General features: G+C 40.7%; 3 protein-coding genes, 1 long non-coding RNA gene and 2 other non-coding genes across 7 annotated transcripts; 4 read left to right on the forward strand and 2 right to left on the reverse strand.

Annotated features, from left to right (window-relative positions):
- The first annotated feature begins 16,402 nt into the window (after nt 1–16,402).
- On the forward strand, nt 16,403–44,776 carry GPNMB (glycoprotein nmb). Its single transcript, XM_059932855.1, has 11 exons — nt 16,403–16,563; nt 24,210–24,362; nt 26,284–26,427; nt 28,764–28,913; nt 31,635–31,793; nt 32,124–32,435; nt 36,614–36,721; nt 37,748–37,850; nt 39,821–40,035; nt 43,200–43,293; nt 43,741–44,776. The coding sequence occupies exons 1-11, from the start codon at nt 16,494–16,496 to the stop codon at nt 43,889–43,891; spliced, it is 1,659 nt and encodes a 552-aa protein (XP_059788838.1). The 5' UTR covers nt 16,403–16,493; the 3' UTR covers nt 43,892–44,776.
- A 7,905-nt stretch (nt 44,777–52,681) lies between these two features.
- On the reverse strand, nt 52,682–52,754 carry TRNAE-CUC (transfer RNA glutamic acid (anticodon CUC)). Its single transcript has one exon. It is a non-coding gene; the product is annotated as a tRNA-Glu (tRNA).
- A 15,654-nt stretch (nt 52,755–68,408) lies between these two features.
- Nucleotides 68,409–90,238, forward strand: MALSU1 (mitochondrial assembly of ribosomal large subunit 1). The gene is made up of 4 exons (XM_059933997.1): nt 68,409–68,717; nt 70,287–70,465; nt 88,589–88,670; nt 90,032–90,238. The coding sequence occupies exons 1-4, from the start codon at nt 68,462–68,464 to the stop codon at nt 90,217–90,219; spliced, it is 705 nt and encodes a 234-aa protein (XP_059789980.1). The 5' UTR covers nt 68,409–68,461; the 3' UTR covers nt 90,220–90,238.
- Nucleotides 90,239–90,483: 245 nt separating this feature from the next.
- LOC132372038 (uncharacterized) lies at nt 90,484–101,354 on the forward strand. Its single transcript, XR_009505073.1, has 3 exons — nt 90,484–91,934; nt 92,990–93,049; nt 94,952–101,354. It is a non-coding gene; the product is annotated as an uncharacterized LOC132372038 (long non-coding RNA).
- Nucleotides 92,963–238,486, reverse strand: IGF2BP3 (insulin like growth factor 2 mRNA binding protein 3). Of its 2 annotated transcripts, XM_059933995.1 has the most exons (15): nt 238,028–238,486; nt 236,595–236,655; nt 198,805–198,853; nt 128,885–128,936; nt 128,725–128,788; nt 120,464–120,745; nt 116,006–116,140; nt 114,586–114,708; nt 112,335–112,470; nt 110,684–110,809; nt 102,160–102,276; nt 99,055–99,129; nt 96,357–96,488; nt 95,543–95,656; nt 92,963–95,252 (listed from the first exon to the last, which is right to left on the reverse strand). In XM_059933995.1, the coding sequence occupies exons 1-15, from the start codon at nt 238,200–238,202 to the stop codon at nt 95,154–95,156; spliced, it is 1,740 nt and encodes a 579-aa protein (XP_059789978.1). In that variant the 5' UTR covers nt 238,203–238,486; the 3' UTR covers nt 92,963–95,153. The 2 variants fall into 2 exon arrangements, with proteins under 2 accessions (XP_059789978.1, XP_059789979.1); XM_059933996.1 differs by lacking the exon at nt 110,684–110,809.
- On the forward strand, nt 176,959–177,066 carry LOC132372297 (U6 spliceosomal RNA). The gene has a single exon (XR_009505165.1). It is a non-coding gene; the product is annotated as a U6 spliceosomal RNA (small nuclear RNA).
- Nucleotides 238,487–238,702: the final 216 nt, after the last annotated feature.

Raw genomic sequence — 238,702 nt, forward strand, 5'->3', positions numbered from 1 at the left:
CTCCTGAATTCATGGGTACTATTGCTTAGGGTGAGATTAAAGTATCACTAGTAGATCCAAAGATAAATATTAAGTAAAAACTACAATAAAAAGTACACAGATATGACAAAAATCAAGAAGGTGGTACAAGGGTGACTGAGGTTGAGAAGACCCTGCTCTCTCTCTCATGCTGCCTGAAACATTGTGGTGCTTCATCAGAGTTCAATAATGTGATACCTGACCCTCATCCATCCTTTTGCCTGCAATATTTCAAATAGTCTGCCACAGGCAAGGTGAGTTAACTTAGTGGCTGGCTTTCTGTGCTCCCTGTTTCCTGCGTAGCTGGTGCAGCAAAGCAGAACCCACCTGCTGAACTAATTGTGCTGAATTTGGGCATCAGAGAAGATGCCGGTCATTTATCTGTTCAGTGGCTAGTGAGTTCCTTTGGATTTGTTTTACTTTTGAGAAAGACGAAGAGGGAGGTAATGATCTCCTCTCCAGGAGCCCTGGGCAGCTGACTCAGGGTCACAGGACTTGCTGGCCTGGAGGCATTTCAACACCAGGCTCGGGCCCTTGCAGAGCAAATCCCATGACTCCAAGGGACTGCCCCCACTCACTGTTGTGCCAGAATGCCCCTGTGAATGATACTGCTCAAGTGAGTAGGTCCTGGAAAAATCTTCTTATGTTATATGAATTTTATGGGAAGAAGGTGCTTGATCTTGTAGGATTTAATTTATTTTAACAATTGTCATTTATTTATTCAGGTATAACCTTATTCTAGAAAGCACAGGAGATGACTTACAAAAATACTCACAATAAGAGAGAACTTTAAACAAGTAGATGAGGAAACTGGGGCAAAAAGAAAGTGAGAGCAGGAAAGGTAAAATGGAGCCAAGAATGAGGACTGTCACCAACACGCATGCAGTATGGGCTCTGCGCTTTCTAGCGGTGGTGGCCCGGGGGCCTCTAGGCTCCCTCACAGCTGAAGGCAACAATGAGTGATGAGCCCATAGTGACCCTGACTTTTTTCTTAAAATGAGAACACAAACAAACAGCTGCTCAGGACAAGGCTAACCATTCCATGTGCTGAGATCAGAGGAGTTTCTAGTGTACATGTGTTGCCTTCAATAGCATCCTCAATAATGTCCCTAGGATGCACCATGGTGGCTTCACAGGGCTGTTTAATACCAGGTCCTTAAGCAGAGGTGGACAACTGATTTTTGACAAATATCTGAAGGCAATTCAGCAGAGAAAGGGTAGTCTTTCAACAAACGGTGCTGGAACAATTGGATATTCACATGCAAAACATGAACTTTGATCCATACCTCACATCATACATAAAAATTAATTCAAATGGACCATATTTTCATTTTAATATTTAATTTAATAGCTGTATTGAGGCATAATAAATCGTATATTGCTCATATTTAACGTATACAGTTAAATAACTTTGACACACATACATATCCAGGAAGAATGGAATTGCTGCTGAGGGAAGGCAGACCACATCATCAGTCAAGGTTCAGTTGCAGAGAACAGAATCCAGTCTAGCAGAAAATTCCACTCTAGTTGAAGCAGAAAAAGACATTTCAGAGTATAAAATGATGTAGGGGATCATTACAAGGGCAAACAATAGAGGCTCTACCCTGAGCTTCTAGGAACAACTCTCAGTCTCATGACCAAGCCAGAGTCAGCAAGCGGCCTCTGCTAAGCTAGGAAGCCACCCTGACTTCTGCAGGCCTCAGAGCTCTACCACTTCTGCTGCGCTCCTCAATAGTAAACAGATGAATGTGCCCTGCCTCTCCTCATAAAATCAGTTCCAAATTCAGGTCTTGCAACTGATTGTCGAAACCTAACTGACATCTGGAACTCTAGCTTTAAGAAAGTCTGGGCAATGTAGTTTTTAGCTTTCCAGCCTCTGCAGTATTGGAAGGCACTTTATTTTATTTATTTATTTTGGCTGCATTGGGTCTTCGTTGCTGTACGCGGGCTTCTCACTGCAGTGGCCTCTCTTGTTGCGGAGCACGGGCTCAGTAGTTGTGGCACGTGAGCTCTAGAGCGCAGGCTCAGTAGTTGTGGCGCGCGGGCTTTGTTGCTCCGCGGCATGTGGGATCTTCCCGGAGCAGGGATCGAACCCATGTCCCCTGCATTGGCAAGGGGGTTCTTAACCACTGTGCCACCAGGGAAGCCCTGGAAGGTACTTTAGAAGGAGCTTGGGATAGATGTTGAGCAAGCAAATCCACAATACCCATCACGCTGTGGAAGGAGTTGGTTTGGGGGACAAAATCAGGAGTTCAGTTTTGAACATGGTAACTTTAAGGTATCTTTTAGATATAATAGTAGAGGTGTATAGTAGGCAGGGTAATAAAATGCTGCAGCATAATATAGTGGTACAAGCACAGATTCTGGGTCTTGGGTTGGGTCTGGGTCTTGAACCCAGTCTGCTAGTGTTCATATCATACCTATATCATTTATTAGCTGTGTGACATTGGAAAAGTTACTTAACATCTCTGTGCCTCAAAGTTTATCACCTATAAAATGGGAATAGTAATAGCATTTGCCTGAGTAAGGTTGCTATGAAGACTTAAATGAGTTAAGTTTTGTAAAGTGTTTAAAACAGTACCTGTCACAAAAGAAGTGTGTTTGTTCTAGTAATAATTACTATTGTCTTAATTAATAATTATTATTTAATTAATAATGCAGGTGGTCCTCCATATCATGGGTTCTGGGAAATAATGAATTTGTGCTATTTTAAGCCACTAAATGTGTTTTGTTACATAGCAACAGATAACCAATACAGTGGCCTAAGTATGAAATGATGTTCAGGAATTATTAAGTTAGAGCTGTTACAATTTGGAGTTACAAAACATGTTCTTTTTACCCTGGGGTGCTGCCTGCCTGCCTCTCCCAGAGAGCCTCAACCCCTGTGTTGGGCCCAGTGATGCTGCCTGGACAGTATGTGCTGACCAAGGCGGCCCAGCCCGATGCCACCCGCTCCTGTTCCATCCAGCCCCAGGCCCTGGTGGCTTCCACCCCTGCCTCTGCCCTCTGACTGGGCTTTGCATGTTCCACTGACCCAGGGAGGTGGTGGGTGGAGGCGCCAGCCTTCAGCTGCCTTCTGGGGTAGAGCACTAACCTGACCACGGCGGGTCTGCGGTGCTCACCCCATTGAAAGCAATTCCAACTTAAAAAAAAAAAAAAGGTGATTTTTTTTAGTGATACGTACGGAAATATGCAGGAAGTGTCTGGGATTTATTTTAAAATAATGGTAAATAGATAAAAATATATGAAGAAAACACGGTAAAATGTTAGTAATTACTAGATCCAGGTGATGGATATACATGGAATCATTGTGCTATTCTGCTTTTAGATATGTCTGAAATTTTTCATGTTAAAATGTAAATATATATACATATAGATGGGTGTGTAGAGAGAGAGAATTCTGTCTTAAAGCCCCTTTCTCCTCCTCCTCCTCCTTTATGTTGATGTTTCCTAATTGTCCCTTTCATTTGTCTCACGAGGGTATCCCCTTTGGGTGGACTGTATTTCTGAAAGGTGTCCCTATTAAAGCATACTTTTATAATCTTCTCCTCTTGAAAGTTGGATTAAGCCTGCAGACTCCAGCTCTGTGTGTCCTGAAGTCCAGTGTGAGCCACCCCAGGGGGACTGCCACCTCCTCTCAGCAGGTCTGGTTGAGCCCCTGGGGGCTGAAATGTCCTTGAACAATGGCCCTTATTTGCTGCCTTTCAGGGGGCCTGGCGTGCTCTCCTGGTGCCAACCCCAGCTGCCTTTTTCACCATTCTGAGCTCTCCTCCGCCACCTCGGCCGAGCCTTAATTCTTTCTCAGAAACCCGATTCCTTCGGCAGAAGCCGTGTGTTCCGCTCAGGCCCCATCTGACAGCTGTGGCCCCTGGCCTGGCCCTACAGACATTCAGTGTTCCCTTTCACAGGCCGTGGCGTGTTCCTGCCAGAAAAGTCCACTTCCTTTACGAGTCTCTTTTTCATGGTGTCGCTCTTTGTGGCCTTGAGTGTCATGCCAATTCCTTGCACACTTGATGAAAGGATTTGGGGGCAGAAAACTTGAATCAATGGGGTCTTTTTATTTTTGAACATCAGTAAACAGCACAAATCAGTTCAATGAGTTCAGACTCAGTTATTTCCATGCTTGGTGCAGTCTCTACCCAGCATTAAATCCCACTGAAAATGCCTCTTATTATCTCCAGCTAATGAAGAATGTTGCTCTTTTTTCGTGGTTTGAACACACTCCAAAGCACTGGCCTGAAAGATCGGTTTAACACTGGACAGCACTGAATACAAAAATCTTTAACTTTCCCTTTTCTACAGCTCACTGACATTATTCTAATCGTTTTCTTTCCTCTCCATTTATTCTGCTCACTGACAGTATTTTTATCTGTTTGGTAGTGTAAAATGCAACCATTTGTTTTTGAGACTAATGAAGACATGCCAGGATCCTCTCCATTGATTCAGTTACGAATAATATAATTAGAGATTAAGAGGTCCAGTTAACCTGTTAATTTGTCATAGTTGTACCTCCATCCAGACGGCCCCTTCTCACCTGTGTCATTCTCAATATCCAAACCCAGGAAGAACACTTCACAGTATATTGAGGCACCAGCAAAGAATATGACCCTCAATATTTTTTACTTAAAAATAATTGGTGGTATATGAATTTATTGAGAAATAAAACCACAGAACAAATATTCCTGAAAGAAGATTTTAAGGCAAAAAAATCTATATATTGTCCCCTGTAATACTGAATGCCCCCATATTTTTAAAAGGTTAAATCTTTTATAGTTAAACCACTAATACCACGAGCGTAAGTTAAGTGGTACCAGTGATATAGCTTCATCAGGTACTGATAACACCTAGTGAAAACCTCAGCCCAGCAAGAGGGTTCAGTGGCAGATTCCAGAACCAGACTGCAGGGGTTCAAATCTCAGTTCTAGTACTTACTAACTGTGTGACCTTGGACAAATTACTTCATCTCTCAGTGCCTTAGTCCCCTCTTCTGAAAAATCAGAACAATTAGAGTACCTATTGTCTCCCCTCCTCACCTTGGTGGGTTGTTGTGAGGATGTAAAACACTTAAATTATTGTCCAACATATGGAAAACAATCATTGTCATTGCCATTGTTGTTATCTTGGGTGGATGACCATTAACTCTCTCTGCTCTAGCTTCACAGCCCTGCCAGAATGTTCTTCCTGCAGCACTGCTACCATCTTTTCTCACACTAGCCCACACTTGACAAAACCTCTGGCATTTTTTCACTCATCAAGTGATCTGCCACTCCCCCTTGGGGGAAGTTTCATTTCTGTGGCACGATAAATCACCAGGCTTTCACTCAGAAGGCAGAAATGATCAGGAAACCCCAGGTCACAACATGAAACAGATCTGGTTTTTCAAGATCCTCATTCACTTAAAAAACTTTTAAAAAATGTTAACCTAGATGGAAAGTTGAGTTAATTTTATTCCTCTGTTTGAAGCACATTCTCATTAGTCTCCACATAAGTCTGTTCCCTTGTTTTATATTTTACTTATTCTCTTATTCACTTTCCTCACTCCCATCTTCCCCCACTCCAGCATTCTATGTTTAAGGTGACTCTCTGTTTCGGGCTTTGTGAAAAGGCAGTGTGGCAGTGGTGAATGCATGTGTCTTTAAGTTACACATGTGTTATGTGTGATATTCCCCCTACAGTCTTAAGGTCCACGCTTCTGTGAGGACTTCTAGGCTTCTCTTCTCCCTGCCTAGTACCCCAGAGCACCAATCCTTACATCTGACTCTCCTGGTCCCCAGGTGACAGACACCCAAGTTGCTCCCAAACGTCCTCTACAACGAACCAGGGAAAAGAGGGGTTCTCGGAAGATGATCTTGGGAAATCTTGCTACTACGTGGATGAAAATAAAATTGGATCCCCACCTCCCACTACATACGAAGTGAACTCTAGATCGATTACAGACCAATATCCGAAAGCTGAAACAATGGGATTAAAAGAAGTAGGTGTGTGTGACTATCTAAGTGACCTGGGGGAGTAGAGAACTTCTTAAACTAAACCTTAAAAGCATGAAAGTCCTTGAACATTTCTTCCATTCACCTTGGTTTTCCAGTCCTTCCTCACCTCTTGGTCAGCCCTTCTCAATTGCCAAGAGGTTATCTTTTGTTTAAAAACAAAAGTGGAACAACAGAACTTTCAATTCTCCCTTCCTGTAAATCAAAGAGATAGTCTTTTTTCTAGGCTTTTCCTTCGTCCAGCACAGGGATCAGTAATCTATGACCCATGAGCCAAGTCTAGCCTACCTCACAGTTTGGTATAGTGTGCTAAAAAATGTTTTTACATTTTCAAATGGTTGAGGAAAAAACAGAAGAAGAATATTTTGTGACACTTGAACAACCTGTGAAATGTCAGTGTCCATAAATGAAGTTCTGTTGGAACCCAGCCAAAATCACTTATTTCCATCTTGTCTACACTTGCTTTCTCACCGCAGCTGCAGGGTTGAGTAGTTGTGACAGAGACTGTACGACTCACAAAGCCTGAAGTAGTGACTCTCTGGCCCTTGACTGGAAAAGGTCTTCCAACTGGATTGCATGCCCCTTGAGGATGGGAGTCATATCCAATAGGTTTTTTTTTTAATATAAATTTATGTATTTATTTATTTTTGGTTGCATTGGGTCTTCGTTGCTGTGCGCAGGCTTTCTCTAATTGTGGCGAGCGGGGGCTACTCTTCGTTGTGGTGCGCGGGCTTCTCATTGCGGTGGCTTCTCTTGTGGCAGAGCACGGGCTCTAGGCGTGCAGGCTTCAGTGGTTGTGGCTCACGGACTCAGTAGTTGTGGCGCGTGGGCTTTAGAGCACAGGCTCAGTAGTTGTGGTGCACGGGCTTAGTTGCTCCGCAGCATGTGGGATCTTCCCGGACCAGGGTTCGAACTGGTGTCCCCTGCATTGGCAGGCAGATTCTTAACCACTGCGCCACCAGGGAAACCCCTCCAATAGGTCTTTTATTTCCCTGATGTCTTAGCACAGGGCCTTGCAGGTAACCAGTGCTACTTATAACACATAGGACTACTTTTGGCTTCAAGTAACAGAATACCCTACCGATAGGGTTTTTAATTCTAACGTAACAAGGAATCCAGAGATAGGGCTGGCACTGATTCAACAGCTCAGGGTCTCTTCCCCTGTCCCCTCAGGGTTGCAAGAGAATAGAGATAGCTCCTCAGAGAGTTTCTTCAAGTGACCATGTTCAAAGGCAGAAAACTGGCAGCAACATGGGCAAAGAAATGACCTGGTATACCCTTCTCTTACAAGAGAAAAAAATATTCCCTGAGACACCCCCATCCCAACAGACTTCCCCCCTTGGTATTAGCCAGAAGTGGATCATGTGCTCACTTAGGCCAGGGGCTGGATCCCCCTTCCTTGAGAGCTAGAGATCTCCACCCAAAACTCAAACGGTATCAGAGAATGAGGAATAGGGGATGGCTTTGGAGTAGGCAAAGAATAGCGTCTGCCTAAGGATTAACTAATGATGCAGCTGATTTTTGAACTTGGAAAGGCAACCCAAAATTTTGAACTATTTTTTTCTGAGTGGAACCAAGCAGTAGCTTGATTCCAACCTTCCCTATGATTGATAACTCATTTTAAAAGAGAATAAATTTTTCAAATAGTTTCAGATGGTTTTCAAACTGCAGACGCACCAAAATTGACTGAGTAGCTTTTACAAGTTCTGCATGTTCTTTTCTAATGAAATTTAACGGTCCACAGTCAGGCCCCTCAGCTGCACAGAGTCACATGGTGGGAGGCCGTAAATTGAATAGCATCCCACAGGCGGCCCTCTTATAGTCAAAACTCTTATATGCATAATGGCTGGTCCATCAGGATCACGGCAGTGATCTTTCACAATGGTTAAACAAGCAATCAAACAGAACGATAGTAATGGCTTCCAACCAAAGCATGCCGCTGCGTGTAGGAAAGAAAGACCAGGATGTGAACACACAGGTTCCAGAGAGATGTGAAGCCAATGCCCAGCATGTGATCCGGGCCCCTGTGATTCAGAGCCGCCGGCTCTGGCAGCCTGCCACAACAGGTGGCCCCTTTGATTCTCCTGACTCACGTGTTTCACATTCTGTTTATGAACCTCTGCACATTCAGTTCAGCAGATGAGCAAATGCAGACACAATCAAACAAGGACAAGTAATAACAAGAAAAATAATATAACTTTTAAACCTAGAAATCTCAAAATGCCAGCTCTGTAAAGAGAGTGTTATGATGTGGTGGGTTTTATATACTTTTAGAAGATTTGGCTGGTCTTCTTGCTCAATATCAGTGTTTCCCAAAATTTTTCAGGCTATGACATTGTGGGATCTGTTCCCACATGCTTGTCCTATTCTGACAGTCCCACCTGCCTCTAAGACCCAGGCGTGAACATAATCCACACCATCCTGCCCCACAAAAACTTGGGGGAAACAGGTGCAGGGGTAGAAATTACAAATTTATATGTAGCGAATAAAACACTTTGTTTCACAAAGGCAACTTCCTTGACCACTTCAGTGCATAGCCTTAACTTTGTAGATCAATGTTTCCTAATGCCAGAAGAAGGTAAGGAAGTGGTCAAAAGAACAACAACAAAACATATTTAAAAATTTAAACTTTAAAGCATTGACTCCTGCCATGAACCATAGTCTACCCAAACTTCTCCCAGAAATTCAAATATGGCTATGGAGTTGCTCTCTCTGCTTCAGTCAAACATTACACTTTTTATGACCTGTTGTCAATATTATTGGCACCCCCAATACACACACACACACACACATACTCAAAAATTGTAATAGAATTTGCATTCTGTGGCTTGCATTCTGTCAGCTTCCAACTGTATCCCCTTCTCCTGGGTCCCTGGGAGAAGCAGGGGGTGAGGCCTGTGATGCTGGGCCCTAAACCTGACTCTACTCACAGGTCTCGGCTCTGGAACAGAGCGTGCAGCTGGGCACAATTTTCACTGAACTGGAGTTCTTTTGCATTTCCGTATTTAGTTCAAGGTACTGAGAAAACCCCTGTTTCATTTTCAGTCATTTCATGTAAAGGATTAGTGAATAGATACCATTTAGCTCTAAAACTACATAAGCTTTAGAATTCACATGATTCATAAAAGAAAGATAAATAAATGTGCAAGAAAGTTTTTGTCCAAACCCACCAAATTAAGAAAATGCTGAAGATAAAGAGAGCAAGATGGAATGTAGCCTCTTTATAAAAACTGACCTGCTCTAACAAGGGAGATTGTGTTATTATGTGTGTGAGCTGAGGTTTGTTTCATTACAATTATGTATGTCTTCAGTGAAATCACATTCTAAACATTTTCAGAATTTTCCCATATATACTTAAATCAGAAGCTTGCTGCTTTTTATGTGAAGGAAACTTCAATTTGTTTTATAAATTTCATGTGAGAATTGCAATAGCCCTCTGTTATTGGCATAAGGCCTCCAAACCTCAATCAGTAAGAATGGTCCAGAGCCTACTCTATGCCTTGCCCTGTGTTAAGTGTTTGTATATACTTACTTTTAATTAATAGTCTCTTCAATTTAGTGACTAGAAAAGTGTTCAAAAGTTATTAGAAGATGTGATGCAATAAAAAGGAAGTAGTACTCAAAATGCAGAATCTGAATGTAAGCATGAGGAAGCATGAGACAACCCTAAAATGAGGGGCATTCTGTAAAACACTGGCCAATACTCTTCAAAAATATTAATGTCTTGAAAGATAAAATAGGCTGAGGGAATGTTCCAGATTAAAGAAGACTAAAGAGGGCTTCCTTGGTGGTGCAGTGGTTAAGAATCCGCCTGCCATGGGCTTCCCTGGTGGCGCAGTGGTTGAGAATCTGCCTGCCAATGCTGGGGACACGGGTTCGAGCCCTGGTCTGGGAAGATCCCACATGCCACGGAGCAGCTGGGCCCGTGAGCCACAACTACTGAGCCTGCGCGTCTGGAGCCTGTGCTCCGCAACAAGAAAGGCCGCGATAGTGAGAGGCCCGCGCACCGCGATGAAGAGTGGCCCCCGCTTGCCGCAACTGGAGAAAGCCCTCGCACAGAAACGAAGACCCAACACAGCCAAAAATAAATATAAAAATAAACAAATTAATTTAAAAATAAATAAATAAATAACATTATTTAAAAAAAAAAAAAAAAAAGAATCCGCCTGCCAATGCAGGGGACACGGGTTCAAGCCCTGGTCCGGGAAGATCCCACATGCTGTGGAGCAACTAAGCCTATGTGCCACAACTACTGAGCCTGTGCTCTAGAGCCCACGAGCCACAACTACTGAGCCCGCGTGCCTAGAGCCCGTGCTCCGCAACAAGAGAAGCCACCGCAATGAGAAGCCAGCGCACCGCAACAAAGACCCAAGACAGCCAATAAATAAATAAATGTTCCTTTGGAAAAAAAAAAAAAAGAAAAGAATGCTGGAGACAGACAGTTGGGTGTAGGGAGTGGGCATTAAATCAATTATGTGTAATGGGAACTCGACCTCTGTGTTTCCTCTTCTTTATCTCCACTCCTGGGAAATAGGTCAGAGAAAACAATACCAGATGTCCATTTAAACATCGTCCCTATTACACTCACTTTCCGTAGAAATCAGGCTTGACCCTCTGCCCTGGCTGTAGGGTGAGCATGTCACCCTCATAGCTCCCCTCCAGCTGTGGCCCCCAACCCCTGACTTGGTTGCCTGGAGCAGCACAAACTCCAGGCCACTGCTCAACCCGTGGGGAAGCTCTTCCTGTCCCTCTGGAGCTGCTCTGTGTGACACACCAGCCACTGGCACATGTGGCCAGTGAGCACTTGCAATGTGCTGGTCTAAACTGACACATGCTGTAAGTCTAAAATACACACTGGACTTCAAAGACTTTGCATGAAAAAAATATAAAATATCTCATTAATAATTTTATACATTGATTACATGCTGAAATGATGTTTTAGAGATATCGAGTTAAATGGAACATAGTCTTAAAAGAATTTCAACTGTTTCTCTTTTCTTTTGTAAAATGTGGCTGCCAGGAAATTTAAAGTTACACACATGGTTCACATTATATTTGTACTGGACAGTGCTACCCAGCTGGGACTGAGCAGCCCCTTTCTTCGTGCCCTCAGTGTGCACCCTGACATATTTCTACCGTAGCACCTGCACATGCCTCTTCACCTGGCTGTTAACTCCAACGGGACTGCCAGCACCATAATGCTTGGTGCCCTTTTATCCTCGGTTTCTAGCATCATGCCTGGCACACCTAACAAAGGGTGTCATGGAGTTAATCATTACTGTTCATTTTTTTTTTTTTTTTTGTAATCAGGGTGAAATTCACACAACATAATATGAACCATTTTTTATAGTAAATATTTTATACTTTTATTTATTTATTTATTTATTTAACATCTTTATTGGAGTAGAATTGCTTTACAATGGTGTGTTAGTTACTGCTTTATAACAAAGTGAATCAGTTATACATATACATATGTTCCCATATCTCTTCCCTCTTGCATCTCCCTCCCTCCCACCCTCCCTATCCCACCCCTCTAGGTGGTCACAAAGCACAGAGCTGATCTCCCTGTGCTATGCGGCTGCTTCCCACTAGCTAGCTATTTTACATTTGGTAGTGTATATATGTCCATGACACTCATATGAACCATTTTAAAGTGAACAATTCAGTGGCATCTAGTCCATTCACAATGTTTTCCAACCACCACCTCTATTTAGTTCCCAAACTTTTTCACCATGCCAAAATAAAACCCATATTCATTAAGCAGTTTCTCCCCATTCTCACCTCCCTATAGCCCCTGGCAATCACCAATCTGTTTTCTTTCTATGGATTTGCCTATTCTGGATATTTCATATAATAGAATCATACAACACGTGACCTTTTTTGTCTGGTTTCTTTCACTTAGCATATTGTTTTCCAGGTTCATCCACATTGTAGCATGCATCTGTGCTTCATTCCTTTTTTTTTTTTTTAAATGTTCCTTCTTCTATTCACATTATTCCCTCCTACCTGAATGCACTCTCCCCGTGCCTCCTCTGTGCTTGTCCAGCTTAACTCATCACTCAAGAACTAAGTCATACTTTCTCCATAAAGATTTCTCTACACCTTCCATCTTCTCTGAACTCCTTTAGCTCTATCTACATTACTTAATTTAAACGCCACACACCAGTGATGTGTAGGATTGGTTTTTAAATAATCCAGCAGATAATGGTGTGGGGAGGGGGATGAATAAGACAAGATTGGCCATATATTGATGACCATTGGAGCAAGTGATGCGTACATGGAAGTTGATTATGTCATTCTCTCTATATTGTGTATGTTTGAAAGTTTCCAAAATAAGAATTTCAAAAGGTGTTTCATACTATTACCTGTTCTATGAGTCTCATCCTCCCCATGAGATCCTATGCTCCTCTGAGGTCAGAGATTGTCATTCATGCCTTGGTTGATGATGGCCAGTATAGAAAGGCAGACCTCCACTGGTGAATTAAATTCTATCTGAGGTGTTAAAAAATTTCATTGAGAAAAAGCTGAATTTAGACATGAGAATAAAGATCCAAGAGGCTATTCCAGCTTCAGTTTCCTGACCTTTCTTCTACAGTTAAAATCCCTTTTGATTTTTGCTCTAACTTCTTTCTTGGGCTTACAGTTGATCTCCCATGAATGAGTGCAATGCACTGGCTCCTGTGTTCTGAGACATGTCTGGATAATCCATAATTATCAAAAATCTGGAAGCCAGGTTTCCATTCAGATTTCTATTTTTGCCCCTCCCTTCTTTCTCTCTGCTTAGATCCCATTCTAGTTCTCTCTTTCCTCCCACTGATCTACGGGCACCAGAAGTAGAAAAGAAAGGCATCATTGCTTCCACCTCCACTCATTAAACTTTCATGTCTTATTCTCCTTCTACACTAATAATTCAGAGAAAGTACTTTAATAACAAAACTAGGACTTAGTATGATAACCCACACTTTTCTACACCTACTGCTCTTTCTAATTTCAAACGGGCAACTCCTTAAGAAGAGTCTTGTCAAAAAACGTTTGCGGCCAGCACCCCAAGAAGAAAACTCCTTTACCCGAGTCTAGTGTCCGATTCCTTCAGGTAGAAAATCAGGCTAAAAATATAACAGCAATTGCCACTTTGTGATAGCAGAGGTGACCAGAAAACGATGCACTGACCTTTTCTCCTCTTTCCCTGAAAAGCAAGGGAAAATATTTTCATGGAAGAGTAACTTCAAAGTTTAGCAAACCTAGAAACCAGGGGGTTTAATTACTTATTTGTGTGGGGAGCACCCAGACAGAAGAGGCCGAGGAACTGGACACAAAACAGAAGTCTCTGCGTCATTTGTTAATGCTTAAATCTGAAAACTGTGACTCTGATTATAACACGTTAGAAAGCCCACATTAGGACAAAGCAGTCACATGCGCTTTCTTTCTCTCTGAACTGATTCCTTTATCTTCAGTTTATTCTTGCCTTCTGCCCTGCCAAATATCAAAAGCTTTGTTTCAACAAGTCATGTAACCTCTGAGAGTTACTTCCCACCACTGCTCTTATCACACACTCTTCTTACAAACAGAATTTTTTTGCTAAATCACCTGCTGTATAACTGTGACAGGCAGAATAATGGCGCCCCCAAAGATGTCCACATCCTAATCCCAGGAACCTGTGAAGCTGTTCTGTGGCAAGAGGGAATTAAAGGCTGCATATGGTATTAACGTTGCTGATCAACGGACTTTAAGACAAGGAAGTTAACCTGGATTATCCAGGTGAGCCCAATGTAATCACAAGGTCTTATAAGTGAGAGAGGGAGGAAGGAGAGTCAGTGTCAGAGTGATTGGGTGTGAGAAAGACGTGCCTGGCCATGGCTGGCTTTGAAGATGGAAGCGGGCCCCGAGCCAGGAAATGCAGGGAGACTTCTAGAAGCTAGAAAAGGCAAAGAAACAGATGCTTCACTGGAGCTTCCCTGCTGCCGCTTTGATTTTAGCCCGCTGAGACCCATACCAGAAAGCAAGGTATTAGATTTGTGTAGTTTCAAGCCTCCAAGTTTCTGCAAATGCTGCTAACAGTGGCGATGGGAAACTTATCCAACAGGTATTTACAAGAGTTGGAGAGAAAAGGGCCTTCATTTTTATTCTCTTGCTTAAAAACATCAGTTTGAACTAAAAAATTCCTAAAACTAAAGGGAACTCCCCCACTGCCTGCCGTGACACCTGGATGTGGCCGCCACCTGCCCCTCCACGAGCCCCCCTTTAGGTGGCTTCTACCCTTCTCCCAGCTCAGGGGCTACTCCTCAGGTTGGGACTGTGGCCGCACGAGGGGTGCCAGAAGCCAGGCCGCTGAGAGGCCATTTAGGATGTTCTCAAAAGTTGACTATTTGCTCAACAGCATTTCCACCAGGATAATCATGTGGCTAATACCAGGTAATTGAGATGGTTCCCTTCTTTGAAGGAACTATTTCAAACCTTTTTCACAGTATAATTTTATTTTACAAGGAAAAAAAAACAAGCTTGAAGATATTTCTTATCCAAAATAGCCCAGTATCTTGAATCCTACAAAGTACTTTATATGTTGTCAGCTGTTGATTATCAAGGCACTGATTAGCCGATTTGTAGTGCTTTGAAATTAAGAATTTCTGGTGCCTTGGCCTCCATCCAGCTGCCTACCTTTTGCCTGTTGCCTTAGTTCATTGCTATCGTCTGTTGATGGGACAGGGAAGGAGAGAAGACAAAAGAGAAGACTTGATCATTGTGTCTGTCACCCTAAATAAGATCTCGTTACAGAAGAGTCTGACACTTCCAGTTTTCTTAGAGACAGAAAGAGCTAATCTGGCCAAAAATAGAAGCCAGAACTAATCGTAAGCAACAAAGGGAAATCATACTTTTCAAAAATCAATAGTAAGTTTCCCCTACACTGAAGAGCTTTTTTTAATTATAAAAGTTTTTCGTGTTTGTTGTAAAAAGAAAACAGAACTATATAGATTATTCACATTACATAAAACCAACAACTACTTCCATTATTCACTTACTCATCTGTATTTGAAAATGGTTTTGTTTCAGTTGTGCATATGTTCCCTTCCCTGTTTTTTGCTTCATATTTGCTTCAAAGGCTGTAAAAGCAGCTCTGAAGAGCTGTGTGTGGCCTTAGGGTAGGGAGTTTCACAGACTATTTATTTCTATTCCTCATTAGCACAAGTGAAACATAAATCACTACCACAAATTTTCCCCTCATCCCTGACCAGGCGTTCTACATGTACTGAAAACGGTTATGTGGATGTGACTTAGAGAGCGATCACATGCAGGAAAATCATGTTGCCACATTTTCTGCACATTCTGTAACCAGAAACGATTTGATAAAATGTATGTTCTAGGCAAGCTTGTTTTTACATTTAACGCTTGCTTTCTGTAACATGAAATAAATATGCTATATGTTGAATGCAGTTGGTCCTGAGTGATACAGCATAAATAATTGCTTTGTAGAGCAGTTATCAAAAATGATGCAGGTGGTTCCAAAAGTTATATGGAATTGCACAGATATCCTAAATGCACTTTTGAGTAAATTTCTCAACTACCGGAGGTGGTGCAGCTGCTTCAGTCCCCTTTCGGCACAGCGTATGTTTTTATCCATGTATGTCATCCACCATTTCAAGTGATGGAAGAGATCGCTCCCCGTCTTAGTTTCCTCTTGGGGTAAGGGGATGTACAAGCACTACCTAGCACTGGGAAGAGCTGGTCGTCTAAATTATCGCAAAAGAAGCATAATTGTGACATTTCAACATGAGCTGGGTGAGTGAATCAGCAAAGGAGTCACAGCAAGTTAATAATCAGTGAGGTTGGAGAAAAATGGTACAGATGAACCGGTTTGCAGGGCAGAAATTGAGACACAGATGTAGAGAACAAACGTATGGACACCAAGGGGGGAAAGCAGCGGCAGGTGGGGTATGGTGGTGTGATGAATTGGGAGATTGGGATTGACATGCATACACTGATGTGTATAAAATGGATGACTAATAAGAATCTGCTGTATAAAAAATAAAATAAAATAAAATTCAAAAGTTCAAAAAAAAAGAACAGAATGAATGAACAGGATCTAATTCAAAATATAAGATAATAAAACATATTTCAAAAATTAAAAAAAAATCAGTGAGGTTGGAGATTGAAATTTTATTTGGGGAAGGCTATCAAAATAGGGCCCATAGGAAAGTAAGTCCCTTTAACTAGAAATATGGAATAACAACACTGAAATGGTGTGCATCTGAAAAGTGAATAAATAGATACTAAGAGCAAGTGAGTCAGAAGCACATGAGCGGTTGAACTCCAGAGACCAGATCAAGCAGTGCTGCTTAATACCATCACATGATCTGCCCCGAGGCCCATATTTAATTAAAATAAGGAGTGGAGCACAGCAAAAACCAGAAGAACACTGTTGCTCTTAGCGGATGGAGCCAGAGGAGTTACAAGTTAAACCTTGATTGCCTGGATCTGTGAGAATTCAGCATGGAATGTCTCTACTGTTGCCTGGGATTTCTGCTTCTGGCTGCAAGACTGCCACTTGATGCTGCCAAACGTGAGTAACTGTCAATTTCTGTATTTTTAACCCATTCTCTGGCTATTGTCTGAAGTGATGGGTTTGTCTGAAGTAACTTTGCCTGAGCCCAAAGTTGGACTTTAGGAAGCATTCACGCTCACTTGTTTCTTCTTCCGAACACCACTGGGGATGCTGAAAGTACAGCAGAATGTGTTCAGTCCCCGTTCTTTGCTCCAGGCTCTTGAAGTGAAAGACGTGCAGCCCCTCTGCTGTGGAGGTTTTTTCTGTCAAAATTGCCACCCACTCTCTTAGAGACATTGGGAGAGTGGGGGGGGGGGTGGTGAAGGGCACAGTCTCTGGCTTGAGAACACAGCAACGCTACCCACTAAATTTTGTTTTGTTGCCATCCAACAGGATAGAGCCTCAGATGAAATGGGGCCCAAAATCTAATAATCTCAACCCAGAAGCTATTGCCAATCCTGCTGAGGGAATTCCCTGGTGATCCAGTGGTTTGGACTCCGTGCTTTCACTGCCGAGGGCCCAGGTTTGATCCCTGGTCAGGGAACTAAGATCCCACAAGCCGCTTGACAAAAAAAAAAAAAAAAATCCTGCTGATAGGTTTTCACAGACCTGCAAGAGTTTGCTGCCACTGTAGTGAGGATACTGAGAAAAGAGCTAAAGCCCTGGGTCTCTTTTCTAGTTAGAGTAGAGGCTGGGGGCTTTTTAACAATGCTGATGTCCAGATCAATGAGATCAGAATCTTTGGAGGTGGGGTTGGAGCATCCTTGTTTAAAAATCTCCTCTTGTGATTGGGACGGAAGCCAGAGCTGCGAGCCACTGAGCTCACCGGCGGCCCACTTGTCCAGCCCAGGGGATGGGCGGCCATGGCAGCCCCTAGCCTCCAGTGGAGTGGGCGAAGGAAGCGAATTAGACATCTCCCAGAAGGTCCACTCCACCTCACTCCAATAGAGTGACAACGTTCCCTGGAGGAAAAGTCCTGATTTTGCCAGACGACTCCACTGGGGGAGGTAGGCGCTGAGAAGGGACCCCCAGTGTGTGCGCCCTGTGCTGGCCGCTTCACTTCAACCAGTCGGGTAGTCCTCACAGCCCCCTTGGCGGAGCAGATGGTCCTCCCACCCTTCAACGGGTGAGGAAACGAGGAGCCCAGGTCGGGCTTTTCACCTGCGGGGCCCAGATCTAAGAGAGGAGGATCCTGGACACACGTGCGCGCGCTCCTCTCACTCCTCCCAGCGGGAGAGAAAAGCCCTACAACGAAGCGGTCCTTGCAGAGGGCGATCCCCGGCGGCTGCTGGGTGGAGGAGAAAGAGAGGGGGCCGCTGCAGGCTCGGGGGTGGGGGGCGCTGAGGAGCGGGCGCTGGGCGCGCCCGGAGCCCGCGAGGCTGGGGTCCGGGATGGGGACCTGGGCTGGGGGGAGGGGAGGAGAGTGTCGGGAGGCCAGTTCTGCCGCCAGCGCTGAGGCCGGTGACGGCGCAGGAAGAGGACCCGCGACTTCGACCCGGGAGCCCAGACGCAGGGGCTGTGCCGGCGGGGGGCCGGGCCGGAGAGCGGCGGCCCGGGGTCTGACACTCGCCTGGGCCGCAAGGGGCCTCGCAACAGCCCGGGGAGGCCGGGCAGGCCGGCGCTGTTCCCCTGTCCCGGACAAGGGGGAAGGGCCGCACGGCGGATACGAGGACGAGGAAGGCTTTTGTGGCAGCCGCTGTCCTTCCTGCCAGCCGTGGGGCTGGACCACGAGTGACTCAGCACCCCCGAGCTTTCGCTTCTTTGTTTGCAAAACTGGGTTATAGGGTTCTTGTGACATCAGCTAACAAGTGCCTGGAGTAGGAGTCGTTCGTGGCAGCAACTGTCTTGTCTGCATGTCCCCCACTGCAGGACAGACTCCCACAGAGGTCCGGGGGATGGAGGGACAGAGAGCGGACAGGTCAGTGGGAAGCCCCTGCACCTAATTGTAGCCTGCTGTCCACCAGCAGCCCCTTGCTCTGCTCAGCAAGGCAGATGAGCCTGAGGCCGGCTGGCAGTTTGAGAGGAGGCCCAACCTATTAGCCACGTAACAAAACCTGCTGTGCCTGGCTTCACCTTGCCTTAAGACGAAATATCCTGGCCACAAAAAATAATGATGGGTAGAATTTAGCAGTATATCAGACAGCAAGGGATTCCTTGCCATTTTCCAGTCATAGCCGTGGTAAAAAGAGGAAGGAGAGGCTATTGACAGAGTAGCTCACAAGCGGCCAAGCCGCCATGTCTCTGCTAGTAGACAGAGCAGGGCGTCCGAAGGGTAGAGGGAACAGCCACAGGGGTGCTGGGTGCGACCCCATTTACCTTCACATCTATTCCCCTCCCCACTTCCTTTTTTAAAGTCTTACTGTTGGGGCTTTTTGATTGTTTATTCTATTTTTTAATTCAACTTTTTATTTATTTTATTTTATTTTATTTTTTAAAGGGACCGCTATTTATTTATTTATTTTTGTTGTGTTGGGTCTTCGTTTCTGTGCGAGGGCTTTCTCTAGTTGCGGCGAGCGGGGGCCACTCTTCATCGCGGTGCGCGGGCCTCTCACTATCGTGGCCTCTCTCTTGTTGCGGAGCACAGGCTCCAGACGCGCAGGCTCAGTAGTTGTGGCTCACGGGCCCAGTTGCTCCGCGGCATGTGGGATCTTCCCAGACCAGGGCTCGAACCCGTGTCCCCTGCATTGGCAGGCAGATTCTCAACCACTGCACCACCAGGGAAGCCCTCAACTTTTTATTTTGAGGTTATTGTAGATTCACATGCACTTTTAAGAAATAATACAAAGAGATCCCCCGCTATGTACCCTTTACAGGGTTTCTCCCAATGGTAACATCTTGCAAAGTTGTAGTACAATGTGGCAACCAGGACATTGACATTGACACGGTCACAATGCAGAACAGTCACATCACCACAAAGATCCAAACCCACTTCCCTTTCCCACTGCGCCCAACCCCCAGCCCCTGGCAACCACTAATCCATTCTCCAGTTTTATAATTTTGTAACTTCAAGAATGTTAGAGAAATGGAATCATACAGTATGTAATTTAGGGGAGCTGGCTCTTTTTTACTCAACATAATCTTTTGAGGTTGTTGTGTATATCAATAGCTAGTTCTTGATCACTGACTGGTATACCTTACTACATGGATGTACCACAGTTTATCCATTTGCCCACTGAAAGATTTCTGGGTTGTTGCAGCTTGGGCTATTATGAATAAAGCTGCTCTGAACATTAATGTACACGTTTTTATGTGAACATAAGTTTCCATTTTTCTGGTACAAATGCCCATGAGTACAACTGCTTGGTTGCATAGTAATTGCATGTTTAGTTTTACAAGAAACTGCCAAACTGTTTTCCAGAATGGCGGTACCATTTCCACCAGCAGTGTATGAGTGATTCAGTTTCTCTACATCTTCACCTACATCTGATGTCATTTTTTTTTAATAAATTTATTTATTCTATTTTTGGCTGCATTGGGTCTTCGTTGATGTGCGTGGACTTTCTCTAGTTGGGGCGAGCAGGGGCTACTCTTTGTTGTGGTGCTCAGGCTTCTCATTGTGGTGGCTTCTCTTGCTGAAGAGCACAGGCTCTAGGCATGCGGGCTTCAGCAGTTGTGGCACACGGGCTCAGTAGTTGTGGCGCACGGGCTTAGTTGCTCCGCAGCATGTGGGATCTTCCTGGACCAGGGCTTGAGCCCATGGCCCCTGCATTGGCAGGCGGATTCCTAGCCACTGAGCCACCAGGGAAGCCCCTGATGTCAGTATTTTTAATTATGTCTTTCTTATAGGTATGCAGTGATATCTCATTGCGGTTTTAATGTGCATTTACTCACTGGCTAATGATACTGAACATCTTTTCCTGTGTTACTTTGCCTTCTGTACATCCTCATCTGTGAAATGTCTGGTCAGGTCTTTTACCTGGATTATTTGATTTTTTTAACATTGAGTTTTGAAAATCCTTTATATGTTCTAGATATTATTCCTTTTTTGGAAATGTGGCTTGCAAATATTTTTCTCCCTGCAATGTGCCTTTTTATCCTCTTCACATGGTATTTCACAGAGCAAAATTTTTTAATTTTAATGAGGTCCAATTTATCAATTTCTCCTGTTATAGATTATGGCTTTGGTGTTAAGTCTAAGAATTCTTGCCTACCTAGAGCCTGAAGATTTCTCCTATGCTTTTTACTTTTTTACAGTGCCATGTGTTGAAAGGCTATCTTTTCTCCATTGGATTATATTTGCAAAAATCAGTAGGACATATCTGTGAGTCTATTTCTGGGTTCTATCGTCTGTTCTATGGGCCTATGTGTCTATTCTTTGTCACTCGCCTTTTAAGTTTGTATTTTTCCTTGATTTTTGACATTTATTTATTTTTTTAAATTTATTTATTTTTATTTATTTATTTATTTTTTGGCTGTGCTGGGTCTTCGTTGCTGCGCACAGGCTTTCTCTAGTTGCGGTGAGTGGGGACTACTCTTCATTGTGGTGCCCGGGCTTCTCATTGTGGTGGCTTCTCTTGTTGCAGAGCATGGGCTCTGGAGCATGGGGGCTTCAGTAGATGCGGCGCATGGGCTCTAGAGCACAGGCTCAGTAGTTGTGGCGCACGGGCTTAGTTGCTCCGCGGCATGTGGGATCTTCCCGGACCAGGGCTCGAACCCGTGTCCCCTGCATTGGCAGGCGGATTCTTAACCACTGCGCCACCAGGGAAGCCCAGACTTTTGACATTTAAAATCAGAGGAGAAATCTGTTTTTGGATTATGTTTCTGGAAACACTGACATTCACTCAGGATCTGAGGAAGAGGAAGACTTTGGAAGAGTAGAAAAAACTGATCCTGGGACTCAAAGATGCAAATCTTCATTTCTACTTGATTACAGGTGACTCTGAGTGAATCATATCACTTCTCTAGGCCTGAATTTCTTCATCTGTAAATGAAAGGATTTGAACGAACTATTTTTAGTTCTTTCTATATAGCACATTCTACCATTCCATGACTCAACATTCAACTGAATTTCCAGTAATAATAAACATTTATTGATAAACATAGATTTCCTGCCCTCACTTTGTTCCTTTTTGGGAACATATACTATCTCACAGTATCACAGGACATTTGTTTTTTTGCCTGATGTGAAGGCCCAGAGGAGAAACATGGCCTGAAATCCCACAGCCTGTTTCGTAGTGGGTTCTGTAACTTCCAGCTCAATGTTCTTTCCCACTCCATCTGCCTCCATTATAAGAAGGGAATTACGTGCTTCCCCTTCCTCCTACCAGCAAAGAGGAATAGAAGGCAGAGGCTAGTGGCATCCATTCAGTATGGCTTCTCTGAGTACCTTCTAAATACCGCCCCTCATAGGAGGCCTCTTTCAGGATGTAAGAGAAAAGGCAGTGTTTCTGTCTCTGAGTCCATAGCCAGACCAAGACACAAGACCATATGACTAGATGAGACAACAGTTTATAGCAGTGTATGATTAGGGGCTGGCGAGGGTTATAGACAGTGGAGCTTTTGCCTGTGAGTAACAGATACTCAAATAGGTTGAGTAAGACATTTATTGTCTCAATCCACCCAAAGGTAGACAAGGCTGGAGGAAGAGCTCAACAACATTGTCAAGGACTCTTTCTTTTCATCCATCTATTCTGACTTCCTTGGTGTGCTGGCCTGCTTCCTCAGATTTTTGCCCTCATGGTTAAATATGGCTGTCACAGTCCAGGCATCACATCATTATACTACTGTCTCCAAAATCAATTCTCAGGAGGAAAAAATGGAGGTTTTTTTCCACTTTTTTTTAATGATGGAGGAAAATGTTTCCCAGAAGCCTCCAGCAGACTTGCTCTCAGCTCCCGTCGGCCAGGATCTAATCATCAGTTCCTGCCCAAACTGTAAGGAAAGATAGGAAAGTGATCCTCTGGAATTTTGAATCATTATGGTAAAAACTCTGCAACAAGAGAAAGAGGACAGGTGCAGGCAGGAACTGTTTGCTACAGTCCTCAAAGAAAAGACAGACAATGTGACCACCAGACTTGTCAGGAGAGGCAAAAAGACAGACATCAAGATTGGAAAGAATTTTAAAAGAATTGGAATACTATAAACTTTGGAGCAACCACTCAAAACAAAGAGATATAGCTAATAAGCCAATAATGCAGATAAAATGGAATCCAAAAATAATCCCAATAAGTATAAGAAAAGAAGAAAAAAGGAATAAAGAACAGAATGGATAAATAGAAAACATATAGTAGACAAATCCCACAATATTGATAATTACATTAAATGTAAATTACCTAAACACTCCAAATAAAGGGTAAAAATTATTAGACTAGATTTTTTTTAAAAACCAACAATATGCTGTCTACAAGAAACCCACTTCAAATATAAAAATATTTATAGGTTAAAAGTAGAAGGATGGGGACTTCCCTGGTGGTGCAGTGGTTAAGAACCCTCCTGCAATGCAGGGTACACGGGTTTGATCCCTGGTCTGGGAAGATTCCACATGCCACAGAGCAACTAAGCCCGTGCACCACAACTGCTGAGCCTGCGCTCTAGAGCTCATGAGCCACAACTACTGAGCCCGTGTGCCACAACTACTGAAGCCCACGCGCCTAGAGCCCATGCTTCGCAGCAAGAGAAGCCACCACAATGAGAAGCCTGCGCACGACAATGAAGAGTAGCCCCCTCTCGCCACAACTAGAGAAAGCCTACGTGCAGCAATGAAGACCCAAGACAGCGAAAAATAAATATAAATAATTAATTTAAAAAAAAATTTTAATATGCAAAAAAAAAAAGTAAAAGGATGGAAAAAGATGTACCATTTAAACACTAAGCACTAATATCAAAGTATTCTTCAGAACAAGGAATATTACCAGAGAAAAAGAAAGTCAATTCCTAATGTTAAAAGGGTCAATTCATCAAGAAGACTTAACAATTTAAAATAGAGCTTCAAGATACATAAAGCAAATAATGCCAACTGAAAGACAAAGTTGGCAAATTGGCACATCCATAATTATAGTTGAAGATTTCAACATTCCTCTTTCAGTAACGAAATAACAAGCACACAGAAAATCAACAGGAACAGAGAAGTTGCCAAAGACAATACCAACCAGCCTGACATAAGTGACATTAAAAAAACACAATACCCCACAACTATAGACTACACAACTGTATATGGAACGTTCACCAAGACAGACCATGTGCTGGGCCATAAAAACATTTGTTCAGCAGTGGGCTCTCCAGTACTGGTACACGTCTCCTGGAACCTTGGAGGCATTCCTCAGCCTGGCACTCCTTGAACCAAGTAAACCGTTCAGAATGGAAAAAGATGAAAGACTGCTCTGAAGATCATTGGCATCAGTGTCTTTCCTAATGATAGTGTATCAAATCCAAATATTCAGAAGACATGTTTTGAGAAACCAAATGATGTCTAAGAAATACTGACATTCAAAAATGTTCCTTGATTCACTTAAAGTACATAAAGAGATAGGGTCTGAGTACTTGTATTCAAGGTATTTCTGGTACACATTTATTAAAAAAGCACTTTCTATCTGCTTCACATATTGGAAATATTATGTATGTGCTTTCCAATCTTATGAAGTGAAAAGCTGCTTTAACCATTGTTAGATAATACTAAATGAGAGATGAGGTAGACAAAATAATTTTTTTTTCAAATATTGTTATAGGTGTTCATGATGTGCTGAGCAATGAAAGACCTTCTGGTTATATGCAGGAGCACAAGCAATTAAATGGCTGGTCATCAGATGAAAATGACTGGAATGAAAAACTCTATCCAGTGTGGAAGAGGGGAGACTCGAGGTGGAAAAACTCTTGGAAAGGTAAATCAAAAGACTCAACCAAAACAACTGTAATTTCTTTTTTTTTTTAATTTCAAGTGTACAACATAGTGATTCAATTTTTTTAACTGAAGTATAGTTGATTTACAATGTTGTGTTAATTTCTGCTTACAGCAAAGTGATTCTGATATATATATATGTATATGTTCATATATATATATGAAGACACACATTCTTTTTTTTTAATATTCTTTTCCATTATGGTTTATCTCAGGATATTGAATATAGTTCTATAGTTCCCTGTGCTATACAGTAGGACCTTGTTGTTTATCCATTCTATATGTAACAGTTTGTATCTGCCGACCCCAAACTCCCAGTCCATCCCTCCCCCACCTCTCCTCCCCCTTGGCAATAACAAGCCTGTTCTCTATGTCTGTGAGTCTGTTTCTGTTTCATAGATAGGTTCGTGTCATATTTTAAATTCCACATATAAGTGCTATCATATGGTATTTGTCTTTCTCTTTCTGACTTACTTCACTTAGTATGATAATCTCTAGGTCCATCCATGTTGCTGCAAATGGCATTATTTCATTCTTTTTTATGGCTGAATAGTAGTCTGTTGTATATGTGTACCACATCTCTTCTTTATCCATGCATATGTTGATGGACATTTAGGTTGTTCCATGTGTTGGCTACTGTGAACAGTGCTGCTGTGAACATAAGGGTTCATGTATCTTTTTGAATTATAATTGTCTGGTTATATTCCCAGGAGTGGGATTGCTGGGTCATGTGGTAATTCTATTTTTAGTTTTTTGAGGAACTTCCATACTGTTTTCCATAGTAACTGTACCAATTTACATTCCCACTAACAGTATTAGAGGGTTCCCTTTTCTCCACACCCTCTCCAACATTTATTATTTGTAGATTTTTTGATGATGGCCATTCTGACTGGTGTGAGTTGATACCCCATTGTAGTTTTGATTTCCATTTCTCTAATAATTAGCAATATTGAGCATCTTTTCATGTTCCTATTGGCCATCTGTATGTCTTTTTGGAGAAATGTCTATTTAGGTCTTCTGCCCATTTTCCAATTGGGTTGTTTGATTTTTGTTGTTGAGTTGCATGAGCTGTTTGTATATTTTGGAAATTAATCCCTTGTCAGTCACATTGTTTGCAAATATTTTCTCCCATTCCGCAGGTTGTCTTCTAATTTATGGTTTCCTTTGCTGTGCAGAAGCTTGTAAGTTTGATTAGGTCCCATCTGCCAAACAGCTGTAATTTCTTATTTCAGTTAGCCTTGTAGATTGTAGACTCTGAGATCACAGGGATCATGGTGCTTCCATGAATGACAGTACTCTAGTTACCAAGTGGGAGGCACCTGGATTTGGCAATCTGTCCTTTATCTCAACAATATCACTTTCTAAATTCCTCTCCCCCACCACACACACAGTAAAATCGCCTTAGAAATTTACAATTGGTGCCTCTTGGAAGATTTTGAAGAGCAAACAGGTTTGGCCTCAAACTTAAGTAACTGATGTGGGAATGGTCATCTTCAGAAGTTCTGAGACTCCAGGGCACTTTGGTCATCTCAAAAGTGTGGTTTGTCAGAAAGTTAATATCTTTCTGTTCATATCAAAAACCAATGAATCCTTCAGTCATTGGTTTTGAAATTAAAAATTGCAAACCTTTAATACCTGTCTCCTCAATCCAATTAAATAAATTTTTAATTATTTTAAGTAAATGTTCTTTCTGTGGTTAGAGAATTCTTCAATTGGTCTGACTTTTTAAGTTTGTCTTCTGGAATGTTGTACTCTGACAGCAAAAGTTAAGAATCCTGCAAATAGTTTGTAAAGAGGCATAAGGATCCTCTGGTTCTTATTTGTAGATTTAACTTTACTTTTATTTGTTTATCAGTGAAAGGGAAAACAGGTGTTTGATTGAGCTCCACTTTTCTATGCCCTAGGAGGCCGTGTGCAGGCACTTCTGACCAGTGATGCACCAGCACTGGTGGGCTCAACTATAACATTTGCAGTGAACCTGGTATTCTCCAGATGCCAACAGGAAGATGCCAGTGGCAACATAGTCTATGAGAAGAACTGCAGAAATGGTAAGGAATGTTAGTCACATTACAGGAACACGCTAGTTCTCCTAACTACTGGAGACCCTCCTCATAAACCTTAATGCTCACAGGTACTTCTGTAAATGCAAGATGCTGCAGTTGTCCCTTGTCACCGCCTCCTCAAGTTGGATAACAGGGGATGTGAATATGTCCCTCCATCAACATCAGCCAAACCCATTTCGGCCAACTGGTGTCTCTCTGCTACTTGGAACTCTCCTCAAATCTACATTGTCAGGCTTGGCCTTTTTTTTTTTTGGCTGCCCTTTGCTACATGTGGGATCTTAGTTCCCCGACCAGGCATTGAACCCATGCCCTCCTCCCCTGCATTGGGAGCTCGGAGTCTTAACCACTGGACCACCAGGGAAGTCCCTAGGCTTGGCCTTTTCTTAGTGTCCAGTTGATTGGAAAGAGAATACCTTGTTGGTTCTCAGATTTTGGTTTTATTACTTGGAATTCTTCTGGCTACTCAAAGAATAGTCAATTTGACAGATCTTTGTTAATCAGATAGGTTTCTGCTCACAAGAATTCCTTAAGCTGTGTGCCTAGCACAAATGCTAAGATGTGTCTATCTTGGTTTTGCTTTGCTCTTAGTTAAAGCAGATAAGCTCTTTGCCCATGTTAAAGAGCACAAATGACTACAAATACATCAAGGGGGATTATCTTGTTTGAACTGTACAGCCTTAACAACTCAAGTAATTACTGAGATTCCTCAGTCAGTAACAAGGCTAATAAGTGCAGTTATGATCTGATTTTATTACTTAGAACTTCTATGAAACAGTCGATGTGTTTATTTCTTATTAATTCATCATCTGCCTATGAAGAAAACAATAAATTCTGTGTAGAAAGAGTTTGATAATTAAAAAGTGCTGTTTATAATCGTCTGTAATTTTTCTTTCTTTCTAAAAAAGTTAATTCTTATGAATGTTTCAAATGACAATCTAGCCCTCTGAGCACTTTTATATGAAAGAGTCCTTGTGACTTATGAAAAGTTATATAAAGTATATATCACCACTAGAAGAAACTAGAATTTTTGAAGAAATGACTAATTCCAGGTGTAAGACAGGGAAAGTACCATGTGAACCAGGGACATCTTGTGCCAGAAAACAAGGGAGTAATGGGGACATGTCACAGGGACACAGAAGGCAGCTTGAGGGGCTCCTACTGGCCATGTTTGGGACAATTTAAGAATAAAAAAAATAATGGCTGTAGTAGATTGATAAATATAAAGTCTCTTCATAAATGTCAGTGACATAAAAAAAACGAGGGTGAGGGGATTGTTCTAGATGAAAAGATATTGATCATGACTTGTTTAGAATGGAAAACTGATGTTTTCCAAAACATACAGAAAAGTAGAAAGCAGGTACTTCGAGAGTCAACAAATTTAACATTTTTTTCCTGTTTCCGTCTATCTATCTATCTACCTATCTAGGTATCTATCATCTATCTATCTATATTTCTAGGTATATTTCTTTTTTTTTTTCTGAATCATTTGAAGAAACAAAATAGCCAAATGTATGATGTGACCCTTGACTAGATTGTGGTAGGCGTGGCGATGACGTGGTTAGGTAGGAGAATGTCCTTATTCTTCGGAGATGTGTGCTGAAGTCTCTAGGAGAGGAGAGTCATAATGTCAAATGAGTCAGGGAAAAAAAGCTACAGACAGAGAGAGTGTATCAAAGTAAAAAGATACAGCATCCCTCAGTTTGGTTTGAATATTCTTGTGATTTGGAGACCCCATATGAAGATAAACATATTAAGTGATAGCTCTAAATTTCCTGAAAAATTGCTTTATATAAAACTCATTGAGGCCTTCCGTGGTGGCACAGTGGTTAAGAATCCGCCTGTGAAGGCAGGGGACACAGGTTCGTGCCCTGGTCCGGGAAGATCCCACATGCTGCAGAGCAACTAAGGCCGTCCGCCACAACTACGGAGCCCGCACGCCACAGGTACTGAAGCCCATGCACCTAGCGCCCATGCTCCGCAACAAAAGAAGCCACAGCAATGAGAAGCCCGCGCACCACAATGAGAGTAGCCTCCACTCACCTCAACTAGAGAAAGCCTGTGTGCAGCAATGAAGACCCAAGGCAGCCAAAAATAAATAAATAAAATAAATTTATTAAAAAAAAAAAAACTCATTGAAACATAACATGTAGGCAGAAAAATGCACAGGTTGTAAAGGTACCATTAGATGAATTCTGAATATTAGGGTTTTAGTTGCCCAACCATATTTAAACGAGTTATGAAAAAATATGAAAATGTGTTGAATTCAATGAAGAGCATTGAGCGTTCTGAGTCAATCATGGCGTGTTCCTTTCTCTCTTTAGATACTGGTCCATCTCCTGACCCGTATGTTTACAACTGGACGGCATGGACAGAGGACAGTGACTGGGGAAATGGCACCAGACACGGCCATCACGGGAAGCCTTTCCCGCACCCCCCGAAATGGAATTTCGTCTATGTGTTCCACACACTGGGTTGGACTTTGACAAACCCCCTTAGCTTCTTCTTTACCTTTCCTTCAAATTTTAAATTTTTTCTCTTTCCGTATTCTATAACTGAGAATTACAACACTGGGAGTTTAGCAACAGTTACTCTTTTAACTTTCCTTAGCTGGAGTGGAGGGTGAGGGATAAAAGTTAAATCTGGGTTAGCCTTGCCATATCTCCAGGATATCAAATAATTAAAAGAAGAAAAAGACAGGTTCAGCTTTCTTTTTTTAAAACAAAGCTACTCAGGGACTTCCCTGGTAGTCCAGTGGCTAAGCCTCCGCGCTAACAATGCAGGGGGCCCGGGTTCGATCCCTGGTCAGGGAACTACGATCCCACATGCCGCAACTAAGAGTTCGCATGCTGCAACTAAAAATCCCGTGTGCCGCAACAAAGATCCTGCACACAGCAACAAAGATTCCGAGTGCTGCAACTAAGACCCAGCACAGCCAGATAAAAAAATAAATATTTTAAAACGAAGCTACTCAATTTTTTTCCGTCTAAAACAGTAATATGAAAAATAATATTTATTTATTTGAACCGCACACAGATGGGCATTTGTTGATTTATTCTTTAATTTTTTTAATGTTTTTAAAAGAATTTTAAGAATTTAACTTATGCTCTTTGTAGGAAATTTGGAACATGCAGAAACACACAAATGAAAAATCAGTCATCATAATTCATACCAGAGATTATCATTGTTAACATGATGGTGTTTTCTCTACTAGTATTTCTTTCTTTCTTTTTTCTTAGTATTTTTTGATTAAGATCATAAAATATATACATTTTGATCAGTATCATGAGCATTGGCTAAAATTCTTGCACGGCTTGTGGGATCTTAGTTCCCTGACCAGGTATCAAACCCAGGCCCCAGCAGTGAAAGCACCGAGTCCTAACCACTGGACCGCATGGGAGTTCTCTAAACTTTTTTATATACGTTATTTTAATGACCGCATAATATTCTATTGAGTAAAAGTAAAATAATCTAACTACTCTTCTTCTTTGACATAGCCTACCCTCTTTTTATTTTTTTTTAACCACAAATGGTATCCACTTTGCTTTACTATTAGTGAAGTGATTTTTTTTTTTTTAAGGAGGACTAAATTTAGGTTATTATTAGCAAAGCTGCTAAATTCTTAGTTAAAAATCTTACCAGGTGCCACCTGTCTCTGAGTATTTCAAATCTGCTACCAATCATGCAGACTCCAAATTTCTAAATGTTTGGTCTGTCTTCATGAATTACAAACAGCTTCTCTTTCTTCAATTAACTTATTTATAAATCAAAATAACATATTAATAATACATGGTCCAGTTGAACAGAGTACAAAATATATAACAAATGCTATGCTTGTCTATTTAAATCAGCTGATTTAAAGCCGACTTTTTTCATTCCCTTCATGGCCCTGTCAGTGAATTCCCCAAGTGTCATGATTTCTTTGACCTGACAGTTTGCATGGAGTCACTTAGGCTCACTAACACTCCAGATTCTGTTTCGCCTAGTTAACGTCCATTAACTTAACTAGTTAAGATGTCTTTATTTAACATCAGTTTCCAGCCCAGAAACCGCTGTTTTCCTAACAAGACGGTTTTGAATTTCCATCTTCTGCTGAGGTCTCAGAGTTAACTAATATTTTTCCTCAGCTAAGCGCTGCCTCTGTGCTCGGTGCCAGAACTAACATTTCCTCACGTATCACTAATTCCAAGAGACACCTCTTCCCCCTATAACCGCTAACAGAACTGCCTCTGCATTTCAAGGTAAAGGGGGATCGCAAGCCTTTCCTGACACTTTGTTATTTTTTGGGCTGCAACTCGCGCCGTGTGAGACCTTACTTCCCCGACCAGGGATTGAACCCGTGGCCCCTACAGTGGAAGCACAGAGTCTTAACCACTGGACCGCCAGGGAAGGCCTCCCTTTCCTGACACCTCTGACCATGTGATGAACATGGTCTTTAAACATCCCCATCTCACAAGCATCCATCTTACAATACTTGTTTCAATGACACACCTGTGCCAGGTGCCTCAAAAGGATTAGAAAAATCCTTGAGCCCTGAAGGAGAGGAATTACTTTCACTAGCTAGCCAGTGGCAGTTAGATTTAGGTTAGAGTGGGAGAAAGAAAAAGAAGGACTCAAGGGCCCTAGAAATGTTAATGGAACTACTCCGTTCCTTTTTATACCCACCATACCCTGTTTCTTTTTCATCACTTACTGCATTTTTATATACAAATACTACTAGAAGGTAGAGGATTCTAGTTCCCTAAAAGAAAAATAAAAGTTGCTTAACAATATAGCTGAACTACTAATACTGTTACAAAAATAAGGTAGATTTTTGGATGTATTTTTAACTCCCTTGGACACCTACATTAAATGTATTTTCTGTGGGAAACATGTGTATTTCAAGTGCCAGATCACTTCCTTCTAAAAATTATTTATTTGTAAACTAAGGACTAATGGCATTATCCCACTAAACAGCTCTTTTCATTTTAATCAACTATATACAATTACATTTATGTTTGTGAGATTGTTTTATAAGGTTTTATATAAAAATGAGCACCGCCTTCTTTTCTGAAGGAGCCAGGACTGCATCCCCATCCTGTTTTTCCTTTCCCAGAACTATCTCTAAATGGCACTTGTTATGCTTTAAGAAACATCAACTTTCTATAATGATCATATAATGTGGCCAATAACTAAACATTTCCATCCTCTCAAAGGTCAGTATTTCCGGAAACTGGGACAGTGTTCAGTGAGAGTTTCTATAAACACAGCCAATGTGACTCTTGGCCCTCAAATCATGGAAGTAACTGTCTATAGAAGACAGCGACGGGCATACGTTCCCATAGCAAAAGTGAAAGATGTGTATGTGGTAACAGGTGAGTGGAATGAATTCTAAATTAACATGAGGCACTTAGTTCTGGTGATGTTAGTGGGTTAGAAAGAATTAGAGCCAAGTATTCTGGGTTAGGTTAAATGTCATCTGGACTCCTTCTCAACCTTATATATTTAATAACATATTCCATCTATGTTTTCCAGAATCACCTGGGAAAACTCTAGGAAACTTGTATAAGAAAAGGGAAAATGATGCTGAATTATCCCTAATTTTAATTTCTAAACTAAAAACAAAGTCATCCACTTAAAGTCAAGCAATGGTGACTTTCTTTCTTCCTTTCTTTTTTTTTTTTTTTTTTGGATGTATCTTTTAGATCAGATTCCTGTATTTGTGACTATGTCCCAGAAGAACAATCGAAATTCATCTGATGAAACCTTCCTCAAGGACCTCCCCATTACGTTTGATGTCCTGATTCATGATCCCAGCCACTTCCTCAATGAGTCTGCCATTTTCTACAAGTGGAACTTTGGGGATAATACTGGTCTGTTTGTTTCCAACAATCACACTTTGAACCACACCTATGTTCTCAATGGAACCTTCAGCCTCAACCTCACTGTGCAAGCTACAGTGCCTGGACCTTGTCCTTCACCTTCACCCAGACCTCCAAAAACCACCCCTTCTTTGGGTAAGTGTTTTCCAGGTCATTTTTGTTGTCAGGGTTCCTTAACAGCTAGAAAAAAAATTCATGTGGGTTGTATAATCAGATCCTTAATTAAAGAGATTGTGTAAAGACTCTGCAATAATTTCATTTTCTACCTGTTAATTTCCTTTAGCTACTTGATCACTATTTTTAGTTGTTAGAGTATGGAAGAAAGGAGAATGTGTTTAAAGTCACTTGGTGACTCGTATACAGCTCCTTGACCTTCCTAATTCTCACTGGCCCTTATTACGTGTACAGATGCTTTCCCCCTTCTAGCCTGTCACATTTCTGTTTGCCTCCCTTTTTTTTTTTAGTTAAGAGACATTGACCCCTTGTAAACATTCAGGCCATCCCACTGTCCTTCCTCCCCCTCCCACATTTCCTTCCCATTTCCATTCTCCTCCCCACCATGCCCACATCCACCCCACGTCCCATGAAAACTCAGCCACTCTTAAATGTAGCTTACAGATAGGCTCGAAAAAGAATGCACCTTGAGAATATTTCTTGGCTGGCAGGCTGGAAAGATTCCAGACACTAAAATTATTCTAGATATAAGGCATGATTACTTAAATCCCACCTTCTAATAATAGTATATGAGGTCATTCAAGAAGTTCTTAAGAGTTTACTTTGTGAAGCATTAGCTTCCATCTGATTCTACACCCTACCCCACACCATTACCATCCTTCCCCCCCTCAGCCATGAGTACATTTTACCATCCCGGCATCCCGGGGATGGTAATAGACTGACATCCTCTCACTGGACACTAGAGGGCACCATCACCAAGTCCGGACAGAACACTCGATGATGATGTCCAGACTTGTTGCAATTGGTTTTTTTACCCAAACCTGTTAGATATAGATAATAAACTGTTATTAGTAAGCGTGTTATTAATAAAAAATATCTTACTAAGTCAAGCATATCTAAAGCAAGACACTATAAGTTATTACCGATTTTGCTTAATTCTTTCTTGGAATGTTTTAAATTATAAAATTAATGCATGTCCCTTAATAAAAATTCAAATACAGAAATTTCAAATAAAAGTGAAAGTTCCTCTTCATGCTCTCCTCCCGAGAGTTAAAACCTGTTAAGGGTTGGTAGTGTTTCTTTCCAGATCTTTTTCTGTATATTTACAAACATATTCTATAAATACATATAGGATTTGTGGTTTTGATCTTTAGGTAGATGGGTTCATGAAATATGTATTCCACAGTTTACCTTTTTTCATTTAACAAACATCATAGACATCTTCCCATTATCAGTACATGTAAGTCTAACTCACTTTATTCAGTGGCTTATTTATTTAACCATTCTCTTACTGGTAGATGATTCAGTTAATCCTAATTCCAGTTGTAAATATAACTGCATTGAACAACTCGAAACATATAGCTTTGTTCTGGTATTTCTGTAGGAGAGTCAATTTATTTATCTACAAGAATTGGTCTTCCTTACAAATAAGCAGACCAGGTGTAAAATTCAAAATAAATTACAAGTGCTTGTTACATCTGTCTAGAAATTCCTGAATGGTAAAAGTCTTAATGTTAGGTTATTTAATGTTAGTCTATCTTGAATTGCATTTTTATAAAGCTAGCTTATTTTTCTTAGAACATATTTGTATCATAACATGCAAAAAAATATATTTTAAGTCAGTGAAAGAGTATTTTAAATTTGTTATTATTTTCTATAGGTCAGACCATAAGATATAAGGTAGCAATTTGTTAAATTTGTTGAATTTGTTAAATTTCATAGTGAAAGGAAGCTGCCTGGCTTTATCTAAAGGTGTTAGATCAACCATAATCAACCCCAAAATGCCTTAAAGCAGCTGTGAGACTTAGGGAATGGAGGGATGGGACCCAAGGTGATGATAGGAGTCAGCCCATGACTTGAGAAAGGGGTTGGGGTACTTGTCCTCTGGAAGAGAGAACATTTTCAGCTATGCAGAGCATATTAACAGGCTTGGATTATTGAGCACTGGATTATTATTTGACCAAAAATTATATTGTCTCTGCTATAGTAAGTGGCTTCAAAATAAGTACAGCTATTAAATAGAAACCAAATGCAACCACAGGAGTAAGACAGAAGCAGAGCTGAAGTGGTGATTCAGGAAGATAATTACATTATAGGGCAGACAGGTATGCACTAGTTTTAAGCCACAGAATTCTCCTCCCTTAGCTAACCGTGCCATTGATCATTTCTGTGTACAAATCTAAAAAGAAAAACCTTTGTAAGACTGATGCACAAATCTAAAAAGAAAAACCTTTGTAAGACTGATGCACAAATCTAAAAAGAAAAACCTTTGTAAGACTGATGCTAATCAGTGTAATATTATATATAATATGTATATATCATATATATATATATATCATATCATGTAGAACTTTTCAACTTTCCCAAAGAATCAAAGGATCTCACACCATTCTCTGAGTAACATGGACATAAATAGTGAATTAAGTAGGACGCTTACCTTCTTCCCCATCTGTCTATTAAGGTGTTAGTTATTCTCCATTAGCCCTTTAATCATACCTTGACTTTATATGTATAGATATAGATTTGACATTGTACATACATCTGCAAAACTCCACATGCATTATGATAAGCATTCTACCAAAGGTAAAATCATGGACATTTATTAGTCATTTTTTATGAGAAGTTTTATTTTAAAAGATGGCAGGGTCATGATTCCATGCTCTAACTTGACAGCTAAATTTCACCTGTCAAGACCTTCAAAAGGAGTTTTCTAGGGAAGAGCCAGCCATCTTTAATACCCTTCACAAACATACTTTTGCTTCGGAGCCCATCAGTTAAATCTCAGAATAGGATGAATGATTACCCTGTAACTTCCACAGGACCACCGTGAAACTCAGGGGACACAGCCAACCCTGCCATAGCCAAGCCTGCTGATAAACCACTGCATCTGAATCTGGCATGGCATCAGAACCTTTCTGGGTTTTACCCAAACAACATTTCCCAAAGTGTGTGCCGTGGGGCACTAGTTTCCAGAGATGCTCTGAGAACTGCTCTGCGAAGGTCCCTCTGAGCAAAGGAGCATGACAGGCACATTCATTCACCCACTAGAGGCTCCGAGGAGCCCTGGAGAAGTCTCCCAATTGGCTTCATACTTACATATCCCTATGTTAGAGATGCAGCTCTTATGAAGCTTTGATTCCCCCCAAACTGGGTCCATTTTCATGCCTTTGGAAATTTGAGACAGTAAGGTTGTATTCTCAGTATTATATTTTCTTTCCAGTCTTTTTATCTTGTTAATGGAACACCAACACCTTAATTAGAGCTTTTTAAATTGTAACTAATAGAGCATTAAATTCTTTGCTCTAATCACACTCGATGGGTTATTTTTCAACAGCATCTTGTATTCACTCCTTTCCTTCCCCACACCTCAGCTCATCATAGTGACTGTATGACTTCTAGACTGTAAACTTAGGATCTATGAGACATTCAAACAGGGAAGGAATTGCCTTTTTCCATGTTGTTTCCTTCTTATCATTTAAAATTATCCACCTTAACATTTAAAATTACATATCTTATTACATATATATGTTATAGCACATCTAAATCTACATAGATGTAGAGAAGTACATATTGGGATAAGGAAACGGATATTTATTAAGTACTTCCTATGTGGCAGATATGAGAAGCAAGTTTTATATACCTTATTTCATTTAAGTTTTATAGTTCAACTCTAGTAGGTCAGTAAGTATTGTCCCTATTTTACAGATGAGCAAATTGAGGAAGGAGAGGTTAAATGACATGCCCGTGGCCTCAAACAACTCAAAACAAGGGACCTAGAATTTGAGCCCAGAATACCTTCCTCCAAAATTACAATATAATATTATCTGTTGTGGCCTGCTTTATTTCATCATGATTGTTGTATTACACATTTTAATATGGCTTCCACCTTTCATTTGCTATTTGTGCTTGAACAAGATAGGGGATTGTGTTTACTTACATAATTTAACAATTTTATAATGCCGTATAGCTCTCACATCTGTATGAATTGTTATACATTTAGTTCAAATTTCTGCAGCAATTTAATAGTATAGAATTCTTGATGTTTTTCTAAAGAGCAAGTAGACAAATGTTTAGATCTTTGGTAATATCATGTACATCTTTTACATTCTCAGCAACTACCCTAAAATCTTGTTATTCAGACTCTCCAGTACCTGCTGGTGACAATGCCCTGGAGCCGAGGGAGATTCCTGATAAAAACTGCTATATTAACAGATACGGCTACTTTAAAGCCACCATCACAATTGTAGGTAAGACCATGGAGGAAAGATGTTAGAATCCACCTTGGGTCCCCCACTCCCTTACCTGACTCTGGAGGGGTGAGGATGGGGAGCAAGGGCACCCACTCTCTGTCCAAGGTGGTACCACGTGTGCACAAGCAAAGACTCCACTAGTTTCTAGATTTCCACCTGCCTTCCCAGCCTTCCTTAGACATCCTGGTGGAAGTGAGCCCTCTGTGAGGCCCACAGAGCAATGAGCCTGCCAGGGGGGCCTGGACCTCCGACCCTGTGCAGTTCAGAAACCTGAATGAATGTGGCCTGAAGGAAGGCCAGTTGCAAATTCTCACAGCTCCCACTTTCTTCCCCTGGGTGATTTCACAAAGTCACACCTCCTGTGTGTAAGAAAGAGGGTGGAACAGGGCCACCACACCGGGCTGTGCACTTGGGGTGCTGCTCACAAGTGCCCAACAGAGGAGACGGCTGGGGCTAAAACCCACCTGGTGGTCCAGGGGCTATGACTCCGCCTTCTGATGCAGGGGGTGTGGGTTCGATCCCTGGTCAGGGAGCTAGGATCCCACACGTCTCGCGGCCAAAAAGCCAAAAACATAAAACGAGCAATATTGTAACAAATTCAATGAAGACTTTAAAAATGGTCCACATTAAAAACAAACAAACAAAAAAATCTAAATAAATAAACCCCAAGCTGTGCCTACTGGGGCTGAGCCACTTGGGCAGGAGAGACAGCGGCCGAGGCCTGAGCCTGGGCCTGCCCCCCTTCAAGGTCATCTTTCCCGGAAACACCTCCTCGAGTGGGTGCCGCCTCCTGACATACACACAGGCTCCAGGACTAAAGATCGAGGTTGGGCTAAAGAGCTGTTCAGTTTGACTTTGAAAATGCTGCCTGGACATGTACCCAAAGCTCTGGGGTAGATTCCCGGGTCTGGGGTGGTGAGAAGCTGAGTCCGTCTTGCTTGGCCTTCTGATTTATTACGAAGTGGTTTGGTTTGGTTTGCGTTGTATTTTGATGTGTTTTTCTGCGGGGCATTGTTCCATTAGAGGGAATTCTAGAGGTTAACATCATCCAGGTGACAGCTGTCCTGATGCCCGTGCCACAGCCTGACAACCCCCTGGTGGATTTCATCGTGACCTGCCAAGGGAGGTGAGTACATTATCTCCAAGAAGGGGGCCAAATGAGGACCCCAGGCTGAACAAAGGCCTTCATACCCCTCTCCCCTTTAAAGTTGATTTGGATTCTAGTTCCTCAGCAAGCCAGGATGAGGACGGACCCTCCCAGGTGCTCTCAAGCGTGCACTTGCTTTGCTAGAGTTGAGCAATGCTCATCACCTTTAACTGTTGAAGAAGAATTACTGATTGAACACTTACTGTGTCCTTCACATTTTACTTCTGTTTTCATGTCAAATCCTCACACAATTGTATGAGTCTGCTCATTTACACCAGTGATAATAGTACCTCCCTAGGTGGCGGGTACCTGGCAGAGCAAGCTTCCCGGGTTGAGGTCTGGCTCAGAGCCTCTTAAACTCCCTGAGGCTCCTCCGGAGTCAGGGGAGGCAATGTGGAAGCGCTGTGTCCTTGTGCTAAATAGTACCAATGCCTGATCATCCTGTCTCGCTTTAAAACTTACAAAGCTCTTTCTAATGCATTATATAATTTGACTTCCTAATGTTTGGTTATAACTATAGATAATAGACTGAATATAAACTAATTAATATATAAATACTATATCAATTAAGCCATTAAATATGTGAATGACTTACTAATTTACATATAAGTCAATCAAGTAATTAAAATGTATGTGTATGTGATATATAAATTAATCAAGAGAATGGGCTGGTATAAAAATGAGGCCTTATTTGATCAAAAAGGATAGCTCCAGGGAATTCCCTGGTGGTCCAATGGTTAGGACTCTGCTCTTCCATTGCAGGGGGCACGGGTTCAATCCCTGGTCAGGGAACTAACATCCCGCAAGCCGCGGGGTGCACCCAAAAAAAAAAGGGGAGGATAACTCCAAAGCTCTTTGGATTGGAGAGAGAATGGGATGAGGATGACAGAAAGAGAGAAAACCCTGACTGAGGACGTGAAGCTGCTTCAAGAGGCCAGGGGCCAGGTGAGAAGAGAGCATGAACTCATCTAATTTCCCACGCCCTCATCAGGCCCAGCTTCAGAGCCTGGTCTCTCCATCCAGCAAGTCTACTCAGAAGTGAGACAGTGGCTAAGACAGTAACGCATGGTAGCCGAGTGGTTACAGGGACAGCTGCCAAACCTCTTTTATTCAAGTCCCAGCTCCACCTCTAACTGCTTTTTTAACCTGGGGCCAGAGATCTCCCCTCCCAGAGCTGGTTTGTCACCTGCTGCATTAGGATAATATTACTTTCCTCATCAGGTCGTTGAGAGGAATACACAAGACTATATCACTTATCAGAAACTCAGTGCCCTGCACACAGTAGCTGCTGCATAAACAGCTCTGGTTGCTGCTGCTGCTGTTGTCATATCTCTGCAGGAGGCCACGCAGGGCCGACTGGCATTTAATACTACCTTTGCCTAACACCTAAGCCATCTGCATCTTTGGGCATCTAGGGAGCCAAAAAGGAGAGGGAAGTTCCCAGCAGCCCCTTGCCTTGGGGGACATAATTTCTTCCTCCTCCAGCAAGAGGGGCTCATCTTCCTGAGGATACAAAAGAAACAGTGTCTCACACCCAGGCTTGTTTAAGAGTAAATTAAGATCTCACATGCCGCGGAGCAACTAAGCCCGTGAGCCACAACGACTGAGCCCACGTGCCACAACTACTGAAGCCCGCGTGCCTAGAGCCCATGCCCCACAACAAGAGAAGCCACTGCAATGGGAAGCCTGCTCACCACAACGAAGAGTAGCTCCCGCTCGCCACAACGAGAGAAAGCCCGCACGCAGCAATGAAGACCGAACGCAGCCAAAAATAAACAAATAATTTAAAAAAAATTTTTTTAAAGAGTAAATTATATGTGACAATTTCATGTCATATGGTTTGAGTAAGAATAAGTAGGATTCCATTTTATAGAAATGTAGTGATTTTTCTTTCTACACTGATGTCACATTCCTCTCTCTGTCTCTCTCGGTGTCATTTGTGCCCTCAGCATCCCCACAGAGGTCTGTACCGTCGTCTCCGACCCCACCTGCCAGGTCACCCAGAACACAATCTGCGACCCTGTGGACATGGACCTGGGTGACATGTGCTTGCTGACAGTGAGAAGAGCCTTTGGTGGGTCTGGGACATACTGTATGAACCTCACTCTGGGTGATGATGCAAGCCTGGCCCTTACAAGCACCCTCGTCTCTATTCCTGGAAGAGGTAAGTTTTGTTTTATGGTTGTATGAACATTTCATATTGCAGATAAAGTGTGTGTCCAATACCAAAGCTACTCAAGGCTTCACTCTCAATATTTAGTTTTATTTCCATGTAAAATTCATTGAACTGTTGTTAACGTGGATTTGAGAAATGGCATTAAAAGCCAACAGCAAATCTACTTAGGGAAGGGATGAGAGAGAGAAACCCAATGAAATAATGGCCAGAGAAAAGCCTTTTGATGAAAAAAAATCAGCTGTGATCATGGACCAGTAATAATGGGATGTGGTCACTGCACGCTCAGATAGATTTGTAATTCAAGAGGGAAGTGCAAAGCCCAATATCAAAAAATAACAATGTTCTCCAATTAAGCTACAACAAAGGGGAGGCTGGTATCATGCTGTCATTGGAATCCACCTGGGCAAAGATGTGAAACCATGAAGAGAAATGAGAAACCAGGTGGTCTCCTGGTTCCCTTCTGACTTGCCATGTGCCCTCTCTTTCCCTTCCCAAATTCTACCAAGCATTACACTGAGGCAGAAACAAACCAATTTACCTAGTCCTTAAATGTTCACCAGAAAAACTACTCCTTGTCCCCTTAATGCTCGGAGAGGTAAAATGTTAGCAAAGTGGTTGAAGGAATTTCATTGTGAAATTCCCATTTACTGGTGGCTGCTAATTTTCCCCAACCCATAAGGACTCTACCTGGCGATCCTAACTGAATTTCACTTGTAACTGACTGTGTTGTAAGATACTGCTTTACCTCTTAGAGGAAGTGCTACATGGTGGGACAGAAGGCACAGATTAAATTGTGCACACATTACAGCACGTGTTTTGCTCCTTAATTTGAGTATTGTCGGGTACAACCTAACAACTAACTCACAAATAACTTTGGGTCGTGGAGTCTATCTTATAAGGTGAAATGTACTTAAACATATATTTACTCATTAACTATATAAAAGGCAGCTTTAACCTCATTGAAAGAAAAGCGTAAGTAATCATGCATATGATTATTTGCATGAGGGTTTATTGTTGGTGAGATCCAAGGTGGACATTAAAAAAAAAAAAGAAAAGAATGCAAAGGTACGCTGCTTCCTCCCAGGGAGGGTGCATGGGGTCTGGGGTGCAGAAGTGGGGAGCCGGGCAGAAAGAGGCAGCTGGAGCCTCTGTATTCGAGTGAGTGTGGATCTTCTACACCATCACCTCCAGGAGCTACTGGGGTTGTTTTTCTTGTGCTGCTGCAGTTACTTTTAGAATTGCCTTAAAGTCCCAACCTATTCTGTGAAGCTTTCTCAGTTCTGGCAAACCATGGTTCTCTTACCTGGATTAGACGCTTGGATATTTGCTTCCCTTTAATCCTTCTTGTAGTGAGTGATAACTTTAGGTGTGACCTGAGCCATTTTTAAAATCCAAAAAAGGAAGCTCAGAAAGAGAGCTTTTAATCCAATGGGAATTGTAACTTGATGACTTGGGTTTCAAAGTCAGAATCTCAAAAGTCCATCATTGTTCAAAGGCAAACCCATTGACTTTTAGCTGAAATGACTTTTAATTATTGATTCAAGGAACATTCATGAAGCACCTGCAATGCTTTCACTGGGCGTCCACTCCATGTCCATCACAGCTCCAGGCACCAGGTAGCCAGTTCTAGATAGAGTGGGAACAAGGTGAGGAAGGTCCCAGCTTTTGTGAGCAGAATGAGACAATAAACAAATACGATGGTATTGTGAAGACAGTGATGGCATGGAGAGTGACAAGCATGGAAGAGAGGGCACAGAGGTTGGCTCTCTAGACTGGGAGGTTGGGAAAGTCCTGCCAATGCAGTGGCACCCGCTTGGTGAAGTGCCTTCTTTGAATGAGGAGAAGGGCCTCCTCCTCCTCCTCTGAGACCTGCATTTCAAGAATGAGCAGCCCATCTAGATCCTTATGCACCACAGGTAGGGTTTGGGTTTTATTCTGTACGTAAGAGGAACCACTGGAGGGGTTGAAGCATAATCTGATCAATGCTATTAGATGATCGTTCAGACTGCTGAGTGAAGCAAGGGTTATTGGAAAGTAGCAGTGGAAGCGAGTAGACAATGAAGGTGATTCCCTTAATCACCTCAGGAAAGAGGGCTGGAGGCTGGGACTGTGATGGCGGCAGAGAAGATGGAGAGAAAACAGACGAACTCCAGTTATACTCTGGTGGTAGAGACAAGACTAGTTGATTTGCTGGGTTCTGGGAGTACAGAGAAGACATACTCCCTGCTTTATGGCTCTTACAGTCTAGCAGGAGAGAAATTTGTGTAAAGAAGTAATTGCGGGCTTCCCTGGTGACGCAGTGGTTAAGAATCCGCCTGCCAATGCAGGGGACACGGGTTCGAGCCCTGGTCTGGGAAGATCCCACATGCCGCGGAGCAACTAAGCCCGTGCACCACAACTACTGAGCCCGAGAGCCACAACTACTGAAGCCCGTGCACTTAGAGCCCATGCTCCGCAGCAAGAGAAGCCACCGCAATGAGCCCTCGCACCGCAATGAAGAGTAGCCCCTGCTCACCGCAACTAGAGAAAGCCCACGTGCAGCAATGAAGACCCAATGCAGCCAAAAATAAATAAATAAAATAAATAAATTTTTTAAGAAAAGTAATTGCAACACAGTGTGATGGAGGCAGAGGAAGAGAGATAAGGAGAGAAGTGACAAAGGAAGGCATGACCTGGTGCCCGCATGCATGTCTGGAAGGTGTCCCAAAGGGGCAGACGCTGGAGATGAGTTGGGAGAAGGATGTTCCCGGCAGAGGGTGTGGAGATTTGAAAGAGCACGGAGAGGATGGATTTTTAGCACAGCTGGAAAGAAGGCAGTGGAAGATGAGGCCAGAGGAGTGTGCAGGGGGATCATGAAGACCTTCACCACATGTGCGCAGCTGGGTCAGCTCAGACCCCATCAGGTATCTCCGGGACGTGACATCTGTCTCCTGAGCCCTTAACACGGTGTTCCAGACACGCTAACTCATTCTCTAAATGGAAGATAAGCTGCCCCCAAGGACTATGTATTATGTAATGGGAAAGATTACTGAAAGCGCAGAGAGAGCCATATATCTTCTGTTAGCTCTCTTCCTCATTGATTTAATTGCATTACAAGCAGCATGTCCTCGAGGTGGAAGTTGTCACTAATACGGTCTTGCTTTTGTTTTAAGACCCAGCCTCCCTTTTAAGAATGGCAAATGGTACCCTGGTCTTCGTTGGCTGCATGGCCATATTTGTCACTGTGATCGCCCTTTTGGTGTACAAGTAAGTTGCTGGTTCTAACACTTTAAATCACTAGAGTATATTGTCAAAAATAAATAGCATATTTCTGCACAAGTGGGCTGTTTTCCCTTTTTCGCTTTTAAGCATTTTGTGTGTGGGAGGAAAATCTTCCACTGAATGACGAATACCAAACTAGCCTATTAATTTTGCTGTGTTTTTTTTTTTAATCCCTAAAAATGCTACCAAATGTCAGTCACTTTACCAAATTGTGTCAGCTTAATGTTTAACATATAATCTCAAGTTATAGTAAGCAGACACATTTCTTGCATGAAGAAGAGAAAATAAATATATTTTCATAAGACATCAGTGCCTTAAAAGCCATAAATTAAATAGAATTAACCATTCTGCACTTGGTATGTAAAAGACTGTAGAAAGCAACCTTTTCCAGCTGGAGATCTTTTTTTAATCTGTCCGACACATTGCTTTCAGAAAACACAAGGAATACAAACCAATAGAAAACAGCACTGGGATCGTGGTCAGAGGCAAAGGCCTGAATGTTTTCCTCAATTGTGCAAAGACGTTCTTCCCCGGATACCAGGAAAAAGATCCACTGCTCAAGAACCAACTGGGAATTCTTTAAGTCTTCTGCCTTACTTCTGACCAATAGCTCACTCTTCAGCGCCATTTATGTCAGCTATGCTAGAGTGGATGACGATTAACTTTTTAAAAAGGTGATTGTAAAATATATATTGTGGTTTAGGGAGGTCCAATTTTTATTATAGGTTAAATGACATTTTAGAGAGGTGGAGGGGAATTAAACTACACACAGCCTCACCCATGTTATATTAACTGATAAAACCAGTTAGCAGCACTTTCTTTCGTGACGGTTTATGTTTCACTTATAATGTCTTAGGTGATTAGTAGGATAAATACACTGTATCCAGAGTAGCAGAGGAAGGTACTTTCGTTAGAGTCTGACCTAGGTTAACTGGAAGGAGAGGCTGGATGTGTTCTAGCTTTCCATATGACCATATGCATAAAACCAGTGTATTCCTGTTCTGAAGGTCATGTTCCAAGCTACCTGAATCCTATGTCAATGAACATGCATGACCTCCCAACAGAACACTAACAGGTAAGCCTTTAGTAGGCTGTGCATGCTTGTTATACTAAAAGAAAAAATACTAATCTAATAAATGATTGTGAATATGTTTGTGACCACCTGCCGAGCCCAAATGTGTAAAGGAACGGTACTCATTCATTCATTTTTCCCATGGACATTTATGTAGCACTTTCTGTATACCAGGCATGTTGCTAAGTACATGGCCCTGTACTCAGAGTGTTGACATTCTTGTGGATATATCTGAATTTCTGTACACTCTGGCACCATAGTTGAAAATTAGAGTTGAAATTATATATTACGATTTTCCAAAGAAGGAGGCCCCTGGTTTTCCTACTGGTTTCTCTATTCAAATGATACAGAAACTTAATCACCAAGGATTTTACTTTCATTTGTAACTGAAGCTACTATATGTCAGTCATGACATTCTTCTTCTCCTTCCTGGAAAATAAAGTATGAAAATAAAAAAAATAAAATAAAGCTCTTGGAATTATTTTTCTAATTTGTTGTTTGCCATTCAATTTCATTTAGAGTTTGTTTTTTTTTTAGAAATTCACGTTCTTTTATTTATTTATTTATTTATTTATTTATGACTGTGTTGGGTCTTCGTTTCTGTGCGAGGGCTTTCTCTCGTTGCGGCAAGTGGGGACCACTCTTCATCGCGGTGCGCGGGCCTCTCACCATCGCGGCCTCTCTTGTTGCGGAGCACAGGCTCCAGACGCGCAGGCTCAGTAATTGCGGCTCACGGGCCCAGTTGCTCCGCAGCATGTAGGATCTTCCCAGACCAGGGCTCGAACCCGTGTCCCCTGCATTGGCAGGCAGATTCTAAACTACTGCGCCACCAGGGAAGCCCCATTTAGAGTTTTAACACATAAAAAGTTGTTTAACTCTGCCCCATGGAGCACTGATAGTTTCATAAGTATTTTGTATTTTTAACTATATGTATACAGTATGTGAAATTGCAGTAAATTATATATATATATATATACACACACACACACACACACATATATATGTATATATATATATATATATATATACACACACACACATACATATATATGTATATATATATATATATATATATATAATCAGGCCAGTCTAAAAGAAGAGATTTTCTACAGGCAGTTCTGGACTCTTTGAACAGTCAGGATTATATTAAAAATAAAGGTTAGAGGATGGTTCTAGGTCACAGATTGGCAATCTTTTTCTGTAAAGCGTCAGGTAGTTAGTATTTTAGGCTCTATGGGCCATACGGTGTCTGTTGCAACTACTCAACTCCAAAATTGTAGCACAAAAGCCATCATATACATAAATGAAAGCACATGGCTGTGTTCCAGCACAAGCATATTGACAAAAGCAGGTGGTGGGCCACATCTGGCCCACAGGCCATAGCTTGTGGACCCATATTCTAGACTAAAAGAGACTAGAGAGACACAGCAACCAAGAGCAACTGAGGAATCTAGATTGCATCCTATTATTAAAGAACAGCTATGAAAGATATTCTTGAGACAACTGAGGGAAATCTGAATACACACTGGATACCAAATGATATAACAGAATTAGTGTTAATTTTCTTAAGGAGTTAGTCTAGTTCATTCACTTCATAGATGGCCAAGGCCAAAAATAAGCTCTTTATTCTGGAATCATCCCAAAGAGTACAAAATTTGCAGAACAAGAAACGTGGAATTTATCTGCATTTATGAGTTGGCTGAAGGTCAGTGGTTCTCAACCACAGGTTAGGTTACTTTGCCCCTCGGGGGGCCCTGGCAATATTAGGAGACTTTTTTTTTTTTAATTTTATTTATTTATTTATTTACTTATGGCTGTGTTGGGTCTTCGTCTCTGTGCGAGGGCTTTCTCTAGTTGCGGCAAGTGGGGGCCACTCTTCATCACGGTGCGCAGGCCTCTCATTATCGCGGCCTCTCTTGTTGCGGAGCACAGGCTCCAGACCCGCAGGCTCAGCAATTGTGGCTCACGGGCCTAGTTGCTCCGCAGCATGTAGGATCTTCCCAGACCAGGGCTCGAACCCGTGTCCCCTGCATTGACAGGCAGACTCTCAACCACTGCGCCACCAGGGAAGCCCCTAGGAGACATTTTTGATTGTCAGAACTAGGATGGGGTGCTACTGGCATCTAGTGCGTAGAGGCCAGGAATGCTGCTAAACATCCTACAATACACAGGACGGCCCCCACAGCAAAGCACCCCATCTTACCTGACCCCAAAGGTCAGCAGCCCTATTGTGGAGTAACTGAAGAATCTCTGGACATGGATGTAAAGAGAGAAGACTTAGATTTGAATCCAGCCCTGCCACTTAAAGCTGAGAAACCCTGGGCAAGTTATTTGAACTTTCTTGAGCCTCAGTCTCCTCATCTGTAAAATGGATATGCAGTCCCTCCATAACTTACTTCATAGGGCTACTGCAAGCCCCTCTGAAAGAATGAATGCATGTGAAATCACTTTGTATAGGGCATAATTGTATATATATACTACATGTGAGAAGCAATGTGAAGGGGCTTGCCATTTTTATGATGATTAGGAGGCCAGGACATTCATACCAAAAGCAGAAAAATAATATCAAGTTGCAGCAGAATCTTTTGTAGGTTTGTTAAACACAGGCTTCTGAGCCCAACCCCCCCAAAATTATGGGTCGAGGCCCCATAATTTCTGTGTCTCACCAGTTCCCATGTGATGTTGATACGGCTGCTCCCAGACCTAACTTTGAGAAATACTGGTCTCGAGATCTACTCTTGCCTTCTCATATCAACAGGGGGTAGCAGAGAGCAGCAAATATCCAGTCAGTCACCAGGGAAGTGAGTTGAAATCCTCATGAAACCTCCCTCGGTTTCAATCTAACAAATGGCAGGAGAGAGGGCTGAAATTGTGAATTATTTAGATTTATATTCTCCTTGTGACCTTGGCAACAAGTCATTTAACTTCTGCTGAATTGTTATCTGTAAAATGGGGGAAGTAACCTAAAAGATAGTGGGATGACTTGATTAATGTTTGCTGAGAATTAGAACTTCCAAACAAAATTGAAATGTGCAGGTAGTAAATTATTCTGGGAATTTCTTATTCCTTGGACCCTTTATAAACATCTGCATTTTAAACACTTCTGACTCATTTGTAAACATTGGTTGCCTTCGATGCATTTTCAGTTGTTTAACAGTTTAGAGGCAATACTTTGTACGCATTCATTATATCCGGAATGTGTAATAACTCCAAGCCTAAGAGACAGGCTAAGGGCAGATGAGAAGATAGTTATCCAGGGGGTGAAGGTGACCACCTTTTGATGGGGCCCCTGGTGGGTGGGAAATCCTTTAAGGTTTTTGCAGAGTGGCCCCAAAGCTGCTGGAATAGGTGCTCTAAAAATTCAGAGGCCAGTTCCCAGGAATCACCTCTTACAGGCTGATTTTGATCCTTCGACCATCATTTACTAAGCACCAGTATGTCCCAGGCTCTGGTTTGGAGGCGACACAGCCATGAACAAGAGACAAAGACTCTGCTTTCTTGGAGTTTGGGTCCCAGAGGTTTACTGCAGTGAGAGTCCTAACCTCTGGCCTGGAGTCCCCCATCCTGGCCACCCCATTGGCCTCAGTCTAATCTGCAGAGGTGATTTCTCTATTATTTACAATAGAATTGTCATTCCTTTTGCCATCGAAATTCTGGAATAAAATTTGCTTTGGAGATCTTCATAGGCTTTTTGGAATTTAGGTGCCTTATTTAACCAATTTTAATTCTCTGTGTAATTTTCCCACCCATATCATCATGTCACCTCCCCAGTGAAAATTTCTCTCAAATTTCCAATGCAGTTGTCACTGTTAATTGCATTGCGCAGGTTTTAATAATACAAATTAAAGATCAAGATTTGAGCTTACTGAATCCTTAGTTTTAAGGTGTTTGTTAGAATAAATTCCTTTAGGGTGAAAAAAAAAGATGAATTACTTATGAGAAGTGGCAGGAGGATTTTGCGGCTATGGGTGGAATTTTAAATTTTGCTTTTTGGAATTGAGTGGAGGGAGGGAGGTAGGCCTTAAATCAAGACCCCCGAACTCCAGCCTGGCACTGTTGCTCACGAGCTACGCAGCCTAAAGTCAGGCACTTTCTTTCTCTGCACCAAAACCTCCTTCTCTGTACAACGAGGAAAGGAGGAGGAGAGGAAAACTAACCTGGACGAATGCTAACGTCTCCTTGGGTTCTTGTGCTCCACTGTGCAAAGTGGGAGAGGGATATTAGCCGGTTGCCTTGCAGGGATGTCAGGAGGATGTGTTCTAAAGCAGTAGGGGTTGGCACACTACTGTTTATGGGCCAGATCTGCCTCTCTGCCCATTTTTCCATGGCTCGCAAGCTAAATTTGGTTTTTATATCTTTTAATGTTTGGGGAAAAAAAGAGAATATGATTTTGTGCCACATAAAAGTTGTATGAAGTTTGAAGTTCGTCCTCTGTAAATGAAGTTTTATTGGAGCATAGCCACGCTCATCCATTTACGTATTGTCGGCAATGCTTTTGCACTCCAAGAACAGCGAGGAGTAGTCGGGACAGGGATTGTACCGTCTACACAGCCTAAAATATGTACTATTTAGTCCTTGATTGAAAAAGTTTGCTCATCTGTGTTTTGACACTTTGTTGAACTCCATTCCGAACTGAATGGAGAAAACAAGAATTCTTCAGAGAATTTCAATGAAATTGAAATGCAATTTTCTTAATTGAGCACGTTGAGCTCTTACCCGCAATCTCATGTCACATTATTCTGTAATGACAACAAACGCTGTATTATCGGACATAGTGAGTTAAGTGTACATTGCCTACAAACTGCTATGGGGAAATGTCAAAAAAGACCTTTCTGAAGAAAAAAAAAATCTAGTAATCCTCGCAGGAGAAATTACAGATAGAATCACAACATGAAGAACCAAGTGATGAAGGATTTCATAAATCCCCAAAAGCACCAACCATAAAGAAAATGATTGATATATCAAATTACATCACAATTTTAGAGTTCTGTATGAAAAAGATGCCACAGACTTCTTGTCTAATGACCCACAGAATTCGCATACTCTGCTAGTGAAAGTGCAAGATGGGAAACAATTCAACTGTTTGGGAAACAATTTGGCAGTTTCTTATAAAAACAAATATACATATATCACATGGCCCTTCTACTCTTAGGTATTTACCCAAGAGAAATTGACATGTTCACACGATGACTTCTATGTAAATGTTCATGATAATGTTATTCGTAATAGCCACAAACAAGAAACAGCCTTAATTTCCATCAACTGGTGAATGGATAAATAATTGTGGTGTGTTCATGTAATGAAATACTACTTGATAATAAAAAGGAATAAACTGCCGATAGATGGAAGAACATGGATGAATTTCAAAAGCATTTTGCTAAATGAAATAAGCCAGATATACTGAATGAGTATGTTTATATGATATTCTGAAAAAAAGCAAAACTAGTGACTGAGAGCAGATCTGTGCTTGCCTGACACTAGAGGTAGGGGGAGGAGAGGGACTGGGGGCACAAGGGAATTTGGGGGGCAAGGGAAACATTTTATGGCATGACTGTAGTGGTTAGAGAACTGTATCCATTTGTCAGATATCAAATTGTAGGCTTAAAATGGTTAGGTTTATTTTGTAGAAATATACCTCAATAAAGTTGATTGAAAATGGAAAGGTACAGACTGGAAGGAGATATTTGCAATACATGTAACTGATAAAAGATTAGGTTATGTAAAGAATTGTTAGGGAAATGCAAATCATCACACAACTAGACATTGTTTTATACCTACCAGATTGTCAATGAAAAAAATCTGACAAAATCAAGTGTTGGTGAAAGTGAGAACACCGGAACACTTATACTTTGCTGTTGGGAGTCTAAACTGGAACAGTTCTTTTGGGGGACAATCTGGCATCATCTGGTGAAGTTGAAGATGTACACACCTATGATCCAGCAGTCTCACTCCTTGGTGTAGAATGCCCCAGAGAAACCCTTGCACACGCGTTCAGGCGACACGGACAAGAACATTCAGAGCAACATGAACGTCCCTCCACAGTAGAATGGCTAAATCAGTTGTGACATACAATGGAATACTAATTATCAGTGAAAATGAATGAACCAACAGCTATAAACACCCAGAGGAAAGACTTGCCAATGTAATATTGACAGAAAAAAAGAAAATTGCAAAAGAATACATGCAATATGATACCATTTACATAAAGTTTTCAAAAGCATGGAAAACTAAACAATATGGAAATGTATTAAAAAATGTAATAAGCCTATGGGAAAGAAGGCAAAAGAATTGTTATATGAAGCTCAGCACAGTGGTTGCCTCTGGGGAGGAGGAACGGGGGTCGCGGAGAGCAGCAGTCAGGCGGCTTCCATAGTGCCAGCCATGTTTTATTGCTTAAATTGACTGATAGGTTTGTTTTATTATTATTCTTTACGTTCTATCTACATGCTATATGTATTCTTTAGTAGTTTTCAAATATTACTTTAAATTTTTTTTATTTGATATTGGAGTATAGTCAATTTACAATGTTGTGTTAGTTTCAGGTGTACAGCAAAGTGACTCAGTTATACATATACATGTATCTATTCTTTTTCAGATTATTTTCCCGTATAAGTTATTACAGAATACTGAGTAGAGTACCCTGTGCTATACAGTAGGTCCTTGTTGATTATCTATTTTATATATAGTAGTGTGTATAATTTAATCCCAAATTCCTAATTTATCTCTCCCCCCAACTTTACCTTTTGGCAACCATAAGTTTGCTTTCTAGGTCTGTGAGTCTGTTTCTGTTTTGTAAATAAGTTCATTTGTATCATTTTTTTAGATTCCACGTATAAATGATATCATATGATATGTCTTTCTCTGTCTGACTTACTTCACTTAGTGTGATAATCCCTAGGTCCATCCATGTTGGCACAAATGGCATTATTTCATTCTTTTCTATGAAATATTACTTATTTTTTAAGTGGAGTAAAATAACTTCTAAAAAGAATTTTAAAATAAAGACAACTCAGTAGAAAAAATTGGCAAAGACTTGTGAACAGACAATCTACCGGAAATCCAAAAGCCAATACACAGATGAAAAGATGTTCAACCACACTAGTAACTGGGGAAATGCAAAAGAAGAGAACAAAGATATGTCAAACATAAGCCATTGGTACAGTATGATAATATTTAGGTAAAACTGTAAAACATTTAAAACAATACTGTAAATTGTTTATGCTTACATATGAACTTAAAGAATAGAAACATGCATGGGAATAGTACACATCAAATTCAGGGTAGTGGTTATCTCTAGTGATGGATGGAAAAGCATGGGATTAGTGATAGTTGTGGAGGGGCTTTAGCTGAATCTGTAACATTTTATCTCTAAAGGAAAAAAAAGCTGAAATAAATAGAGCAAAATGAAGATTTGCTCAATCTGGTAGTTCATTTGTTTTCCTCTCCACTATACTATGTGTTTGAAAAATTTTATAACTTTTCAAAAGAACAAGTTCTTGGGGATTCCCTGGTGGTCCAGTGGTTAAGACTCTGCACCTTCACTTCCAAGGGCTCAGGTTCAATCCCTGGTCGGGAAACTACGATTCTACAAGCTGCGCAGCACGGCCAAAAATAAAATAAAAGAATGAGTTTTAATAACCTTTTCATTCCTCATGTGTGGTCTGAACAACAATAGAAATGAAATGTAAGCTCTTTCATTCGAAACTGTCTTGAGCTTTGAAACCCAAAGCCCTGGCCTCTTTGCCTTTTCCTGCAAAGTCCACCCTCCAAATTTTTTAAAACAATTTTTATTGGATATATTTGATTTACAATGTTGTGTTAGTTTCAGGTGTACAGCAAAGTGAATCAGTTACACATATGTCCATTCTTTTTTAGATTCTTTTCGCATACAGGCCATTACAGAATATTGAATAGAGTTCCCTGTGCTATACAGTAAGTCCTTGTTTTTATCTATTTTATGTATAGTAGTGTGTATATGTTAATCCCTATCTCCCAGTTTATCCCTCCCTCCCCTTCCCCCCAGTAACCATAAGTTTGTTTTCTGTTTGTGACTCTGTTTCTGTTTTGCAGATAAGTTCATTTGTACCATTTTCTTAGATTCCGCATATAAGCGATATCATATAATATTTGTCTTTCTCTATCTGACTTACTTCACTTAGTATGATAATCTCTAGGTCCATCCATGTTGCTGCAGATGACATTATTCCATTCTTTTTTATGGTTGAGTAATATTCCATTGTGTATATGTACCACATTTTCTTTATTTAATTTATTTGTACCTCGCATCTGGCGGGATCTTAGTTCCCCAACCAGGGATTGAACCTGGGCCCTCTGCAGTGAGAGCACAGAGTCTTAACCACTGGACCACCAGGGAATTCCCAAATCGTTGTTTTTTTGGTTTTGGGGTTTTTTTGCCCATGTGGCTTGGATTGTGGGAGTTCCCCAACCAGGGATTGAACCAGGGCCATGGCAGTGAAAGTGCTGAGCCCTAACCACTGGACCACCAGGAACTCCTGTACCACATCTTCTTTATCCACTCCTCTGTCAATGGGCATTTAGGTTGCTTCCATGTCTTGGCTATTGTAAATAGTGCTGCAGTGAACACTGGGGTGCATGCATCTTTTCAAATTATGGTTTTCTCCGGATACATGCTTAGGAATGGGATTGCTGGATCACATGGTAGTTCTATACTTCGTTTTCTAAGGAACCTCTGTACTGTTCTCCACAGTGGCTGTACCAGTTTACATTCCCACCAACAGTGTAGGAGGGTTCCCTTTTCTTCACACCCTCTTCAGCATTTATTGTTTGTAGAGTCTTTTTTTAAATAAATTTATTTATTTATTTATTTTTGGCTGTATTTGGTCTTTGTTGCTGCACGCGGGCTTTCTCTAGTTGCAGTGAGCGGGGGCTACTCTTCATTGCGGTGCGTGGGCTTCTCATTGCGGTGGCGTCTCTTGTTGCGGAGCACGGGCTCTAGGTGCGCAGGCTTCAGTAGTTGTGGCTCGCCGGCTCTAGAGCGCAGGCTCAGTAGTTGTGGTGCACAGGCTTAGTTGCTCCGAGGCATGTAGGATCTTCCCAGACCAGGGCTCGAACCCGTGTCCCCTGCATTGGCAGACGGATTCTTAACCACTGCGCCACCAGGGAAGCCCCGTTTGTAGAGTTTTTGATGTTGGCCATTCTGACAAGTGTGAAGTGATACCTCACTGTAGTTTTGATTTTCATTCCTCTAATAATTAGTGATGTTGAGCATCTTTTCATGTGCTTTTGGCCATCTGTATGTCTTCTTTGGAGAAATGTCTAGATCTTCCACCCATTTTTTGATTGGGTTGTTTGTTTTTTTGATATTGAGCTGTATGAACTGTTTGTATATTTTGGAGCACCTTCCAATTTAAAGATGTTGTTTCTGATTAGATTCATAGTGACTGTTGGTGGCTAAACCCCCCCAGATTTACTTCCCCTCACCTATAAAATGAGGAGACTTGACCTCTGTCAGCCCAGAAGCCCCTGACAAGAGGTGGCCATAGAAGCTCCACAGACACTGGCTCCTCACAAGGCCATGGCAGAAAGCTTTGCTTGGAGAACAGAAGGCTGCTTCAGTACAGGACGTGGGTTTCCAAGCTTCCCGCTGCTGCCTTCCCTCATTTTATACTCGATACCACTATTTCAGCTACTCACCAATTGGGCCTGAGCCCCAGGAATACCACTGGCTGGCCTAGAGCCAGTGACGTTTTGATTCCTAAGCAACGCCGTGAGGTTATTGAAGAGAGCAATGGAAATGGGCTTGGCCAAACAGTTTATCCCCTGAGGATGCCCTTAAAAATGTCCTTAAATGATGAACCCTCTTATGAGGCCCTTTAAAAAAAAGCACTTTTGAGACTTTTTTAAAAACAAAATCTCTCTCTTTTCCTCTCCATCATACTTCCCTCAGGCTATTGTCACTCCAGACCTGGATTACTATTAATGGCCTCCAAATTTCCCCAACTCTCTCTCTCTCTCTCTCTCCCCATATTTGTACTGCTCTTTGCTTCCAAAGCCATCTTTTAAAAGATAAGCTTGGAATTCTCAAGCTGGTATTAAGGAGTCTTCAGTGACCACCCCATCACCTACAGGGAAAACCAGACTCTGATGTGGCTTCCAAGATTGCCTATGGTGGCAAGTTGGGAGGCCCGTCATTTGTAAATAATAAAGTGCCTTTGTTCAGATGAGGATTCAAGTTTAACCCTAAAATCACTGACTTGCACTGAGATATGCACAGAGCAGAGCGGTAGGTGGTGTTACAACTCATGCTTGGGGCCTGTGTTTGGGATGGTGACCCCCATATGATGGTCCCTCACTGTGTTTGTCAAGATTGAAAAAGGGGTACAGGTGTGCTGCAGTCTGGCACCAACCTTCCTTTCCACCCTGACGCTCTACTACTTCCTGCCAGAATCCTCCCTGCTGGCCATTTGGTTTATTCACTCCACCTAGAATCAAACCAGCCAGCCCTGGGCTCGCACTGTCCTCTCCACCCTTCTCCTCTCCACCCTTCTCCTCTCCCACCCAGCGTAAAGTGCTTTCTCCTCTGTTTTCAACATGTTCTCAACAAAATGTTCCTTGAGTACACTGTTTATGCTGGGCTCTCTGCTGAACTTCTTTTTTTTTAACCTTTATTTATTTATTTATTTATGGCTGTGTTGGGTCTTCATTTCTGTGCTAGGGCTTTCTCTAGCTGTGGCAAGTGGGGGCCTCTCTTCATCGCGGTGCACGGGCCTCTCATTATCGCGGCCTCTCTTGTTGCGGAGCACAGGCTCCAGACGCGCAGGCTCAGTAATTGTGGCTCACGGGCCTAGTTGCTCTGCGGCATGTGGGCTCGAACCTGTGTCCCCTGCACTGGCAGGCAGATTCTCAACCACTGCGCCACCAGGGAAGCCCCTGAACTTCTTTAACACAATTGGAATGGTTTGTTTGGAGTTGAGGCGGGTGCCAGTTACCGTGGCTGAGTAACAAACAGCCCCATCTTAGTGGTGTCAGATAAGTGCTTTATTGTGTTGATAGATCCTGTGGCGTAGGGATTTGGACAGAGCACTACAAGGTTGGCCTTCTTCTCACCCATGATGTCTGGAGCCTTGGTGGGAAGACTCGAGGGCTGGGGGCTGGAGTCATCCGGAGGCTTACCCACTCACAGGTCTGGGGCCCCAACTGGGATGACTGGAAGGCTGAGTTCAGCTGGAGCTACGGACAGGAGCACATACATGTGGCCTCTGCACGTATCCTCATGATGTGGCATTTGTGTTCTGTGAGGGAATGTCCCAAGTGGGATCGTTCAAGAGAGCCAGGCAGAAGCGGCATTGCCTTTTCTAACCTAGCTTCATGTGTCACATAGTGTCACTTCAGCCATGTTTTATTGGTTGGAACACTCACAAGCCCATCCAGACTTAAGAGGAGGGGACATAAATCCAACCTCTCAATGGGAAAAGTGTCAAAGAATTTGGAGTCATATCTTAAAACAGCTACAAGGCATCATGCTGTTGTAGTATATACTATTAGTTAAATCCTTTCTTGTTATTTTCCTATCTCACACATTTGTATCTTTTTCTTCCACTACATGATAAGTCCCCAAAACTGGGTCTTAGACTCTGAACCGTTCCTGGAGTGCTTCATCAATCCCTTCCTGACACAGAAAGCCCTTCGAGACAGTTTAACGGAAATCAATAATCATTAGGTGGCTGCTCTGAGGCAACTTGCTGGCTGCCTACTATTTAAATCCCACAAACTCCAGGGCTTTAGCTAAGATTTTTTTTTTTTTCAGCACAGAATGAGAGGCAGAAGGTCAGCCACTGTGTCAATGGCATGGCTGGAGACTTATGGCTACACATAGACTGATTATCCTACTTAAAACTCCTACCACCCACACCCACGGGAGCTTCACCATGAGCCATCTTCTCATCATGTAGGTAGCAGACCTCAGAGAAACAGGCTCAAGAACCCCACATTTCGGGCTTCCCTGGTGGCGCAGTGGTTAAGAATCCACTTGCCAATGCAGGGGACACGGGTTTGAGCCCTGGTCCGAGAAGATCCCACATGCCGCAGAGCAACTAAGCCCGTGTGCCACAACTACTGGGCCTGCAAGCCACAACTACTGAGCCTGCATGCTGCAACTACTGAAGCCCCCATGCCTAGAGCCCGTGCTCTGCAACAAGAGAAGCCACTGCAATGAAAAGCCCGCACACCACAATGAAGAGTAGCCCCTGCTCTCCACAGCTAGAGAAAACCCACACGCAGCAATGAAGACCCAACGCAGCCAAAAATAAAATAAATAAAAATAAATAAATTTATTAAAAAGAAAATAGAGGGCTTCCCTGGTGGCGCAGTGGTTGAGAACCTGCCTGCCGATGCAGGGGACACGGGTTCGAGCCCTGGTCTGGGAAGATCCCACATGCCACGGAGCAACTAGGCCCGTGAGCCACAGCTACTGAGCCTGCGCGTCTGGAGCCTGTGCTCCGCAACAAGAGAGGCCACGACAGTGAGAGGCCCGCGCACCGCGATGAAGAGTGGCCCCTCTTGCCACAACTGGAGAAAGCCCTCGCACAGAAACGAAGACCCAACACAGCCAAGAATGAATAAATAAATAAATAATAATTAAAAAAAAAAAAAAAAAGTGCTTTGTCCGAGGTGGACCTTTTAAAAAAAAAAAAAAAAAAAAGAAAATAGAACCCCACATTTCAACTCTGTCACTCCCAGAAGAACCACTCTTGGTTTGGTTTGGTTTAAGTTTTTGGTTTTTTTTAATTTAACTTTTATTTTATATTGAAGTATAGTTGATTTACAATGTTGTGTTAGTTTCAGGTGTACAGCAAAGTGATTCAGTTATACATGTATCTATTCTTTTTCAAATTCTTTTCTCATATAGGTTATTACAGAATATTGAGTAGAGTACCCTGTGCTATACAGTAGGTCCTTGTTGGTTATCTATTTTATATATAGTAGTGTGTATATGTTAATCCCAAACTCCTAATTTATCCCTCTCCCCCCCCTTCCACTTTGGTAACCATAAGTTCATTTTCTAAGTCTGTGAGTCTGTTTCTGTTTTGTAAATAAGTTCATTTGTATCGTTTTTTTAGATTCCACATATAAGTGATATCATATGTTATTTGTCTTTCTCTGGCTTACTTCACTTAGTATGATAATTTCTAGGTCCATCCATGTTGCTGCAAATGGTATTATTTCATTCTTTTTAATGGCTGAATAATATTCCATTGTATATATGTACCACATCTTCTTTATCCATTCCTCGTCAATGAACATTTATGTTGCTTCCATGTCTTGGCTATTGTAAATAGTGCTGCTATGAACACTGGGGTGCATGTGTCTTTTTCTTTTTTTCTTCTTTTTTGGCTTCACCAGGTGACATTCAGGATCTTAGTTCCCCAAACAGGGATCAAACCTGTGCCCCCTGCAGTGGAAGTGTGGAGTCCTAACCACTGGACCGCCAGGGAATTCCCTCTTTTTCTTTCTTTTTTAAGTCTTATTTTATATTGGACTATAGTTGGTTTACAATGTTGTGTTACTTTCAGGTGAACAGCAAAGTGATTCAGTTAAATTCAGCTAGGTTGTTTCCATATTCTGGCTATTGTAAATAACACTGCAATGAACACTGGGGTGCATGTATCCTTTTGAACCGTGGTTTTCTCTTGATATATGCCCAGCAGTGGGATTGCTGAATCATATGGTAGTCCCATTTTTAGTTGTATGAGGAACCTCCATACTGTTCTCCATAATGATTGTACTAATTTACATTCCTACCAACAGTGCATGAGGGTTCCCTTTTCTCCACACGCTCTCCAGCATTTATTGTTTGTAGACTTTTTGATGTTGGCCATTGTGACAGGTGTGAGGTGATACCTCATTGTAGTTTTGATTTGCATTTCTCTAATAATTAGGGATGTTGAGCATCTTTTCATGTGCTTTTTGGCCATCTGTATGTTTTCTTTGGAGAAATGTCTGTTTAGATCTTATTCCCATTTTTTGATTGGGTTGTTTGCTTTTTTGATATTGAGCTGTATGAGCTGTTTGCATATTTGGAGATTAATCCTTGTTGGTCGCATTGTTTGCAAGTATTTTCTCACATTCTGTAGGTTGTCTTTTCGTTTTGTTGATGGTTTCCTTTGCTTTGCAGAAGCTTTTAAGTTTATTAAGTCTAATTTGTTTATTTTTGTTTTTATTTTCATTACTGTAGGAGGTGGATCGAAAAAGAGCTTCGATTTTTGTCAAAGACTGTTCTGCCTCTGCTTTCTCCAGAGGAACCACTTTTGATGTGGTCATCTGGCAGAGGAGAGCAGACCCAGTGTGAAAACAAAAGCAAAGCAGAGTTCAAGTCTCATTTTGTCTTCCATCAAGGGAAGAGCCTTTGTGTGGCTTTTCAGCGTGAAAAGCGTGGGTGTTTCAGGCAGCTGAAAGCACCGTGTTGTTGAGTGTTTTTCCCGTGGTCATTGCGTGTGCAGCCTAGAGCCTGGACATTTCAGGGAGAAAAAAGTGGAGGCAGGGGGTGCTCTGTGAAAGAGAACACAGGCTTAGAATGCTTCTCAACTGGGATCCTTTCAGTTTAGGATTGTTGCCTTAAATTTATTGTCTTACGGTCAATCCAGGCCACTCTGATTTGCCCAACATGAGGACGTCTTGTCACAGCTGTAGCTACTCTAACATTTTTGCAATGTATCCCCGAGAGAAGTGTTTCGGTCTTAATTTGATCATAACCATGTTATTTCAGAGCCCTAAAGAGAGCAAATGGGAGCAAAAAGAAGGAAGCAAAGATCCCCACTGTGGCTTAAGTCAGGAAGCCCCTCACAGGGGAAGCCGTCTTCCTAGGAATCATATTTTGTAGAAAACGAAGAGCAAAGTAAACACTCCGATTTTTTTTTTTTTAAGGGAAAGTTATTTATTTATTTATTTATTTTGGCTGTGTTGGGTCTTCGTTTCTGTGCGAGGGCTTTCTCTAGTTGTGGCGAGTGGGGGCCACTCTTCATCGCGTTGCGCGGGTCTCTCGCTGTCGCGGCCTCTCTTGTTGCAGAGCACAGGCTCCAGAGGCGCAGGCTCAGTCGTTGTGGCTCACGGGCCTAGTTGCTCCGCGGCATGTGGGATCCTCCCAGACCAGGGCTCGAACCCGTGTCCCCTGCATTGGCAGGCAGATTCTCAACCACTGCGCCACCGGGGAAGCCCCCCTCCGATTTTTTTTTAAACAAAACTCCTACATCCTGACATGAGGTAGATTAAGATTCTTTTATTTTATTTTATTTTTTTATTTTATTTTTTTTTTTAATTTTTGTTTATTTATTTATTTATTTATTTATGGCTGTGTTGGGTCTTCGTTTCTGTGCGAGGGCTTTCTCTAGTTGCGGCAAGTGGGGGCCACTCTTCATCGCGGTGCGCGGGCCTCTCACTATCGTGGCCTCTCTTGTTGCGGAGCACAAGCTCCAGACGCGCAGGCTCAGCAATTGTGGCTCACGGGCCTAGTCGCTCCGCGGCATGTGGGATTTTCCCACACCAGGGCTCGAACCCATGTCCCCTGCATTGGCAGGCAGATTCTCAACCACTGCGCCACCAGGGAAGCCCTTTTTTTTTATTTTTTATTTTCAACATTTTAATTTTTTTATACATCTTTATTGGAGTATAATTGCTTCACAATGCTGTGTTAGCTTCTGTTGTACAGCAAAGTGAATCACATATATGCATATATGCATACGTATATCCCCATATCCCCTCCTTCCCTATACCACCCCTCTAGGTGGTCACAAAGCACCAAGCTGCTCTCCCTGTGCTATGCAGCTGCTTCCCACTAGCTATCTATTTTACATCTGGTAGTGTATATATGTCCATGCCACTCTCTCACTTTGTCCCAGCTTACCCTTCCCCCACCCACGTCCTCAAGTCTGTTCTCAACGTCTGCATCTTTATTCCTGCCCTACGACTAGGTTCATCAGTACCATTTTTCTAGATTCCATATATATGTGTTAGCATATGGTATTTGTTTTTCTCTTTCTGACTTACTTCACTCTGTATGACAGACTCTAGGTCCATCCACCTCACTACAAATAACGCAGTTTCGTTCCCTTTTATAGCTGAGTAATATTCCATTGTATATATGTGCCACATCTTCTTTATTGATTCATCTGTTGATGGACATTTAGGTTGTTTCCATGTCCTGGCTATTGTAAATAGTGCTGAGATGAACATTGTGGTACATGTATCTTTTTGAATTATGGTTTTCTCAGGGTGTAAGATTCTTCTTGATTATTTAAGAATCATCCTGTTTGCCTGGTACCTCCTTAAGTTTAAAGAAAAAGAGTTAAAAAGTATACCCTTACTATTAGACATTGGGTTTTAGTTCTGGACTTTGGATGATTCTCTAAGTGTAGAAAATGGTCTAATTTCCTCAATGTCAAGTTCATCCGCTGCATTCCTGTTTTACTATGCATGTAAACTTGATATATATTTTTTTTAACTTTCAGACACCATATACACTTGATTTTCCAAAAGAAAAAGGTTTTTTTCTAAGCGTTGGTAAAGTATTGGAAAGAAGAATAATGAATTAATCTAGAGCCATAAAAACATCTGTACTCCTTAAGTTCTTGTTTTTCGCAAGTAATCAGGGCAACTTTATCCTTGGAAATGGGGATTAACATTTGGCAATTTGAAAGTTTTTCTTTCTGGAAGAAAATCACAATTTATAGAGTTAGAACAATAACAACAACTCAGTGCACTACGGCTCTTCAAATGATTCCAAGACCTTTGACTGGTCCTACAACAAGGGGACTTTTACAGGAGCCGGAACTGTCTGAGGGTGCAGGGCCCAGGTTCCTTCTTCAGAAGGCCTCTCCTCAGCACAGCGCGGCTGAAATCGAGGTAGGACAAATCGAGAGGGGTTACCTGCTATTCCCCATGTAATGGGGAATCTTTAGTGTCAGCCGAAAGTGACTCTTTGGGGGACTAAAAAAGATAAAATCTCAATTGTCAATTCTGTTCCCAGCAATAAGATGGACCAGATGCTCAAAGAAATTCCTCCCACTACAACTCAACTGAAAATATTGAATAAGATATAAAAACATGTTTTTAATGTATGATCGAGCTGGCAGGAAACTAAGGAGATGCTTTCATGACCAGAACCTATCTCAAAAAATGCAGATCTAGAGAAAACAGTAGAAATCAAGCAGTGAAACCAGAGTTCTTTCCGGGGGTACGCCCACACCCCTAGGGAGCTAGAGCTTGGGTTTAAAGACTTGCTCTTTGGGTTAAAGATAAACAAATGAAGACCGGGGCAGGATGGGAGGACACTCTCCTCCCCCACATTCGTGCATAAAGCCAGAATTCTGGAATGATATCCTTGATGGGTGAAATAGAGAAAAATCTACCCCATTGAGGTAGAGAGTGGGGATGTTTGGTCAAGCTGGCTCGCAACTCTGGTGGTGGGCGTGGAGGTGAGGAATGAAATGAACAGTCCCCCCAGAGAGTTCCTAACCACAAGCCTGTACTCATGTGGTTTTAGAATTGGTATTCACACCGAAAACAACTCGTAGTTAAACATTTCAATTAAAGTGGCCCCGGGGCTTCCCTGGTGGCGCAGTGGTTGAGAATCTGCCTGCCAATGCAGGGGACACGGGTTCGAGCCCTGGTCCGGGAAGATCCCACATGCTGTGGAGCAACTAAGTCTGTGCACCACAACTACTGAGCCTGTGCTCTAGAGCCCGCGAGGCAAAACGACTGAGCCCATGTGCCACAACTACTGAAGCCCGCACACGTAGAGCCCGTGCTCCGCAACAAGAGAAGCCACCGCCATGAGAAGCCCGAGCATGGCAACAAAGAGTATCCCTCCCTCACCGCAACTAGAGAAAGCCTGCGCGCAGCAACGAAGACCCAATGCAGCCAAAAATAAATAAATAAAAATTTAAAAACCAAACCAAACCAAAAGAAAACAGTAACTCGCTAAACACATGTGCAAACAATCCTTCATGAATGAGTCAGCAGAAATGATAAAAGAGTCGGGCTGGCAACCACTGAAGATATTGGAATGATCAGATACAAAACATAAATTTATTATGTGTCATACACTTAATGCTATAGAACAGGAAATTGAAAGCGTGTTAAGGGAATAAGAAACAATCAACATTGGCTAAACGGACTTCTTCGCAAAAGCTTCTAGAAATGAGAATCATAATACTTATAGTCAGAAACAGTGAGCAGAGTTTGTTACTGTTGTTTTGTTTGTTTACTTTTTTGTTTGTTTACTTTTGTAAGTAGCAAGTTTCAAGTGCATACAAAAGGAGAGAGAAACCACTCTAAAGACTTAATCTAGCTTCAACGATTTTTCAACCTTGGGTTTTTGTTTGTTTGTTTGCTTTCAAGATGGGAAGCTTTCCCTGACCTCACCCACCCAGTCTGGGTTAGGTAATTCTACTAAGTGCTCCCATCGCAGCCTGTATTTATACCCATCATAGCACTTATCCCACCAGATGGTAATTGCCTGGCTTTTGTTGTTATTGCTGTTGTTTATTTGTCTCCCCAACTAGAAAGGAAACCTCTTGAGGCCAAGGATCCTGTCTGCAGCACCTAGAACAGTGCCTGGAATATAGTAGGTACTGAAAAGTATGTTTAGAATAAATAAATGAATATAATAAAGCCTTGCAAATGCTAGAAATGTTATTGGTCCCTAAAAGACTATGCATTTGATGTTGTCACCTTGATCCTGACAGCAGCAGCTGCATCAGTAGCAAGTAACGACCAAGAGAGCCAGAAGGAAATGCAGGATCCCCAAAAACCACTCACACGATGACTGGACTCCCAGGGAGCTGAGAAAGCCCCTCTGCATTTTAAGAAGCCTGAATGGATCAGCCTGGAGTGCTCCTAAACTCAAGGTTACACTTCTCAGAATTTTTTGTGGCATGAATTTATGAAGCCACCAAGGAGACAGGAGGATTGATCTGCTGCAACAGTGGGAATGAATGTGTATTGTCACTTGCTGTCCTCAGGTGTGGCCCAAAGGTGCGCTATTGTAAAGGTGAGGTCTCAGGTTCAAACCTGACCACTCTGTGAGGTGTCCCCTCAGCTCCTCCAGGCACCCGTCTGCCGTGGTGACTTGGAGCCAGACTGAAAGCAACCCAAGTTGGGGATCCAATCAGAGGAAGGGAGCTACTGCTGAGGAGGCTGAGCTTGTTTGCTCTGAACCACCCCTTGGGAGGTTAGCCGTCAGGGGTTACACTTATCTGCTCTTCCGATTTACTCAAGTCTTGGAATAAACAAAAGGGAGGAAACTCATAAAACTGGGATCAAAAAAAGGAAAAGCCGAGCCGATTCTTTACTGGGTCGTCAACGCATCTGATCAGAAGAAATCAGAGGCTCATCAAAAATCAGGTTTGGGCTGAAAGAAAACAACCCAGGGTCTTGTCAGCGGGGTGGAGTGGCGGGGCTCTGATTTGGTTTTGGGGGTCAGGAGGGCCACAGAGCCTCTGGTCATTATTTAATACCACGGAGGAGGTTCACGGGGCTGGGGGTGTCATTGGTCACTCATTCAAGAGGGTTGTGTAGTCTGGGAGAAGCACGTACTGGTGTTAATACTGCTTCAGGTTCCTTTAGGAACTTCACCGTCTGATTACCAGAAGGGCTGAGAAGCAGACTTGTGGCGTTGCTCAGTAGACATGCAAAGCTGAGATAAATGCGGAGCGTTGTCTCTGAAAGCCCTTTATCTGAAGTGCTGCTCCTAGAGAAGGTGAGATACCAAAACCGCTCTCAGTGTGGAATGACCCACATGCCTCCCATTCTTCAGGCATGAGTGGGATGTTCCTTTCTCATTGAAATGATTCCAAAACAGCAGTTTCTCATGATCTCTGATTCTGGAGACCAGGCTTGTCAGCACCAAGTCCTTAAAGTTAATTAACAAAAGCAGTTTTTACAGGTCTTCCTTCCAACCTGGTAAAGACTCAGGGGAGGGATTTCCCTGGCAGTCCAGTGGGTAAGACTCCGCGTTCCCAGTGCAGGGGGCCTGGGATAGATCCCTGGTCAGGGAACTAGATTCTGCAGGCCGCAACTAAGAGTTTGCATGCTGCAACTAAAGATCCTGCAGGCTGCAATTAAGACCCTGAGCAGCCAAATAAATAAATATTTAAAAAAAGAAGACTCTGGGGAAAAGACCCATTAGAGAGGTTCTCAGAAATGCAAAATACCCCCGCTTGAAAACAGAGCCATCTGCTGTTGAGCGTGGACTTTGTTTTCAGTCCTTGGTTGATTTTTTTTTTTTAATTTATTAATTAATTTATTTTTGGCTGCATTGGGTCTTTGTTGCTGTGCCCGGGCTTTTCTCTGGTCGCGGTGAGCGGGCTTCTCATTGCGGTGGCTTCTCTTGTTGCGGAGCACGGGCTCTAGGCACCTGGGCTTCAGGAGTTGTGGCTTGTGGGCTCTGGAGCGCAGGCTCAGGAGTTGTGGCTCGCGGGCTCTAGAGCACAGGCTCAGTAGTTGTGGCTCACGGGCTTAGTTGCTCCGTGGCATGTGGGATCTTCCTGGACCAGGGCTCGAACCTGTGTCCCCTGCATTGGCAGGCAGATTCTTCACCACTGTGCCACCAGGGAAGTCCATACAAGGACTTTTAAGTCAGTGGATCTTAATAACATCCTTGGTGTGTTAGTTGAGGAGCCTCCTGTTTGTTCTGTTAGCAGCAAAGCCAAGAGGTTCCCGAACTTGTTTCCTGGAGCTTCATGGGAAGGTAGGAAGGTGGGAAGCTGCAATCAGAGAAATGTCCTCTTCAGCTAGCCCCAGGGACTGCGGAGAGGGCAGGGGTGCTGCTTTGGGAGATGACACCAGAGGTACCTCAGGGACGTGCTTCAAAGAGAACAGAGAGGAAGAACAGAGTAGGCTGAACTAGAGAAAGGCTGAGCAAGCTTTCCTGGTGTTCCCACACTTGACTCTGGGGCTCGTAACACTGCAACTGGCACATCATTGTTTAATAAATGAATGATTAAATGCATATAGTTTGGGGACTAGGAAGTTTATCAAGTCCAACCTTTGCTTACCCCATGCATGGGTTTACTTTGTATCTGTGTTTCCTAGTCTCTGGACCTTTTGGTTGCAAAGAATGTACTGCAATTCAATATAATTTTATTTAAAAATGTTTCATTCACAACACCTTTTTGTCATGCTTGTGTTCAATGACTAATATTCAGAGAGCCACAGTTTTTAGTTATTCATTATCGTTAAATAGGTGGGGACCACTTCTCTCCAGCTCAGCCACCCTTCCCAACCTCACACGGCAGCTCCTTCCACAACTGGGCAGTTGCAGCCGTTGGTGAATATCCCTGCCTCGTTTAAGTTTCATCCTTTTTCTCGGATTTCCATTCTCTTTATACTGTTTCTGCCCTCAGGAGACCTTGCAGAGGGAAGAGCTAGGATTAAAATTACCTCTTTTATAAATCTAATTAATTCTAGATATGCTAAGTTTGTGTATTTCTATTTAAAAATTATTTTGCCCTCCTGTTTGTAGATCTCCTAGTTGGAAGAGGGAAAATCCTTTTAAGTAGAAGTTCAGCAACAGGGACTCATTGTTTTATAACCCTAGGGGTAGGCACTGTCTGTCTCTCTTTACCCCAAGCTCCCAGTGGAGCGTGGAGTCTGCATTGCCTGCCTGCTCATATATTTTCTGTTGGCTTGTCAGTCATGCCCTCTGTGCTGTAAGGACAGGGGGTCCAACCTGGAGTGGGCATTGAGGTCTAAAATGCGATGAATTCTTGGTGTCCCAGGAAGCATGGAGCCTGTGGTTTGAGGGCATCCCAGAGCCCCGCCAGGGGCCTCTCAAGTAGGAGGCTCCTATGTGGGAAGAACCTCCTCCACCATTTCTGCAATGAGCCTGTTTGTTGGACCAAAGTGCAAGCTCACATTCCCACCTCTTGCAGCATTGTTTCCTCAGATCTCAGAACCATTGCTCAATCCGGAGCTGGGCCTCTGGGCACCCAGGCTATCATTTCTCCCACAGCCTACAGGAATTGGTAGGGACCTGAAGGCTACCAGCCCTACTTGTACTCATCTTCACAATGAAGGGTGTACTTTCTTCTCACATTGATGTGCAGTTTGCATACAATGGGTCATTCTGAGTAGACTTGTGATTCACGACCTCCCCAAGGACCCTCACCAAGGCCAACAAACATTCCAGTGCCAGGTACTGGGCTAAGGCAGGGAGGGGAAAAGTGAATAGTCCCTGCCCACTGGGAGCTTCCAGACAGGAGAGATGATGATTAGAGTAAATGTCATCGGTATCATATATTTGTATTTGAAAGTCCAAAATATTGTGGGGTCACATCAGCAGTTCTGTAGGAGCTGGAGAAGGAGCTGAGAGGAAGTGATAAATATAAGGCGCAGGGAGATTGAGTCACTTCAGTCTTACACTGCTAGTGAACAGAAGAGCTGGAAATAAATCTTAGTCTTTTCCAATGGGTTATCATCCAATCGAACATGGTCAATGTTAACGACATTTATGAACAAAGGGATGAAGGGCTTCTGAAGGAGTTTCTGAGTTTGTCATGTGCAAAGGTGGAAGAAGGGCACTGTAAAAAAATGGAATGGAATAGTATGTGCAAAACTCAGCATGGAAAGGTTATGGTGTGTTTGGAAAACAGCAAAAAGCAGATGACGCTAAAATAATTTTAGCCGGCAGCATGGAGGATGGAAAGAGTTGAGACAGATTGGAGACAGGAGAGCCAGGTAGGAGGCTGTCCCAGTAATTCGCCAAAAGCTGTTGAGGGTTCAGACTAAGGAAGGAACAGTGGGAATGTAGACGAGAAGTTGGATTCAAAAAATATTTTGAAGGTAGCATAAGCAGGATTTGAGAATGGACTAGTTGTTGCAGGAAGATCCTGCAGTGATTGCAGTCCAGAATTTAGGAGATTTGGGGGGGATGATGACCCATTAAACGAGATGGCAAATACAGGTGGTAAAGCAGGTTTGGGGTGTTCAGAAAAAATAGTGGAAACGCATAACTGATGGCAAATGCTGGGAGAAGCACCAAATCCATGCCTATGGGGAAATGGAAGTGAAAAGGATGAGACTTAACTTTATCTGTAACACTTTCTTATTTTCAAAAATAACTTGAAGCAATTGTGAATATTCAGGGTGGTACACACAGGTGCTTGTATTAGTTTCTGTGGTTTTTAATTTTAAAAATTAAGCTTGGAGTTATTTCTTTAAAAGAAATTAATGTGTCAAGCATTTGGAGTACCTACTATGTGCTTGGCACTGCTCCAGGCATCCGAGGTATTTGCCCCCTTCTACTAGCCTCTTCCTTTCAGAAGTTACCAGGCTGGAGTTCAGAAACAGCTTCTGGTTCCAGCTTGGCCACAGGCCAAGTCATTTTCCCTCCCTGGGTCTCTTTCAGCTCTCACATCCTAGGATTCAATACTGTAACTGCAACTCAGCATTCCTTATTCTCACCGAGGTGAGCGCCACAGCGCAGTACATTAGCATAAAATAACTCCATTCGGGGAGTGTCCCTGAAGGCCTGACCTACTAAGAACGTTTTCCATATGGTCCTTAATCTCTGCCTCCCACCCAACCCCCGCCCAGGATAACAGATGTTCCTCATGGGCTTTCAAATTTGCAAGGGAATCTTGACAACTTCTTTGGTAATGGGCTATGTCCTAATTCCAGTCTAATCAACAGAAGCAACTTCCGTACTTTCAGCTTTAGGTGCTGTGGAGAGAACAGATAAAAACAAAAATTTCTGCCTTCATGCTGTTTACATTCCAGTGAACGGAACCATCAAGGAAAATTAAGAACAATTCAAGGAAGACACAGTGCGTCAGTACGGTGCAGGGAAACGCAAGGTGAGTAGTGAAATCCCAGTCCTCTGACGCCTACAAAACCTAATCCCTAATCCCTAAATTCTTCCGGGTCACTGTCGAGTTACCCTCCTCCTCCCTCTCCGCCCACGGCCCCACCTTCGGGCCCTGGCCACGCCCACGCTCCTGACGTCAATTTTCCAAGCCCTGGCGCGTCGACCTGGCCTATGGAAAGCCGCAGGCCCGCTCGAGCCCCATTAAGCCCCGCCTCGTGAGTCGACGCGTGGCGACGGCGATGGGGCCGTGGGGTTGCGTGGCGCTGCGGCTCGGGGCGCTGCTGTGGCGCCGGGCTTTCTCCCCGGGAGTGTGGCCCGCGGCGGCTGCGGGGCTCCGGCTTCGGCTGCTGTCCGTGGGGCGGCTTCCGGTGGGACCGACGCTCGGCAGGGTCTGCCCGGCCCCCGACCGAGCGCGCGGCCTGCACGGCGGGCCGGGCCTGGAGGAGCGGGCTGAGGGAACCGCCGGCGAGGGGCGCCCGGAGTCATGCACCGCAGGTACGGGCGAGGAGGAGGGAGCCGGGTCCCAGCTAAGGAGGCTGAGTTCCTCTCTTTTTGCATTTCTCGTGGGGTCACAAAACTCCTACAGAGCAGAACTGGAAGGGACTGCAAAGGTTGTCGGCACCAATTTTGCATTTCACAGTGAGATCAAGAGATGGACTGAAGTCTCCCAAACCCCAGGCGTCTGTCCGAACGGCCACGTCGGACCCTTGGCATCACAACCTCACCGTCCTCATCCCCCTTCCCACTCTGTCTAGGGTTCCGAGAAATGGACTTGTCGGGAGTGTTGGGGCGTGAGGATTCTGAGGAAGAGCCAGGGTCTGGGGGCTCAGGGGTGCGTAAGAAGCGCTAATAGGAGATGGGGCCAATTTAAGAGCCTCTAAGTATTGTAAGCTTTTAGAAACTTGAGAGGTGGTAAATAGATCACACCTGTGAAAGGATAAAGTATGAGAGGGAGAGGTTAGCTACTAGGGCCCTGGGAGTGAGCTTTAGAACTGGAGAGAGCTGTTAAGTCCACAGGCTCTAATACACCACGGTGAAGAGCTGAATATCTAAATCTCTAGAGGAAAAAAAAAAACAAAAAACGGTTTTCACAGATAACAGTTGTTACATAACCCAACTGGCATCGTAAGAAAACCTTGAGATTTCAAAATGAGAACTGCTGTTAAAATTTTAACCCTCGGATTGGTAGATTTGGGGCCACACACTTAACTCAGCTAGTTCTGAGCTTCTCTCTCAAATGAAGGTTGTGGACAAATACTACCCAAGAGCCCTTCCAGTTCACAGTTCTAATTCTGTGACCCTTTATGGCTGGAATTCAATTTAATATGCCCCAAGATATTACCACCTCCCCAAATGGTGCTCCTGTTTTCCTCTCTTTTTTTTAAATTACTATTATTAACCTTTTTTTTTTTTTTGGCTGTGTTGGGTCTTTGTTGCTCCGCATGGGCTTTCTCTAGTTGCGGCGAGCGGGGGATACTCTTTGCTGGGGTGCACGGCCTTCTCACTGCTGTGGCTTCTCTTGTTGCAGAGCACGGGCTCTAGGCACGCGGCCCTCAGTAGCTGTGGCACGCGGGCTCAGCAGCCGTGGCTCGCAGGCTCTAGAGCGCAGGCTCAGCAGTTGTGGTGCATGGGCTTAGTTGCTCCGCAGCATGTGGGATCTTCCTGGACCAGGGCTCGAACCCGTGTCCCCTGCATTGGCAGGTGGACTCCCCACTACTGCGCCACCAGGGAATTCCCGTTTTCCTCTCTCTGTATAGCAGTTCTCTGCTTGAGCTGTGTTACTCATTTCCTCAGGTACTAGAACAGAAAGCCATCGTTGCTGATGTCTGGTGGTTCTTGCATGTGCTAATGGGAAAGGATGTGTGTGGTGGCTGTCTGTGACCTGCGCACCCTTCCCATAAGTTGAGCAGTGCTGTATGAAAGCAGTGCCCAGCTTCAACTTCCAGGAGGCCTGAACACCTTCATGGAGGAGCAGTTTCGCTGTCAGCTGCCCGCATCTCTGGGTGCATATCGTGTCTGTCTTTACTTGGCCATCTGACACAAGCAAATCTTTATGCATTTCAGATCATACTGGTCCCAAGTTTGACATCGATATGCTGGTTTCACTTCTGAGGCAAGAAAATGCAAGAGACATTTGTGTCATCAAGGTTCCTCCAGAAATGGAATATACAGATTACTTTGTAATTGGTAGTGGAACTTCTACTCGACACTTACATGCCATGGCCTACTACATTGTGAAAATGGTAGGATGCTTTCTTTTTCTTTGGAACCTTTAACTTAATGGAATAGTGTCAATGCATCAGGTGGAAGAGCAACATTTAAAAAGTAAACCCTTCACATAAGATTATATAAGAAGCCCAGATTTTTAGAATTTGCATGAGTGTTTTATGTTCTTTGATAGTGAAAGTTATGGGGACCAATATCTAGCCTTAGTGGGTCAGGATATTTTACATTCTTGTCTCTTGTGACAAGAAAAATAATACAAAAAAAAAACTACCTGAGGCAGGCTAGAAGACAGTATAACCCAGAGGGATTTCTAGAGCAAAACTGTCCAGTGTGACACCCACTAGCACCATGTGGCTGTGTAATTATAAAATAAAACTAAAAATTCAGTTCTTCAGTTGTACTAGCCACATTTCAGGTGCTTGGTGGCCACATGTGGCTAATGGCTACCATACTGGACACAAATATAAAACATTTCCATAGTTGCAGAAACTTCTATTGGGTAGTGCTGGCCTAGAGTTTAATTCAAATGTTTGAGCATGTCCAGTGTTCCCAGGCACGGTGCTGGGTATTGGGAAGACAAAAATGAAAAAGATCAGTTCTTGCCCTCCAAATTCACAGGTCTAGTTGAGGAAACAGAAGGCAGTTCATTTTCCAAGTAGACTGAATAGGAATCAGAATGAAGAAGAAAGTGTACCTGGAAGCTGATTCTGATACCACTCTAGAGGGGAACATACTTCTTTCACCCTGTTGAAAATTGGTCAGAGAGGGGACAGTTAAGACGAAAAGAATAGCTGGGATTGCCTAGAGAAGGGTGGTAAAATAGGGGACTGAGAACAAAACCCTGGTGCAACATGGCAGAACAAAGGAAGATTCAAAAAGAGGGGGTAGTTGGAGAGACTAAGAGAACTAGGAGGGCATGGAGAAGTTAAAAGGCAGGATCCTAGGGTCTCTGTCAGATGTAATAGTAAGACAGAGTAAGTAAGACTTAGAAGTGACCATTGGACTTGGAGATATAAAAAGAATGAGAGATTTTTCAGAGAAAGTTTCTGTGGAAGAGCAAGGGAGGGGAACAGAAATTCCTTTTGCAAAAATTTTAGATGAGGGAGAAAAATGCAAGGTCAAGAAAGTTTTGTTCTTGTTTGTGGTAAAATATACATGACAAAACTGAACATTTTAGCCATTTTTAGGTGTTCAGTTAAGTGATGTTAATTACATTCACATTGCTGTGCAACCATTACCACTATCCATCTCCAGAACGTTTTTCTTTTTTCATCTTGCAAAAAACTGTACACATTAAACAATAACTTCCCATTCTTCCTTCCCCCAGCCTCTGGCGTCCACCATACTGCTTTCTGTCTCTGTGAATTTCACTACACCAATATGTATCTCCTTGAGCAGAATCATACTCTAATTTTCCTTTTGTGACTGGCTTATTTCACTTAGCATAATATTTTTCAAGGTTCATCTGTGTTGTAGCATGTGTCAGAATTTCCTTCTTTTTAAGACTGAATATTTTAATGTATGTATACCACATTTTATCTTATTCACCCATTGGTGGGCATTTGGGTTGCTTCCACCTTTTGGCCATTGTGAATAATGCTGCTATAAACATGAGTGTAGAAATATCTGTTCAGATCCCTGCTTTTAATTTCATAAGTGGAATTGCCAGATCATGGTAATTCTGTGTTTAATTTTTTGAGGAACCATCACACTTTTACACAGTAGCTGCACCACTTTACATTCCCACCAGCAGTGCACAAGTGTTCCAGTTTCTCCACATGCTCACCACTTGTTATTTTCGTTATTTTCTGGTTTGTTGATAATATTGATAATAATCCTAATGAGCATGAAGTGGTACCTTGTTGTGGTTTTGATTTGCATTTCTCTAAATTAGTGATGTTGAGCATCTTTTGTCATGATTATTAACCATTTGTGTACATTTGGAGAAATGCCTATTCAGGTCCTTTGCCCATGTTTTAATCGAGTTTGTTTTTTTATTGTGAGGTTGTAGGAGTTCTCTGTATACTCTGGATATAAATCCCGTATCATCTATGTGATGTGCAAATATTTTCTCCCATTCTGTAGGTGCCTTCTTACTCTGTTGATTGTGTCCTTTGATGCACCAAAGTTTTAAATTTTTCTGCTTTTGCTTTTGGTCTCATATCCAAGAAATCATTGCCAAATCCAATGTCATGAAGCTTTTCCACTGTGTTTTCTTCTTTTTTTTGGGGGGGGGAGGAATTACTTTATTTTTTCATTTTTATTTTTTTGAATTTTAGAATTTTATATTTTTATACAGCAGGTTCTTATTAGTTATCCATTTTATACATATTAGTGTATATATGTCAATCCCAATCTCCCAATTCATCACACCACCACCTGCCCCCGCCACTTTCCCTCCTTTGTGTCCATACGTTTGTTCTCTACATCTGTGTCTCTGTTTCTGCCCTGCAAACCAGTTCATCTGTACCATTTTTCTAGGTTCCACATACATGCATTAATATACGATATTTGTTTTTCTCTTTCTGACTTACTTCACTCTGTATGACAGTCTCTAGATCCATCCACGTCTCAACAAATGACTCAATTTCGTTCCTTTTTATGGCTGAGTAATATTCCATTGTATGTATGTACCACATCTTCTTTATGCATTCGTCTGTCGATGGGCATTTAGGTTGCTTCCATGTTTTGGCTATTGTCAGTAGTGCTGTAATGAACATTGGGGTGCATGTGTCTTTTTTGAATTACGGTTTTCTTTGGGTATATGCCCGGTAGTGGAATTGCTGGGTCATATGGTAATTCTATTTTTAGTTTTTTAAGGAACCTCCATACTGTTCTCCATAGTGCCTGTATCAATTTACATTCCCACCAACAGTGCAAGAGGGTTCCCTTTTCTCCACACCCTCTCCAGCATTTGTTGTTTGTAGATTTTCTGATAATGCCCATTATAACCAATGTGAGGTGATACCTCATTGTAGTTTTGATTTGCATTTCTCTAATAATTAGTGATGCTGAGCAGCTTTTCATGTGCTTCTTGGCCATCTGTATGTCTTCTTTGGAGAAATGTCTATTGAGGTCTTCTGCCCATTTTTGGATTGGGTTGTTTGTATTTTAATATTGAGCTGCATGAGCTGTTTATATATTTTGGAGATTAGTCCTTTGTCCGTTGATTCGTTTGCAAATATTTTTTCCCATTCTGAGGGTTGTCTTTTCATCTTGTTTGTAGTTTTCTTTGCTTTGCAAAAGTTTGTAAGTTTCATTAAGTCCTATGTGTTTATTTTTGTTTTTATTTCCATTACTTTAGGAGGTGGATCAAAAAAGATCTTGTTGTGATTTATGTCAAAGAGCGTTCTTCCTATGTTTTCCTCTAAGAGTTTTTTTTTGTTTTTGTTTTTTTTAATTAATTTATTTATTTATGGCTGCTTGCTGGCATTCTCTAGTTGCGGTGTTGCGGTGCGTGGGCTTCTCATTGCGGTGGCTTCTTTGGTTGCTGAGCATGGGCTCTAGGCACACAGGCTTCAGTAGTTGTGGCTTGTGGGCTCTAGAGCACAGGCTCAGTAGTTGTGGCGCATGGACTTAGTTGCTCCGCGGCATGTGGGATCTTCCCGGCCCAGGGCTCGAACCCGTGTCCCCTGCATTGGCAGGTGGATTCTTAACCACTGCACCACCAGGGAAGCCCCCTCTAAGAGTCTTATACTGTCCAGTCTTACATTTAGGTCTCTAATCCATTTTGAGTTTATTTTTGTGTATGGTGTTACGGAGTGTTCTAATTTCATACTTTTACATGTACCTGTCCAATTTTCCCAGCACCACTTATTGAAGAGACTGTCTTTTCTCCATTGTATATCCTTGCCTCCTTTGTCATAGATTGTTGACCATAGGTGTGTGGGTTTATCTCTGGGCTTTCTATACTGTTCCATTGATCTATATTTCTGTCTTTGTGCCAGTACCATATGGTTTTGATTACTGTAGCTTTGTAGTATAGTCTGAAGGGAGTCTGATTCCTTCAGCTCCATTTTTTTCCCTCAAGACTGCTTTGGCTATTCTGGGTCTTTTGTGTCTCCATACAAATTTTAAGATTTTTTGTTCTAGTTCTGTAAAAAATGCCATTGGTAATTTGATAGGGATTGCATTGAATCTGTAGATTGCTTTGGGTAGTATAGTTATTTTCACAATATTGGTTCTTCCAATCTAAGAACATGGTATATCTCTCCGTTTGTATCATCTTTAATTTCTTTCATCAGTGTTGTATAGTTTTCTGCATACAGGTCTTTTATCTCCCTAGTTAGGTTTATTCCTAGGTATTTTATTTGTTTTGTTGCAATGGTAAATGGGAGTGTTTCCTTAATTTCTCTTTCAGATTTTTCATCATTAGTGTATAGGAATGCAAGAGATTTCTGTGCATTGATTTTGTGTCCTGCAACTTTACCGAATTCATTGATTAGCTCTAGTAGTTTTCTGGTGGCATCTTTAGGATTCTCTATGTATAGTGTCACGTCATCTGCAAACAGTGACAGTTTTACTTCTTCTTTTCCAATTTGTATTCCTTTTATGTCTTTTTCTTTGATTGTCATGGCTAGGACTTCCAAAACTATGTTGAATAATAGTGGCGAGTGTGGACATCCTTGTCTTGTTCCTGATCTTAGAGGAAATGCTTTCAGTTTTTCACCATTGAGAATGATGTTTGCTGTGGGTTTGTCATATATGGCCTGTATTATGTTGAGGTAGATTCCCTCTGTGCCCACTTTCTGGAGAGTTTTTATCATAAATGGGTGTTGAATTTTGTCAAAAGCTTTTTGTGCATCTATTGTGATGATCATACGGTTTTTATTCTTCAACTTGTTAATATGGTATATCATATTGATTGATTTGCATATACTGAAGAATCCTTGCATCCCTGGGATAAATCCCACTTGATCGTGGTGTATGATCCTTTTAATGTGTTGTTGGATTCTGTTTGCTAGTATTTTGTTGAGGATTTTGGCATCTGTATTCATCAGTGATATTGGTCTGTAATTTTCTTTTTTTGTAGTATCTTTGTCTGGTTTTGGTATCAGGGTGATGGTGGCCTCATAGAATGAGTTTGGGAGTGTTCCTTCCTCTGCAATTTTTTGGAAGAGTTTGAGAAGGATGGATGTTAGCTCTTCTCTAAATGTTTGATAGAATTCACCTGTGAAGTCATGTGGCCCTGGACTTTTGTTTGTTGGAAGATTTTTAATCACAGTTTCAATTTCATTACTTGTGATTGGTCTATTCATATTTTCTATTTCTTCCTGGTTCAGTGTTGGAAGGTTATACCTTTCCAAGAATTTGTCCATTTCTTCCAGGTTGTCCAATTTATTGGCATAGAGTTTTGCTTGTGGTAGTTTCTCAGGGTGGTTTGTAATTCTGCGGTGTCTGTTGTAACTTCTCCTTTTTGTTTCTAATTTTATTGATTTGAGTCCTCTCCCTCTTTTTCTTGATGAGTCTGGCTAATGGCTTATCAATTTGGTTTATCTTCTCAAAGAACCAGCTTTCAGTTTTATTGATCTTTGCTATTGTTTTCTTTGTTTCTGTTTCATTTATTTCTTTTTTTTTTTTCACACACACACACTGTATTTTATTTTTACAAGAGATAGACTGACACCAAGCATTGTACATGGATGACCACAACAAAAGCAACAATGATTGCAATTACCAAACATGAAACACACTCATACTATGTCATAATATTGACATTCAGTCCAGTAATCCTCCACTGTATCAGCTCCTTTACTTTGCAGTGAAAATTGATTTGTATATTCTTTGCCTCTGAGTCCTTGTGGGATTTTTTTTTTTTTTTAATTCAGACAGAAAGTCACAAAAATTATACTCATCCTCATCAGTTCACTCAGTCCCATGTAATTAATTTTTTTTTCATCTTGATCTTTTGTTAGCACTTTTATGAGTTCATCAGTTTTTCATTAGAGTTCTGAAAATGCTTATTCATTCAGTTCAGCAGTACAGTCAGTTACCAGAAACCTGTACTTGTCAGAGTCTTTTCCATGAATTTCTTGAAGATGAAACCCTTTTATAGGAACATATTTGCAAAATCATCAGAGTACACCCAGAACTGTCTGTAAATGACAAAAGACTTAAAAATGACCACGGTTAAAGATTTGATGAGAGTTCATAATAATGCAGTTGACAAGAAAATTAGTTATTTCTGAGATATACATTTTAAAGTAATAACTAGGATTATTACTTATAACATTATACCAGAACATATAAGATTTTTAGAAATTTCATGTAATGTCTGACACATTTATATTAACATATTTCCATACATATTTCCATACAAATAACCCAATGAAAGTTTAGTATTAGTTGTTTTGTTTGTTTTTTTATACTGCAGGTTCTTATTAGCCATCAATTTTATACACATCAGTGTATACATGTCAATCCCAATCGCCCAATTCAGCACACCACCATCCCCACCTCACCGCAGTTTTCCCCCCTTGGTGTCCATATGTCCATTCTCTACATCTGTGTCTCAACTTCTGCCCTGCAAACTGGCTCATCTGTACCATTTTTCTAGGTTCCACATACATGCATTAATATACGATATTTGTTTTTCTCTTTCTGACTTACTTCACTCTGTATGACAGTCTCTAGATCCATCCACGTCTCAACAAATGACTCAATTTCGTTCCTTTTTATGGCTGAGTAATATTCCATTGTATATATGTACCACATCTTCTTTATCCATTCGTCTGTGGATGGGCCTTTAGGTTGCTTCCATGACCTGGCTATTGTAAATAGTGCTGCAGTGAACATTCGGGTGCATGTGTCTTTTTGAATTACGGTTTTCTCTGGGTATATGCCCAGTAGTGGGATTGCTGGGTCATATGGTAATTCTATTTTTAGTTTTTTAAGGAACCTCCATATTGTTCTCCATAGTGGCTGTATCAATTTACATTCCCACCAACAGTGCAAGAGGGTTCCCTTTTCTCCACACCCTCTCCAGCATTTGTTGTTTGTAGATTTTCGGATGATGCCCATTCTAACAGGAGTGAGGTGATACCTCATTGTAGTTTTGATTTGCATTTCTCTAATAATTAGTGATGTTGAGCATCTTTTCATGTGCTTCGTGGCCGTCTGTATGTCTTCTTTGGAGAAATGTCTATTTAGGTCTTCTGCCCAGTTTTGGATTGGGGTGTTTGTTTCTTTGATATTGAGCTGAATGAGCTGTTTATATATTTTGGAGATTAATCCTTTGTCCGTTGATTCATTTGCAAATATTTTCTCCCATTCTGAGGGTTGTCTTTTCGTCTTGTTTATGGTTTCCTTTGCTGTGCAAAAGCTTTGAAGTTTCATTAGGTCCCACTTGTTTATTTTTGTTTTTATTTCCATTACTCTAGGAGGTGGATCCAAAAAGATCTTGCTGTAATTTATGTCAAAGAGTGTTCTTCCTATGTGTTCCTCTAAGAGTTTTATAGTGTCCAGTCTTATATTTAGGTCTCTAATCCATTTTGAGTTTATTTTTGTGTATGGTGTTAGGGAGTATTCTAATTTCATTCTTTTACATGTAGCTGTCCAGTTTTCCCAGCACCACTTATTGAAGAGACTGTCTTTTCTCCATTGTATATCTTTGCCTCCTTTGTCATAGATTAGTTGACCATAGGTACGTGGGTTAATCTCTGGGCTTTCTATCTTGTTCCATTGATCTATGTTTCTGTTTTTGTGCCAGTACCATATTGTCTTGATTACTGTAGCTTTGTAGTGTAGTCTGAAGTCAGGGAGTCTGATTCCTCCAGCTCCGTGTTTTTCCCTCAAGACTGCTTTGGCTATTCGGGGTCTTTTGTGTCTCCATACAAATTTTAAGATGATTTGTTCTAGCTCCGTAAAAAATGCCATTGGTAATTTGATAGGGATTGCATTGAATCTGTAGATTGCTTTGGGTAGTATACTCATTTTCACAATGTTGATTCTTCTAATCCAAGAACATGGTATATCTCTCCATCTGTTGGTATCATCTTTAATTTCTTTCATCAGTGTCTTATAGTTTTCTGCATACAGGTCTTTTGTCTCCCTAGGTAGGTTTATTCCTAGGTATTTTATTCTTTTTGTTGCAATGGTAAATGGGAGTGTTTCCATAATTTCTCTTTCAGATTTTTCATCATTAGTGTATAGGAATGCAAGAGATTTCTGTGCATTCATTTTGTATCCTGCAACTTTACCGTATTCATTAATTAGCTCTAGCAGTTTTCTGGTGGCAGTTTTAGGATTCTCTATGTATAGTATCACGTCATCCGCAAACAGTGACAGTTTTACTTCTTGTTTTCCAATTTGTATTCCTTTTATTTCTTTTTCTTCTCTGATTGCCGTGGCTAGGACTTCCAGAACTATGTTGAATAATAGTGGTGAGAGTGGACATCCTTGTCTCGTTCCTGATCTTAGAGGAAATGCTTTCAGTTTTTCACCATTGAGAATGATGTTTGCTGTGGGTTTGTCATATATGGCCTTTATTATGTTGAGGTAGGTTCCCTCTGTGCCCACTTTCTGGAGAGTTTTTATCAGAAATGGGTGTTGAATTTTGTCAAAAGCTTTTTCTGCATCTACTGAGATGATCATATGGTTTTTATTCTTCAATTTGTTAATATGGTTTATCACATTGATTGATTTGCGTATATTGAAGAATCCTTGCATCCCTGGGATCAATCCCACTTGATCGTGGTGTATGATCCTTTTAATGTGTTGTTGGATTCTGTTTGCTAGTATTTTGTTGAGGATTTTTGCATCTATATTCATCAGTGATATTGGTCTGTAATTTTCTTTTTTTGTAGTGTCTTTGTCTGGTTTTGGTATCAGGGTGATGGTGGCCTCATAGAATGAGTTTGGGAGTGTTCCTTCCTCTGCAATTTTTTGGAAGAGTTTGAGAAGGATGGGTGTTAGCTCTTCTCTAAATGTTTGATAGAATTCACCTGTGAAGCCATCTGGTCCTGGACTTTTGTTTGTTGGAAGATTTTTAATCACAGTTTCAATTTCATTACTTGTGATTGGTCTGTTCATATTTTCTGTTTCTTCCTGGTTCAGTCTTGGAAGGTTATACCTTTCTAAGAATTTGTCCATTTCTTCCAGGTTGTCCATTTTATTGGCATAAAGTTGCTTGTAGTAGTCTCTTAGGATGCTTTGTATTTCTGCGGTGTCTGTTGTAACTTCTCCTTTTTCATTTCTGATTTTATTGATTTGAGTCCTCTCCCTCTTTTTCTTGATGAGTCTGGCTAATGGCTTATCAATTTTGTTTATCTTCTCAAAGAACCAAATTTTAGTTTTATTGATCTTTGCTATTGTTTTCTTTGTTTCTATTTCATTTATTTCTGCTCTGATCTTTATGATTTCTTTCCTTCTGCTAACTTTGGGTTTTGTTTGTTCTTCTTTCTCTAGTTTCTTTAGGTGTAAGGTTAGATTGTTTACTTGAGATTTTTCTTGTTTCTTTAGGTAGGCTTGTATAGCTGTAAACTTCCCTCTTAGAACCGCTTTTGCTGCATCCCATAGGTTTTGGGTCGTCGTGTTTTCATTGTCATTTGTCTCTAGGTATTTTTTTATTTCCTCTTTGATTTCTTCAGTGATCTCTTGGTTATTTAGTAACGTATTGTTTAGCCTCCATGTGTTTGTCTTTTTTACGTTTTTTTCCCTGTAATTCATTTCTAATCTCATAGCGTTGTGGTCAGAAAAGATGCTTGATATGATTTCAGTTTTCTTAAATTTACTGAGGCTTGATTTGTGACCCAAGATGTGATCTATCCTGGAGAATGTTCCGTGCGCACTTGAGAAGAACGTGTAATCTGCTGTTTTGGGATGGAATGTCCTATATATATCAATTAAATCTATGTGGTCTATTGTGTCATTTAAAGCTTCTGTTTCCTTATTTATTTTCATTTTGGATGATCTGTCCATTGGTGTAAGTGAGGTGTTAAAGTCCCCCACTATTATTGTGTTACTGTCGATTTCCTCTTTTATATCTGTTAGCATTTGCCTTATGTATTGAGGTGCTCCTATGTTGGGAGCATATATATTTATAATTGTTATATCTTCTTCTTGGATTGATCCCTGGATCATTATGTAGTGTCCTTCCTTGTCTCTTGTAACATTCTTTATTTAAGGTCTATTTTATCTGATATGAGAATTGCTACTCCAGCTTTCTTTTGATTTCCATTTGCATGGAATATCTTTTTCCATCCCCTCACTTTTCAGTCTGTATGTGTCCCTAGGTCTAAAGTGGGTCTCTTGTAGACAGCATATATATGGGTCTTGTTTTTGTATCCATTCAGCCAGTCTATGTCTTTTGGTTGGGGCATTTAATCCATTCACGTTTAAGGTAATTATCGATATGTATATTCCTATGACCATTTTCTTAATTGTTTTGGGTTTGTTTTTGTAGGTCCTTTACTTCTCTTGTGTTTCCCACTTAGAGAATTTCCTTTAACATTTGTTGTAGAGCTGGTTTGGTGGTGCTGAATTCTCTTAGCTTTTGCTTGTCTCTAAAGCTTTTGATTTCTCCATCAAATCTAAATGAGATCCTTGCTCAGTAGAGTAATCTTGGTTGTAGGTTCTTCTCTTTCATCACTTTAAGTATATCATGCCACTCCCTTCTGGCTTGAAGAGTTTCTGCTGAGAAATCAGCTGTTAAGCTTATGGGAGTTCCCTTGTATGTAATTTGTCATTTTTCCCTTGTTGCTTTCAATAATTTTCCTTTGTCCTTAATTTTTGTCAGTTTGATTACTATGTGTCTCAGCGTGTTTCTCCTTGGGTTTATCCTGTATGGGACTCTCTGCGCTTCCTGGACTTGGGTGGCTATTTCCTTCCCATGTTAGGGAAGTTTTCGACTATAATCTCTTCAGATATTTTCTCTGGTCCTTTCTCTCTCTCTTCTCCTTCTGGGACCCCTATAATGCGAATGTTGTTGCATTTAATGTTGTCCCAGAGGTCTCTTAGGCTGTCTTCATTTCTTTTCATTCTTTTTTCTTTAGTCTGTTCCGCAGCAGTGAATTCCACCATTCTGTCTTCCAGGTCACTTATCCGTTCTTCTGCCTCAGTTATTCTGCTATTTATTCCTTCTAGTGTAGTTTTCATTTCAGTTATTGTATTGGTCATCTCTGTTTGTTTGTTCTTTAATTCTTCTAGGTCTTTGTTAATCATTTCTTGCATCTTCTCAATCTTTGCCTCCATTCTTATTCCGAGGTCCTGGATCATCTTCACTATCATTATTCTGAATTCTTTTTCTGGAAGGTTGCCTATCTCCACTTCATTTAGTTGTTTTTCTGCGGTTTTATCTTGTTCCTTCATCTGGTACATAGCCCTCTGCCTTTTCATCTTGTCTATCTTTCTGTGAATGTGGTTTTTGTTCCACAAGCTGCAGGATTGTAGTTCTTCTTGCTTCTGCTGTCTGCCCTCTGGTGGATGAGGCTATCTAAGAGGCTTGTGCAAGTTTCCTGATGGGAGGGACTGGTGGTGGGTAGAGCTGGGGTTTGCTCTGGTAGGCAGAGCTTAGTAAAACTTTAATCCGTTTGTCTGCTGATGGGTGGGGCTGGTTTCCCTCCCTGTTGGTTTTCTGGCCTGAGGTGACCCAACACTGGAGCCTACCCAGCTCTTTGGTGGGGCTAATGGCCGACTCTGGGAGGGCTCACACCAAGGAGTACTTCCCAGAACTTCTGCTGCCAGTGTCCTTGTCCTCATGGTGAGACACAGCCGCCCCCCGCCTCTGCAGGGGACCCTCCAACACTGGCAGGTAGGTCTGATTCAGTGTCCTATGGGGTCACTGCTCCTTCCCCTGGGTCCCGATGCACACACTACTTTGTGTGTGTCCTCCAAGAGTGGAGTCTCTGTTCCCCTCAGTCCTGTTGGAGTCCTGCAATCAAATCCCACTAGCCTTCAAAGTCTGGTTCTCTAGGAGTTCCTCCTCCCGTTGCTGGACCCCCAGGTTGGGAAGCCTGACGTGGGGCTCAGAACCTTCACTCCAGTGGGTGGACTTCTGTGGTATAAGTGTTATCCAGTTTGTGAGTCACCCACCCAGCAGTTATGGGATTTGATTTTATTGTGAGTGTGCCCCTCCCACCTTCTCAATGTGGCTTCTCCTTTGTCTTTGGATGTGGGGTATCTTTTTTGGTGAGTTCCAGGGTCTTCCCGGCGATGATTGTTCAGCAGTTAGTTGTGATTCTGGTGCTCTCGCAAGAGGAAGTGAGCGCACGTCCTTCTACGCCATCTTGAACCAATCTCATCCACTGTGTTTTCTTCTAAGAGTTTTATAGTTTTAGGTTTCATGTTTAGGTCTTTGGTATTCAGTTAGTTTTTGTAGATGGTGTCAGATAAAGACTCCAACTTCATTCTCTTGCATGTAGATAATCTAGTTTTCCCAGCACCATTTGTTGAAAGGACTGCCTTTCCCTATTGAATTGACTTGGCACCCTTGTTGAAAAATCATTTGACCATATGGGCTCTTTATTTTATTCCAGTGGTCTATAAGTTTATCTTAATCACTGTTTTGATTACTGTAGCTTTGTAGTAAGTTTTTAAATCAGGAAGCTTGAGATCTTCAACTGTGCTCTTCCCTTTCAAGATTGTTTTTGGCTATTTGGGGTCTCTTTAGATTACATATAAATTTTAGGATGGATTTTTCTATTTGTACAAAAAAATGTCACTGGGATTTTGATAGAGATTGATTGTATTGAATCTGTAGGTAAAGTCTTAACAATATTGTGTTCCAATTCATGGATAGAGAGTGTCTGCTTATTGGTGGTACCTTTGCAATGCTTTCTAGTTTTCATTGTGCAAGTTTTGCTTCCATGGTTATGTTTATTTCTAAGTATTTTATCCGTTTTGATTCTATTGTAAATAGAAATATTTTCTTTTTAAAAAAAATTTATTTATTGATGGCTGAGTTGGGTCTTCGTTGCTGCACGCGGGCTTCCTCTGGTTGCAGTGAGTGGGCTACTCTTCGTTGTGGTGTGCAGGCTTCTCATTGCGGTGGCTTCTCTTGTTGTGGAGCACAGGCTCTAGGCGCACGGGCTTCAGTGGCTGTGGCATGCAGGCTCAGTAGTTGTGGCTCGCAGGCTCTAGAGCACAGGCTCAGTAGTTGTGGCGCATGGACGTAGCTGCTCCGCGGTATGTGGAACCTTCTGAGACCAGGGCTCGAACCCATGTCCCCTGCATTGGCAGGAGGATTCTTAACCATTGTGCCACCAGGGAAGTTCCCTAATTGTTTTCTTAATTTTCTTTTCAGGTTGCTTATTAAGTGTACAGAAACGCAACTGATTTTGGGGTTTTGATCTAATGTCCTACAACTTTGCTGAATTCATTTTTTCTAACAGGTTTTTTTGGGTGCAATCTTTAGGGTTTTCTTTTTTAAAAAAATAAATAAATAAATAAATTTATTTATTTATTTTGGGCTGTGTTGGGTCTTCGTTGCTGCATGCAGGCTTTCTCTAGTTGCAGCGAGCAGGGGCTACTCTTTGTTGTGCGCAGGCTTCTCACTGCGGTGGCTTCTCTTGTCGCGGAGCACGGGCTCTAGGCGTGCAGGCTTCAGTAGTTGTGGCTCGCAGGCTCTAGAGTGCAGGCGCAGTAGTTGTGGCGCATGGGCTTAGTTGCTCTGCAGCATGTGGGATCTTCCTGGGCCAGGGCTCGAACCCGTGTCCCTTGCGTTGGCAGGCAGATTCTTAACCACTGCGCCACCAGGGAAGCCCTAGGGTTTTCTATGTATATAGATCATGTCATCTGCAAACTGAGACAATTTTATTTCTTCCTTTCCAATTTTGTTACTTTTTTCTTTTCTTTTCCCTTGCTCTAATTGCCATGGCTAGAACTTCCAGTACTGTGTTGAATAGAAGGTGGCAAAAGTGGGCATTCTTGTGTTTTTCCTGATCTGAGAGGAAAAACTTTCAGTTTTTTGCCATCAAGTATGATGATATCTAATCGCCGTGGGCTCTTCATGTATGGCCTTTATTACCTTAAGGTAGGTTTGTTTTTTTTTTTCCTTATCTGTGTTGAGTTTTTATCATGAAAGGGTATTGAACTTTGTCAAATGCTTTTTCTGCATAAATTTGAGATGATCCTATGGTTTTCATCTTTCATTTTGTTAATGTGGTTTATTACATTGGTTTTTTCAATTAATTTATTTTTGGCTGTGTCGGGTCTTCGTTGCTGTGCGCGGGCTGTTTCTAGTAGTGGCAAGTGGGGGCTACTCTTTGTTGCAGTGTGCAGGCTTCTCATTGCGGTGGCTTCTCTCGTTGTGGAGCACAGGCTCTAGGCACATGGGCTTCAGTAATTGTGGCACGTGGGCTCAGCAGTTGTGGCTCATGGGCTCTAGAGCCCAGACAGACTCTAGTAGTTGTGGCGCTCGGGGTTAGTTGCTCCATGGCATGTGGGATCTTGCCAGACCAGGGCTCGAACACATGTCCCCTGCATTGGCAGGTGGATTCCTAACCACTGTGCCACGAGGGAAGTCCCTACATTGATTTTTTTCATGTGGAATCATCCTTACATTCCAGGAATAAATCCCATGTGGTGTTGATATATAATTCTTTGAATGCGGCATTGAATTAGGTTTGCTAGTATTTCGTTCAGGATTTTTCTATCAGTATTCATCAAGGATATTGGTCTGTAGTTTTTTCTTATAGGGTCTTTGTCTGGTCTTGGTATCAGGTTAATGCTACTCCCATAGAATAAGTTAGGAAGTGTTCCCTCCTCTTCAGTTTTTTTGGAAGAGTTTTAGCAAAATTTGATGTCAGCTTATGTTTAAGTATTTGGTAGAATTCACCAGTGAAGAAGCTGTGTGGTCCAGGTCTTTTCTTTGTTGGGAGGTTTTTTCCTTCCTTCTTCTCTGTGTGTTCTTTTCTCCATACCCGACCCTTTCTTTTGAGATACAATTGTGTTGGGAGGTTTTTGATTAATGACTTAATCCTGTTGCTATTATTGAATAGGGCTATTCATACTTTCTGTTTCTTCATGATGCAGTCTTGGTAGGTTGTGTGTTTCTAGGAATTTGTCCATTTATTCTGGGTTTTCCAGTTTGTTTTGTCTCTAATGTCTCCTCACTCATTTCTGATTTTAGTTATTTGGGGGCTTATTGGTCAATTTTGTTGATCTTTTTGAAAAACGAAATCTTGGTTTCATTGATTTTTGTCTATTTTGTTTTAATTTGGTCATTGACTTCTTCCTTCTGCCAGCTTTAAGTTTAATTAGTTCTTCATTTCCTGGTTCTTTTTATTTTATAATATTTATTGGACTATAGTTGATTTACAGTGTTGTGTTAGTTTCAGGTGTTCAGCAAAGTGAATCAGTTATACATATATCCACTCTTTTTTAGATTTTTTTCCCATATAGATCATTACAGAGTATTGTGTAGAGTTCCCTGTGCTGTACAGTAGGTCCTTATTAGTTATCTATTTTATATATAGTAGTGTGTATGTATCAATCCCAATCTCCCAATTTGTCCACCCCCGCCCGCCTCCCCCGCTTTTCCCCCCTGGTAACCATAAGTTTGTTTTCTACATCTGTGACTCTATTTCTGCTTTGTAAATAAGTTGATTTGTACCATTTTTTTTAGAGTCCACATATAAGCAATACCATGATACTTGTCTTTGTCTGTCTGACTTCACTTAGTATGATAATCTCTAGGTCCATCCATGTGGCTGCAAATGGCATTATTTCTTTCTTTTTTATGGCTGAGTAATATTCTGTTGTATATATGTACCACATCTTCTTTATCCACTCCTCTGTCAAAGGACATTTAGGTTGCTTCCATGTCTTGGCTATTGTAAATAGTGCTGCAGTGAACATTGGGATGTATGTGTCTTCTTGAATTATGGTTTTCTCTGGATATATGGCCAGGAGTGGGCTTGCTGGATCATATGGTAGTTCTATATACATCTATATCTATATATCTATCTATATCTGTATCTGTATCTATATCTATCTATATCTCTTAAGGTAGGTTTTTTGACCATGCCGCATGGTGTGCAGGATCTTAGTTCCCCACCCAGGGATTGAAGCCACACCCCTGCATAGTGTTAACCACTGGACTGCCAGGGAAGTCCCTCATATGGTAGTTCTGTATTTAGTTTTTTGAGGAACCTCCATACTGTTCTCCATAGTGGCTGTACCAATTTACATTCCCACCAACACTGTAGGAGAGTTCCCTTTTCTCCACACCCTCTCCAGCATTTATTTATTTATTTAAATTAATTTTTATTGGAGTATAGTTCAATTACAGTGTTGTTAGTTTCTGCTGTACAGCAAAGTGAATCAGTTATACATATACATTTATCCACTCTTTTTTAGATTCTTTTCTCATATAGGTCATTACAGAGTATTGAGTAGAGTTCCCTCAATACTCTTATTAATTCTTACAGTCGGTTCTTATTAGTTATATATTTTATATATAGTAGCATCTACAGTATATGTCTATCCCAATCTCCCAGTTTATCCCTCCTCCCCCCTCGATAACCATAAGTTTGTTTTCTGTATCTGTGACTCTATTTGTTTTGTAAATAAGCTCATTTGTACCATTTTTTTAGATTCCACATATAACTGATATCATATGATATTTGTCTCATTTACTTCACTCAGTATGATAATCTCTAGGTCCATGTTCCTGCAAACGGCATTATTTCATTCTTTTTTTATGGCTGAGTAATATTCCATTGTATATATGTACTACATTTTTATCCACTCCTCTATGGACATTTCAGTTGCTTCCATGTCTTGGCTGTTGTAAATAGTGCTGCAGTGAACATTGGGGTGCATCTGTCTTTTTGAATTATGGTTTTCTCTGGATATATGCCCAGGAGTGGGATTGCTGGGTCATATGGTAATTCTATTTTTAGTGTTTTAAGGAACCTCCATATTGTTCTCCATAGTGGTTGTATCAATTTACATTCCCACCAATGGTGCAAGAGGGTTCCCTTTTCTCCACACCCTTTCTAGCATTTATTATTTGTCGATTTTTTGATGGTGCATTTCCTAGTTCTTTAAGGTATAAATTCATGTTGTTGATTTGGGAACTATTTTTTTCATGTAAGCATATACAGCTACAAACTTTCTTCTTACTGCTGCTCTCACTGCGTTCTATAACTTCATTTGTCTCAAGATATTTTCTAATTTCCCTTGTGATTTCTTCTTTGATCAGTTGTTTAAGATAATAAAACAATTGTTTGATTTCCGCATATTTGTGGATTTTCTAGTTTTACTTCTGTTGATTTCTAGTTCATTTCATTGTGATCAGAAAATATACTTTATATGAGTTTAATCTTTGAATTTATTAAGACTTGTTTTGTTGCCTAACGTATGATCTATCCTGGAGAATGTTCCATGTGCACTTGAGAAAAATGTGTATTCTGCTGTTGTTGGGTAGAATGTTCTGTTAATGTCCATTAGGTTCACCTGGTCTGTAGTGTTGTTCAAGTTCTCTATTTCCTTATTGATCTTCCATCCATTAATGCAAATGGGGTATTGACTCTCCTATATTACTGGGTTGCTATCTGTTTCTCCCTTTAATTTTGTCAGTGTTTGTTTCATATATTTAGGAGCTCTGGTTTTTGGTGCATGTTTCTAATTGTTATGTCATCTTGGTTGGTTGACCCTTTTATCATTATATAATGTCTTTGTCTTGTAATAGTATTTTTTCTAACAGTGTATTTGTTGTTTTAGACTATTCATGGAATTTGCTGGGAATAGAGATTATGGGATGATAAAATCCCATTAACATTGTCATGAAAGTAGATGAGATGGAATCATTAGAACTGAGAAGACCTAGCCTTAAAACAGGAAGGCAGCATCTGTCTCCCCTGAGAGGGAAAGGAAGCTGGGATGGACAGAAAGGATGATGTATGTGAGAAGTGGATATTGAGAGAGTTTAGGCCTGCCTCTGAGGCACCTTGGTAAATGAATGAGGTGGCCCTGTCAGAAGGGTTTGGGCAGGAGGATTCAGGAGAGAGTTGTAGGAGGTGGGTAGGATTTAAGGGGGAAAATAGTTTCCCTGTGTTATTAAGGGGCATGGTGTAGCTGTGAGGAATGAATAAGCTAGTTGCCAAATTAAGACCAAGAAAAATATCCCCAGACCCTCAGTAAGAACAGAGATTTTCCCTATTCTCTTCCCCTTTAATATGTGGTCTGGTTTTTTTCAGTACAAATATCTGAAATGTAAAAGTGAGCCTCATGTTAAGATCGAAGGGAAGGACACTGATGACTGGCTCTGTGTGGACTTTGGTAAGTTATTTTGGCACATTTTACAGATAAATATTTGATATTGCACTAATCTTGAACTATTTTCAGTTGTAAAAGGATTGAGATCTGAGTGTTTCTCCACATACATTTTTTTTTAACTTTAGAATTTTATTTTTTTATACAGCAGGTTCTTATCTCCGCATACAATTTTTGAAGTGTGTCTAAAATAAGTTTTCTTATAACTTAGTTGGTCTTATTCACATGTGAAATCCTCATCTCACATGGTATGTATGTGAGTTGTCATACAGGTCAGAAAGCTGGTGGAGAACAGGATGGATAACATGGGAGAGATCCCCTAGTGGTGGTGGAAGGCACCTTGGGGTACACATAATCTTGGCCGTAAATAACTCAGATAAGGTGAAGGGCATTCTAGGCACAGGGAAGGACAAGAGCAGAGGACTAGAATTTTGAAAAGATTTAACAAATTTGGGTATTAATGCATGCATAGTTTCAAATTATTTCCCCAAAAGATAGTTAATACAAAGGGAAAAACAGTAACTGAAGAACTGTGAAGAGTCTGAGATTTTATCTTACCTGTAAGCTAACAAGTTAGTCAAGGTTTGATGAAGCACAGTTTGTTACTCAGCAATAGCAGTAGCCAGCATCAAGCAGCATTTTTGCACCAGGGTCCCTGAGCAACACAAGACCAGATGGCACCTGCACACAAAGTTCCACGAGAAGAACCCTGAGATTAGGGTATCCACATCTTTTGTAATGGGCAGGAAGCAGGCCTGCATTTGCTCTGGTGGAAAACACTTTTTCGGCCAAGGCTGTATGTCAGGGTTTCTCAGCCTTGCCACTAATAACATTTTCGGCCAGGTAATTCAGGTGCAGAGGAATATTCTGTGTATTGTAGGATGTTCTCCTTCTCCTCTCCACCCCCCCAACTGTGAAAATCAAAAATGTCTCTGATTGAAAACCACTGCTGTAAGCACACTTGCGCTTTGATCCAGAGGGAGACAGTAGTTCTGAGAATATTTGCCAACATCCTTAAAAATAATAGTCCAGAACAAAAGCCTGTCGGTGCTTTGCTCACAGGCTGTGCAGAAATGTGATGATACCCTTGGAGGACTGTCTCCCAAGCGAAACCCATCACGAGTAATGTTACAAATTGATATCATATACCTCCTGTATGATGCACTGAGAAAAGCACAGCATCACTTCTGTGGTATTTTTGCTGGATGGTGTCCACAATTTGCATTTCTAACAAGTTCTCAGATAATGCTAATCTGGGGTTCACACTTTGAGAACCACTGTTCTTACTGTCACAGAGGTTTGTGAGATCACAAGGGTAAAGGCAAATGAACTGCTTCTTCATTGTAAGTCTTATCTGTCCTTGATAGGCAGCATGGTGATTCATTTGATGCTTCCAGAAACCAGAGAAACCTATGAATTAGAGAAATTATGGACCCTTCGTTCTTATGATGACCAGTTAGCTCAGATAGCACCTGAGACCTTACCTGAAGACTTCATTCTTGGAATAGAAGATGACACTTCACCTCTGGCTCCTGTGGAGTTTAAATGTGAATAAAATGATATGAACTGCTTTAGTCATTTCAGATTTGGATTGAGTCACTTATAACTCCTAAACCCTGCCTAGCTGGTTGTTGTCAAAACAAGTCTTATCTATGGACACTAATCCTAACTGACACATGGAAATTGTAGGTAAGTGAGCTAATTCTCACACCATGAATCAGTACATTCAAACTAAAATTAATATATTATCTTTGTTCCTGAGATCTCAGCAGGATTTCCTGGAAGTTGCATTGGCCCCTGTGTTTTACTTGAGCTCTCTGCTAAGAGTTTATTTTTATTTTATTTTTTGCTGACAAAGCAAGAGACTTTATTGGGAAGGGGCACCCAGGTGGAGAGCAGGAGGGTAAAGGAACCCAGGAGGACTGCTCCACCACATGGCTCACAGTCTCGTGTTTTATGGGAATGGGGTCAGTTTCTGGGTTGTCTCTGGCCAGTCATTCTGGCTCGGGGTCCTTCCCGGTGGCGCACGCATGGCTCAGCCAAGGTGGATTCCAGTGAGAGGGATTCTGGGAGGTTGGCAGGACATATAGACTGGAGTCTCCTCTCTCCTTTTGACCTTTCCTGAGTTCTTCCAGTTGGTAGTAGCTTGTTAGTTCTGCATTCCTTACCAGGACCTCCTGTTTAAGATAACTCATGCAAGTGGTTACTATGTTGCCTGGCCATGGCAGGCAGTTTCAGTGTTTCCCCTAACATCTCCTCCATGAGAGACTTCATACTCAAGATAATTCTTGGGAATTGGAGCGGAGGTCACTTTCTTCTGTAACTACTTCCTGCTGAGAGTTGGCGTAGTCCTGCCTAGTCGAGTAGAAGTCTCTCTCTACCTGATGTAAATTGAGGTATTCTGTGCCCGAAACTGGCGTTCATCCTTGTAGTAACAGCAGTTTAGCTGAAACTGTTGGACCCTGTGGGGGATGAACCTTGTAAGCAGTTGAAACAGACAAGGGCCAAACAGGAGGCCTAACAGGACGGTCATCGCCAGGCCCAGAAAAGGCAGGCAAAATTTGGGGTGAGGGCTGCAGGGTGTGACTTTCTTCTGATCGATTGGTAGTGAGGTAACAGGGCAGTGCTCCAGGAATCTTGCCCTCAGCCTGAAGTTAACATCCTGCACCTGGGTGGGGGCCTTAGTTCCTGCAGAACTCAAAGATATTGTTATGCATAGTCCTTGAGGTGGAACCAGGACCCTGCTCCTAGGCTGTACCACTACTTGACTGCTCCTCCCCTGTTTTTGCATCCCCTCCCTTCCCTGATTAGCAACTGTTTGAATCTGCCCTTTGGAACTCAGGGAAGGTCAAGGAGGCTGAGTGAAGCCTATATCCTACAAACAAGAAACAGGGGACAGAGAAAGGTTTTGTACTCTGGAGCCCCCCAGAGTCCTGCCCAGTTCCAGTTCAGGGAACTGGGCGACAACAGTGCTGGCCACTTCGTGCTACAATAGGGCATAGTCCTGCCTCAATTTGGAGAATAGACACTGGACTGGAAATATTTCTGATTCCCGAGTCCTGGATCTGAGTCTTGTATGATTAAAATCTCAATCCCTTGGTCTGCCATTTTGGTGTAACAGACCCAATGAGAAGTAGCTGGAGGAGTGACAACGGGATTTTAATAGGCAAAATAAACGTCATTTCTTTTCAGGAGAATAAGCCTGAAACACAGTCTGGACCTGGTGCTTTGGGGAGACTTGTAGCCACGTAGCCAGTTGCCTAGTTTGAGGTAGGTTTTAACTTTTAATGTGGTATTAACACATAGATAACAGGTGCTATTGGTCATCAAACATGTCTCTTCTTTTTGTTAATGTATGATCTAAAGCAATTCCGTTGTCTAAAAATGTAGTAGTTACAAGAGGAGACCTTTAAAAAGTAAGGTTGCAGTTACCAGCTGCCAGCAGACATTATTTTGAGAACGGCTGGTGGCATCCAAGTCTGACACAGCTCAGAAAACTCAAGTTCTTAGCAATACAGGGACTTGCCTGAAATCACACCCACAGTGTCATCTAGTTATTTTCTTGGATGTCTAAACCATAGCTACTCCATTTTGACTTTTAATTGTAATATTCCCCTTAATATAGCCAAAGCAGATGTCGCCATTAATGATGTTAGTGTTTCTCTAGGTATGAGAAGATGCAAGAATCTGGGCCCATAAAATCTTCTCCTGAAAATATCTATCTATATCTATCTGAAGACCTGTTCTGCCAGTTTTTCCCAGAGCGCCTCATTCCTGTTCTCCACTCTGAACTCCTTTTCAGGGGGTGTTGAAGGTCAGCAGCTGCAGCAGCTCATGATTTAATCTTTGTAGAGGCAGACAGCAAGTGCCAATGGCGAGCGCCAATTTCCAGTCAGCAGGGCTCCTTCGTGGTCATAAATTTGACCATGGTTTGGGGGGCATTTCATGACCATTTCATTCCACAGTGCTAGGAATGCTCGTTCCCAGGCCTAGCAAAGTGTTTTCAGAGTTTAAGTTTAAATCTTATTCTGTAGAATAGTATAGCCAAAAATTTTAAAACAATAAAGCAGAAAACATAACCACCCCACTGGTCCTGTAACGTAAAACCTTTAATTCTCAGTTCATATGCAACAGTATTATCTAGGTTCACAGTAAGGACATTGGTAGATACTGGTGCCTACCTTGAGATTGACATAGCATTACTAAAAATCTAAGTTTACACTTTGACCAAATTCAGGACATTCACATTAATTTGAAAAGCCAAAAATAAAACATACTACACAGCAGGCTGCACCTGATAATGAAACACTTTATTCTGCATCAAGGTATCTGGAAAATGAAGCTGCATTTGGGGCACATTACAGATGAGGAATGATCCATATGTGGTGAGTACAAAACTCAATTACAACAGAATTATTTCCTAGTATTACCAGATACTCCATTACCAATGCTTAATTGAAAGTAAAACATGATTTGCCACACTAGAAGGCTAGAAGTGAAACATGACAGAATTTAAACAGGCAGATATAAATGTAGCACCTATCTGTATTTAAAAAAAAAAAAAAGTTGGAAAAATCAAATACTGAGGAAGAGCTCTGGCCTTAAGCACATTTTACCCAAAATCCAACCAGAAAGCCAGTCCATTACTTTTTTTTAAAGCAATTCATTGTATGGAAGAAAATGATGAATGCTAGATGAATTCAGTGACAGAAAGGGCACTTTTTGGCTAAAACTACAAAATAAACTGATTTTCTGAAAACATTTAGGAAAACATTTCAAGTCATTTTCAAAATGTTTAAATGATACAGTGATCTTCAGAAAAACTTATACCTAGTCTGTAGAAATTCATCTTGAAATACAAATGAAGCAAAATGATTTAAGGGTTATTATATATGCCCTTCAGATTAGTATAATATGACGACTGTGATCATTTAATGAACAAAAGAAACAATTCTGAGAGCAGTGTGGCCTTGGAGACCACCCACACCCACATGACTGTACACACCAGGCTTTGCCATCAAGTTAGGGAATGGGTGAATGCGTTCAGTATCAAAGGTCAAATGTATTGTATCACAGTCACTCAAATTATATTCCAAAAGTTGTTTTTGTATTTTTCTACCTTTTGACTTATTTTCAAATAACTGGTTGCAGAGAATGCAGAAATCCTGCAATTTATGTAATATTCTAGGTGGCCTTTCATTCTTCTTGATTTATCATTGCTTAAAATCTTCAAAATAGCTTAGTGTGAGGCTCATGACACGGGCAGATGTAGCCTTTTTATTGCCTTTAAACACTGTCACACCGTCTGACTGCCCCATTGGTCTTCACAAAGCAATTCTTTTGGGGTCTGCTCCAAGCATAGACCAACTGATCTGAAATATATTGGCAAACTAAGCATCCTGTAAGGCAAGCTGAAGCTTTCTTCTTACCAATCAATTTAAAGTTCACAGGAGCTGCATGTCTCCGTAGATACACTTGCTTTAGGTAGTGATAGTCAAAAGCACAAAGCATTTATGCATTCAATCACATAGCCAAACAAAAAAACCCTGAAGTCTCCTGAAGCCATTTATTAAAACTAGCCGTTCCAAAACCTCCTGCAGCCACTTTGCTCTGTTAGTACCATCAAAAACTTCCCTACCATAAACAAAAAAATAAATGGTATTTGCTGCTCTCCAAATATAGGCACTGCTCCGTATCACTGAACATTTACTGGATTTTCCAACTAATAACTGTCAAAAGCCTCAAAAAACCTGAAATTAATTTTCCAGCTTTACTGTCACCAGCCAGAAGTAAAATTTTTTTCTCAGTTATTTGCCTGTTAGCTAATTTTATTTTTTAAAAAACAGTTGGACTTACCTTTATAAAGTATATAAAATTTTCAGAAAAAAACAAAACAATTTTGCTTTCATTGCATTACTGAATACCTGAGGTAGTTGAGTAAAAATGCACATTTAATACCCCTGCCAACACCATTCAGCACTTCCCTTAGGTTACTTGTGTTAGTGTTACATAAAACTGAGAACAGTTTTTCTATGCTAATAGCTTAACATTTAAGTTCTTGTAATAATTCTATTCTGATCCAATTTTAACAATTGGACATAGGAGCAATCTATTTTTATTTATTTGATGAATTTAGTAAATGCACCATTAAGCCAATTTCTGGCATTATGGGGGAATGAATATTAAGAAAAATTAGAATATTTGTTATACTGAGAATACAACAAAAGGGAAGTGCAGAGCTCCTCTCTTTCCCTCCCTCACCCCCTAATTTTTTTCTTTTTTTAAAGCTGGGTGTCATACATTTCAGAGAGCATAAAGTATACATTCTCACAGAGACAGGAGTTCGAAAGTTGCCTGGTCCACAGAAACAACCGGCTAGGTAAAAACTTGTGCATGTGATTCTGGATAGGGGTTCAGCGCCCGTCTGTTGGTTAAGCAATCTGTCTTTGGTTTGGCATCTGCCTCTGTGGTGGGCTGTCTCCTGAGCCTTCACTTCCGTCTTGACTGAGGTGGTCCACTTTGCAGAGCTTTCTGCTGTTGGTGCTGCTTTACCTGAGTCAGAATTTCCTGAATTTTTCTCTGGGCAACCTGCAGTAGGAGAGAGCTTTGAAATTTCTGCCTGATCAAGTATGACCAAAAGTTAATTTACTCTTCCATTTCAACAACTTCAAATTGAAATTTATTTGAAGATTAGAAGATACATACTTAATAGTTTCCTAGCAGAGTCTCTGAAATCACCTGCTAAAAGGGGGATTAAAAGTGTTAAGCACCAAGCAGCCTGAAATATTTATATGACATGGGGACACGCATGGGAGGAGGATCCCTCAGGAAGAAGAAAGCAGCAGGAGAGCTCACTTATCACACTAGAGCCCACTTGCCTGGCAAGCATAGAAGTGACCAGTTATTTTGACGACCACTTGGTCGTTCTCATCAGGCGTCTGGTCACGAGGGACGACAACTTCTGCGCTTGACAAATTCTGGAGCTCATTCACCTGAAGGAGATAAATACAAATCATGTTAAGTGGAGTTCTTTTTTTTTTAAATTACTATTTCCTTACTATGTACCAAAATACTGAGCTTTGGCTTTATAATCTCATCTAATAATACTAATAATTCTATCCGTTTATTAGTATTGTCCCCATTTCAAGATAATTAAAACTAAGCCTTAGTGAAAGAAACTGACTCGCCCACAGTTGCATAAGTTAATGACAAAACCAGATTTAACCCCTGAAAATCTGATTCCAAAATACACACTTTCAATCACTTCAGAATTGTAAATAGCTTTGCAAATGACTTGGAAGTTTTATGTGTTAAAGAGAAACTGGAAACCATTTGCTTTTTTCAGTTACAGAGGTATAAGTTATAAATGTAGATGAGATTTTTTAAAGTTTCTTTTCATGTCCTTGTTTGCACAATAAAAGTAAAAAGCTGATGCATATCAACAGAAAATGCAAAATGCCCCTTATAAATATGAGACAGTTCTCCCATACAAAGTGGTCTGAAAGAGAGGCACTGCTTTCACTGGTAGCTGACACCAACACTCAGGAGGAACAAAAGGCAATCTTCTCCAAACCTTGGCCCGGGCGGTCCTGCTTTTTATAAGTTAGCCAAAATTTAGGGACTTGGAACTCCTAAGTACCTTTCAACGCTTTCCCTTTCATACCACTGCACAGGTTTTGCTGAAGTACTTGCCGTTTTGCCTCCTTTTCCAATAACTCTGCCAGCAGCAAAGGATGGCACTCTGATGTGAGCTTCAAGTTTCACCTCTTCTTTAGGACTAACAAAGTTTTCTTCTTTAATTTTTCCATAAATTCTTCCCTGAGCCTACAGATGAGAACATATCTCATCAGTGTCATTCATGTAGGAAACGCAAAAAGGTCCATTAACTTTAAAGATGGCCCGGATCCACTGGAACAGACCTTTGCAGTGATACATCTGCATTTGATAGATTGTGGAACGTTGCACAAGAGGTGGAAAAGTAAGGAAGTCCTAGAAAAGGTTGACAACAATAATAACTATACATCACAGATGAGGCAATTGAATGATCGATGAAATAAGATTAAACCATATTCTTCTGACAAAAACGGTTAAAGGCAATAAGTTAGCAGTCAGCCTAACTAAAATAAATAAATTTTTGCAAATGACCATTTGCTTTCCAGACTTGAAAGGTAAAACCTCTCCTGCTGGCAGTAAGATAGTAACTGCATTTTTCTTGAGTAAGAGACTTCAGAGGAACTACAGAGCCACCTATTTGAGGCTCACAAGAAGCCAAGCCGCTGTCTAAATGGGCCAGCAAGGAATTTTCTAGTTAAACATTTCTTCATCTTAGCCAGATGGTTTCTACTTCGACTAAGGCTACAAAATCAAGTTAACATGCACATCTGACAGTTACAGTCAAACATATCCTGTCACTTGCTGCATACAACTAGAAGTTATACATAGTATACCTCTCCTATTATGTACAACCATTAATTTGCTCTGGTATACACCAAAGGAAAAAGAAGTCAGAGTTGGTTTCATCTGACAAGCTGCCACAGCAGAGAACAAAAACAAAAGTACCCAACACGTTTTCATTGGTGCAGAAATGATAAGCTCATTTTAGGGGGTTACAGCAAAAAAAAATCCATCTTGTACCCTATCTTCCATTCATCCTCAAAGTCTCAGGCCACAGATGTAGCTATCAACACAGTCAAAGGACGCAACGGATATACATTGTCCTCCGAAACAAGCTCTTGAATTCATAAGAAAAAATATGGGTTAGGAGGTTTACTATTACTTAGATGTCTAAAATAAAATAATTTATTTGTAATTATCACTGATCACATAAATGACATTTAAGCATTATAGCTTTTCTTAAACATCCCATTTAAGACAACTGAACAACACAGGCATAGGAGGATACAGGGAAACAAACTCTGAATTCCCCAGCATACAAGCATTATGAAAATTGCTAGACAGTTAATTCCATTTATAGGATAATAAGACCATAATTGATGTTTGTATTTATCTTTTAGTATTTCAAACTAAAAGTGACTGGCTCTGTAAGTCTGGGATAGGAAGCAGTTGTCAGCATCTCTGAGTTTTGATCTGAACTGCCTGGAACCACAGGGCTGGTATGAGGAAGTACATTCCTTGACCCAAGTTTGAGTCTAGCCAACTGTACCCCACATCTCAAAGCACCTTCTTATGTTTCCTGTTCTTCCTATAAATGAAGTGAAAAAAGCTTTGGATTTTTAGTGAAAAATGGCCCATGGAAAAATAGAGGTCAAAGAAAGTGATGGTTTAAAAGGAGGGAAGAGGTGGGCACTTGTTAACTTAAGAGAAGTAAGGCTTAAGGTTAAAGAGTTACCCTGTTAACACAGCTGCTAAGTGGTAGGAACAAGACAGGGGTTTTGGATAAATTACACTGAATTGAGTAGCTGCTTTTACCTGTGACAAACAAGACACCCTACTGAGTTTTATGAGAGAAATCACATACTCAAAGGTATATTTGTGAATTTGAGGATCTGGCAGGGTCTTAGTCTGATTCATCCCGAGTCTGCTCGGCACCACCACCAGCACATTTATGTTGTACTTACTATGTGTCAGGCACTATTCTAAGTAATTCACATATTGTTTAAACCTTATATATTGTTTAAACCTTAGAACCTTGTTTAAACTTTGTGGGTGTTTTTAACCCCGATTTTATAGATAAGGAACTAGGCGGAGAAAGGTTAAGTAACTCGCCCAAGGTCACACCACTGGTAAATGGTAGAGCTGGGATTTGAACCAGCAGCCTGGCTACCGAGTCTCTGCTCTTCACCACCCTGCTACACCACCTCTCAGGACACGGTGGGAGGCATTCCAGCCCCAAAGGCCCCAAACCCCAGTATGACCAATGGTTCACACCAGGACAAATCCCGTAAGAGTTCCTGCCATTTCTACCTCTAAAATTCAAAAGATTAGAGTGGCTTGTTGACCAACTGTGGACAAGGGCTAACAGTTAACCCAAGGGTAAGAGCAAACGGGGACATTTTAATTCAAGGTTGAGGCCTCTCTGGGACAAGAGGAAAAACTTGAGAACAACAAGGCATGTGAATCAGACTTGTAAATTTCAGTCTTAAGGTCTCACCTTCACACATGCTAACAGGACACTGAGCAAATTCTCCTTTGGGAGACAGGCAAAACCAACAACCATTACAAAACTCTCAAAATTGAACAAAGGCTTTGGTTTATTTTTAAAGTGTAATTTGCGGTATGTTTCTACTCTGTTCTTAGTCTTAGAAATTTCCATTGAGAGATTCTTTCTACTGATTATTAGATTTATTTACAGGAGAAGCCAGGTTACGGAGTTTCCGAAAAGAAGACATCCATTCGTTTGTTACCTGTGCACACACTCCAGAGCACATACCTTGAACTGAGCCTCTGGTGGCCCAGTGATAATCACCATCCTCACTTTAGCATCTGGTGCTTCAGCTGGAGCGATCTGTAACAGACCCAGTAATGGGTTATGACACTTTCAGGTGCCACTAATAGAAATGTTACACCAACCAGCCTGTCATTTTGCACATGACTTACTGAAATGTAGAATGAAAGCCTTCTGGAAGGTAGTTACAAAGAGGCAGTGATTAATGTGGATTCATTAGTTATGGCTCCTGCTATATACTGTGTACTTACACTGTGCCTGGCCCTAATGTAAAAGTCCAGATGCAACCTCTACCTAACCCTCACTATTTCCTGATGAGGTACTGCCTCGTGGAGAGACCGGAGGCTGGAGAAGGTGAGTCACCTGGCCCATGATCACACAGGCCAGTGGAGCTGGAGGGAGAGCTGGCTCTGGCTCCGCCGTCACATTCCTCGTCACTACACCAGTGGGTGCTCAAAGGGTGGTCCTTGGCCCATGCGCATCACAACACCCTGGGCCTCCTGTATGTGCACAAAACTGCTAGGTTCCCCAGTCTAAGACTACTGGTACATTCCCCCAAAGTACGCTCGCTGGAGTAACATATGGAATAAACTAACATTAATTTGGCAGAAGAAAAGTAAACTCAGACTTTTCTATTTTGGCAGAGCGTGTGAAATCACACAAAAAGCCTGGGCTGGGGAAATGTTGCAGAGACTGTTGAAGGGAGAGGAAACCAGCATTCCTCTAGTAAGAAAGAATTTGGGGAGTTGGCTGGTAGGAATTGTTTTAAAAGAAAAAATTTTGCTAGATATTTGCTGTGCAAGAAGCAATTCCCTATAGTAAATAATGAGAATAGGAAGCAAAAAATACAATAAAAGCCATCCCAACTACCACTCAGTATGATCACTGTCAATTACTTATAGTCTAGTATAGGCCCTTCCACACACGTTTATAATCAAAACAATGTTTTTTTACTTTTAATAGACTCATGCTTTCTCCCTCCCTCAAAATAAAGCTAACATTTCTGTTACTTAGACCCAAATTAATACTATTCCTACTTTATGCTGGGCACTAATTTTGAGTCTGTAAAACAAGCCAATAATTACTTCCTTTTAGACCACACTCTTAGGAAACCCCAAAAAGAAGGTGGTATTCTTCATCTTTCTGACTAAGGTTTGGTTTTTTAAAAAAGGATCTTTGTCAACACTGGTGATAGAGGGCTGGGGCTGAGGGCACTCGTACACTGAGGTTAGGAGTACAAATTGCTATAATCTCTCAAAAGACTGAAAAAAAGCACATGCCCTGTGACTCACCAAATCCACTTTTAAAGGATGAGGTTATAAATGACAATTTGACCAAAAGAACTTTGTCTACCCCTGTGCAGGATAAATTAGGAACAATCTTAATGTCCAGTAAGTTAACACAAATGATTATGGTTTGGTAATACCAAATATATGCCTATTAAAGTAAGTACATACATGGAAATGTACATTATGGAAATCTAGCAAAGTGTTAGGAGCGCTGATGAATCTTTCAGATTATGCATGTTTCAGACTTCCTGGAAACAAAAATATTTTAACCTCATCATAAAACCTTCATTAAAGCCAGAAAGAAAAAGAGCCGAATGTCTAAATACCCAATTCTTCTTGGTCATGAAATGTTTGTTGCAGTTTTTCCAAAACAAAGCTGCTAGGTTCTTTTTGCATGTGTGAGCATGTTTTAAAGATTAACTCAGTAATCAGGAAACTTAACAGGATGGTAAAGTTAGTTCACTGCTTGGTCTTTTATCATGTCTTTTCCTTTACCCATTTATTTATTTTGGCTACATTTTCTGCTCACGTATTTTGTTATCTTTTGCTACAAGAGAGAATATGAGGGCTTTCCTGTGTGTTTTGCTTTTTTATTAACTGTGTAGTTTACATACAGTAAAGCTCACTCCTTTGGTAACAAATTCTGTCACTCAAAATTTCCTCATGCTGCCTTTGTTTTCAACCCCTCCACCTCAAACTCTTGGCAGCCACTAATTTTTTTTTCTCCATTTCCATAGTTCTGTCTTTTCCAGAATTTTCATATAAGTGGGATCATACAGTATGTGGCCTTTTTGAGTCTTCTTTCTCTTAGCATAATACATGTGATTCACTCAAGTTGTTGTATGTATCGATAGTTCCCTCCCTTTTACTGCTAAGTAATATTTATTATATAGATGGGCCACAGTTTATGCATTTGCCAGCTGATGAACATTTGTCCCAGTTATAAATAAAGATACTATAAACATTTGAGTGCAGTGTGGTTTTTTTGGTACTATATTCAAATTAAAAATTTCATAAAATATTTATAAAATTGGACTTCCCTGGTGGCACAGTGGTTAAGAATCCACCTGCCAATGCAGGGGACACGGGTTCAAGCCTTGGTCCAGGAAGATCCCACATGCCGCGGAGCAACTAAGCACGTGCGCCACAACTTACTGAGCCTGTGTGCCGCAACTACTGAAGCCCACGCGCCTGGAGCCTGTGCTCCGCAACAAGAGAAGCCACTGCAATGAGAAGCCCGCGCACCGCAACGAAGAGTAGCTCCCACTTGCTGCAGCTAGAGAAAGCCTGTGCGCAGCAACAAAGACCCAACGCAGGCAAAAATAAAAAATAAAATTATTTACATATATATTTATAAAACATAACCAAAATAAACCCCCCAATAGACTGATGTTTTCCTGAAGAAAGCTATGACTTTATATCAAGCCTTTGTCAATTTGTATATTCCTTAAAAGGACCACAGCCTTGATTGTTCGAGCAGTAAATAGCGTCATTTGGAAGTGTGAGGGACCAAAGCCACGCCCAGGGAAGATGAGCTAGAAGGAATATATATCCAGGGATGTGATGGGGCAGAACCACCATTCTAACGCTGAATTGCATATCTGCAGACTACTTTTTCTGGAGAATTTAACTTACCTTGTTTAAGCTAGTGTTGTTTGTTTGGAGTTTTTTGTCACACACTTATGTAACCCCAGTATAGACTGCCACATTCAATTCAAATTACAGAGTGGCAGGAAGACTCACATTTCTGTAACTTGCTGTCCTTAAAGCACCAGGAGAGCCACAGCTGGCAGAACAGTACCTTAATAGAAGCTCCTGCAAAGCGAGAAAGCTGTTTGATGTGTTGTCCCTGCTTGCCGATGATGGCGCCGACAGACAGGGCTGGGATGAACAGATGAACAGTCTCTGTTTCTGACTGCTGTTGGAAAAGAAAGACAGGACATACATGCTTACTGGATACAAATCAGGCTGTATCACTGGCATAGGGATAGGGGCATTCTCATACTGTTAGAAATATGAGGAGAGTTTTAGGAAAAACCACCACAGTAAGTTGGTATGAGTTTACCTAACAGGTCGAGAAGATCTCACATTCATCCTGGAAGTGTTAGCATTTAAAACATCACTTTTCTCTACAATTTTTCCTCAAGTTTACAGATTTAGAACAAATTTTGTGCCACTTAATATTGGTCCACCAAATGACACCACCACTCTTACCACACAACAATTCCTAGTGGCAATAACAGCTCCCTCTTCTCCCCGTAAGCTCAGCGTGGAGGCAGAGAGCACGGAGCCCTGAGCGCCACAACCCTCCAGAGGGACCCTGATGCTCAGCGGCAGGGGCCATTCCACTTACTTGTCCCTCCTTAGCAGAGGCTGTTCCATATGACGTGGTTTACTCACACTATTCGGTAGGAATTTTTTCTATGTCTTTAGTTTCCTTCCTCTGAAGCAAAGTTGTTTTTTTTTAATAAATAAAAACACTAGTAATAACAGAAGGCTGGTCTGGTTCTTTAAATAAAAGGAAAACCTTTTGCCAATTTACCAATTATAAACATGGAATGAGAAAAAGGAAAGGATATCACACAAGACAAAACTAAGATAGAACAATGTCAATAAATCTGAACATGTCCACGACTTGCTTAGAATTACCAAAATCAATCAGAAAAACTTACATTGACCAAATAACTGTTAACCCTGCAATCAACTAGTTACCTAAATAAAGTGCCAAGCCCAAATAGATTTGATTTTTTGTTTTCAAGCCAGACAGGAAGAATGACAAAAACCCAGTGAAAGGAAAATAGGAAACTAGAAAAGGACAGGCAGACTTGTTTCATGGAGGAAAGTGTATGAAATAAATTAATAAACAGGTGCCTACTGCAAATAACATGTTCTCATTTGCTTTTTTACTTTAATAACCTTGGATATCTTCCTGTGTCATTCCTATGTCCCTACCTCATTCTATGAACTGTATTCCTTCAGAGGGAGACACAACAGCGGATCGATCTCATCCCTGTTATGTATGTGTATAGTTTTCAATTGTCAACTAACGCATGTAAGGCTGCAATCAAATCTTTGTACAAAAAAATTTTGTGCCCTTGTACAAATACCTCTACTGCATAAATTCTTAGCACTACTGAGTCAAAGGGCCTGAACACTTAAAACTGATAAATATTATCGAATTATCATACAGAAAGGTTCCCACTCAGTCCACACAGAATGATGGAATTCCAGTTAAGACATTCATGGAACATTTGAATGCTACCTTTGTGTCTTTTATGAGTAGTGGAAGATGGGTAAAAAGCATGCTGAGGTAAACTCAGGCTTAAGAGGAAGATAACTGTGATCGGGGGCAGGTGTGCATAGCAATCCTTTGTGGTGAGAGTTTGTGAGTTTCCTCATTTACACCTCACAACTGATCCAACTCATAGAAACTAAGAGCATTACCATTTTAAAGATGAGAAAACCGAGCCAGAGAGATTACTTGCACAAGGTCATATAATGACTGGTGTTGGAGCCAAGATTTAAACCTGGGCTTCTCTATCTCCTAAGCCATGTTCACAAAAAATGAGTATATACCCCAATTCCAACAGCTATGGGTGTACTTTGCAATATACATAGAGCTGCAGGAATGACTGTTAAGAAAAAAATCCAGTAGAGCTCTCAGGGAAGTGCTCCCTTCCCTGGTTGTATCACTCTTCTCTCCATCTGTGTTGGTTTGACTTCTGTGAGTCAAAAAAATTTGTTAATGTGTAGGTGGTAAAAGCTTAAGCCTTTGATCATCAACATGCTGAAAGGGGCATCAGAGACAGTCCATGAACATTTTTATTTTGAAGAATAAGGAAAACTAAAGATTAAGAATGATGTAAAGTACTAAATGTAAAATAGATAGCTAGTGGGAAGCAGCCGCATAGCACAGGGAGATCAGCTGGGTGCCTTGTGACCACCTAGAGGGGTGGGATAGGGAGGGTGGGAGGAGATATGGGGATATATGTATATATATAGCTGATTCACTTTGTTATACAGCAGAAACTAACACCACTGTAAAGCGATTATCCTCCAATAAAGATGTTAAAAAAAACCAAAGAATGATATAAAGAAGGGCAAAAGGTACGAACTTCCAGTTACAAAATAAGTCCTGGGGATGTAATGTACAGCGTGGTGACTACAGTTAATACTGTATCGGACATTTTAAAGTTGCTAAGAGTAGATCTTAAAAGTTCTCATCACAGTTAAGAAAATGTTTGTAACTGTGCGGTGATGGATGTTAACTAACTATACTTACTGTGGTGATCATTTTGCAGTGTATACAAATATTGGATCACCTGAAAATGTTGTACATCAATTATACCTCAATTTAAAAATTTACCAAAAAAAAGATGAGTTTAATTGAATCACCAAAACAGAGGACAAGATGCTCTACTAGACCAAGGAAAAGAAATCAACAGGTTTGTTGTCTCACCTGCAATACATCCATCTTAAGCATGTGTAAGACACTTTTAACTGAAACTTAAGGGTTTCAATGTTTGTTTCCACTATGAGAATAAAATAACCACATCACAGAAAAGTTGTCCAAAAAAAATCCCCAATTCCTTCATCTTTCCCTGACAGTTATTTTGCTGTATCTGAGGATGCTATTTTAAAGACCTTTAGAAAGTTTGGTTTCCAATTTTTCACCAATTTGTCTAATGCTGCAATCAAATCTTTAAACATAAATCTTGTGCCCTTGTACAAATAATTCTAAGGTTTTATGTAATAAAAATGCTAGATCAGAGGACGAACATTTAAAATTGATATTTCCAAATTCTCATGCTAATTAATTTATCTTAGGGTGAATAAATGTGTAAAAGACAGGGGAAGTCATTTTGGTTCGAAACATGCCTTTCACACTTACAAATATTAAGCAGTGTGTGGTTCTAGACCCCATGTCTCATTTCCCACACATAAAAATCATCTGAACTCTGCTCTTCTAAGTCTCTTCCTTTATCTGTAACCACACCCCACCATGTACCTCCTTATTTCCTATACAAGTTAATCTAAAATTCAACTCCAGAAAATATTCTTGACAAAAACCATTGTACATTTTGTTTCTTCAGCATCTGTATAAATAGATGTGCATACTATATTCTTTACAAATTGGTATATCTTTGGTATGTTTCCTAGGATGTTGTAACACACTGCAGGCCTTAATACAGCTGTCAGTCTAATGAAGATTCCCTTGGGGCTCTGTAAGCATTCTTGGAACACACATATCAGAAGAGGTTTTGCCTTCCCACTGAACTCTTGACTGTGGATATTTGTGAAAGAGGCCTATCCGGCACAGCTTGGCCAAGTCAACTTCTACTGCTATTCATCAGCGAAGAACAACCAAATGGAAATACTGAAGAATGAAATAATTTTAAGTCATAAGAACAACGCCTCTCTTTTGAAAGCACTGTACCTCACAGCCTGCTAGGGTGTTATGCAATTACCACATACCATTTATTGCAGAGGGACACTTTAAGGCCTCTCTTATTTTAATAACTGGACAGAAATGAATTAATGCTGACATTGCCCATAAACTGTGCTCAATGTTAGTATCAATTTATTTTGTCATTCTGGTCCTTATATTAAAACTGGTATGTTAATCTGAACCAATTTTTTAAAGTAAAGATAGGATCTAACTATTTTATCTCACTGAGAACATCCATGTAATGTTCTTCTGAATAATAAACTTTTTTTTAGGGGGGTGGGAGGAGTCAGGGGGCTGGCAGTAATAAAGACCTAAGGATCAGACTAAATCTAATGTGTAACTCACCCAGGTCTGCCCCATTGTATTTTGCCATGACTATATAATTATTTGCTTTCTGGGCCATGTTCCAGAAATAGTTTATGCTGCTTACAAAATACACAAAATCTAGAAAGTTAAGACAAGGGAGGTGAAGAAATATGAGCATAGGGACCTCAACAGAAAAGATAAAACCAGAAATGCTGTTATTATACAAATTTGGCTCTAAGCTTCATAGCAGCTGATTAAAGAAAACAATTAGTTACATGATTTACCACATCTTGAGAAAAACTATTTGTTTAGTAAAAACTACTTTTCCTGGGACTGACCCCAGAGAGCAACTTCTGAATGTCCTCAGAGGCCTAATGTAACAGGCATCATCCTCAGAGCAAAAGTCCCGGAGCGTCACAAATGTAGCCTGAGCACGTCTCCGCCTAGAAGATACCGAGGACCATGGCTACGAGAAAAGCTCACGGGCAGAAAGTGTGCTGTAGTCTCAAAAGTTGAACAAAAGCAAAATCATCTTTCTGATACAGTCATGGATGAGAGGCTATAGATGCTTTTGTTTTACTGATTTTGGGGAGGTGGGGTAGGAGGTAACAAATCCAGTACGGAGATTAAGAGTGAATTTAAAAGTTGAGTGAAGATTTGGAAAAGGAATGGTGGACAGTAGAGAAGGGCTAAAAGGACCAAACTATAATAGAAAGAAGGGGCAAAGACATAAAGGAAGCATCAGTATGCAGACAGAAAAAAGTTCCACACTGGGAGGTTAGAGGGAAGTAAATGAAGCATGCCAGGAGGCGGTGTCCTGGACTGACAGACCGCGGTGTGTACTATTGGCAATAGCACCTTAATGAAAAGGTGACTCATCGGGTGTCTGAAGCCTGATGAAGACGTTTCTAAACGCCACCCAAATCCCTTTGTTCCAGTTCTATATCCACCAAGCACATCCCTGACCATAAATTTCTTTTCAAGGAAACTTTCTTCTGGGAATATAAGGCACCTCGCATAAACATCCTGTCTACTGGACAGTCATTAAACTGGCCCATTCTTATATGGGATTCTGTGTAGTAAGCCATGTTTTCAGGATTAGAACACCCAGATAAACATGATTTTTACATATAAAACTAAGAAGCCAGAACAATGGGTTATGTTAAGTCTCTTTCACCTGTGAATCTAAGACTCTGAGATGAGCTTAAAAAAAACACATCAGCATTACCCTATAGCGTTACACATTCTTTGCATGTAAGTTAATGTTCAGCTGCATTATCCTGAACCCTTCTTCCTAAACTTTCAGAGGTGAAAGATATTCAGGTCACAAGCTGTTTCCCAGTGGATTTCTGCCAGATGCCTATTGGCAAAACTTCCTTTGGACTTCTTGGCAGACCCTACGCTATAGCTTGAAATAATAGAAGAACAAAGCTGCTCAACTGAAAGTTTGCATAACTGGTGAAGGCTGCCAATGAGTAATTCCTAATCATCTATCATGAGGAAATACAAGAATGAGCAAACAGTAAGGTTAAGTGTATTTACTTTGTGGGGAACAGAATCTAAGACATCACAAAGGCACGGCGACATGCATGCCAGCCAACAAGACCAGCCTCCAGGAATCTGGAAGAATGCCAGTGTCTCCCTTTGGCTTGTAAAATACATACTCCTGGGGTTTTTTTGTTTTGTTTTGTTTGTTTTGTTTTAATGGATTTTGGTCTGGAACTGAAATTGGGTTTACTCAACTTCATGACCTGAACAGAATGTTTAAGTTTAAAAAAAAAAAAAAAAGGCAAAGAAAGTTTCTCCCTATAACTAAGTAACCAAGACCTCTGAGAGATAATAAATATATGTAACGAGTTATTTACTTTGAAGTTGTTTACTAACAAAAGAGCTGCACCCACAGTAAGAAATCCTAAAGAGTAGGACTACGAGACTCCATGAGAGTCATTTGATCTAACAGTCCCTTTCAAATTATATTTTGTTTCTTAAAGAGCAGTTCAAACTAGGTAAGACCTAAGAAGAAGTGTTCCCCTTTCTTGCCTCTACCATAAGCAGCCAAGTTAGCAATTTTCAGATTACACTGTTGTTCTAGAGACTTGGGGAGACTCCGAAGACGCTATCAGAATTATGGAGACAACGGCGCCTGAACTAACGTCTCCCAACCCCAACGCAAGCTGCCAAGACCATCCAGCTATAGATGTTGCTGTGTGCAATGCCAATTCCAGCTCTTACTCTGCTCACTAGCTGCCAAGTGCCTCTTCCCTACTGTTTGAGCATTTCTGAAAGGAGCATTTCCTGTCATTTATAAACTCAAAGTTTGCCAATGAAGTACTGCGTAAGCCAGCTGCTAGGCAGGAAGTAGAGACTTTTGTCTGTTGGAAGAACCAACTCTTTGGCTCTGTGGGAAAAATCAACCTGGCAGGTTCCAGGAAGAAGAGTATGTTTTAGGAGGAGGGATGGGCAAAATTCTGGACTAGCACAGCGACAAGGGATTTATCCAAAGACAGGATGCATCAATTCTACTTTCACGTTACAAAGCAGAAGTGAGAAAACGTGTAGAAAAAAAAAATGAAACTCTAAAAGAGGAAGCAATACATGAAAATAGTCTTTGAACCATTTAGTCATCAAAACCTACTCCTTGCCAGGCAATATATATTTAAAGTAAAAGCAGAGATTTGCTGCTAACCTACAGGAATCAAGGATAAAGAGACTATCTTAGTGAGTAACCTGACTTCTCTGTGAGAGCTTCTGCAGAACAGTAAGCTTCTCAGCAGCAGCTGTAAATGCAATGGAGGAGTATCATAGAGTGCTGAGAGCAAACACCTGCCAACCTTTAATTCTCTAACCCAGTTTTTAAATACAGCCATACCTCAGAGACATTGCAGGCTCAGTTCCAGACCACTGCATTAAAGCGAGTATCACAATAAAGTGAGTGGCACAAATTCTGTTGTTTCCCAGTGCATATAAATTATGTTTATACTGTATACAACTGTCATCTATTAAGTGTGCAGTAGCATTATGTCTAAAAAATGTACATACTTAATTAAAAATAATGCTATTGGGAAAATGGCGCCAATAGATTTGCTCAATGCAGGTTGCTGCAACCTTCAATTTGTAAGAAACAAAATCGAACTCTGTAAAAACTAGTAATGTTTGACCTGAAAGAAGAGTCCTTAGAGATAATTCATTTATCTCGGTTTCTTCACTGCGTGGGTAAGAAAAGAAACCCAGAGCGAAGAGGAGACTAACACAAACAGAGCTGGCTCTTCTCTCTTTCCACCCTTCTCCTTTAGCACCAAGGTACAAACACGTCAGCCACTTCACATCACCTTTAGCTGCGGTGCAAAGCTTTATAAAACAAATCATCAATCTATTCACACTTGATGTGAAATTCTGATGTCTATCTTTAGATTAATGGGCTTTGTTACATGGTTTTTAGGCCTAAAGAGGTTTGAAGTGGCAGATGAGGGGCAGGGGAAGATGCAAACGTCGCCGACAGCAAAGGCAGAAACACACACACTGCAAGACCACGGCAAAAGCTAAGCACACCTGACAGCCTGGTAGCTTCAAGAACGGGCAAAGGAAATTCTCATTCTCATAGGGATAAAATATGAACAATCTCAGCGATCTGTGTTCTCTGTAGAACTCCAGTCGCATTTTACTCTACATGTATTCTAGGCACTGAGAGAATGGAGTCCCCCACCTTTTCTCCCTGGACATTTCCCTAAATTTGGTGTAGCAGGTACCACTCACAACTTTATGTGATACGAGAGCCAAACAGGAAGGGAGAGATGTAAAAACAAATTCAAGAAGGAAGATCCTAGAATGTTAATTTTATTTCACATGATTGTCTACCTCCAGTTATTATTGTTGATGCAACTGAATTGTGCACTTCTTTCAAAAAAAATTATTGTATACAGTGTCTGCTAGGCTGCATTTATTTTCATACTATCACCGGTCTCCTACTTCTGACCTCAGGAAAAATGCAACTCTTAAAGCAAATATAAAAAGTATTATTTCTTAATAATCCACCTGTTTACAAAACAAATAAAAGCTGTTTAATGTTTGCACACAAACACACACATGCACAATAGATTTGTGGGCACGACTGCCTGAGCTGTTTAATAAGTAAAAACATTCAAAGTGGAAAACGTGTCTAGTCTTTACTGACCTTTCAAAGCAGTAAACTTTCAGGTGAAGTTCAAGATGAAGGAAGCCTTTTAAAAATCCTTTCCTTCAACATTTAAAAATAACTAACCTCTTTCCCCCTCCTCAAAGTCTCAAACTTTTCTTTTGATATCTGAAAACATACATTGACAACCCTACCACTCAAGAACTTCAAAAGAAGTAACTCACGGGTCTACTCTACAAAGAAAAGAAGGTTCTAGTGACAAGAATTGAAAAGCCTGTGCGGGCTCCTAACTGATGAGAGATCACACGGGGACCAGGTTTTACATTAAGATTTTTCCCAATTAGCATTTAATGTCACACTACTCGAGGGCAACAAAGTCTGTGTCCCTTTGACTTCATCCCCCTCAACCATAAAGAAAGCCAAGGCACATTGTCTTACCTCAAACTGTGGGTAAGGAGGAGTCATAGCTGAAGGGGGCCCTGAGGTGGGAGGTGGCATCCCTGAAGTGGGTGGGAACAGACCCAAGGCATTCAGATTTAATCCAGGAATTAAATGTGCTTGAAGCTGCAATGGTAAAAAGGTCCCTTCATTTTACAATTACAAGATCAAGTGTAAGTGAGCATTTATATGTGATAATATCCAGACTGTGACCTCGTTTTATGACTCAAATTTTAGAACAAAGCAGATGTTCCATGTGATTATACTTGAGTATGTAGGTTATGTCTGTTTATAATTCTTGATATTTTAAAATCCATGTGCCGTCTGCCTCCTCTTTGACCTGAAGCCATGCTAGGTTCCTCAAAGCAGGGAACACAGCTTTCTTGCCTTTACGACCAGCTCACAGCGCTCAGACGTATATGTAATCTGTACACTCTGGGCACACAGTAAATAGAGACTGAAAACCTTGCATTAATTGAAGAAACAAGCAAACAAGATTTGTTCATCGAAGAGCAAACCAGATAGCAGATATTAAGAGATCTTTACGCCATGGAAAAAATTTGGCAGTCATGAGTCTAAAGACCCAAAACAAAATCAAGCCCTTTGGAAATCAGGTCTCATCCCCATGTCTTCTACAACTAAACCTATCTTTGGAATGGATCCAGGAGCCAGAAATGGGATTTTGTTTTGGCTTAATTTGATAAGGGTTAAGGAAATAAGGTGGGGACTACAGAGTTCAGACTTGAGCACACTCAAGAATCTTTTTTAAAGGCCTGTAGGGCTGAATTTACCCCCAGGCGACTCTGAAACATTTGGATGAGCAGTGATAATGTGAAGGAAGGTAGGTAGGCAGCAGTCATGTGGGGGTAAAATGATTAGCATTCCAGGCTCTTCTCACAAAGGTAATATCATTTTTACATTTTCCCTTCTTTTAGGTGTAATGTTTCAGATGACAGGCCCAACTGAGGAACTGTTTTTTAATCATTTACTTGAAAATTCAAGACAGGCTTTGGAAACGCTGCATTTTCTGCACCATTCCATCCATTAAGGAATGTCAGCAATGCACTTGCACTACACAGATTGTTTTGTCATTTGAAATTCTTTTATCTCCAAGGTTTATGAGTAACCAAATTTTAAATTTGTATTCATAACAGTAGCTTTTATATGCACTTTATCTATTATAATCCTAATACGCATGCCATGTAGGCAGTATCCCCATTTTACAGATGAGGAAACTGGTGCTCAGAGAGACCAAATAAGTTGTCCAAGAGAATAGAGGTACAGCTAATAAATGGCTGAGCTGGGATTCAAACCCAGTTCACAGACCGCTAAAGCCCACATTCCTATAATACTATCATCTCCCTCCAACTCACATGGTATGGGAGAGATTAACCTTTTTAAGGGAGGTATTAGCCTTACCTCACAGGTGAGGAAGCTAAGGCTCGAAGTTGGCTAAAATCACAGAGCTAGCCAAGCCTGATGTCAAAGTCTGCGTCTTGCCAACTATCCCAGGGCACTCACCGTGGTGCTAAAAATCGATTAGAAACCACATCTAACAATGACACCATTAAAGGAATCAATGTTAATGCAATTGAAAACATCTTTTGATTGTTCATCAAAATAAAGACATTTCCTTCATATTAAAACTAACATTCATGGAAGCAATATCATTTTCATAAGACTCCCTGATTTTCTTCATTATCTCTTCCTCAGCTTTGGCACATGTTTCCACACTGCCTTTAACCGTAATGGTGCGCTCTGGATTGTACAGCGTCAGTTCCTGCAACCTGCAGATTGAAACAGAGGGGAAAGAAAAAGACTGGAAATTATAGGAGGAAGACAGCTGATAATAGTTCAGCCACAGATGGCAATTAAAACCCAACTGTGGAGGCTGGCAATATGTAAAAGTGGGTGGTTAGACATGATGAAAAATGAGTAAGCCCCAAAAGACATGACTCCAAGAATTGTAAAACTGCATGAGAGAAGAAAATACTGCCCCTCCCACCTTCTCAATAAACATCGCTGCACAGTTCGATTAAGTCCATGTTTTAAATAGAGTGCACTTCTTGACCACTTAAGGTGAACTATTTTCACTATTTAACAGTGAAATGTAAAGAAAATGATCGGAGGAATATACAGTTTTAGTGGAAACCAAGAACCAAATGAACATAACCTTTAATAAGTATGTTCCTAGTCTGCACTGACCAATTCGAGGCGTTAACTGGCATTCCCATGCAATTGCATTTTCTGGGTCGCCAAGCAAGGAATAAGCACGGTAATATTCCAAAAGGGCAAGCCAGGATTCACGTGTCTAAACTTAATTTTTGACGGTAATTTTAGAATTTAGATTGACGTAGGCTTCAGGAAATAATACAAATCAATCCATTTTGACTAAATTTTTAAAATAGTCCCTCGATGACCATTTAGACAACTAAAAAGTTAGAATGCAACAGCAGTATTCAGAAACTCCCTGCTTGACTCAGCTCCTGCTGAAGTTTCAAAATCCATTCAGGTGACATCTGAGACCACCCTAAGCCTGAGCCAGTCAACAGCCTTGAAGGGAAACCAGTGGGAGATACTTACTATGGAAATAAGACTAAATATACAGATGGAAAGGATACAGAATATTAAGACAGCTCCCCTTCATATTCCTACGGTTAAAATTCTCATTTTCATTACTAACAAAATGTCTCAAGCTAGACTTGAGCCAGATGAATAGGATATTTTTCCTTAACTTCTTCCTAAACTCGCTAAAAATATAGACATCTACACAATGAAGATGATTTGTCTTAGACTACTTAAACAAGTATATGTCTCATCTCCAGGCTCAACCCACCTCTTCCCTGCCAAGCATTTTCTGTTACAATTTTTAAAATAGTTGCTTCCAGAATAGATTTTAAGATTATTTTCTATTAAAACCCTCCCCTTTCTGAGCATAAAATTCAAGACAGGGTAGGATCATTTGTTATTTTTAACACTGTGCAGTTTTTCCTTTCTTGCTCACAAAGCACAACTCTCCCACTTCCTTTCCACCCCCTTCTTTGAAAACTCCTTACTGCATGAACATATTGCCCCAGTCTTTCTCTACTATTCTTCGACTTTTTGGGGTACTCTGAAGGAAATGAAGGAAAGTCACCCTCAGAAGACAAAGGCCTTTCCATATAATTTCAGAGCACTCATGGCCCTAGACATGGGGGCCAGCCTCCAAATCCCCACTCCCCAGGGATGGGCAGTCTCCTCCCACACTAACTAGAGCCAACATGTCAACAACAATAGAAAAATGGTAAAGAGTGTGACTTCTGAGGCTATGTTATAAAAGACACTGCCGCTTCCGTCTTGCTCTTTCCTAGATCATTCAGTCTGAGGGAAGAGAGCTGCTGTGTCTTTAAGACACCCAAACAGCCCTGTGGAGAGGCCCAGGAGCTGAGGCCTCACTCCAAGAGCCGGCATCAGCTTCTCAGCAACATCAAGAGATCCCCAACCAGAACCACCCAGTTAAGCTGTTCCTGAATTCCTGACCCACAGAAACTAGGTGAGCAATCAATGCTTACCCTCGTCGTCAGCGGTCCAGTGTTGGGATAATTTGTTACACAGCAATGCATAATACACTGGGTTATATATTCCAACTTTGGGAGTATATGCCAGAAAACCTGACCAAGACTTCAGCTAGGAAATACGAACGTAAAGTATTTAGTGCGTCCTGCCTTTTTAGTGGGAACAGATAATGCTTTCACTATGAGTTAGAAACAGATAGCAGGCAGCAGACTCAGTTTGAGAAATGAAGTATAAGTATGGTGGTACAGGCCAGCTCCAAGAGTTGTAAAATGCTTAATATATAACCTACAGCTTAGAAACGGTGTGTGAAAGTTTTCTGATTCAAAAGAAAGCAAGCCAGCACTTACGGAGATATTGTGATTTTAGTGTCTGTGTCTTGCTCAATTTTTTTAAGGTTTCTTCCTTCCTTACCAATAAGACGTCCTACAAAGTTATTATGGGCTAAAATCTTCAAGGGAATCTCTTCTGTGCTGTAAAGAAAGAAAGAAACAAATAAAAAGGCCATCAAATCAGGGTAAGTAAACCTACTGTAGGGTAAAAAGACAATATTCATTCATTAAACATTTACTTCCTACCTACCATATAGGAAGAATTCTGCTAGGTATAGTTTAAAGCTTGCTGACCATTAGCCTACATTCTAGCAATGCATGAATAGAGGGGGTGAAAAAACACTGACAAGTATTTGGATAGGAGTTAATTTTTAAAAGTTTCCTTTTATTCATCTCAGGGAATGTCTTCCAAAAATGGATTCTGTTAGCTCTTTGAAAACACCTTACTCAAACCCATATTCTGAAACCCTGAGTACCAGAACACCACGTACAAATGCAAACCAGTGTGATTTCAGAATAATTTTAAAATACACTCCTGGAGGTAACATGCACAATTTACAGAGGGAAACAGAAGAAACTCAACAGTGGTTACACCTTGGGGGAAGAGTATAAGGGCAGGAAGGGACGGCTTTCACTTTTCATCTTGTACCTTTCTGAATTTCCAAGTCATATATGTAGCATTGTTTGAAAATGTCATTGGGGTTATCTGAATGGTGGGCTGTTTCTTTACTTTTCTCTGTACTAAAAAAAGAATTTTAATCTTATAATACAGAAACATATAATATAACTTACAATTAAAATAGATGTAATATATTTCAAAGGTCCCTACAAATTAAATGCTAGTCATTAGGTCCCCAAGCTAAGTCCAGCATCTTACTCTGGATCCTACTTTCAGCACACCGCTGTGCTGGATGCTACAAGCAGCAGAGAACCCAACCTCTGCTCAAGGCTCCTGTGCAAAAGATACCTAGAGTTTCAACCTGAAACGCCCCAGTCAATCTCCAGTTTGCCGTAGCACAAGGTTAGGGATTTCCTCACCTCCATACCCCCTGCTGCTGCAGGGGGAGGCTGGGCAGACATGGACAGAGCTCCAGTGAGCTCCAAGTAAAGGAGTGAGGATTTGGGGTCCCTGCTTTGGGTAAATCCCGGGGATACTTCTTGGACCTTAGGTGAGCTTCCTGTGACACCCAACTGCCTTCTTTTACAGCTAGACGGTTCCCATTACACCACTCACAAGATATCCAAACATGAATGAAAACAAAATATTTAAAAGACTTATGCTTTGCTTTATAACCAAATCAATAGTGCCAACCCTCTGTCGCTCTTTGGGACAGCATTTCTCTTTCTCTGTTGGCAATTCCCAAGAACTGTGTCACAGAATTCCAAAATAAGACAGTGTAAATATCAGCCTCTTCACGGGGTAATCCTCTTTACTCACAATTTTATATCTTGAGCTTCTTTATGCATAATCTCCAGAATAGACTTACAAGCCGCCGAGGTGCCCTCAGGGGTAGAGAGAATAGTAATTGACTTCTCAGCAGCACCTGCATTCTCTTTACGATGGACATCAATTCTTCCGGTGGGCACAAAGGGAGAGGAAAACAAGAGCTGTAAGCATGTATTCACAATAGAGTCTGTAATTACCAACTTTGAAGTCACAGCACTTCCGGGCAAAGAGTGGATGACTCACTCCCCTCAAAAGCATCAAGTCTTGATAAGCTGTCACCATGGATGAGACCAATTTTAATTCCAGGAGTACTCCCCTCTCTTTGCTCATGCAGGGGCATCTTTTCATTCTGCCCAAGCTGCATGTGCTTAATTTTCCTTTTAGGTGCCACAGGTCACACATCTCACGTCCGGGAGCCTGGGTTCAAACAAAAGGCTTTCTTCTGCTCTAAAACCAAGGGGGACGGGAACACAACCCAAGAGGACTGGGGCTGGAATTCCACAAGCCAGGTGGAGCTTCTGATTCTATACTGTATGTCCACCATCCGTCACATGTGGGGATTTCGCCCCTCTGTTTCCTCCGGCAGGGCTCTTTCTACATTTTGCCTCCTTGAGAGAGGAAGGTGCATAACAAATAGTGATGGGATTGGAACCCAAAGAGATGGCAATTCCACTTCAAAGAAAAGCAAATGGCCAATAAACACAAAACGATGTTCCACCTCACCGGTCATTAAAACAAGGTGTCATTTTCTTCTAGGCCTGCGAGCACGTTAATGGATGAAATCAAGTGCTGGCAAGAGGATGCGCATCTGGGCATGGCCACCCTTCTGGTGCGGTGCAGAGTACAGAGCAAACCGCCAGGACCTTTCAGAGCTGAGCTGCTTATGATCTTTTTTTTTTTTTTAATTATTATTTATTTTATTTTATTATTTTTGGCTGTGTTGGGTCTTCGTTTCTGTGCAAGGGCTTTCTCTAGTTGTGGCAAGCGGGGGCCACTCTTCATCGTGGTGCACGGGCCTCTCACCATCGTGGCCTCTCTTGTTGCGGAGCACAGGCTCCAGACGCGCAGGCTCAGTAGTTGTGGCTCACGGGCCCAGTTGCTCCGCGGCATGTGGGATCCTCCCAGACCAGGGCTCGAACCCGTGTCCCCTGCATTGGCAGGCAGATTCTCAACCACTGCGCCACCAGGGAAGCCCCCGTGCTTATGATCTTTTGACCTAAGAATCCTACTTCTCGTAACGCCTCCTACAGATGTAGTCTCATACATGGGCCAAGACGGGTGTTTTTCACCCTTTGCAGTATTGACATCTCGGATCAGACTAGTGCTCTGCTGTGGAGGCTGTCCTGTGCATTGTAGGACGTTCAGCAGCATCCCTGGCCTCTGCCCACTAGATGCCAGTGGCACCCCCCCTCTCATGCAGATGTGACAACCAAAAATGTCTCCAGACATTGCCGAACGTCTGCAGGGGGGACCACTACTGCTTGAAAATCACTAGTGCAGGAATGTTCACTGTAGCACTATTTGTAACAGAAAGAAAGTTGGAATTACCTTTGAAATACCTCTCAGGAAGAAACAGTTAAATAACATTACATCCATACTATACAGCTGTTTGAAAACATGTGGTTAAATTACAGGTGCCAACATAGTTAGAGGTCCTTGATCTTATGTGAAAAAAAATGCAATACATACCATGGTATGATTTCTCATTTAAAGCTACACATGTTAGTAGCTACAAGGAACGAGTCCTGTAAAGACATATCCTCAACTTAACAATGGTCACCTTGGGGGTTAGATGAAGATTAGCTCTTTGTTTTTATTTTTTTAATGTACATACTTGTATGTTTTGAATTAAATACAAAAATAAGTCTTCTGTTTAAAAAGTACAAGAAAGAAAATCAACTATCAAAAAAAAAAAAACTGTGTTCAGGGAAAATTAAGTACTGGTGAGTTCCCTTGGCCACTCAAACACTAGATGAAGAGCTGTGTAACTCGTGGTCATGAGAAGGACCACTTCATCCTGCCAAGAAAATCAAGGCCTGGATTTCATTTTCCTAAATGTCTGACTGAAAACTGAAGATTTATCTCAGAATTAAAACCTGCAACTAAAAATTAGGGCAATGTAGAAGTGAAACAAATAAGGGATATCTAGAAATAACCAATAAAAAAAGTATCTTAGATAACGGTTCTGATCTCAGGGCCCATCTTTGCAGTCACTGGTTTCAATCCCCAATCACTGTAAGTATTGTCTCTCTTCTAGTAGGTAACATGTTCATCTCCCTCCTCCCGGTTTATTTCCACCTGCTCACTGTGTTAAGGGTTACTAAACTCTGATCGTCTGAGAGAAGGTTATGTTGCTTTACAGATTAGGGTAGCCCTGCGAGGCCATTCCAGAAACAGAAGATCTGATAATGACTAGTTTCAATGGCAAGAGTTAATTAAATCCGCTGGCAGAGCTGCAAGTGAATCATCGGATACAACAAAAATTGCTTCCCTTCCCTCTCCATCCTCCATCTTCCTGCTTAAATAAAACAAACAGTTCAATTTAAATCACAGAAGCTCTTTCCTCCGACAAGGAAATGAGTAGCTTTAAAAGGAACAACTTTAATCTGCCATGTGACAAGGATGGTAAACCACTGAATTATTAGTTTCTGCAGGTAACAGGGAATCAAGGGAAGCAAGAAGCCCTTAAATTTTAATATTAAAACCAGGCAAATTTAAGATGAAAACTGATTAGGCTATGGTTCAGTTGTCTTCCCCACACTCTACATTATGAAGTCAAAGCCACTGAGTTTGCACAAAGGTAACCAACACCCAGCAACTCCTGCTTCAAAGCAGGGGAAGGCAGGACCAGATGTCACTCCACAGGGGAGTGGGTACGCAACCACCACTAGACACAGTTCGTTTGTTTCTGCGTGAGAAATGAGTCAGCCAGCTCAAGGCAGGCATGGTGCCTGTGATGAACATGGATAGCCTCTTAAGCCTGCTGGAACAAACACGTAGGCAAGGTATACACAGCACAAGGTATAGTCGCACTTTCTGAAAAAGACTCTGCTTAACTCCTTGAACCACACAAAATAATAATTTTTCTTACTAAATTTAAAAAGCAAAATGATCCACAGTCATCTCTGTAGCTGGCCCAGGGGCCATTTCCCTACCCTTTCGTATAGAATGACACAAGGGAGGTTTGTACACACAGCCTTTTCTCCCTAATACACCCACAGTTCTTCAGGAAATATGGCAGCAGCTGTCCCAGAGATGTGCCTGGTAGCAATTTACAGAACTAAGGGTGAGGACAGAATTCATTACCAAGTTTCTTTGGGTCAAAATCTTCACTACAGCATAACAGGATGGTTACTAAAGCAAAACAATGAATATATAATCACTGGAGCTTCAAAACTGAGAAAGTCCCTTAGATGTATTTTAAGGGCATTAAATATAATTCACATATAGTTATTTCACTCATTTGACAAATATGAGACCCACCTACATATAAGGCAACATGCCCACCACTGGGGGCTACAGTGGTAAATAAAAACAAATAGCTCCTGCTTTCTACTCCTAAAAAGTTAGCGTCAAGGTTTGATGGAGAATCTTCTAATTCCTCAAAATCTGCAAATTAAAACTATCAAACAACATCCTAAAGAAACAACCATTCTAACTACATGACTTAAACACAGGATAACTATGGACCATAGCTGAATGATTCTTCACTGAAGTAAAGCAAGACTGAAAAACTATCTCTGTACTGGACCCAGAAAATTACTTCCAAAAGCACTGAAGGCAGTTATAACTGGAGGTCAGAGTGGAGATGGGAGAGCAGAGAACCTAGAAGCTGCCCTTTTGTTTATCAGGGCCTCCCTCATCAGGAGTGGATTAAGTATCATTTGTTTTCCATTCATGTGTGAAAATTTGAAGTTCCCTTTGAGATTAAGGTTTAGCCCCAGGTTTATATGAAATGAACACTAAGATATCAAATCACGGGAATTCCCTGGTGGCGCAGTGGATAAGAATCCGCCTGCCAATGCAGGGGACATGGGTTCGATCCCTGGTCCGGGAAGATCCCACATGCCGCAGAGCAACTAAGCCCGTGCGCCACAACTACTGAGCCTGCGCTCTAGAGCCTTCGAGCCACAACTACTGAAGCCCGCACTCCACACCAAGAGAAGCCACCGCAATGAGAAGCCTGTGCACCGCAACGAAGAGTAGCCCCCGCTCACCGCAACTAGAGAAAGCCCATGTGCAACCCACTGCAGCAATAAATAAACAAATGCATTTATTTTATTGATTTATCAAAAATAAAAAGTATATCAAATCACAAAGATTTTCCGGATTCCCAAGTACCGTACAAGAAGGGATCATCATCATCATGAAGTACCAAGACAACCTACTCTGTTATTAAGATCCAAAGGGGAAAGCATGAAGGCCCCCCACACACTCAGGAATACTCACTTAGACTGGGTCTGTTTGGTAATGTTCCGAATGGTAGCACCTTCTTTTCCTATAATGGCGCCAACGAATTGGGTGGGAACCAGCAGACGTAGAGGCAAGTCGCACGGTTTCTGCTTGGACATGGATCCTGGAGACCCCTGCCGCGATGAGCCCCTCTGCCCAAACCCACGGCGACCTCGGGGCTGCTGCGAGGGGTTCTGCTGGTCAGCCGTTCCGTCAGGGATGTAGGCCACTTTCAGTGTGAAGTTCTCCAGCTGGAATCCGCTCAGTTTGTCTAAAGCTCTGGAAGTTGACAAGGAGCAGGGGGCGGGAAGAGGAACCGAGCTATAAAACAAACCTTTCAGCAAAGCAATACCCACCTCTTCCACTCAGGATTACTGGCTCTAAAACTTCTGAATAAAGCCACTCAAGAAGTAGCAAACCCAGCACACACGTAACACTTCCCCCACCCCGACCCGCACTTTTCCTTTGAAGGACACATAGGAAAGACCAACAAGATCCCAATCATACAGGAAAACAAAGTTATCAAGAAATTTCTGTCACCATTGCCAACCCTCCAAGACCCTTCCCAGAGTAACTGTGAACTGTGGTAACTTCTGCAAACGGGCCAGTTCTTTCCATATGTTCACACAGGTGTGTACGTGTTCAGTGCCCTCTTTAAAAGCATAACTGAGATCATGATATACATAGTCTTGTGACTTGCTTTTTTTCCAAATACAATACATCTTGGGATATTTCCATGTGATTTTTGTATCAGAGGGCATTCTTTTCTAATGTATATATAACTGAATCACTTTGCTATGCAGCAGAAGTTAACACAACATTGTAAATCAACTATACTTCAATTTTTAAAAAGTAGCTAAAGATGGCATTCTTTTCATAAGCTTCACACGTGATAGAAGGCACACAGCAAAACTTGTTTTACCAATGCCCTGATACAAGAACCTTAAGTTAACACATTTTTCGTTGCTTCTTCCCTCTCCCCTTTTTTCTTAAGGAATATGTGGATTAAGGGCCCTAAAATATTTTGGCTATTTCTAAAGGAAGACAACAGCTGAGTGATTTTATTAATATCAATGATGTATAGTTATTACAGGAAGTTGGAATTACAGAAGTTTCAACCAATTAGATATTCATTCAAAGTAACCCTTTTTTTTTTTTTTTTGCCCACACTGGGCAGCTTGTGGCATCTTAGTTCCCCAGCCAGGGATCGAACCAGTGCCCTCAGCAGTGAAAGCGCAGAGTCCTAACCACTGGACCGCCAAGGAATTCCCCATTCAAAGCAACTTTAAACCTTTTAAAAGCCCAGAAGAAACAGATCATTGAAGGTTCTTTCAGAGACATAAAGAAAGCCAAGCCCAATGTAGGAATCAACTATACCTACAGGCATAAAAGGCAATACAGTCCATAGTGACATCCTTTCCCACTATAAAATTGAGTACTGCCAGCTTCAGAAGAGGGTAAGTAAAGTTTGATTCTGGAATTAAGTCAGTAATGTTATCAAAAAAAGTAATTAGCTTCTTTCTTGAGTGAGAGAGGCAGGCAGACAGACGTCCTTCTCCACGGGAATAAACAGAGATAAACATGTAAGTCACCAGATGCTTTTATGTATTCTGGGGCTAACCAGATACGGTCATGTGTGTCCCAAGAAACAACTCTGTCAAATTGGCATAAACTGTAATTCCAAACTTCACTGTGCTGCTTTAAAAAGATTTCTCGGAGGGGAAAAGAAAAGATTCTCTCACTTGGGAGGTCAGATGCACAGTGCTCCAGGACCCGGTGCGCAGTCTGGGTCCCAAAGGCCCTAAACTCAGGCTGCTCCTGTCAGAGAGCAGACAGCACGCACTGTGTATATCCCACTGCTAACTGCCAAGGAAGCAGGGTTCCCAACCCCTCAGCCCACAGTGCTCCAAACTTGGACACAGCTAGCTGAAGGTACAGGAGTAACTTAACTGCAAGCAATGACTTTCTCATGACTGAAGATTCCAAGTTTCTGAATTTTAAGTCAACCACTATAACCTTTCTATGCACAAAGCTTAATATTCAGCTATACCATTTGGTGGTCTGCTGAGTTCAGGGGAAACCTTAATAGTATTTTCACCAACCCTACTGTAACATGCAAGACGTGTGATCAACAACTGTCATCATAATTACTCAAGACATATGCGTTCAGCTCAACAGAACTCAAGGATGTTTATCCCACATGTGTACTACTCAGGATGCTGTTTCTCATCATTACTTGCCTCTGCTCTGATGCAATTTTAAGAGTCATTCAGAAGATGGTGAGTAGTTTTGCTAGGTGGTAGCTCTTAATTGCATTGCTATGTTTATTGGGATAGATCACAGTGTAGGACTGAAAGGGCCTTGAGAGAAAGAATAAGTAGTTTATCTCAAGGATGAGAGAGTAAGAAGAACTGAGACCCAGAGAAGTTAAATTTATCCAATGGTACACACATACAGAGCTGCGCAGTGAAAAAGAGAGACCCAAATTCTAGCCCAGCTTGAAGACTAAGTAGCCATGGAACCCTGGAAAAGTTGTTCTGTTGTTTGGCATTAGCCTAGATTTATGGTCCCTTTCAACTCTAAATTCCATGTCTAAGATCTCTTTTTCTTATTCCTAGACCCCACTGCTGGGTATCTCATAGATCCTAACAAAATGAGGCTTAGCCATTATTGAAAAGTCACACCATTCCATTTTCTCCTTGTACCAAGAATAAGAGGCTGAGACATACAATTCAGCAATAATTACCAAAAGCCTGATAATACCACTGCAGGGATGCACCTTAAGGAAACAATTACGGACAAAGCCCATATATTTACCCACAAAAGACTTCATTACTAAACTAGTTCTAAAGGCAAAAAGACGGCAAACAACCTAGATGCCCAGTAGAGGACTTGACTACATAGACTGTGGTAGGGATGAAATACCAGATGGAGATTACTAACGGTATAAATATCGTTAACGCAAAGACAACCTGCACAACGCTACAGAATGATCTTCAGCATTTTGAAAGTTGTAACGCACGGACAAAGTCAAACAAACTTGATGGCAAATTTCACAGTGGTTATCTCTGAACGGCAAAAAGGGCAACAAATTTCTTTGTCTCACTACCTGGTCTGTTGTTTCTTTTTCCAGAATAAATCTTCTATTTACATAATTTTCAAAGCTTAAGGGTAAATATCCTCCCTTTAGCCATCAGCCAAGTTGTTTCAAACACTTCTGTATGTACCCAATACAAATCTTCAAACTGATATAAAAAGATATGCAATAATAGCTTCAATATATAAACTATATTCCTATTCCCCAACAAAAAAAAAAAAACACACACCAGAAATAAGAACCCCCCTGGACAACAAGGTCCTACTGTATAGCACAGGGAACTATATTCAATGTCCTGGGATAAACCATAATGGAAAAGAACATAAAAAAGAATATATATATATATATATATATATATATATATAACTGAGTCACTTTGCTGTACAGCAGAAATGAACACAGCATTGTTAAATCAACTACACTTCAATTTCATAAAATAAAATGCCAAATTTATCTTTAGAAAAAGCTCCTCAGATAATAAACAGCCCCAACTACAAAAAAAAGAAAAGAAATAAGAACCCTAAAAAAAGAGAACTAAACACCTACAAATTCTGAAGGGTTATTTCTTTGTCACCCATTACAAATCTTCCAATGAACGCTGCCTTTGTTATTATCTGAGCATCCCTGGAAGATGCAAGGAATAGGTATTCCAGAGACCCAAGTCTCTCTTGCTTCCAGGAACAAGAAACACTAAATAATACTCCTGTTTTTTTGTTTTTTAATAAAGTGCTTTGATCTTTTTTTTAAATTCATATTTTTAATTAATTTTTAAAAATTTATTTATTTATTTTTGGCTGCATTGGGTCTTCATTGCTGTGCGTGGGCACTCTCTAGTTGCAGCAAGCAGGGGCTACTCTTCATTGTGGTGCGCAGGCTTCTCATTGTGGGTCTCTCTCGTTGTAGAGCACAGGCTCTAGGCATGCGGGCTCTAGAGCGCAGGCTCAGTAGTTGTGGTGCACAGGCTTGTTGTTCCGCGGCATGTGGGATCTTCCTGGACCAGGGCTCGAACCCGTGTCCCCTGTATTGGCAGGTGGATTCTTAACCACTGCACCACCAGGGAAGCCCCATACTCCTGGTTTTAATAATTTATTTTTTAAGTTTTCATTATTTTTACTCATGTATTATTTTAGTAAATTAGTAATTTGAGGCTCGAGGTTAAAGCAAATGCATGCATTTCCTAGTAATACTGGCACTGTTAACCTTTGATTTTTTTCTTAGCCACAAGGTGGCAGGAATTTCCATGTTAAATTCTTAGAGACATAGCCTTATTGAAGAATCCTCTAAAAAGTGTCATTCATAGAGCTTAAAAAGAGGCTTTTGAACTTGGTCCCTAACACCTGAGGGTCAGTGGCCAGTCATTATCTGAAATGAAGTATCCTGTACAATAACGGGGTGTTATCAACAGCAGTGAAAAATGTTGGGAAAATGTGTAATAGTTGCTAACTTAGGAACTCTTACCACCTTCCCATTTTACACATAGGGTTGAATTAAGACAGTTTAAGTTGACCAGAGTCACAGCTAGAGAAGTGGCACAGGAAGTCCATTCCATGGAATTGGACTCTGGAATGTATCCTCTTAATCTCCACGCTCTACTCACTCCTGCACAAGCACATCCCAGTTACAGAGATGTCCACGTAACAGATGCTATGGAAAAAAAGAAGTCAGCTGAGAATGTCACCTCAGCCCTTATCACCTAAAGAAGTGAGCTATGGATGGCTGCAATGGAAAAGGCAAGAAGAAATCATGCCAGATTAGTTTAGGCAACAGTCTTGCAGGGGCTCAGAGAACAGGCTCTCAGGGTTCAGCAGAGCAAGGTCTGGATGGACCAGCCTTCCCCAGCTCAAGCCAAATCCAGCTGTTCTTTAGGTGCCCAGAAGCAGTGGGTTGAACAAGAATTATTATCTACAGTAAATTATTATTTACTGTAAATTATCAAATTTACATTTGATGAGACCACTGTCTATAAATATGAGCATATATGCATGAATATATTAGTTTCTTGTCAGCCCTCATTTTGTAGCTGAAAAACTGAAGCTCAGAGAGGTCAAGATTACAGTCAGAGCTGCCTGACTTCAGGGTCCATGCTTTCTCCACTACATCGAATGCCTCTCAAATAAAATTAATTCTCCTCAAAGAATGATAATGCACTTCACATCTTTTTAAAATAACTTACTAGAAAACTTAATAGTTTTCATAACATTGTACACAAAATTGATTTGTCCATTCTTTAAATCTATTAACTTTCTCTGAATACTCACTTATTTTCTAATTCTCTTTGATCTTTGGAATTCTTGAGGGGGAGATGACCCAGTATTCCTAGAAGGAAACTCAACTTGGACAGGAATTAAATCAGGTGATCCCTCTCCAAATACTTTTCCAGCACTGGAAGGCCCATCCTTGAGGACAGAGACTTTGCCTTTATGCACTGGCAACTTTTGGTCAATAACTGGTACTCAATAAATGTTAACGGGTTGACTACTAGAATGAAGGACATGATGATTTTTCATTCATTGAAATGCCCAATTTATTTGTTTAGATTACATAACTGCCTAAACGACAAACTCCTCACAGTCTTTTTGTCCCTCCTTGTGATCAACAGGATCCTGACAATCTCTATCACTACAAAGTGCTTTTAGAATTAAAATGCCTCCACATTCAGCTTGCTGTCACGCTGAGAGTACCTTCAGCAGTCATTCTGCCTTGGCTAGCAGTCTGCCCTTCCCATGCCTGTACTCTTAATGCTTCGGAATTTTTACAGGGGGTTGTGGGTGCTAAATGTCAGCCAGTCCCCATGAAGGCTCACTCCAAACATCTGCAAAGCTATGTGGGTCTGTCTCCAACATGCGCTCTCCCGTACAGCCGTGTTAACTGTTAAATTAGACACTTCCCCTCTACCCAGCTAGCCTCACATAAACTGTCAAATAACACAACTGGGACAGGCCTCTGACAATCTCCAGATATCCTTGGGTTTATCATGCTGTCCCTTATCTCCCATCTAACAGAGAGTTGGCTCTACCAAGTAATATTTATTACAGTCTTTGTTAAGATTAACATGTAAATGAATGGAGCCCCTGTGTTCTCACTGCTCACTTTTACCCCCAATCTACTTCGGGTAAAAAATGTGAAATTTTCTTGTTATTCCTCTTATATCATGATTGAAGAATAAAGTTTGTGAGAAATGAGTTTGTTTTACAACATATATCACAACTTCTATAATGTCCTCACATAAACTGTTAACATTTTTAAAATAAATGAACAATACAAACAGAAGGAAAAAATGAGTATTTTAAGATATATTAAGAGCCTCCACAGACATGGAGATCAGACTTGTGGTTGCCAAGGGGGGTGGGGGGGAGGGAGAGGGATGAACTGGGAATTTGGGGTTGGTAGATGCAAACTATTACATTTAGAATGGATAAACAACAAGGTCCTACTGTATAGCACAGGGAACTATATCCAATCTCCTGGGATAAACCATAATGGAAAAGAATATTTAAAAAAAGAACGTAGATATATGTAAAACTGAGTCACTCTGCTGTACAGCAGAGGTGGTACAACACTGTAAATCAACTATACTTCAATTTAAAAAAATCAAAAAAAATATTAAGAGTCTCATCTTAAAACATTAAAAGTGAATCTCGAGTCTTGCTCCTGAGAAAGAAAAGTGAAATTAACATAATTAGATACCACTTTTCACCCACTTGATGGGCAAAGTTTGATAAAGCCCTGTGTTAGGGAGAATTAAGGAGAAATGGACTCACTCACAGTGCTGATGGGAATTTAAACTAGTTCAAGCTTTAGGAAGGATAACCCATCAATATCCAACAAAATTTTTTAAATGCACATCCATCTTGACTCAGCAAATCTACTTCTAGGAATTTAACCTATGGCTCTACCCGCACACTTGCAAAATGACTGCAAAAGGAATTCAATACATTATTGTTCATAACTGCAAGAGAACTAAAAATCCAATTTGGGAATAAGTCATTCCATATCCATACAATCAAATTCTATGCAACTATAAGAGATATATTTACATGTATAAAACACTCAAATGTTATGGTATCTATCATTTGGGTAAAAAGGAGGAAGAATACACACACGTACTGTTCTTCCACATGGTTATCTCCAAGGAAGGGAACAAGGTAGGTGGGAACAACACTGGGAGGAAGATCTGCACTACATACATCTTTAGACCTTTAAAATTCTTAACCATGTGAATATTACCAATTAAAAAAATAAAGTTCCACTTGTGTTATGCAAACTTCCAACTCTATCCCACCCCTATCTTTCTTTTCATAGTCCCTCCATGCATGGGTACTGCCTTTGGTAACCTGGCTGTATTCCCACTCTTGCTGCTGGTTTCGCCTTTCCCCTTTAGGGCTCAGGGTCAGCCAGCACGGTCCTTTCTTTTCCCACAGAGCACAGACAGTCTGTTCCTGCCTGCACTTGAGCTGGCAGTGGTCAAAATTTCCATGGTCTGCTGACACTCAGCACTGCTGGGCACCTTGCATGCCATCCCTCCACGTTTGTGTTCTGAGCAGATCAGTCAAAAGCAGTATTGGTGGGATCCTCATTTCCTCTCTCTAGTGGTCAATCAGTTCATTAGATTATTCCCAAGCCTACAGAATTACCTTTTCCTAAGGAAGATTTTTTTGATCTGTGAAACTTTGCCTATTGCATCGGAATATATTTTTTTCCACCAAATTACATTAATCCCACTTCTGCACACTCCTAAATGACAACAGTAATCAGAAAAATCAGCGAACAAGAAAACTTAACATTTAACACTGTTGTTAGTTTAACACATGATAAACTTACCAGCTTTGGGCAAAACAGCAACAATATATGTTATCATAACCAATAATAAGGGGAAAAAAGTCTTTAATGTCATTTGGCAATGATACCCAGGCCCAGAGCTTTTTGCAAACAGGATGCAATTCAGCTTCATACTATGTCACTATATTCTTGGCATTAAAGATATACTGAAAATGTAATAAAAACTTTAACCAATGTAGGTTCTTATTAGACATTCAAACTTAAGGATTGCAAGGTCAAACTTTGCAAAATAAAGTTTATGTCTGCTACCCACCAGCCCAAAATATAAGTACTATATTTAACCTAGTTATTACACAGAGATTAAAAGTTTCAAACTGCTTACTGTCTAGCTTGCTCCTTACTGGAATAGGTTACATTAACGACTGCAGTTTCCGAGTCAGTGTTCACTAGAGGAAGAAAAAAAATGAAGAGGAAAAAAAAGGTTAGTTTTCTTTCTGCTTTCTTCCTTTTACAAATTTGAAAGCAATTGAGAAGACATGTACCTTGCTCACAGCTTTCCACCACTCCATACTGGACTAGTAAACTATCCAGCACCTAGCAGGAGGGGGAGAGAAAATGACAAATTTTCAATTTCCCACGTTATTAACAAGGGCAGGAATAGGTTTTAAAATCACAAAGGAATTGTGATGGAAATGAGTCCCCCGCCCCCAAAAAAAAATAATAACTGGGGTTTGGGCCTACAGAAGTGAGGGAAGGGCCCCATAGGGAGCATACAGTGGGTTTTTCTCTTCTGCCTCTCCCAAGGTCCCTGACTTCGAGCAGATTTAACCAAAAAGTATAGGGGCTCAGCAAAACATTCAAAGCTACAGCTGCTGGTTCCTGAGGCCGGAGGACAAGCAAGCATGTAATTCTCATACACACACCACCGACACATCATCACACTTCCTCCTTGTATAGCAAGTCACAAGACAAGGGCCCACGTTAAGTTTTGTCTTTAAGATGTTCCTTTTCAAAGAACTTCCTTTTACAGCTGGAACAGATGTATCGAAACAGACTACTCTCAAGGCAGGCTAGCAAAATGAAGAAAGGTATTCTGCCTGGAGTCTTGAACTAAAGACTAATCTAAGTGGTTTATCAATTCTTGGACAGTAGAAAGTATAAAAAGAAATGAGTCTGTGCTGTCAGTCTTCTAAGCCTACAGTGAGTTGGAAAAAGTACAGTTGGAAACTGTCTATCTTTCCCATAGCTGCATTATTTGCACATGCATGTTATTCTAATGAAAGGCTGTTAAAACAGCAACTGAATTTTATTATAGTATAAACTGCAGGTGTACATCTCATCCGTATAAACCAAATTCAACTATCATTCGCTTCCAAGAACTGTAACAGGTTTTTCTTGACAAGTAAAACAAAATAAACTTCTATTAATTTATAGTGAACCATTTACTCATCAATTTAATTGCAAAATTTGAAGGACACTCCCTTGAGAATGTTTTCTGGCCCCCAGGACACAGTAAACCATTAAGAAACTCACTATAAATAAGTTTTTATGGTAATTTCCTACTAAACTTTAAGCAAATTCTTCTAAAGCAATGTTTATCTTATGTGGTACCTTTCAGGCTTTTATTTTGTCTGCTGAGTCCAGACTGAAATCTATAGCAAGGTTTGTCTGGAGATGAACTTTTTATTTATTTATTTTTTCCATGTTAAATAAGGTTAACACCTATTTGTGAATGGAATGGTTAGTATTTTCATAGGTAAGTTTTGACATGGGGAATTTCCTGTGGGTGAGGTCTAGAAGCACAATGATCTTTGTCTCAAATTATAGCTACTGCTTAAATCATAAAGCTTAATTTTTTACTTTTAATTCAGAACACTGAACTGACTACATAAAATTTCATTTGTCTGTCTCAGCTATTAGAATGCATGCTCAGCATGAACAGGAAGTTTTTGTTCACTGTACTAGCCCCAGCACATAAAATATACAGGCAGAAAAGGACATTCAAATAGTTCATAAATGAAGTGAAGCATTCTCAGGAGGAAGTACTAGTATAGCTTATTAGGAACAGTACTGTTTATAACAGTGCTCACCTGTTTTAGAGGTAAGTCTGCTGTGAATGTAATGGTAAGAGACCTAATTTATAAAGGCCAAAAAATAGGAAACCTTTCACAATGCCATGCAAATAGATAGTATGCAACATGTAATGCCTTTAAAAATTTAACAGCAATTTACTTATATTTTTAAAACTAAAAAAAAAATTTTTAATACCAATAAATGTTTTCTGTGTAAATTAAAAAATTCTAACAAGGTATTCATTCCAACTTAAATAATTAAAGCAGCAGGAAAGGTACATCTACCATTTAAAATTTAGCTTTTAAATGAAAGCCACTCCAATAGTAGAGCTTTATGAAATTTGGGTACCTTGAGGGGCAGAGGTACGGAGGCAGCTAGAGATGGTGGAGGAGGCGTGTAGGAAGTAGGGGGTAAGTGCCAATTTAATAGATGTTAATTTAAATAAACATCGTTCTTAATTCTTCCTAAAAGCAATTTGTTCACTAAATACGTTAGTCTCCATGTAGCTTACCTTACACTACATTAACTTTTACTACTACAGAGAAAACACTACAAAAGTTAAATACCCATGTTATAAACAATGTTGACTAAACCTACAATAATGCTAATGAAACTAATGCCTCCAGAAGGCCCACTGGCAAAGTGATATATGAATTATATATACATTGATATATGTATACACACAAATAGACACATATATTTATATGTGAATATATATATACACACAGACACAATTAATACAAGTAAATTTTTAACTTGAAAAAAACTGAGGAAATGTCCGTCAAATTTTTCACTGCATATATTATATATAAAGTTTAGTATATTCAAAACAAAACTGCTTGTAAGAGTTAAACATTCTAAGTAATAATAAATGCTATTGTTGTCAACTGTCCCATGTGTAAAATCTCTAGAAATTAGAAACTACAGTCCTATCCACTAAAAATGGTAATTTTATTGTATGTAAATTAGCATCCCCATTTCCACAGCACCTTAGCTGACCTAATCCTCGAGATGAAAGCAATGTCATTTTATAATCTCTTCACCGATCTTTATTCTCCCACTAGACTAGTGATTTTTAACCATAGTGATGTGATTATTTGTCAGGTGTGTCACAAGTAACTTATTCCTAACAGTTATACTGGCTTCCATACTCCAGATAATTTATATGTGTATGATCATAGACCCCAATCCTCCTTGTTGGACGCATGTGTTTTAGAAGATGATGGGACAGTGTTGGTCATTACAGTCCAGGCGCCCCCTTCAGTGTGGCTCCTCCACACAGGGCTGCACTCGCTTCTAAACTTCGTAAGGGAAGGGACCGTGTCTTAGTTACCCGTGAGCCAAACACTGAGGAACAAAAAAAGGTAAGGGAGGGGTTAAAAAGAAGCCACAGAATAGTTTTGGTCCTAAGAGCAAAGGAAACAAATTCCAGGTTCATTTAAAAGTCCATAGTAAAAATAATAATAATAATAATAAAAAGTCCATAGTGATATAAACAAGTAGGAATTTATCACAAATTCATATAAAAAAGATGCAGACGTGGAAAGTCACAAGCATTCTAAAAACCAGTAAAATTAAAATTAAAACCAGGATATTTAACACTCTCTTGCCCCAGCACACCTTTCACTCACGCGCATGCACACACATACACACAGACCAGTAATCTCCTGAACACCAAAACCAGACTCAGACTTTGAGGAGGGGTTACAAGAAAGAAGTCATTCTGCCTATTCCTCATTTCAGCAGGGGCAGGAGAAAAGCCATCGAAGATGAAGGGAGCTTCCTTCAAATACAGCTCAACACATTATACAGAAACAGGAACCAGTTGTTGCCAGATACGGATAAAATCATCCCGGGAGCTTTGTTCTTTTACATCTATCTATAGAAGACCAGCTACATTAATAAACAAAGAACAATTCTATACTGCACATCCCAATAGCATTTCTAATAAATAATGGTACAAATTTCAAATACAAGGTAGTTTTTAGAAATATCTACCTTAATGTAGATTGTTATACAATGTTACCATTATAATTGGATAACATTCAAACCATTCCCTCTGAAAAGGACTTTCAACTCAAGGAGGTCAACATACACAGACCAGGTCCCTGACAACCTCACAAGCCATGTTGCACATCACCTTCATCACTGATAAAACCCAGAGGGAGGGAATTCCCTGGCAGTCCAGTGGTTAGGACTCCACACTTTCACTGCCGGGGCCCTGGTTCAATCCCTGGTTGAGGAACAAAACATCCCACAAGCCGCACAGCACGGCCAAAAAAAAGAAAAAAGAAAAAAAAAAAAAACCACCCAGAGGGAATCTCAGCCTCCAGTGTAACACACAGACCTTCCAGACCTCCCAACTTTCTAGTCATCTTCAACTTTCACAAGTTACATCCTCTAACGTGGGGAGGAGACTATAATTTAGGATTCCATAAAATTATGTGATCAGAGCGACCAAGGGAGAGAACAGTCCAAGCTACCATCCACTCACACACACCTCAAAGTCACAGAGAAAGATGAACACCAGAAGGGACCCTATTCAGGCAATGCTTGAGACCTGACACCTGTGCCCAAGCCCAATATTGAGTCCCTTTCTCCTCTGCTACTGTGTTTTATGGTAAGAGGCAACACCATCTACAGTTACGTACACCAGGAACGTTGCATTCAACCTTGTTAACTGCACCTGCATCTCCCTCAAGCTCATCAATAAAAGTCCACCTACATATGCTACCTCCTACCTATTGCTCTGGGCCTGCCAGCTGCTTTCTCTTCTGCCACCACCCTAGACCAAGCCTCCAGCATCTCTCTCTGGACTACGGCAACATGCTCCTAAGTTGTCTCCCATATTCATTTTGTTTCTAATTGTTCTCATAACAGACCGGCATCATCCAGGGTCACAGCCACTGGCTACATGTGGCTATTACACACTTTAAATGTGGCTAATCCACACCTGAGATGTGCTTAAGTGTAAAACAAACTGCAGACTTTGAATACTTAGTACAAAAAATATAAAATCTCAATTTTTAAAATATTGATCACATTAAAATTGCAATATATTAGATATACTGCGTTAAATAAAATATTATCAAAATTAATTTTCACTTGTTTTCTCTCTTGCTTTTTTAACATGGCTTCTAGAAAATTTTAAACTATCCAATAGAAAGCCTGAATTAGCTTTCTATTGGATAGTATTGGGCTAGATGGATTTTTAAAAGCTGAGCTAATCAACTCATACCCCTGCTGTAAACTCTAAGAACTTCCCTTTGTATTTGGGATAGGATCCAAAGTCCCTAAAGACGACCTCCCTGGTGGTCCAGTGGTTAAGATCCCTGCAGGTTCGATCCCTGGTCGGGGAACTAGGATCCCACATGCCACATGGCGCGGCCAAAAAAAAAAAAAAAAAAAAAAAAAGCAAAGTCTCTAATGAGTGCCCTGAAGGTCCCATGTGACCTGCCCATCATCTAATGGCACTCTCTCCTCTCCAACAACACTGGCCTTTTTTTAGTAATAAATTATGAGTGATAACATTTGAGTCCTTTCTAGCAGCAGCACTGTCCCAAATGTTTAATCTGTTTTAACTCAGTTAATCCACACAAATCCCATGAAGTAACATCCTATTTTATAGATGGGTAAGTTATGACATGGGGAAGTTAAACAGTATTTCAACTTGGATAGATGGTTAAGTGATGGAGAAATGATTTAAACCTCAGCTGTCAGATTCCAGAGCTCACACTCTTAACCACTTGGTCAAGTAAGCTACCGCATTTCCCCACACAATTAGAATAAAATATAATGGTACAGACTGAAAGCAATTTAACCCTTACTTTGCTGCAAGATCAAAATCATCCTTTGGTAGGCAAAGAACTTTATCAACTCCCAGGGTCAATAAACTTCCCCACCCATGTTCCAAGTGCTCAACAGTTTATTTTTATGTACCTCAATCAGATGAAGATATTAACCAGCATTAACTTGTTCTATATTTTACTAAGAGAAATACTGGTTAAAAAAAAAAACACTCTAAATAACGCAAAGTTAGGGTCCCTTTTGACTAGGTAATAACTTCCCTACCAGTTACTCCACCAAGTGCTAAAAGAAACCACTGTCAGTTTGGTGGGTCTCTCCACACGTTTTTAGAAGTATGTGTTTCACATGAAAAAATGCTTAGGGACTTCCCTGGTGGCACAGTGGTTAGGAATCTGCCTGCCAATGCAGGGGACATAGGTTCGAGCCCTGGTCCGGGAAGATCCCACATGTCGCGGAGTAACTAAGCCCGTGCACCACAACTACTGAGCCTGCGCTCTAGAGCCCGCACGCCACAACTACTGAAGCCTGCGTGTCTAGAGCCCGTGCTCTGCAACAAGAGAAGCCACCGCAATGAGAAGCCCGCGCGCGGCAACGAAGAGTAGCCCCTGCTCGCCGCAACTAAAGAAAGCCCGTGCGCAGCAACAAAGACCCAACGCAGCCAAAAATAAATAAATTAATTTTAAAAAAAAAGAAAGAAAAGATGCTTAAAACCATAAGTCATTAAGGAAATGCAAATCAAAATCACAATAAGATACCACTTCATACCCACTAGAATGGCTATAATTAAAAAAACAGCAATGAAAATAAAATGTCTTGGCAAGGATGTAGAAAAATTAGAACTTTCATACATTGCTGGGAGGAATGTAAAATAGTGCAGCCTCTATGGAAAACAGTATGGTAGCTCCTCAAAAAATAATAATAAAAAATAGAATTACCATATGATCCAACAATTTCACTTCTGGGTACCTACCCAGAAGAACTGCAAGCAGGGACTCAGAGATATTTGTACACCTATGTTCATAGCAACATTATTCACAATCACCAAAAGGTAGAAGCAATCCAAGTGGATAAATAAAATGTGGCAGGGGTTACCACTTCGAACAGCTACAAATTACTAGAGGAAAGGGGGAAGACACGAGTTCAAAAGCCTGAGGATGATCCCAACATAATTCTGGGTAAAGGCACTAATTAAGAAGTGACTTATCTATCTTTTTCAACCCAAGGCAAAAAGAGCACGCTGGAATAAAAAGTTGCCCATATCTTCTCTTTCCCTCAATCTCTGCCTCCATCCTCATTAAGATAAGTATCACAAGTCCAATTTCCCAGTAATTTCCTTAAGCTTCTAAGTGCTTGCTTGCATGAACGCTCTCTAGGCCCTAGGAAGGACCCTGGCAATAGGCCATACAGTTAATTTTTCTTAAACTTGCAAAAGGAATATATATGGTGATTAAAATAAACACAACAAATAGACCACTGTCTATTTCCACCTGGAATCCACCTGTGTCACGTATCCCCTCGTTGAGTGTGCTGGAATAGAAGCAAGCCCTTGGGGGATCCAGTTAGAGGGAGCTGGTTGGACAGACACTGAGTTTGAGACTAACAGGACAGCCGAAGATTCACAATCATACAGCTTATGGTTATATTAAAATTGCTAGCCTCCAGGGCTTCCCTGGTGGCACAGTGGTTAAGAATCCGCCTGCCAATGCAGGGGACACGGGTTTGAGCCCTGGTCCAGGAGGATCCCACATGCCGCGGAGCAAAGAAGCCCGTGCGCCACAACTACTGAGCCTGTGCTCCAGAGCCCGTGCTCCCCAACAAGAGGAGCCACCGCAGTGAGAAGCCCGTGCACCGCAAAGAAGAGTAGCCCCTGCTCACTGCAACTAGAGAAAGTCCGTGTGCAGCAACGAAGACCCAACACAGCCAAAAATAAATAAATTTATTTTAAAAAAAAAATTGCTAGCCTCCAGAAAAACTCCTACCACCCTATGCCACCTCACCAGACATCTGACCCAAAGTGTGCAGGGCTAGAGAGTGTGGACCACGTGGATCACAAATGCACCTACAGCCCCCTTCCTTAGACCTATGTAGTAAGTGGAGGAGAAACCAGGTGTGGGGTATATGAAACGAGAAACTAGCCAGTAGAAAAATTTTCCAAGCGTCAAGAATGTAAAACTGTAAGCAGAGAATTAGGTTCCCATTTTGTCTGTTCAAAATGGAAGGCCTCTCCTGTAGGAATACAGTACATGGTGCATTTTACGTTTAAAAAAAAAGAAAAAAAAATTTTTTTTTTCTTATTTCGTGGGGATGAGTAAAATAAAACTTTTCAGAATTCCTGTGGGGGGAAAAAAAAGAAGTGACTTGTCTAAATGAGGTGAAAAATATCCAAAACTGTAGTGGCCTCCAAAAGTGGTAGCAGACCATCTCACTGCCCCCATTAAAGCTTATTTAAAAATAAAAGACAACAGCGTCTGGAGAAGAAAAATAAAGAAAGGGGTTGGTTCCAAAGTAAATACTGATAAAAATATTTGCCCGTAAGAACTAGTCCTTCAGATGTGCAGCAGTTATTCTACTGGGCTCCATGGGGCCTTGTAATAAAATATCTGGAACTGATGAATGGGTAAACAATACGTGGTATACTCACACACTGGAATATCATCAAGCCATAAAAAGAAATGAAGTACATACTACAACATAGATGCACCTTGAGAATATTATGCTAAGTGAAAGAGGCCACGTACTGTATAATTTCATTTACATGAAATATCCACAATAGGTGAATCCATAGAGACAGAAAGATTAATGGTTGCCAGCGGCTGGGAAGAGGGTGGAAGGGAGGAAGGGCAGTGACTGTTAATGCTGTGAGTTTACTCTTTGGGATAATAAAAGTGTTCCAGAATTAGTGGTGATTCCTAACCTTGTGAATACACTAAAAAACATTGAATTGTATGCTTCAAAGAGGTGAATTTTATGGTATGTCAATTATAGCTCAAACTTCCAATAAAGAAGAAAATGTTTAAGACATAACAGGATATAAACTTAGACATGAGCCAACCTTGTAGAAAAGCGCCTATCATACTAGACTGAACTGAGAGTCTAACATTACAATGTAACCATTGGGAGAAAGGTTTTTTCTTCTTTCCTTGTGACTTTCTAAATTTTCTACAATGACCATGTAATTTTGCAATCAGGAAAAAAAAAATGAGATCATTAAATTGGATTATATTGGCCTTTACATTGTTTTCCAAAAAGGTAATGCCAAGAAATGAGTGTTGGGAATTCCCTGGTGGTGCAGTGGTTAGGATTCCACGCTTCCACTGCAGGGGGCACGGGTTTGATCCCTGGTTGAGGAACTAAGATCCCGCACGCTGTGCGGTACGGCCAAAAAAAACATAAAAGAAATGAGTGTTCTCCTCTCCTATTCTTAAGGCTCTCACTGGACAATGCTGGAGTAACAAACCAAAAATTAGTTAATTCCTTAATAACCATCTTTAAAATGGAACATATTTTTGGTTCAATTGAACAAATGACAAAGCCAAACGCATGAATTACTTGGGGACTGGGCAGAGGAAGGAAAGATTCTAAGCACACCAACCCACTGTAGCAGCCCTGAACCAACAGTGCTAAGACAAGGTCAGGGTGCTAGAAGAGAATGGCCTGGGGACAAAAGTCAAGTGGAATCCCTTCCCTCCACTGCTACGTGTTTCCTGTGACAGACATGCATGTCATAAGTTTAGCTGCTTTTGAACAGTGATGTGGACAAGTCATCAGAGCGTTGTCAAACTAGTGACAAAAGCAGCCCATACAAATGTCCTTGACATTTCTCCATTCTGAAATGCATTGGTCAGGTGGGGCAGGAGGATCCACCAGGGTGTCCTCACACCCACTGCTCTCAGTCTCTGGTAGTGTGTGTTCAAAATCAAGGCTTTACTTGGAGCCCAGCCATGTATTTGCTATATTTAAAAACTGCTAATTAAGCCCTTGAGTATTGCTTTTGGCACCAAATTCTACTGCACAAGCTTTTCATCCAGATCCCATGCCTCAGACTGTAACATGATCCTGCTTCATGCTGTTCAGAAAAGATCTGAGCACCAACTTGGAATAGCACCTATTACTGATAAATTGGGACTGGAAATAGACAGGCTCAAGTAATTGTAAAGGTTTTAATAAGTAGCAAAGGTCCATCAGTAAACAAGGAGAAGTTATACTTAGAGGAAGACAATTTAGCTAACTGCAAACTTTTCAGGAAATCAAGTCTATAAAATAGCAAGCTCACCTCTTAGAGGCTCTCTTTAGTCACCAACCAAGTTTACCTCGGGTTTTTAAAAGATCTTGGGGGTCCGGGGTCGGGGGGCGGGGAGGGGGTCCTCAATTTTCTGATCTTCAAACTACTCCTCCCTGCTTCCTTCTTCAACTGCAGAGATTCCCAGAGTCCTGTCTACAACTCACCACGCCCAGCACATACTTGGTTTGGAAACTGTATGCTCTGTGGCTTCTACTCGGTCGCTTCAAAACATACCTCCAGGTACTTGCTCCCCACATGGCAACTCCGCGTCTCTGTTACTGCTCAGTGAATCGAAGTCTTATATGGGTGTATTTTAGAAGCAAAACCATGGTCAGCTCTCCACATCCTAGTAGCAGGGGGTGCTAAAAATTCGAGCACCAATTTCTAAGATGGGTTGGAAGATTCATAACCTGGTGATTTCCTCAAATACAGAAAAGCTATTTCAAAATTCATATTCAGCCATGAATACAACAAACATAGCCACTACACTATGTGAATTTTAAATTTAAAACCCTTGAACTTCCCCATGTCTCTTAGGGGAAAAAAATCCAGGCAATTTAATATGGTTCAAAACATTATCGTGTATTGCTCTACAACCTCATCTCTCATCTAATCCCAACTAATTCCTTAATAACCATCTTTAAAATGGCATTTTGGTTCTTGTTATCCTCTAGAATGCAATCCCTGATCACTCCCGGTCTTGGTTAACCCCCTGTATTGGGTTGAAGAGTGTCCTTTAAAAATTCATGTCCACCAGTACCTGTGAATGGGCTCTAATCCAATGACTGGCACCCTTTTAATAAGAGGAAAAACTGTACACACAGACACACAGGGGGAGCACCACATGACCACCTAGGTAGAGACTGGAATGATGCAACTACAAGCCAAGGAATACCCATGATTGCTGGCAACCACCAGGAGCTAGGAGAGAGGCTCGCCAGCACCTTGATTTCAGACTGCTACCCTCCAGAATTGTGAGAGATCACATTTCTGTTGTTTTAATCCTCCCAGTTTGTGGGAATTCAATACGGCAGCTTCATGAAACAAATACACTGCCCATCCTCCACAGTAAACACCTTGTACTTAACTCTGGGTCTTGTCTTTACTATAATAGGCCGTTTATCTGTCCACGTTGGAATTAGACTCTACCTCAGTGCTCTATCTTGACTAGGACTTAGCACACAATTACAGACTTCGGAAATCCAACACGGCAACAGAGAACCCAGGTCACTGGCAGCTCTGTGTACACACAATAACTAACCTTCAAATATTCTTTCAATTCTTCACATAACATTAGCACATTTAATCATCCAGACAACCGTCAAAAGTAGATAATAACCCTGTTTTCAAGATGCAAAAACTGAGATTCTAAGAGGAAAGGCCACATGCCCAGTCAGAGAGCAAAGACATGTGGAGTCAGGATTTGGAACCCCCCGCAACTCTAAAGCCAGTGCTCATTACATCACACCATCCATTTCTCAGAAGGCCACCATCTCAAATGGAAAAGGCTTCTTCAAAAGCTTTTCACACCAACATGAAGGGAAGAAAATTGATAAATGTAGAAGCTGGCGGACAGGCACAGGGGGACTCATTATATACTCTCTACTTGTATATGCTAATATATAAGTAGAGAAAATATCAAAGTTCTTCATACTCATTGAAGTGATGCCTGAGTTTTTAAGTCCAATTCAAAGTATCAGTACTTCTCAACAATTTTAACAATCCTTGGGCAAAGGTATAATATTTGTACCGTTCATTAAAACTTCAGTATGTAATAGACACTACCCAGGTCATTATCTCTGAATACACCAAGGACAGGTTCACAGAAAAGCTGCTTCTCTGAATTTCGGAGAACAGGGAAGACTTCCTGAGTAAAATAAAACTATATCTCACCAGATTTATTTTTTCCAAGATTAAGTTTCCCAGTATTTCAACTATGCTCTAAGAAAAATGTTCTCTCATTTTTTTATACTCTACAGACAAAAAAAAAATTTTAGTTTTTCGAGCAGTTTTTCTAAAATTAAAAAAAAAAATCACGCACTGTATCTGTCAGAATTTAAATCATGACCAAAAGTTTAGCTTAAATTCAAATTCACTCATATCACAACCAGTGCATCATCTGTCATCTCAGTAATTATCCTCCCACCACTTTCTATACAATTGTTCTATTATAACCTCTACTGCGAAATGAAAAGGCCCTACTCATTAGTGATACCTCAGATAACTATAAAGATCAAGGGAACTCCCTGGTGGCGCAGTGGTTAAGAATCTGCCTGCCAACGCAGGGGACACGGGTTCGAGCCCTGCTCCGGGAAGATCCCACATGCTGCGGAGCGACTAAGCCCGTGCACCACAACTGCTGAGCCTGCGCTCTAGAGACCGCGAGCCACAATTACTGAAGCCCGTGCGCCTACAGCCTGTGCTCCGCAACAAGAGAAGCCACTGCAATGAGAAACCTGTGCACCACAACAAAGAGTAGCCCCCGCTCGCCACAACTAGAGGGAGCCCGCATGCAGCAACCAAGACCCAATGCAACCAAAAATAAAAAGTAAAAAAAAAATAAAGATCAAAATACCAGAACCCTGTAACAAATTCACTAATTTTCCTTAAGCAAAGCCATGTGCAAAAACACGCTAAGTGCACTGATCATTTTGATAAATAAATCTTTAGTAATTATTACATACATACAATGAATACTGATAGAAGTTGGGAGAAAAACTAAGACAGGTGACCTGATGGATTTACATGTTTACATGCAGGCTACCATGCAAATCATTTATCTGATAAGGAACTTGTATCTAGAATATGTAAAGAACTCTAGAATATGTAACGAACTCTTAAAACTCAATAATAAAGACAAATAACACAATTTAAAAATTGGCAGAGGATCTGAATAGACATTTCTCCAAAGAAGATACACAAATGGCCAAAAAGCACATGCAAAGACGCTTGACATCCATCATTAGTCATCAGGGAAATGCAAACCAAAACCACAATGAAATATCACTTTACACCCACTAGTATGGCTATAATCAAAAAGTTAGATAATAACAAGTGTCGACAAAGGGTGTGGCGAAACCAGAAGTCTCACATGCTACTGGTAAGAAGTGTAAAACGGTACAGGCACTCTGGAAAAATATTTGGCAGTTCCTCAAAACCTTAAACAGAGTTACCATCGGTCTCACCAATTCCACTACTAGGTATATACCCAAGAGAAATGAAAACATATGTTCACATACCAAAAAACTGTACATAAATGTTCATAGCAGTATCACTCACCATAGCCAAAAAAGTACAATCATCCCAAATATCCATCAACAGATGAATGAATAAACAAAATGTGGTATATCCATACAATGGAATATTATTCAGCAATAAAAAGGAATGAGGTATTGATGCATACTACAACCTGAAGGAGCCTTGAAAACATTTTGCTAACTAAAAGAAACCAGACACAAAGACTACAACGATTACATTTTACAAACTGTCCAGAATAGGCAGATCTACAGAGACAGAAAGTTTACACATTACTTAGGGCTAAGAGGGATGGGAAGACGGGGTGATAGCTAAAGGATACAGGATTTCTTTGTGAGGTGATGAAAATATTCTAAAATTAAGTGTGGTGATTGTTGTACATATCTGAATATACCAAAAAACATTGACTTGTATACTTCAAATAGATGAATTGTTTGATATGTGGACTATAGTTCAACAAAACTGTAGAACAATGGGGGGAGGTATTTATAAGAATAAGAAACTGGAAACAATCTATACAAACAACATAAGATAAATAAGTCTTTACCAATTATACAGACATTAAAAAAGAATGGCCATGAATGGTTCTCTATAGCATACCTGGTAGGTACTAACAACTAGCTTGGAAAACAGCACCGAATGTGTCATGCTGTTTTTGTGTAAACCACACGTGCATAGCCAAAAACTAAAGGATGTTCAGAAAGTTCTGAAATAAATCCCCTAGCCAATAGAAATTCTGACTTTTTGTTTGGCTTTTTATATAAGCAGCATGTATTTTCTTTACAAAAATAAGAAAAACTTCATGGTGTCATTTATATGCCAACTTCCTTGCTTTATTACCAAAGATGACAGGTATATTTTCCAGGTTGGCTCCAGGACCCAGGAACCAACTTGAAAGAGCTCCCACTGGCTAAAAATGGAACAATTTGACCATAGTAAAGCTAACAAAAAATGGACTGAAACAGAAAGTGTTATAAACTCAAAGTATTTAAAGAAAAGTATCACTTACCACTGGAGAGCTGACAGCTGATAAATATTGATAGCTATAATCAAATATTTATCTTGCCATTTTTGTAAAAATTGAACCACATAGTACATCTGAAGAAGTTTCTCTTTATAAAAGTAGCTCAATTAATAAATAAAATAATAGAATCAGAAAATCACCATTTTGCCTCCTTTCATGAAATAATGAATTTCTCAAAATCTATGGCTACTATATCACAGAAAGAGAAAACCAAATATGTGCTTCCTGACAGAAGTCTGTACCACCACCTATGAATTATTCTTCCTTAAAGAGAAAGGAGAAGGAGAGGGAGGAAAAAAGGGAATCTGAATGTGATCAAGCCTTTTGTGGTTCTCAACCTTGACAGCACAGTAGAATCACCTGAGAAGCCTAAAATACTGGTGCCTGGGCCCTAATACCCTGGAGATCTGACTTAATTAGTCTGGAATATAGCCTGAACATTATGGCGTTTTATAAAAATCCCCGATTGATTCTAACATGCAGCCAAGATTAAGATCACTGCTCTAGATCTAATTACCAATTCACAGGATTTAGAGGACTGAGAAACAAAAGTACAAACAAGGATGAAATCAGCTAATGTAGACAAGACAGGACCAAAAAATCCAGTTTCTTCAACAAATTGCAAGCAAACAGGAAAGACAAAGGAGTGGGTATCCAAAGATTAAGAGGCTTAAGGGAAAAATCAACCAACTGCAAAGTATGGACCTATTTGGATCTTGATGCAAACAAATTATTTTTTAAATATGTGGGGCAACTAAAATATCTGAACACACTTCACATTTTATAATAACAATTTGTGTGATGATATTGGTTTTATTTTCTTAAGTTCTTATCTTTTAGAAATATACGCTGAAATAATTATCAGTAAAATTATTTATTAAAATTTATTCAAAATTATCTGACAGGGGGAGGAAATGAGATTGGCCATAAACTGATAATTGTTGAAGTTAGGTGATGGGTCCATGGGGTAGTTTATTATACTATTCTCTTTACATTTGTATATGCTTTCAACTATCCACTTTAGAAAGCTTTAAAAATATGCAACATGTTTGAAGTTAAAAGATCTAATATGGCTAAAGAATGAGCATACAGTTCATACAAATCAATACGATAATAAGAATTATAACCAACAGTCTTTGAAAGACATTTTAGAAAAACAAGAACACAAACTAGAGATTGGAAGCAAAGCAAATCTCTGATAAAAAGCTTTTATCAGAATACATATTAGAAATCTCAAAACTCAATGATAAAACAAATTTTTAAATGTTCAAAAGATTTAGGAGAACACCAGAACCACAACTAACTGTTGAACAGTCATCGAAAGGAAAACACTGGAACTCACCAAAAAAGATACCCCACATCCAAAGACAAAGGAGAAGCCACAATGAGACGGTAGGAGGGGCGAAATCACAATAAAATCAAATCCCATAACTGCTAGCTGGGTGACTCACAAACTGGAGAACACTTATACCACAGAAGTCAACCCACAGGAGTGAAGGTTCTGAGCCCCACATCAGGCTTCCAAACCTGGGGGTTGGGCAACAGGAGGAGGAATTCCTAGAGAATCAGACTTTGAAAGCTAGCAGGATTTGATTGCAGGACTTCAACAGGACTGGGAGAAACACAGACTCCACTCTTGGAGGGCACACACAAAGTAGTGTGCGCACTGGGACCCAGGAGAAGGAGCAGCGACCCCAGGGGAGACTGAACCAGACCTACCTGCTAGTGTTGGAGGGTCTCCTGCAGAGGCGGGGGGCAGCTGTGTCTCACTGTGAGAACAAGGACACTGGCAGCAGAAGTTCTGGGAAGTACTCCTTGGCGAGAGCCCTCCCAGAGTCCACCATTAGCCCCACTAAAGAGCCGGGGGTAGGCTCGGTGTTTGGTCCCCTCAGGCCAAACAACCAACAGGGAGGGAAACCAGCCCCACCCATCAGCAGACAAGTAGATTAAAGTTTTACTGAGCTCTGCCCACCAGAGCAACAGTCATCTCTACCCACCACCAGTCCCTCCCATCAGGAAACTTGCACAAGCCTCTTAGATAGCCTCATCCACCAGAGGGCAGACAGCAGAAGCAAGAAGAACTACAATCCTGCAGCCTGTGGAACAAAAACCACATTCACAGAAAGATAGACAAGATGAAAAGGCAGAGGGCTATGTACCAGATGAAGGAACAAGATAAAACCCCAGAAAAACAACTAAATGAAGTGCAGATAGGAAACCTTCCAGAAAAAGAATTCAGAGTAATGATAGTGAAGATGATACAGGACCTCAGAAAAAGAATGGAGGCAAAGATGGAGAAGATGCAAGAAATGTTTAACAAAGATCTAGAAGAATAAAGAACAAACAAGTAGAGATGAACAATACAATAACTGAAATGAAAAATACACTACAAGGAATCAATAGCAGAATAACTGAGGTAGAAGAACAGATAAGTGACCTGGAAGACAGAATGATGAAATTCACTGCTGCGGAAAAGAATAAAGAAAAAAGAATGAAAAGAAATGAAGACAGCCTAAGAGAACTCTGGGACAACATTAAACGCAACAACATTCGCATTATAGGGGTCCCAGAAGGAGAAGAGAGAGAGAAAGGACCCAATAAAATATCTGAAGAGATTATAGTCGAAAACTTCCCTAACGTGGGAAAGGAAATAGCCACCCAAGTCCAGGAAGCGCAAAGAGTCCCATACAGGATAAACCCAAGGAGAAACGCGCCGAGACACATAGTAATCAAATTGGCAAATATTAAAGACAAAGAAAAATTATTGAAAGCAGCAAGGGAAAAACGACAAATAACATACAATGGAACTCACATAAGGTTAACAGCTGATTTCTCAGCAGTATCTCTACAAGCCAGAAGGGAGTGGCATGATATACTTAAAGTGATGAAACGGAAGAACCTACAACCAAGATTACTCTACCCAGCAAGGATCTCATTCAGATCCGATGGAGAAATCAAAAGCTTTACAGACAAGCAAAAGCTAAGAGAATTCAGCACCACCAAACCAGCTCTACAACAAATGCTAAAGGAACTTCTCTAAATGGGAAACACAAGAGAGGAAAAGGACCTACAAAAACAAACCCAAAACAATTAAGAAAATGGTCATAGGAACATACATATCGATAATTACCTTAAACGTGAATGGATTAAATGCTCCAACCAAAAGACACAGGCTTGCTGAATGGATACAAAAACAAGACCCATATATATGCTGTCTACAAGAGACCCACTTCACACCTAGGGACACATACAGACTGAAAGTGAGGGGATGGGAAAAGATATTCCATGCAAATGGAAATCAAAAGAAAGCTGGACTAGTTATACTCGTATCAGATAAAATAGACTTTAAAATAAAGAATGTTACAAGAGACAAGGAAGGACACTACAGAATGATCAAGGGATCAATCCAAGAAGAAGATATAACAATTATAAATATATATGCACCCAACATAGGAGCACCTCAATACATAAGGCAACTGCTAACAGCTATAAAAGAGGAAATCGACAGTAACACAATAATAGTGGGGGACTTTAACACCTCACTTACACCAAGGGACAGATCATCCACACAGAAAATTAATAAGGAAACACAGCTTTAAATGACACAACACACCAGTTAGATTTCATGGATATTTAAAGGACATTCCATCCAAAAACAGCAGATTACACTTTCTTCTCAAGTGCACGTGGAACATTCTCCAGGATAGATCACAACTTGGGTCACAAATCAAGCCTCAGTTAATTTAAGAAAACTGAAATCATATCAAGCATCTTTTCTGACCACAACGCTATGAGATTAGAAATCAATTACAGGGAAAAAACCCTTAAAAACACAAACACATTATAGGCTACACAATGCGTTACTAAATAACCAAGAGATCACTGAAGAAATCAAAGAGGAAATCAAAAAATACCTAGAGACAAATGACAATGAAAACACGACGATCCAAAACCTATGGGATGCAGCAAAAGCAGCTCTAAGAGGGAAGTTTATAGCTATACAATCCTACCTCAAGAAACAAGAAAAATCTCAAATAAACAACCTAAACTTACACCTAAAGGAACTAGAGAAAGAAGAACAAACAAAACCCAAAGTTAGCAGAAGGAAAGAAATCATAAAGATCAGAGCAGAAATAAATGAAATAGAAACAAAGAAAACAATAGCAAAGATCAATAAAACTAAAAGCTGGTTCTTTGAGAAGATAAACAAAATTGATAAACCATTAGCCAGACTCATCAAGAAAAAGAGGGAGAGGACTCAAATCAATAAAATTAGAAATGAAAAAGGAAAAGTTACAACAGATATCGCAGAAATACAAACCATCCTGAGAGACTACTACAAGCAACTCTATGCCAATAAATTGGACAATCTGGAAGAAATGGACAAATTCTTAGAAAGGTGTAATCTTCCAAGACTGAACCAGGAAGAAATAGAAAATATGAACAGACCAATCACAAGTAATGAAATTGAAACTGTGATTAAAAATCTTCCAACAAACCAAAGTCCAGGGCCACATGGCTTCACAGGTGAATTCTATCAAACATTTAGAGAAGACCTAACACCCATCCTTCTCAAACTCTTCCAAAAAATTGCAGAGGAAGGAACACTCCCAAACTCATTCTATGAGGCCACCATCACCTTGATACCAAAACCAGACAAAGATACTACAAAAAAAGAAAATTACAGACCAATATCACTGATGAACATAGATGCCAAAATCCTCAACAAAATACTAGCAAACAGAATCCTCAACACATTAAAAGTATCATACAGCATGATCAAGTGGGATTTATCCCAGGGATGCAAGGATTCTTCAATATATGCAAATCAACCAATGTGATACACCATATTAACAAACTGAAGAATAAAAACCATATGATCATCTCAATAGATGCAGAAAAAGCTTTTGACAAAATTCAACACCTATTTATGATAAAAACTCTCCAGAAAGTGGGCATAGAGGGAACCTACCTCAACATAATACAGGCCATATATGACAAACCCACAGCAAACATCATTCTCAATGGTGAAAAACTGAAAGTATTTCCTCTAAGATCAGGAACAAGACAAGGATGTCCACACTCGCCACTATTATTCAACATAGTTTTGGAAGTCCTAGCCATGGCAATCAAAGAAGAAAAAGAAATAAAAGGAATACAAATTGGAAAAGAAGAAGTAAAACTGTCACTGCAGATGACATGATACTATACATAGAGAATCCTAAAGATGCCACCAGAAAACAACTAGAGCTAATCAATGAAATTTGGTAAAGTTGCAGGATACAAAATTAATGCACAGAAATCTCTTGCATCCCTATACACTAATGATGAAAAATCTGAAAGAAATTAAGGCAACACTCCTATTTACCACTGCTACAAAAAGAATAAAATACCTAGGAATAAACCTAACTAGGGAGACAAAAGACCTGTATGCAGAATTGTATGAAAGAAATTAAAGATGACACCAACAGATGGAGAGATATACCATGTTCTTGGATTGGAAGAATCAATATTGTGAAAATAACTATACTACCCAAAGCAATCTACAGATTCAACGCAATCCTATCAAATTACCAATGGCATTTTTTACAGAACTAGAACAAAAACTCTTAAAATATGTATGGAGACACAAAAGACCCCGAATAGCCAAAGCAGTCTTGAGGGAAAGAAATGGAGCTGGAGGAATCAGACTCCCTGACTTCAGACTATATTATAAAGCTACAGTAATCAAGACCATATGGTACTGGCACAAAAACAGAAATTTAGATCAATGGAACAAGATAGAAAGCCCAGAGATAAACCCACACACCTATGGTCAACTAATCTATGACAAAGGAGGCAAAGATATACAATGGAGAAAGACAGTCTCTTCAATAAGTGGTGCTGGAAAAACTGGACAGCTACATGTAAAAGAATGAAATTAGAACACTCCGTAACACCATACACAAAAATAAACTCAAAATGGATTCGAGACCTAAATGTAAGACCAGACACTATTATAGAACTCTTAGAGGAAAACATAGGAAGAACATTCTTTGACATAAATCACAGCAAGATCTTTTTTGATCCGCCTCCTGGAGTAATGGAAATAAAAACAAAAATAAATGGGACCTAATGAAACTTCAAAGCTTTTGCACAGCAAAGGAAAGCGTAAACAAGACGAAAAGACAACCCTTGGAATGGGAGAAAATATTTGCAAACAAATCAATGGACAAAGGATTAATCTCCAAAATATATAAACAGCTCATGCAGCTCAATATTAGAAAAACAAACAACCCAATCCCAAAATGGGCAGAAGACCTAAATAGACATTTCTCCAAAGAAGACATACAGATGGCCAAGAAGCACATGAAAAGCTGCTCAACATCACTAATTACTAGAGAAATGCAAATCAAAACTACAATTAGGTATCACCTCACACCAGTTAGAATGGGCATCAGAAAATCTACAAACAACAAATGCTGGAGAGGGTGTAGAGAAAAGGGAACCCTCTTGCAGTGTTGGTGGGAATGTAAACTGATACAGCCACTATGGAGAACAGTATGGAGGTTCCTTAAAAAACTAAAAATAGAATTACCATATGACCCAGCAATCCCACCACTGGGCATGTACCCAGAGAAAACCATAATTCAAAAAGACACATGCACCCCAATATTCACTGCAGCACTATTTACAATAGCCAGGTCGTGGAAGCAACCTAAATGCCCATCAACAGATGAATGGATAAAGAAGATGTGGTATATATATACAAAGGAATATTACTCAGCCATAAAAAGGAATGAAATTGGGTCATTTGTAGAGACGTGGATGGATCTAGAGACTGCCATACAGAGTGAAGGAAGTCAGAAAGAGAAAAACAAACAACGTATATTAACGCATGTACATGGAACCTAGAAAAGTGGTACAGATGAACTGGTTTGCAGGGCAGAAATAGAGACACAGATGTAGAGAACAAACGTATGGACACCAAGGGGGGAAAGTGGTGGTGGTGGTGGGCTGGTGGGGTGATGAATTGGGAGATTGGGATTGACATGTATACACTGATGTGTATAAAATGGATGACTAACAAGAACCTGCTGTATAAAAAAATAAATAAAATTCAAAAATTCAAAAAAAAAGATTTAAACAAGGCACTTCACAAAAAAGGATCTAAGAATAGCAAATACACACAAGAAAAAAATGTTCAATTAGGGAAATGCATATCAAAACTATAATGACATACCCCTTCACACCCTCTAGGGTGGTTAAAATAAAAAGACAGAAAATAACTGTTGGCAAGGATATGGAGAAATTGTAACCCACCTTCATTGCTAGGGGCAATGTAAAATGGCCCAGTCACTTTGGAAAACAGTTTAGCAGTTCCTCAAAATATTAAATACAGCGTTGCCATATTACTCAGCAACTCCATCAATAATTATTCTACTAGGTCTATATCAAGAGAACTGAGACTATTTGCTCACACAAAAACTTGTTCAATAGCAGCATTATTTGTATATTCAAGAAGTGGAAACCATCCAAATGTCCATCAATTGATGAATGGATAAACAAAATGTGGTACAGCAACACAATGGAATATTTAGCAGTTAAAAGGAATCAAGTATCAGTAATATTTAGCTTAACACAGATAGCTACATATAGATATATTTATAGACATGTATATACACAGGTTAGTATATACACATGTATTTCCTTGCTCTGATAGCTGAAAGAACATGAAAGCAATAAGCATCCCAGTAGCAATGGTCATACCTACTGCCCAGATCTTGGTTTCTAATACCATTCTCAAATAAAAGGAGCCAAGCCTCCTTAGAGAAATGGCTGATTCTAGGACTGTAGCAAGAATTATGGAATATCTTCTAGTGCCAAAAAGTAAGGAAGTGCTTGAAAAAACAAAACAAACGAACAAAAAACCTACCACACACACACCATGGTGAGTGAAGGTACCATAGGGACACAGGAGCCAACTGAAAGTTCCCAACAACCAAAGCTAGAACAATAAAGCAAAATATTAGATTATAATCCAAGGTACAAAATAAATATCCATGAGTACAAATGGTTGAATAAGTGAATGGGGGAGAGTAGATAAATGTCCATGGAGAAGAATTCCAAATAATTGATGTAGAGACTCCACTCTCAAGGAAGCAGAGCATAATTTCCTGCTCCCCCAGTGTGGGCTATGCACACTGACTTCTTTCCAAGGACTACAGTATGAAAAGGGGTTTGAGGTGGGGCGTAGCTTTACAGTGGCGCAATCTAACATACACTATTTCATCAAGGTTAACATCAACAGTGATGTCATGCTGATGGTATGTACTCTTTTGATATGATGTTATAGGAATGGCATTTTATCTCTCTGGTCTTCCTCCCCAAACCCATAAATCCAGTCTAATCACGAGAAAAACTTCAGACACGTCCCAACTAAGGGACATTCTACAAAATACATGATCAATACTCCTCCAAACTGTCAAGGTCATCAAAAACAAGAGCCTCAGAAACTAAAACTTAAAGTAAGGAGGAACTAAAGAGGCATGATAACTAAATGTAATGTGGTATCCTGGATGGGATCCAGGAACAGATAAAGGACGTTAGCTAAGAACGAAGGAAATCTAAAAAGTATGAGCTTTAGTTTATTATCAACTAGGACCCGACAATGCTGGTTCATTATCAACTAGGACCCAACAATGTTGGTTCATTAACTGTGATAAATGCACCATACGAATGAAAGATGTTAATAACAGGGGAGACTGGCTGTGGGGTATATGGAAACTCTGTACGATCTTTTCCTTTTTTTTTTTTATAAATCTACAACTATTCTAAAACAGTTTATTAAAAAAATAAGAAAAAAGAAACGAAGCACTAATACACACTGCAACATGGAAGAACCTTGAAAACACACTAAGTGAAAGAAGCTATTCAAAAAAATCGCTTATTGTATGATTCCATTTATATGAAATGTCTAGAATAGGCAAATCTATAAAGACACAAAATAGATTAGTGGTTGTCAGGGGCTAGTGTGAAGGGAAAGTGAGAAGTGAGTGTTAACTGGTTGCTTTCTGGAGTAATGAAAATATTCTAGGGGTGGGATAGGGAGGGTGGGAGGGAGATGAAAGAGGGAGGCGATATGGGGATATATGTATATGTATAGCTGATTCACTTTGTTATAAAGCAGAAACTAACACACCATTGTAAAGCAATTATACTCCAATAAAGATGTTAAAAATATATATATATTCTAAAATTACACAGTGGTGATGTCCCAAAACTCAGTGAATATACTAAAAACCACTGAATTGCACACGTTAGGACTGGACCTCTCAAACCCTGCTGGTGTAAACATAGAATAATACAACACTTTGGAAAACAGTTTGGCAGTTTCTTAAAATGTTAAACATGTACTTACTTTATGACCCAGTTATTTCACCCCTGGAATTCCCCCAAGAGAAATCAAAGTGTTGGAAGAAAAAAGTTTTTCCTCTCCCAACTTAGGTTCAGTGGTTGGAGGCCTGTGAATTTAGCTGGCAACTGACAGATTATCAGGAGAAAATACAAAGTTTATTGATATATGCATGTTGAAAGTACACAAAAGCAGTGGCTCTCTAAATAAAGATGGGCATTTATACACCTAACTTGTTGGGGGAGAAGGAGGGAAGAGAAGAGGTTTCATAGGAAACACAAATGGGAGATAAAGCTTGTGATGATGTTTGTTTATCTCACAAGAGTGGTTGAAGAGTGGTCTTCATCTCTTTTCAGGCCAGTTAAACTCCCCTGGAGAGGGTATTTATGGCAGCCTCACCGCCACAAGTTTCTGCCTTTAGTCAGATAAGGAAAGCTCTGAATAGGCTTCTTTCTGCATGTGTTAAATTTCAAAAGTCTTTAGTTTAAAATAAGCTTCATATGAACACTGGAGGTCCAAGCGAGTCCCCACAAAATCATACATCCATACAGAGACCCGCACATAAATGCTCATTCGACTTTATTAATAGTAATCAAAACAGGAAACAAGCCAACCGTCTATCAGCAGATGGATAAACAAATTGTGGTATACCCACACAATGGAATACTACTCAGCTATAAAAAGAAATGAGCTATTGATTCACATAACATGAGTAGAACTTAAATTATGCTGACTGAAAGAAGCCAGACAAATAAGAGTATACATTATATGACTCCTTATATAAAACTCTAGAAAATGCAAACTAATTTATAGTGAAAGAAAGCAGAGCAGAAGTTGCTGGAGGGTAGGGGCAGGAGGGAATACAAAAGGGCATAAAGAAACTTTTGGGCAGTAATAGTTACGCTCATTTTTATTTATTTTTTTTGGTGGTGATGGTTTCACAGGTATATACTTATGTCAAAACTTATCAAAGTGTATACTTTAAAGATATTAGTGTAATTTATTGTATGTCAATCATACCTCAATAAAGCTGTTAGAAAAAATTTACTAATATGGCTTACACTGTTATAAATTGAGAAAATGAGATTTACTCCCAATGTTTGACATGAGGAAAAAGTTCTAAGGTTTTCTTTGTTTTGTTTTGTTTTTTTGGTGGGTTTTTTTTTAACGTATAGAATGTTTAATTTATTACAAAATATTTCACATATTAAAGGAAATGAAAGTAGTTCAATTAATTCTTGAATACCTATTATCCATTTTAAGAAATAAATCAAACCCATGGATCCAAAGCCACTTTGGAAAGCCCTCTTACTCCCTTATTCTTTGTGCTTATCATTCCCCTATTCTTCTTTAAATCTTTATCACATATGTATTTATATAAAAATAATATATTTTCATATAGTTTTGAACTTTTTTGTATTCCGTGATTTCTCTTTTCTATTCAACATTTATGTTTTGAGTTTCACCCATATTAAAATTAGCTATTTGTCCCTTAACATTTTTTTCTTCCTCAATCTTACCAGAGACGAATCTGCTTTATTAGTTTTCTCAAAGAAATGTTTGTCTTTGTTGATTATTATATCTTCATTTTTCTATTTCATTATTTTTTGTTCCTATCATTATTTACATTTTTTATCTTTTTTTGTTTTTGAATTTCTTCTATTGTTCTTTGTCTAAGGTTTAAGAGGGAAAAACAAAGGCAGGAAATTAAATTACATACAATAGGATAGATACTGTTTTTTTAAAATTGTAATCCTACAGAAATGGAAAAAAGAAACAAAAAAATTGGATGATAAATCTTTAATCCTGACACACTGTAAGTACCATTTGCCCAACAAGTGTGAAAAGTATCATCAGACATAATTAGAGGAAAGGGGCCATGAACAGAACTGACAGCTAAAAATGATTAAAATGCATTTTAAAAATTTCACTGTTGGTCAAAGTCAGGTAAATATGCCAGTTTAAATAATAATGCTAGTTTTTGCAGGTAAAATTGGCTAACATTTTAAATTATTTTAACATGAATTACGTTGGAGAGGATATGGGTGAACAATTAGTCTCATCTATTCATGGGGGAAGTGTAATGGAGCACAAAACTTCTACATAAGTTTTCTAACAGCAAATGGCCTAAAAATTCACACTCTGATCTGCTAATTCAATGTATGCATATTCCTGCATAGGAATATAAAAGGTATACTAAAACTATTTTGTACTTTACTTTCCAAGTTTTAACCAATGAATCTGAATTTCTTTTAATGGGGGGGACGGGTATTTAAGTCATTCCTTTAACAGCAGCTTCTGCAAAAAAGCAGCTCAAATCAAAATACCAAGTGAAAAAAGAGTTGATCTGTCCCTTGACTGGCCGGGACATGAAGGATGAAGCCACTGAGCCAGAGGCAAGCAAATACCATGAGAATGGGGCAAACCACCACACCTCTATCAGGAGCAGCTAGTTGGAAGATTCAGGGAGCAAGCAACCCCTCCAGGACATCCCATTTTTGCACATGAACGAAATCCCTCGTTCAGGTTCTGATGCCAGCTAGAGCTGAATACAGAATCTGAAAGCACACAGCCATCCTTACCCCCTTTCGTCCCTCCTCAGGGCGGTGTATGCAGTACAGATGCTAAACCACAATTTTATAGTGCACAGACTCTCATTTTTGGAAAGAAGCCTAAAAACTTCACAGCTGTTTGTTACTTTGGGTTTATATCTGCCTTTTCTTATCTCAACTCTGTGGCTACTGACATAAGATATGTCACCCACAAATGGAGGGTGGGCCTCTCCACAACAGTTTCACTTTCCAGGGGCTTCAAGGACAGCTCTGACAATATGATGGGCTTTTAAAAACACTCAGACATTACTATCCCAGACCTATTACTGGAAGCCCATGCTATCCACTTCTAACTCCTTCAGAACTGAGCCCCCAACAAAATACAAAACTGGGAATTGCATTACAGTGACCAAGGTATTATTACAGATGCTTTCCTTAGAATCAAATACATCACCAAAACCAGGCAGGATAAGAGAGAAACGTTTCATTCAAAAATTACAAACAAAAAAACTTTTCTGTGGGTAGAAATAAAAATAGCCAACACTAACAGCTGTCTCTAGACAAGCCGAATACATACTGTGGCTGACTAAATTATAACACGTAGAAAGTAGAACAATAAAATCAAGATGAGTAAGAACTTGCCTCAGAATGTTACTGATTTTACATGTGAATGCCCATCATCCACCACTTCTAACCCTTACCCTCAAATGCATTTAAGTTCAAGCACAAGTACATTGCTAAGCACCTGTAAACAAAGCTAAAAAACACAATAAATCTCATTACTGACCATTCTAGGATGTTCACGACATAAAATACAGTGCATTCAGATTAAAATACACAACACCGGTGTCATCTGCTACACCCCCTAACCAGCTTAGCTAGCCCTACAAAAATACAGAGAGACAGTATTCAAGTCCAGAAATGATTTGGGGGGGCGGGGGGGGGGACATACAAAAAAAAGGAAGAGAATGCTCTTCTCTACATTCACAGTTGCTGCTTGATTGTAAATGCTGGCCAATACTGCCTACAATAGGGCAGATGTGGCCAAAGCCAAAAAGAAGGCAGACCTGCAGTACCTTCCTCCCTGACCTGAGAATAATTCCCAATGCCTGGCTAAGCCTCAAAAGAGAAAGGCAACACTTGGAGTGAATTTGTCACAGCCCCAGACAGCACAAAGGCTCAGCTCAAGGAAAAGCTGATTCATTCAGTGGTACTCCTACACCTGGAAGACCGTTCTGGAGGAAAAATCCAAGGACAGTGAACGAGCTCACCCTTTATATAGATGAACAAAAATACTCAGCTAGTAATGATAGTTACCTCTGGATGATAGCATTACAGGCACTTTCTTTTTTTTGGTTGATTTTTTCCTACAATTTTTAATTTAAAAAATTAAAGTGGACAACACTTGTTGCTTTAAGAAGGCAAATGGTCAATTTCTTAGAAGTTCACAGTGAGAATAACCCAGTTCCTCAAGGGGGCACTCAGCAAGTCTTGTCACATTGCTTAGAGTTAACCCACCCCAGCTTCCATGACCAAGGACTACTAACTGTCATCTAATCTCAGCATGTCTTCTGCCCCAGAAGAGCCCTTGTCCCACAGAAAGTCTGTGCCCATCACCTCACCACTGATCACCAACTGGTCCTTCATGTTTGCACCAGGCAACACCTTTCAAGTCAAACACCTCAGGCTCAGAAGCTTCCCCAGATATACTTTTTAACATGTAGATCAATAATACTTTAACATTCTTTTTTTTTTAAAGGAATTCCTTTAGTTTTATTTTATTTCTTTATTTATTTTTGGCTGTGTTGGATCTTCGTTTCTGTGCGAGGGCTTTCTCTAGTTGCAGCGAGCAGGGGCCACTCTTCATCGCGGTGCGCAGGCCTCTCACTATCGCGGCCTCTCTTGCTGCGGAGCACAAGCTCCAGACGCGCAGGCTCAGTAGCTGTGGCTCACGGGCCCAGGTGCTCCGCGGCATGTGGGATCTTCCCAGACCAGGGCTCAAACCCGTGTCCCCTGCATTGGCAGGCGGATTCTCAACCACTGCGCCACCAGGGAAGCCCTACTTTAACATTCTTAATAACTAAAAGCTAGTTCAGTTGTAATCAACAGGAGTCTCGTGTCCAGGGACTGTGGGCATGTAATCTTCCCCTCACTGAACAAATGTCAAGGAGAAGAAAGGTCCTACACTGCAGTAAGCACAGTGCACATCCATACAGAACACTACACTCAGTTCTGAACCCTCCTCTCAGAGACTCAGAAACCATGCCCCCAGCAGGAAACAAGCTGTGAGGGGTCAGAGGAGCAACACAGAGGAGGGACAGTTGAGTGATCTGGAAAAGTGCATCTCAGATAAACAACGTACCCCCTATATGAGCTCTCTTCACATACTGGGAGGCTTTGTATATGTGAAGGAGGTAGGCAACTGCTCAAGAGAGCAGAACCAAATAGGATTTATGGAAGTCAAAATGGATAGTAGGTTAAAAGATCATCTTGTCCAAGGAGACACACAATGTTCTTCTCACATTCCAGCTGCAAACAATTGGTTGTGACTATCTAAAGAGCACTGTGTAAGAAGGATTCTGAGGCTTAATCTAGGCTCAGTGGGAAAAGGGTCTCTTTCAGAGAGTCCCTCCTGCTGTGGAAAGAAGGAGGCATGGCAACCCAAGTATCATGGATTTCCCACCATTGATCCTCAATCATTGGATTGGATTTTTCAAAGGCTGTAGAGTTACTGCAAGAGGTAAACAAATCCATGCATGTTTTCATGAATTTTTGGCAAGTTGAACAAACAATGAATCTTACACTGTGTGCGTACCATATTTTTTTTTGATGTATATATGGGTTGTTTGATTTAAAAAACTAATTAGAGGGACTTCCCTGGTGGCGCAGTGGTTAAGAATCCGCCTGCCAATGCAGGGGACACGGGTTCATTCCTTGATCCGGGAAGATCTCACATGCCACAGATCAACTAAGCCTGTGCGCCACAACTACTGAGCCCACATGCCACAACTACGGAAGCCCACGCGCCTAGAACCCATGCTCCGCAACAAGAGAAGCCACTGCAATGAGAAGCACGCATACTGCAATGAAAGGTAGCCCCCGCTCGCTGCAACTAGACAAAGCCCACATATAGCAACAAAGACCCAATGCAGCCAAATATAAATAAATAAATAAATAAATAAATAAATAAATAAATAAATAAATAAAAACTATTTAGAGTTATTGAGTCTCATTTTCTAAAGGTATGGAACCATGAATCTACTTCATACACCAAGGTCTTCTAGCTACAGAAAAACCTGCAAGACTGAAAAATAACTGCTTCCCAAAAGGGTGAAGCAACTCACAAAAGACAACACAACATTTTAAAAATTAATTCCATGAGAGAAAAATAAAGCCAGGGGAAATTAAGAGTTTAAAAAACTAATATGGAAGATGGCGGAGTAGAAGGATGTGCTCTCACTCCCTCTTGCGAGAGCACCAGAATCACAACTGGCTGCTGGACAATCAACGACAGGAAGACACTGGACTTCACCAAGGAGGATACCCTACGTCCAAGGACAGAGGAGAAGCCACAGTGAGACGGTAGGAGGGGCGCAATCAGAGTAAAATCAAATCCCATAACTGCTGGGTGGGTGACTCACAGACTGGCGAACACTTATACCACAGAAGTCCACCCACTGGAGTGAAGGTTCTGAGCCCCACGTCAGGCTTCTCAACCTGGGGGTCTGGCAACAGGAGGAGGAATTCATAGAGAATCAGACTCTGAAGCCTAGTGGTAATTGATTGCAGGACTTTGACAGGAATGGGGGAAACAGAGACCCCACTCTTGGAGGGCTCACACGGAATAGTGTACGCACTGGGACCCGGGGGAAGGAGCAGTGACCCTGGGGGAGACTGAACCAGACCTACCTGCTAGTGTTGGAGGGTCTCCTGCAGAGGCGAGGGCTGGCTCTGTTTCACCGTGGGGACAAGGACACTGGCAGCGGAGGTTCTGGGAAGTACTCCTTGGCGTGAGCCCTCCCAGAGTCTGCCATTAGCCCCACCAAAGAGCCCAGGTAGGCTCCAGTGTTGGGTTGCCTCAGGCAAAACAACCAACAGGGAGGGAACCCAGCCCCACCCATCAACAGTTAAGTGGATTAAAGTTTTACAGAGCTCTGACCAGCCACAGCAACAGTCAGCTCTCCCCACCACCAGAGCCTCCCATCAAGCCTCTTAGATAGCCTCAACCACCAGAGGGCAGACAGCAGAAGCAAGTAAAACTACAATCCTGCAGCCTGTGGAACAAAAGCCACAGTTACAGAAAGATAGACAAGATGAAAAGGTAGAGGGCTATATACCAGATGAAGGAACAAGAAAAAACCCCAGAAAAACAACTAAACGAAGTGGAGATGGGCAACCTTCCAGAAAAAGAATTCAGAATAATGATAGTGAAGATGATCCAGGACCTCGGAATAAGAATGGAGGCAAAGATTGAGAAGATGCAAGAAATGATTAACAAAGACCTAGAAGAAGTAAAGAACAAACAAACAGAGATGAACAATACAATAACTGAAATGAAAACTACACTAGAAGGAATCAATAGCAGAATAACTGAGGCAGAAGAACGGGTAAGTGACCTGGAAGACAGAATGGTGGAATTCACTGCTGCGGAACAGACTAAAGAAAAAAGAATGAAAAAAAATGAAGACAGCCTAAGAGATCTCTGGGACAACATTAAACGCAACAACATTCGCATTATAGGGGTCCCAGAAGGAGAAGAGAGAGAGAAAGGACCAGAGAAAATATTTGAAGAGATTATAGTCGAAAACTTCCCTAACATGGGAAAGGAAATAGCCACCCAAGTCCAGGAAGCGCAGAGAGTCCCATACAGGATAAACCCAAGGAGAAACGTGCCGAGACACATAGTAATCAAAGTGGCAAAAATTAAAGACAAAGAAAAATTATTGAAAGCAGCAAGGGAAAAACGACAAATAACATACAAGGGAACTCCCATAAGGTTAAGAGCGGATTTCTCAGCAGTAACTCTACAAGCCAGAAGGGAGTGGCATGATATACTTAAAGTGATGAAAGGGAAGAACCTACAACCAAGATTACTCTACCCAGCAAGGATCTCATTTAGATTTGATGAAGAAATCAAAAGCTTTACAGACAAGCAAAAGCTAAGAGAATTCAGCACCACCAAACCAGCTCTACAACAAATGCTAAAGGAACTTCTCTAAATGGGAAACACAAGAGAAGAAAAGGACCTACAAAAACAAACCCAAAACAATTAAGAAAATGGTCATAGGAACATACATATCGATAATTACCTTAAACGTGAATGGATTAAATGCTCCAACCAAAAGACACAGGCTTGCTGAATGGATACAAAAACAAGACCCATATATATGCTGTCTACAAGAGACCCACTTCACACCTAGGGACACATACAGACTGAAAGTGAGGGGATGGGAAAAGATATTCCATGCAAATGGAAATCAAAAGAAAGCTGGACTAGTTATACTCGTATCAGATAAAATAGACTTTAAAATAAAGAATGTTACAAGAGACAAGGAAGGACACTACAGAATGATCAAGGGATCAATCCACGAAGAAGATGTAACAATTATAAATATATATGCACCCAACATAGGAGCACCTCAATACATAAGGCAACTGCTAACAGCTATAAAAGAGGAAATCGACAGTAACACAATAATAGTGGGGGACTTTAACACCTCACTTACACCAACGGACAGATCATCCAAAATGAAAATAAATAAGGAAACAGAAGCTTTAAATGACACAACAGACCAGACAGATTTAATTGATATTTATAGGACATTCCATCCAAAAACAGCAGATTACACGTTCTTCTCAAGTGCACACGGAACATTCTCCAGGATAGATCACATCTTGGGTCACAAATCAAGCCTCAGTAAATTTAAGAAAATTGAAATCATATCAAGCATCTTTTCTGACCACAACGCTATGAGATTAGAAATGAATTACAAGGGAAAACACGTAAAAAACACAAACACATGGAGGCTAAACAATACGTTACTAAATAACCAAGAGATCACTGAAGAAATCAAAGAGGAAATCAAAAAATACCTAGAGACAAATGACAATGAAAACACGACGACCCAAAACCTATGGGATGCAGCAAAAGCAGTTCTAAGAGGGAAGTTTATAGCTATACAAGCCTACCTAAAGAAACAAGAAAAATCTCAAGTAAACAATCTAACGTTACACCTAAAGAAACTAGAGAAAGAAGAACAAACAAAACCCAAAGTTAGCAGAAGGAAAGAAATCATAAAGATCAGAGCAGAAATAAATGAAATAGAAACAAAGAAAACAATAGCAAAGATCAGTAAAACTAAAAGCTGGTTCTTTGAGAAGATAAACAAAATTGATAAACCATTAGCCAGACTCATCAAGAAAAAGAGGGAGAGGACTCAAATCAATAAAATCAGAAATGAAAAAGGAGAAGTTACAACAGACACCGCAGAAATACAAAGCATCCTAAGAGACTACTACAGGCAACTTTATGCCAATAAAATGGACAACCTGGAAGAAACTGACAAATTCTTAGAAAGGTATAACCTTCCAAGACTGAACCAGGAAGAAACAGAAAATATGAACAGACCTATCACAAGTAATGAAATTGAAACTGTGATTAAAAATCTTCCAACAGGGGCTTCCCTGGTGGCGCAGTGGTTGGGAGTCTGCCTGCCAATGCAGGGGACACGGGTTCGAGCCCTGGTCTGGGAGGATCCCACATGCCGCGGAGCAGCTAGGCCCGTGAGCCACAACTACTGAGCCTGCGCATCTGGAGCCTGTGCTCTGCAACAGGAGAGGCTGCGATAGTGAGAGGCCCGCGCATCGCGATGAAGAGTGGCCCCCACTTGCCGCAACTGGAGAAAGCCCTCGCGCAGAAACGAAGACCCAACACAGCCAAAAATAAAATAAAATCAATTAATTAATTAAAAAAAAAAAAATCTTCCAACAAACAAAAGTCCAGGACCAGATGGCTTCACAGGTGAATTCTATCAAACATTTACAGGAGAGCTAACACCCATCCTTCTCAAACTCTTCCAAAAAATTGTGGAGGAAGGAACACTCCCAAACTCATTCTATGAGGTCACCATCACCCTGATACCAAAACCAGACAAAGACACTACAAAAAAAGAAAATTACAGACCAATATCACTGATGAATATAGATGCAAAAATCCTCAACAAAATACTAGCAAACAGAATCCAACAACACATTAAAAGGATCATACACCACGATCAAGTGGGATTGATCCCAGGGATGCAAGGATTCTTCAATATACGCAAATCAATCAATGTGATTCACCTTATTAACAAATTGAAGAATAAAAACCATATGATCATCTCAATAGATGCAGAAAAAGCTTTTGACAAAATTCAACACCCATTTATGATAAAAACTCTCCAGAAAGTGGGCATAGAGGGAACCTACCTGAACATAATAAAGGCCATATATGACAAACCCACAGCAAACATCATTCTCAATGGTGAAAAACTGAAAGCATTTCCTCTAAGATCAGGAACGAGACAAGGATGTCCACTCTCACCACTATTATTCAACATAGTTCTGGAAGTCCTAGCCACGGCAATCAGAGAAGAAAAAGAAATGAAAGGAATACAAATTGGAAAAGAAGAAGTAAAACTGTCACTGTTTGCGGATGACATGATACTATACATAGAGAATCCTAAAACTGCCACCAGAAAACTGCTAGAGCTAATTAATGAATATGGTAAAGTTGCAGGATACAAAATTAATGCACAGAAATCTCTTGCATTCCTATACACTAATGATGAAAAATCTGAAAGAGAAATTATGGAAACACTCCCATTTACCATTGCAACAAAAAGAATAAAATACCTAGGAATAAACCTACATAGGGAGACAAAAGACCTGTATGCAGAAAACTATAAGACACTGATGAAAGAAATTAAAGATGATACCAACAGATGGAGAGATATACCATGTTCTTGGATTGGAAGAATCAACATTGTGAAAATGAGTATACTACCCAAAGCAATCTACAGATTCAATGCAATCCCTATCAAATTACCAATGGCATTTTTTACGGAGCTAGAACAAATCATCTTAAAATTTGTATGGAGACACAAAAGACCCCGAATAGCCAAAGCAGTCTTGAGGGAAAAAAATGGAGCTGGAGGAATCAGACTCCCTGACTTCAGACTATACTACAAAGCTACAGTAATCAAGACAATATGGTACTGGCACCAAAACAGAAACATAGATCAATGGAACAAGATAGAAAGCCCAGAGATAAACCCACACACCTATGGTCAACTAATCTATGACAAAGGAGGCAAAGATATACAATGGAGAAAAGACAGTCTCTTCAATAAGTGGTGCTGGGAAAACTGGACAGCTACATGTAAAAGAATGAAATTAGAATACTCCCTAACACCATACACAAAAATAAACTCAAAATGGATTCGAGACCTAAATGTAAGACTGGACACTATAAAACTCTTAGAGGAAAACATAGGAAGAACACTCTTTGACATAAATCACAGCAAGATCTTTTTTGATCCACCTCCTAAAGTAACGGAAATAAGAACAAAAATAAACAAATGGGACCTAATGAAACTTCAAAGCTTTTGCACAGCAAAGGAAACCATAAACAAGACGAAAAGACAACCCTCAGAATGGGAGAAAGTATTTGCAAACGAATCAACGGACAAAGGATTAATCTCCAAAATATATAAACAGCTCATTCAGCTCAATATTAAAGAAACAAACACCCCAATCCAAAAATGGGCAGAAGACCTAAATAGACATTTCTCCAAAGAAGACATACAGACGGCCACGAAGCACATGAAAAGCTGCTCAACATCACTAATTATTAGAGAAATGCAAATCAAAACTACAATGAGGTATCACCTCACACCAGTTAGAATGGGCATCAGCAGAAAATCTACAAACAGCAAATGCTGGAGAGGGTGTGGAGAAAAGGGAACCCTCTTGCACTGTTGGTGGGAATGTAAACTGATACAGCCACTATGGAGAACAATATGGAGGTTCCTTAAAAAACTAAAAATAGAATTACCATATGACCCAGCACTCCCACTACTGGGCAAATACCCAGAGAAAACCGTAATTCAAAAAGACACATGCACCTAAATGTTCATTGCAGCACTATTTACAATAGCCAGGTCATGGAAGCAACCTAAATGCCCATCGACAGACGAATGGATAAAGAAGTTGTGGTACATATATACAATGGAATATTACTCAGCCATAAAAAGGAACGAAATTGAGTCATTTGTTGAGACGTGGATGGATCTAGAGACTGTCATACAGAGTGAAGTAAGTCAGAAAGAGAAAAACAAATATCGTATATTAACGCATGTATGTGGAACCTAGAAAAATGGTACAGATGAGCCGGTTTGCAGGGCAGAAGTTGAGACACAGATGTAGAGAACGGACATATGGACACCAAGGGGAGAAAACTGCAGTGGGGTGGAGATGGTGGTGTGCTGAATTGGGCGATTGGGATTGACATGTATACACTGATGTGTATAAAATTGATGCCTAATAAGAACCTGCAGTATAAACAAACAAACAAACAAAACAACTAATACTAAACTTTCATTGGGTTATTTGTATGGAAATATGTTAATATAAATGTTTCAGACATTACATGAAATTTCTAAAAATCTTATATGTTCTGGTATAATGTTGTAAGTCATAATCCTAGTTATTACTTAAAAATGTATATCTCAGAAATAACTAATTTTCTTGTCAACTGCATTATTACGAACTTTCATCAGATTTTTAACCGTGGTCATTTTTAAGTCTTTTGTCATTTACAGACAGTTCTGGGTGTACTCTGATGCTTTTGCAAATATGTTCCTATAAAAGGGTTTCATCTTCAAGAAATTCATGGAAAAGATTCTGACAAGTACAGGTTTCTGGTAACTGACTGTACTGCTGAACTGAATGAATAAGCATTTTCAGAACTCTAATGAAAAACTGATGAACTCATAAAAGTGCTAACAAAAGACCAAGATGAAAAAAAAAATTAATTCATGGGACTGAGTGAACTGATGAGGATGAGTATAATTTTTGTGACTTTCTGTCTGAATTTAAAAAAAAAAAAAAATCCCACAAGGACTCAGAGGCAAAGAATATACAAATCAATTTTCACTGCAAAGTAAAGGAGCTGTTACAGTGGAGGATTACTGGATTGAATGTCAATATTATGACATAGTATGAGTGTGTTTCATGTTTGGTAATTGCAATCATTGTTGCTTTTGTTGTGGTCATCCAAGTACAATGCTTGGTGTCAGTCTATTTATCTCTTGTAAAAATAAAATACAGTGTGTGTATGTGAAAAAAAAAAAAACTAATATGAAGTCAGTGGTAAAATTAAAACCATAAAATACACTATAAGGTAGAGGTGACCCTGAAGCTCAGTAACAGACAACACCAAGCTGCATCCAGTAGAAAGTAAGGTTCTATCGTGTACTACAAAGCTCGGTCTCTAGAAGCAGAGGGAAGCATATGAGCAAAGGTTCTTATTAAACAAGCATCAATTAATATCAAGTCAGGATAAAATTTCTAGCATACAGAAATAAAGCTGTGTCTGATCAAAGACTTGCCCACATTTAATTAAGCAGGAAAGAAACATGATTAAGTCATGTCTTATGGAAAAGAAGTCATGAAGAGTATTTAAAATCAGAAATATTTGTTCAGCTGGGCCACTTCAAGTAATGTTCAACAATACTGGAAGCGCACAGAACGTGCTCAGAGCTGATGGGCATCAAATTTGCTGAGAAAGGAGAACGTGGATAATAATGGGTGTAAACTTAGTAGGACTTAGCATTAATCCATCCTAATGAGGCCGCCATCTGGGAACACAGCCCACGCAGTAACAGCCATAGGGAGCATCACTCAATGATGCTTCCAACTTCCCTGTGACTCATTTCTTCAACACAAGGTCTGATGTTTTTCTTTGAAAAAGAAAAAAATAAGAAACTGAATTTTACCCAAAATAGAAAGCTGGGGGCTTCCCTGGTAGCACAGTGGTTAAGAATCTGCCTGCCAATGCAGGGGACAAGGGTTCCAGCCCTGGTCCGGGAAGATCACACATGCCGCTGAGCAACTAAGCCCGTGCACCACAACTACTGAGCCTGTGCTCTAGAGCCCGCGAGCCACAACTACTGAAGCGCGTGTGCCACAACTACTGAAGCCCGCGTGCCTAGAGCCCGTGCTCCGCAACAAGAGAAGCCACCGCAATGAGAAGCCCGCGCACCGCAACAAAGAGTAGCCCCCGCTCTCCACAACTAGAGAAAGCCTGCACGCAGCAACAAAGACCCAACACAGCCAAAAATAATAAAAATTTTTTTTAAAGTTATAAAAAAAAAAAACTAGAAAGCTGTATTTTAAGGTAAAATACTATTAGAAAAACTAACGGAAAACACTTGAACTACTTATAAAACAAGTAGCCAAAGCAAGATAAAATACCAGATTTCTCTCTAAAACACAACTTGTTCCCTGCTAGCAAAGAGCCCAACATAGCTTGGAGGAAGATTTCAATTTGCTCCCCCCCGAACCCCACAATCCACAAACAAAAAACACAACAAACAACTCAACACCATTTTTTTAGAAGACTTCAGTGACTGATTTCTCCTTCAGCAAACTCAATGACCTGAGACAAAAAACTTATATCCTATTTTCTTCTACCTACCCTCTCCATCCCTCCCAACACCCCACCCCCCGTAAAATCCAGCAAACTAACTATTAAAAAAATGTTTAAATCTATTACAGAGTTGAAAAAGTTTCCAACCAAGAGATGTGTGTGAACACTGACCATTCGTCTATATCAGGCTCTGTTCTGGGTCTTTGATGACAACACCGGGGAAGACACAGCCCCTGGCTCCTAAGTTTTAGAGTCCGATGGGAGAATAGAAACAAGTCAGAAGGCAATTAAAATATCAAGTGCTGAGTGGTGCTATAGTGCTAAGTATAAGAGAAATATAAGGGACACACCTAATCCAGGTATGGCAGAAAAATATAAGGCTTTGTGAAAGAAATTACATCTAAGTTAAAGGCTAAGTAATTATGGGAATTAAGAAAAACAGAAAGAACCAAATGGATTATAGGCAGAGAAAACATGTATGCAAAAGCCCTGATACTAAGAGAGTGATGGGGTTGAGGAAAAGTAAAGTTACTTCACTATAGCAGAGCCAAAGGATGAAAATTTCAGCCAAAGGGCAAAATCCATTGAAGAAGTTTATTAATTCATAATAAACTATGGGGTGAGGCACCTGTGTTATCTGCTGGTTCTCATGGTGACCCTGAAAGGGCCATACTGTTAATCTCTTTTCCACAGATGGGAAAAAGGCTCCGTATGGTTGAGTCATCTTCGCACAAAGCCCCCAGTCTTCCTATCCATCATTCTGGGGCTTGATGTTCAGACACGGAAGCCCCATCACCTCTTCCTTATATTCTATGAAAACACATCTTCAAATTTATGTGGAGAATAAGCAAAGCACTGAAAACCTTTAGTGAAAATGCATGCAGCAGATCCAGCCCTGGCACATAGTAGGGATGCAAATAAGTTCAATAAAGGCTTATAACAAGAGAAGCAGAGGCAAGGAGGGGCTAGGCTCTGCAGCTCAGGGAAGAGAGATAAAAATGACCCTAGGTCCACAGTTTTGTGGGCTGGACAAGGTCAAGCCGGAGCTGGGGCATGCACCAGTATCACCTTGAATCTGATGTTGGACTGTAGCTATCTTTTCTGTTATGTACGAAAAGGCACCAGTTATTCAGCAACATGTACCTCCCTCTTCCTCATTTTCTGACAGGAATGGCACATCTGCTGTGCAAAATGACAAGCTGTACTCTGAATAGAAATCTCGCTAGGTTTTGAAGCGCTTAATCTTCATGTGTTTCCCTGTGATTACAGCCCCCACTCTTGAGATCGTGGCCCTACCATTTATTTGACATTTGAGAGCTGACCGCAGTGTGGTCCTATTATGGCAGGCTGAATAATGGTTCCAAATATGTCTACTTCCTAATCCCTGAAACCTGTGAATGTTACCTCACATGACAAAAGAGACTCTGCAGATGTGATTAAACTAAGGATCTTGAGCTAGGGAGGTTATCCCCAATTATCCAAGTGGGCCGGATGTTGTCACAAGGGTCCTTATAAAAGGGGCACTAGAGGAATCAAAGTCAAAGAGAAAGCCATGTGACAACACAAGCGGAGACTGGAGTGATGCACTTTGAACCTTGGAGGAGAGGCTACAAGCCAGGAAATACAGACAGCCTCTAAAAACTGGAAAAGGCAAGTAAATGAATTCTCCTCCACACCTCCAGAAGGTACCAGCCCTGCCAACACCTTGACCTCTGAGACTGATTTCAGACTCCTGGCTTCTCAAACTGTAAGAAAGTAAAATTCTGTTGTTTTAAGCCACCAAGTTTGTGGTAATTTCTTACAGCAGCAATAGGAAACTAATATACCTACATTTATGTTAGCATGAAAAACAAATTTTCTGTGCCAGTAATCCCCCCTGAATTGCTTTAAAATAGTCCAAAAAACCAACAAAATTAGGGGATATCGATAAAACAAGAACAGAATACTGATAATCTTTAAAGCTGGGTACATGGGGGTTCATTATACTATTTTCTCTATATGTGTATATTTGGAATCTTTCAAACTACAGAATTTTAAAAGTCACTTTAAAATTCCTAAGGAAGAAGACATACAGATGGCCAAAAAGCACATGAAAAGATGCTCAACGTGATTAATTATTAGAGTAATACAAATCAAAGCTACAATGAATCACCTCACACCAGTCGGAATGGCCATCATCAAAAAGTCTACAAACAATAAATGCTGGAGAGGGTGTAGAGAAAAGGGAACCCTCGTGCACTGTTGGTGGGAACGTAAATTGGTGCAGGCACTATGGAGAACAGTATGGAGGTTCCTTAAAAAACTAAAAATAGAACTACCATGTGATCTAGCAATCCCACTCCTGGAATGTATCTGGAGAAAACCATACTTCAAAAAGATACATGCACCCCAATTTTCATCGCAGCACTATTTACATTAGCCAAGACACGGAAGCAACCTAAATGTCCATCGACAGAGGAATGGATAAAGACGATGTGGTACATATATACAATGGAATATTAGCCATAAAAACGAATGAAATACTGCTATTTGCAGCAACATGGATGGACCTAGAGATTATCATATTAAGTGAGGTAAGTCAGAGAAAGACACATATCATATGATATCACTTATATGTGGAATCTAAAAATAAAATGATACAAATGAACTTACTTACAAAACAGAAACAGACTTTGAAAACAAATGTCGGGGGAGGAATAAATTAGGAGTTTGGGATTAACTATACACACTACTATATATAAAATAATCAACAAGGACCTACTGTATAGCACAGGGAACTCTATTCAATATTCTGTAATAACCTATATGAGAAAAGAATCTGAAAAAGAATGGGCATATGTATAACTGAATCACTTAACTGTATACCTGAAACTAACACAACACTGTAAATCAACTACACTCCAATATAAAATAAAAATTAAACTGAAAAAATTCAGCTATAAAATAAAATTCCTAAGGAAGATACCACATGTCGACACCTTCCCCAACATCTTTGTCATCTCAGGATGCTGTAACAAATACCAAAGACTGGATGGCTTAAACAACAGAAATTTATTTCTCACAGTTCTAGAGGCTGGAAGTCTAAGATCAGGGTGCCAGCCTGGTTGAGTTCTTGGTGAGGGCCCTCTTACTGATCTATAGACAGTCACCTTCTTGCTATATTCTCACATGGCAGAGAGAAAGCATCTCTTGTGTCTCTTCTTATAAGGGCACTAATCCCATTCATAGGGCTCTACTCTCATGACCTAATTATCTCCCAAAGGCTCCACCTCCTAATACCATCATATTGGGGATAAGGGCTTCAACATATAAGTTCTGGGGAGACAAACATTCAGTCCACAGCACCCACTAAATCCAGATGAACCAGTTTTCCCCCCAACATTGGAACAAATTGTTATTTCTTTAGTCAAACACCATATCATATTACTGACTGGTGGTTATGGAACACGTGACAAAAAGTATGCACCTTTAAACATGTTCTCAGTGTGTATGAGAGGCACATGGGAACTGAGCAACTGAAGAAGCATTCATGTCTCCTGTATCCCATTTCTCTAGGATAGAGGATCATGGAATAAGACAATGTCCAAAAATTCTCCACCCGAATTATTATATTGCTTTTCTGGCTGATCATATATAGGTAAATCTATCTAAGATGATGAACACATCTCCACTCTGTAGAAGTCAAAAAACAAAATGTATCTGAGCTATATCTGAACAGGTGGTTTTGGTCTCAGAGAGCCCCAGATGACTGTGTCCTGCTCCTCAGGACACACATCTTGAGAGCTGGTGCTGTCAACAGAGCTTTCCCAAAGCATACCACCACCTCTGCCACACAGCTATCACAACCACAGGCGGCTGTTCCAACTAGGCTGACCAAGCCTTACAAAGCAAGATAGACAATAGAGTCATGTCCTTCCACCAAACTGCATTTGCTACATGCACCAAAAATTTTAAGAAACACCCCAAGGCCCAAGCATTTCCAGTTCACTCGAGAACAACTTCAAAGGCCACCTCGTGACTCTGTGCCTGGGTCCACCCCGTAGGCACTTACACAAACACAGGCCAAAGCCAATTGTATGCATCACAGCAGAAGGACCGCGTGTGAAGAGGCAGCTGGAGGAGGGGAGGTATTCAGGATGCTATCAAAACTCAGATTTTTAACTCACACTGGAAGGAAGGTCCCTACAAAAATCAGACAATTGTTCTGCTGTTCCAGAGTAACCCAAAAGTAGGAAGAACAAGCTGGTCACATTTAAGATTCAGTCACCGTGCCAAAAGCATCCAATCTCTCAGGCAGTACTTTCAGTCTCCCCACAGATTCTCAGGAGAAGCAGGTGCAGGCCCCCTGCTGAGGGTGTTCTGTCATCAGCGTCACCAATGTGAACTGCTTGTGGCATTTTATGATCCAGGACCCTTCTTGGCTTGTTATAAGAAATATTTTCAATCACTAAGACTCTTCACGGTATGAAAAACATTGCAGGAAGTCTTCTGAAATTAAGGTTGGAAAAGTCACTGCTTCTCTGTGGAAGTGCATGGAGAAAACACGGTGGATTTTAAGTATATAAAGCTAACGAGAAATCAAAACCAGTTTGAGATACGCCTGTTAAATTACACCGCAAATTTCTGTCATGGAATAAAAAAGCATCCCTGATAGTGAAGGCAGTTAAGTTCACTTCCATCATTAAACAAGAGTTTTTGTAAAAAGTAATATTTATGGACAACAAAGGAGGTGTTGGGAATAAAACATTTGAGCATTTGGCTAGGGAGAATGCAACTATAATCTTCCAAGATGGACTTCCCTGGTGGTTAAAAATCCGCCTGCCAATGCAGGGGACACAGGTTCGATCCTTAGTCTGGGAAGATCACACATGCCTCGGAGCAACTAAGCCCGTGCGCCACAACTACTAAGCCTGTGCTCTAGAGCCCGCGAGCACAACTACTGAAGCCCGTGCGCCTAGAGCCCATGCTCTGCAACAAGAGAAGACACTGCAATGAGAAGCCCACACACTGCAACGAAGAGTAGCCCCCGCTCGCCGCAACTGGAGAAACCCCGTGTGCAGCAACAAAGACCCAAGCAGACCAAAATTTTAAAAAATAATAAGATAAATTTATTTTCAAAAAAATCTTCCAAGAGGAAGAATTTTTCAGATACATACATTCATTTTGGGTGACTTCGGGGAAAGAAAGACTGAGATAAAGAGACCACACCATGGCAAGGTAGGTTCAGAAGTAGAGATTAAACATTTAGAAATTTTTATGGGAAATTCCCTGACAGTCCAGCGGTTAGGACTCAGGACTCAGCGCTTTCACTGACGAGGGCACAGGTTCAATCCCTGGTCAGGGAACTAAGATCCCACAAGCTGCATGGTGTCGGGGGAGAGAGACAGAGACAGAGACAGAGAGACAGAGAGAGAGAGAGAGAGAGAGGGAGGGAGGGAAAAGAAAGAAAGAAAAAGGAAGGAAGGAAGGGGAAGAAGAGAAAGAAGGAAAGAAAGAAAGAAGGAAGGAAGGAAGGGGAAGAAGAGAAAGAAGGAAAGAAAGAAAGAAGGAAGGAAGGAAGGAAGGAAGGAAGGAAGGAAGGAAGGAAAGAAAGAAAGAAAGAAAGAAAGAAAGAAAGGAAGGAAGGAAGGAAGGAGGAAAGAGGGGGGGGAGGGGGAGAGAGAGAGAGACAAAGAGAGAAAGAGAAAAAGAAAGGAAGGAAGGAAGAAAGAAAGGAGGGAAGGAAGGAAGGAAGGAAGGGAGGAAGGGAGGAAGGGAGGGAGGGGGAGAGGGGGGAGAGGGGGAGAGAGAGAGAGAGAGAGGGAGGGAGAGAGAGAGGGAGAAAGGAAGAAAGACATTTTTATGGCAGATTGCCAGGAATTTTATGTCTGCTAAATCTAAGAATAAAGACCAGGACTTGTCTTTTTGACTGACTTTAAAATTTCATTTTTCTAACAAATTTTGCATTTTATAAAATGTCAGTGATTGATTAGAAATTTTAAAACCTCATCCTTGGGACCTCTCTGGCAGTCCAGTGGTTATGACTCCACGCTCCCAATGCAAGGGACCTGTGCTCAATCCCTGGTTGGGGAACTAAGATCCCACATACCACACAGTGTGGCCAAAATACAAAACAAAACAATAAAACAAACAAACAAAAAACTCATCCTTCCATGAAGCTGGGGAAGGAATGACCTAGAGCAGTAATTCTCAATGGAGAAAACCTGACCACTTCGGGGGTGGTTTTAGAAAACTGTGGGTCCTCTGGGGTGGGGAAAGAGGGCCTCACGAACACTGGACAGGCAGAGACCAGACATGTCACACATCCTGATTTGTGCAGGGCAACCTCACACAGCGGACACACCCCAGCCCTGCACAGTTCTTCAAGGTCCTTGACATTCATATACACAAAAAGCCCAATTTTTCTGAGCATATACCCTAAGTATTTATTGCTCAGTTTTAATATATACTCTATCTTCCAAAACTGCAACCACCATGTAAATCAATATACAATTATATTTTGACCTGCTTATCACCACTATAGAAAATCGCTTAACTGAGAGCAACACAACGTTGAGTCGCCCATGTCATACCTGTATATTATCAGCACCAGTACTGGTCTGCTGAGGATTAATCTATAATAATACAAGTACTGTACAAGTACTTGATTATTTCACTATGCCTCAAGCTCTGGTCATGCCCAAGTGTTTATGTACTGAAAAATTATTTTGTATAAACTATTTCCCTTTTATTTCTTCTTTCTGGTATCACTAGGATATTATACTGATTTTTAAATTTTACATATTTTAAAGTATTTAAATACATATATAATTATATTTTCTGTGAATTTCACTTCAGGACTGTAATTGGGACATTAGAAAATGCTTGTTAAAAAGAGGGTGCAGGGGGATTCCCTGGTGTTCCAGTGGTTAAGACTCGGGCTTTCATTGCCGTCGACCCAGTTTCAATCCCTGATCGGGGAACTAAGATCCCACAGGCTGTACAGTGCGGCCAAAAAAAATACAATAAAATAAGCAATAAAAGCAAGCAAGCAAACAACAAAAAAAGAGGGTGCAGGTCTGAGGGTTGAAAATGCAAGTCTCTTTATTTAAATATCTCAGTGTTCATTATAGGCCAAACATAGTAAGAAATTATAGTATATCTAAATAAAAACATACTGATGAAGTTAGTGGTCCAAGTCACAAACAGACTTGCAGGGGAAGTGAGAGGTCACATTCTTATTTTTACATATGAGATGACAGAACTACTGCAGTTTAAAAAGGGGGCTTTAAGGTCAGGTTGCCTGGTCTGAATCCCACTCATCCAATGTTAGCTGTAAAACCTAGGCAAGTCTCGCCATTTCTCAGCTACCTCCCCTCCACCCCCCTAAAGTCAGGATAGCACTATTTCCTTTCGATATCTAGGGTTGACTGGATGAATCAAATGAGACTCCTGAAGAGTTTAGCATCCTGCCCTGCCCATGGTCAGGGCCCCCCACGTGTATGCTACTAAGTTGATCTAAAACTTAAAGGCAGAGTAGTAAAGAAAAGAGGGGAATAAGAGCTAGGAATGTAATTGTGAGCCTAAAAATGAGTGAAAATGGACAAATCAAATATAGGACTTGTTAAAAAGAAAAAAGACTGAAATATCAATTCACTACCATCAATCCAACTAAGCTAATGAAACGATTTTAATTCTTTTTATACACACTTGTACATGGAGGAAGAGTGACACAAAACAACATTAGGCCAAGAAAGAATCTATCAAGATGAACACTGATCTCTATTTGGGTTATGGTCATGCTCTGAAAAGCATCACATGACTTCATCAGTTCAACTAATGCTTACTGAACACCTCCTTTTGTGTGTAAGAACCAACAACTGAGGAATCCTGAGAAGATGTCAGTGCACGTATACTACACATCTAGGGAAGACCACAGAAAATTACAGCCTTTCTCATCCCCACATGAGAATAACTCTAAATAGTAAGACTGTATTTTTGGGTAAGACCAAGTAGGCCATTCAGCAATACAAAAGGGAAAAAAATACCCCGAGTACTGAGGCAACCCTGCCTCTCTGGTTGCTGATGCTAAAATCAGAAACAGGATTAAGAGTGCCCTGCCATTCCCAGTTGGTTTACTGTTCTAAACCCCCTGCCTGGGGACTTCTCCCTCCCGCATGTTAACCTTGAATATTCTGTTCATTAATGTCAGAGGTGGGAAGCAATAGGAAAAGAGCAAAAAATGAAGGCTTTTATAAATTTAAATGTGAAATTATCTCTCTTTTAGCATTACACACACATCTCCAGTACTGGATCACATGGACAGTTTGAATACAAGCTTCTTTTTGTAAATGATAGCTAAGTGCCTGCTCAGCCTTAATTCAACCAAGGGTTACCTATGAGAAAAAAAAAAAACCTTAAAGCAAGTTACTTAATAGTTGCTCTATTCTTAAGAAATAAATGATTCGGGCTTCCTTGGTGGCACAGTGGTTGAGAATCTGCCTGCCAATGCAGGGGACACGGGTTCGAGCCCTGGTCTGGGAAGATCCCACATGCCGCGGAACAACTGGGCCCGTGAGCCACAACTACTGAGCCTGCGCATCTGGAGCCTGTGCTCCGCAACAAGAGAGGTCGCAACAGTGAGAGGCCCGCACACCACGATGAAGAGTGGCCCCCGCTCGCCGCAACTAGAGAAAGCCCACGCACAGAAACGAAGACCCAACACAGCCAAAAATAAATAAATAAATAAATAAATAAAAATTAAAATAAAAAAAAAGAAATAAATGATTCAATATCATTTATTTCTCAAGAGATAATTTCACCTCTTGAAATTTCAAAGTAACAAGAAAACTATAAACTGAGTGGGGATAGTCTACCCTGTTTCTCCCATGGAATGATGATAAAATCTGGACAGAATGTATGACGCAACTATTTGAAGACACTGAAAAGTATATGAGGGACTTCCCTGGTGGGGCAATGGTTAAGAATCCGCCTGCCAATGCAGGGTACACGGGTTCCAGCCCTGGTCCAGGAAGACCTCACATGCCACGGAGCAACTCAGCCTGTGCACCACAACTACTGAGCCTGCGCTCTAGAGCCCACGAGCCACAACTACTGAAGCCCACGCGCCTAGAACTCGTGCTCCACAACAAGAGAAGCCACCACAATGGGAAGCCCGCACGCCGCAACGAAGAGTAGCCCCCACTCGCCACACCTAGAGAAAGCCTACGTGCAGCAACGAAGACCCAACGCAGCCAAAAATAAATTTTAAAAGAATAAATTAATTTTTTTTTAAAAAGAAAAGTAGATGATAGCAGGTGGAGCGGGGAATTTAAAGTACCACCAAACGTGAGATGATTTATTCTGCCCTTCTTCCCTCTGGTATGCCCCAGCCTGGACTTGGGGCAGTTTAAAACTTGGAAATTGTTACTGAGCACAGACAGAACTCGAGGAGAAGTCCTGTAGCTCTGGCTTGAAGAGCAGGAAAGGGGTACCTAAAACTCTGATGAAGGGGAAGAACTATGGTTCCAAGGGGGTGGGTTGAATCCTATTGCTTTTTTGCCCCTGTCTTCCTGCCACTTAGCCCCAGACATGAGTGTAGTCATGAGAAGTGCACAGCCAAGCAGGGTAACTAAGGCCCTATCTTTTTTGGCTGAAGAACCAGAAAGAGAAGCCCTTGGGAATCAAAGTACTAATCAGATCATGCAAAGGGAGGAGCTCAGGAAAGCAACTGCATGAAGTTGTTTAGGAAATCCTGGATTTAGCTCCAATATGCACATGCTTGCATCAGAAAACAAACAGCATACCCAAGACTTTGAGAGCAGAACCATGGGAGAGATCATCACCCAGGTCCCAAACTGGCCACCACTGAGTGCTGTTACACACATGAGACAGATCCAAAGAGTACTTCAAAGGCTTCAAAAATGAAGTGAAATTGGAACCATAATCCACAGAAGGCTGGCTGCAACTTGCAGCCTGAAGCCAATTAGGTCAAATTGTATTCTAAAATGAAATTACCAACATTCTCCATAGGATTTGAACCAAGATCCAGAGTCTCACAATATTATATTCAAAATGTTCAAGGTACAATCCAAAATTACTTATATAAAGAGCTAGGAAAATCTCACGTCGTAGGGGATAAGGTAATCAACAAATGCAAATGCCAAGAATGACACAGATGTTGGAATTATCTGACAGACTTTAAAGAAACTATTATAAAAATGTTCCACAAAGGGTGAGCACTCTTGAAAAGAACAGAAAGAAAATGTCCAAGGAACAGTAGGTATAAAAGAAATAAAAATTTAGAACCAAAACACAATAACCCTAAATAAACTCTGGATGAACAAAACAGCTGACTGGAAACAACAAAGGAAATTGTCACTGCTCACGAAGACAGATCAATAGCAATTATTCAATCTGAACAACTGAGAGAAAAAATGTACAGACGCTCGAAGCCCTGTGGGAAAATAACAAAAGCCTAATTTACGTTATTGGTATCTCAGAAAGACAGGAAAAAGGAAAAATATTTGCTGAACATATCTTTGAATAAATGGTTACTGAAGTGCTCGCTTCGGCAGCACATATACTAAATATTGGAACAACACAGAGAAGATCAGCATGGCCCCTGTGCAAGGATGACACACAAATTCGTGAAGCGTTCCATATTTCTTAAAGACCTAAATGTAAGGCCAGACACTATAAAACTCTTAGAGGAAAACATAGGCAGAACACTCTATGACAAAAATCACAGCAAGATCCTTTATGACCCACCTCCTAGAGAAATGGAAATAAAAACAAAAAGAAACAAATGGGACCTAATGAAACTTAAAAGCTTTTGCACAGCAAAGGAAACCATAAACAAGATGAAAAGACAACCCTCAGAATGGGAGAAAATATTTGCAAACGAAGCAACTGACAAAGGATTAATCTCCAAAATATACAAGCAGCTCATGCAGCTCAGTACCAAAAAACAAACAACCCAATCCAAAAATGGGCAGAAGACCTAAATAGACATTTCTCCAAAGAAGACATACAGATTGCCAACAAACACATGAAAGGATGCTCAAAATCACTAACCATTAGAGAAATGCAAATCAAAACTACAATGAGCTATCACCTCACACCGGTCAGAATCGCCACCATCAAAAAATCTACAAACAATAAATGCTGGAGAGGGTGTGGAGAAAAGGGAACCCTCCTGCACTGTTGGTGGGAATGTAAATTGATACAGCCACTATGGAGAACAGTATGGAGGTTCCTTAAAAAAATAAAATTAAAATGATCATATGACCCAGCAATCCCACTACTGGGCATATACCCTGAGAAAACCATATTTCAAAAAAATAGTCATGTACCACAATGTTCATTGCAGCTCTATTTACAATAGCCAGGACATGGAAGCAACCTAAATGTCCATCGACAGATGAATGGATAAAGAAGATGTGGCACATATATACAATGGAATATTACTCAGCCATAAAAAGAAACAAAATTGAGTTATTTGAAGTGAGGTGGATGGACCCAGAGTCTGTCATACAGAGTGAAGTAAGTCAGAAAGAGAAAAACAAATACCATATGCTAACACATATATATGGAATCTAAAAAAAAAATGGTTCTGATGAACATAAGGGCAGGACAGGAATAAAGATGGAGACAGAGAGAATGGACTTGAGGACACGGGGAGGGGGAAGGGTAAGCTGGGGTGAAGTGAGAGAGTAGCACTGACATATATACACTACCAGATGTAAAATAGATAGCTAGAGTAGCATTGACATATATACACTACCAGATGTAAAATAGATAGCTAGTGGGAAGCAGCCACATAGCACAGGAGATGAGCTCAGTGCTTTGTGACCACCTAGAGGGGTGGGATAGGGAGGGTGGGAGGGAGATGCAAGAGGGAGGGGATATGGGGATATATGTATGCATATAGCTGATTCACTTTGTTGTACAGCAGAAACTAACACAACATTGTAAAGCAATTATACATCAATAAAGATGTTAAAAAATATATATATGGTTACTGAAGATTCCCCAAATTTGGCAAAAGATATAAACCTATAGATTGAAAAAGTTCAGCGAACCCCTGTGAGATAATAGAAAATACATATATTGGTCTCCCAGCCTCAACCCCTCCTCTTCCTGGCACAGAACTCCTAAAATTCTTGTAATTTCCTAAGTGATAAGAGCACTAGGTGTATCTCCTGTTCTACTCAGGAAACTCTAGGTAGGTTCTTGGATGGCTCCTGGCTGGGAGCTGGTCACCAGAAAGATCAAGCCATGATCAGAAGCCTGGAATTTTCAGCCCCGTCCCCTGTCCTCCAGAGAGGGGAGAGGCGCTGGAAATGGAGTTAATAATTGATCATGCCTACAAGAAGAAGCCTCCATAAAATCCCAAGAGTAGGGGGTTCAGAGAGCTTAAAGGTGGGTGAACACATCCACATAGGGAGGGTGAGGTACCCCAACTCCACAGGGACAGAAGCTCCTGCACTCAGGACTCTCCCAGACCTCGCCTTATATATCTCATCTGGCTGATCATCTGTATTTTTTATTATATCCTTTAATAAACTGGTAAATGTAAGTAAATGTTGCCCTCAGTTTTGTAAGCCACTCTAGTAAATCAGTCAAACCAAAAGAGCGAGGTCTTTGGAACCTTCTATCTATAGCTGGTTGGTCAGAAGCACAGGTGATGGTAACCCAGGCTTGTGACTGACACATGCAAGGCGAGGGCAGGGTGTAGTCTTCTGGGACTACTGAGACCAGAGGCCCTTAACCTGTGGGACCTAACATTATCTCCAGGTAGAAAGTGTTAAAAATTCAGTTAAAATTGTAGGACACTCAGCTGGTGTTGCAGAGGATTGCTTGTTGAAGGGAAACATCTCCACACATTGGGTGACCAGAGTGACAGAAGTGAAGTGTTCTGAGTAATAAAGGAGACACACAGAAAAAAAAAACACACATAATAGGAAAGAACTGGGTTTTTCCCAACACAGGGGGAAAACTAGGTTCTTTCCCTTTACAACCTCAAACAAGATAAACCCAAAGAAATCTATCTCCAGACATATCAGAAACTAACTGTTGAAAATCAAAGACAAAGAAAAACCTTGAAAGCAGCCAGAGAAAAATAACACATTACTTACAGGAAAGTGGTTCTCAACTGGGGATTATGTTGTCCCCAAGAGGATATTTGACAATGTCTGTTGACATTGTTGATGATCACAACTTGGGGAGGCAGGGAGCTGCTGGTATCTAGTAGGTAGAGACTAAGGATGCTAATAATGAGCCTACAAAACCCAAGTATGTGCTGCCTTTAAGAAACTCATTCAGGGCTTCCCTGGTGGTGCAGTGGTTGGGGGTCTGCCTGCCAGTGCAGGGGATGCGGGTTCGAGCCCTGGTCTGGGGGGATCCCGCATGCCGCAGAGCAGCTGGGCCCGTGAGCCACAATTGCTGAGCCTGCGCGTCTGGAGCCTGTGCTCCGCAGCAGGGGAGCCCGCGGTGGTGAGAGGCCCGCGCACCGCAATGAAGAGTGGCCCCCGCTTGCCGCAACTGGAGAAAGCCCTCGCACAGAAACGAAGACCCAACACAGCCATAAATAAATTAATTAATTAATTTTTTTAAAAATTTGGAAAAAAAAAAAAAAAGAAACTCATTCAAACTATAATGTTACAAATAACCTCAAGGTAAAAAAATGATGTAATAAGATATCATGCAAACACTAATGAAAAGAAAGCTGAAGTGGTATTTAATCTCAAAGTAGACTTCAGAGCAAAGAAAGCTAACAGTGATAAAGAAGGACATTACATCATAGCAATCCTAAGTGTATATAGACCTAACAACAGAGTTTCAAAATACATGAAACAAAAACTAACAGAACTGAAAAGAGAAATAGACAAATCTATGATTATACTGAGAGATTTCAATACTCCACTCTCAGGAGTGGATGGAACAAGACACCAAAAATCACCAAGTATACAGAAGAACTGAACAGTATCAACCAACTGGACAAACACGCTACCCAACATGAAACATTTCCCAAGATATACTGTATCTATCTAAAACAAAGATATAAAACAAGTAACAACAGATTTTAAGGAAATATAAACATATAAGGTATGTTTACCAACCATAATGGAATTAAACTAGAAGTTAATAGCAAAAAGATAACTAGAAAATCTCCAATTATTTGGAAATTTAAACTACATAGTCCAAAAAAAAAAAAAAAATCCACAGGTCAAAGAGGAAGTCTCAAGGGAAATTAGAAAATATTTTGAACTGAACAAAAAATTTAAAAAATATACCAAGATTTATGGGATTAAGTGCCTTAAAGGGAAATTCATAGCATCATATGTTTACATTAGAAAAAAAAGATGTTGTGGTCATCCATGTACAATGCTTGGTGTCAGTCTATTTATCTCTTGTAAAAATTTAAAAAAATAAAAATAAATAAAAATAAAAGAGGCATTTGGAGCCTGTGTGAAGACAAAAAAAAAAAAAGAAAAAAAAGAAAGGTCTCCTATTAATAACCCAAGCTTCCACCTTAAAAAACTAGCAAAAGGAAGCACAAAATAAACCCAAAACAAGCAGAATAAATAAAATACTGAAGAGCAAAATCAATGAAAAGAAAGAAAGAAGGTAAAGATCAATGAAACCAAATGCTGTTTCTTTGGAGGAAAATAAATAAATAAATAAAATGGATAAAAGTCTGGCCAGACTGACAAAGATGATGAGAGAGAAAAAAAGAGAGAGAGAGAAAAAAAGAGAGAGCGAGAAAAAAAGAGAGAGCGAGCGAGAGCGAGAGATCACAAATTACCAGAATCAGGAACAAAGGAGATAACACTATAGACCCCAAAGTCAATTAAAACATAATGAGGGAATACTGCAAAACTTTATGCACCTCTATTCAACAACTTGGATGAAATGAACCAATTTTTCAGAAACTACGAATCACCAAAACTATGCAAGATAAAATAGCCAAAAAAGCCCTGTAACTATTTTAAAAGACTGAATTTGAGCTAAAAAAAAATAAGTCTTCTGAGGAAGAAATCTCTATGCTCAGGTGGTTTCACTGGCAAATGCTATCAAACATTTAAAGAAATAACACCTACTCAGCACAACCTCTTCCAGAACACATAAGCAAGCACTTCACAAGACAGTTTGAGGCTGTATTACCCTGATAACAAAGTCAAAGACAATACAAAAAAATAAAACTACAAACAAATATCCCTAATCAAGAGAAATACAGTAAGTCGTCAACCAAAAAGTGAGCAAGTTGAATCAAGGAATATGTTCAAAGAATAAAACGCCACAACCAAGTGGAATTTATCACAGGAATGTAAGACTGGTTCAATATTTGAAGAACAATGTAATCCATTGTAGTAACAGCCTAAAACAAATGTATGATCATATCAATTTATGCAGAAAAAGCATTTGACACAAACCAACATTCACTCATTATAAAGATGGTCAGCAAACTAGGAATATAAAGAATATCTTCAACCACAAAAAGGGCATCTACAAAAACCCTACAGCTAACATTTTACTTAAAGGTCAAAGACTGGATGTTTTCTCACAAAGGGTAAGAAAAAGGCAACCATGTCTACTCTCATTCAAAGAACTCAGCAGTGTAACAAGACAAGAAAAGGAAACAAAAGGCATATAGATTGGAAAAGAAGTGAAACTATGCCAACTTGCAATGACATGATTGTCTAAGTAGAAAATTTCACACACTCTATTAAGAAAACAAACTTTTAGGGAAATTCCCTGGTGGTCCAGGGGTTAGGACTCAGAGTTTTCACTTCCAGGGCCCGGGTTCAATCCCTGCTCAGGAAACTAAAGTCCCAAGCCTTGCAGAGCAGCCAACAAAATGTAACAAAACATTTTTTTAAAAAAACTTTTAGAACTAATTAGTTTAGCATCAGTGTAAATATACTTAACACTGCTGAACAATATGCTTTAAAATGGTTAGTATGGTGAATTTTATGTGTACTTTACAGTTTAAAATAAAAAATCATTTATAACAGCAGGCCCCCCAATTTAAATACATAGGTATGAATCTCACAAAACACATGTAGGACTTGTTGACTTCCAGCAGAATTTTTAGAACCAAAAACTGGTTCTAAAATATATATGGAAAGGCAAAGTAACTAGAATAGCTATAACAATTTGAAAAAGAATAAGGTTAGAAGAATAACACTACCCAATTTTAAGACTTACTATTTAAAGCCACAGCTGCCAAGAAAGTATAGTATTGACAAAGGGATACACATATAAATCAATGGAGCAGAATAGAATCCAGAAATATTCACACAAACATGGCCAAATGATCTGTGACAAAAATGCAAAGGCAATTCAATGGAGAAAGGACAGTCTTTTCAACACACTGTGTTGGATTAACTAGACATCGATATGCAAAAAAATGTGTCTGCCTAAGCCTCACACATTATACAAAAATTAATACAAAATGCATCATAGGTCTAAACGTAAAACATAAGGCTAGGGACTTCCCTGGTGGCGCAGTGGTTAAGAATCCGCCTGCCAATGCAGGGGACACGGGTTCGAGCCCTGGTCCGGGAAGATCCCACATGCCACGGAGCAACTAAGCCCGTGCGTCACAACTACTGAGCCTGTGCTCTAGAGCCCGCAAGCCACAACTACTGAGCCCGCACGCCTAGAGCCCGTGCTCTGCAACAAGAGAAGCTACCACAATGAGAAGCCCACACACCGCAATGAAGAGTAGCCCCTTCTGGCCGCACCTAGGGAAAGCCCGCGTGCAGTAACGATGACCCAATGCAGCCAAAAATAAATAAATAAATAAATAAATAAATTTAGATTTAAAAAAAAAAAAGGCTATAAAACTTCACAACAGGAGAAAACTTTCATAGGCTAGATTTAAGTACAGAGTTTTTAGACAACACACCAAAAGTACTATGCAAAAAGGGGGGATGGTCGAAGTAAATAAATTGGACTTCATTAAAGTTTAAAACTTTTGTTCTGATAAAGAAAATGATAAGGGAATGGGAAGAATTACTGATCAGGAGAAAATATCTGCAAATCACATAGTTGACTAAGGACTTGTATCCATGACAGATGAAGAACTCTCAAAACCCAATAATAAGAAAACAACCCAATTAAGTAGCAAAAGAGGTAACCAGACATTTCAAAGAGAATATGCAGAAGATAATTAGTACATGAAAAAATGCTCAACATCATTAACCATTACAGAAATGTAAATAAAACCAAAATGAGATACCACTACACACCTATTAGAGTAGCTAAAATAAAAAAATATCAACAATACCAAATGCTGGTGATGAGGCTGACCATCTGCATCACTGAAAAGTTACTGGTGGACATCTATACACTACCAAACGTAAAATAGATAGCTAGTGGGAAGCAGCCGCATAGCACAGGGAGATCAGCTCGGTGCTTTGTGACCACCTAGAGGGATGGGATAGGGAGGGTGGGAGGGAGGGAGATGCAAGAGGGAAGAGATATGGGAACATATGTATATGTATAACTGATTCACTTTGTTATACAGCAGAAACTAACACACCATTGTAAAGCAATTATACTCCAATAAAGATGTTAAAAAAAAAAATTACTGGTGGGAATGTAAAAATGGTACAGCCACTTTGGAGATGAGTTTGTCAGTTTCTTATAAAGTTAAACATATTTATCATATGACATACACCAACTCTATTTGTTGGCGGGGGCAGGTGGATATGACTCCACAAGGTTATCATGGGGGTGATTTTTTTGGTGCAATAGGATTACCCTGTATCCTGACTGCGATGGCAGAACACAAATATATACATGTTAAAACTCAAAGAAATTTCTACCCCCAAAAAAGTCCATTTTCAAGCATATTTAATTCCATACTTTTTTTTATAATAAGCTAGTTGGCAGGAAGACATCAAGAACATGATAGACACCACTGTAAAGCAATTATACTCCAATAAAGATGTTAAAAAAAAAACATGATAGAGTCATAAAGAAAAACAACAAGACTAACATCTTCCTCACCCTGTAACCCAAGTCTCTATAACATACTGTCCTGTCTGAATCCTGAAGACTCCCTTTTTCTAGGATGAACAAACCAGGGGCCCCCAGTTTATCTGAATGGCATGCCACTTCCAATGGATTTCAATACTCATTTATTTTGAAGGATGTTAAGAGAGATTTCCTATCTAGTAGTTTACCTGTATCTGACAGAGTATTGTAAGCTTTCCTGACCATCAATCTTTTTTTTTTTTAATAACTTTATTTATTTATCTTTGACTGCGTTGGGTCTTCGTTGCTGCGCGCGGCTTTCTCTAGTTGCAGCGAGACGGGCTACTCTGCGTCACATTGTGGTGGCTTCTCTTGTTGCAGAGCATGGGCTCTAGGCATGTGGGCTCAGTAGTTGTGGCTCGCAGGTTCTAGAGTGCAGGCTCAGTAGTTGTGGCACACGGGCTTAGCTGCTCCACGGCATGTGAGATCTTCCCCAACCAGGGCTCAAACCCGTGTCCCCTGCATTGGCAGGTGGATTCTTAACCACTGCACCACCAGGGAAGTCCCTGACCATCAATCTTAAAGCTTCTTCTTTAAAATCAGGCTTATTTCCCTCCATTTTCTTCTTGGACTCAGTAACTTACCCCTATTTTGGTTATCAAATGAGCCCTATATTCATCCCTAAAATACACTGAATCTTAGTTTCCAATCAAAGTATTTAAGTTAAATCCCCTTAAAGAGAAGGAAAAGGGTCTCAATGATGAAAACAGAGCTCCTGTGAAGAAGGTAAAAAAATAAAAGTTACCTACAAACCTATCACACCACTGTTAGTGTTTTGACTTTTGCCCTTCTGGGCTTGTCCTTTTATGTGTGTTCTTAAACGGTTTATATGAGTAAATTAAACATTCTTAATTTTTTCAGTATTTTGAAATAGTTGACTCATTTTCTCCTTAGACTGAAGTTTTCACTACTGTTTTTGTTTGTTCGTTTGTTTTTTGTTTCTTTATTTTTTTGGCCACACTGTGCGGCTTGTGGGATCTTAATTCCCTGACCAGGGATTGAACCCAGGCCACCACAGTTAAAGTGCCGAGTCCTAACCACTGGCCCACCAGGGAATTCACTTCACTATTCTTTAAAGAAGAAACCCTCACTGTGGGGGGGCGGTGGGGTGGGGGAGAGACACAAATGTCCCAGTAAATTAAAGGTTAACTCTCACACCTCATTTTGATATCCACTGAGTTTGATCCACTATTGTACACATCACAGTGTTAATACAATAAAACTCACATTTGATTCAGTTCAACTGCTGTCTAATAGGCGTCACAAGAAGTAAAAACTTCAGTGTGGGACTCGGAGTTTTGTTTTGTTTAAATGTACTTCTGTGCTTTCAAAAACAGGAAGAAAAAAAAGTTGAGGGAGACAGAAAAGGGAAGCATATAGGAGGGCAAGAAGCACCATGCCGTTTCCCCCACACTTTGCCCTACGCATCTCTTCCATTTGGCTATTCCTGACTTGGATCCTTCATAATAAACTGGTAACAGTAGCAAGAGGTAGAAGCAAGAAGCAGAGGTAGAGAGGAGAGGGAGAGCCCAAAGTACTGTGTAGGACACAAGGGTGATTTTTAACCTTATTCCTAAATCATCTTTGATCCCACCAGAGTTTTTGTTTTTTGTTTTGGGGTGTTTCTTTTTTTCTTGGCCTCCTTTATCAACTTGTGCTACTTGGTAGTCTACTTGGTTTATAAATGCCTTCTTCTAAACTACCTGAATGCCCTTCTAGAATAAAGTGTATGATTACAATTCGACTTGTTATTCTACCACTCATTCTTCGAAAAGTTTTATGCCAAGTGATGCCAGGCACTGAGGATAAGATAAGTCTCTTGTGGCATAAGAAACACATATTTGGTCTTTGCCCCTGGTTCCTGACACAGAGCTCCTAAATCCCATAGAGTTTCCTGAATGATAGGAGTGACAGTAGTGTCTTTTATTCTGACGAGGCAACTCTCAGTGGGCCCCTAGATAGCTTCAGGATGAAGGTCTGGTCGTCAGAAAGACTAAGGCATGATTGGAGGTCTGGAACTTACATCCTCACTTCTCCACTTCTGGAGAAGAAGAGAGGGGCTGGAGACTGAGTTAATCACTAATGGCCAGTGATTTAAACGATCACACGTATGTACGGAAGTCTCCACAGAAACCTAGAAAGACTGGGTTCGGACAGCTTCTGGGCTGGTGAATATGTGGCAATGTGGGGAGAACGGGAAACGTGGAGAGAGCACGGAAGCTCCACGCCCCTTTCCCGTACCTTACCCTATGCATCTCTTCCACTTGGCTGTTCCTGAGTTGTACCCTTTATAGTAAATTATAGTAGTAGTACGTAAGGCACTTTTCCTGAGTTCTGTGAGCCATTCTAGTGAATTATCAAAGGGGAGTGGGGGCATTGTGGGACCCTCCATCCACATTTATAGTCAGCCAGGCACAAGTGTGAGAAGCCTTGGCATCCCACTGCACCTGGCACCTGAAATGAGGGCAGTCCTGCGAGACGGAACCCTTAACCTGTGGCGTCTGACACTAAATCCCATAGTTAGCCATCAGAACTGAATTGAATTGTAGGACACCTAGTTGTTGTTGGAGGGTCGGAGAAGTGGTATTGGAGAAGACACCATGTATCTGATATCAGAAACGCTGTCAATGAAAATGACAAAGGTCCTCTCTCTCTCGATGTTCTCAATCAAGCCAACAAGGCTCTTACTTCACACTTAGGTTACCATTTTGCACAGAAAAGAACAAGGGTAAGTATTTTTAAGGCTCTTGAGAGTTTAAAACAAAGATCTATTGGATCCTGTGCAGAAAAAAGATTTAAAGTTTAAAAATGTTCTAAGTTTTTTAAAAGTCACTTTGTTTGCCTGTTCGGCCATGGAGCATTGAAGTTTGGATAACTATTACGTTATCTCCCACCCCCTAGTAGTTAACTTCTTTTCCTCTCAGTCTTTATTCATGGGATCACACTTATTCCTAATCGCCAATCTAAACAGAAACAGATTGGTGCTTTGTGACTATCTAGATGGGTGGCATGGGGTGGGAGGGAGGTCCAAGAGGGAGGGGATATAGATATACATACAGCTGATTCACTTCATTGTACAGCAGAAACTAACACAACATTGTAAAACAATTTTACTCCAATTAAAAAAAAAAAAAAAAAGAGGAAAAGACACAGGGATGTGTGCACACAGAGGACAGGCCATGTGAGGACACAGTGACAAGGCAGTCACCTGAAAGCCAAAGAGAAAGGCAAGAAACCAATCCTGTTGACACCTTGATCTTGGACTTCCAGACTCCAGAACTGTGAGAGAATAAGCTTCTCTTGTTTAAGTCAAAAAAAAAAAAAAAAGCCAGAAACAGAGATTTACCAATTATTTCTTCTTTAATCTCCCATGACTTCAAGTGAATACTGCTGAAACCAGAAACCTCTTTTTTTATGACCTTTCCTATTTACAACCATAAGTAATCTGTTTGTGGTTGTGGATAGTTTAATGTAATTCAGACAGAAAGGACCAATTGTTTTCATTTGAAGAGTTACAGGACTCATTTGCAGATTATGAAATGGAAAGAGCAATTTCACAACTTGGCACTAACACAGAATCTTAAAATTAGTGCTCAGGCACCTCTAAAGATGATTTTAAAGCTTGAGAACACACAACAGTAGCCCTCCATGGCCACCCTTCCATAGGCTGCTTGCGCCTACAGGCTGTTTTTCCCATTTACCACTGGTGAGATGCTTTAAATGGTTGACGTACGACTGACTCCTCTACAGGGTGGTGGCCATGGGTACAGGAAAGCGCACCAAAGGCAGCATGGGGTGGGGGTGGGGGGACCTTAAGGACACCGGGTGTCCTGTGGCCAGAGAGCAAATGAATGAAGGGAGGAGAATGAAGGATAACCTCAAGGCTAAGCCCACATGACCTAAGTCATATTAAATTTCACAGAGAAAGCAAAGCGATGATTCAAGAGGGAAAAAAAAAATCGGTTTTAGACAGCTTAAATTCAATGGGTATTCAAGTGAATGTTTGCTTCCAAGTAGAAAGCAAAAACAAAAACAGTAGGAACAAATGGAACTTCTAAGAGAGGAAAAACAAAGAGTGCACAGAAATGTTCACATTTAAGAATGGAGAAGCACATGTTGGGGAATAATACACAAGAGTAACCATGACTAAAACCTGCAGGGAAAGGAACTGAGGGCATAAATGCTGCCAAGAAAATGAACAACCGGGACTTCCCTGGTGGTCCAGACTCTGCACTCCCAGTGCAGGGGGCCCAGGTTCAATCCCTGGTCAGGGAACTAGAACCTGCATGCGGCAACTAAAAGATCCCGCACACAGCAACGAAGATCCCGCCTGCCACAACTAAGACGCGGCGCAGCCAATTAATTAATTGATTAATTAATATTTTTAAAAAAGAAAGAAAATGAACAACCAAGGAAATGCCAACACATGTGGTCCCAAGAGGAGCATGATCACACTGTGATCTCTAAATACCATTTCCCAAGAAAGCAGGCCTTTTGAAGAAAGGGCCGATTCCACTCCTTGAAACAGGAAATGTACATGACAAACCTGGAATTTCTTAAACCAACAATCAAGGAAGCTATCAACTACTGAGGAAGCATCAAAAGGACAGGCCTCTCAGGATAGGATAATTTCAGTATCAATAAGAATGATTCCAGGGACTTCACTGGTGGCGCCGTGGTTAAGAATCCGCCTGCCAATGCAGGGGACATGGGTTCGAGCCCTGGTCCGGGAAGATCCCACATGCCGCAGAGCAACTAAGCCCGTGCACCACAACTACTGAGCCTGTGCTCTAAAGCCTGCGCACCACAACTACTGAAGCCCATGAGCCTAGAGCCCGTGCTCCACAACAAGAGAAGCCACCGCAATGAGAAGCCCACGCACTGCAACGAAGAGTAGCCCCACTTGCTGCAACTACGGAAAGCCCGTGTGCAGCAACGAAGACCCAATGTGGCCAAAAATAAATGAATAAATAATTAGTTAATTTAAAAAAGAATGATTCCAGTAATTCTGAAACCCAAGTATGTTTAAACTCATGAGCTCATAGTTACACAAAAACTCACTGATTTAAAAACAAAAACAACTCATTGGTTACCCTTGTAGGATGCCAAGGCACCCAATATTTATAAGGTAGTAAATAAGTGGAAAGAATCAAGTATTTTTCCTATCTCTCCTACACAAACTGTACTTCAGTAGAGTACTTCAATAGCTAGCAAGGACAAGTTCCTCTTTACAAACGCATTCCAACTAATACATGAAGAAATTGTAGAATTAGAGTATGACCATCCTGCAGCCACACGATGATGAATCTAAGCAATGATCAATGGCATTTCATAACCCAAAGACAGACATTATGTACCTCCTGATGTAAGAATACATCACCACCTATTACTTTGTCTTGTGCAAACAAACCAAAAGTGAACTTGAGTCTAATCCAAGTCCCACAAGGGTCAGAGGAACATGGTAAGTCACCACACATGGATGTAGTTCAGCAAAGTAAGAATGTGGAACATTCTGCAGAATAAACCAACTTCAACAAATACACTACATAACCCCCTCACAAAAAAAAAAAAAAAAAAAAAAAAAGACGTACCTATTGATTAAATGTCTTGAAAAAGATCTTATTTGGATCCTGACTCAAATAATTTTTTTAAAAAAGATAATCAAGGAAATGATTAGATTTGATATGGGAGAGTTACTATTCATTTAATACATGAATTTTTTAAAGAGACTGTTATGGGTTGAACTGTGTCTTCCCCAAAATTCATAGGACTGAGTCTTAATTCCTAGTACCACAGCTCGACTGTATTTGGAGACAGGGTCTTTACAGAGGTAGTCAAGGTCATTAGGGTGGTCCCTAATCCAGTAGAGCCAGTGTCCTTATAAAAAAGAGAAATTTGGACACAGACACACACAGCAACAACACCACGTGAAGGGTGGATTTACACTGTCGCAAACCAAGGAACTACCCGAAGAGAGAGAGGCCTCAAACAAATCCTTCTCTCACAGCCCTCAGCAGGAACCACATGTGCTGACATCTTGATATCAGACTTCTAGCCTCCAGAACTGTGAGATAAAGTTTGTTGTTTAAGCCACCCAGTTTGTGGTGTTTTGTTCAGCAGCCCTAGCAAACTAATTTGGAGACATTTAACTTTTAGAGATGCATTCAGTATTTACTGAATTAAGTGATGTGATGTCTAGGATGTATTTTATGTACAACAGTCTGGGAAAGGATGAAGAGGTTAGAGTTATTAAAAAAAAAAAGAGACTGGCTATATATTGATAATGGTTGAAACTGAGTGTCGTTATATTAGCCTTTCTTTTTGTTTATGTTTGATATTTTTCATAATAAAAAGCTTAAATAAAGGGCATGGAGATCTTTGAGGTGACCATCCCCGAAGAACTATGAAGCACAGGACACAAGTCCAGGCATTGAGTGCAAGGGCATGGTAAACACGGAGAGAGAGCAGATTAGGACCAGAAATGCGTGCCTCGTACAACCACTCATCTAGGGGTCACAGGGAAACACTGGTATTCCCCAAACACCTTACACCAGCTCACCTCTCACGAGGCAAAGCCTGGCCCATCCCAGAGCGACGATGCATGAAGAACTCTACCGTCCTCGGTTCTCTAAATGGAACAGTTAACCAATAACTTCCCCAAATAATCTGTCCAAGCCCATTCATCACTCATAACCACATATTTCCTCCAGACCTAGGGAGGATCCAGTTTCTACTGGGTTCACTGTCCAGCCTTCAGGGGCGTGGTGAAAGCAAATAAATGATGATAATTTTAAGAAACAGAAACTTACCTTTCAGGGGAAGTGTTCTGTTTGAGTAACCTGATTAAGAGCAGAAACTCTACCACTTTCCAGCTGCATGACCCTGGGCAAGTTACTTCACCTCTCTGACCTCAGCTGCCTCATCTGTAAAATGGGGACATGGGACTGTGGTGAAGATTAAAACAAGTTAATTCAGCACCTGGCACATTAGTGCTCAGTAAGAGTCAGCTATTTATTGGCCAGTGCTCAGAGTCAGGCCATGGAGAAGAAAGATCACCTATCAGCGTCAACGGTCTCTTACTTGTTGTATAAGTTCCTTCAAAATTACTTGATAGGGCTTCCCTGGTGGCACAGTGGTTGAGAATCTGCCTGCCAATGCAGGGGACATGGGTTCGAGCCCTGGTATGGGAAGATCCCACATGCCGCGGAGCAACTAGGCCCGTGAGCCACAACTACTGAGCCTGCGCATCTGGAGCCTGTGCTCCGCCAACAAGAGAGGCCGCGACAGGGAAAGGCCCGCGCACCACGATGAAGAGTGGCCCCCGCTCGCCACAACTAGGGAAAGCCCTCGCACAGAAACGAAGACCCAACACAGCCAAAAATAAATAAATAAATAAATAAATTTTAAAAAAAATTACTTGATCAAGATCAACTACTTCTAACAACTGTTCATACTCAAATTCACTGAAGCCATGGTGATTTTCAAACCAGTCCAACAAAACCTCTTCTTTCGGATTCCTGGACCCAATTCCAAAGTGTGGAGGGGGGCAGTTCCCACACCACCAATAAACAACTCTCAGATACTAGATGCACGTCCTACAATTCAACTGATTTCTGACACTATCTACCTGGAGATAGAATCTGATTCCACAGGTTAAGGGTTCAGTCCTGTAAGACTGCCCTCCACCCTTCAGAAGCCAACTGCAAGCCCAGGTTGTCACTTGTACTTCAGACCAAACAACTATAGACAGGGGGTTCCAACAACCCCTCCTTGGGTTTGATTAATTTCCTAGAGCAGCTCAAAGAGCTCACAGAAACATTTTACTTACTGGATCACCAGGATATAGTTTAGGAACAGCCAGATGGAAGAGATGCCCAGGGCAAGGTGTGAGGGAAGGGTGTGCAGCTTCCATGCTCTCTCCAGCGCACCATTCAAATCCCCACACTTCACCACTTTCCCCACATGTTCACCAACTAGGAAGCTCTCTGAACCCAGTCCTTTGGGGTTTTTATGAGGCTTCATTACATAGGTATGATCGATTAATCATTCGCATTGGCAACTAATTCAACCTCCAGCCCCCTCTCCCCTCCCCGGAGGTGGAGGTGGGTGACAGCACACTGTGACTCAAAGTTCTAACCCTCTAATCACCTGGTCAGTGGCTCTCACCCTTAAGTGGTTTCCAAAAGTCGTATCATTAACGTAACGAAAGACACCTTCATCACTCTCACCACTTACGAAATTCCAAGGGTTTTAAGGAGCTCTGGGTCAGAAGCGGACCAAGAGCAAATACATATTTTTATTATAAACCACAATATCACACCTGTACCCAAGGGATTCCCCGGGGGCCAAAGAGGGAACCAGCAGGCAAGGTTCTGTGCCACCTTTGAATAACTCTAACTTTATCTATATTCACATACCAGGTTTCTGCCATACCATCTCCTCCGAAGAAAAGAGAGAACTTTGAAAATCACCAACCCAGAACAGTGTTTTTCTGCTACTACATTACAACTCCAAGATGTCTGCTGCAAAAGGCAACCTTTAAGGGACTTCCCTGGTGACGCAGTGGTTAAGAATCCACCTGCCAATGCAGGGGACACGGGTTCGAGCCCTGGTCCGAGAAGATCCCATGCGCCGCGGAGCAACTAAGCCCATGTGCCACAACTACTGAGCCCGCGTGCCTAGAGCCCGTGCTCTGCAACAAGAGAAGCCACCGAAACGAGAAGCTCGTGCACCACAACGAAAAGTAGCCCCTGCTCGCCACAATTAGAGAAAGCCCACTCTCAGCAGCGAAGACCCAATGCAGCCAAAAATAAATAAATTAAATTAAATTAAAAAAAAAATAAGTACCAGCCTCATCTCACAAGGTGTCCTATTACGGTGTATTTTTCATTACAGTCTGAAACACAGGCATCTCTCTAAAGCTTTAGCCCTTCCGCCAGAGAGTGGATGTGACTCGCTTGAGTGTAATTTACAGGGAAGTTCAGCCTCATCCCACTACATCTTACCATTCATGCCACACTCCCCACCCCCAAACTTCAGGGAAAAAACTTCATCATGAAAGAAGCCAAGGCTTTCTAACATTCCTTATGCCCTAGAAGTCAACTTTCTCCAAACTGGTTTCTAGGGGGTGGGTTCAAACTAACAAGCCAAAGTGTTTCAATAAAGAAAGTGTTCTGTTAGGGCAATCCTATGGCCCAACAGAAAAAGCCCTTTAAGATTTCCTACAAGATGTACTTACTTCCAAAAATTGCCTCAAGCTTACACAGAACAACCAAAAAGAACTTTGAAAGAGAAATCATTAAGATAACTCTGCTGAGAAAAAAAAGCAAAGAATATTTTACATTGCGATGTTCAACTTGTAGTTTTGGGCTTTCATTTTCAGCATACTGGTTACTTGCTTTCCATGTCAAGAACCAGAGACCAACCCCCTGGTATGTCAGAAGCCTGGATGCAATTTGAGGATGCTTTAGTTATGAAGAGCCCCCCTTTACTCCCCTATGTTGAGGCGAGGAGACAGCTTCCACTTCCTTTACTCAATCACACCAGACAACACATGTGGCAGAAAAATGGATCTTACAGTGTGGAAACCTCTTCAGAGTTTCTTCCCAAGATATTCATCTTCTCACCTCAATTAAGTCCAGGAAAAATCTGATATCCAGGCCAACATACATTCTGCATTTTCCAGCAAGTTGTAATTTTAAATTATGCATTCCCCATAAGTATTTGTCAGATCATATATTCAAAACTTTGCCTCAGAAAATACAGTCACTCCAGGCATGGGCAGTCAGGGCTTTATGATGCAAACCACTAACTCAGTAGCTCAGTCTGTTTTGCCAGACACTAACCTCTGAGGAAGCATCATTCTACTTTCAATACCTGACCCCCAAATGAGAACCTAACTTGCCCTTTACTCTAGACCCTTCATTTACATAATTAATGGGTGTTACATTTCCCTTCCGGGAGGGTATTCACTTTTAACATTCTATGAGTACTAATAACTTTGATTGGAGAGCAGTATTAAGATGATGAGATTAGGAAAAACTCTCTTTGAGAAGTCCTTTCCTAAGGCCTTGGCAATTTATTTTTTAAATGAAGAAAGACACCCCTTAAATTCAGAAAATGGGGCCAATTTAAGACACTGAGTAAGGCAAAAGAAAAAGGATTCTTCTCAAAGGTGTTTAAAGTCAAGTGTTCTGGGGCTCTATCCCTTCCTCACCTCTTTGTCATTTGCCCAGGGTGTTCCCTCAAACCCTTATCACACACGTTTACATCCCTTAGGGCATCTGAGGATCCAGATCTGTCCAACATCAGGACTATTTATAGAGGAGCCCTTCCAGTTCTGGTCACACCACAGATCTATTCTTCAAGTACCTCAGGCAAGAGGGTTGGAGGGGGAGAAGAAACAATTTCTTCTATTTCCCTTCTACATTCCACCTATTTGGGGGAAAAAACAAACCTACCTAATTCTCCAGCAGCAGGTCCTTCCAAAAGTTAGTTTCCCCATATCTTTATCTGCCAAAACACTTAAGCAGTGAAACATTTAGCCAGTCCAGAACACTTGAGTGCACTTTACCATCAACCAAAACTAATTGACTAGAAATCATTTAAGCCCCACATGACACACAAAGCATGCATGATGTGGTATTCCAAGAACTTGAGAGGAATCCCCGTGTGTCATTCAGCAGGATCTAGTGGTAAAAAGGTAATGTAAATAAGAAATAGAAACATAAAATAAAGTATCACAGTGGTATAAAGATAATCAACAATCCAGTTACAGACCTTATAAAACGCCTCATAGCACTGTTATCTCATGGTGTTTCTGCCATGGTCCCAGATTCTGTCATTTCTTTGATGACCTCACAGAAAATGGCTTAGAAGAGGGCTGGCAGAACAGGGGAGGAATTTTCACTTCTGGGATAGAACTTCGACTGGAAATTAAGCTCTCAGTGCCAAATACACCTTCCAACTCCGTGATGCTGGGGCTGGGACTCTGCCCTATTATCGCACCTTTGCCAGCTGTTCCCTGGTGGTTTCTGCTGACAGAATGCACAAGAGGGGGACTGGAGAGCAGGAGCGGAGATGACACATGTTCCTTCCCATTTATCAGCTGTTCCTATCAGCGTCATCCTAACAGCCATGGGTTTCGGACTCTAGCTGCTCTGGGCATTCCCAGAACCAGCTTCATCACTTCCCTTCTTCCCCCATCCCAGGCACCAGCCACAGCCAGGAAGCATCCGTTGCTCACTCTCAGCTACTCAGAGCCCTCCCTTCAAGCTTCTAGGATCTGATAACCTCACCCTGTTCCATTGACCCCTTTCCTCCCCACTCAGCCTCAGGGTGGGAGCTGCTATAGTCACTATCTGTGGATTCCGTCTTTGCCGATTCAGCCCTCTAGCACCTGTGTAGTTCTCCACATTTAAATTCCCCCTGGTATAATACCTGTTTTTTTGTGTGTGCTATAGGCTGCATCTGAGTTAAGCACAAGAACTTTAAGTTGGGAGGAAATGAATTTGTTGTTCATATCATAGCTAAAATGTAGGGTGCACGTATACGTACCAAGCATTTTTTAAGGGCTTGCGCATGCATAATCCTACTAAAGCCCATAGCAACCCAAGCAAGTGGCTATTATCATCCCCATGTTAGAAAGGAGGAAAATGAGGCTTCAAGAATTTTAAAAACTGGTTCAGAGATCACATATCTAGTAAGCAGTGGAGCTGGGATGTAATTCCAAGTCTGACACCAAAAGCCTCCTGCAAAAAACTCTAAGGCTTTTCTAGATACTCCATGCTGCTCCTAAGGACTGTTTACATAGTTCACAAATAACTTAGTGCAGGTGTATGCTTGCTTTTTTGTTATTCTCATAGGTCTTATTCTGTAACAGTCCCCTTCCCTTTTAATATGCCATCACTTTACTAAACAATGTCATTTGTCCTGTGGAATGTCCCATACTCTGGAATTGGCTAGGTGTTTCTTCATGGCATCATTTCATTTGTGCCTCTACCTTCTATACTTCTTATAAACTCAAAGTCAGATTGAAATTGAATCCAGTCAAACCTCTATTTTTTTTTGACAAGAATATTTCATCTATGTTGCTATGTATTTCCTATTGCGTCAAATCAGGAGGCACGTAATGTCTGGTCAGTACATTTTCAGTGATTCTAAGATTAATTAGTGGATTCAAAGTCTAATTTTTCCATTATAAAGGGAGTCCAGACATATAATTGCAAAATTATCACCTTCTGTAAGGCTTTGGCACGAGACAACCAGCAGGCTCAGTGTATACAAATAAAATGTTACACAAAGTGACTCCTCAAAAAGGAAATAACAGATGGTGGTCATTCAAGTCTTCAAGGAAAGGAAATATCCAAATAGTTCATCCTACTCCTAACAAGCCCTCAATAGTTTTTGTTAATCAGTATTTCAAACCATCCTTTAAATTGTAAAGGGGTCAAAGGTCAAGAGTTTCAAAGTCTAGTTCCACGCTTCTTTAAATTCAGTATCTGTTCTTGCTTAATTCTTTGAACCCTGTGGGCCCGTATTTGCCCATTTGAAAATGGAGATAATGTCACCAACTTCACCTTACCTCAAAGGACTATGGGGGAGGGTAAAATGAAATTTAAAAAAAAAATTAGATGTGGCAAATAAAGACTTATTCTCATAGATTAAATTTTACCCAGAATAAGGAAGAATGCAATGAACTAAAATCTTGAGAAGCCACCAAAACTAGAATCAACAATGCTCAAGAAGCCACTGCAATCTAAATTTGAAGAGATACTATGAATGAATTATAAGGAAACTACCACTTGCCTATAGCTGATATGCTAGTACACTAATAATTCACTTACTTAAAATTGGCTGCCACCATTTGACTCTTTCATTGAAAGCTACATTACACTAGATACAGTTCCCAAATAGAAAATCATATTTAACATAGACCATGTTAAAATGAAGGGATTAATTAACATGCACACACTACTATAAATAAATAACAAGGACCTACTGTAGAGCACAGGGAATTATATTCAATATCTTGTAATAACCCATAATGGAAAAGAATCTGAAAAAGAATATATGTATATATTGGGTTGGCCAAAAAATTCATTCAGGTTTTCTCCTAAGAGGTTATGGAAAAACCAGAATGAACTTTTTGGCCAACCCAATATATATGTGTATATATATGTATATAAAATTGAATCACTTTGCTGTACACCTGAAACTAACACAACATTGTAAATCAACTATACTCCAATTAAAAAAAATAAATAAATAAAAAAGGGGATTAAACCAGTAATCTTGATACCATGACACTTGATTCAGGGACTCATCCTCCAAGATACTGAATTTCCTAAACAAATGTGAAACTAAAACAAGAAAATGCATTGTTTAATCTAATGTCACTGTTTCTATCTACAAAAGTATACCTTTTATACATTATATAACTTGAAAAATATTCAACATAGACCAAAGAACCAAGTCCTGCAAAGATTAAATTCAACAACATTGTTCTGAAAATAAATGTGCTGTAAAATATTCTGAGCATAAGTGATTTGTTACCAACTGGGACCTTGGAGAATCAGACCTCAGGCCAGCTTTCCTAAACTCACCACCAAAGAAACCTTTTAACCTTTCTTTGCATTTTGATGAAGGTTCTGGTTTAGCGACTCTTCAAATGTCATTTCAGAACACTAATGTGAAACACACAAAGCTAGTAACTCTTGATTTTTATATTAAAAATACATAAAAGCTGAGCAGTTTTCCCTGCATCACCTTCTCCAAACTAGCTTTTAAGAATTTTCAGGTCCATCATCTGGAAGAGTCAACAGACATTTCCTTTTATCTTTTCAACTACTGGGGTCTCAAATTCTCACCATGACATCATCAACATGGTTTGGAAATTGCTGACACAGGCTATTCAATTGTGCTAAAAGGTTTGTGTTTAAATACAATTACTACAGTGCCACCATGTGAGCAAAAGAAAGCATAGTAACATTTTAAAATAAAGCATAAATAGCAGTATTTGCTCTCTAAAAAATTGCCAAGGAGGGAACTTCATATTTAAATACAATTAGCAAAACTCATCAGAAAGATCTCAAACAAGATTCTGTGGGATGTGATTGAATGAGCAAGTTTACCCAGTTACCCCAGAACTTATTTCAACTTTAAGTATCTCAAAGAGCAGATTGTTTTCAAAGATATAGTATACTCTTACAAAGAAAAGCCCAATGCAAGACACAGACCATAAAAGAGAAGAACCATGTGTGTTCTAGCATATCCAAGAGCTGGAAGGAGAAAAACCTTCGGAAAAACTACCAATAGGCTTAGATACTAAAATCTTAGTTTTAAATATAGAAATTCTTACCTCCCACTGTAAATGAGGCGGGATATTTCGTATCTGAAGTTTCCGAATCCTGCAGAAGAATTAAAATGTTTTTTAAAAGAAAAAAAAAAAAAGTAAAAGCAGAAGATATTAATAGCCAACATGGATGCTTAGAAACTACTTAAAATACTTTATATTAATTACAAACTAATATATAATAAGAAAAGGCAGCCCAAGAAGGAAAAAGGAGAGAGAAGTTATCACAATATGCATACTGAGACCATTTGGAAATCTAGCATCATTGGATTGTTATGGCTTATTCTAAAAGCCACTAAAATTGGCAGATACATTGTTTGAAAAACATTTCATCTGATGACTATATTCTAAGTTCAAACCCTTTAGCCTCAAAGTAAGCATCCCAGAACACAAACAAAGCCTTAGTCCAGATGTTCTTAATCTGAGATCACAGCCAAGGGGTCCATGGACAGAATTCAAGGAACTTGGATAGGAGGGGTGGGGTATGGGGGAAATCACATGTTTATTTTCACTATCCCCTAACTGAAATTTAGCACCACCTTCAATTATGGATGTTGGCATCAAACAACAGTAGAATTATATGACTTGTACTTTTGACATTAAAATAAATCAGATATTTTCATATCACTTACGTTGTTGCAGATCTTTAAATATCATGTATAATCACTACTGTGAAAGCTAGCTGCGTTGCTAGAACTTTTCCTTATTATGTTAAGAAACACATGCTACTACGAGCTTTAACATTATTCTAACTGTATTTCAAAATAATTTCCTTTATAATCCCATGTGTTTTATTTTATGCACTTAAAAATACCTTAAGAGGTCCATACTTTTCAGGCTGCCAAAGGAGTCCATGGCACAAAAAACATTAAAAATCCCCTACCTTAGTTCGAATGCCTACACATATACCTATACATATGCTATGTATATAAAACACAATATGTATTTTATATAATAATAAAATCTATTGTAATATACATCCCTCTTCTTCTACCCCCTCCTCAATACTATCAGAGGGAGAGAGCAGAAGAAGAGAGGGAGGGTAGAAGGAAGGAAGGAAGGAACATGAATTATGTGAGACCGTACTAGGGATACCACATACCAGTCACACTCTTAGAGGGAAAGGAATTTACAGTCAACTAGCTATTTTAAAAAAAAAGAGAGACCAGCAATTGGGCATGACATCTCAAGTGAAATAATTTTTTAACTTCTAGATCTATAGTTAATTTCCTTTTCTGGGTCAAACGATCCACTTTTAAGTACCACAGCAAAACACCAGCTGGGACTACATTCACAGCCTACTCCTTTGTCTCCTCCCATTCACCCCAAAGCTTAAGAACAAATAAATGCCACAGACACTGCCTATCCCTTATGGAACTCTAAAGAACATGTAGATTAACAAACTCAGGTACATCCTGTTTATAATGATAAAATAGATGATGAAGGAAAAATCATTTTTACATTATTTTTATGAGACAGTGAAACAAAGCACAATCACCAAGGGCAATATATCAAAGAGATAGTGACAGAATGCCAATTTAATAAAAAATTTTCAAACACCACATAGTCTTAGAATTTACACATGTTATTCTGGGATTTGTTTCAAAAATAACTCATGTGCTAAAAAAAAAAACCTCATGTGCTAATAATTGTTAAAGCTGCAGGATGTGTACTGTATCTCTGCTTTTGTGTAAGTTTTATATTTTTCTATAAAAGCCTTAAAAAATGTACCCTAATAAAAACATTCCTAAAACATAGACTTCAAATCTGCCATGTATTGCTTTAGCTAGCAGAAAAGTTACTCACACTGTGTAAATACTTACCCTGGGTAACCAAGTAAGTAAGAATTATTTACTATACATTCCAAGTACTAATCTGTCTTAATCAAGCATCTGACACAGTAATAAATTACAGCACAATGTTAAGAAACTAAGTATTCATCTCTACTGGACTCATTTTTCTGGGTATATATATTACCAAAAAATTTTCCCAAAAGCACACACAGAAGTGTACATAGAGAGTTATGGTCACCTAGCAGGTAATTATTCATTATTAAAACAACAAATACCTACTTCACAGGGTTCCCAAGAACTTCTTTAAATAGGATACTATTTTTTGCACATTAGAAGTAATCCATTAGCCATGTTTTCCCCACACGTTCTTCAAAATGTACATCCGATACCCATTTACTTATTAGAAGTTACTCCAGAATAATTATTTCCCTTAAATGGCTGTCCCTTTTCCATTATCTGATTCTCTCGTGTTTCATTTTAGACAAATAGCAGGATTATTTTCATACAGTTAGTGTTTTGACATCTAGCAGTGTTCTTTCCCACTTACCCAGTAACTAATCTTAAACTCTGCAGTTTCACCTCTAGCTCCTCACCCCATGGTCCACTCATCACTACAAGAGCCAAAAGGCCCAGCATTAAAAAAGTCCAAGCAAAGGCATGAATTCTCATCTAGTACATAAACACAAACCTCTGACCCGGAAGGTACTTGAGAAAAACGACCCCACTCAGCTGTACTAATCAAGTTGGCTATACACAGTTAAAACTCTAACACCTGGACTTCCCTGATGGCGCAGCAGTTAAGAATCCGCCTGCCAATGCAGGGGACACGGGTTTGATCCTTGGTCCAGGAAGATCTCACATGCCTCGGAGCAACTAAGCCCATGCACCACAACTCTGAAGCCCGAGCCCCTAGAGCCCTTCTTCCGCAACAAGAGAAGCCACCGCAATGAGAAGCCCGCGCACTGCAATGAAGAGTAGCCCCTGCTCGCCACAACTAGAGAAAGCCCGCATGCAGCAACGAAGACCCAACACAGCCAAAAATAAATTAATTAATTAAAAAAAAACACTATCACCTGTTTTCTTAGTGCCCATCTCCCATCTGAGCTTTTAGAAATAGGTTATATTTGGGTTTGATGCTAAATACTTAGGAGTCAAGAAAACGGATACTGTTTTCCAGTTTGATTACCCACTCATTAGAGTTCAATTTAACTATCAGCAAAGTAAGTTGTGTTTCACCTCCTCCTAAAACACACTTAGGTAGTAACAAGGATTTGTTACGTAGTAACAAAGTAACAAGGATCACACCCTGTAACAGCAGGGACTCGTTAGGCTGTCTTGTTCACTGTTGCATTCAGAGTCTGGAACAGTGTTTGGCACCTGAGAAGCACTCAATTGATAGTTAAATTAACATTTGTTATAATATAGAGGGGGGGGAAAAAAAACACAAGACTCATGGATCCATCATCTAGAAACTAACATGATTTTATTACAGCTCATGGGGGAGTGCGAAGAACAATAGCCACACTGAAGTTTGAGAACAAAAACAGGAAAATACCGATTTAATCTCTTGTGCTATTTTAAAACTTCCACACAATCTACTTGTAAGTTAATCATATAGAATTTAAGGGTTTTCCCCCAACAGGGAAAAATGAGGTAAAGTTTAAGCTCTCATTTAACCTTTAAAAAATGCTTACTGTGCTTGAAATAGTTGCAATAAAATTCAGTACTTTTTTTTTTTTTTTTTTTTTTTTTTTATTTATGGCTGTGTTGGGCCTTCGTTTCTGTGCGAGGGCTTCCTCTAGTTGTGGCAAGTGGGGGCCACTCTTCATCGCGGTGCGCGGGCCTCTCACTATCGCGGTCTCTCTTGTTGCGGAGCACAGGCTCCAGACGTGCAGGCTCAGCAATTGTGGCTCACGGGCCTAGTCACTCCGCGGCATGTGGGATCTTCCCAGACCAGGGCTCGAACCCGTGTCCCCTGCATTGGCAGGCAGATTCTCAACCACTGCGCCACCAGGGAAGCCCTTTTTTTGGGGGGGGGGTGGGCTGCTGCACTGGGTCTTCGTTGCTGTGCACAGGCTTTCTCTAGGTGCGGCGAGAGGGGGTTACTCTTCCTTGCGGTGCGTGGGCTTCTCATTGCAGTGGCTTCTCTTGTTACGGAGCACGGGCTCTAGGCGCATGGGCTTCAGTAGAAGCAGCACTTGGGCTCAGTAATTGTGGCTTGCGGGCTCAGTAGTTGTGGCTCGTGGGCTTTAGAGCACAGGCTCAGTAGTCATGGCACACCGGCTTAGTTGCTCCGAGGCATGTAGGATCCTCCCAAACCAGGGATTGAACCCGTGTCCCCAGCACTGGCAGGCGGATTCTTAACCACTGTGCCATCAGGGAAGTCCCTCATTATTTATTAAAAGCTGGTTTAATTACAGGATAAAAAGCCAATAAAGCTCATGTAAACTCCTAAGGGCATCTTCAAAAATTTTAGTAATAAATGAAACTGATTTAAATTGATTTTATGGAAGTTTTCAAATTGACACCAAACCAGAAAAATCATATCAACCTCCATATGCCTGTATCAGTTACCAAGTATGATCACCTGATCTTGTTTATCTACACTCACACCTGTACCAACAAGTCCCACTTACATGGCCTGTCATACTACAGTACATCTGTAAATACTGACAAAAGGACCTTTTTTGTTTAAAATTAACTATATCACCATTATTGCTTCTAAAAGTGATTAACAAAAATTCCTTGAGAACAAATACCCACACTCTGTTTATTTCCAATTGCTTAATAACTATCTTTTTACAGTTGGTCTGTTCATATCAAGATCCCAACAATATGCCCACACGTGTAGAGTCAACATCTCTTAGGTCTCTTGGATATAAGAGTTCCCCTTCATTCTGTTTTCCTGCTATTTATTTGGAGGTCCAGGTAATAAATCCTGTGCAATTACTCATTCTGGGTTTTCCCCATTGCATCCTCTTCGTGTCATTTTAAATAATTGTTTGCTATGTTGAATTTGATACACAATGATGTGTAATATCTTTACATTACAAAGCATAAGACATATATGAACCCACCTCACCAAATCAGAACAAGACAATTGAAGCTACCATGCTCTTCCCTCACCCTAATGCCTGCCTCCTAGAAAGTAACCATCACCCCCAATTTTTGTCATTCTCATGCCTTTTATATTAGCATCTTCTTTTAAACGACTCTTTAAGTAGACAAAATACTATTATCTGTCCTTAAAAATGGATAAAAACTTCATACTGAACATCTAGTCAGTTTACATTTCCCCATCTTAAAAAAATTGTTTTTTTTTTTTAAGTTTGTTTAATCAGTATCAAAAAAGAGCCATACACTGCACATGCTTCAGTATGACTCTAGCCTCATAAGCTACATGTTTCCCTTTCTATCCTTACAACTTATTCAGAGAATAAAAAAATCCCAAACCTGTCATTTGTCTCCTGGTTTCTCACTGCCTGGATTTTGCTACTTACACTCCCATGGTGGTGTTTAATATGATGTTATTCTGACTCCTATAAAAGTGGTAATTAGATCTGAAAATTTGACTTGTTTTTTGCTGTTGTTTAGGGAGAGACAATAAACTATCACAGGGAGGTTTTATACTTCCATGAAAAGATACATTATCCCTGGTTGTCTTCCTGTGATGTTGCAGTCACTAATGATCATTGCCTAAATCCACTGTTTCATAAAGGTTGAAAATGTATTTTCTCATTGTATCATGCCTTCCATACTTTTTTAGTGAATTTATTTGTTTGTTTGTTTATGGCTGCGTTGGGTCTTCGCTGCTGAGCGAGCTTCCTCTAGTTGCAGTGAACGGGGGCTGTTGTTCGTTGCGGTGCGCAGGCTTCTCATTGCTGTGGCTTTTCTTGTTGCGGAGCATGGGCTCTAGGCGTGCAGGCTTCAGTAGTTGTGGCACAAGGGCTCAGCACTTGTGGCTCGTGGGCTCTAGAGCACAGGCTCAGTAGTTGTGGCGCACAGGCTTAGTTGCTCTGCGGCACGTGGGATCTTCCCGGACCAGGGCTTGAATCCGTGTCTGCTGCATTGGCAGGCGGATTCTTAACCACTGAGCCCCCAGGAAAGCCCCGTATTTTTTAATTTAGCTGTTCTTCCATAAAGAACAACTTTCCTTTATCACATATTTGGATACGCTGAACCGCAGTAAGTATAGTAAAGGCAGGATAAGTATTTGATTCTTTCCCTTCTGCAGTTGGTTTTGTGCTGCTTATCACATTCCCTTGCTCACCTCTGATTTCATTCACAGCTGTGGGAGACAGTCCCAAGCACAGTGAAGTTGTCCCGCCTCCTTCCACCCCTAAGCACACCCTTAGGCATCTCTCTTTCACCTCAGGTTTTTCACCAAAGCCTCAGCAGAATTCAAGAACAGCCCAGAAGAATGTAAATTGATACAGCCACTATGGAGGTTCCTTAAAAAACTAAAAATAGAACTACCATACAACCCAGCAATCCCACTACTGGGCATATACCCTGAGAAAACCATAATTTAAAAAGACACATGCACCCCAATGTTCATTGCAACACTGTTTATGATAGCCAGGTCATGGAAGCAACCTAAATGTCCATCGACAGATGAATGGATAAAGAAGATGTGGCACATATATACAATGGAATATTACCCAGCCATAAAAAGGAACGAAATTGAGTCATTTGTTGAGACGTGGATGGATCTAGAGACTCTCATACAGAGTGAAGTAAGTCAGAAAGAGAAAAACAAGTATCGTATATTAACGCATGTATGTGGAACCTAGAAGGATGGTACGGATGAACCGGGTTGCAGGGCAGAGGTTGAGACATGGATGTGGAGAACGGACGTATGGACACCAAGGGGGGAAAACTGCGGTGCGGTGGGGATGGTGGTGTGCTGAATTGGGCGATTGGGATTGACATGTATAAAGTGATGTGTATAAAATTGATGACTGATTAAAAAAAAAAAAAAAAGAGTCATGTACCACAATGTTCACTGCAGCAATATTTACAATAGCCAGGACATGGAAGCAACCTAAATGTCCATCTATAGATGAATGGATAAAGAAGATGTGGCACGTATATACAATGGAATATTACCCAGCCATAAAAAGAAACGAAACTGAGTTATTTGTAGTGAGGTGGATGGACCTAGAGTCTGTCATACAGAGTGAAATAAGTCAGAAAGAGAAAAGCAAATACCATATGCTAACACATATATATGGAATCTTAAAAAAAAAAGAAAAAAAGGTTCTGAAGAACCTAGGGGTAGGACAGGAATAAAGACGCAGACGTAGAGAATGGACTTGAGGACACGAGGAGGGGGAAGGGTAAGCTGGGAAGAAGTGAGAGAGTGGCATGGACATATATACACTACCAAATGTACAATAGATAGCTAGTGGGAAGCAGCTGCATAGCACAGGGAGATCAGTTCGGTGCTTTGTGACCACCTAGAGGGGTGGGATAGGGAGGGTGGGAGGGAGATGCAAGAGGGAGGAGATATGGGGATATATGTATATGTATAGCTGATTCAGTTTGTTATAAAGCAGAAACTAACACACTATTGTAAAGCAATTATACTCCAATAAAGATGTTAAAATAAATAAATAAATAAAACACCCTTTGTCAAAAGGGAGAATTTAAAAAAAAAAAAAAAAGAACAGCCCAGAAACAGAAGAGAGATGAAACCCTCAAGACAATCTGTAATTTACAGAGGAGACCGTTGGGAGCCAGTAGATAAATGCCTCAGTCTTCCACCTGGGAAGCATTCTGTACATTTCTCAAAGGTCCTATTTCCTTATGGCAACCTCAATAAAGTGCCCTTCATTGGCTTGTCCTAACCCCCCCATTTCACTCTCCCCATTCCCTCACTCTTGCTTCTTGAAACCATCTCCAAAATAAACCAGCTTCATGCAAATCCTCATTTCAATGTCTTCTTTCAGGAGTTCAAAGACATCATTATTTCAAACTTTTCAGAATGAGTTGGTACCCTGGCATTGTCCAAAGATGACCAAATGCTTTTTTTTTTTCAGTAACATTATGGATTCACAAATATTTGGTGTGTATCAACCCGCTGCATTAATTCCTTTTGATGCTCAAATTGCCCCATCTTTGGCTAATCAGTGGAGGCCTCTTCACACTGATCCTGTATCTTTTGAAATGACTCCAGCAATCTTTGAGAGCTTTTTTGCTTTCTGTTATGATAATCCAGGTTCAACTTGTACACTTCCTGCCCCCATCTGCAACCAGTTTCATCTACATGGAGCACTGGTTCCTTTTAGTCAGAAATAATACAACGAGACACAAGAGACACAACCTGCGTGCTCACTGTTATTGGGCTGGTTATCACTCCTAGGCCAGAGCTAGACAATACCCATTTTGTTTGAAAGAGAAATAAACCATGTGTCCATGGTGATTACAGTCATCCTTCCAAATTCACAGGGGATTAGTTCCAGAAGCCCCTCAGATACCAAAATCCACGGATGCTCAAGTGCCTTCTATAAAATGGGTAGTATCCATATACTTTAAATCATCTCTAGATTACTTATAATACCTAATGCAATGTAAATAGGTGTAAATACAATATAAATGAGTTGCCCCCAAAAGGCAAATTCAAGTTTTGCCCTATGGAACTTTCTGGATTTTTTTCCCCCAATTATTTTTCATCCACAGTGGGTTGAATCCACGGATGCAGAACCCATGGATACAGAGGGCCAACTGTTATTTTCAATTCAAATTTTAGATTACTAAGTTTTTGCCAAAAGTCTTTGATATTTACATCTTTTTTCCACATTAAAGCTTGACACCAGGTATAAATAAGAATATAAACAAGAAAATGCTTTATGTCTGTTATGGACTGAATGTTTATGTCCTCCCCCCCAAAAAATTCATATGTTGCAGCCCTATCCCCCAATGTGATGCTGTTAGGAGATGGGGACTTTGGGAAGTGTTTAGGCTAATGTGAGGACATAAGCATGGAGTCCCAATAATGGGATTACTGTTTTTCTAAGAAGAGAGACCAGGGCTCTGTTCACTGCACACACTGAGGAAAGATTATGTGACCTCACAGCAAGAAGGCATCTGTCTATATAAGCCAAAAACGGGGCCCTCAGCAAGAACCCAAAGAATCTTCGTGCACCTTGACCTTGGACTTCCCAGCCTCCAGAACTGTGAGAAATAAACATCTGTTAAGCCACCCAGTCTATGGAATTTTATTACAGCAGCCCACACTGCCTAAGACAATGTCTGTTATCTCATGTAACCCTCCCAGTCAGCATTTTATAGATTCGAAGACAAAAGCACAAGTTCATCTTGCCCAAACACACCCTGCTAATGAGTGGCAGGGTCAGAATCCAGCTCTTGGCATTCTGGCTCCACAGTCTATCCTCCTAACTATATTCCATCTAACTGATTTCACTTATAATCCAACCAATAACGTAACCATTATCCAAAAAACTTCAGAAAAATTACAGGTTGCGTGTTAAACCCAAAGGTCAAAGATATGCCAATCTCAAGCAAAATTTTCACTTTGCTCCACAGCTTTAAACCATACAATCAATTCACATACTAAAACTCAATATTGACATTAAATGGACAAGGTTACATATGAATACCAAGAAAGCCAACTATGCTGGAAACAGCTAATTCAACTGCCTCAAGATATTATGAAAATTGCATACCCTGGCACCTAGGCCCTTAAAGCTAGTCATTTCATGCTAAGTCGTAGTGCAAGACATACAAGTGTATAGACTTGCAACCTTCCATACAAACCACCTGTAAGTCCTAAATGTTCACTTTCTTTCTCTTGTTTCTCCCAAAAGGCCATCTCTCCTTTCTTTCTTTCTTTCTACTATCACTTATACAAATCAAAAGAATCACCACTTTCCCACTTCACAGATATAAAGAGGCCGAGGCTTGGATCATCATCTAACACAGCTAATACCAGCTGAAGACAGGAAGAGAAAACCAAGTCTAACTTAACTTCTAACATTTTCCTCTTAGCCTTGATCTCTTACACGAAGAGCTGGGACACATGGTCCATATGTGTACTGGTCATTTTCAAATAAAAAGACAAGCCTCTGGACTCAGAGCAGTATGGCCTGGCCTCTTCAACCTGTCACTTGCAGGCACTCTGAACCGGCTGCAGATTTTCATTCTTAGCTGTGCCCAGCCAACACAAACTATGCCCAAAGAGGAAGTTCAACCTGGCCAAATTCAATACAATTACTTGTACTAATTGCAATATTCAATACTGTAATTACATCTATCCTTGCTTGTTTTATACAGTTAAGAATTAGCTCCTTAAAAGATCAACCTCAATTTTTTTTTTAAAGCAGAATACTCCATGTAGATGAATACCAGGGCAAATGATGCATTTCAGATTTGGTGATAAGCGTCAACTGGCATAACCCTGCCTCATGACTGACTCGGCAGTCTCTTATCAAATCCTCAGACTAGAAATGCAGCCTCTCAAGCATTCTCCTCCTTACAGTCTCTCTCTAGATAAAGCTGCAACAGACTCAAAAACTTAGCTATGTTTGTAAACAGGTAAAACTGGGAAGAACCCAAATGTCCAGGTAAAAGGGATAAGCTCAAAGGAAAAAAAAAAGTACCCCTGCAAAACATATATATATATATATATATTACGTCAAGGATAGAAGTATTCCACATCTTGATAGTGGGTGTACTTTCAGAGGTATATATAGCTTTCAATACTCATTACACCGGGGACTTCCCTGGTGGTCCGGTGGTTAAGACTGCGCTCCCAGAACTTCCCTAGTGGCGCAGTGGTTAAGAATCCGCTGGCCAATGCAGGCGACACGGGCTCGAGCCCAGGTCGGGGAAGATCCCACATGCCGCGGAGCAACTAAGCCCGTGCGCCACAACTACTGAGCCTGAACTATAGAGCCCGCGAGCCACAATTACTGAGCCCGCGTGCCACAACTACTGAAGCCCACGCACCTAGAGCCCGCACTCCGCAACAAGAGAAGCCGCAGCAATGAGAAGCCCGCGCACTGCAACCAAGAATAGCCCCCGCTCGCCGCAACTAGAGAAAAGCCCACGCATAGCAACGAAGACCCAAAGCAGCCAGAAATAAATAAATAAAATATCAAAAACAGACTCACAAATATAGAGAACAGACTTGTGGTTCCTAAGGGGGAAAGGGGTGGGGGAGGGAAAGTTGGGAGGTTGGGATTAGCAGACGCAAACTATTACATATAGGATGGATAAACCAAAAGGTCCCGTTGTATAGCACTGGGAACTATATTCAGTATCCTGTGATAAACCATAATGAAAAATACGAAAAAGAATGTATTTATGTATAACTGAATCACTTTGCTGTACAGCAAAAATTAACACAACATTGTAAATTAACTATACTTCAATAAAATTAAAAAATAAAGAGATGTTATTCCAAGGGTGGTCTAAGGAGCATCTACATTAGAATCACCAGGAGGGCTTACTTAAAATGAAAATGCCCAGGCCCTAATACAGGCCTCCTAAATCACAGTCTCTGGGGATGGGGCAGGGAAATGTGGTTTCACACACACTTAAGTTTGGTGGCCACTGAGGTCTATTTAACAGGGCAAGCCCCATGAAAGCCAAGTCATTTCTACCTTATTCACTACTGTATACTCCAGTGCTTAGAAGATTTCCTGGTTCATAACAGGCAATTACTCAACAATGCTTCAACAAGGAATAAAGAAACAAAAGTCTCTTTTAACATTACATTTCTAAGTGAGAATCTAAGGTGATTTTTCTCTCATCCCTCAGCTCCCACATCTTCATGGGAATAATATCCATGTCGCACTAAGTAAAACAGAGGTATTTATCTTTTAAAGGTGCACACTATCATCTTCATCTATGTAGAAGAGTCTGACAGCCCTAAGTGTATGGATGGAAACTTGGTAGAGTCCAGGAAAGGCTGAATGTTCTTCTATGTGCTGTTCTTATTACTAATGCCTGCAAATACGCACTATCTCTTTTTCTTGTAGGAGACTACATGTTCCTTCAATGGAGGAATATAAAGTTCTTGACCTTCATTAGGATATGTGCAAGGCAAGATGACAGATCACTTTGAAAAATAATAGTTGAATTAATAGGACACAAACTGATCCTTGATTCCTGAATAGCCAAAAGATTTCTCTAGTCTTCACACTGAGAATCTGAAAATGTGTCTTAAACCAGAAAAGTCACCACAAGTATTTCAACCAACCACAGAAATGCATGTAGTTGAACATCAGGGACAGTGTCTATTTAAATAAAAGACCCAGTGCCTGTATGACTCTTTCAAAAGTGTAACTTTAACACAATATAGCAAATACATATATATTCCTTGAAAATTAGGGTGGTCACAAGGGAATGAAGTACTAAGATACAAAACCTCTAATATATTTGAGTCAAATTGAAAAATAATCATTCCCATGTTTTCACACAGTTAAACTAATTTTATAAATACCATTACATTTTTTCCCAGCAAGACTCATCATATTTTTTAACAAGTGATTTTACAAGCTGTGTATCTTTTTTTTTTAATAAACTTATTTATTTATTTATGGCTGCGTTGGGTCTTCGTTGCTGCACGCAGTCTTTCTCTAGTTGCAGGGAGCAGGGTCTACTCTTCATTGCAGTGCGCGGGCTTCTCATTGCAGTGGCTTCTCTTTGTTGCAGAACACGGGCTCTAGGCGCGTGGGCTTCAGCAGTTGTGGCACGCGGGCTCAGTAGTTGTGGCTCACAGGCTCAGTTGCTCTGCGGCATGTGGGATCTTCCCGGACCAGGGCTCAAACCGGTGTCCCCTGCATTAGCAGGTGGATTCTTAACCACTGCGTCACCAGGGAAGTCCCACAAGCTGTGTATCTTAAAACTGCTCTGTCCAATGGAATATTCACTGGTCACATGAGGCTACTGAACACTTGAAGTGTGGCTAGCCCAGTCCAAACTGAATTGTTCTATGATTGCAACATATGTAACAGATTTTAAAGACAGTACAAAAATAGGAGTATAATAAGATTTCTCAACAATTTTTATAGTTATCACATGTTAAAAAATTTAAAATTCTAGATTAGATTGTATAAAATATTAATTTCACCTGCTACTTTTTACGTCTACCTGTGGCTACTAGGAAAGTTTAAATTACATATACATAGTTCACATCTTTCAACTGGACAGAGCTGATCTAAAATGTAGTATACTTGATACTCAAAGGCAAAACTGATTAATTGAATTTTATTTCCATTTATCAAGGTAATTTCAGGATCATACAACATTTTATATGGAATACTTATTTTCCATATAAAAGTCCCCATCACTAAGTAAACTATATCTGCAAGAAGAGGTGTTTTAAGAGGACTAAATTTTTAAAAGTGCTGTATTTTGAACATAGGGCTATCTCTACATTAACGTTTTATTTCACATTACTGATACCTGGACGTGGTCCTTACCCAAGACAAATCCTTGGATTTGTTTTTTAGTTTGTTTTGTTTTTTTAAGTGAGAAAGTTACAGTTGGTCATTATCAAGTTATATCATCTTCTCATCAACTTTAGCAACTACAACAATCCCAGTACACCTGACAGTTTGAACAATGAAGTTTAGATGCCTTCTTGTTTCTAAGAAGTAGAGTTATACAATTCACATGGTTTATATTTCTAATTTTAATATTGTGTATAATCAAGCAAATAAAATAAAAATTGTTACTGCTTGCAAGAGAATCAGTATGAAAATTCTGTTTTATGTAATTGAAGAATTTTTTTTTTCTGATTTGGGTGTTTTTTTAATTGAAGTATAGTTGATTTACACTGTTGTTAGTTTCTGGTGTACAGCAAAGTGATTCAGTTATACATATTATTTTTCATATTCTTTTTCATTATAGGATATTACAAGATATTGAATATAGTTCCCTGTGCTATACAGTAGGACCTTGTTGTTTATTTTATATATAGTGGTTTGTCATGTAGCAAGAAAACAAAGATATATAAGTTTAATCCAAATATCTCTGACATTCCTCATCAAAGACAACTCAACTCTTTTCTTCCAAGATATAACCATACTAGACTTTGCAGATAATCTTGCACTATCATTATACACAAAAACACACTATGACTAACATCTCCATGCCCATGGAGGACACAAGTCTCTCAAAGGAAGAAACTCCTGGTCATCTTTATTATATAGATATGATTGGCCAAAAAGTTTAACATAAGCCAAAAGGAGAGAGTACACTGAACACCAAAAGGTATAAAAGGCTCTCACCTTTGCAGAGTAATTACCCTCAAGTGTATCTGGAACTCATCTACCTGCCCTCAGGCTTTCTCTATAACACAGACACCAAGAGTTTAAAATGGCCCTTTCTCCCCACCTTCCAAAATGTTGTAACCCTTTTGAAAGCTTTACTATCAGAAAAACCATCTGAATCTGTCATTAACAATCTGTACAGGACATTAAATTTTAGTGGGCTGGACTTTAGACTTTAACACCTTGTAAAAATGTTGAAATAAAAACTTATGCATTTTCAAAACACTTAAGAACGTGTTAAACAGCCAAGCACTTTAATTAATTGCCTAAAGACCGACTTGTAGAAACAAGTGCAAAAACCTAAGCGATAGGGACAGATCGTCCACCAGGGGGCAGCACACCCGGAATCTGACACACCTCTCACCACCATCTGTTCACGTATCAGGTTTTTTGTTTTTGTTGTTGTTTTTAACACAGGCTTCAGAAGGGCTAGGGAAAGACCTAGGTCAAAGTTTTAACGTTTTTTTCTAAGAGGTTCTACATCATACACATACACCTACATTTAGCATGTTCTACTGATGACGAAATCCGGAACACATCTTAAACGTAAGAGTATCAGTTACAGGGAATTCCCTGGCGGTCCAGTGCTTGGGACTCCTCGCTCTCACTGCCGAGGGCCTGGGTTCAACCCCTGGTGGAGGAACTAAGATCCCACAAGCCCCCGCGGTGAGACCAAAAAAAAAAAAAAAGTTACAAGTATTCGGGATCGTAAATACCTTCCCCTATAGATTTATCTGCTGGACGTCATTAAAATAGTTATTTACTCCTATGTTTGTAACTTTAGGTATTTGGTGACTTGGGAAGGCTTTAAATATGTAGTGGGTAAATTTTTAAAACTAGCTACAGAATTCTATCTTCATTCTCATACAAGCATAAAAAGCAACAGGAAAAATACTATATATGCAGCTTGGTCTATCTTTCCAAGAGCCTATAAATTCAGAGTCATAACAGTTATGAGGTCAAACAAATAGCTTCAAAACAACCAACCAGAACCAGATCTGATTTACTTGTAACAACACACATACCTTAAAATTCTGTAGATTAAATATATCTCTCTCTATATATAGATATGTATATATAATTTCAGAATCTTAACAGCTCTCATGTCTTCCAGAAACTACAAATTACCTAAGCAGACCGTCTGAAAAACTCAGCCCAGCTATGCATTTAAAGTTACTGCCAATTACGACAATAGCTAAAAATGTTAATGTACATATCATTCTTATAAATTTGCTTCCTTAATTGAATAAGATTACTATAAAATGTTAATCGCGGGCTTCCCTGGTGGCGCAGTGGTTAAGAATCCGCCTGCCAATGCAGGGGACACGGGTTTGAGCCCTGGTCCAGGAAGATCCCACATGCCGCGGAGCAACTAAGCCCGTGTGCCACAGCTACTGAGCCTGCATGCCACAACTACTGAGCCTGCGCTCTAGAGCCCGTGAGCCACAACAAGAGAAGCCACCGCAATGAGAAGCCTGCGCACCACAACGAAGAGTTGCCCCCACTCGCCGCAACTAGAGAAAGCCCGAACAGAGCAACGAAGACCCAACGCAGCCAAAAATAAATAAATAAAATAAATTTTAAAATAAATTAATTATTTAAATGTTAATCTCTTTCAAAATTTTAAGTTAACGCTTTCCTGTCTCTCTGGCACCTGGGCACACTGGTCACTGGCAGGACTCAACAGGTAAGTTGAAAGAAAACAAAACTGCAAATTAGCCACAGAAGTTTTAAAATGCAATCTCTTGAAGAAGATTTATTATCAACTGGCTCTGGATTAAAGGCATCTTGGATGCCTTTTTAAGTTTTGCACAATCAGTAATTTAAAATTTTATTTTCAAATATCTCAATTCTTAGCATTTTTTTGTGTTTTCTTCATGATTGGAAAAACAAGAAATATACATACGCAAACTCAGACTTTGCTGAAACCAATTCCAGATTCTAAAAGGTTTTAGTGTTTCAAATTTAATCAAAAGTTAAATATTTGTTTTAGGTATTCTGATGTTATAAAAATATCCATCTAGTCCTTTGATAAAAATAGAGATTTAGAGTGGCAGTATTTAAACCAAATTAAAAATTACAATGAAACTAGCTAACTAGAATTTTACATCTGACCAAACCATTCAGAAGCAGTTTAGTGAAATTTTAATTTTAATTAATTTTATTAATTAATTTTTTAATTAATTTGTTAAATTTTAAATTAATAAAATTTAAAACTTGTTTTGAAAAAGTTAAATACTAATACCCATATGAAAAGCTAACATAAGCAAAACTAAAATATGTCAGATCTACGTATTTACAGTATAAACAGTAATGTTTTAAAATAAACTTAATTGTTTAAAATACAAGACAACTAATCTTAGATATATTATGCAGTAATGAATTACTAGCTGTAATTCTATTATGAGATGCTTAGTAACATTTAATTATGTAGTTTATTTAAGACCTATTAAACAAGTCTATAAATTCAGAATCAGCCAGACTGATGGTTCACTAAATGTCTTAGACTTCCATTTGGAATTAAAACACACCATTATTTCATCTGTGAAAAATTCATTACTGTAACTTCACTTTAAAATATTTATATTAACAGTTTAAAAACTAAAAATAATTTCCTTCTTTAAAATCCTGAACTATTATCTTTTAACTTACAAATCAGTTTCAGTATTTTCCAGAGTATTTTGATAAGTTTTCTCTGTAAAAACCCTAACTTTAAAAATAAACAGCCATTTGGGCATCCAAAAAAGCAGTTTAAGAACACCATTTTAAAAGAAGAAAAAACTAAAATATTAAAAGTAAAATTAAAGGTTTTAAAGATTTTTAAAGAAATTTTTACAAACAGAAATGTTGGGGGGAAAAGAATCAGAATTAAATTTAGAGCACTGAACTAGTTCCAGTTAATCTAATACATTATGTACATGCTATTTAAAAGAACTACTCTGAGGTTTTTCAGAGGTTTGGTGGGTTTTTTGTTCTTTTCTGATTTTTGGTTTAACATTGCACAACACATTTCTTCATTCTGTAACTGATGATGGGGTAAACCACATGCTGGAGTTTTCAGAAAATTAGAATAACCTATAACAAGTACTAATAATGAAACATTAACATACTGTTAATATTCTATTCATAACAAACACATTTAAACAAGCTTTAATGAATCTGCAGCCCAGATATGGGTAAATATACTTTACTCCTAACTCAACACTCCACTATTTTAATAGTATTGAACATACTATATTATCACGATTTTCCCCCCTCCCAGCTTCCAAAGCACCATTAAAACTGCTCTTTAAAACTTCAAAATGGTACGCGGCAGAACTAAACTATACTTTTCTAAAAAGTATGCAATCGTAGATTCTTGTGTATGTATACAAGTCTCCTCCCCAACAACAACAAAACCACAAGAAACTACAAAGTGGGTGCATTTGGGGAAGGAGAAAAAGATCATTTCAATCATTTTAATCATTTTTATGGTTTAAACTTTGCCATGTATACTATGTTTTTTTTTTTTTAATCTTCCAACTTTTTAAATTACCATAGAAAAAACAAGTTTTGCTCGATTCTTGTGGGTGTTCTGTATAAAATACAGTATCTCAAAAAAAAAAAAACAGTTTAAGATCCATTTGATTTTAGTATGCACACCACTCACCAACAGATCTAAGATTAAACAGGAACATTTTTTCCAGTTATTTTTCTCTTCCCACACCTGTTTTTCCACAAACTGAAAATATACGTTATATTACATTATAATTTACCTATAAATAGGTAAATTATAATATAACATCCATGAGATATTTTATATTCTCTTTTTGAACCAAGTCTTCAAAATCCAGTGTGTATTTTACACACAGACATCTCAGTTTGGACTAGCCACATTGTGACTGCCTGATAGCCAGCGTGGCCAGCGCAGTCCTAGACCCTAAGCTTCATGAGAGCAAGTTCTTGTCTTCTGTTCACTTCTGTCTCCCAAGAACCTAAAGCAGTAGCTGGCATGTAATAAACACTCAACAATTTGTTGAATGGATCATTTAAAAACTGCCAAGATCAGCAAAACAAAGCCATTTAAAAAAGAAAACTTAATGGCAAGCTACCAAGCTTTCTCAAACCAGTAAAAATATAAGGAGTGGAAAAGACTTGTGAAATACCTTGAAAGGTCATTGTTGTATTTAATTCTTGGAAAGAAAAGAATCATTGCCTAGGGGCTTCCCTGGTGGCGTAGTGGTTGAGAATCTGCCTGCCAATGCAGGGGACAGGGGTTCGAGCCCTGGTCTGGGAAGATCCCACATGCCGCGGAGCAACTAAGCCCGTGTGCCACAACTACTGAGCCTGCGTGCCTAGAGTCCATGCTCTGCAACAAGAGAAGCCACCACAATGAGAAGCCCGCGCACCACGACGAAGAGTAGCCCCCGCTCACCGCAACTAGAGAAAGCCCGCGTGCAGCAACAAGGACCCAACGCAGCCAAAAATAAATAAATAAATAAATAAATAAATAAATAAAGAATCCACCTGCCAATGCAGGGGACACAGGTCCGAGCCCTGGTTTGAGAAGATCCCACATGCCGCGGAGCAACTAAGCCCATGCACCACAGCTACAAAGCCTGCGTTCTAGAGCCCGTGAGCCACAACTACTGAGCCTGCACGCCACAACTACTGAACCCAGGTGCCTAGAGCCTGTGCTCCGCAACAAGAGAAGCCACCGCAATGAGAAGCCTGAGCACCACAACAAAGAGTATCCCCCGCACGTGGCAACTAGAGAAAGCCCACGTGCAGCAACAAAAGACCCAACGCAGCCAAAAATAAATGAATTAAATAATTTTTTTTAAAAAATCATTGCCTAAGAGAAGAAAACTACTTCTCCTGCGATAGGAACAAAAGTAGTTATTTTCTAAATTTAACTAACTTACGGTAGGGCAAGGAAAGCTGGCTGAAATGTGTCAGAGGCTTGACTCTTTACTTGGTCATCCTTACAAATACAATGAATCAGCACAAGCTTCCAGCCTCAAAACATATAAATTGTCAAATGAAACTTTGATGGTGCTCTTAGATTCTAGTCAGTTTTCTTTAACATTTTAGGAATAACCAAAGGTTATCATACTGAAGGTACTGAAGGCCGTTCGTTTTCTTAGGCAAGACTTGTAGTCATCATGTAGGGTTCACTTTGGTTTGAGGAACTTAAAGCCTAACTGTGCCTGCCCAAACGCCCAAACTCACTTCATTTTGCTCATGCACATTGAAATGCTCCCTAACTATCTGTCTTTTATACACCTAGATTTCTCTTTTGTGTTTAGTTTCTTATCTTTTTTTTCCATTTGTTTTTTTTCTCTTCCCACACCTGTTTTTCACAAACTGACTTGTGTAAAATTCCCTCTCAAGGCTAACATGCCATGGAGTTGAATAAAATCCTCAGTTGCTCTTGCCATCTGTTGTGTTATGATGTAAATACACATTCACAGGAATACCTAATCCAAATAATTTCAAACATCACATTACTGTAGAGCAGCAATTCCCAACATACAGCATGTGGACTCCTGGGCAGGGGCGGGGGGGTCCCTGAGACATTTTCAAAGAGGTCCAAGAAGTCAAAACTATTTCTATAATGCTACTAAGATGTTATCGGCCTCTTTCACTGGGTGGACATTTGCCCTGATGGTGCAAAAACAATGGTGGGTAAACTGGCTGGCACCTTAGCGTGAATCAAGGCAATGGCACTAACCTGTGGTACTCATAATCATTGTATTCTTCACCAGCACTTGCAGTGAAAGTTAATTTATTTCATTTTTAAATGTCCTTAATGAAAGAGTAAAAATTATTAATTTTCTTAAATAACCCTTGAGTACACATCCTGTTAATATCTATGTGAAGAGAAGAGCAGTACACATGAAGCACTTGGGCTACCTGGTTGTCTGCAGAAAAAGCACTGTGCAAGAGTGAACCAGCCACTTTTTTTCACGGAGCACCATTTTTACTTGAAAGAGCTATACACTAACTGTGGTTATTTAAGATTGAATGTCTGGTGGACATTTTCTCAAAAGAGAACAAAATCAACCAGTTAATTCAAGAAAAACTAACAGCATTTGTTGCCAATGACTGAATTTAAGCTTTTAAGTAAAAATCAGAATTTCAGCAAATATATCTATCACCTTGAGCTTTGACAGTTCCCCAATACTTCGGGATAAAAATGCAAGAGAGACCAATGGATTTTTGTTTGTTTGTTTGTTTTATTGTGCTTTGCTTTACTGCACTTTGCAGATTTTTTTTTAAATTGCCTTTTTTTTTTAATGGAATTGTATGGTATTGGTACAAAAACAGAAATATAGATCAATGGTACAGGATAGAAAGCCCAGAGATAAACTCACGCACATATGGTCACCTAATTTATGACAAAGGAGGCAAGAACATACAATGGAGAAAAGACAGCCTCTTCAATAAGTGGTGCTGGGGAAACTGGACAGCTACCTATATAAAAGAATGAAATTAGAACACCACCTAACACCATAAACAAAAATAAACTCCAAATGGATTAAAGACCTAAATGTAAGACCGGACACTACAAAACTCTTAGAGGAAAACATAGGAAAAACACTCTTTGACATAAACCACAACAAGTTCTTTTTTGATCCACTTCCTAGAGTAATGAAAATAAAAACAAAAATAAACAAATGGGCCCTAATGAAACTTAAAAGTTTTTGCACAGCAAAGGAAACCATGAACAAGATGAAAAGACAACCCTCAGAATGGCAGAAAATATTTGCAAACGAAGCAACTGACAAAGGATTAATCTCCAAAATATACAAACAGCTCACGGAGCTCAATATCAAAAAAACAAACAACCCAATTAAAAACTGGGCGTAAGACCTAAATAGACATTTCACCAAAGAAGACATACAGATGGCCAAGAAACACATGAAAAGCTGCTCAACATCACTATTAGAGAAACGCAAATCAAAACTACAATGAGGTATCACCTCAAACTGGTCAGAATGGCCATCATCAAAAAATCTAGAAACAATAAATGCTGGAGAGGGTGTGGAGAAAAGGGAACCCTCTTGCACCGTTGGTGGGAATGTAAATTGATACAGCCACTATGGGAAACAGTATGGAGGTTCCTTAAAAAACTAAAAATAGAACTACCATATGACCCAGCAATCCCACTACTGGGCATATACCCTGAGAAAACCAGAATTCAAAAAGAGTCATGTACCAAAATGTTCATTGCAGCTCTATTTACAATAGCCAGGACATGGAAGCAACCTAAGTGTCCAACGATAGATGAATGGATAAAGATGATGCGGTACATATATATACAATGGAATATTACTCAGCCATTATAAGGAACGAAACTGGGTCATTTGTAGAGATGTGGATGGACCTAGAGTCTGCTATACAGAGTGAATAAGCCAGAAAGAGAAAAACAAATATTGTATATTAACGCATATATGTGGAATCTAGAAAAATGGTACAGATGAACCTATTTGTAGGGCAGGAATTGAGACACAGACGTACAGAACACACATGTGGACACAGGCGGGGAAGGGGAGGGTGGGATGAATTGGGAGATTAGGTTTGAGATAAATACCCTACCATGTGTAAAACAGATAGCTAGTGGGAACCTGCTGTATAGCACAGGGAGCTCAGCTTGGTGCTCTGTGATAACCTAGATGGGTGGGATGGGGGGAGTGGGAGGGAGGTCCAAGAGCCAGAGGATATAGGTATACATGTAGCTGATTCACTTCATTGTACAGCAGAAACTAACACAACATTGTAAAGCAATTTTACTCCAATAAAAAAAATTTTTTTAATTTAAAAATTTGCGCTTCCTTGGTGGTACAGTGGCTAAGAATCCGCCTGCCAGTGCAGGGGACATGGGTTCGAGCCCTGGTCCAGGAAGATGCCACATGCCGAGGAGCAAGTAAGCCCGTGCGCCACAACTACTGAGCCTGCGCTCTAGAGCCCGAGAGCCACAACTACTGAGCCTACGTGCCACAACTACTGAAGCCCGCGCGCCTAGAGCCCGTGCTCCACAACAAGAGAAGACACCACAATGAGAAGCCCACGCACTGCAATGAAGAGTAGCCCCCGCTCACCACAACTAGAGAAATCCCGCACGCAGCAATGAAGACCCAACGCAGCCAAACATAAATTAAAAATAAATTTAAAAATTTAAAAATTTTTAAAATGGAAGTTTTGTGGCAACCCTGCATTGAGCAAGTCTTTTGGCACCATTTTTCCAACAGCATTTGTTCACTTCGTGAGACCAATGGATTTTAATGTAACAAAGTACAAAAAAATTTACTGATAGGATTTCAGATTCCACAATTCAACTAACCTTTAAAAACTTCCACTTGCAGAGTTTTGGTATAGGAACAAAAATACCCAGAATCATCTAAAAAGACTATTAAAATATTCCTCTCCTTTTCTAACTGTTCATCTGTGTGAGGCTAGATTTTCTTCATATACTTCAATCAAAACAATATATCGCAACAAACTGAATGTTAAAGTAGTTATGAGTGTCCAGCTGTCAATTAGGTCAAACATTAAAGAAATTTGCAAATATGTAAAGCAATTCCACTTTCGTAATTTTTATTTTGGTTTTAGATGAGTTTGTTTTGTTACAAAAATCTGTTAATATGTAATGGGTTGGGACTTCCCTGGTGGCGCAGCGGTTAAGAATCCGCCTGCCAATGCAGGGGACACGGATTCGAGCTCTAGTCTGGGAAGATCCCACATGCCGTGTAGCAACTAAGCCCATGCACAACAACTACTGACCCTGCGCTCTAGAGCCTGCGAGCCACAACTACTGAGCCAGTGTGCCACAACTACTGAGCCCACGTGCCACAACTACTGAAGCCCGTGTGCCTAGAGCCCGTGCTCCACAAGAGAAGCCACCGCAGTGAGAAGCCCGTGCGCCACAACAAAGAGTAGCCCCTGCTCGCTGCAACTAGAGAAAGCCTGCGTGCAGCAAGGAAGACCCCATGCAGCCAAAAATAAATAAATAAATTTATTTTTTTAAAAAATCTACCCTCTAAAGCTCAAAAATGAGTAAATTCAAAATGTCCCAGACAGTCAAATTAAGGCTAGGGATCCTCTTTGCTTGGAAAGTAGACAATGGCGAAAGTTCCAGATTACCTGATAATACCTATTAAAATGTAATGAGTGATATAACAAAACCTAAAAGTTTATCTGCATATATTTTGGACTCCCACCCAAAGACCTTTTTACCAAGTCCTGCCTAGTGATTTCAACCCTTTACAATACTGTTGATTAAAACTATGCTTACAGACCACACAAAACTATGAAGACTAGGTTGTGTTCCATGATACTTGAAGGGTATTCACATTTTAAGTTCTAACAGATACTCCCAAATGGCATGCCAAGAAGTCTTTGCCAATTTACATTCTAGCCGTTTGAATGCCCATTCCTACACACTCTTGCCAACACCAGGTATTATCAATCTTGTTCATTTTTCCCAACTTGATAGGCAAAAATGCCATTACAATTGGCATTTCCCTAATGACTAGTGAGATAGGGTATCTCTTCCTAAGTAGATTGGCCTTTCAGATAACCCCTTCTGAACTGCTGCTTATCCTTTGTACATTTTTGTAGTATGTTGTCTACCTTTTTGAGATTAACAGGAGTTCTTTATCTCCTAGTCTTTTGTTTTTTTAAATAATATGATCTCTCTTAAGAGAATTTCCTAACTGGACACATTTTAGGGATGCTAAGACCTACACATCCAGACATAAAGTACAAACTTTTTTTTTTAATACAAACTCTTAACTTATTCACAATGCATAACTCGTACTCTACAAAGAAGTGTGAAACATTTCTATGTATCTGTACATGTGAGAGCAAACTATGGGATTATGCAGGAATAGATACACTCAACTCTTATTTTCAATCTCCACTTGTAAATACACACGCTTACTAATATAAGACAACACCACTTAGGTGTCAGATACTCCAAGAAGTCCTTTACAAACATTATCATTTAATTCCCAACAACCTCGCGCAATAAGTTTTATTGCCCCTATTTACAGATAAGCGGAGAAATCCAGAGTACCATCAGTTTGCCTGGGATCACAGAGATGAGCAAGGATTCTAACTGACGTCTGTGTGATTCCAAGCAAGGTACCACTGACCCTCCCAACAGTTTGTGTACTGCTGCCCCTAATTTTGCTCAGTTAATAGTGTGTGCACAGCGGAATCTAAAATATGACACAAATGAACCTACCTACGAAACAGAAACAGACTCACAGACAGAGAACAGACTTGTGGTTGCCAAGGGGGTGGGGAGGGATGGAGTGGGAGTTTGGGATTAGCAGATGCACACTATTATATATAGAATGGATAAACTATAAGGTCCTACTGTATAGCACAGGGAACTATATTCAGTATCCTGTGATAAACCATAATGGAAAAGAATATAAAAAATAATGTATATGTATAACTGAATCACTTTGCCGCACAGTAGAAATTAACACATTGTAAATCAACTATACTTCAATTTTTAAAAAATTATAAAAGTAAAAAAATTGGGAGAGAAATGGGAAAAGAAGGTAAAAGGTAATATAAGAACATTGATCTCATCATTCTAGTCTAGGGAGGGAGGTAGATATCATCTAAACTGACTTATAAAAAAACAGAAGACTAAGTACACATCAATGAAAAATTAGTTGATCTAAGAAAGAAATGGCAGATCTAGGAGTTGTCTTGTTGACACTCGGAGAATGCTGCTCTTTATGGTTGAGCAGGTATTTCTGCTGATGGGGGAGGTTTGGTCAATGCCTAATGCAGATACACGATGCACAGTGCGGGGAGAGGGGAGGCCACAGGCCAGAGAACATTTTTTTATGTTTAAATTTTCCTGGGAATTCCCTGGCAGTCCAGTGGTTAAGACTCCACGCTCTCACTGCAGAGGGCCCAAGTTCGATCCCTCATTGGGGAGTTAAAGTCCCATAGGCCACGCGACATGGCCAAAAAATAAAAATAAAAATAAAAAAATAAATTTTTCTTGCCTTGCCAAAAAAAAAAAAATAGTGTGTGTACATAGAAGGGCCTCATTTTTCTCCAAAGGTTCATTATATCATTTGAGATGTCTTAATAAAATCAAATAATACCAGGTGGTTTAATCATTACCATTGACTAAAACTATGACTGTCATAACTGACCTTAAAAAAGCGGCATAGGCTCAGTCAGCCTTACTACAGGGTTCCTAGTCCTCTCACGATTTACCCTAATCACCCTGTCAGAGGGTATCCTGGGAACAGCTCCATGCCCCATGTAATGTTCTGGGGCACAGCCGTTTCCAGGAAGCACTTAAGAGGTAAAAGCAGCTCAACATAATCTGCTGGTGAGCAGATCCCCAAATTAACCCAAGCACCAAGTCTTGCATGAGATGATCCCAAATAACCATCTGGTAAATGACATTAACTAAACTGAGTGAACCCCTAAAGTTAAACGCATGAAGAATCAGATCTCCTGAGCCTAGCAGAACACGGGGTGCTCTTGCTGCCCCTATGGGCTCAGGCTCCACCACAATCCTGCCTCACACTCGGGCCTCTCTAATTCCGAACAGCTTGCCATTCCCCCGCACACACCAGGGTATTTCACACTTACATGCCTTGCCTCCTGCTGTCTCTTCTGCCTTTCCCATCCCCACTGCACACAGCCTCAGTTGCCTTCACATGCCTTGCTCTCTGAACCTATGCCTAGCTGGCTGCACCAACACTCAGCTAAGCCCAACGCGCCTCCTGTGTTTCTGGGGCATCCCATACATAACTTGTGATGTATTTACCCCTTCTCTACCTGCAGAGATATTAATCCACCTCTGGGATCACTGGCACCGTGAGCCACTGTTAGTGCTGAAGACAAAAATATCACTCAGGGACTGAGACAGAACAAAGTACAAGTCACTATACTCCATGTACTTTTCTTCAGAACAAGTATCTTCTTCATCTTTCTAGCCCCTGAAACCTAGTATGGAACTGCCTACAAGCACAGGTGCTCCATCTATGCTTGTTAAACTAAAAACTTTTTATAAGCCATAAGGAATGAATTCACTTCTGAAACTCAAAAAACAAAATGCAGAAATAGGTAAACTTGCACACCAAAAATACAGAAATTAAAATTTCCAACCACACTTATCTCTCCAAAGAAAACCAAGAGCTTCTCCATTTTTGCAAGAACAGCTGACTTTAAAAAAGTAGTAAACATTTGGGGATCACTGGAGAGAACTCAATCATCATCATAGGTTTTCTTAAATAAGCTCACCAATCATCATCTGCCCAGTTCCAGTGGCAAGCTGAGTAGGACTTTGTTTTGAAAACTAATTCTTTTTGTTGTTGTTGTTGTTTGTTGTTGTCTTTGCTTATTTTGCTTTGAAAACTAATTCTTAATCAAATTTCTCCTCAAAATATTATTTAGTAAAGCTCCCACTGCAAGTAAGTATTGTTAGTTTCTGAGGTAAGATCCAAAATTCAAGGGCTTCCCTGGTGGCGCAGTGGTTGAGAATCTGCCTGCCAATGCAGGGGACACGGGTTCGAGCCCTGGTCTGGGAAGATCCCACATGCCACGGAGCAACTGGGCCCGTGAGCCACAACTACTGAGCCTGCGCGTCTGGAGCCTGTGCTCCACAATAAGAGAGGCCGCGATAGTGAGAGGCCCGCGCACCGCGATGAAGAGCGGCTCCCACTTGCCACAACTAGAGAAAACCCTCGCATAGAAACGAAGACCCAACACAGCCATAAATAAATAAATTAATTAATTAATTAATTTAAAAAAAAAAGATCCAAAATTCAAGGTGGTAAGTATAAGAGAACATAAACCTCAGGTATTCGAACTTTAAGTTTTCAGAATTTAATCTTTATAGCTTTGACTTAATTTTTACATGCAAGGGACACAAATGAATCGGGACCTAAACTTGTCAGAGTCAGCAGAACATCCATGGTAGAAAGAATAAGGCTGTTCCTAGAATGATACAGTCCTCCATGCTTGAAAAGACCGTTTTACGGGCTTCTATGGTGGCACAGTGGTTAAGAATCCACCTGCCAATGCAGGCAACATGGGTTCAAGCCCTGGTCCAGGAAGATTCCACATGCCGTGGAGCAACTAAGCCCGTGCGCCACAACTACTGAGCCTGCGCTCTAGAGCCCGTGAGCCACAACTACTGAAGCCCATGAGCCTACAGCCCGTGCTCCACAAAGAGAGAAGCCACTGCAATGAGAAGCCCGTGCACCACAACGAAGAGTATCCCCCAATCACCACAACTAGCGAAAGCCCACGTGCAGCAATGGAGACCCAACACAGCCAAAAATAAATTAATTAATTAATTAAATTTTTTTTTAAAAAAAGAAAGAAAGAAAAGACAGTTTTTAATCAAACTGTCTCACTGCACAATTCACTGAAAACAGCTCCTTGGTTGTCAAACTATGACTAACCATGTCAATAAGTAAACTTATGTTTTGGGCAGAGCACTTCCAAATTTAAATGTGCATGTCTGTTGACATAGCAATTTTCAGTCTAAGAATTCACCTTATAGAAATATCCAACCAAGCTTCCCTGGTGGTGCAGTGGTTAAGAATACACCTGCCAATGCAGGTGACATGGGTTCAAGTCCTGGTCCGGGAAGATCCCACGTGCCACGGAGCAAATAAGCCCGTGCGCCGCAACTGAGCCTGTGCTCTAGAGCCCATGTGCCACAACTACTGAAGTCCACGCAACTACTGAAGCCCGCGCCACAACTACCAAAGCCCACGCGCCTAGAGCCCGTGCTCTGCAACAAGAGAAGCCACTGCAATGAGAAGCCTGCGCACAGCAACGAAGAGCAGCCCCCGCTCGCCACAACTAGAGAAAGCCCGCACATAGCAACAAAGACCCAACTCAGCCAAAAATAAATAAATACATAAATACATTTATTAAAAAATATATATATATATCCAACCAAGAGTCCTATGACATACATATACTTATGCTCCACTGAAATCACTATGAAAAGAACATTTAAATTGTTGCAACTATTTATATTGTTGCAATGCAACTTGGTTTAAGGAGAGTGAACTATTTGTACCTACACTGAAGATTCTTCAGGATACATTATTTAGTAAAAGCACAAAAAATAAACAGTATGATTTGATTATTAAATTAAAAAGTGTGGATACATGCACAGAAAAATTTCTGAAAAATAATATACCAAGTTACCAGCTATAAGACATGGGAAATACATGGGGATAGGGAGGATTAAAGAACAAATATTTTCACAATTCATGTGTTTTGAATTAATTTACATGCATACATTTGTTAAGAATTCATCAAGATGTTTTATTTAATATTCATATACTCTATTGTACCTAGGTTATACCTTAATTTTTTTTTTAAAGTAATAAATACTCAATGAAGATAGAAACAAAAAGACACCACCCAAAGATTTCTACTTTTATGAGCCCATATCCCAAACAGAACAAAAATTTTTCATATTTCTGTTATCACCACCAAATATAATATACATCCAGCCTTCACATTTGAATCTCAAGAGGAAAAAATATAACAGCTGCCATGGGAGTGACTACTGGGTGATGCTGTATTGATGCTTTATATACACATCCCCAGGATCCTGAGGCATCCTTTCCATTCTAACCTCCCAAATTTGATTTCCTCATCCTTAAACATTTATCATCATGAATTCAGAAAGTAGAGTTGGGATTCAAACCCAGATGTAACATTCTTCTGGCTACACCCTTCAGTTCAACAAGAGCACATGAGGCAAGCGTCAGGGCTCCTCATCAAGATGTTTCAGTACGATTTCCCCCTCCTACTCTCTCCCAGTCCTTAATATCCCAAGCTTAAGAGACTTCTTTCCGCGAGGCAGGATCCTACTAAACTTGGTAACAAGGCGGGACGACCAGGCACCATGGACTCCACACAGGACACCTCTACCTCTTTTGCCATCTAAAACACATGCTGTGAATCACAATCACCTGCCTGGGATAAAGCCATGGCATCTACCTCCTCATGCCCTCTGTTCTAGACTCATATCTCCTTAGGCCCCCTCCAACTTCCCTGCAATTCATTTATACTAAGATGAAGCTGCTTAACAAAGCAAAACAAAAAAACAAAAAAACCTTCAAGGAAAAAGTAGTCTCATTTTCTGTCTTAAAACAGGATGTCCGGATATTTTTATTCTGCAGTAAGCCCCGGATTCCAGACTACTTGTACCTGTCTTTTCCCTGCAGGAAGACAATAAATCAACCCTTCAAAGAAGCCAAACAAGATTTCTTTTTTCTTCAGAGAAAGCAAGAAACAGGACATCTCTGCTCCGACTTGCCACTGCAAACAAGATCAGGCTGCTGTGTAAGCTACTTTTTGAGGATTTGACAACTTTAAATGGGAGAAATGAAGACAGGGCAGAGTCACAGGACCTGGAAATGGGTTCCACTAATCACCTGCAGCGCCATGGGCAAGTCACTTCTTCTCCCAGGGCTTTACGGAAAATCCTTTGGTAAAGCAACTAATACCATTTTTAAAAAACCCTATTGTGCTATCTCATTTTTATTAGTTTTCTCTCTTAAAATAGTAGGTGTTTAACACATTCTGAAAGTAGCATTTTATTAATCAAAGGACTTGCATAGACAAAGAAAGTCTTAAAAGAGTTATTCAGACCAAGTCACCTGCCTCAAAATCAAGTGCTCTAACATATCACCTTGTTTTGGTGACTCCTGTGGCCAAAGACAGTATTCATAATTTGAGAAGGAGGCTACTTTACCAAGGACCAGATTTTTTAATATGCAAAAATGAGAGAATTTAGGGCACTTCAAGGGTTTCTTATATTTCTTATAACTTAAATTTTATGAATAAAATGGACAGAATGCTTTATTCAAGTATACTAAAATAACAAAGTGATTAAAGTATTTTAAACCTCGCCCATAATATTCAAAAATATTGTGGCCATTAGTGTCAGCCTTTGCTTGTCTTTAATCAAGTATTTAGACAAGCACATAGAAGCACTGGACTTTGCACTGTTTTGGAACCAAATATGTACTAATAAAAAGCAGAATGGGTTGTCCACGGGAAAGTGAGCTCACAGTCACCAGAAGTGTCAAAACAGACGCCAGAGTGTAGGTCAACTGTTACCAACAAGTCTTGCCCACTGAACAAGAGGAGGATCTACTAACCTTAGGAGCTGCTTCCATCTCTAGCAACTTAAAAATAGAACATACTTATAGATGTTTCTGGAACATAAAAAAAAAAAAAATGAACTAAAAGCCTAATAAATGAATCCTGGAAGAAAGGCTGTATTCCAGGTTGCTCCAAAATTTGTAAATCGCTCTCCATTTATTTACAGCACAGCCAGAAGGCTGAGACTTAACACCACTCCCACTCACTTTTTCATCCATCTAAAGCACAAACTCTCAGTGATACGCTACACAGTTGATTACTTTCCTTCTCCACAGGCTTTCTTCACTTCTCTCTCAGAAACAGTTCGCTGTGCTTGACTTCCGCTAATCACTGGCCTCCTTCACTCTCCTCTGCTGGTCCCTCCTTCCTCCTAGAGCTCCAGGCTCAGTTCCTTGATGATCTTGTCCAATTCCATGATGTCAATACCACAAGCTAATGAAGCCTCGAATGCTCACCTCCGCTTCCTACCTTCTCCTGGGCTCCAGACCAATATATCCAACTACCTACTTGACTTCCTCATTTAAATTTCTAATAAGCATTAGAAACAAAATATGCCAAAAGTAAAGCTCCTGACTTCCACCCAAGAACCTGTTTGTCTCACAATACTCTCCATTTTGGTCAATGGCACCACCTTCCAACCAGTTGTTCTGGTCAAAAAATCTTGTCATCCTTTCCTCTTCTCACACCTCTCATCCAATCCGTCAGCAAACCCTATTAGCTGTTCCGTAGAAATAAACAGAGACTGACCACTACTCGTTACCTCAAAAGTTAACACCATCCTCTTACCAGCATATTACAAGGGGACTGGCTCCCCATTTCTAGTGCTAAATGCTATTTTCAGGTATTTTATGTTCTAAGCATTTTCAAGCCTAAATGCTCCCCTCCTCCAGTTTGTGGAAATCTACAAAGATGACCACCATCAATTCCTCCTCTGTGTACATGCATGCCACTCCACCATCAAGAGAGAGAAGCTATTTCCACACCCCCCTTGAACCTGTCCTGGCCTCGTGGCCTGCCTTTATCAATAGAATGGGATTAAAAGCAACAATGTGCCAATTCTGCACCTAGCCCTTAAGAGGCCCAGCAGCTTCTGATTTCACTTGGGGTAGCCAGCCAGGGGCCACTACTGAGTGATGAGACACAGAGTAGAGAAAGATGACCTGGATAAGCACCAAGAGGCCAGACATGTGAGTGAAGTCTTCTTGGACCTTTGAGCCCAGCTTAGTAAATGACCCAAAATGATACCACGTGGAACAGAACTAACCACCTAACAGACCCATATGACCATAGGAAAAAGTAAGTCGCTGTTGTTTCGAGGCACCAATTTTCAGGGTGCTGCGACAGAGAACTGAAACACCATGATCACAATGGAATCAACATCCTAAACAACTAAGTGATAGTGGCCGATATTCTAAGGACTCAGGCCTCTTTCAGCTTAGAGTTCCACTAGATTTTAACAGCATTTTTTTTTTTTCATTTCAAAGTTTGGTTTGAGGAAACAATAATTCCATAATTTCAAACCTTTTCCTAATCAAGTTAAATGGCCTCAGCATAATTCTCTCAAACACATAATTTATGTACTATGGACTCCCCTTCAGGGCAACAAAATTCCTATACTATATTGATATTTATAGCTGTGTTTATTTACCAAATACTTACCAAACAGCAATTTCAGACCACGATAAATCTTAATAGAACACTGAAAACTGTTTGCAACCAGCTTTCAAGCAAAACTCTGTAGTCAAAGCCCATTTGTAAACATCAGATTTATGGGGAGGAGATCCTAAGTAAACATGCCAATCCAGGGACTTCCCTGGCAGTCCAACGGTTAAGACTTCACACTTCCAATGCAGGGGGCACGGGTTCAATCCCTGGTCGGGGAACTAAGATCCCACATGCCACGTGGCCAAAACAAAAACAAAAACAAAAACCAAACAAACAACAACCAAAAATTCTACGCCTGTGGTGACAGTTACACAACTCTGTAAATATACCAAAAATCATTGAATTGCACAAGTAAAGCAAGTGAATTGTATGGTATGTAAATTATAACTCAATAAAAATTTTTAAAAATAAAAATGCCAATCCTATCCCTTGGTCACTGCTCCCACACTGCCACCTCCTGTCTTATGACTCTAGAAGCTTGAATCAGAGTCAACAGTTGATAAAGGAAACTCAACTAAGAATAGCACAGACTCTCTCCTTCCTCCCAGACGAAACCAACCACCAGCGTTACTGAATGGATAATTCACACTTTTCAAAATTAGTTACTGCTAGAAAAGTTGCTGTCTGAATGCTGCTAAACACTATTAAAATGGAGTTGCTTCAAAATATATATCAAGGTGGCTCAACAGCTTCACTTTAATACAAAATCCCAGACCTATAACAACACATGAACTACAGTAGTGTGGCTCACAAAAGCATTTCAAAGTATGGCAAAGATCATGTCCCTCTTGCTGACTGCCCAAAAGAGGTACACGTGCAAAAGCAACTGAACTACCATACTACAGAAGAGAAATACAAGTCAAGTTCCTTACAGGGAAAAGCCCAGCTCTCTGCAATTCCAAAATATATTTTTAAACCTTAGCTGGTAACTCATTTATTTCAAGCAGAATGCAAAACTCAGAACAAAATATGCCTCCTGTTAGTTTATTATAATGGCATTTGGCGTGAACAGAGAATGTAAGTCATCACACAAATCAAAAGGAAACCAGAAACAGAAGCCAAGATTCTCAGTTCCCACTGGCTCCAGGCACATGTCACGTTTTCATAACGTCTTCCTTGTTATCATAGACAGCCACACAGAAGCTACTTATCAACATTTTTTTTTAATTCTAATAAAGTGAGAAAGAAAAGTAAGAAATCTTTTAAACTTTCTCAAACCGTACTGAGAAAACAACGTGAAATCAAGAAAAATCTCATTGGCTACAACCACTTAAGCAGTCATGCATTACTGATCTTAAACCGAGCACTGCAAAGATAACCTTGCCTATGATTCTTTACCAGCCGTGAAAGTTTCCTAACATTCAGAATCTCAGGGCTATGCGTGTTTGAGAAATTCCCCTAATTCACAAGATTCACCTGTACCACCACTGATAAACCAGGGGCATACCTGTTAAAATATTTAGCATTAAAAGCAGCTTCTGTCCTGAGACAACAGGGTCTTATGCCCTGGCTAATGGGCACATGGCTAGTCATGGCACCATCCTATTCTATACTTAACAGCTTTTAAAAGACAGCACTAGCTTTTAAATGGCCATTTAAAGTAAGATATATTTAAAACCACAGTAATTTTTATACATGCTCTACCCCATTTATATGCTAAACATAAGATTCTAATACGGAAATAAGCTGTTCATTTTATTTCCTTTTTTTTTTTTTTTTTTAATTTTAAGGAAGCAAGAAACAAAGACATTTGAGCTTAGGCACCACAGTCTGTTTTAACGGATCCTTCCTGGAAAAATATTAACTATGATATCCCACTATTTTTTCTCTTTCATTCAAATATGTTTTGGCTACATACAATTCTAATCAAGGCCAAGAGCTAAATCATGAGAAAGTTTAAGCTAGAAAAAGCTGGAAAATACACAAATTTTCATAATTTAAAAAAGTAATGGAAAACGAATTAAACCACCATCCGCTCAGTTCCCCAGTGTCAGCAACTTTCCTGTTACCCCTCCCATGCCCAAGAGCCCACAACATAACAAAAAGGAAATCGGTGCTATTTACAAAATCATATAGGGGCACACACAAGGTTCCCCAAGATACCAGTGACTCTTCCAACCAAAGTCAGCTACCGTCTTCCAAAGTAAAAACAATTTTCACACCCACCCTCACCCCCAAGGAGGGAGGGAAATTCTTTTTAAAGCTTATACCTCCAGAGTGAAGCCAAGTCTTCATGTGCTGTGTCTTTTATATCTGTAACAAAAAGTACAACACTATCACTGGTACTCAGTGCAATCTTCTCTTCATTCTGGATGCAGGGGACCTCAAACTCTGTGAAGCACTGCTATAATCTTCCCCAACTGGGGGGTATCTGAATGCAGAAAAGCAACATTCCTTCCACATTCCCTTGTGACTTCGGTAATCATGAGCTAAGCTTGGTCTGAACCAAACTCAACAATGCCCCTTCCTGAAATGGTCCCACCCAGCTCTGCTCCCCGTCAGAGGTGGGCCATCCTACCACGCATCAAATCACCCCCTGGGCCTGCTCCCCTGTTTAGCTGCTGCAAGCCCATTGATCCATCTCAGAGTGCTGCCATAAGCATTCTTCAGCACCGGGCTCCCAACATGCCTTGCACAGCAGGTATAAAGGTCACTGCTGCATATGTGGGTATGCCTGCCTCAGGTGCCCACATGATGATGGGATGGAATGCAATGACTGCTAAGCACAAAGAACTCCACCCAGAAGTCCAGCAGGCTCACTGGCAAGGACTGGTCCGCGGCATTCAATTCACTGTCACCAGTACCACCTCTTGACCCTCCTATAGGTGCTGGGCATGTGGATCACCAAGGTGCCTTCTCTGCCCTCTCCCAAAGCCTATTCAGACAGTGGAACAGTCCCGATAAGGAAAACTACAACACAGTTCCAAGGTTCAGTTAGAACAAAATTGTAACACAGATTTCCAGCAAATCTCCCCGGGTAGGGCTTCCCCAGTAGCGCAGTAGATAAGAATCTGCCTGCCAATGCAGGGGACAAAGGTTCGATCCCTGGTCCGGGAAGATTCCACATGCCGCGGAGCAACTAAGCCCGTTCACCACAATTACTGAGCCTGCGCTCTAGAGCCCTCGAGCCACAACTACTGAGCCCGCATGCCTAGAGTCCATGCTCCGCAACAAGAGAAGCCAACGCAATGAGAAGCCCGCGCACCGCAACGAAGAGAAGCCCGCGTGCAGCAACGAAGACCCAACACAGCCAAAAATAAATAAATGAAATAAAAATTAAAATTAAAAATTTTTTTTAAAAATCCCTGGGCAGAGAAAGCAAGCTCTATTGTTGTTTTTAGCCATTTCTGTACAAGCAAAGGACTTACTTGATTGCTTTCTAAATCAGTTAAAAAAAAAAAAAGTTGTCTCCAATGTACTCACTCTTATTTGCTAGTAAGACAATATCATTCAAAATCCTCAGCATTTTAATGCTAATGAAAATCAGCTACAAAATTTAATCTACATTGTTAATAAACTGAAGAAGTTTCCATTGATAAATACTTTCTGCCACTGGTAACATTTTACTTTATGTGATTTCCTAAGCAGCAACTCCTGTTTGTCATAAAGTAACAAGTAAACTAAGTATGTTTTTAGGTTGGGCAAAAGCCTTTAATAATAAAACAGGCAGTCTATTAACCAGACAATGTTTTTAATTCCCTACACATGGGGGACAAATTCACACCAGCCTGGAGAAGGAAAATCAGGAGAGTAAGGCAAAGTTATTGCATTTACACACAGGTCAAGACATTTAATGTTTAAATTTAGAAACTCTCAAATGTTAAAATGCCTGTCCTTCAACACAACCATCTGCCTATTTCTTATTCAACATCTGAAGAAAATTAAGATACAGTGGCTAAACATGAAACCAATTAGAATTTGAAGAATGTGCTTACATTTTTTTCCAGTAGGTAAACAATTCAGACTATGCCTTTAACCTTTTTTTAAGGAGCTATGACTTCTCCCCCAATTTTTCAATCGTTTATTAAACTGAGATCAATTTAGATAGTCTTCAGTACACATTCTATTGTTTTAGCTTTTAAAAGAGAATTCCATTCTGCTATATAAAATAACTTGACCCCTACCAAAATTCCCAACTAGAACTAAATCTGGCCACGCCAAATCCCTTTCCAACTATCCTGATGAAAATTAAGCACATGGAGAAGAGAAATCCACAAAAATCCAAACAGGCTCGCCAACAAAAACACAATTTGTGAAAGTGCTTTACCTGGAAGGGAGCTCAATCTAAAAATAGGCATAGGGACTTCCCTGGTGGCACAGTGATTACGAATCGGCCTGCCAATGCAGGAGACACAGGTTCGATCCCTAGTCCGGGAAGATCCCACATGCCGCGGAGCAACTAAGCCCGTGCGCCACAGCTACTGAGCCTGCGCTCTAGAGCCCGCGAACCACGAGCCACAACTACCGAAGCCCAGGCGCCTAGAGCCTGTGCTCCGCAACAAGACAAGCCACGGCAATGAGAAGCCCGCTCGCCGCAACCAGAGAAAGCCTGCGTGAAGCAGCGAAGACCCAACACAGCCAAAAATTAATTAATTAATTAATTGATTTTAAAAAGAAACTAAAAAAAAAACCACCCTTTAAAATAAAGTAAAATAATTTAAAAATAAATTTAAAAAATAAAAATAGGCATAGGATGACCTATTAGGTAGGCATCTCTCCCAGCCAAGCACCAGGCAAATGCACAGCAAACCCTTTCCACCCTCCAGCATACACACCCTCACCAATATCTAACCAGACGCTCTGGCTGCCCTAGTTTAAATTAACTTCCAGCTTACTACTTGGCCCAGGTTGGGAGTGGGGGATGGGAGGGGGGAAAGGAAGAAACCCTAACCCCACCTTGCAAAGCCCAGCAACGCATAAGCCAACACCAGCACCACCGGGAGGAAGCAGAGCCTTTCAAGTCAGTGCTACAGAGCCGGGATCTGGCCTGCTCTGGAGAAGGGAGCCATTTCTCCAAAATACTTCAGAGATTAAAACACAATCTCCAAACATTCTGTAAACTGACACACTACACATGCTTTCCGAAAAGTGCAACCCCCCTTGTTTAAGTAGCAAAAATCTTCAGTCTTCTTCATCTCTTGGTGGTTATCTGTAAGCAATATTTTTTAAATGGGGGCGGGGGTGGGGGGAGTAGGGGGAAGGCCTGGAGACAAAGGCGGGTTTGCAGAAAGCTGTCTTACTCTGCAGTGACTGAAAGGCGCTTCTGGGCAGGAGAAGCCCAGACGTTCACTCACGTGTTCCAATCCCGGCGGGCGAGCTACCAGGGTAAAGGCAAATTCCTCTCCTCTCAGATGTGCGGACGGCCTCCCAGGCCTCTCAGACTCTTCGCCGCCAACTCGGGACAGAGAAGGAAAGGCACGCCACACCCGCGCGTGTCTGCAGCTGCTTTCGCCTATCCTGCACTTTCAGGTGGGGGGCGGCGGGCTGGAGCGGTCACCCATTGCTTCCTAATTCCCACAGATGCCCAGAAACTGCCCTTTGAGACTTTGATTTCCTGTTGCAGCAACTTGACCTACTCTGCCGGAGAACATGTAGCTGTGAGAGCTTCCTTAAGCGACTTTATACCAGTAACAATAATCCAGTGGCAGGGGCCACAGACAAGTCGTCTATTCCTTCACAGCAGTACCAACACACACTCACACTCACACCCACTAACCTGCCAGAAACTTAAAAGGCAAAAGACGGGAAACGCCAAGTCATACAGCAACCCAATAACAGTAAGAGGAAAAGTTGTTTTCAGCTGTGTTGAGTCTCTCCTCCCAATGGTTGAGAACAGAATCAATGAGAACATAATAAGTAAGCTCACCTTTGCCTTTTGGGGACCGAGTGCTCAACTTCTATGAGTTTCCCGTGCAGTTCCACTTTACCTGCGGACACACAAGAGGTGGAGGGGCAGTTGGCCCGGTTTAGCGGCTCTCTGGGCCCGAAGGACCCGCACAGCCTAAGCAGCGACACGAGTGGACTCCTGAGACCCCGAAAGGCACCCGGACGTGGCTCAAAGCCGAGAGAGAAACCGGCCCCGCGCGGGTGGGAAGCTGAGCCCCTGGAGGCTGCGTGTGTGTAACTTACAGATGGGTGGGAAGGGGGATCAATTGGCTGACCCACTACTTGGGGAACACTCTACCCGCCCCCCCCCCAAGTCCGCTTCCCCAGAGACTCCAGAAGACAAGTTCGGGGGAAGGGGCTACGTGGTCTTTCTTCAGGAGGGGGCGCCCAGGCCCTTCTCCCGGGTTCAAGCCCAGGCCCGCCGGGAACTGGCAGTGAGCGGCGGGAAAGGCTCGAGGACCGCAGGGCAGGCGCGGCAAGAGCGAACGTCCAGAGGCGCAGCTCAGCACGGACTGCACAGCGCGCGAGGGACGGCGCGCCACCCGCCACCCCGAAAGGCATGTGGCTCGGAGTGGGACCTGAACACAGCCTTGCCCCGGGCGTCCCCCCCCCCGCGCGCCTCCCCGCCACGCACGGCCCCCCGCCCTCGCCGAGCGCTCCCCACCAGTCCCGGAGGCCGCGGCCCGAAGCCTGGCAGCCCAGCGCCACAGCGGGACTCGCTCCGAGGCGACCCCTGGTCGCCCGCGCCCACCTGCCCCTCTAGCTCGTTGTACGCGGGAAGGTCGAGCAAATAACCCGGGTCGCCCTCGCCCGCCTCCCGCAAGGTTGAGGGGAAGCGCGGGGCCGCCCGTGCTAGGCACCACCCGCGGCCTCGCTCGGCAGCCGGGTCAAGGCCACTTGGAGTTCTCCCGCGACCGGGGTCTGGGGCGGGAGGGGAGGCAGCGAATCCAACACCACAAATAACCGGCAGGGAGAGGAAGGAAGGAGCGAGAAACAGGCGTTCGCTCTCGGCCCCCAAGCAAGGCCCGGCGTGCCGGAGCCTGGAGCACGCGCCTGGGCCCGGGCGGGGCGCGGGGCGAGCACCCCCCTCCTCCAGCCCCGCTCCCAGGCGCCACACAGTCCCCCCCGCCTCCCCCTCCGAGCCCGCGCCGGGGCTTTCTTGACAGCGCGTTCGCTCTCAGCCCTCAAAGCCCGGCGGGGGAGGGGAGCCGCGGGGGCCGGGTAGGCGCCCGGGCTGGGAGAAGGGCCCCGACCCACGCGTGCAGGCGCCCGGGCCTCGTCCCCTCTCCCCCGCCCGCCCAGGCCGGGGCCCTGTGTGGACAACCCCGTGTCAGCCGCGGCCCGACCCCGGCAGGCCCGGGCAAGCGGCGCGGGGCTGGGCAGGCGTCCCGGCGGAGCCCGGCCGGGGCCCACCTGAAAGCGCTTCGATGGCCTTGAGGGCCCAGCTCTCGTCCGGACAGTCCACAAACGCGTAGCCAGTCTTCACCAGGAAGGGTCCCGACACCGGGATCTTGGCGTCCTTGAAGATACTTTCCAGGTCCGAGGGGACGGCGTTCTCGCTGAGGTTTCCGATATACAGTTTGTTCATTGTGAAGAGCGGTTGTTTAAAAAAATTAAGAGAAAAACGAAAAATTAAAACCACCCACAGCGATGGATGGATCCGGCGGGTTTTGTTCCCCTCCTCTTCTCGCCGTTAAAATACACAGACACACTAAGAACCAAGGACAAGAACGAGGAGCGAAAAATCAGATCCGAGGGTTTGTTTTTCCTTTTCTAGGTATTAAAAAAAAAGAAGAAAAGAAAAAGCCTTGCTACAACCCAAACGCATCAACGAGTCTTCCTAACTCGGAGGAGGAGGCGGGATTAGCGAGAAAAAGGAGGAGAGGAGGGGGGGGGGGGAAACTACTTTTTGTCTCTTACTCCCCAACCCCTCTGGCATCGGCCAGCGGACTGTGAAAATATCACACTACGTGAGGGCAGGCGCCGCCTCCCCATAAAAAACCCAGAAGGGTGACTGGCAGGGGGGAGGGGAGAAGGGGTGGAGGGAGGAAGGCGCAGGAGGCGGAAAAAATCCGCTCCGAGTGTCCG

The sequence above is a fragment of the Balaenoptera ricei genome, chromosome 9 (genome assembly GCF_028023285.1).
Source record: "Balaenoptera ricei isolate mBalRic1 chromosome 9, mBalRic1.hap2, whole genome shotgun sequence".
In the NCBI taxonomy this organism is placed as follows: Eukaryota; Metazoa; Chordata; class Mammalia; order Artiodactyla; family Balaenopteridae; genus Balaenoptera; species Balaenoptera ricei.

Coding starts and splice junctions, on each gene's coding strand:
- GPNMB (XM_059932855.1), top strand. CDS start 16,494: ATGGAATGTCTCTACTGTTGCCTGGGATTTCTGCTTCTGGCTGCAAGA. Junction 37,851..39,820: donor ATCGTGACCTGCCAAGGGAG/GTGAGTACATTA, acceptor TTGTGCCCTCAG/CATCCCCACAGAGGTCTGTA. Junction 40,036..43,199: donor CGTCTCTATTCCTGGAAGAG/GTAAGTTTTGTT, acceptor TTTTGTTTTAAG/ACCCAGCCTCCCTTTTAAGA.
- MALSU1 (XM_059933997.1), top strand. CDS start 68,462: ATGGGGCCGTGGGGTTGCGTGGCGCTGCGGCTCGGGGCGCTGCTGTGG. Junction 70,466..88,588: donor CCTACTACATTGTGAAAATG/GTAGGATGCTTT, acceptor GGTTTTTTTCAG/TACAAATATCTGAAATGTAA. Junction 88,671..90,031: donor CTGGCTCTGTGTGGACTTTG/GTAAGTTATTTT, acceptor TGTCCTTGATAG/GCAGCATGGTGATTCATTTG.
- IGF2BP3 (XM_059933995.1), bottom strand. CDS start 238,202: ATGAACAAACTGTATATCGGAAACCTCAGCGAGAACGCCGTCCCCTCG. Junction 198,854..236,594: donor TCGGTCCCCAAAAGGCAAAG/GTGAGCTTACTT, acceptor ATTCTTCTGCAG/GATTCGGAAACTTCAGATAC. Junction 102,277..110,683: donor CTCCTTACCCACAGTTTGAG/GTAAGACAATGT, acceptor CTTTTCCAACAG/CAGTCAGAAACAGAGACTGT.